Source organism: Myotis yumanensis, unplaced genomic scaffold, assembly GCF_028538775.1.
Source record: "Myotis yumanensis isolate MYYU_CA2020_CCGP unplaced genomic scaffold, mMyoYum1.0.hap1 SCAF_4, whole genome shotgun sequence".
Taxonomy (NCBI): domain Eukaryota; kingdom Metazoa; phylum Chordata; class Mammalia; order Chiroptera; family Vespertilionidae; genus Myotis; species Myotis yumanensis.
Window position 1 is genome coordinate 59,267,390 of NW_027223755.1, and position 288,358 is coordinate 59,555,747.

Genomic DNA, 288,358 nt, shown 5'->3' on the forward strand with positions numbered 1-288,358 from the left:
ACTACTCACAATGGTGTCCTATACTTTATGCTTCGGATTACACTGTTTGGGATTCCATCAGCCTTTTGCCCACCGTAGCCATCACTAGCAAAGGCCTCCTCAAATATTCCAGGTCAAGCATTCACCTCCTTTGTGTAATTATCCCATCAAGCTGAGTCTTACAGGAGTACTTTGTTTTAGCACTTAATCACTAACCTTGAAGGTGATATTTTTATGCAGCATTTGTCTCGGTCAGTCTAAGCTCCTGAAAGGTGAAAGAAACCGTGTATTGATTGTTTCTGTATCCCCAAATCCTAGCAAATATTAGGTATTCAGTCAATGTGTGTAGAGTGGAGAAACAAAGAGATAGAATTTGTCTCAAATTAGTTCAATTTAGAATCTTCAGAGAAGAAGGCCTCCCTCACAAGCTAGGGAACTCCTTTGTCTTTCCACCTCAAGTTACCTTTTGTCTCTTCCTTTACCACATTCTTGAATTTATTGTCTCAACTTCTATACCTCTCATTAATTCTAACCCCAGTGCATTTCAGCTTCAGCCCCGACAAACTTAAGGGATATATTTTAAAAGATAATAAACAACTACTGGCAGGAGAGTCTAGAAGGAATTAAACTATCAGGCGGTGGATTTGACCAGATTAAATTTAAGGCTCCCTCTTGCCCTGAGATTCTGTGAGTTACCTCTCAGTGGGTATTAGTTCCCTCACAAACTTGTGGTGCCTTTTACACTCCACCATATGGGCTGTCATCTACTCTACCCTCTAACCAGGACTCTCCTATGAAGCCTCTCTGTCATCACCTAATCAGTGATAAATAAGAGCAAGGGGATGAAGTCTCCACTCACAATCTTATCTACCTCTTAACAAATCCACAGCCAAGGGGGTGAGCTCTGAAGAATTGGAAGTTTGTCCTGGCAGATGGCTGGGCTTGTTTACATACCTCCACATACTACTCCCATTGTATGAAATAAGAAGAAAGGGAAAACTCATGTGTGTGTTTCCTACGCTGCAGCCATAATCTACATGAAACAGAGAGGATAGAGTACTTCTGTGTGCATAAAGCAAGTAACAAGAAGAAGAAGGCAGTTACGCCTCACTATCAGATGTATTCAGGTGTACGCCTCACTATCAGATGTATTCAGGTGAACTGGGGCGAAGATGGTCCTGGTTACCCCTGAGCACAAATGCTGGCAGCAGTGGAAGCGACTCAGGATGAGCAGTCTTAGACACAGAAAGAGACTTGACTTTGGATGGTGAAACCATAATACGATATACAAATGCTGTATTATAGAACCGTACACTTGAAACCTATATAATTTTATTAACCAATGTCACCCCAGTAAATCCAATAAAAAAACTACAGCAGTTCTCTAAGACTAGGTGAAGGTGGGGACAGTAGAATCTTTTTTTAAAAAAATATATTTTATTGATTTTTTTACAGAGAGGAAGGGAGAGGCATAGAGAGTTAGAAACATCGATGAGAGAGAAACATCGATCAGCTGCCTCCTGCACATCCCCCACCGGGGATGTGCCCGCAACCCAGGTACATGCCCTTGACCGGAATCGAACCTGGGGCCTTTCAGTCCGCAGGCTGATGCTCTATCCACTGAGCCAAACCGGTTTCGGCAGGGGACAGTAGAATCTTAAGAAATCAAGTTGAATGTCAATTTCTATCACAGATACTTTCACAAACTCCAAGATTTCCTTATTATCAAAGAGGACAGTAGTCCCTCCTTCTTCACAGGGGTATGATCCAAGACCCACCAGTGGATGCCTGAAACTGTGGATAGTACAGAATTCTGTATATACTATGTTTTTTTTTTTCCTAAACAAATATACCTATGATAAAGGCTACTGAATAAATTAGGCACACTAAGAAATGAACAACAATGACTAGTAATAGAATAATTATAACAATATATTTTAATAAAAGTTATGTGAATGTGGTCACTCTCTCAAAATATCTTACTGCACTGTTCTCGCCCTTCTCCTTGTGATGATATGAGATGGCACAATGCCTACGTGATGAGATGAAGTGAGGTGAATGATGTAGGCATTGTGATGTAGTGTTAGGCTGCTGTTGACCTTCTGACAATATGTCAGAAGGAGGATCATCTGCCTCAGGCATCACCACACCATGGTAATTGACTGCAAGTAACTGAAACAACAGAAAGTATAACTGTGGCTAAGGGGGCTACTATACTAGTTTTTTACTGGCAGGGCATTTAACAGGACCCCTAAGATGATGGAAATCACCTGGGTCCCAGTATTGTAACAGCGAGTACTTGATGTCACGATGCCCTACAGAGAATTCTGCTAGTTCAGGACAAAGGGTGATCATTTTCATTTATTTGATGATCATTCCCTAAAGACATGCTATCTAATTATATTCCACTACAGGTACTTAAAAACTCTGAAGTCGTGTGTGATTGATAAGTTTATTTCTTTAAAGCTACTTTGTTGGAAGTAATTTTGTTTAAGATTTAGGCACAAAATGTGGGAATTTAGCCGTATGACTTTTCATTATATTTACAGAAGCAAAGTTGCTATATCAGTTTACTAGGTGTACCAGTTAATAATGCGAAATTTTTTCAATAGATGGAGTTACACATATGTTGACATATATGCAATTTGATATGTATGCTATTTTGTTGTATTGACAGCAAGCTTCAAAACTTCATATGTCAAATTTGCTGAAGGTGTTAACATTGTAGATATTTTTACACTTAAAAATGTCAAATTTCATGCCAAAAGAAGAGCATTTGCAGAAAGTTTTAATTAATTACTTTATTTTGAAGAAAAAGTTATTGTATACTTCTGGAAGCTTATGGTGAACATACTCCATCTCAAGATACTTGTGAATGCTGGTTTAAATGCTTTAAAAGTGGTGATTTTGATGTGAAAGACAAAGAATGTCCAGGTCAACCTAAAAAGTTTGAAGACCAGCAATTACAAGCATTATTGGGTGAAGATGTGTGTCAAACTCAAAAACAACTTGCAGAAAGATTAAACGTTGCTCAGCAAAAATTTCTGATTGTTTACAAGCAATGGGAAAGATTTTTAAAGGAAGGAAAATGGGTGCCACATCAACTGAACAAAAGACAAATGGAAAACTGAAAAGTCATCAGTAAAATGCTGCTTCAGCAGCACGAAAGTCTTTTTTTGCATCGAATTGTGACTGGCAATGAAAAGTGGATTTATTTTGAGATTCCCAAACGCACAAAATCATGAGTTGATCCAGTTCAACCATCAACATCGACTACAAGGTCAAATAGCTTTGGAAAGAAGACAATGCTCTGCGTTTGATGGGATCAGGAAGGTGTGGTATATTATGAGCTTCTAAAACCAGGTGAAACTGTTATTACTGATCGCTACCGACAACAAATAATCAATTTGAACCATGCTTTGATCATGAAACGACCAGAATGTGCCAGAAGACATGGCAAAGTAATTTTGCTTCATGATAACGCACCATACACACTTCAAAACCAGTTAAAGACACATTAAAAGATCTTGCCTGGGAAGTATTAACCGACCTGTTTTATTCACCAGACCTTGCTCCTTCAGATTACCACTTGTTCCGATCGATGGCACATGCACTTTCTGAGCAGCACTTGAAACATACAAAGAAGTGGAAAATTGGGTCTCTGAATGGTTTGCCTCAAAACAAAAAAAAGTTCTATTGGGACGGTATCCACAAATTACCTGAAAGATGGGGGAAATGTGTAGCTAGCGATGGACATTACTTTGAATAAAGCATTTTTGATGTTTCTCTTGAAATTATCATGTTTTCTTTGATTACAAAATTTGCCATTATTAACCAGTAAACCTAGTCTTCTGGGGTTTGAAAATTTACTCTTAGTGGGGCTAGAAAATATACACTTAAAACAGGTTTCCTAAAAATCTGATTAATGCTAGCATCACAAACTCTGTGTGTGTGTGTGTGTGTGTGTGTGTGTGTGTGTGTGTGAGAGAGAGAGAGAGAGAGAGAGAGAGAAGCAAAATGAAATAAATCAAACATTTATAAAGTCAAACAGGACAGACTAGAAATAAATGAATACTTTTAAAACTTAATAAAAAAAAAACCCTATTGAGGGTATGTGGGCTAGAAGCACAGTTATAGCTTTTAACCGAGCAAAATTGCATTTCATGCCAAGTTCTTGTCAAACAAAGCTACATACATCAGACACTTAAAATGAAAACTGACATTAGTACCAGCTGCTGGGTTAGGGGATGCAACCACCCTCCTTAAGTTTAGCTGTTAGCAGTGTCTGTAACCTGCAGTTAGCTGTGACTGATTCAAGTCTGTGTCCTTGAATTAGAGGGTAAAGAACTCTGCTAGATAAAATTAATTGATGAAATTTAAGTATATCATTTAATGCACCAAAAATTAATCACATAAAAGATAGAAATTAATGTGTGTGTGTGTGCATGTGGTGTGTGTGTGCGGGTGTGTGTGGTGTGTGTGTGTGTGTGTGTGTGTGTGTGTTCATAACAAAGTTAACTCTTGGCTTATTGACAGCAGGGAGCAAAATAATTCTGGGATGGGGAGGACTTCGGGTTAGAGTTGAGGGACTTTGCCAGTTACATAATAACCTGTGGCCTGAAAGGGCCAGTGTCTTGCCCTAGGCAATGCTATCACTCTCAAATATTCCAAAGCAATAACCAATTCCCTCAATTCCCTTCCAAAATTGTATGCATAGATAATAATTCTGGGGAACTGGGGAGCCTATTATTAATATCTAGCATACAGTATTTCATTCATAAAGTAATGACTTTGGTTCCTTGAACCCTCAAACAAGAAACTAAAACAAATGTGACTACACTTTATAATAAGTGACAAATTCCCCCTTGCTCCCTTTTGGTATTCATTGTGATATCATTAATCAGTGCTGAACTTCTGATTATGGATCTCAATGTTCCCAAGAATGCAAAAATGTATTATTCCTCTGTTATCCAGTATTCTGTGTGCCACACTCTTTGTTGAAAACAGCTAGAAGGTTCTAGGAAAAGCATTTAGTTTAAATTCAGCTAGTCAACTATTTCACTTTTGAGACCAACACAATTACCTTGGGATCTCATTAAGAGCTGTGAAGATGTCTTTGTCATTTGTCTATTGTCCCTAGAAAGAAGATAAAATTCCTTTTGATTTTAGACCTATAGTCCTGGAATTTTTGTTTTCTCAATGTATATATTATAAATATGTATATTTGTCTATTCCAGTATCCATCTAGGAATTTTTGTTTTTTTTCAATGTATATATTATGAATATGCATGTTTGTCTATTTTCAGTATCCATTGCAGATGATGAACATAAAAAAGGAAAAAAAAATTATGGTCATTTTATCCACTTCCTAATGGGAACATTATCCATCTGTTCTTAATAGACTGTAATCAGCCCTATTTATTTTTGAAAATTTTCTAAAAGAAATTGACAAAGATAAAAGATGCATTTAGAATTTGAGAAAAAATAGCTTCCTCATCATGAATTTCTACTAGATCAAATTTGGACCATGTCATAGATCACCTAATTTAAGCAATATCAACAGATTAAAATAATACTCATACAATCTGCAATCAAAAGAGGAAGGGTTGGCATTTGATGTCTGACACTGATACTTTCCAGGTGTATTTTTAAAATTAAAGTAATAGTCATACCTACTTACTAAAAAAGTAAAATGGGTTTATAAAATAAAGCTTAGAATGAGTGTTCTCTTGTGCCACACCTCAGAACCTATTGCTAGAGGAACTAGATTAAACTTGTGCAGCTGTTTCCCCCCCCTGGTATTTACCCCATGTTTCTAAATTAAATGTGTGGGTTTTTTTTTTGGTGTGTGTGTGTATTCTTTTTAAACATTTATTCCAACACAGTTATATCATAATATTTGATTAAATACTCGGTCTTTATATTGATGATTACTACATAAATACTGTTATGTGATGTGTCAAGTAGCATACTGTATTCATCTTTCCACTATTATATACAGTAGGTCCTCAGGTTATGTCGGAGATCCATTCCTATGGCACAACATAACAGGATTTTCACCGTAATTTGGAACCCACCTACATGAGCACCTACGTCACTCACATGGAGCACATGCACAGCAGTGATGAAGTGAAACATTAAAAAAAAGTTAAAAGATAACAATTCCTGACCTTTACTTGTGGTAAATAAATAATAAAAAACATAAAGCACAAATGTACATATGTTGAAATTATGAAACTTTTTCTTTTTATAAATAAACTAGAGGCCCAATGCACAAAATTCACACAAGAGTAGGCCTTCCTTTCCCTGGCTGCTGGCACCGGCTTCCCTCTGGCACCCAGGACCCAGGCTCCCCTCTGGCTGCCGGCAGCCACCCGGGACCCGGGCTTCCCTTGCAGCCCTGGCTTCATCCAGAAGGTCATCCGGAAGGACATCTGGTCTAATTAGCATATTATGCTTTTATTATTATAGATGGGAGATGGCAACTTAACAACGAAACGACATACATCGAGTCCGACGTAACCCAAGGACTGTCTGTATTGGTTTTCCTAGAGTCGAAAATTGCTTCATCTTCTTTTTTACTTTCTCTGTAATTATTACTAACTAGAGGCCTGGTGCACAAAAATTTGTGCACTCAGGGTGTGTCCCTCAGCCCAGCCTGTGCCCTCTTGCAGTCTGGGACCCCTCAGGGGATGTCAACCTGCTGGCTTAGGCCCGCTCCCTGAGGGATTGGTCCTAAGCTGGCAGTCAGATATCCCTCTGGCAGCCCAGGAGCCCACAGGGGATGTCCACTTGCCAGTGGGGAGCAGGCTTAAGCTGCAGTCGGACATCCTTAGCACTGCTGAGGAGGTGGGAGAGGCTCCCACCACCACTGCTGTACTGGCAGCCTTCAGCCTGGCTTGTGGCTGAACAGAGCTCCCCCTGTGGGAGCGCACTTACCACCAGAGGGCAGCTCCTGCATTGAGCGTCTGCCCCCTGGTGGTCAGTGTGTGTCATAGTGACCAGTCATTCCAAGTTGTTCTGTTAGGGTCAGTTTGCATATTACCCTTTTACTATATAGGATAGAGGCCTGGTGCACGGGTGGGGGCTGGCTGGTTTGCCTTGAAGGGTGTCTCAGATCAGGGTGGGAGTCCTGCTGGGGTGCCTGGCCAGCCTGGGTGAGGGGCTGATGGCCGTTTTCAGACTGGCCATGACCCCTGGCGACCCAAGCTCCCAGCCTCTCCTTTTTTTTCCCCCTGGGATTTATTTATCTTCTATAATTGAAACTTTGTAGCCTTGAGTGGAGCCCAGGGCTGGCCAGGGCAGGCGGGAAGGTTGGCTTCCTCCATCGCCGGGGGAAACCCAAGCCTCCTGCTTCCTCCAGCTCTGTGGCTGCTACCATCTTAGTTGGGTTAATTTGCATACTTGCTCCTGATTGGCTGGTGGGTGTAGCTTATGGGCATGGCTTGAGCGTAGCAGAGGGATGGTTAATTTACATGTTCCTCTTTTATTTTATAGGATTCCTTTCAAACTCTTCCAGGGAACTGTGAAACACCTCTAAGTATGATAAATATATCACATAATCTGTCAGTTTCTTTCTATTTTAAACCTAGGACATCTGACTTGGTGCCCTCCCAGGTTTGCTGTATGCACAAGGCAGCTTGTGCTGCACAACTCTAGGGTGTACATATACAGACTGTGATGTGAATGGCTAACCCCACCCCATCCGAGTTGTATAATGCAGCAGTCCTGAGCTCCCTTGTTCCAAACTGCACTAGTTGTTCTGCAGACAACATGCATGGCTGTTATCCTAGGTCAGTGATGGCGAACCTATGACATGCAAACTCATTTTTTTTGGTTGATTTTTCTTTGTTAAATGGCATTTAAATATATAAAATAAATATCAAAAATATAAATCTTTGTTTTACTATATTTGAAAATATCAAAAAATGTCTATATGTGACACAGCACCAGAGTTAAGTTAGGGTTTTTCAAAATGCTGACATGCCCAGCTCAAAAGTTTCGCCATCACTGTCCTAGGTCTTTTCTTTATCATTATGGTGAATATTCCCTTCACCTCTCTTTGTGTCCTGGTTCCTGTTTCCTGGATTTTAGGATTTCCTTGTTCTTTGTTCCCTGCCTCATTTTAGTGGAGCACTCTTCTAGTAGGTTCCCGGAAAGCATTCAAAAGATGTAAACATTGCATGTTTAACAATATTTTCATTCTACTCTCACACTTGTTTGAACGTTTGGCTGGCTATAAAATTATAGTTAGAAATGTTTTCCTCATGATTTTAAGACATTTCGATATGTTGATGAGAACTGCTGTGTCATTTTGTATCCTGATCCTTTGTACATATTCTTTTAGATGTAGTAGTAGTAGTAGTAGTAGTAGTAGTAGTTGTTGTTGTTGTGTGTGTGTGTGTGTGTGTGTATAAAAGCTCTTTCAATGTGGTAAATGACCTTTAGTTGTAGGAAATATTATTATTAAAATATAATTTTTCTCCTTTCCCCCACCTTTTCACTTAGAAGTCTTGGTAGATAAATATTTGACTTCTTTCTCTGATCTTCTAATTTTCTTATTCTTTCTTCCTATTATCCACCTTTTTTTATTTAAAAAAAAGTTTCTCTTCCAACAAGGTTATTGAATATACATTTTCATTTTTTAAACTTCTTATTAACACTTGTATTTCAGCTATTCTGTTCTAATATTTTCATGTACTCTTTCTGTTCATTATATTCTTTAAAAAAACTTTTTCTTGTTTTGAGTCTAAAATAGCTTCTTTTATCTCTTACTATTTTTTTTAAATCTCATTACGTTGTCTCTAAGTTCCTTTTTCCTGCTCTCTTTTTCATGCTGGAGACTATTTCCGAATCTCTTCTTGTTTTTGGCAGCCATTCAAATTTAGGAGTGAGAAGTAAAACCTGATGGGAAACTTCACAGTATGTGTATGGAGTAGGTGTTATTTATATAATGTAGGTCTAACAGAGATCTAGAAGAGTCATTATGGGATCCCTGAATGTCCTGTTGACATTTTCTCTGATTATTTTCTCCAGGGATTAATTCAGTCTACTGCTATAGTGTCTGGCTGCTAGCGTAATGAGAGTTTAGGTGGGACAGTTGGCTAGAAACTCATTGTTCAGCATATAGAATTTAACTTTATTCTCTTCACTCTTGCCTTCCCCATGTTTTTAGCCCCTCCAGCCAATTTTTTAAAGACTAAAGCACTTGATCTCATTCCAAAGAGTAGTTGTTTGGTTGTCTGGGGAGGGGTCTAGGCCTGAGGCGAGGGGTTGCTCTGATTTGTGCTCTGGCTTTAAGCACATGGCTCACCAAATTCTCCACTTGCAGAGGATTTCCTGGGCCTATTCAGAATTCTAGAGCATGAACTGGCTGAATCTCCCTGGTGTGCCCCACTGCATTTGTTGACATCTTAGTTTTCTTCACACAGTTAAGTATGTTACCACTCATTCACTTCCTTTCCATATCCTAACATTTGTTGACATATCTTTCCCACTGTTGTTTCCTCATTTTATTTTCCTTGGTGATTTAAAACTCTTTATTATTGTGTCATCGTTTTGGCATGGGTTCAAAAGAGAGTAAACATGCCTACATGTGTAAAATCTGCCATATTGAAGAGGAAATTATCTAATAGAATGTTATGTTTCAAAGAAATTGCCCTATTGAAAATATCTATGTGTTTATATACAGAGTATTTTTACTGTGCTAAAAATCCCTGGCACTCCATCTATTCATTTCTCGCCTTCCAAACATCTGGCAACCACTGATCTTTTTACTGTCTCCTTTTCCAGAACTTAATAATGTTGGAATAATATAGTCTGTAGCCTTTTCAGATTGCACTTAGTAACATGCATTTAAGTTTCCTCCATGTGTTTTCATGGCTTAATAGCTCATTTCTTTTTAGCATGGAATAATTTTCCATTGTTTAGATGTACCACAGTTTATTCATTCACTTAAATGAAGGACACATCTTGGTTGCTTCCATGATTTAGCGATTGTGAATAAAGCTGCTATAAATATCCACATGCATGTTTTTGCGTGGACATAGTTTTCACTTCTTTGGGGAAATCTCAAGGAGTGTGACTGCTGGTAATATGGTAAGAAACCACCCAACTGTCTTCTGAAGTGGCTGTGCCACTTTGCATTTGTCGCAGCAATGAATGAGAGCTTCTGCTGCTCCCCACCTCTCCAGCACTCGGTGTTGTCAGTGTTCTTAAAGGGCATCATAAACCTTCTTGTGAGGAGGGATGTTCAGAGAGCAGGAGGGCAGATTTTGAATTTTATATCCAGCTGGCTGTGAGACAGACTTATGGTCAAAATTAATTTGATTTCAAAGAATGTGCAATAATTTGATAACCTTTACTCATCTGATACCATGTGCTACATTAGTGTTCTGTTGCTGCTATAGCAAATTATCAAAAACTTGGTAGTTTAAAAGAACAAATTTATTATCTTACAGTTCTGAGGGCAGTGGTCCTAAAATCATAGTATCAGTAGGGTTATATTCCTGCTGGAAGTGCTAGAGGAGGGTCTTTTTCCTTGTCTTTTTAACTTCTAGAGACAGTTTGTATTCCTTGCTTATTAGCATTTTCCTCCATCTTCAAAGCTAGCAGGTTGGTGTCTTGCAATGTTTCTCTCTCTCTCTCTCCCCTTCTCTGAACTTCCATTCTCACATCTCCTTCTCTGATCTCCCATCTCCCTCTTTTCCTTACATGAACTCTGTGATTATATCGTGTCCACCCGGATAATCCAAAATAATCTGCCCAACCCAAGATCCTTAACTTGATCACATCTTGAAAGTCCCTGTCATAATGTAAGGTAACATATTTACAGGTTTTGGAGATCAGAATGTGGATATCATTGGGAGAAGCACTGTACTGCCTGACACATGGACAATATTGCACACAAATGTAATTTGGATGAGAAGAACATAATTTTTTCTCTGGGGAGAGAGAACCCAAAACAATCAAACAAACAAAAAAATACGGGTTTATAACTCATAGCTTAAATATTTTATTAATTTTTATTGTAAAATAGTCCCATGTTCATTGTGGCTAATCCAGTCAGTAAAGGAACCATAGTATATAGTAAAAAGTAAAAATTAACTTAAAATTCCAAGGCCCATTGCAATCACTATTAAAGCTTGGTGCTTATATTTTTAAATGCTTCTTTTAAATATGTTGTTATTGATTTTTTTTTGAGAGAGAGAGGAAGGAGAGGGAGAGATAGAAACATCCTACTGGGGATGGAGCCTGCATGTGCCCTGACTAGGAATGAACCTCTTGGTTCATAGGTTAATGCTCAACCACTGAGCGACACTGGCCGGGCTAAATGCTTATCTTTCAAAGAAGCCAATCTTTTACTACCTGGATCTCCATTGACGAAATATGCAGTCTACCAATATGATTGGATGCATACATTCAAAAGATTGCCTCAGGTCAAGTTCTGTATGTCTGTTATTCTAAATAATTGGTTATTTCCTATTTTAATAGGAATTAAAATGACCACCCATATTATACAATAAATGATATAAGCAAACTTTTCTTAACCCAAAGTTTTTCCATTATCTTCTTTAATTTTCCTACTCTTGACAACAATTTGTCCTTTCTCCCTAAAAAAAAATGTACTTATTTGTTTTAACTATGAATGTGAAAAGTAAACTTTAATCTCTCTAACTTGTTACTTATCTTAATTGAGGGAGAGACTATGTCTGATTATCACTTGACTGAATCTTAATCCCTTCTAACATACCTTCTTGGCACTCATGTCACTTTATTATTTTACTATATTTTACATTTAGAATTTATTCTGTAGAAAAATCTTTTGGAATTTGGAGTTGAAACTTCATTGAATGTATAGAGTGATTTGAAGTCAAATGTATTCTTTATTTTTTTAAATATATTTTATTGATTTTTTACAGAGAGGAAGGGAGAGGGATAGAGAGGTAGAAACATCAATGAGAGAGAAACATTGATCAGCTGCCTCCTGCACACCTCCTACTGGGGATGTGCCCGCAACCAAGGTACATGCCCTTGACTGGAATCGAACCTGGGACCTTTCAGTCCACAGGCCGACAATCTATCTCCTGAGCCAAACCGGTTAGAGCTCAAATGTATTCTTTAAACTTCAGTATATCTAGTATTCATCTAAAGTCTTCCTCTCACTGGAGAACTATGAGTTTTCATAATGTAATAAAATATAAAACAATTTACCAAATTAAAAAAGTGAGCCAACAAAATAAGAATGTGTGCCTTGAAAGAGTAATAAAAGATCTGCAATTGTGGCAAGATATAAAAATTTTAAATAGAGTATGTTTTAAATAAAACACATATAAGAAATGATACCGCTTTAAAAAAGAAATGCAACAAAGCTTTGTATGCCTAAAATTGACATGAAATACAAGGTTATCTAATTATATATGTTAGCTCAATGGTGCCACTGTATACTGAATTAGTAGTAAGAATCAATCATATGAAAATTATACCAGACCACTAAGCCACACTGGCTGGGCCCTATTGTAATTTTTTTATTTGACAGTCTTAACAAGTTAACTGCCACATGTCCAAAATGGAAACCACCCCCACACACCACGGTATTTTGAATTTAATTAATAATCAATTTGCAACAAATATTATAAAAATAAATATATTACAATTTGGGTGTTCTTGAATATTTTCAGGTGAAGATTCTCACAAAAAATGATTTTTAAAGTGTCTATAGATGCTTATGGCATACAAAGGGTTAAGGAAAAGATGTCAGTACCCCTCACTAAATAGGTATTGCATGTTTTAGAAATTCTTGTGGCACCCTGGTTGAAAATTGCTGTTTTAAGCCATTACATTTCTGGTAATTTTCTACAACAGTAATAGGAAACTAATACAGTTATATAGTTCATATAACAAAATATTTTCAGTTTTTAGGTTAAAGTTTCTCTTTTCTAAATAATATGTGGATTGGTATATTTACTCTTACCCACCATTTATTGGGGCTTACTATACGTGAGTACTTTGCTAAGTGATCTACATATTTTGCTTCATTTCATTTTTTCCCTTAATCAATTACGTTAGTTGTTATGATCTCTTCATGAATAGAGACTGAGCCTCAGAGAGGTGAATTAATTTCTCATCTTTGAAAAGTGAGATAGATCTATCTGAATTTAAAAGCTTGTAAGTATTATTTTATACTTCATCTTCATTAGTGCAAATAGCTGATGTGTGATACGCACATAGTTAAAACAAGTACATTTTTTTTTTTTTAGGGAGAAAGGACAAATTGTTGTCAAGAGTAGGAAAATTAAAGAGGATAATGGAAAAACTTTGGGTTAAGAAAAGTTTGCTTATATCATTTTTTGTATAATATGTGTGGTCATTTCTAAAGAGACATTTGACATGTTTCCTGGTGTGCTAGTAGTGGAAGAGAGAGATGTTTTACATGAGTTGAAAGTTATGACTTTTCTTGGTTCATGTTAATGTTGGCATTTTGTTATACATTTAAAAGAAAATTTTGATATGAATTCAAGTTGTAACCTTAACGTATATTGGTTGTACTTTTGGTCCTGATAAAAATATGAGTCATGAACATGACCATGGATATAAGGTTGCTAAAAGAGATACTGACAAATGAATAAACAGTTCATCAGAGAAGCCATCAAAATGGCCTAAGTGAAACAGAACTTAAGTTTCGCCCAGCCTTAACTATATTATCAGGGTTTGCTAATTAAATAAAAGCTGTGGGAGAATCTGCTTTATTACTCAGTTCTAAAATTCTTTGGTACTATGCTTTTATTTTACTTTTTTCATTAAAATCTATTTAAAAATGTTTAGGAACATTGAATAGAATGCCTTCTGTTTTATTCTTTGCCTTATCTGCTACTCAAATATAATCTCTGCTGGGCTATGGCTCATCAACTCTTTATTCCCAGGCAGAAAATATGGTGAACCCATAACTAATGATAAGTATAGTAATCAAGTAAAGTTTATATTACTTATAACTGATATTTTAGAGAGTGTTTAGATTCTGGGGATGAAAGGAATTGACTAAAAACTAAGAAAGGCAGTTAAATTGCTCTGATAGACAATCTTTTCCTTTTTATTTTCTCTATTTTAAATTGAATATTATAACTTTTTTTTATTTCTTGTATCAAAACTGATATTTTATGCCTGGCAGGTGTGGCTCAGTGGTTGAGCATCAACCCATGAACCAGGAGGTCACTAGTTTGATTCCTGGTCAGGGCACATCCCCCGGTTGTGTGCTCGATCCCCAATAGGGGGCGTGCAAGAGGCAACTGATCAATGATCAATGTCTCTATCTCTCTATTCTTTTCCCTTTTCTCTCTAAAAATCAATAAAAAGATTTACAAAATGATATTTTACATTTTATGGGTAATATCTTTATCAGAGTGTATTTCAAGAACCTTTTGTTTTCCAATAGTGAAGCCCAATGTTTCTTTCAGTTCAGTGAAAGAATATCTGACTCAATCTGGCTGCAGCAAATTGGCTTGCTGAAAAGTCCTAGGGTATAGCTGAATTCGTGATCTGAAATACTAGCATCAGAATTTTACTTTCTACCATCTTTTACCTCTGCATTCTACTGTGTTGGCCTTATTTCTCCAGAAGCATCAAATTCATATCATCACAGACCAATTTCATGAGAAAGAGAGTCTGCTTTCTGGGTCTGAAACCTGTTGCTGTAGCATGGATCTTGTACCTTCCCCCAACCAGTCCTGTGGTTGAGCAGTGGAAAATCCTAATTTGTTAATTATTTCATTGGTGAGGATGAATCTATCCAGAACCAAATAGAATGAGAAGCAGGATGGATGGTAGACTGCAAAACTAGCAAATAATCACTAGGTCTCACTTTTCTTGACCTTGCTTTATAACCAAAGTGTGAGAAGAACTGTCACGCTTGGTTATTTTGACAAGTGGCACTGGGCACTCTCATTGCCTGGTTAGGATGAGTTTAGTGTTTTCTTTGAGGATTGGGGAAATGACTTGGTCTTTGTAAGAATAAAAGTAACACTACTGACATCTACTCAAGTGAAACTAGTTCTCTCCGTAGTCAAGTGGAAAGTTGCTGAACACTGCCTATTCTATAGGTAGATTACAATGAACGATGGCACACAGAAGGCTTAAAGTAGCTGTTAATTTTTAGATTCTTGTTAGTTTTAGTTACAAGAAAGAATTTAATTAACTTTAGTTTAGGTAGATAGTGGAAGAGAACACCTGCTTTCCTGATCCAGAGGGAGTTAAAATCAAGTTTTGAGCTATTAAAATAGAAGTGTTGGGAATCTTGATTGAACTTTGAAAAAGATGATCAAGTGCGAGAATATTACTTTTCTAAGGCTACCTAGGTAACTCGCTTGAGTGTTTTTGGACTAGTTTAATGACAGAGTAGGTTTGTTCTTCATTGAGTGAAACCCTAAACATATTCCCATTTATATATAAGTGCCATGTCCTTTAGAATTATGAATAACCTTTTTAGAGAGAAAGAGATTTAAGGAAATCAAGTGTAGTAATGTAGGTGACCAGGTGTATTTATTCAGTGAAGTGAACTTTGAATCAGTTATTTTTAAATGACAATGTGGTTGGGATCCCCAAAGAAAAGAATCTTGTGTACCATTCACATTATCCTGCTAATTGAAGTCAAATGAGTAAGATTCATGTACTCATTTTGTTGCGCTGATGTGTCCTGAGAACTCACTGATGTGGCAACGTGAGCATACAAGAGCTCCGCGAGCTAATGGAGAAATGGTGCAAAATGTATAAGACACTCACTCCCCTGAAATCCAGTTCAGTGAAGGATAGTGTTTAAGGCTCCTTGAATAAATTACAGCCTGGTAAGATACTGCCATAAAAGCAGCAAAACCATTAGCATAGACAGTAGAGATGCTACGCTGGAAAGCTTATATATGCAAATTTAATGTTTGTGATTGTACTGCAGAGATCCAGTCCTTCATAAACCCATTTCTGTGGAAACGGGAGAATGTTGAAAGCCCATAGCATATAACTAAGACTTTTTCGGAATTCTGATTGGCCTAAAGAATATGTTATCTTCTTTTAATGCACAAATTTGAGAAATTGAAAATTACTGAATGACACATGAAGCAGATGATGTGACATCTTATAGTTAAGCCTGCTGAAAGCCTTAGTTGATAGCTTATTAAATGCAGCTGGTATGTCTAAAAGTATGACTAGAGGGAGGAAAAAAGAGTTGAGTCTGTAAAATGCTTTCATCCAAGTAAGCCTTCAGCACTTTGCTGATAGTAAGGAAATGCATCCAATCTTCCTGTTGGAATTTACTTTTAGGATTCCCTTAGTTTTTGAATGGGATAGTGTGAGATGCAGCAGAGATTTCAATAACAAGTAAACAGAAGATAACCCATGGAAACTTTTAATAATCTGATAGTATTGTAGATGCTTTCTTCAGAAATTAACTTTGGGGAGTTTGGCACTTATTTTCTTATAACAAGGGTGAATCGATTATTGAATGGTTGAATGCACACAATGCATATTGATCTGTTCATGCGTAGCTGCTTTCTCCCAGCAGGCACCTTGCTGCCTGCAACATATTTTTAAATACAATCACCACTCATTAAATTACAATGACCTGAAGCAATGGTCAACAAAAGTGAAATTGCCTGGTTCCTCATGGTTTGGAGCATTGCCACGGATTCCCAGTGCCTTGCTTTCCCTCGTGGAAGTCAGCCTGAAGATTATACATGGATGGCTGATTCAATGTCTAGAATTTAGCCAAGCAGAACCCCAAATTTTGTTCTTATGACTGAAACTTAAATGTGGCCAAAGTTTTAGATCATAGTGACAAGTTGTTTTAAGGAATCTTTTTTTTTTTACACTGACTTCAAGATTTATTTCTTTTTTAACATTTTTTTCAGTTACAGTTTACATTCAGTATTATTTAGTATTAGTTTCAGATATATATCATAGTGGCTATAAAATCATATATTTTACAGATTAAATGATATGCATTTTATTCAAATTGCTGATATTGTGTGTAGTGATCTATGGGCTACTGATCCAAGAGAATAGAATTTAATTTTGGTCAATTTGAATGCTGGTGTATAGAAAATCTATTTTTTTTGCTATGAAAATAGAACATTCTATATAATAAAAGGCTAATATGCAAATTGACTGAATGGTGAAACGACTTGTCAGTATGATGCACACTGACCACCAGGGGGCAGATGCTCAATGCAGGAGCTGCTCCCTGGTGGTCAGTGCGTTCCCACAGTGGGAGCACTGCTCAGCTACAAGCCGAGCTCATGGCTGGCGAATGCAGTGGTGGTAGCGGGAGCCCCTCTCACCTTCGTGGCAGCACTAAGGAGCCCTCAGCAGACATCCCCCGAGGGCTCCTAGGAGGGTGCAGGCTGGGCTGAGGAACCCTCTCCCCTCCCCCCTCCCCTGCCAGTGCATGAATTTTATGCACCAGACCTCTAGTGATGTATAATATAGAATATATAAGGCAATCTTTTATAAAGCAAAGTAACTTTATTTTATAAGCAAAGGGGAATTTTTCCTTTTGCATTTTTGCTTTCTTAAAATGGCAGAATATAGGCAGTTATCTTAAAAGTATGGCCCAGGATGTTAATGGAAGTATTTGGATTAGATTATCCCAGGAGGATAGGAAGAGGTATAAAGTAGACATATTAATTTTCCCAGAAGTTATATATTATTCATGCTGTCATTCTTGAAAATTAGAAAGATTATAAGTGCCTTGTTACTCTCTTCCTGTCTATGTATTTTTATTCCATGATTTAACCTATTTTATAGTCTATTTTTTAATTTCTACCTTCTTAAGCCATTTGCTGATATATGAACACATGGTATATGTATCAGATCTTTCTTTGGAAATCCAGGGCCCAGGTTGTGATAAAAATTTGGGGGAATAAGGCCCTCATTCAGATCCCTTGTAACTCTGTATCTACCAGGCTTCCCCATTATATATTTCTTTATTCATGAAAGATTTTGATATTGGTAGAAAGATCACATAATCTCCTCATTTCCTCTGAGGAGCTGGGTCCAAGTCACAAAAGCTCCTGTGTTGCGATGTCAGGACCATAGGTTCAGTCACATCGTCTAAATTTGCTTTACTTTGAACATAATACAATGTGCTTCTGTTTAATCCTTCTAGAGCCACATTTGGTTCCAAATCTTCTGTCTCTCTGAAGTTCCAGTTCTCACCAAAAGTATTCTGGGGTGATTCTCACTCCTATGTGTCTGCTTGAACTATAGTTTGGAAACTCAGTGATTTCTTCACTGTTTAGTTAAGCTCTTGGGGCTCTGGGCTGGGATGGCTACCAGCTTAGAGTTCCTTGATGCCACACTAGAGACCTTAATCTCCTCATTTCCTCTGAGGAGCTGGGTCCAAGTCACAAAAGCTCCTGTGTTGCGATGTCAGGACCATAGGTTCAGTCACATCGTCTAAATTTGCTTTACTTTGAACATAATACAATGTGCTTCTGTTTAATCCTTCTAGAGCCACATTTGGTTCCAAATCTTCTGTCTCTCTGAAGTTCCAGTTCTCACCAAAAGTATTCTGGGGTGATTCTCACTCCTATGTGTCTGCTTGAACTATAGTTTGGAAACTCAGTGATTTCTTCACTGTTTAGTTAAGCTCTTGGGGCTCTGGGCTGGGATGGCTACCAGCTTAGAGTTCCTTGATGCCACACTAGAGACCTTACTACTAGGCAGGGTCTCAGTGTTTGCATGTTGTCTCTGAATCCATACTATTTATTTACACTCAGAATGAGTCTCATCTTCTTTACCCTCAGAATAGGACCTTTAGCAACTCGCTGATGACTCTGTATAGAGTGGCAACCTGTCTCTCCACTGTCTCCAGCATGCCCCACTGTGCTTTTGCTTCTCCTCTATAGCACTTCTCATCTCAGATACTATAGGTCTAATTATATACTTATTTGTTTTTGGTTTTCCTCCACTAGAATGTGAGCTCCTTTAGGGCAGAGACTCTGTTTACCGCAGTTTCTCCTGTGCCTGGAACATCACCTGATATAAGTGCTGAGTAAATATTAGTTGAGTAACACTAAATGCATGAATGGCAGAGTTTTGAGGGTTAATAAACTTATTATAGTCTCATCTCTGCTATTAGGAGCATTCTTTGACCATGAGATTGCTCTCAAATGTGAATCATAGGTCTTTGAAGAAGATATTAAGATGGGAGACCAAACATTTTTTTTTGAGATTTATAAAAATCTTAACATAATTATTTTAGCTTAAACAGTTTTATGTTTGTATTCATTGGCCTTTCTGATTGTTTGGATCCATATTAATAGATACTATCTGTCTTCCAAAGAAACAAGAAAAACTGGAAGGCAAAAATTGATTTTTAAGGAGAAAGCTCTTGTCCTTTTGGAGAGTAATGTTAGCTAACACAGATAAGTAAAAGTGTGTGTAATAGCTTTGCCTTATTTCTGGTGCTCAACTTAACTATTCACTTCTATTGTTCAACAGTGCAACTATTGTTTGGGCAAAAAATATCATTGGATTACAACCTGGATAATGTCAATACTTTCACCATAAGTCTCAGTAGACTGGTGGTAAGTCCCATAAAGACTTTCTGTTGAGGAAATAAATAATCATGAGCACTTGAGAGAGAAAACTACCACCACAAAAGGAAGATAATTGCTCAATCAGGATTACTTTAAGGATGGGAATTTAAAATACTACAAATAATATCAGCTCTTCAGGAATAATTGGTCATATGGAACATTTAGCCTCACTTGAATGACTTTAGATTATGAGTCATGATCTCATCTCAAAAGTTAAATATTGCACACCCCTGTGAATTTTAAAGTCTATTATATAAACCTAAAAGAAAAATAAGGAAACCAAGCTGGTTAGAGTACAAAAAGATATTAAAGCGTAAAAGTTCATTTGGGGGATATGAGCAGATTGAGGTTGCAGAAAACATCTTGAATTACCTATTTTTCCTCTGTGTTGCCTATTTTCTTCTAAATGGTGCTGCTTCCCTTCTTCAAATTCTTCCCTCCCTGATTCTCTTAAAAAATAAATTTATTGGGGTGACATTGGTTAATAGGATTATATAGGTTTCAAGTGTACAATTCTGTGATACATCATCTGTTTATTGCATTATGTGCCACCACCCAAAGTCAAATATTCTTCCATCACCAAATATCTGACCTCCTTTATCCTTTACTATTGCATCATCCTCCTTCTCTCTGGTATCTACCATATTGTTGTCTATGAGTTTCTGTTTGTTTTTCTTGTTTGTTCATTTGTTATTTTCAGTTTTATATCCCATATGAGTGATATTATATGGTTGTTAAATTTGTTGTTTGACTTATTTCGCCTAGCATGATATTCTCAAGATGTCCATCCATGTTGTCGTAAATAGCAGTATTTCATCTTTTTTTAAAAAACATATTTTTATTGACTTCAGAGAGGAAGGAAGCGGGAGAGAGAGATAGAAACATCCATGATGAGAGAGAATCATGGATTGGCTGCCTCCTGCAAGTCCCCTACTGGGGATCGAGTCCACAACCCCGGCATGTACCCTTGACCGAAATTGAACCTGGGACCTTTCAGTTCTCAGGCTGACGCTCTATCCACTGAACCAAATCAGCTGGGGCTCTTTTTTTTTTTATGGCTGAATAGCATTTCATTGCATATATGTACCATATCTTCTTTATCCAATCATCTGTCAAAGGACTTTGGGTATTTCCATGTCTTGCCCACTATAAATAATGCTGCAATGAACATATGGGTTACTATATCTTTGTGAATAAATGCTTTCAAATTTTTCAGGTAGAAACCCAGAAGAGGGGTGCTGGGTCATATGGTAACTCTATTTTTAATTTTTAAGGAGCCTCCATACTGTTTTTCATAGTGTCTGTACCAGTTTGCATTTCCACCAGTAGTGCCTGAGGGTTCCTTTTCTCTACAACCTCTCCAATACTTGTTATTTTTTGTTTTGATGACAATAGCCATTCTAATAGGTGTGAATAGTTTTTTGTCCCTGGTTTTCTTATCCAAATCTCACACATACTGAAAAATTGCCTTCTCTGGGAACCTTCCCTGGCAGAATTTACACTGAAAAATCTCTTCTAAAAATCTCTTCTAAAATTTACACTAGTGACCCGGTGCATGGATTCATGCACATTGAAAGGAAATTAATTAGAAGGTGGGCTGTGGGGCAGGGCTGGGCGAGATGGGCCAGACAAGCCCTGGAGCCAACCTCCCATGGTCCCTCCCTGATGTCTGAGGAGTGAGAGGGGTCCCTCTGGCAGGTGGAGTCCCTCGGCCTGGCCTGCGGGGATTGAGCTGAAACTGGCTCTCTCACATCCCCCGAGGGGTCCCAGTGTGCGAGAGGGCACTCTGCAAAGTTGCTGTCGGAGGATGTTGAACACAAATGCAAGTGTGCAGTAAAACAAATTCAGGGCCAACAGTGCCCCAGCAACAACATAACCCAAGGCTGGAAGGTGGAATTATGCGGCCCTGCTAGGAATTGGGCTCCCTTCTCTCTGGTTTCAGTGTGTATCACCTGAGACCTGCCGCTGCCAAGTCACTGCAGCTCAGCAGCTCCTGTGTTGAGCGTCTGCCCCCTGCGTGTCATAGCAACTGGTCTGATGTTCAGCCACTTAGCACATTAGCCTTTTATATATATACTAGAGGCCTGGTGCATGAAAATTGTGCACTCTGGGAGCTCCCTCAGCCCGGCCTGCCCCCTCTCACAGTCCGGGAGCCCTCAGGGGATGTCCTACTGATGACTAAGGCCCACTCCCCACAGGAGAGGGCCTAAGCCGCAGTCTGGCCTCCCTCTGTGGGAGGTGACCAGGCCGATCATGGGAAGGCACTGCTCCTATCAACCCGCTGCTGCTGCTACTGCCAGCTTCGGGGCTGCCGGCCCTCGGCCCTCGCTTCTTAGCACTGGCCCCACCCCCTGCCCACTGATGGGTGGGGAGTGATCTGGGGACAGGCCAGCTGGGGGAGGGGCTATGGGAGTTTGAGGCACAGCAGGTCACACTCCATCCAGCCTCTGTGGAGACGTGGCGCTGGGACCGGGGCTTCACCGCTGCCTCTGTGGCTGCCTCTGCGGAAGGATCAGCAGTGGGACAGGACCGCGCAGCCCCCTCTTCTGTGCCGCCTCTACAGAAGGGGCAGTGGTGGCAGCTCCGGTGGCAGCGCTGCCTCCTCTCCCGCACTGGCGCAGCCTCTGCCTCCACTCCTGCTCCCGGGCTGTGCCTCTCCTGCACCGCTGGCCCTTGGCCTTCACAGCCGTTGTGGCTATGTCCGGATGGACATCTGAAAGATGTCCAGTCTAATTAGCATATTACCCTTTTATTAGTATAGATAGATATCATACCTCCAAACTGTAGTTATCTCATTGCTCAATTGAATTTTTAGTAACTAGCATGCAAGGACCACCATGATGGCTTTTCTTTCTCCTTCTCCTCCGTCTTTCCATTTAATTTGATTATTAGCCCAGGGTCAGAGTTGAATATGTTTTCTATTTTAAGATGCTTAATATCATTTTGGGAACATGTGGTTCAGTTGAAAGTTTGGAGTCAGACAGACCTGGGTTTTAATTACCTACCAGTTCTTTGGCCTGTGGCTAGTTTCTTCTTTTTATTTTTCAGTGACTTATTTATTTATTTATTTATTTATTTTAATATATTTTATTGATTTTTCACAGAGAGGAAGGAAGAGGGATAGAGAGCTAGAAACATCGATGAGAGAGAAACATCGATCAGCTGCCTCCTGCACATCCCCCACCAGGGATGTGCCTGCAACCCAGGCACATGCCCTTGACTGGAATAGAACCCGGGACCCCTCAGTCCGCAGGCCGATGCTCTATCCACTGAGTCAAACCAGTTTCGGCGTCAGTGACTTCTTTAAATTGATATACCTTTTACTGCAGTTGTGAAAATTAAATTTGTAATGTACACAACCTGTTTGACATATAGAAAATACTCAACCATATCCTTACCTCTTTTTCTCACTTTGATTTTATCATTTGACGTTGTGATGACCCTAATTATTTACTTGGGTTATGAAAATTTGTATGAAAATTTGTATGGAAATTCTAAGTGAGAATTTTCTATCTAGTCAGTGTGGTGCTACCTAGAAGTGTTTGGGAAAGTAGAAGATAAAACATTTAGTCAAGAGAATGGTTATTTGGGGGTTATTGAATGTTTTTTTCTTTCAAGTTTTCTAATTTTTCTTTCCTCCACCCTTTCTTCTTCCTTCCTTCCCTCCTTCTTTCCTTTATTCTTGCCTCACTTACTTTCAAAAACATAACACCTATATTTATAATAAGAAGCAATGAAAAACATTATATAGTGGTTTATAAAGTGGGTATATGTATATAAATGTAATTCAATTTTATGACATCTCAGACAAAAGAATGATATGTCATCACTTTAATCCTCTCTATAGTTTGATAAACAGGAGTCAGTATGCACATAATAATTTTTTTGATTGAAAAATAATATTATCCAGAAACTAAATACTGTGACTGAAACTATACCTGGCTCTGATTAGGTACATGTTACTATAATCTCAAATTTTTATCTAATTCTAGGGATTCAACTTGACATTACTTTTCCTACATTTCCCAGGGATTATTTACATTTCTGATAATGTGCAATATTAACTTCAATTTTTCTAAAATGTATCCAATTTTACTTCTTGCCCTTACTTCTTTTCACTCAGGTCCATTTGTCTAGCTTCTCTATCCTTTTTGAAATTTGCAATACCATTATTATGAACTAAAAATTTCATAATCTTTCTTCCAATCCATTACTGATGGAGTTAAATGAAACAGATTCATTTTCAGTCCTTTAATCACTTTCACAATAGACTCTATTTTCATTATTATTTACCTTTGTTTGTAGCCCCCAAAATAGTTTTTACTTTATATTATAATATCCTTATGCAAGCCAATTTAATTTTTGAATAAAATTATGTAATACAGAAAGAAAATTTTACCAGAATCAAAATGCATTATGTCTATGGTATAAATTTCACTATTTTTTAAAGTAAAATTAAAATGTGAAGAAATTGCCATTTTCTTATAATGAACTAATGGTGCTTTGCCTTTTTTAAATATTTCTTTATTGATTTCAGAGAGGAAGGGAGAAGGAGAGAGAGATAGAAACATCAATGATAAGAGAGAACCATTGATCGGCTGCCTCCTGGACATCCCCAACTGGGGATCGAGCCCGCAACCCAGGCATGTGCCCTTGGCCAGAATCGAACCTGGGACCCCTCAGTCCGCAGGCTGACATTCTGTCCACTAAGCCAAGCCAGCCAGGGCTGCTGTTTTAATTATTTGTAAATGTGTTTTTTATTTTTCTCTTGATTTTTATTTGATCATTCATTCCAGAATTTAAAAGTTTTGTGCACTGAAAATTATGGATAAGCCTGGTTATTAGCTTTATTTTAATCTTGAACTATTTGTGTAATACATCTTTCTCGAGAAAAATTTATTTGGTTGAGTTTTATAATTACTTTAGTTTAAGAGAGAAAGCCCTATACTTTTGGGACCCTAAATAACCTTGGGTAATTTAGAAATAGTGTTTCTAATTACTGAACTTCTTTTAACTTTGACCGTAATACTTATTTCTGAACTTCTCTCGTATTCACATAAACAGATTTGTATATAATTACAAATTGATCCCATAACCTAATTTTTCTTTCTGAGCTGTGTGTGTGTGGGTTTTTTTTTCTTCTGAGAAAGAAGATGCATTTTCAAAATACCTGAGGACCAGATTAAATTAAAAATATATGTTTCTAATTAAAATTTTAGGTGTACCCGCAGTTAATTTTTTTGGCCAACTGTTTGGAATAATTTTGCTTAAAGCAAGCTCCTTTTTGTTATTACTTCCTACTGTTACTTAAAAAAATTATTACCATCCAAAACTGGTGTTCTTAGCTCAGACTTGATATATACACTTAAGAGTAAGTGTAAAATCTCAACTTAAAGGATCTTAGGGTCTAGATGATTCCAAAACTCTCCTTTCTGCAACAATAAAACCTTCCTGTGTTATGCGCTTTGGTTCCCTGAACCCTGTTAGAATAGATTGCATTAAATTAAATTGTTTATGTTAATGTGTAAACTAGCCAATATGCTGCAAACTTCTGGAATAGTCCTTCTTATGTCTTACCAATTAGGAGAATTTCAGAAAGCAAGATTTAACAGAAGAGCTAAATTTTACCATGTTGATATATATTGTATCTCCCACATCATAATGCATCTTAATCTGCCTGTTTTTTTCCACAAGTAAAATCAGTTCTGTAAAGAAGATTTTAGTGTTAGGGGCTCATTTGGATTAACTGAACCTGATCATGTTCATCTCATGAGATTTTAATTGGTTTGATATAAGTATGATGCTTTATGCATCCAGCCCTAAATTAGTGATAATCTGTCTATGGAGCACAGTATAGTTATTGATTACATTGATTACATTTTAACAAACTAGCAACTCAACATCTATTTCTTTTTTTTAGAATATATTTTATTGATTTTTTACAGAGAGGAAGGGAAAGGGATAGAGAGTTAGAAACATTGATGAGAGAGAAACATCGATCAGCTGCCTCCTGCACACCCGCTACTGGAGTTGTGCCCACAACCAAAGTACATGCCCTTGACTGGAATCAAACCTGGGACCCTTCAGTCCGCAGGCCCATGCTCTATCCCCTGAGCCAAACTGGTTAGGGCTCAACATCAATTTCTAAAAATTTAAAATTTAATATACTTTTGAATAGATAATAATTTACATGGCTCAAGCATTCAAAAACTGTAAAATGATAGACAATAAAAGTTTCCCTTGCACCAATGTTTCTCAGCCATCTGAATGTTCTCCATATAGGCAAATAAGGTTAACTCTTTCTTTATGTCCTTACAGAGATATATGCCTATATAAGCAAGTACATAAATATACATGTACATCTTATTTATCTTTTTTAAAACAAGTGGTAGAATATTATAGTCATACATATCAGAGATTATTATTTCTCATTACATAAAGATCTGGTTATCCTTTTTACTATGGGTAAAATGTATAGGCATATACCACAGTTTATTTAACTGGTCTTCTATTAATGGATATTTATTTCTCCCATATTTCTCTAGTGCAATTAATTCTGCATTGAATAGCCTGTATGTAAGTTATTTGCACCAATCAAAGTTGAAACCAGTCACTGTTAAATTAATAATATTTGACTCTGATGTAATAATATTTGGTGCCTTGTATTATTCAGTTTAGGGAGTTCCACTTTCCTTCTGAGTTAAATTTATAAGCATTTCCAATTAAAACAGTATTTTTGTCACTAAAACAAAGGGAAGTGATACTTTTTATAAACTAACTTTTAAAGAATAAATGTTTCATTTAGTTACATTTAAGAAAAAGGAAAACCCATTTGATGTTGGGTTTTAGCTATTCAACTAGTGTAGCATGAAAACATTAGAAGGAAAGGGAGTTCCGGGGCAATTCTCTGTATTAAATCAAAGAATCAATCAATGAGTCGGGGAGGAGTGGCAGAGGGGGTAGCTTTGCTTCTTAGTTCTAAATGGAATTATAGTAGTTATGAATCTGGATATGGCAAGGTTTTATTTCCTTGCTTCCTAGGCTTGGTGTTTACTATGAGAAAGTAAAGCAGGCACTCATTTGGGGCTGATTGCATTATGGGTACAGGGACAGAATCACAACATCTCTCTTCCTATAATCACATTTTCACCTCCTCATGCAGAGCACACCTGTGCCTTGTTGGCAATTGTACTCAATGGGAAGTCACACATCACATAGCTTCAGTAAGGGAGGAAATTAGATTCTTGCAATATGTGTCCTTTCAGATGACACTGGGTGTTTCTTACTGAAGATCAGCAAACTAAATAAATACCAAGCCAGAAGAGAAACTTTGAACAGAATTCAGTGCAAAGAGTGTCTGGTGCGATGAGTACAGATCTGCATGCTACGGGCAATGGAATCATAATGACTTTAGTAAATGCTCATGTCTCAGTTTGTTTAAAATTTAATAGCAATTCAAGGAAGAAAGCTTTAGAATAAAATTATGTATACTAACTCTGCACTTTGCATGAATTTTCAGGCTGGCTCAGCTGAACAATAGGCTGTGGCAGTGCATTCATTTGCCATATGAGACCAACATTGTCTTCCCCAACCCCACCCCTGCCCAGCCTTCACTCGAAATGTTTTGCAGCTGGGTGGCTTTCCCATTGTAAGACTCTATCTGAATTTCTCTTCTAAAGTCAATGTTGTCTTGGGTTCTTGGAACTTTTTCTTCGCTGGATATTTTTCAGCTTCCCAGATATTTAATTTCTTTTCAGTTTTGTCTTAACAGTTATTATTTGCTATTTTCAAGCTATCTCTCCTATCTGTGTCTTTGTTTTGGATGTTTTAATATTCCGAGGATGATCTGCTTGAATGTGTTCTGCTACCTTCTTAATACAATTATGTTTGTATATAAGAGGAAATTAGTGCATTTATGTATTTAATTTGTCAAGTTGAATTAGTCAACAAGCAGATTAGAAATATAATTAGAGCAAAAACAAAGAAGGGTAATTATTCAAAATGTTATTTGAAGCTATGGATATTTCACAAATAAACATAAAAGTGGTCATAATTAGTAAAATCAGAACTTTTGTTGGAATTTCTTGCATTTATTTTAGGACTTAGTATTATTTTTATTTTGAATTATGTCTGTGGGACCATGAAATCTCTGTGACATTTAGGATCTTTCACAATTTAATCAGATCCTGATAATGCAATCTTACAAGCAGTACTTCCTCTTCTTCCCATATTCCCAGATAGTAAAAAAGAGAAAAGCTATTTTATTCTTTCTAATGTTTACCTCACTCTTCTTGTGGACAAGCTGTTGTGTCTAGGCAGCAAAAAGAGTTATAGTTCTGAAATCTTGATCCATTTTAGGGATTGGCAAATGATGGCCCATGAGGCAAATTCAGTGTGAAACCTGTTTTTGTATGGCTTGCCTGCTAAAAATGGGTCTACACTTTTTAATGGTAGAAAAAAATTTTAAGTATATTTAAAAACATTACATATAGCCCTGGCTGGGTGACTCAGTTGGAGCATCGTTCCATGTAACAAAAGGTTGCGGGTTCAATTCCCAGTCAGGGTACATACTTAGGTTGTAGGTTTGATCCCCTGTCAAAACGAGTAGGGAAGGCAACCTGTTGATGTTTCTCTCTCTCACATCATTGTTTGTCTCTCTCTCCCTTTCTAAAATCAATAAACACATCCTCCACTGAGGAATAAACAAACACACAAATAAATAAATACCGAGTGATAAAAACAAACAAAAAGACCCTGGAAGTCAGAGAGAAAAACACAAACCAACTAGGGTCCTCAGGACCCAAGAAATAGCACTGATGAGTCTCTTCAGTTCTGTTATCCCTCATTTAGCCTATTATTGAAACTGAAGGAGTCAGACACCTGGAAATGTCAGTGGTCAGACAACAACCACAACCACAAAAGCCTTAATATATCCTTCAGAAATAAAGGGGAAATCCAGATATTCTCAGATTAAAGAAAGTTAGGATAATTTGTCATCAGCAGACCTACCCTAAAAGAATGGCTAATGAAAACCTCTCTAAACAGAAATGATAAAAGAAGGAATCTTGGTACATCAGGAGAAAGTAAACATTACAAGAGCAAAAATATGAGTGAATAGTATAACTTTTCCTTCTGTTCTTGAAGTTTCTAAATTTTGGTTAATGGTTAAAGCTAACAATATAGTACTACCTGGTATGGTTGTACAAGCTAAGTTATTTACAGTTTTGGTCTTTCTAGAAATGCTTGCCAATCCCTGACCTATGTTATGAACGTTCCTCATCTCTGCTTAAACAAGCAGCATAGAAGTAAACAAATAAATAAATGAGATATTTTAAGATAATAAAAAGTGTCATGAAGGAAATAAATCAGTGTGAGAAAATTGCACAAGGTGATCTGGGCGGTTGGACTTTGACTAGACAGGCAGAGATGTTCTGTCTGTGGGGGGGGGGGGGGGGGGGCTGTTTCACTGGGCTCCCTATAGAAAAGTAGAGCCAGCAAGAGAAGATTTGGGGGAAGAGGATCCCAAGCCCTTTTAATAGTAATTACCAAAGGCCTAACATACCATTTGCTTATAAACATTAGCTTGTTTGAACCACAGAAATGTTTCCAGTGTGGCTGGTGTGCAGTGGTGGTATATGACATGAATGTGAAGAAGTGGCAAAGGCCAGATCAGCTGTGGCATGATGAACTGGCCATGATGATAATGAGTTTACATTGTACTATAAATGCAGAAAAGCCATTGGAAGATTTTCAGCAGAACTGATTTATGTTTTTAAAAGATCATGTTGACTGCCTTATGGATAATGGAAAAGTTGAAGCAAAGAAATTAGTAAAGTCATTCTTGTAATATGGGTAAGAGATGATGATGTCTTGCCTATATTTTTTTTTTCAAATTGAATTAATTAAAGTGCACCTTAAGTTAATAAAGGAAAGGAAGGATGGAGGAATGAAATTAAGCATTAGAAGTGGTTAATTATTTCAAAAGCTCTCCATGGGAGCAAGAATATGAATAATGGAGTCATTTGACCAGTTGCAGAATGAGAAAGCAAAAACTTTATTAATTCTCTACTTAACTCCCCATTTTCACTGGGGATTGATAGTCACTAAAAAAAGGGGTGCCCAGAAATTTTCTTACAGACTTCCCTTTCATTTTTTCATTTAGTCCAGTTTAGTGATTGTCAAATTTAAGTATAAAAGAGGTACTGTGCATGCCTGGCTGGTATGGCTCAGTGGTTGAGCATCAACCTATGAACCAGGAGGTCATGGTTTGATTCCTGGTCAAGGCAGATGCCTGGGTTTTGGTCTCGATCCCCAGTGTGGGACGAGCAGGAGGCAGCCAATCAATGATTCTCTCTGATTGATATTTCTAGCTCTCTCTCCCTCTCCCTTCCTCTGGAATCAATAAAAACATATTAAAAAAAGAAGTACTGTATTTATGTATATATTTATTTATTTATGTGTGTGTGTGTGTATATCTATATATCTATATATCTATATCTATATCTATATCTATATCTATATCTATACCACATTTATTTTCTGGAATAAACTTAAATATATATATTTAATCACATTTCTTTATTTTCCTTGAGTAAACTTAGATCCAACCCCAAGCCAAATCTCCCTAGGTAGCTGATAAATCTAATCTTCGTTATTAGCTCTAAGGGTCTATACACACCTTCAACAAGGGTTATGAAAAGACTTGTGCAGCCCCGAAGTCAAAGTGTGTCCCTCTTGTGATTAGTCACCTATTACTGATGAAATTCCTGATTTGGCCTACATGGGATCATCAGGCTGTGGTAATTAGACTTAATTTCCATATTTTATGTGTCACTTGCCTAGGCCATGGTACACAGATATTTGGCCAAACACATCTGTATGATGCTGTGAATGTATTTGTTTAAGGGAGATTAACATTTAAATTAGTACATTTATGGAAAAGCAGATTACCCTACAATGCAGGTGGGCCTCATCCAATGAGTTAAAGGCCTTAAGACTGATCTTTCCTCCACTAAAGAGAAATCTGCCTGCAGCTTACCTCTGGGCTTGAGCTGCAACATCAACTCTTCCTTGCCAACCCTGCAAATTTTGAACTTGCCACCCTCCACAATTGTATAAATTCCTTAAAATCTCTCTCTCTCTCTCTCTCTCTCTCTCTCTCTCTCTCTCTCTGTCTCTATCTCTCTCTCTCTATGTTAGTTCTGTTTCTCTGGAGAACTCCTACTATATTATTATTATTACACTAGGTATATCACATATACCACCCTATTCTGGAAGTGATCATCAATATATTTGATGAGAGAAAGGGGGGGGGGGGGAGAGAGGGAGACTGCATGTCCCCATGAGCACAAAAATAATAATAAAAGTATTTATATAATGCTATGTGCCAGGAGCTATTTTAAGATTGTTACAGTTTTTCTTATGACAATATGAAGTCCTCACTTTACATGTATTGTCATTAAATCCTAGATACTATTTTTATCTGTAAACTACAGATGAAAAAAACTAAAGCTCATAGAGCTCATGTACATCCTGAAGGTGACAAAGCAGAAGTGGATTTGGAACTCCAGTAGTTCGCTTCCGGCAGCTGTGATCTTGACTATTATGTTATGTAATGAATCCGAACAGATTGGTGGTGATAAAACTGAAAGAAGGAAAACACTGGCTCCTTAAAAATTGTTATGACAGGAAATTCACTGAGTTCATTTGCATTTATAATTTTGGAATATTTATGGTTTTATTTTTTAACTCACACAGTTAGGTGGGTTTTCAATTAGTTCTAAGTAATAGAGATAATCTAGGGATTCCTTAGGTGGTACTGGTGATGGTATTGGAATGAAGAACATTTCAGGCAGGGAGAAGGGCATGAGCAAAGTCAAGGATGGGTTGGGGTGTGGGAAAAGATGCAGGTGCATTTTATAAATGTAGCTAGAAACAAATTTGTTTGGCATCTGTAATTGAAGAGTTCTCTCTGGCCTTGAACTTTGGTTATATCTTTGACAACCCCTAAGAAAACAATTTCTGCCCATTATGTTTGATTTCTACTACTCTCTCTTTAATCTACTGCAAATGTTTTAGAGCAAAATTACTTCCGTTTTTAAGTCCTCAAATCCTTTCTCTTAGAAACCATGTAAGGTGCCACTTTGTGGGACCCCTGTCTAATGAAGCACCACAGCAAAGCCTCTAAGTCAAGCCTATGCTTCTTCACTTTGTCTTCCCATTTTGCAGGGACTGAAGGACAGAGCTCATGATCACCAAGACTGGCTGTTTGCTTTTGCTTTTTTTAACATAACATTTTTTTTTTTATTGATTTCAGAGAGGAAGGGAGAGGGAGAAAGAAAGAAACATCAATGAGGAGAAAGAAGTATTGATTGGCTGCTTCCTGCACTCTCCCTACTGGGGATCGAGCCTGCAACCCGGGCATGTGCCCTGACCAGGTATTGAATCCTGACTTCCTGGTTCATAGGTCGATGCTCAACCACTCAGCTGCACTGGCTGGGCTGGCTGTTTTCTTTTGAACATTGCTTCTATTCTCCTGATAGAAGAGTCTTCTTATAGTGCCAGAGATAGTGCAGTGTAAGGAAAAAAGCATCAGTTTTGATTTAAACAGAACTAATTTCAAATCTGACGTTAACATTTCTACTTTATGTTTTTGGATAAGTTCTTCTTAGGCACTCCAAGCCTTAGTTTTCTTATCTATAAAATGGAAATAACAGTTCTTCCCTTGTATGGCTATTATGAGTGATAAATGAGACAATACCTGTGTTCAATAAATGCTAGACTTCTTTTCTTTTTTTTTACTCCCAATAAAAAGTGGAGGTAATTCTTAAGATACATTGGAAAATATCTTAGTAATCTGAAAGATCATTTAGAATAATTCAGGGGGAAAAAGGAATTAAGCATCATTTGAATACTTACCTGGCACGGGGGAGAACATGATCAGGAAGGTGATTTTCCCAAGGCGAGGCTTATCCATTGCACTCTGGATGTGCTGAGCCCTGCAATTTCCCCAAATGTGGGGAATTTGACCGCATAATTTGTGGTAGTGGGGGACTCCCACTACTAAAAATGAAAAAAAAAAATCATTGGAGGCTGTTTTAATGTTATTTTATGCGATGGTTCAATATCAAGTGTTTTTCTTCTTTTGGAACTCTTTGCAGTTTGTTTCCTTAAGCTTCTTATATCACATTCATTTGTAGAGAACTTAACCCATAATTTTTATCTCTAAAAAATAACTTTCTGCTCTACACATCTGCTGACCATTTATGGTATCAAGACAGTCACTATCAAATGGGAGCCAAATGGAAAACCAAATGAAACATGGCGGGGACATTCATCGTGTTCCATTTGCACCCATGAGTTCTTTAAAAAGTAAAGAAGATCTTATCATAGCTCTCAAGAAAATTCTTACTAAATTTGAATTTATGTCCATAGATGAATAGTATCATGTTTTCACTTTGTTTTGACGTAAAGCAACCATGACATTTAACAGTGACCTACATGCAAGAGTATAATAAAGAAATAAGGCAGTTGATCAAATGAAAATCAGTCACCGAGTCAAATATAAATCCAATTTACTCTGATACTCACCTTTGGTTTGATTTTCATGAATATCTTTGCCTGGGAATTCCAAATTTATCTAGTGAAACGCTCTAACAGTTTTGAGCTTAAGGGTCTCAGAGCACAGAGGTTCAGGAACTGGGGAGACTCACAGGTAAAGGTCTGTGATTAGGAAATGTGAATGTACCCATGACGAATATTCCAAATAATGTAATATTTTTGTAATATATTGTAATATTTACTGATAACTTGTAAAAAGAGTAAGAAAATGAAAATAATCCTTGTAAGTTTAAAGTAGTGTTGTAATATACTGCTAAGTAAATGTTGGTGTAAGTTTGACACCATGTATCTAAAATTGGTTTAACCATCATCTGTCATGCAGAGCTGAATTTATCCCAGGGAGGTTTAGGTAAGATTGCTGGTAAATGCAGTGTCATACAGTAGGAATGATGGAAGGAAAATGACAAAAGCCCATATATTTCAAACTTTTAAAAATTATGTGACACAGTTACATTGCCTATTCAGGGTAGAGGCCTTATCATTCCTGTCATCTTTCCTAAAACATCCAAAAAGATTGGAGATGCAGTATCATGCTATAAACAAAGGCTTTGAAAAGCATTTTAGATTCAGCAAAAAATAGGGCTGGAAGGGGATGGTCAGAGCCAGCCTACTCATTTCACAGAAGTAGAGACTGAGTCCCTGAAGTGACTTATGTTGAATGACAAGAATGCTAAATGTTATAAAGATTATAAAATAAAATTAGAAAGCAATTACTGTCAACAAATTATTTTCATGTGAACACCCATTATAGGGAAAAACTTGAAGGTGATGATGGTCTTTTAGATGTACTTGACACAAAAAGGTAGGGTGGATAAAGAGGGGAGATGGCAAATAAGCATGCGAAAACGATGCTTCTCATCATATGTCATCAGAAACATGCAAATTAAAACAACAGCTCACCAATTAGAACGACTGCCAACCTTTTAGAACGTCCACAATGCAGAAATTGACAGCCCCAAATGCTGAGGAGGGTGTGGAGCAACAGGCACTCTCTCACGCGTTGATGGAAATGCTGAATGGCACAGCTGCTCTGGAGGACAGTTTGGCAGTTTCTGACTAAACTAACCATAAGCTTATCATGTGATCTGGCAGTTGCTCTCCTTGGTATTTCCCCAAAGGTGTAAAAAACGTATGTCCACACAAAAACCTGAACGCGGATGTTTGTTCATGATGGCCAAAACATGGAAGCAATCATTAGTCCTTCGGTACGTGAATGGATAAGTAAGCTGTGGTACATTAGATAATGGAAAATAATTCAGTGCTAAAAAAAAAAAAAAAGCTATAAAGAATCCTGTAAGTGAAAGAAGCTCATCTTAAAAGGCTATAACTGTTTGATTCCAACTATATGATATTTTAAAAACGGAAAAGCTATGAAGACAGTAAAACCCATATTGACAGGGTTTGGGGTGGGTGGCAGAGGAAGGAGGGATGAATAGGCAGAGCACAGAGAATTTTTAGGCAGGGAAAATACTCTGTATTATACTATACTGATGAATACATGTGTCCAAGCCCAGGTAAAACACCAAGAGTTAATCAATCGCCTTTGTGTAGTGCTGATGTATCCATGTAGGTGCACCCGTTGTGATAATGTGCCACTCTGATGGAGGATGTTGATGATAGAGGAGGCTGTGCAGGAGGTATATGAGAAATCTCTGTACCTTCCTTTCCATTTTACTGTGAACCTCAAACTACCCTAAATAGGAAGATAGGGACACGTGTAGGAATACCCCTTTCAAAGTATAATTGAGCTGAAAGGAACATTAAGGCTGTCTTGGTCTGATTCCACTATTTTATAGGTAGCCTTTTCTCCATATTCACACATGACTTTTCGGATTATCTAGATGAGTCATGTATTCCTCATAAAATGTCATCCCCACCACTTTGCAAGAATCGGATGCTCAGGGAAGTGCATATTTACCCAGAGTCTCACAATAAGGATTTGAAGAAAGTTGCATTTAGGTTTGGACTTTTAGTCTAGCACTTGTTCTACTATGTTAGCTTGTTGTTGTTTTTTTAAATAACAACCAATATTTAGGTAATATTTACAGTTTCATTTGATTATCCAATTTGCATTTTCACAGTGAGGCAGAGGTAGAGAGGATGTAATTATCTTTGATTATAAATGAGGTAATTGAAAAACTTCAAGAAAATAAGTGACTTTCCAAATAATGAGATTGGAATCCATATATCCTAAACCCATTAACTAATTAAACACATATTTAGACAAATGCCTGATATGTGTTCAAGTTCTATGTCAAGAGCTAGAAATTCAAAAGGAAGCAAGGTCTCCACCCTCATGGAACTTGCATCTTTTTAAAATATATATTTTTATTGATTTCAGAGAGGAAGGTAGAGGGAGAAAGAGATAGAAATATCAATGATGAGAGAGAGCCATTGATCAGCTGCCTCCTGCATGCCCCCCACTGGGGATTGAGCCCGAAAACAGGGTATGTGCCCTGATGGAGAATCCTATCGTGACCTCCTTTCATAGGTGAATGCTCAACCACCGAACCTCACCAGCCAGGCAGAACTTACATCTTAATGAGAAAAGACAGAATGAAAGAAAAGAAACTGAGGAGATAATGATAGGGAGCAATGAGGGCATTGAGGGAAAGTATAACCTCTCAGGGTGGGTGGTGTTTGCTTCTTTGGATGAGATGTTTAGAGAAGGCTGATCTGAGGAATGGACATTTGTGCTAAGAGCAGGCATAACAGCATTCCTAATGGAAGGAGCAGTTATATAAGCCCAGAGAGAGGGAGACAGTCCGTGAAACTGGGAAGTGGTATCACCAGGCCACTATTTATACTCTGTCTGTGTTCTTAATGCAGTACAACTTGTTGGCCACTGGAGGATAGAGAGGAAGGCTGGTGTAGCTGAGGCTTAATGAGGAAGTGGGAGTGTGGATAAGCCTGAGGTAAAAGAGGGGCCTAAGAGTCAGACCACTTGGTCTTGTGAGTCATTGGAAAGAGCTGGGATTTTATTTTACCAACTATGGCATCTAATAGAGTGTTTTCAGCAGGGAAATCATGAGATCTGACTTACCTACATCACACCAAACATTAGGAATTCCTTCTCCCTAATGTTTGATAATTCATACTTAGGAACTGCTCCTGAGGCCAGCTACCACCAGCCCTCTTCCTGAGATAACAGATGAGGGGAGAGAGGCAAAGGGTATAGTTGGGAAGAGCTGGAGCTGAAACTATACCATACACTACTGTATGGAAATACACCAGTGAAAAAAATTGGGAGATTTGATACAGTATTGAAATTGACAGAGATCTGTGTCCTGCCAACTTGGGAGACCTTCATGGGATATAAACACCACAGTGGTCATTTCCTTTTAATATACTTACTTCAAATCATCACTGGTGATGTCATTATGGTATGTTTACAATCAGGCACATTTATGCCTGCTATTCAAAGTTGTTGGTATGTTGCTCTGAAAACTTTATGCCTTTTGGAAGAGATCAGGTTTATTGCTAGTGTGTTAAGCCAGTGTTTCAAGGTCAAAGTTAATATATTTAGAAATATGAATGAAAATAACCAACATCTTGCACAAGTGGAAAGTTGCAATTCTTCCTTGACTCTGAGCACATGGAGCTTAGGTCGATATTTGATATGCACTTGGGAAAGAATGTGATGGATGTATTGAGTTAATGAGAATAAAAAATTAAGCAAAATAACCACAGGTATATGATTCACAGTCTTATAAGTGAAGGTGTTAAATTTTTCAGCAGTTTGCATTATAGATTTTATAATCCTTTTAACATCTTGAAAATAGAAGAACTTGCACAGAGGTTTAGTGACTTTCAAGTCAAGCAATTAATTGATGATGGAGATAATACAAGAATATCTTTCCTAATGGAAAAGGCTGAGATAAATGAAGACCCTTAAGACCAAAACACTAAAAAGATTAAGCCCATTGAGTTCCAATCAGCAGACTTTTTCGTAGGCAGATGAGTACTTTCAGTAATGTTCAATGAGTTTTTTTTTTTTAAATGCTGAGTGATGAAGGAAGTGACTGTGATACTGTTAACAATGTGGGAAGGAAAGCTGATGGCACTTCTCTCCCTCATTACCTGCAGCACTTCCTTCAGTGCAGTTGGTGGCCTTGTTACAAGCCGAAGGGCCCACTCATATCCAGCCTTCACTCGGTATTTCCTACTTATAGAGTTGCCCGTGGGGAAGACTGAAGATGAATGCATTGAGAGCTCTGAGTGTCACAGGATGAAGCTCACGTGAGTGCCAGTGTGAACACATTTATTCCTGGGAGTGAACATTCTTTTTCCTCTCTCCCTGGACTTTGATAGACTGTCTCATCATGAACATCTAGGTGCGTACTGTCCACACTCAACAAATCTGACTTCCAGGCTGTCTGTTCAGTAAATGCGCTCAGGGTCACAGTGTGCCAGGCACATGCAGCTGTTCCTGTTTGATTGAAACGCAGCTCCTGACATTTGCTTGTGAGGCCAGCTTGGGCAGTCATTTAGGAGGGAAGGCGATTCTGTGTCAGTTAAAATGCATTCACATTTTAATGGTTTTCGCTCATTTTCTTTTCAAATCGCTCTTGAAACTTTGCCCACGAGTCTGTGTGGAAATCCTGGGCATTTACTCTTCCCTGAGGGCTCCTGGTGCTAAGGTAGATCCATTTGGCCCTGTTTCTCTCTGATGTGATTTCATGTTTATAAATCATTGTGTTTTCCTTTTGTAATAAGACATAGGATGCGATATTAGGGAGAGAGGGAGAGTAATTAGCATTACCATTCATGGGGGAAATGGAAATATGACTAACTATCTCGTTTCCTTGGGGCCCTGGGGATGAGCTTCTATGATTTGGAAGCATTTTGTGAATTTGCAAAGATCTTCAAGACCAACTATAGTTTACCACGTTAATTTCTTATTGATTTTTAGCAATTTCAAATTCTTGAGGCTTAGCTTAGCATGGACTTCTAGGCTTTTTAATTAGATCTGTATATACAAGTGCAAAGTGTTGTTGGAAATTATATGAATTGTTTCAAGATTTAGAAGAAAGAAAAAAAAGCACTTTATCCTTTGATTTGATAGCATTTTCTTTATGGAGATTGAGGTGAAAACAAATTGGACACTTATACTCTTTGGTTAAAATATATAGAATACTTTAAAGCCTCTTTATAACACTGGGTTTTATACCATTCCACTGTGTTAGAGCATGGCATTTTCATTATTCAATAAGATAAACTTCATAAAATAAGAAAATGTTAAGATTTTATCTTGTTTTCAAGGAATGCATATATTTTCCGTTTGATTTTCTATGGTGCTAATTTATTTACTAAGAGGCCCATATATGTTCCCTTTATACACTGGAATATCATAGGATGATTTACTGAGGGCAATACATATGGAACAAAATGTAAAGGTTTATAATAATCTCTGTTCCTCAGTGAGAAATGGGGTTTAACCTCTTCCACCTGGATACTTATGCTTCCTGTATCAATAAGACATGTTTCATCGTGTCCCCATTCTTATCATCTTCCCCTGGGGTTAATTCAGAACCTCCCAGACTTGCCTCTTCTTCTTCTTTCTCATGCACACCAACTAGCTCACTGCATTGATGGCTGGAGGCTGGACTTATCTGAAGGTTTCTCTGCCCATCTCTCCATCTCTGTAGTCTCTATTTGGTCTTGCCAGCTTGGTGGCTTCAGGGAAGCTGGACTTCTTACAAGTTGGCAGAAGGCTCGTAAGGCTCATACTCAGAGAAAGAGGGAAAGCCAGCAAAAGCTGAGTTGTCTTTTTTGACCCAGTGCCTAAAGCCACATAACATCTCTTCTTGCGTTCTGTCAAGGTAATCAGAGACCTACTCAATTTCAAGGAGAGGGGAAATAGACCACACCTCTTGGTAGGAGAGTGCAGGGATCTGGAAGAGCGTGTGGGACCAGAATGTGGGATTATTTTTTGAAAATATTGTAGTTCATGTCTTGAAATTTCAACTTAAGCTATGGTTTGGGATTACAGAATTTAACATATATTATAGTATGAAGCCTTGTTTTAGGCATCTAAGTCTATTTCAGATAGTACTATTCTAGGTTTATTGTTATATTTTTGGAGGAATTTGGAATGTTATAGTTCTTCTTGGTAAGTTGCCTTAGTATTGCTCATATGCTTGAGAGCAAAAATCAAAATTAAATGAACATATTTAAACAAGTATATGCTCCTGTGACAATTTCCCCAGAAGTAATGACCATATTGAAATAATTAGAATTTCAAATCATGTTAAAGTTGGTTTCTTTTTGCTGACCTGGTTCAGCAGATGCTAACCAAATTTAGGAGGACAATTCTAATTTCAGCATATAATATCCAGAAATGAAGTGAATGCAAAGGACTCTGTGACCTTCAGAGATGAAATTACACCCTTTCTAGCAAAGCCTTTTATTTCTAAAATGTGTGCTACTTCCAGCAGACCTGACTCATTAATGCCCCCTCCTTACCACGTTGTTCTGGATGGCCAAAGCATCATTATTGAGAACCTACTTTGCGCAGGGCACACTTTTTCCCTGATTGCTTTGCATAGAGATGAGTGCTTTTTCAAGGTTGAAGGCTTTGGATGAGATAAAGACTGCTATTGAGCTAATCAGAGCATATGTGGGAGGTTAAGGGGGTCAATGATTTTCTAAGAAAAACAGAGCCTTTTCTCTTTAAATTTTCCTCTTTTTAAATACAAATCTACTCTACAAACCTTCACATTTTCTTATTATTGTTTTGCTTTATTCCCTTCTTTACATTCATTTTCTCTTTCACAGCAATACCCCTTAAACATACACACATGCAAACGCATGAGTGTGCACACTCACACACACACATATACGATAATTTTAAGAAAGAATAAAATCACTATTTCCATGATAAGGGCCTTCATTTTGAAAAGGATTATTTTGCATCATTATGAATATTGTAATCAGTTGGTATATTTCTACTACCCCACTTTAAATTTATACTTTACAGAACTTACATACTTTGCTGTGCAACTTTATGCTTCTAGATTAGTCATGCTTCTAGAATATGCCATGGCATTATGATATGCCACTTTTTAAATAGATTTTTACTGATAGGTTGACAGCTTAAGCCCATCCTTGAAGTTCCATTTTGCTGTTTCTAGGCATTCTTACTTAGCTTATTATATTTTTGCCCTGAGATGGTGCCATTCCGAAAAGCAGAATAAATACCTGCATAATTCTTTATATATTTCTTTCTTATACAGATTAAGAGCGCCAACGTGCTAAATTAAATGAACTTCTTGCTTCAGTAAAGGATATTCTGGTTCTTGTCCTCAGGGAGCTTAGCGTGCTGATGATGTAGCTTCATGAATTAGAGGTCTTAGTGTTAGCATTAGGTGGAACTAATGAGGTCACTTATGATGCACTTTTCTTATCCTCACTCATCTTTGTGTAGCCCAGTGACACCTATAATGACCTATCTGTCAGGGACAGGGTGCAATATTAGTTGCCAGCATTCTGTGGTTTCTCCAATGATTCAGGGTTTCTAGAAATAAAAAGGAAAAAAAAAGAGGGAAGAGGATCAATGCAAGAATGAATAAAGGAAAATATAGCCACATGTGAGGCAAGAGAGCAAAAATTAGATTACGTATACAGAAACAATTCCTGTGTGATTTGTTAAATAATGTAATTTGAATATGTGAAAAAGGAAATCTCAGTCAAAGGAAATAGCATGGGCATATGGACCAAATTGAGTCAAAATTGTAGAGTTAGAATTTAATTTTCTTGCAATTTTCTTAATGTTTATTTTCTTTCAGAATCTATGGCTATGAAGTCATATGCATCTTTTCTCTGAATGTTTTAAAATGTCTTTTTGAAGCCTAGGCTATACCAAGTTCTTAGTTATTTGTTATGAACTTTAGGTGGCTAGTGATTTTCTATACTCAAAAATAATAATTTCAACAATATATTGAATAGCAAATATGAACCAGAAATGCTGCCATATGTATATGAAAAATAGGTGAAGGCCAGCAGAATACACCACCTCAAAATATGCCTTTTTGGCATAAGGATTATTTTAGGATGATTATTTTTGAGAAACAACAAATAGGAAAAGCTCTGAAAAGTGAGAAGTTACTTTTTTTTTTGTAAGAGACTTTTACATATAAAGGAAAATTTCCATCTGTAAGGGTGTCTCCCTCTCTGTACCAGGAAGGGAGGATGACTCTAAATATCTAAAAACTGATCAATAGAGAAGACAGCACTTTAACCTGCATAACAACCATGCTCTTGTGCTTTTGTGCTTTGCCTGATAACCTTCCTTATTCCCCCCTCCCCCCATCTTTTGTCCTTAGCTGGAGGTCCTAAGGTAGTGGTTTAGGTCATTTTGTGGAGTTGCTCAGTTTTCCTGGGTAGCTCCTATGTGTACACAGGAGACATACATGTTATTAAACCTTTGTTTGCTTTTCTCCTGTTAATCTGTCTCAGCCAAGGATCTAGAAGGTAGTCATTCTGAGGATAAAACCCATCTCTGGATAATGCTTTGTAACAAATTTGTAATTTGCTATGATTTGAAAAGTTGTGTGAAGGTGGAAGTGATAGCTAGAAATGAGAACATTAGGTTTCTAAAGATAATAATTTCTTTCTAATTTCCACTCATGGGTTCACAGATTTCCATTCAGTTCATCTTGAGATAGGCCAGTGAGCCATGACAAGTGGGATTGGGAAATAAATAGTTAAATGTCCAAGCAGTTTAGAACTATCTAGTAAATCTCAAAATCCTATCTTCTCTCATCAAGAACACTTAGAGTAAATGGTTCACACTTCTCCCCAACCAGAGGGTAATTATCATCATAATTACCTAGGTTTTAATATTAATACTAGAAAGAGAGCAAAGGGAAAGCCAGCCATTATAAGCATGGTCATCTGGGCAACTTGACCAGGAAGCTGCAAATTCACTATCCCCAGGGAATTACCAATCTATTCCCTGCAGATCACTGGGGCAAGTGGTCCAATAAAGGGGAGAATGGGTGCATGCACTGTGAAGTCAGGGTGACATAGGGAAGGAGCCTGCCTGTCAGTCTAACCTGGGAAAAAGATAATTGACTGGCCTGTTGGGGGGAGAGAGTGGATGGAGCCACTGAAAGCACATGAAAACCTGAAGGATTAGTTGCTTTAGCTCCTGATTATAATCCAGAGACAAAAAAAACTCTCTTTTGAGCTCCTGTTTCTTTTGCTTTCTTTCTCTTTTTATAAATATGTTTTCATTGATTTGAGAGAGAGAGAGAGAGAGAGAGAGAGAGAAACATCAATGATGAGAAGGATTCATCTATTGGCTGCCTCCTGTATGCCCTGGGATAGAGGCTGCCACCCAGGCATGTGCCCTGACCAAGAGTGGAGCCATGAACTCCTGGTTCATGGGTCAACATTCAACTACTGAGCCACCCAGCCTGGCTGTGCTGCTGTTTCTCACTTGCTCTGTGACCCACATTTGCCTGTGTGCCCCCGTAGCCATGTGGCCTTACGCAGCCAGCTAAGCTGGTCAGAGACCGCTCGGGACTGTGCTCTAACATGGAGCGGAGACTCTGGGCAGTGGCTTTAATCTTATCCCTGCTGAAAACAAGATTGGCCTTTTATCAGGGTGGGAGGAAGGAAACCCAGGGGTTTAATTTCACAGAAATAAAGATCACTTATTCTCCCCTGTGAGTCTCTCGGAATGCCTTTCCTTGGGACACCACAAGAATTCCACTTCCACGGACAACAAGTGGAGACACAGAGGACCCCCGATAACACTGCTGTTTCTTCTATGCCAAGCACTTCCTTGTTTCGCTGTCCCTAGCTTTAATAAAGCACCAAAATATGAAAATTGAACTGAAATGCATAGTTTTCCTCTGGGCAGGATGCAAAGGTGATTTCTCGGGTTCTTGTCCAGGTGCGTTCGAAGAATGAAGCCACGGACAAAGGTGGTATAGGAAAAGGTGGAAATTTATTGAGAAACAAGCACATACTCCCACCTGGGGAGGGGGAGAGACCCACTAAGTCCCTCTTTCCTAAGGTTTATAAAGGATACAGTGTCCTGATATCCCCTCTGATTGGTCACTATAGCAGCTTCAGAGCTCAAACCCCAAGTGGGGTCCCCCTTTTTTTCTCACTTTTGTTTTTCTACTCCCTGTGGCTTTCCTTTTTATTCTGTGAATGAGTGGATTCCTCTCCCTTTATTCTGGAAATGATTGTCTGCCTCTCCCTTTCTTCTGAGAATTTATGCCTTTTGGCAGCTCCCTGCCCCAAGTTTGCAGCCCTGCAATTCTCCCCCATGAACCCCCTATTCTAAAAACTCCCTAAACCTGCCTATTTTACCCCTAAAAACTCCTTTCAGTACTATCAAAATCACCTGGACTTGTGTTGTGAAATGTTTCCTGCACCAAGTCAAGAACCAATATCCTACAGGCCCGCCTAAGGCAGAATCAACAATCTCATAGTCAAAACTATTCATTTTCTCTCCCGTTAGATTTTCAGTGTGGGTTTTCTTCTTCCTCCACCCCATGGACAAAATAAATCCTTCCATTACTTCATTCAATAGACACATGTCCTCTGACATTGAACTTATTCCCATATATTGTATTCACAGATGGCTCGGTTCAATACCAGTATACAGGGAAGTTTGAGATAGTTTGGTTCCCTAGCACAGAACGGAAGTGGCCCTGTGTCTGTGGCAGACATGTGGAATGAGCTGGTGCACAACTTATGGATATTCGTGCAGGAAGGAAAGACCTTTAAGGTCACCCTCTATTCATTTGCTTTAGTGTACAGGCTGGGCTTGCTATTTGAATCTTAAGACACAGTAGGCTACAATACAGTTATTCTTCTCAAAGTATTAACATTTAATTCAATTCTTGTGTTCCTGAAAAAGACTGACAAATATTTGAGTTTTTTTTATAACATTAGTTTAGCTGTAATTTTCGTGGGGAAAATGCCTTAAATAATTTATTTTGGGATACACAAAAATTAAGTGAGCAGGAACAGAGCTTGGAAGGAACGTAGAGAGATGCTGTATTGGGTCTTTGTTCTTTAGAAAGTTGACAGACTGCTTATGTATGTGTGAGAGAGAACGCGTTAGGGTCCCAGGGTGTCCATTAAGGCTTTCTAAGTAACGACGCAATTTCATTGGGTTCTGAGTGCTTGGGGTAGATAAATGGCTGATGCTCAGATTCAAATTCAACTCTTGCCTGAAGGCCCTGTTTTTTGAAAAACTGAAATAGCTTATAAATTCCCTGAATGCAAGGGAACAAAAGTGACTGTTATTCACCAATTAAATTCCTTCTTCCCAGTGCAGAAATCAATCCTGTACTTCTAGTCTGTGGGGGAGAGAAAACTCTAGGAGAGCAACCAGCTGTGGTGACAGAAGGAAAGACAATGAGAGTTTAGAGGCAGGAGCCACGCTTGGCTAAAACAGGGGAGGAAAATGGACTCAAATTGGCATTGGGTGTTCACTGAAGGGCATGGATCCCACATCTTTGGCCTAAGATGATAGAATCAAAATAGACCACATGGGGCACAAGACAGACTTGAAAAATCAGTTCAAGCTGCCCAGTCGCTTCCCAGGAATGTGGAGGAGCATTCTGCGGTCACACCCAAGGGCAGCCAGAAACCAGTACTCAGTTCTCACTTTGCTTGCAGTGACTATTAAAGAAAAGTCCAGGAGATGATTGTTGGAGTAATGATGCCAGCTTAGTATGGGTGAGTGGGGACCAGATGAGTGGGAGCATTGTGGACTGAATGCAAAATGCATTAGAATAAATAACCCAAGGCGGTGATTGTAACTGAGGTTAAACTGGAGAATTTTCAGGGGCTGTGACTAAGACGTCACATTACTCACAGCTTCAGAAGAGAACTCTTGTAAATTAATGGAGCTAATGTAGGCCAGACCTCCCCTCTGATTAGAACATCTATTTTTCAAAAGTTGTATTTATGTCCAACTGTCTTTTATGGTGCTTATCAATAATTGGTGGTAGAAATAATTCTTACCCTGTTTAGTTGTGAAAAAAAGCAGCCCAGGAGTGCTGGAATAGTGAAATGGCTCTAGATTTTTTCCACATTCAACTCCCCTTCCCTGATAGATCCCTGGGTTATAGAAACAAGGACTGCAATTTAGCTCTGCTATGGGACATGGTGGCTCCAGGTCCTTCATTCTAGCTGAGCAATCTCTGAGGGTCTTCTCACACTCAGTTTGCTTGCCCATGGATAAGTGGGTCTTTCTGGGTCACAGTAGAAAAAAAAATGGTCCCAGAGATTCTTTCTTTTAAAATGGCATTCTTAGGATAATCCAGTGTTTTCACTATTTTATATCAAAGTCTATTACAAGAATAGCTCACAGGATTGCGGCCTTGAAGAAGCATAGAGCTGGAGCTTCAGAGGCTCCTCTCTTGCTTTGTGTTCTTTTTTGTAGGGCTCCGAATAAAGCCATACACAGGCAACATCACAGAGGAAACTCCAGCTTAGTGATGCCAATTTCCTACTTTGTGTTGTTTGAAAAGTTTTACTTCTCAAAGGACCTAGATCAGTAAGCCCTTTTGATCAGGCTTGGATAGAATTGTTGAAAACTTCATTTAAACATAGAAATTTAAAGTTGCCTATGATGGTGGTATCCGTTATCCCAAAGAGAATTATTTCACATGTTGTGGCTGGTGCACAACTAAAATGCACATGTCCATACACATATATCTACCGAAATATTTTTAGGAGGATATTTATTTATTTTTGGTGACTACACTGAAGGGGTTCAGAAAAAGCCTACACAAATCATGCCACCTAGGTCTGTATCCTGACTGGGAATTGAACCCTAAACCTTTTTTAGTGTATGAGACGATGCTCCCACCAACTGAGTCACCCGGCCAGGGCTCACTGTGTTAACTTTAAAAACAGCCCTTGTGAATTTTGTAGGCAATGATACTAAATCTATAGTATTTTAGTTTGGAAGATTCATGGTTCCTCAAACCTTATTATTTCATATTTTTCATGAAGATCCTACCTAGATTTTGCTTGCTATATTAATGGAATTTTAAAAACTTAGTTCTTAGTGGCTAATTGAAATTTGCTTTTATTACTTTTTTTCTTATAAGAGGATATATTTCTTAATTCCATTATTAACTATAAAAATTTATAATAGATTCTTTGGGGTTTTCTAAATATAAAATTATGCCAATGAGAATATTGCTTCCTCCTTTCTAATTGCTATATTTTTCTTCCTGTTTCACATTTTTGTATTTGTTGGGACATTTAGAAAAATGCTAAATAATATTGCAGTATACTAGTCTGATTCCCGAAACTTTTCATTTTGGCCTTACTTTAAGATACATAATGGTGAATTATTCATTTCTTAAAATATGTATCAGGAATAAGTATTGAATATTATCACATGTCTTTTGGGAGGCTACTGAGGTTGTCAAAAGTATTCTCTTATTTGAACATACTGCTGTTAAAGAGATTTCCTATGATTTGTATTCCTGAATTAAAACCAACCTGGTCATGGTAGATGCACGCTTGAATTCAATTTGCTTGTATCTTATTTAGACATATTCATATCTATATTCATAAGTGAATTTCCTCTAAGGTTATTTTTATGTGTCAAATGTATAATATTAATCCAATTGAAGCTTAATAGTATGACAGAATTGTAAGTGAATATAGAACAGCAGAACATTTTCAAACTTGTTCTTGCACCATTCTCGGCTAGACATCTGACCATGCTTTTCTCAAGGCAGTATAGTTTTGAAAAGCCACACATTTGCATAATGTCTTTCCTGTTCTCCCTTTGTTTTTTGAATTGTACCAAACTAATTGCTTTCCAAAGTTATTTCCCAGATTTCTCCCACAGGTACCACTTAGGGAAATAAGGCTTTTCAAAGTTAGAATCAGGGGCTTGATCCTATTGGTGTACATTCTGGCACATCAAAGAGCATAACATCAAACCATCTCCTCCCGCCACCTCTTTGGTTAGGTTCCATTCTGATTAGAAAGGAATTGAGAAAGAACCAGGGAAAAGGCCATATTGCTGCTAACAGAGTCTTAGGAAGAGGTGTTCCTTCACAGATGGGTTTACATTAGGACATTGGTTCTTATAAGAGAGCTATGGCAGATCATCAAGAAACTCTTAGGATCCTTCCATCCGAAGTTGCTCTTTCTCATTCTTTAATGGCATATATACCAATGACCTGTTTTTTGATCATGTGGAAGAAGTTGCTGGTAACATTTTCTTGTGAGACACTATAATTTTTACCAGTTGTATTTTTTTATGGCTTTTGGTTTCTTTGTGCTTTCTGCTTCCACTGAACTAGATTTTGTAACTATATTTTCTACATCTCATTGATGCTTTCAAATTTATCATCATAGAATTGTACATACATCTTTTTAAAAATCTTCTCTGTTGTTGCTTGTATAGGTCCTTTGATAATTCAGTAAATCATTTTAGGTGGATCTCCCTGGGCTATGTTTTCATTCTAAAGGTTTTGCTGAGATTTTTCCATTAATTTCTAATTATAACAGTAGAATGAAGTTTCTTTTTATGATCTTTCTTGTACTATTTGTGGCAGTTGTAATTTTGACACTGTTGTCATCTCACTTGGATTTCGATGTCTGGGTGCTCCGTGGGCACAGTATCTTTTTTCTGTATTCAGAGTTCTGAATTTGCCCTTGGCGGAGTGTCTCCATTTTATGACACGCTGATCTATGAGCCCTCGCTCTCCTTTGTTGTTGTAAACAAACCTGAGATGACTGGAAGTATTTCTCTAGTGAATCGCTAGTCTGCTTAACATTCTACAGTTTCAAGCACGACAGTATAAGAGACTCGTAAATACCCTGGTTGTCTTACCTCGTTACTGACTTTCAGGAAGTCAGGCTTAACTTTCATACCTTTACTCTGGAATAAAAACTTGTAGGTCTTCTGAGAAGCCTGAACACAATTTCATGGACAGATAGGGGAATTCTTTGTATTAACCAGTTATGGAAATTAAGTATATCTGATTGTTTTCTACTGTTTTTGGCTTTCTAATGACTTTGACTTCATTGGGCGTGAGATTTATTTAATTATCCTCACTGGAGGATGTTTTTCCATTGATTTTTAGAGAAAGTGGAAGGGAGGAGGAGAGAAAGAGAGACACATCAATTGATTGCCTCCCACATGCGCCCTGACCGGGGACAGGGATGGAGCCCGCGACTGAGGTAAATGCCCTTGTCCAGAATGGAACCCAGGACCCTTCAGTCCATGGGCCTACACTCTATCCACTGAGCCAAACTGGCCAGGGCTGGATGTGAGGTTCAATTCCATCTGTCTCCCCACAGCATATAGTAAATGATTAGGAATCAGTGAGTCCTGTCAATTGTGGAAAATGACAAGACAAACACATCATTGGGATGTGAGAACTTCTTTTTAAACATATAATGATTGATTTGCCATAAACCACCTATATCCCTCCGTCTGTTTTCCCTTCTTACCAAAGACGTGGATCATCAAGCAGCTCATCTTTCTATGGACATGTAATCGAGTTTTTTCCTCTTTCTATTAGTGATTAAAAAAACATACTGATTGCTTTCACTTGACTCATTCTCATAGATGTAGAAATATCATCATATGATCTCTCTATTTAGGACTGACCCACTTTAAAGTAAACCTTAGGTGTTCTAACTGGATGAAATCATATTTACTTATATTTTAATTTATTTATGCTACCAAAGTATACACTGCAGGAGACCAGGAATTGTCTGTCTTACTCTCTGACATATCTCTGTTGCCTAGAAGAGTGCCAGGCATTCAGGAGTAAATCTTTCCCAACTTTCTGATATATTTGCCCTTCTTTTTATTGTTGTGGATTAATATTTATATTTTAAATTGAAAGGTCCCATGTACATATAGATTAACATTATAAGCTACCTCAAATCTTTTTAAAAAATATAGTAGAGTACAAATAAATAGGAAGCTAACCTGCAGCTCTGGCTGGTGTGGCTCAGTGGTAGAGCATTGTCCCGAGGAACAAAAGGGTGCAGGTTCCATTCCCAATCAAGGGCATGTACGTGGGTTGCAGGTTCCTTCCTGGTAGTTAGTGCATGTTCGGGAGGCAACCAATCGATTTTTCTCTCTCACATTGACATTTCTCTCTCTCTGTCTCTGCCTCTCCTTCCCTTCCAACTGTCTCTAAAAATCAATGGAAAAAATATCCTCCATTGAGGATTTAAAAAAAAAAAAGAAGGTAACTGCATACTGTACTTGCAGATGTGGTTTGAATTTTCTTTTCTTAAATTATTTTTGAAAATGTCAAGAGAGAGGGCAAATAGATACTCTCATGCACTGTGGGTGAGCATGTGAATTGGTATAACTTTTTGAAGGACAGTTTGGCAGTATCTAGCATAATATAAAAAGCACACAACTTTTGATATAGTGATATCAATTTATCAGTATCAGAAATTTCCATAAATCTAGTCAATGACAGTGCACAAAGATTTTTGAAAATGAGTATTTATTTCAATAAGGTTTTAGTAAAAAATAAAACAAAAACAACCTCCCACCCCAAAATCTGGAGAAAAATTTAATGACCAAAAATTATTAAAAGTGATCATAGACATCACATGATGTAATGCTATAAACCTGTTACAAAGAGGAAAAGTAGTTCTGCAATGTCAGTGACCTCAGAGTTGGGCAATAATTTTTGCTTCATAATTTTTAAAACCAAGATGTTGCTTTAACCGGTTTGGCTCAGTGGATAGAGCGTCGGCCTGTGGACTGAAGGGTCCCAGGTTCGATTCCAGTCAAGGGCATGTACCTGGGTTGCGGGTACATACCCAGTAGGGGGTGTGCAGGAGGCAGCTGATCGATGTTTCTAACTCTCTATCCTTCTCCCTTTTCTCTGTAAAAAATCAATAAAATGTATTTTTTTTTTAAAAAACTAAAAAAACCCAAGATATTTATAGGTGCTTGTTACATATGGGTTTTAATTACTCTTAATACCATAGTCTTAAGAGAAAAGAAAATTTTAAATGTCCCAAAATAAAAAAGAAAGAAAGAATGCTTTAGGAAGTTACAGGCTTGTCATGATGGCCTATTGTGTAATCATAGACCCTAAGTATAGGCAAGGATATGCAAATCACTTAAGGGAAGTCTTTAGGTCAAAGGTATTTATGGTACTTCCAGTTATATAAAGTGACAGGTTGGATTTCCCAGGCCTTAAAAATAGCCCCCGCCCCCTACACACACACACACACACACACACACACACACACACACACTGTCCATATAGCTTCTAGGACGCGGAGTTTAATTCAGAAACTGATGTTTACTGCCTTTCATGTAGAGAAGTGATCTAGAGAAGGAGAGAAGTTGTCTGAAGTATAGCGCAGACACAAATTGACTTATCTTTAATGGGAGGCAAAGAGCCTGTTACACTGTATATATTTTTTTAAGTAGTTCTGTAACTTTTGAGGTGAAAAGGTGCCCAAGACACAAAACAAACAAGTTACAGAATTATAGGATAGTGTAATCTCACTGTTTAAAGGTTTCTATTTTCATATGTGCATAATAATAATTTTTTAAAATGCTAGTAGCATTATCTAAGTAGCTAGGATTTATATTTTAAGGTTATTAAAGATCCATGAAAAAGATGTGAGAATAGTGAGACGACTGGCTTAGGGACTGAAGACAGCGTTGATTTTTAGCTATGATCTTTGTTACTTAATTCTCTGTGCCCTGAGGGCTTATTAGGTACTAGGATTCTTCACGTTATTTAAACCCCACACTACCAAGCCCATAAGGAAGGTAATATTATTTCTATTTTGCATATGAGGAAACTGAGGCACAGACAAATTCAGTAAATTTCCAAATGACATAGATAAGCAAGTATTAGCCTTGAGATTCCAACCTCAGCAGACTGGCTGCATTGTAGGCACTAAACTGACTGTCCTGGTCCCTGTTGTTGATGTAAGAACATTCAAACCTGTAGAGAATTTTTATAAACATTTATTTGAGTCAAAAAGAGGATACACCTGGAAGCAAGATCTCCACAGATTGCGATAAATGCTTTCGAAAATAACAGTTTGCAATTTCTTTTTATGCATTTGAGATCAAGGAGGGGATGTAAGGAAGATGACACGAAGGTGGGAAGAAGCAACGCGGGATGGAATTACAGGATAGTTAAGATGACGTGCTCTCTTGGGGAATCTGAAAGAGGGCATTTCAATGGTGTGTTAACCTAAGTGCACAGAACAATGGACAGGGCGTGCTTAAGGCAAAGATAAGACTGGTATTAAGAAGTTGTATATGTCTGGGACTTGACTACCCACCATGACCTGCCCAGTTAGGAATTATGATCAGATCACCCTGTGAGGTTACTTTCCATAGAATCCTTTTTTTCATCCACACCGTTTATACTAATAACACATTTGGCTAGATAAATGGGTAGTGATTATCAGCAGAATGCCTGAACAGCAGTAAGCTCAATTAATATAGTTATTATTTTCTTATTCTTGCCTGTAGTTTTCCCCAGAGTAAATGTTGGCATAGTATCATTTGATTTTTTTTTTAATGTAATACTACTTATGCATAGGTATGTATTTTCAACAACCTGGTCAACTTCACAAATTATATTTTTTCTCTGTATCTTTGTGGGATACATTTTGAGTTTTTAAAGTTTACTTTTGGTTGGTGTTAAATCATTGTGAAAAACATTACTAAACTGTCATGCTAATTCTTACTAAAAATATACAAGGTAGTAACAATTCAGTTTGTTTCTTTTAACACAGAATAAGTACCTATTTTGTAATTGAGTTACCTGCAAATTGAAGAAGTCAGGAAGGAGAAAATATTAATACATATTTAATGCAATGTAGAGCATTTATTAACTTAGTTTGTGTGCTGTTATTCTGGTATTGAAAGTAAACTTTTCCAAACAGCAGGATAAAATAAAATCTTATATATTTGCATTAGAATTTTGTTTTATTACAAACTGAATATCTGTGTAACTTTTTAATTTTTAAAAAGGTAGAATAATTTGCTCAACTGATTATCTGAAGGCTGGTCACACTTCTTTTTCTTAAGTAGATTACTTTGAGTGTCTAAGAATACACTAAAGCTTATAGTATATTTTTCAACTTTTTAAAATTGAAATAACAAAAATTATTTTTAAATGTCACAAAAATTGAATCCCTTCTAGCAACAAGTGAATTATCATAGAATTTTGATTATTATTAAATTCATTGGAATGACATTGGTTAATAGGATCACATAGGTTTCGAGTGTCGATTTCTATGATACAAGATCTGTATATTGCACTGTGTGCCCACCACCCAAAGTCCAATGGTCTTCTGTCACCACGTATTAGGTCCTCTGTACCCCTCTACTCCCTTCCCTCTGGCAACCACAACACTGCTGTTTGTGTCCTTGAGTTTCAGTTTTATATCCCACAAATGAGTGAAATCACATGGTTCTTAACCTTTCCTGCCTGACTTATTTCACTTAGCATGATATTCTCAAGGTCGATCCATGTCGTTGCAGATGTCAGTGTTTCATCTTTCCTTATGGCTGCGTAGAATTCCATTGTGTATATGCAGCACAGCTTCTTTGTCCTCTATTGTGGACACTTTGGTTGTTAGAGTTTGCTCCTTTGTGGATGAGGATTTCTAATGAAGAGTGTGACAAAGTCTCCCGTTACCTAGTTAGGACTGAGGACTATTTCTAAGCAAAACATCTCCCCTCCAGGGTTTAAGCCATGGTTCTCAACCTGTGGGTCCAGATTCCTTTGGGGGTCGAACGACCCTTTCACAGGGGTCGCCTAAATACATCCTGCACATCAGATATTTACATTACGATTCATAACAGTAGCAAAATTACAGTTATGAAGTAGCAATGAAAATAATTTTATGGTTGGGGGTCACCACAACATGAGGTACTGTATTAAAGGGTCAAGGCATTAGGAAGGTTGAGAACCACTGGTTTAAGGGTTTAAAAAAGGTATCTTTTACCTGGTGAGAAGTAAACATAAAGGAATGAAAGCTAAAAGCTATGCCAATGGAGCAGGATGGCTTTTGTTAAAAATAAAAACACTGTATAAAACAATTAGCAAACATAAAAATAACTCATGAGTAGGCTCCTCTCTTAAATTAAATTTGTTTACCTAAATTTTAGTGTCAACTATGTTGACATCATGGAGAACTGTCAAGAGAGCTGACATTCTTAGAAGACATAACATCACCTGCAACCTTTAAAGAAAGCTGCTTTGTGAAAGCGCTGCAGGCAGAGTGGTCAGACTGGCATTTGTATAGTGTGGTGGGAGATGTTAAAATAGCAACACACAGAACCCTTTCAAGCAATTTTATGTCATGGACAGTGAGGCTTTTGGAAATAAATCTATAAGTAGTGATTTGTCACTACTTACATAAAGTGAAATAATTTCAGACAGTTTTTTTTTTCCAGATCAGAAAGTGCTACACCCAAAGTGAATAATAAATCAAATTTGAATCTTTTCATCTTGATATATACATCTCTGAAGATATTATTTTTAAAGCTAACATTTATTCCTTCATTCACCATAGAACTAAAGCCCAATTTTATAACTTTGAAAAAATTCTCAATCACTTTCTTTGGTGTAACAATTACAAGTGCAACATATTTGTAATAAAACTGTCAACCATGGTTCAATTCAAAATGTATCCTGGGGAAGGCAGACTTCTGAAGTGGGAGAAGTCTGTGCTTTTCTTTGAGAAGCAGTGAAGGCAGACTCACAGGACACTTAAGAATCAAACAGCAATTTCTCCAAAGCCAGAAAAGTTTGGAATTCAGCTTTTGTTAATTGCAAACCACATTTTAAGGGTATTTTTTAACTTTTGTTTCAACTCTTTAGAGCCAATATTGGTGGGAAACTTCTTTTCCTCAACTGTTGTCTGCCCTGGAAAAAGATTGGTGCTGCAAATGGGAGAAAGAGAGGACTACCTACCGATATTTAACCCTAAATCAGTTATATTTTTAACATCAATGGGCTTTTTGAGATTATTGTGATGTTTATGGTTATTTTTGTGTGTTTGTCAATTATAAAAATAAAGTTATACACCTTCCCACCATCCAAAATATCTCTGGAAGAGTCCTAACTCCTTTATTCTGTATATACTTTATAATTCTGAATATACTCAGTAATTATTTCCTGAGACTATCCTCTTCAATTTATACATCAGAGATTTAACCACATTGCTCGAGTTTCCACATTTGTTCACAGGATTTGAGATTTCAATTATTCATAATTGACTGTTTGATGATTTGTAGTATTCATCTTATTTAATACTTTCATCCCAACAATAGGTTACAATTTAGATTGAGAAGATAGTGTCTCTGAGGTTTTGGTATTCTCAACATTTTGTATTATAAAAAGGAAAACAGTCGGAAATTACTAACGACCTTTTCCTCTTAAACCAGCAAAATATTTTACTTGGATTCTGATAAAGTTCAATAAATATGACGAATTTTGATTATAGCAATTAAAAATACATTCATGGTTATGCTTGAAGCCATAGTTTACTTCACACAAATAGGTAAGGGTTTACTGTTTGAATGGTATCTCTTAAAAAAAGTTTCTATTTGTATTTTTCACATTTTGTCTTCTCTTTCTAATTACATTTTAATTCCTAGAGGTCAGAGATCTTATTTTGCATGTGTTTGAATACCTAGTAACAAAGTTTGTTTCTGTTTAATACGTAGTAGGCATTCACTTTCCAAAGTAAAACTCCATTTTTCTAATACAGCGCTTCTCAACCTGTGGGTCACGACCTCTTTGGGGGTCGAACTACCCTTTCACAGGGGTCGCCTATGACCATCGGAAAACACATATATAATTAGATATTGTTTTTGTGATTAATCACTATGCTTTAATTATGTTCAATTTGTAACAATGAAAACACATCCTGCATATCAGATATTTATATTAAGATTCATAACAGTATCAAAATTACAGTTATGAAGTAGCAACGAAAATAATTTTAATGTTGGGGGTCACCACAACATGAGGAACTGTATTAAAGGGTTGTGGCATTAGGAAGGTTGAGAACCATTGTTCTAATGAGTCTGGATATTTACTCATTCATAATATGGGTGCTTTGGTAGGGTAGTTGCTGAGTTTAAATGTCAGGATATGGTAAGATTAACAGTAATGGCCTCATCACTTCTAAATCAGCCAGACAGTAGGCAAGCCAGGCCATAGTAACCCTACCTCAAGATTTCCCTCTGTAAATAGTTCATCCAAGAAGAAGTTTAGTTATGAATTCTTCCTTATCTCTTTGATCAGTCTAACCCTCTGAGTTATATACAATTTATTATGAAGATATATCATCTGGGAAGTTTTCCAGGTTCATTTTAAAAGAATTGAACTTTCCAATATGTGATTGTTTAGATTAACTTCTTACATTGGAAATCAGACTAGTATCGGTACATTAATACTAAAGATAGAATAAAATTTATTTTGTATTGAAATCCTTTAGGAATCATATTGGAAATTTCTTGTGAGTGGAAAATATAAAAAATTTGTTTTCTATTTCAGGCTCAAGTTTTAGTAAAGTAAATTTACTTACTGCTGTTAAATTCATACTTTAATTTTGATAGAGGATTCTATTTCTGATAGCAATAGGTTTTGAAAAAAACATTTATTATAAAATTGTGTACTTGAAGCCTATATAATTTTATTAACCAACTAGTGGCCTGGTGCACAGATTTATGCACAGTGAAAGAGAATATGGTGCCCCAGCAGCAAGCTAACCCACGGCCAATTCCGAGAGGAATTGGGCTCCTTCCTCCCTCCTCTCTGGATCCGGGTTGCGGGTGAACCAGATTCAGAGCTGACAGGGGCCCAGCAGCAACCTAACCTACCGGTCAGAGCATCTGCCCCCTGGTGGCCATTGCGCATCATAGCTACCGGTCTAACGGTCGCTTAGGCTTTTATGTATATTTAGATGTTGCCCCAATAAGTTAAAAAAAGAGAAAAAATCCATCTATTAAGTTAAGTTGGATTACATATTTCCACAAGTGACTTTTTAATTATAAAAAATAAATCATTATACACTTGAAAATTCTTTTATCCTCTCAAGTTGGAATAATGTAGAATGTCATCTTGTTCTTAGATAACAAATCTGATCCTTTTGGTTTTCTTGGCAAGAAAACTATCTATTCTAGAATTTATCTTCTGAGATAAGATTGTGTAACAAACAACAACCTTTAAGATATTTTCAAGAATGCCTTTTTTCTACACATTAGACACATACACACCCATACACATACCGCTTTAGAAAGTACATATTGAGCCCTGCTGGTGTCACTCAGTGGTTGAGCATCAACCCAGGAACCAAGAGGTCATGGGTTTGCTTCCTGGTCAGGACACATGCCTGCATTGTGGCTCAATCCCCAGTAGGGGGTGTGCAGGAGGCAGCTGAATGATGATGTTTCTATCTCTGTATTCCTCTCTCTTCCTCTCTTTCTAAAAATTAATAAAATCATATTTTTTAAAAAAAGAAGTACATATTGATTCGATGGCAAACTTTTAATTCACTAAATTACTTGCTTTTTGAAGTTCAATTCTTTTTTGGCATTAAAATAAGATATAAAATTCAGTGAGAGACACTGGCCTGATCTGCTTTGATGTTTCCTACTCTAAATCTCAATCTTATGAACCTTAAACTTTTGACCTGACCACTATTTCTGATATTTCTGGACATACATCATACATTCTTGGTTGCATTTTAATAATTCTAATTATTACAAGCACTGCTGTTTTCCTTCAACAAAAGGGACTTAGCCAAAAGCAATTTGTTTGCTCAACACAGTGTTTTGTTAGACAATAAATATTCCTAGTGCCAGGTTTTTTTCAGAATTAAAAAAATTGTATTTCATATTCCTCTTTTAGTCATTTGATTTTACCTTGTACTCTTTCCAATATTTAAATATTGTAGTGCTGAACTGTAATGTATAATACAACAGGACTAGTTGGAAAAATCTATTACAAAAGAGTAAATACATATATTGCATATTTAGAAAAAGACCTTGAAGAATATGACATGGGTATGAATATGCATACATATGTATGTGTAATACAAGGTCATAAAAGAATTTGACTCTAGATAAGTTAGAGGTCTTGGTTATAGATTTTTGTGAATTTTCTGATTTCTCTTGAAGAAGCTGCATTGCTTTTATAATGTGAGCTCTGCTTCCATTTCTCATGCCTCGAGAGAAAGGTGGAGTCCTAGACTTTGCAAGATACCTAAAATGAGAGCGAAAGCCAGAACTGGGCCTGAGAAGGAGATTGAAAACACCACAGGAACAATGCCAATGGGCAAGTTACACCAATTGAGTGTGTGCACATATGTGTTCATGTACACACACCCCACATACACAGAGTTTTCTGTTCTCAGATATTATGCTGGTCACATATTAAACAAAGCAGAGCTCTGAGAAAAAGACTTGGCTAATAACACTCAAATGCTCTATAAATATTCACAATGGTCTGCAAGCTGGCTGTTGAATCATTCTGCCCAGTAGTTTATTCCCCCTGTGACTCTTTTTTAGTGCAAAGAAAAAGATACTTGACTGAGGAGATAGGATCAGCATGATACAAGTACTGGAAGGAGATGCATAAAAGAATGTTGCTATAACAAAGTCACACCTCATTTCAATTTCAAAATATTTTTAACATTCTGTAATTTTGCTCAGTGTGTGATTTTGTATATGCAGTTATAAAGTGTTATATTTGCACATAAATTACAGACTTAGTGAGCTTGTGGCTGGCATTAAAACATGGACAACATTTTAGAGAGCTTGCATGTGTACATAGGACAATAATATATAAGGGATGAGTTCCTGAAGACCTAGCACAATTCAAAATTACCCTGACTCAAGAAAATTTTCTTAGAAGAATAAATGTAAACAGTGGGTGCCTCCTACAAATGCAGAAATATTCAAATTTGTAGCATATTAAATTTTTTTTTGTTTTCTCAGCATTTTCTGTAAAATATTCACAGTGATCTCTCTAATATTACCGTTATGGAAAATCACAGTGTGGTTCGGTAATCCATTCAGAAGAAAGAATCTGAGTGATTTGAATGAGGAAAGTTATAAGAAAGGATTATAACAAGGGATTATAGTGACTAGGGGTTGCTAGTAATAGGAAAATTCTAAAGCATATAGTATTAGTAGATACAAAAAGCAGCCCTTACCCCCAGGAGGAGATAGAGCACCCAGGGAAGAGTTCCCTCTCCAAGGCTGCAATGCAGACCTTGATGGAGATGGCATGGCTGTGGCTCACTGGATGGTAGAGAAATCATTTGCTGCACTGGTAGAACTCGATAAATCTTCCCTGTAGAACTTGCCAGAAATCCACCTCTCAGAGTGCTGGGGAGCGGTCCTTAAGCATGAGGAGTGTCCCCTACAAGACTACCTGAGCCAGGTGCCGAGGAAGCTGCTGGGCTTCAGGTGCAGGTTTCTGGGACTACAGAAGCAGCCTGTGTGGCAGGGGCCTGTCCAGGAGCACAACAGAACCAGGAAGCAAAGCCATTTTCTCATCAGTGTCCTTCCAGCGTCCTCTTGACAATGCTTAACATCATGCCAACAAGCAAAAGAAATATGTACTTAAAGGGTCCTTCTCTTTTTTCCTGGAGCAGGCAATGAAGGATGCATTTGGAGCCAAAAGGCAATGACTTGATAACAGGTTCAGTCTTTATCTTTATATTTTATTGCCTCTAAATTTTACTACCAAATTATTGATTTAAATATTTTTCTTGCTAGCACTAAGCACCATTATGGCCACTTAATCACTAGAAAAATAAAGACTATAAAACAATTTTAAATTACTCTGATGATGAACATTAAAATAATGACATACTATGCACCCCAAATCACTTACAAATGTGTTTAAGCACATGAAAAAGTATTTTTTAAAATATATTTTTTATTGATTTCAGAGAGAAAGGGAGAGAGAAAGAAAGAAACATCAATGATGAGAGAGAATTGTGGATTGTCCCCCACTGGGGATCGAACCTGCAACCCAGGCACGTGCCCTTGACCGGAATCAATCCTGGGACGCTTCAGTCAGCAGGCTGACGCTCTATCCACTGAGCCAAACAAGCTAGGGCACACATGAAAAAGTATTGCTCAGATAGTAGGAATATTTACCAATTTAAGTTGAATCTATAAATCAATAAGCTCACCATAATCTTAGAAATTGAGCAATTCTTGATGTGTTTAATTTTTTGATGTTCATATTATTTTATATTTTGCATGAAATGAGATTCAAAAATATCCTATATAATAAAAGTCTAATATGCAAATTGTCCTCTCAGGAGTTAGACCAGGAGACTGGGAGTTCAATTGCTCGCTATGATGTGCGTTGACCACCAGGGGGAGGCATGTAACATGTTGGGCCACCAGCGGTGGTGGTGGGGCGCTGAGGGAACCAGGGAAGGAGGAGGTGGGGAGGCCAGGAGGTGGGATCCTGAATGGCCTTGATTGCCGGCCAGGCCTAGGGACTGTATCTGCACTGGGCCTCTAGTATTTTTATAACGTGATTTCAAATTTCCTATAGTCAGGTTCCTATTAATTCTGACCTTGTTAAGTATATCTCCCAATGCATGGTTTCGCCTTTACCTTACTTTTTGTTATTAGGGGAAACTGACAAGAGAGTGTAGGATGATTACCCTAAACCTATCTACACTAATAAAAGAGAAACATGGTAATTGGCGTATGACCGCTACCCTTCCCATTGGCTAATCAGCGTATCCTTATGCAAATTAACTGTCAGCCAAGATGGCGGCCGGCAGCCAGGCAGTTGGAAGAGAACATGAGGCTTGTTTGCTCCAGTGACTGCAGATTCCAACGTTCCTGCCTGACTTCCCGGCCTCTGAGCTGGCAGTTTGAAACATTCTAACAAATATAGCCGGCTGGGATCTCAGAGCTGAAGTTATACATTGTTTCGATTATAGAACGGCAAACAAACCAGATACCTGCTCTCAGAGCTAGAGCCAGAGCTAAAGCTGGCCCAGAAGAAAAAAAGAAAAGAAAAAAAGGAGTGGTTGAGGCTTCCCGCCAGCCTGAAAGCGGCCCTCAGCCCCTCACCCAGACTGGCCAGGCACCCCAGTGGGGACCCCCACCCTGAAGGGTGTGTGACCAGCTGCAAACAGCCATCATCCCCTCATCCAGGCTGGCCAGGCACCCCAGTGGGGACCCCCACCCTGATCCAGGACACCCTTCAGGGCAAACCAGCCGGCCCCCAGGCCTCTATCCTATATAGTAAAAGGGTAATATGCCTCCCAGCACTGGGATCAGCGGAGCCGCAAGGCCTCCTGGCACCAGATCAGCATGACAGGGTGCAGCACCCAAACCCCCTGATCGCCCTGCAGCTCTGTGTATGACAGGGTGTGGCGTCCCAACCCCCTGATCAGCCCTGCTCTGTGTATGACAGGGTAGAGCCATAACCTCCCCATCGGCCCTGCCCTGAGTGTGACAGTGGCATCGCCCCAACCCCCTGATCGGCCCTGCTCTGTGGGTGATAGAGGGAAGCGCCCCAACCCCCTGATCCGCCCTGCTGTGTGTGTGACAGGGGGCGGTGCCCTAACTCCCCTATCGGCCCTACTCTGTGAGTGACAGGGGGGAGCTCCCCAACCCCCTGATGGGCCCTGCTCTGTACGTGACGGGGGGGGGGGGGGCACTGCCCCAACCCCCTGATTGGCCCTGCTCTGTGCATCACAGGGGGTGGCGCCGCAACCTCCCCATTGACCCTGCCTTGAGTGTGATAGGGGGTGGTGCCCCAACCCCCCAATCAGCCCTATCCTGAGCATGACTGAGGGTGGCATCGCAACCTCCCAATCCACCCTGCTCTGTGCATGACAGGGGGCGGCGCCCCAACTCCCCAATCAGCCCTGCTCTGAGCCCCACCAGGGGCTGCACCTAGGGATTGGGCCTGCCCTCTGCCACCCAGGAGCAGGCCTAAGCCAGCAGGTCATTATCTCCTGAGGGGTCCCAGACTGCGAGAGGGCACAGGCTGGGCTGAGGGACCCCCCTTCCCCCCCGAGTGCACAAATTTTTGTGCACTGGGCCTCTAGTCACTACTATAAGGAGAAAAAAATTTTCAGTCTTCTTGGTGATGACTCAGACATTTTCCAACACCCAAAATTGTTGTTCAACTTGTGCTTGATTCATTCTCACTTGCATAGTTAAAATTATATTTGGTGGGGGGATTTCTTCAGCTCCTTAAGCCATTTTACCTTTCAGAGTTTCACATTATTTTTAGAGAATGGCAGTTTGGTTTCTGGGCTCAGAGCCCAGCATTTTAAATCCAAACCTCTAATTTGAATTAGTCCCTCTATGAATATGCGTGCTATTTAACCCTCCTCTTTAGCTTCTCAACCTCTGAAGAGGAGGCACTATTTTCACTGATTAGGCTGAAACCAATATCATTATATTTTAAAATGCCTTTAAACCTAGAAAAAAAATAGGCTTAGGTCATATTTTACAAGCATTTTCCTTCAAATTGAGTTTTCCTTCCATAAAACCAGTGCGATTACTACAAGGAGAAAAGCAGTTTCCAAGATGAGTGCTCAGTCGGCATTCCTGGCTTATGAAAGACAATGATTTCATGTACGAGAGTGCCAGGTATGCCTTTGGGCTTTATATTAATTTGTGAAACATCCCTTTCATTATGTTTCCTGTTAAAAATTATGCACATTTGAATCAAAGCCCAATGACAGTGTCTAGTAACTGAAAAATATTTATTTCTCCTTGGAAATCTTACCTGTTTAATTACCCAGTCTTTTGGGAACACAGCCAAAGCCTAGAGTGAGTCTTTTGTTGTAGGAAGAAAGGAGAGAAATGATGTGGTGCTGAGAGGAAACATCTCTCTCAGCTCTGGGGGACCCTCTTGTCATGTTTGCAGTTGCCCTGTCAGGCTGCGGTTGTCGTCTGCCTTTGTGTCATTAGAGTTCACGAGCTACGACCACCCCAAGGTAAAGGACTCTGTTCCTTTACCACCATTCTTTTTTCTTCTGATTTCTTATATTTGTGTCCAACGTGCTCTGGCTTATTCATATTCTGCGAGTAATGGGGTGAGGTTAATATAAGACATTTAACTCTCAATTACCCTGGGGCTAATTATCCAGTCTATTGATTGCACAGTCCAGCCTCTGCTTTTCCTGCCCTTGAAAGGGTGGTTGACTGCCCATTACACCAGACAAGAGGAGGGGGTGGAGAGGAAAAGTGATAAAATTCAAATCTATTTTGCAGCTTATTGGTGCTAGTGAAGAGCTTAGGTGAATAGCAAAAAAATGTGGTTTGGGGAGACCTGTATATTTAATTTAGTCCTACTTTTCCTTGTCATTTCTTACCATGGATAATTGAGTTGACTCCATTACCTTATGTTCATATAGTTAATTCTCAGAAGTTGGTGGGGTTTTTGTTTGTTTGTTTGTTTGTTTTTATTACATTGGAGCAGTGGCTGAATTGGTTTTTGAGGGATCTATGGGAAGCTATAAAAACTTCATTTTAAACATAAGGAAACTGAGATACAGAGTGTCCAAATGGAGGAAGGGCACTTGGTGGAATCATGGACCACAGTGAATTTTCTCTTTTCGGTCCAAGTTCAGAGATATATAGATATGATAGAATCACCTAATGATAATTCTTCTTTTCAATGGTTCCCTACTGTGGTCTGTGAATCTGGTATAATATAGCCATGACTAGTTACAGTTTCAAAGTTGGCTTGGGGTTTGTGTCTCAGCTGTGCTACTTCTGGGTGATTGAGTTTGATATTTAAATATATTTCACTTAGCAGGATGTATAGCATATAGTGATCACTCAATAAAAGGTCCATTTAACTCAAATTGTAGTAATAACAGTTGTAGTGGTAGGAGTACTATGAATAATAAAGTCTTTTAGTTATTTTTAATATTTCAAGAAGAATAAAAGAAACCTTACATTTACCTTTGGCAAAACCATGTAGGTTAGTAATTAACGCAGGCTTCTGTAGTAATTTAATCTCCAAGAATGGTTTTATGAAGTTGTCCTTAGTGCAATTCCTTATTTTTAACTACAAAAACAGTCCCAAAGAGTACAGCTATTTTCCCAAGTTTACTCAATAAGTTAAAGGCCATGAGAGTAAAACTGTAGGACTAGTAGCATCTGACTCTTTTTCACACAATTGTACTGATGTTAGAGCACCGATGATTCAATTCATAGAATCCATAAGTGAGCTCCACTTACCTTTTCCTCACTGTCCTGCTCAGACTTCACTGCCTGTGTTCTCAATTTCCTGATGGGAAATGGGCCAAAAGAATAATTTTTATGAACTAAGAAACTTGGAGAAATGATGATGGCAACAAATTCTTACGTGGTAGTAGTCAAGCAAAATGCAATGGAATAGTGGAGGAAGTAATGTGTGTCACCGCTAGGGTAAACCTTTTAGAAAATAGGTATGTCCTTTTCTTATTCTTTCTTTTCCTACCAGATGGGTACAGAGGACTACAAAGCCTTGGGGGATAGAAGACATTCAAGATAGATAGATCCTGGGTCTCTGAATCACACCATGTGAAAGACAGTGGCTGTCTGGACAGGAATATCTGAGTTGAACTACAAAGTGAATGAGAAATCTCCATCATCATAAGCTAATAGCATTGGGGGGTGGTATGCTAGTGCTACTCCAAATAACATTTGAACTATGTTTTCACAGTAAATGTGGCAAACTCGCAATCTCTGAACCCCATAATACATAGGCGTGTAGGTATTATATTTCTTTATAAAAAGAAAATTCGGTTTGGCATATATACTATGGAGGGGCAGGGGGAGCTAAAATATATTAACACTTTTCTTCCCACCTTCTAAGTTCTTCTGGCTGGGCTAACTATGAATGAACAGAGACAGTTTAACAGGAGAAAATCAAAGTTTAATACATGCACATAGGGAATTCACATAGGCATGATAATCCCATGAAAATCCCAAATACAGTGAGACAACATTGGCTACATATGACATTTTGGAGAAAGGAGAAGTGGGGTGATATGGGGTATTAGATTTCAGAAGTGGGAATGAGTGACTCAGAGAGAGTGGGACACAGGTTATCTGTCTAAGACACCTGCCTGACCCTCCTCTTTGCCACACTTAATTAAACTTAGGCTAAGGGGAGCAGGTTTCTCTGTCTGAATCTCTTGGGCAGGAAAGGGGGGATGTCAAAGGCTCCTTCTGAGTTTGTTGTTTCTTTTTTAAAAAAGACTTATTTTTTAAATTAAATATATTTTTATTGATTTCAGAGGTGGGGAAAAGGAGAGAGGGATAGAAACATCAATGATGAGAGAGAATCATTGACCAGCTGCCTCCTCCACACCTCCCACTGGGGATTGAGTCCTCAGCCCTGGCTTGTGCCCTGACGGGGAACTGAACCAGGACTTCCTGGTTTATTGGTTGATGTTCAACCACTGAGCTACACTGGCTGGGCTTTGGTTTCTTAATAACCAGTTTAAAATCAATATCCCAAAAAGGCAGCTTTAGCTTGGCAGAATTTTGGTCCCTTTATTATTTTGAAGAGGCTTCTTGTAGTTTTTTGATAAGACATTCATATCAAACCTCTCAGTAATGCTGAGATGTATCTACATTCTTCTTAAATAATATTTGTCATGGCAAAAAAAAATACATTTCAAGTTATTTGGACTAAAAACAAGTGAGCAGAGCATGCAGAAGAGCATATACAAATTATGCAAGAATGAGTAAAAGTCAAACAAAACAACTTTTTTAATACATATACTTTTTATTCTACACTTGCCATCAATGCTGTGAAGTTTATGTGAATCGCTATAACTGTTTCTTTTCATAGAGAAGTCAACTGTGTAGTTTCTTCTTTTCTGTTTGTTACTTCACCAATGTTTCAAAACTATGTTAATATTTTCATGTCCACCTAATACCTCTCATTATTTAATCATCATATGTTCACACACAGTGATGTGAATACATTTAAAAAGAAAAAGTCATACATCTGACTGTCACCCTACGCCAGATTCCCATGCATTTGTCTTCAATATTTCAGCTAAAACCTAATGCCGGGCTTTTTTCATGCGCCTCTCTTCCTACCAGTCTCATGATCCTTCAAAGGCACTCACTGATGGGTTCTTCCTCAGAAGTACCAGTCTCAGAGGACTGAGGTTTAAAACTGACTTGAAGAAGCAGAGCCTGGCCCTAGCCAGTTTGACTCAGTGGATAGAGCATTGGCCTATGGATTGAAGGGTCCCAGGTTCAATTTCAGTCAAGGACACGTGCCCGGGTTACAGGCTCGATCCCCAGTGGGGAGGCCTGCAGGAGGCAGCCGATTAATGATTCTCTCTCATCATTGATGTTTCTATCTCCCCCTCTCCCTTCCTCTCTGAAATTAAAAACGAAAAGCAGAGTCTGTGTTAATAACCTATGCGTGCTCCTGTTGGGGTAATAGTTAAATCATCTCACTGGATATACCAGTTCTTAGTAGGGCAGCTTCCAGATATCATGGCTATACATGTGAACAATTGTGTCCATCACTCCTCCCAGAAATGTTGCACACGGCACCCTCTGAGATGAGATTCCGCTTTTGCTCTCACTCAGTTGCTGCGTGCTTCCCACAGGGTGGGTGTATCACAGCACTGAGAAGAATCAAAGCAAGCATAGCGCCCACATTCCACTGAGTACTCAGCTGAGAGGCAGGAACCTGCCCCCAAGACTGGAGGGGAGAAACAGCCCTGGTCAGTGTTGAACTTACTGAAATGACATCATGGAGCAAAACAGTTGGTGGTTGATTCTACATGATTTTCACCATATAAAAACGATGTCTGAATCAGATGTGGGAATTACTAGTAGAGTCCACTAGGATTGGAAGAAATAGATAATGCTAGCATGTTGCTTTCTTAGGCCCATAGCCCTGGGGGTGGGGGGTGGGGGAATGCTTTCTCTGTTTCCTTCCTCTCCCTCATTCCCTTTCCCTCTCTCCCTTAATTCCTTCTATCCTTTTCTTTTTTAATGGAAGCAGCTGCATCAGGTTTGTAGAAACTGAGAATAAGTGTGGCCTTTCCCATGGTGATACTTTTATGCACATTTTTTTTCCCATTCCTCTGATACAATTGAATCAAGCTTGCCTAACCATCTTCCAAAAATCTATCTTGTCCCTCCTCTCAGCTTTACCTTTTGCCCTTGAACAAGACCTTTTACCTTTTCCCCTCTCTACCTGGGGATGGTTTTTATAGCTCAAACACGGAAATTTAGATTGAAATGCACATATCTCAGGGAAAGTCAGTTCTTTGACTTAGAATCTTTTGTGCTGGGAGTCAAAAATTGCTGTTAAGCCTTGACCCGAAACAAAGAGGAGAGAGAGTTTGAGGTACGTGTGTATGTGTGGGGCCGGGTGAGGTCTTGGAGGCTGGGGAGAACTCACCACTCAGGAGGATTAGATACCATTGAAAGAAGCTGGGCGTAGATTTCCTGTTTTATCTTTGTGCCCAAGGCCAGCTCTGTTCCTCTTCAACTGTGTGGATGCAAATAAAAAAGAGAGGCATAAAAAATTTACTACTGGCACAATCTGTTTTTCCATATTCCTTTGTAATGTGGTTCTCTATCAAGTTATAGGCCTAATGAAAAATTGCCTCTATGCAATTATGGGGTATATACCAATGTTTTGGAATAATCCTTTTAAAAAAATATGTATTTTTTATTGATTTCAGAGAGGAAGGGAGAGGGAGAGAGAGATAGAAACATCAATGATGAGAGAGAATCATTGATTGCCTATCTTCTGCACACCCCCCACTGGGGATGGAGCCTGTGCCCTTGACTGGAATCGAACCTGGGACCCTGACTGATGCTCTGTCCACTGAGCCAAACTGGCTAGGGCTGGAATAATTTTGCTGAGAATACAGGAAGAATACAAGCAATAGACAGCATGTTCAAATCAACTCATCTGAGCTGTTTGTTATGTGTGTGTGGGGGGGTGACCATTCTCTATTCCTGCTGACAGAACTCTGGCTCAGAAATAGTTATGGGCAACATCCCTTTCCTATAACAAATATAATGAATAACTTATTTTTCAGTATAAATGCCATAATAAACTTGCTCTGTGAGGAAAGAACAGAGATGAATGAAGCATGGCATTCCCTGGTTCATGGAGAATAGCTATTCGTTGTATTTTATTCTCATGCTCCACAGTAAAATATGCAAGTTTATCTTTTAAAATGACTCAGGAAATTACAATAAAATGCAAAAGATAGCACAAGAAGATGGAGGGGAGAAAATAGAGACTATGCTAATTAATAGAAATGTTTTTTCTCCTCCATAGGAATTCAAGTTAAAATATATTACATTTTTCCTTAACATAAATCTTTATTAATGATCAATAATCATTGTCTTCTCAGTTCATGTTTTCTTTAAAATTTTTTTTTTTTAATTTTGAGAGTCCAGTTTATTAAAGCTGGGGACAGGGAAACAAAGGAAGGGATTCGGGTACAAGAAGCAACAGGACAGAGCCTCGGCGGTGCTCTGCTTGGGTTCTCTAGAAACACGATAGGAAAGAAGTGAGCCAAGACGGGGCTGCTGTTGGTTCAGTAAAAAATCAGAGAAGGGGCCTTGGAGACAGGTTCAGGGGGTTAACCTCAGAGGAGCTGCCACTGCCTACTGCTCCCCTGGTTGCAAGTCTCCTGGGGACCCTTAGCGTTTAGGATATGCAAGTCTGAGAGGGAAGAAAGGCATAGGCATGCTCCAGAGGGAGCCCACCTCTGTTCATATTTTTTTTTTTAAATATATTTTATTGATTTTTTACAGAGAGGAAGGGAGAGAGATAGAGAGTCAGAAACATCGATGAGAGAGAAACATCGATTAGCCGCCTCCTGCACATCTCCTACTGGGGATGTGCCCGCAACCCAGGTACATGCCCTTGACCGGAATCGAACCTGGGACCTTTCAGTCCGCAGGCCGACTGAGCTCTATCCACTGAGCCAAACCGGTTTTGGCTGTTCATATTTTTAATCCTCAACACCTGTTCTGGTAATTTTGATATCCAGCCCGAATCTGCTATTATTGGGCTGACACAGTGGAAGACATTGTGTTCTACCAGGGTTTTAACAAGTCTCCTTTCCCTAGTTTTCCATCAAAGGACTAAAAATAATCAGCTGCTTTTTTGTTGTTACTGAGAATCTGTAATAGAGGAAATGGCTATTCTGGAAGAAACAATTAACATATTCAATGCTTTATTCAATTAGACCTATTGTTTCCCCATGGCCACCCATGGGGTTCAGCAACACTCTATAAAATTAACATATAATGCACAGAAGACCCCCAACAAATCATGTTCATAATAAAAATGAGAGAAAATTAACAAAGAAGCAAAATGTGAACTGTGGAAATCCTTACATTTGAGACGAATGTTTTAGATGTTTCCAGTTTCAAATTAAACCAGGTAGGAAAAGTACAAAATTGTACAACATCCAGACTGAACTTTAGCACCCTACTTGTTTCTTTCTCTAAAATGCAGTACAAACTGGACTCATCTTTATTACAGTCTTTAAATAATTATTAGGCTTAATTGCCACAATCCATTGAAATTTTAAAATTAGCAAGTGGAGTTTTATCTCTCTGTAGTGCTCCATGTTAATAAAACATGCCGCTCCATAAACACACTTCGCATCATATTTGTCCATGATTATTTCATTGTTTTTCCAAGTACAGATGCCAAGAGACAAAGTGTTGTGAATTTCTGTAATTACCAGCCTTTCCCTCCTTCCGGGTCCATGAAGTATGTAGTCAATCGCTATTGTCTTCTGCCTTCGTTTTGAATCTGTCCCCAGTGCAGGAATGTCAAAAACACCATTTAGCCACACAGCCTGCTCAGTTTAAAAAAAGGAAAATCACATTCAAGCTACTAATTAAGAAAAGAAGTGAGCTGTGAATAAAAAGAGCTGCTTTCTAAAAGCCTTTAAAGAGAAACTTGCAACTATGCTGTATTCAGAAAAGAAATGATTCCTAGTTATCCACGCTAAATTCTAACACAGCAATTAGAGGCAAGTTTAACAAAATCCTTTTAATATTTTAAAAGCAGCCAAGTGAGTGAGAATTCAGGTAATGTCCGTTTCTTTTCTAGCTGAATTAATTGATTTTGTTTTTCAGTTTACAGACACCTCTTCTATTACTAGGAGTTGCGTCCAGCTCTTTAAGATCATTTTGATAATTTTGTCAAATGTGCATTTCTTTGAAAAGCTATAGTTATACAAAGATATTTTGCAAAATTGTCAGTAGAGTCGTCTCCTCAATAGAATAATTTCTCCAAAAGATGTATTTCAACAGCTCTTCAGAAATATTTAGAATAAACTATGTTTTGTTCATCATAGACATAAGGATAAGTGATTTAGACAGGTGGGTAAGTAGCAAACAGTAAAAAATTCTCATTCCATTAAATGTTATAAAACAAAACTGCTCCTGAAATAAGGTGGTTAAAAAAGCCAGTTATAGATATAGAAACAGAATCTAAGCAGGCTCTATAACCACATCTACTTTGGGTGCAGGGAATGTGTCATATGTTATGCTCTTTAAATGAATTTTTCATTACTTTAATGCTTTATATATTGATTGATCAAAAATATGAAAAGGTGAATATATTGGCCATGCTTTTCTAATTTTGGTCTAACTTGGTAAACAGTGCAGGAGAAATACAGTTCTATTAAACTATGTTATGCTACTCTATGTCCCACCCCCATGATGGTTTGGACATGGTAGTCTAGACAATTGTCCTGATGTCCACTGTTACTCTCCCAGAAATGAGAAATCCATTAAAGTCGTTCAATATTTCCCTATGTTTAGGACCTCACTTTTTCTGCCTTAGGACCGAGGTCTGGGGTGCTTACATAGATGGACCACTAGATGCTGCTAGTATTCTTTCCATTGTTCAGTATTCCACAAAGATAGCTTTCCCTTCCAGGATGAGTCATCAGACATGGAAGTCTGGCTTCTTAAATTGGAGCCATTTGATTTCCACTCCTAGGAGCTTGGTTGTTATCCACAGTCTCATCCTTACTTTGCTCAAGAGGAATTTAAGGAGATCCAACTTTTGTCACCATCAAATGGCTTTGCAAACCCACTTTTTTTGTGTGTCTCAGTTATTTTATTTCTAAATGCAGGATACAGTTATTACTTAGTTTCTCAGAAAATTGTGATACCTCTAGGTAAATGTAAAGATGAATAGTTCACTTGGGAAGAAAGTCTACCAAGGGAGAGTCTTCAGGAACTGGGTGGGAGGGAGCTAAGAAAAGTAAGGTGATTAAAACGAAAGGATGGAATAGACAGAAGGAAAGGGCAGAATAAAAGCTGTTCCCAGAATTAAAGAGAAAAGTGAAAACTAAAAAGTGTTTCAGGGTGGAGGACAGATCCCATTTTTCAATGGACAAGCCATCAGGATATGACCAATGAGAGACCTGCAAATACCTACATAGGTAATATATATATATATATATATATATATATATATATATATATAGTGTATATATATATACACTAGTGACCCAGTGCATGGATTCGTGCACATTGAAAGGAAATTTTAGAAGGTGGCCGGCTCCCTGGAGCCAATCTCCCCTGGTCCTTCCCTGGCTGGCCATACCTGGGGTGGCACCGTGGCTTGAAGGGCATCTACGGAGTGAGCGGGGTCTCTCTGGCAGGTGGGGTCCCTTGGCCTGGCCTGCGGGGATCCGGCCAAAACCGGCTCTCCAAGCCTGCAACCAGTCAAGGGTATAGGCATGTGCCCTTGACTGGATGGAATTGAACCCGAGACCCTTCAGTCCCCAGGCCAATGCTTTATCCACTGAGCCAAACCAGCCAGGGTGATATTATATTTTATAACCTTGGTTATGAAGTCAAGAGGATGAACCTGAGGAACTGTTTTCAGTAATTCAAATGCCAAATGTGGAAAACCATAACTTTAGTCAAAATGACATGAATACTTTCAAATTGACCTGAAAAAAAAGAATTTAAAGCCCTGACTGTCTGAAAGACTACTGCTAAGTAAGTAAAGAAAGAAAAATGACAACTATTATATATTTTCATAAATTAAATAATTTCTAGGTATCCTTCAATATAATAAATATGTCAAAAATTCATCTAAATGTTAGAAATGGTTGGATCTCAAATGTGCAAGGCCTAACTACCACATGTAGAGTGGGACACTTTCATTTTTAAAGGAAGGGCCAAGGAAGAAGATAGTTAATTTATATATTGTCACAAATTATTTTAAAAATAAGTAAAACATATTTTAGACATAAGGATAGAAGGTGGTCACAGTATAACAAAAGGATTGTTAGAGATACTTACAGCTGGTATAAATCCATTTCCTAAAAAGCAAACAAGAAAGTTTCCTGGAATTGGCAAAAAAAACCAAAAAAAACACCCCCAAAAAAAACAAAACAAAAAAAACCCTGATGCCTGGAGGGAATGTTTCGGTTCTAGTTATTGCCACCTAGCTGTGTAATCATGAGCAAGTCCCTTTATCCCTTTGTTGAGTCATTTCTACTGGAGAAGGGACAAGAGAATCATCAACTTGAAATATTTGGTTAGAAAGCTTCCCACTGAATAAGTGTTCTCCAAATGGAGGGAAGACAGGTTGAAGACATGGCAGAAGGGCTGCTGAAGTTTGCTAGTACTTTTAAAAAAATATTTATTTATTAAATTGATTGGGGTGATATTGGTCAACATGAACATATAGGTTTCAGGTGTGGATTTCTATGTGCTATAAAATAATAGCTTTATTGAGATATAATTCACATGTCATACAATTCACCAATTTAAATTATACAATTTGTTGTTTTTGACTCTGTATATTCACAGACTTATGAAACCATCCTCAAATCAATTTGAGGACATTTTCCAGAAGGAAACCCTGTCCCTATTAGCAACCACTCCCCCATTTCCCAGCAACCCTCTCCTTCAATGCCATCCCGAGGCAACCACTATTACCTGTGTCTGTAGATTGGCTTATTTGGGGTATTTCATATAAATGGAGTCATACAACAAATGGTCTTTTGTGATTGGTTTCTTTCACCATAATGGCTTCTAATGTTCATCCATGTTGTAGTCTGTATCAGTCCTTTATTCCTTTTGCTGTATAATATGCCATGTTTTGTTTATCTGTTCATCAGTAAATGACATTTGGGTTTTTCTACTTTTTGCCTATTATGAATAATGCCGCTATGAATACCAATGTCCAACTTTTTGTGTGACTATAGAATTTATTTTTTTGTAACTTTTTATATCAGATTTTTTTCTTATACATGACCAGTTTAAGGTGACTGGGCATTGAAAAGTGTGACAAAGGCAATAAAGGATATAAACAATAAATATTTGTTTGTTAAGTGTATCCTACTTATTCAGTTGTCCTTGAGGAAGACAGTTTTTCCAGAATAAAACTTATAAAGACATGAGGTGGTTATAAATGTAAAGGGTTTTTGAGCTACTCAAATGAAAGGCAGAATATGAATACAAGTTTTTCGGTATTTATTATGGGGACTCTGGAGTGGAAGAGGATGTGGAAACTAAGTTCTATCATAAAGGAGAAGATAGTGAGCATAATTAAAAAGTGTTTTGCCTACAAAGCCAAATTCTGGTCCAGGACTTTTGTTTGTTGGGTGTTTTTTATTGCTGCTTTAAATATCATTAGTTGTAATTGGTCTGTTCAGATTTTTTGCTTCTTCCTGGTTTAGTTTTGGAAGATTCTATGTTTCTAGGAATTTATTCATTTTGTCCAGATTGTCCAATTTGTTGGCATATAATTGTTCATAATATTTTCTTACAATCCTTTGTAATTTTTTTTAGTGTCAGTTGTTACATATCTTCTTTCTCTTCTGATTTTATTTATTTGAGTCATCTCTCCTTTTTTCTTAATGAGTCTGATTAAAGGTTGATCAATCTTGTTTATCTTTTCAAAGAACCAGCTCTTGATTTCATTGATGTTTTGTATTTTTTTTTAGACTACATTTCACTTATTTCTGTGCTGATTTTTATTACTTCCTCCTCACTTTGAGCTTTGTTTGTTGTTATTTTCCTAACTCCTTTAAGTATAAAATTAGATTGTTTATTTAAGTTTTTTTTTATTTCTTGAAGTAGGCCTGTGAATGTTAATATTATGAGCAGTCTCAAATACTTTATTTTGGATAAAATTGGTTTGTGTAGAATGTAGCTCTTAATATGGAGTCACTTGTTTGCCACATTTGTGTGTGTAATACACATTTTCTAAAGAGTATTTATCCTTTTTAAAAAAGCATTAAAGTCACCTATAAATTGCATAATTATTCTAATTTTACCTGATCTAGAGGAAACCTCTAAAGCAGTGGTTCTCAACCTTCCTAATGCTGCGACCCTTTAATACAGTTCCTCATATTGTGGTGACCCCTAACCATAAAATTATTTTCGTTGCTACTTCATAACTGTAATTTTGCTACTGTTATGAATCATAATGTAAATATCTGATATGCAGCATGTATTTAGGCGACCCCTGTGAAAGGGTCGTTCGACCCCTAAAGGGGTCACGACCCACAGGTTGAGAACCGCTGCTCTAAAGGGAAATATATCACTTAATCCGGGCCTTTCCTGTACCAAGGTGGGATCTGGAAACAGACTAAATGTACCCAGTCTCTTATTCACATGCCTCTAGATCCATTAAATCTAAATCTAAATCTAAATCTAAATCTAAATCTAAATCTAAACCTAAATCTAAGTCTAATCTAAATCTAAATCTAAATGTAATCTAAATCTATAGCTATGTTCATCAAAACCTCTAAAAATAACAACCTTAATGGGCTATAGAGAACAAGATATATCATTGTATTTTAAAAATAGGCATTATATGATATTTTAAATATAGCATAAAATATAATGTCAACATTTTTTAAGGTATGGATAAAGATAAGTCTTGCTAATTTGCTGAATTCTACATAGTGCTTTAGTAACATTGATGTCTTTCAAGTACATTTTTTTCATAACAACTCCCTCTGAAGAAAATGTCTTTCGTCACTTCAAAGTGTAGCCTAAAATTAAATATCATCCTTCCTAACACGAAAGTCCTTTTAAATTAATGCAGGGTGTTTAGTTTTGTTCATGTAAACTTCATAAATGAAGCCCTATTAGCACTTTTCCTTGTTTTTCTCCACTTGAAATTTAGATTCCATTTTGTCTCTTTTATTCCATGTCGGGATGCAGTGCCTTCAGCAATGACAAGAAGAACATGGCAAAGGGCTAAATTACATTGTCCACTACTGTGTTTATCTGTCTGATCGCTCAGGTTAATGAGGATCCCTTTAGGTAACGGAAGACTCCTAACAGAAGTGTTCCACAATTGTATAAATTCAACAGAATCAGTGTCAAACCATGGTTATAAAACGGTCCTGTTCTTTTACCTCTCTATGAAAAAAAAAAAAAAAAAAGACTTTTGATGTGGTGTGATAGACTACTGGGTATTGACTCCTCTAAAAAAAAACTACTTTGTAACAGAAATACACCCAGCTAGGACAAAACAACAATGAACAGAAAGTGAGAAAAACAGGTTGCTTTACTCACTTGCCTGTGTATCTATTTAGGGACATTTCAAGGTGACATTGGTTAATAAAATTATATGTTTCAAGTGTACGATTCTATGATACATCATCTGTATATTGCAATGTGTGCCTACCATCAAAAGTCACATTTTCTTCTGTAAAAAAGATGACATTTTAAAAATCAGTAATTAGTAATAAATCACATATATAAAAATAAATACATATAAATATATACATATTTATGAATATATACATATTTTAAACCCACACATATTTATGAAGTATACATATTTATAAACAAATATATACGTATTTATAAGCATAAATATAACATACTTATAAATATAAATATACTGGGAGTGAGTGTTTACACCAGAGCAGTGAATGAAGCAGTCCTAGAGAGCTATGGATAATTCTCCCAGTTGTAATTTGGGATTTAGTGATGGTGCTGTAGGAAACATTTTTCTTTGGGCCTGGGTTTACCAATCTGTAGGTTCTCCAGGAATCCTGCTCTAGGCATGTTTAATTATGCCATCAGAGACTTCACTGCTGTGCTGAGAGCATGCAGCCTTTTGCTGTACATTCAACCAATGCAAGGAAGCAGATGATCAAGTTTCTTAGCAATATCCATACCATGGAAAGCAGTGTGCACCCCCACCAAAAAAAGTAAATGTTTAAAAACATAATATATTTGTTTAAAACAACTGGAATATAAGATTTTAAGACAAAGGGATTATGTCATGAAATGGTTTTTTTGAACAATTCTAGCAAAATGTAACAACTCATATGCAATTAAGTGGCTACTGTGGCAATTATTTCATCTATATTTTATACTAATATATTTTATTCCCCCACCCCTCTCTCTCATTCCCTCTCTCTCATTCTCTCTCTCATTCTCTCTCTCTCTCTCTCTCTCATTATGCTTTGATTACTCTGCTCTTTCACACAGCAGGCTGCTGAGGTGCAAGAACTCTGTGCAAAGCACTTCAGAATTTTATTCTGACAGCCTTGGTGGCCAAAATCATTTTTAGGAGGCAGAAGTTATAAATTGCCAGTCACAAATACAAATGAATTTTGCTTGGCAAAACTAACAAGGCAAAAAACAAACAGATAAACAAACAAATAAACAATATATTTCAATTTGATGCTAATCATTTATCAACCAGATTACATGCTTCTTAAGGATGGGAAGATCCAGAACCTTGCAGTTCATCTGAATATCATTTAGGAATTCTTAATGAATAACACATATGAATGTTAAAAATATACAGTATTAGGAAGCAAGTTGTCTATAGAGATAGCTGGCAGTTGTTTTCTGGTTTGTGTGAAGATACCCCAAATTGGGCTGTTGAAAAACATTCTTTTATCACTACACCTTTATTAGAAATGCAGTAAATACAATGTTATTTGAACAGCTTCCCCACGTGGAAGTTATGTGGCAAAGCTTAGATGTGGTAAAAACATGATGGATTAGAAAGGGACTTTGTATCTTTAAAAAAGAAAGATGTCCAGTTGGATTGTCAAAGGAACAATACTTATGCGAATTAACGGCTGCTGACTTTTGCCTGGGGTTTTTTCCAGATGTCGGCAGGAAGGATAAACATAATCCTCACTTATTCTCCCTGCATCTGCCAAGCACTCAGGCCAAGTCCAGGTGAACAGCACCGAGTCAGGGGGAAGGAACCCTGCAATTCTGCCTCCATCCCTCCGAAGCAGAATTCATGCCCTGTTCAATGCAATGGTTTCATTTTGTTCGGAATATTTCCTGATAACTCAGGAACTGGGAAATGTTCGTTGTGTTTTAGTTGAAAATGTATTAAAATGTTTTAACTAACATTGTTATTGATCTCTCAGACATAAAAGCTGAGTATATGGCACACACAACTAACTCTGTGGTCTTATCCATTGAGATTTTACAACACAATGATGACAAGTCTTCCCTTACATGGGCTGCGGGGCTCTCAGAAGCACTAAGATTCCTTGATCATTCTTTCAGAGTGTCTTGAGGAAGCAAATTTCAGTAGCAAGAGTGTTGTCTTTCTAACAGTGTGGTACCTGGTCACAGTAAGATGGAAAGGGGAAGGGAGGAGAAGAGGAAGGCGAAGGCAGACTAGATAACAATCTTTGTAGTTAAAACTACTCACGTAAGAAAAATAAATATTAGAAAACAATTTTCAGGCACTGCTATTTTAAATTTTAGCTCATTATGTGAATTAGTTAAAAGCAACCATTACAGACTTCATCCAACATATGTATACTGATCGAGCACTCATTATGTTCCATCCCATATTCTAGGGACTGTGGATACAGAAGTGAACAAAACAACGTTTCTGCACTAATGGTGGCTGCACACAAATGTGGTAAATATGAGATGAGATGAGATATAGGATATATGTATATAAACATAAAATCTCAGGTAGCAATTTGAGGAAAAGTTAAATATTTATTCTTAAAAATAAACCAGGGAAAGGAGACAGAGAAAAATGATGGGAGAGGAGGCAATTTTAGATGGCAGTGGTGGGGAACAGAGTTTTCTTTGAGAAGGTGAAATCTGAGCTGAGAGAAGGGAGCTAGGACAGGACCTGCTGGAAGAGCCTTTCGGGAGAGCATTTCCTCCCCTCCCCTCCCCTCTCCTCACCTCTCAGCCCATCCTGTCCCCTTCCCTCTCAACCCCACTTCTCCTTTCCTTGTGTGAAGGTTGCCTTTAACTATTTTGCTTTATTGGTGCATAAGAACCATTAATAAGTAGAAGAAAATAATAAATGTTTTGTTTGAGATATTTGTAAAAATTAGTCATCTGTTCTTCTGTTAAAAATGGATCCATTTTCTTCTTTTGAAAAGTAGTATTTATGGAGCAAAAATAGAGTCTGCCTTAATTTGAGGGTCTTGAAGTTCTAGAGTTCACAGTCCTGTTAATACATTATTTCTTTCTGGATATCTATGTTTTCATAGTAAGTAGTTGGCCAAATGCATTTTGTATTTTAGCTATTTTGCCTTTTTTATTTGCTGTGATGTTGAACATGACTGAGAGTCTGTGGTACTTGTCATGTGCTTTTGAAATAGGAATATATGTGTGGGGAAGCATTTTAAGAGGCTTATTTATACATCATTTCTTTGTTATATTAGAATTTACCAGTATCTTATTGGGCCCCATTTGTTGAAACTTGATAAAGGGTAATTAATTGCAGGCAAACTCCAGATTTGAGGATTCTTTTATCTACCATTAGAATAAGAGTTTGCACAGACACCATTAATTACCTAGATTCCAAAGCATGGTTAAAACATGACATTATCTCTTTTAAGCCTGGTGGCATTAAATGATCCCATTATATAAACAAATAAATACATGATTTAGGAAAAAAGTTTTATGTCATTTCTTACTTGGGAACACTTAATCTTTTTGAATGATTACAAATCTATTAAACTAAACACATTAATGTTTTTTGTTTGATGAATTTTTATTATTTTTCCTTCTTTCAACAGGTTAGAAGAGTGGATTTGGATGAAGAAATGGACATATGAAGTCTTTCTGAAGTTATTCCAAATTCTTCAAGTTAAAATATGTAAGACCTTTGTACTGTCTTTTATATTTGTATTTCAATATGTAGCACATAAAATATTCTCAATACTTATTGTATGAATAATTTCTGATAGTGTTAAATTTAATGTACACCTCACTTAATTTTTATATATGTACACACTTACGTATATAACCGCCAACCAGACCATGATATAGAACATTTCCAGCACCATGGAGGGTTCCCTCATACCTTTCTCCATTCCCCCTCAAAATGAGGTAATTGCTATTTTGATTTCTATTACTGTATTACTGTTATGGGCCAAACTGCTTTCCCTAAAATTCATATAACCAAACATCTAACCGCCAGTACCTCACAATGTGACTATATTTGAAGGTTTGGTCTTTAAAGGGGTATTTAAGGAAAAACAGGTGGGTCTTAGTTGATTCAATATAACTAGTGGGTTGTTTGTTTGTTTTTATGATTTGAGAGGGATGAGAGAGAGAGAGAGAGAGAGAGAGAGAGAGAGAAACATTGATTTGTTGTTCCACTAACTTATGCATTCACTGGTAGATTCTTGTATGTGTCCTGACCAAGTATTGAACCTGCAACCTTGGTTTAAGGGGACAGCACTCTAACCAACTGAGCTATCCAGTCAGGGCTGACTAGAGTTCTTAAAATAAGAGGACATTAGGACACAGACAGCACAGATAAAGGGACCACCATGTGAGGACACAGTGAGAAGGTGGTCATCTATAAAACAAGGAGATAGGCCTCAGAAGAAAACAAACCTGTCAACTTCTTGACCTTGGATTTCTAACCTCCAGAAATGTGAGAAAATAAACTTTTATTATTTAATCCACTAAGTCTATGATATTTGGCAGTTCTTGCAAATTAAAACAATTACCATTGATAAATTTTGTTTATGTTTTAGTATCACATAAATGAAATCATACTCATTTTGTGTCTGGCTTATTTCATTCACACTTGGAGTGCGGGAAACGAGTTAAGTCGGCTCGCGTGAATTGCGCGTACTCCGCGGGAGCCGTCTTAACTCCGTTCATAGATTTGCGGTGGAGTGCGGGAAACGTGTAAACTCGGGCCGATTGTAACTGCGTATTACCAAATATTTGTTTGTTTGCCGTTCACAAAGATACCTACCTGCGTATGCGAACCGTTTCATCCCCATTGGGGTAATAGGTATCATAAAAATCCCTTGTAAGTAGAGAACACTTTATGGCGCTGGTCGAGTACAATACCGTTAGGGTACCAATGTATTGTTTTCTCATTTTATAACCGATATCCCTGGATATCTCACCATGCAAAGAGAATAGTTATTGAGAAATACTTCTTGTGTCCGGACGTCTTTAGTTTTGAGTTTTGTGAATATTATTACGTGTTTAAACTAACTCTGATTTTGCGCGGGAAACCTAAATAATTGCCCGCGCCATCTTATATTTTGGCGGGAAATTCACCCGACACCGTAGTGTTCAATATAATGTGTTGAGTTTCACCTATGTTGTGCATATTAGTAAATTGGCCATATTTATAGTTGAATAAAATTGTACTGCATGAATAAACCACAGTTTATCCCAACTCATTTATTTTCTTGTGATAGATATTTGGATTATTTTTTTCTAGGTTTTGCAATGAGCAATTATAGATAATATTTTTTTTTCTTGTGGACATATGCTTTTATTTCTGTACTGTAAATATCTACAAATAGAATACCTGAGGTAAGGATGTGTTTAACTTTCAATAAATTGATAAGTACTTTTTACAAAGTTCTTATATCCTCTTACACTTACTGGGAATGTATAAGAATTCCATTTGTTCCACATTCTTGCCAAAACTTGGTCTTATTGGTTTTTTTTTTTACATTTTAGCTTATCTGGTGGGTGTGTAGTAGTAGATATATCACTGTGATTTTAATTTGCATTTACCTCCTGATTACTATTGATTTGAGCAGCTTTTCGTATTCTCTTTGGCCATTTGGTATTCTTTCAAAAATGATTTTTCAAGTTTTTTGCCTATTTAAAATATTAAGTTGTTTTCATTTACATTCTTAAGTTGATTTTTAGAAATTTTGTTATATACTCATGATTTAATCCTTTTGTCAGTTATATGAAATGCATATACCTTTTTTACAGTCTCCATATATATTTTTGGGATCAATTTAAGTTAGAAAAAGTTATGAAATATTTTTTCCCAAAAATGTATACACATACTTTGAATAATTATAAAGGCAGTGTTTATTAAAATACATTTCATCTTCAAAATGGAGCTATCAGCTGTTAAAGTGTGTATACATTTTTTGGGGACACCCTGTATTTATCTCTCATGATACCAATTGCTGTCAAGGATATGCAGCAATAGAAATTCTCCTATACTGCTAATGGAAATGTAAAATGTTTTCAAACTCCTTGAAAATATATTTGTTATTAGGAACTAAATTTGGCCTGGCTGACATGGCTCAGTGGTTGAGCATTGACCTATGAACCAGGAAATCACTGTTTGATTCCAGGTCGTGCACATGCCTGGGTTGGTGGCTCAACCCTTAGTGGGACGTGTTCAGGAGGCAGCAGATCAGTGATTCTCTCTCATCATTGATGTTTCTATCTCTCTTCCTCTCCCTTCCTCTCTAATATAAATAAAATATATATTTTAAAAAATAATTAAATTTTACTATTTGTAAACCATATGACCTAGCATTCTAGTATTAGGTATACATTTGATAAAAATATGTTTGCTAATGCATGAAACACATGTACAAGAATATTCATAGAAATGTTATTTCTAGTAGTAAAAAACCTGAAAAGACTAAATGTTATTAACAGAAAGGATAAATAAATTGTGGTATATTCATGAATTAGAACATTCTACAAGAATGAAAATAAAAGAATAATATAGATAAATCTAACACACATAATATTGAGTGAAATAAATTAAACACAAGAATAAATAATAATGATTCTATCAATAGAAGATTTTAAAAGATGCTACATTAACCACTGGTATTAACAGTCAGGAAAGTGGGTACTTTTTGTATTTATACTGCTGCAAAGCACATTATTTATAAACCTAGTGCCTTAAAACAACAATATATTTTTATTATCTCCCAGTATATGTGAGTCAAGAATTCTCTTGAATGCATCATAATTGCTGTATGAAATATTCAAAAGTCAAAAGTGAAAAAAAGGAAAAGAATTCTGGAGCAGCTTATTGGGTGGCTCTGGCTCAGGGTTTCTCATGACGTTTGAGTCTAAATGCCAGAGCTTCAATCATCCCAACACTTGACTGGACTGATGAATACACTTCAAAGTGGCTCATTCCCATGGATTTGTTAAGGGACCCTTCCTTCTCACTGGCTTTGCTAACAGGCCTTAATTCTTCTCCATATGGGCTTCTCCATCGGGCTACTTGAGTGTTCTCACAGCCTGGCAGTTGGTTTCTGGCAGAATAATTGATCCAAGAATCACTCTAAGGAGGAATCATAATGTCTTAGTGAGGCACATGTAAGATACTCTATTTTTTGGCTGAGTCTTATTTATTTTGGTATGATTCCTTGTGATAATTCTCTGTGCTCTACACTTTTGAGGATTTTTCTGTATGTATGTTATCCTATGTAATAAAAGGCTAATATGCAAATTGACCAAACGGGGGGGGGGATGGTTGCTATGACGTGCACTGACCACCAGGAGGCAATGCACAATGCAGGAGCTGCCCCCTGGTGGTCAGTGTGCTCCCACAGGGGTAGCGCTGCTCAGCCAGAAGCTGGGCTCATGGCTGGTGAGCACAGTGGCAGTGGCCAGAGCCTCTCCCGCCTCCACAGCAGTCGGACATCCCCTGAGGGCTCCTGGACTGCCAGAGGGCACAGGCAGGGATGAGGGACCCACCCCCCAAGTGCATGAATTTCGTGCACCGGGTCTCTAGTATTACAATAAAAAGTTAACAGCTTATTGCTAAATTTGATCATCTCCCACTAAAAAAGTAGGTATTGAAGAGATCCTTTAAAAAGGGACAAAGGATAAAAATATTGTTAAGTGTAAATTTGGTCTGGAACATTTGAATAGGAGCCTGAGCACTTGGTTGATAACCATTAATCATGTACATGTGCTATTTCTCTGTTGTAGCAAATGTTGATATTTTTTAGGTCCACCATAACACATAACCTGGCATAAATTGTCACAATATAGGATAGTTCAAGGCACCTCTAGTTCTTAGATTTCATGAAGGCATTTAAATTTTTTTGCTCTCAAATCCAGTTAGTTAGAAGATCAAATCATTTTTTAAAAATTATTGTCATTTTTGCTTCTTGATATGTCCATCTGCCCAAGATTGCTCAGAACAAGGACATATTCTGCAGAGAAAATGAGTTCTGTGGCCCTGGAGGCACTGTTTATACTGAGAAGTTGTTCCATTGTCTCAAATATTGGATGGAAATGTGGGTGCATCTTGGAGTTACTTAAGAATTTCATTCTCTGTTGCATTTAACTATGTGTTAAGTGCTGCTGTGGAAAAGAAGCAGATAAATAAGAGACTATCTTTAACAGCATCTAAACCAACTCAATGACCATTCTTGAAGTCAGCACTCTCCCTTCCCAGTTGCACTGAAACCGGCCTGAAGTGAATATCCTGTGTCTTTAAAGTTCATCCACTGCTTCTTTAAACCTCTGGAATTGCCTCCATGATCACAAATTCTGGTTCTACTGATATGTGACATTGCAAAACTGACAGGGAATACTTGAGAATTATGGCAGAGTGAAGTTTGGAGAGGACCCATTTTCTATACATAAAAGCTACCAGGTTCGCTCTTTATATGATTCTGAATTGAAATGAAAATTAATATATGGTAATCAGAGTTCACCTCAGGAGAATACTTATCTTGAGAATACCACTTTTATCAAAGTGCTCATTAACAAAGGTAATAAATCTAATATCATCTTCCAAATAATCATGCATTAAAAAATCTATTCCTGAACTGAGTTATAAATGTGTGTCACCTGAATTAACTAAAGAATAATTTTAAAGAATCTTAAAGATCAATTTTAAACAGGTGCTAGGATTTTATTAACTATTTTTTACTTGCTACAAAGGAGAACCATCTCTTTTTATCAATCAAGCCTCACACTCTTCATTTAGAATTTTTGACATTTGTAGATATAAATAGATCATATGGACAAGAGTAGGACATTTGAGTGACTCTTTTAGTAGAGTTCTGAAGGATGGGGTTATACACACTAATAATATGATTATCAAAATTGCTTCTGATGATATATAGTATTGAAAATGGGTCTGGTTATTATTTTTTTTAGTCTGCTCTCTACCTAAGGGAAATGGAAATAGATGAGAAGATGTACAGCAGTTAAAAAAAATTAGAATACTGAGAGAGCAGTTATCATTAGTACATTAACTTTGGTCTGGAACATATGAATAGGAGCCTGGGCACTTGGTTGATAATCATTGCCCTGAAGAAACCTACGAATGATTTCCCTTGGAAGTAGACTAAGAAAGACAATTCCAAAAGGACCTTCTTGATTATATAGTTAACTAGAGGCCCGTTGCATGAAATTTGTGCATGAACAGTGTCCCTAGGCCTGGCCGGAGGTCAGGGCCAATCAGATTCCCCGCCTCCCTGCCCCCCCACCTCCCCACCTCCCCACCTCCTCACCTCCCTGCCTCCCCACCTCCTCCTTCCCTCTCTCCCTCAGTGCCCCACCATCACTGCTGGTCGCTCGCCATGTTCTGTGCCGCCCCCTGGTGGTCAATGCACATCATAGCGAGTGATTGAACTCCCAGTCTCCCGGTTGAACTCCCAAGGAGACAATTTGCATATTAGCCTTTTATTATATAGGATAAGCTTTTTGTCCTGTAATAATATCCATGCACATGGAATGCACAAATTCCTGAATTGGACTTCTGAATTCAGTGGGCCCCAAGGATTTTCTTAAGTAAAAATAGTCCTTTGTTTGTGTGTCTTGACATTAGAGGTTCATGTGTATAAGTGAAAATTGGAATGGACATGTATGCCCTATTTAGAGAATATAAATTCTCACTTTCACGTATATTTGGCTACTTGCATTAATATCTGTGAGATTAGATATTATCCAATAAGAATGGCATAGTAATTCTTATTTTATTACAATTTTATAATTTTGTGTGTGTCAATTTCTATGTGGCAGTTTTGACTCAAAAAGGGCTCCATTTTAAGCCTGTATTTGTGTACATTTGTGTTTGTAGGTTTCTATTTTAAAACATAAAGGTGAATTATACTGATGTGAACAGTATTATTTAAATGGATGGGATAGCTTAGGCCAGGGTGCTATATTAGGCAAGTGTATAGTAGTGACAGACTTAGAGGAGAGAAAGACTTTGGAGCAGGACAGTTTGGATTTGAATCCTGATTATAATACTTACTAGCTATTTGGCTTTAGCCCCTAACCTCTTCATCTGTAAAATGTGATTAATGATGATAATGGCACTTACCTCATAGGTTTTTAAAATTAAATAACAAGTGAAAAGTACTAGCACATTATTTGAAACACACTGGACTATGAATAGCCATGTAAGTTATTGTAATTCTTCCTAGATCAGTAAACTTCATGAACGGGGTGGTGATGGTGGGAAAACTACCATCTACTGTATTTCCAACCCAACCAGCTGCCTCACAATTATGTGCCATGGTCTTCAAGAGCAAAGAGATTACAGATGGCCTGGAACAAGCTGTCCACTCTGCCTGAGAAAAAATTTAGAATGAATTTTGAGGTTCAGTCTTCATAATTCATCAGTATTCCGTCATTTTAACAGACAGAATTAGAAGGCTGAGAGAGGAGTGCCATATTAAGGCTTCAAAATGTGGTATTCCAGGGCAGTTTGGAAGAACTTATTCAAGAAAGACATACATGGCGGGGTTAAAGAATCCAAATGAAGCCTGCAGTCATTTAGAGACATTCACAATTTCAAAAGGCGATTTGGGGAATTCATAGCAAATAGTGGCAGCTTTATAACACATCATCATCAACAAACATTTGTAAGTCTCTGTTAGGTCAAGACCATACCTGGAACTAGAAATTGCTGAATGATTGCTTAGCTCCAAGGTTCATTTAGGCTCTGGAGACATGGTCATGGTGGTGTCTGGAGATTGGTGGACAGGGAGTGTTCACAATGGAAAATGGTCACAGAAAGATTGTATTGTGATTACTGAAAAACATGCCATTCATGGCTTCAGATTTTGATAGAGCAACTGAAAATATGATTATGGGAAAAATATGTCATATTCATCAGCATGCTTTTAGTTAATGTATGAGTTATTCCAAAGAAAATTTTAAGACTTGAAAATAACACTGTTTTTCGTTGTTTTTTCTTTGATACTTTATACTATTCAGTTTGTGACAGCTTTAGAACCACAATCTCTGCAACTTCCCCCCACCCCCACCCCCTGCCACACACACACACACACGCCAAACTGTGGGAAGTTTTCTCAGAAAAACATTTAAAGATTAAAATTTTATTTCAGGCCACAAAAGGATAATTTATAGCACATAGAGTGAGTACAATTGAGTAATCCAGTTGTACCAAGTGAGAGTAAACTCTATCTTGCCAATGGACTTGATACCACGTTAGCCTGGAAAGAATACATTAAGAACGGAAAGTTTGGGTTTACTCATATATTGTGCTTGGCTCATTAGCAACTGTATACCTTGTAAGGTAACTTTTCACATTTAAGCATTGAATGCTATGCAAATTACATTAAAATTTATTTTCAGAAAGGACCTCTTTTTAAAAAAATATTTTTATTGATTTCAGAGAGGAAGGGAGAGATAGAAACATCAATGATGAGAGAGAATCATTGATCAGCTGCCTCCTGCATGCCCCCTACTGGAGATCAGCCCGCAACCCAGGTATGTGCCCTTGACCAGACCCCGGGGCCCTTCAGTCCACAGGCTGACACTCTAATCACTGAGCAAAACCAGCTAGGGCCAGAAAGGGCCTCTTAAAGGACATTGGTTACATCTGTCTTTAATGATATTTACATTTTTTTTAGAAACTAAAAGAGAAATACCTTATATCGGGGGCTTCTCAATAATCCATTCTGTTAAAAGTGCAGATTCTGATTCATTAGGTTTGGAGAGGGACCTGAAAATTTGTATTTCCAACAAACTCATGTTGATGCCTTTGCTTGTAGTTCATGCACAACATTTTGAGTAGCAAAGCCTGATCCTCTATTTTAAATGGAAATGCCGTAAGTCTGGGAGAAAATATAGTTTGCTCATTATTGGAATCTGATTTCTTTGAGTTTGACAACTATGAGGAAAGGTATTCTAATAAACTTCTCTGAACCTGTGAGAGCAAGTTCTATGTTCCAGAATAGGCTTTATTCTATGTAAGACTTCTTTCAATTTTCCTGAGCTATGCCAATAGTGGAGCCACGTGTGTGTGTGTGTGTGTGTGTGTGTGTGTGTGTGTGTGTGTGTTTTGGTGTGTGTGTGTCTTTTTAAAATTCTTTAAAAAATGTTGTTATTAATTTTAGAGGGAGAGGAATGGAGAGGGAGAAAGAGATAGACACATCGATCAGCTGTCTCCTGCATGCCCCCTACTGGGTATCGAAGCTGCAACCCGGGCGTGTGCCCTGAAAGGGAATTGAACCACCGTCCTCTTGGTGCATGGGGTTGTTGCTCAACCACTGAGCGACACTGGCTGGGCTTTGTTTGTGTTTTAAATTTGTAAAGATGTGCTTATCAGAAGGGAAGTCTCATTCTGGAAACAAAATCTGAAATGTTTTATTTCTATTCCTTTTCAAGTTAACATAGAAGTCTGTTTTCAACCTTGGATCTTCCAGCCTATTATGTTATGTTAGTGCCTCATTTATTATGTATTGGGTTAAAATTTTGAATACCAGATGCAGTTGACCAGTTTACAGGTTTTTTTCCCCCCTCTTTATATCCTGGAGTCTTTCTCCCAATAAAACTGGCTTGAGAGACTGAGGTATACTGCCTACTGAAAGAAGCATACAAAATAATCTAAAGAGAACAAAGAGTCAAATTCTTGGCTTTTGAGCTCTCAGGTAGACTTTTATAAATCTATTGCAAAGTCAATAGTTTGAAAATCAAAGCTCTTTTATTTTGGAACGGGTAGAATATATCCAGAGAGAACAGTTTTGTTTTGTTTTGTTTTGTTTTGTTTTGTTTGAATTTCATACGATGGGCTCTAGATGTCAAGAGCAAAACCTGGAGGACGTCGGGCCCAGGATTTTACACAATAAGCCACAGACCAGGGAAGACTGTATGAATGACATGAAAGCATTGTGCCTACTCAAATGGGATCAGTTTTGATCAGTGGTTGGAAAAATATCAGAGGGAATGTGATTAGAACTCATAGGCTGCCTGGAATCATGGTCGGGGTGGTGAGGGAAAGGAGTAGGGGCTGGGGAGTGTATAAAAGCACAGGTATGTTTAAGAAAACCTGGGAGTAAAAGAGACATGTCCTCTGCCTCACTGAGTATAGGTTGGTGTGACACTACAAGCCTTTTTGGGCACCCCAGCCAGCATGGCTTAGTTGTTGAGCGTTGACCTATGAACCAGAAGGTCACAGTTGGATTCCAGGTCAGGGTATATGCTGAGTTGCAGGCTCCATCCCGATTTGGGGCATGCAGGAAGCAGCCAAGCAATGATTCTCTCTCATCATTGATGTTTCTATCTCCCTCTCCCTCTCCCTTCCTCTCTGAAATCAATAAAAATATATTTATAAAAAAGCAAAAACCTTTTTGGGCAGACCTGTGTCTAGTATATTGTTGGAGGAACAGAGCAGCAAAGGCAGAGAGGAATACCGCTGACACTTTGGCCTGGTAGACTCTCTCCAAATCCTGTTTTCTTAATCCGGGGAAAGAAATCTTATAACAAATAAATGGTTAGGATGAAGAGTAGATACATGCTTGGACTGGGTAAAGGTAAGTTCCAAAGCAAGCCATCAGAAGGAAATATCAACATCTTAGGAAGGAGGCTGGAGAGATGAACTATATACAATGTGGAGAATAAAGAGTCCTGGGCCAGATGCCTAACAATCCAAAAGACCTTTCAGAACATAGATGATCTCCAATAGAAAGGAAAGGGAAGTCCAATGGGGGCGGGAGTGCTGGAGGGATCATGAAGCATGACTGCAATTGACTGAGTTGTACTAACTAGAGACCAAGGTTCTGCTTAACTTAAATTGTAAAGTCTGAGCTACCCTGTCATTACTGGGCACTGAGGAATTGAGGTTACTAAGCTAAATTAAGTTGAACAATGTAATAATAAAGTTACAGTTTATCAGCTTGAGTTCTGTGCCTATCTCAATTCATAATCTCTACAGTAAGATGATGATAAGAATGCCAGGCCTACTTACTTCAATTTTCAATAGAAAAAGTACAATACTATAGAATTTTAGAGTAGGAATCAACCACAGGTATAATTAAATCATGTCATCCTCTTCTTACAATCTTTGAACACTTCTTGTTCTTGCCATCAAGCCCCAAATCTTCCATGTGGCCTGAGACCCACCGGGTTGGGTTCCTCACCAGTTCTGCAGCCCCATCTTACTCCATCTGCCCTGTAACTTGTTTTGTTCCAACCACACGTTCTTTTCCATTTCTCAAGCTTCACCTGCACTTGCCCACCCCAAGGCCTTTTCAGATCTTATTCTCTCTGCTTGGAAGACTCTTCCCTTCAACCGTGGGTCAAGTTTCCTGTTAACTGGATCCCTATCACCCTGTACTGCTTCTTTAAGTACTGTACTTACCATTGAAATAGATTTTTTTTGTTGTTGTTGTTCCCTCACAGGCTGCAGGCTTCAGTGGTTGAGACCATGTCTGTTTTATATGCTGATGTAGCCCCAGAATAGCGGGGGCCTGACATGTGGTACTCAGTAATACTTGGGGAGTGAGCAAGTGAATGAATGAATGATGTGATTCCATACTCTCATTTTACTCATGAAGATATAGGGTCTGATGAGACTTTTTTCAGGTGCTTGGCTATAGTCAAAAAGTGTTTTTTTTTATACCTTGGAAAGAGGACAGGAGAACAATTTTCTCCAATTAACAAAGAAACTCAAAATAAATTCAAGAATATTGTCTAGTTTAAGAAATCATTACCCCGGCTCCTACTGTCCCAGCCTTTTTTGGTTTATTTATTTGTAAAACCTTCTTTTAAAAGAATCATCAGTCATACTTTTATGACATCTCAAATAGAATGTTATGGCTAGAAATCACAATTTTTATTTATTAAAAGCAAACCGGTCTCTTTGGCTAGCTCATTAAACTTCGTGGGTGTTTTAAAAGATGAACATCCAACATACCAACAATTGGTCTCCATAGGTGTTTTCCCCCCATGGTAGCCAGAAAACCACATGATATTTTGAAAAGATGTTTGCTGTACCTACAATAAGACTGAAGCAATAAAGACCAGTGAGATAGCTATAAATGTCACTAGATAAATAAGAGAGTCTCAGCTTGTTTTCTCTTTTATGAAATTACACAATTTTAAATTGCACTAAATTGGTACTAATTTGGCAATCTTAGCTTTGATATACTTCCCGTCCTAAAAATCTATGGACTGTAGATTTGAGGGGCATTCACACCAGGTTTGAATGAAATGCATTTACAGCACAGTGGGAGAAAAGTTTTGTTTTATTCCTGGTTTTCTCTGTGCTTCTTGGTGTGGAAGCTGTGGAACCTAACAAACCTTATCAATATTTAGTATCTCTTCTATAATAATGACAAGCTTTAGAGAAATAATTCAGTATCAATAAATAACTATTGTTCTGGCTGCACAGATATGTTTTAAATACTGTTGACAAAAGGAACTATTTCTCCAAGAAAACTATATGACTGTCAGACAACTATTTTTTCCCCATAAGGCCTTATAAATAATAAGTAATACTATGCTAGGATAATAGAGGATTTTCTCAATCTCCTCTAGGTTCCAGGTAGAATACTGGCTGTTAGCTCGCATTTATGACAAACTATTATTTTTTCTGCTAAAACAGATGGATTTTGAATTGACATTTTGACATCACAGAAAAATACATACTGTCCTTTCAAACACTCCTCTGGAATACATCAGGAAGGCAGCTATTAAATGAAATGTATGACAGCAGGACTTCATTCTACTTTTCTTATTCAAGTGTTTATTTGTTTGAATTGGCCATAGACAGGTTCCTAAGGATTTAAACTGTGTCAGAAATGATTTTATTTAAGTCAAACAACAAGCATAGTCACACCTTGTCACCATGCCTCAATGACTTCTCTCAGGGAGAGGCCCCCTTCAGGATTCAGGAAAGCTTTCCTGGGCCCTGTCTCATTTGTAAGATAGATTTAAGGCTGGAAAATTACATAGGAATGTTTACCAGATACAGATATTAAAACAATTTTTACTCCCATAACTGTGAATATGGACTTGTTTAGAGACAAGTATGCGGCAGCTTGAAAACAGCATATAATATTGCCAGACAGAGATATTATCAGAATAAATTCTATATATGTAAATGTAGACTTAGAGATATATTAGAGCTATGATTACAGAAATATTTACTCAGGAAAATTATCACTGGGGGGATTTTATTGTAATTGTGTGTGAGGAAGGGGTGGGTAAAGTAAGACATTGTGGTATTTTTTTAGGTAGAGTTAATTATGAGTGCTGGAATATTTAAATTTACTTTATTTTTTATATCAAAACTTCTTGTTATTCTTCCTGTGCAGAATTCTCCACATTTTCACTGATTTGAAAGGTGAGATTTGTTTGTTGAACCACTTAATAAGGTAATTCTCTTCAACTGTATTTTTAAATGACTTAATAAAATAAATTTGGAGAGAAGAGACTTAACACACATGCGTTTAAAAATGTATTATATGCAACAATTTCTCAATAACCCATGCTATTTGAGGATAGCCATCAGAGAACTTCAGATTCTTACGTTTCAAATGTATTTAACATGGTTATTAATAATTTAAATAGTTTGCTAGCAATCTAACCATTCTTTTAAAAATATAGATATGTCTTTATTGATTTCAGATGGAGGCAGGGAGAGGTAGAGAGAGATAGAAACATCAATGATGAGAGAGAATCATTGATCAGCTGTCTCCTGCATGCCCCACACTGGGGATAGAGTCTCCTGGTCCGTAGCTTGATGCTCAACTACTGAGCTACTCCGGCCAGACTAACCGTTCTTTTTACTTCTATGGCTCATAAGGAGTAAATGTAAATAGCTATCTTGTGGGCTGCCCTGGTTACTTTGCTCTTTCTTTCAAGGAGCTATGTTACAAGTGCCTCATTTTTCACCGACGGGGGAATCGTTGCAATCATCTCAAATATGGTATATATAGGTGTGGAAAATGGGGCTTAGAACAGTTATTTGATAACAGTCACACAGTTAATAAGTGGGAATATAAAAATAGTAATACTAATAATAAGCTAATGTGTATTGGATGCTTACTTTGTGCTGAGGAGTATGTCATGATTCTGTGGCTCAGAGAGTTGAAGAACTTGCAGAAGCCACACAGGAGGAGTGGCAGAGCGGGGATTTGGGTTTAGATCTCTGAGGGATGACTCTGTATGGGAGGGGGAGTTGCTGAATGCTGAGGTTCTTCATTGCAGACTAGTAATTGGCTAGTTAGGGGGCTTCCTGGAGGGTGTGGGAATTCCCAGGGTGGCATCCTTACCTATAACATCAGAGCACTGGTCCTCAAAGATTAGAGATTCAAAGATGAGGAAGTCTGGGCATCCTGGGAAAGGGCAAAGTGCTGCAGACAACTAAATGCAGAGGGTGTGGAAGGGGATGGCCCTGCACCTCCAGCCTGAGTCTCACTCCTCTTGCTGGCAGGATGCCCCCCGTCTCCAGGGCCTCTCTGTGAGTCAGTCCTATTTTACAGATTGGGAAACTGAGGTTCCGAAGAGGGGACGGGACTCAAAACATTTTTATTTCTGTCCTCTGATTTTCTATGTTTTCTAGTTGAATATTGTTTTGTTTTGATAACTTTTAATCACTACTGAGTCTGTGGTTTCAACTGTATTTTTTAATATAAATGCAGTCTTTTGTATGTACTCAGTCTTTGTAGATTTGAATATTCTAATTGGAAGGAAAATAGGAAAGTGTATCTTCATCTTATTTTATTGAAACCATGCTCCATTGATAAAAGGATTTAAACCAAAGGGCTATCCATAAAAGGGTAAGATAATAAAATCCACAGGTTGAAAGAAAGAGTGTGCTACAGATAACAACCTTCATACTATGAGATTTGGGGTCCTGTTGGATAGAGGAAGTAGATTTAATAGGTTCTGAAAGCTAATGTGCCTATTCAGCTGCTGATCAGAAAATAACAGATGGATTCAATGAGAATGTTGAAAGGGTTACCAGAAAAAGAAAACAATACTATTATTTAAGATAATGGAGACATTCTTCACAGATTGTTTCTGGAAAAACCAGCAGGCAAGTTTATCCCTTGATAGAGGCACGGAATACATTCTGATCAAAACATAATGAGTTGACCTAATAAAAGTTTTTAGAGCAAAAGTAAAGAAAAACAGAAGGCATGATAGGTAGCAAGCATTTTACCTTTACACTGTTCCCAGAGCCATCAAACAATTATATTAGCCATCTTAAGACAGTGTTCCTCAAAGTGTCACAAGGTATTCTCACAGACTCTATCAGGGGAATATTAATTGCCTTTCCCACTTTTGTGCTCTCATGGGGACACAGTAAAATTTTTCCAGAGGCTACATAACAGACTGAATGCAACAGCAGATACATGAATGTAGTCGTCTTCTATTTACTAAAGATACTATAGAGATTGCCAAAAATATAAAAAATGCCTCTTTTCGGTTTTTCCTTTAGAATAGTAGTTATTTTTCAATAAAGGATCATATTATTCATATTAACATATGGTGGGTTCATTACTATTTTCTTCGAATAAATTGATAAATATTTTAAAATCTCTCAGATTTAATTTCAAATATGATAAATGTTAATAGATAAAATCAACATCAACAAAAGCTCTGAGAGCTCCACACGATTTTTAAGACTACAGAGAGATCCTAAAACCCAAAATCTTGAGAACCTCTGTCTTTAGGAATATGAGGATGTCTCCTCTAAAAATTGCCTACTAGGGTACAGACTGCTGATGTTCACATGTCCATTAGTCTTCTCCTCTTGGAAGCGGGAGGAATGTACTTCCTCACATCCGTCCAACTGAGCAGACCTGTGTGACTAGTTCTAGTAATTCATCATGGGGAGCAATGACATGTCACTATTTGTCAGATCATTTGACTGCTGGTAGGAGATAATTTTAAGAACTCTCTTTCCTGCCATTGTGACCATGGAGGTGTTGTTGACATAAAGGTGCCAAAGATTAAAGCAGCCTGGGCCACTGAGCCAATCCTAGGTGCAGAACTGCTCTGGAGAGCCGCCTGGACTGGCAGGAGACCTGGCATGAGGCAGAAAAAATGTTATTAGTAGTAAATCCCTGAGATTTGAAGGTTGTTCACTACTCTTGCATAAACTAGCTTACCCTGGCTTGTACCTCATTTTTCTTTGGAAGAACCAGCAGGAGCAAACAATTTTAGCAGATTATTACACTGAGAGCTAAGGGAAAGTCCTCATATGATTTGAATAAAATGTGGTTCAGAGTACTTTTTCAAAACTGTCACTTATTGTATTTTGATGCTGTAGAGGTAATTATAAAAAATTACATCTGGCTCTGTGTAAATGCATCTCGTATGGATAATATGTAGGTCCTTACTCTTAAGGAACCTGTGACTTAAATGCTGTTCTTTTTTGTTGTTGTTGATCCTCACCCTAGGATATTTCCTTTAATTTTTTTTAGAGAGAGTGGAAGGGAGGGAGAGGAAAAGAGAGAGAGAGAGATGTGAGAGAGACACATGGATTGGTTGCCTCCAGCACGCACCACAGGGGGCCAGGGATCAAACCTGCAACTCAGGTACATGCCCTCAACTCTTCAGTGCATGGGCCAATGCTCTAACCACAGAGAACACCCGCCAGGGCTTAAATGCTGTTCTTTTATTTTAGGTGCTTTGGGAAACTCAGAGCCTCAAAAGGGATCATTATTTGCATTTACAAAAGCAATGTTCTATGCATTTAACTCATTGAATAATAGTTATTAAATGGTCGTTCTGTAGTATGTACTTGTTGGGAGATAAAACAATGACAAAGACAGTCTTCAATGCCACCATTTAACTTACTGGCAGGAAACTGATGAAAGGCAAAGTGCAAAATTTGCATGCCAACCGAATGGGCACATTTTTAAGAGCTTTCTAGGAAGTCCCTCCAAGGACTTAGGCTTAAATCTTATTGACCACTCTTAGCTCTGAGGAAGACTGGAAATCATAAGGTTTTGGGTTAGGCACATTGACACCCTAAAGATAATTGACTCAAGTTAATAAGGGGGAAAAGTAGGTAGATGGTGAGTAGGCAGACAGGCGTGTCTTCCACACTTTCTCTTGGTTCCGTAGACAAAATCTCCACCTTGGTTTTGCCAAAACTCTGGACTCTCATGCACTGCCAAGACATGACACCCCAGTCCCCAGCCCCCAGTCCCCCATGCTCCCAAATATCGCTGAGTTACCACTATCCTGGTTCACATGGCTGCTTCGGGGCAGTGGCATTCTACTCACATATTACTCTTGGGGCTAGGACATCTTTGAAAACTGCCTATGGGTCCAACTGCAGAGCCGCTCCACACAGTTTTTTTCATCTCTTGGCTCCACTCTGGGAACCAAGGCCAATTTCCTTTTGCTCTTGGACCCACAGAACTCTGTTCTCAGCCCATTCCCTGCTCCCATGCAGGGAAATCCATTTTCCTTCATCTTGTAAACTTAGTCATTTTGCCTGCACCTAAAGATCCTCTTAGTCCTTCAGAAGCAGGAGGATCAATAGGCTACTTTTCCTTTGTTCTCTGATGTATTTCTACCTGAAGCAACATTTTAAAGCACCTATTTGAACAAAAGAGGGAGAGAAAGAAAGGACAAGTTGATATCATAAAGTGTCATTCTCCACATAAGTGATTGGGTTTTCAATGTAATGTTGTGAGGTTCCTGATACACATTTGTACTATGGGAAGTCCTAGGAATTAGTTTCAGGGAGTTTCATGAATGACTTCCTGCACAAAGAGATGCCTAAACTAAAAACCAGTATAATCTATCCAGTTGAAAGTAAAAATGGGAGAGACAGGAAGAGGGAGGTAGAGAATAGATAGAAATTATTCCAGAGAGAGGAAATAGCACCTGTAGAGACAAGAAGTATGAAGGGGTCAGGGCATTGTCAGCAGTTCAGTTTATGGCTTTGGAATACAACCCAAAATAGAGTTATGGTGATGCAAAAAGGGCGAGAGAGGAAAATAGCTCATTTGGATTTTATCCATGGGGAAACTGAGCAGCCCTGACAATTATGCTTTAGTAAGATCTCTCTGGCTTTAGTATGAAAAAAAATGAATTCAAGCTGCTCAAGACTGAAGCTAGGGAAACCTTTTAGAGGTCTGTTGTAATTATTTTGGCAAGATATAATGTCAGCTTGACCCAAAGTCATAGCAGTGAGAAGGAAATAATTGAATGAATCTGAGAGTTATTATGGGTATATAAAATGATTGCAACATCAAAAATCAATCTTTGTCTTTGGACTGGCAGTCAAGTGTGTGCTGGTGACATTCTCTGAGGCAAAGAACACAGGAGGAGGATCAAATTCTATGAGGCACGCCCCTATCTAAACCCCACCCTATTTCTGACTCTTTATTTAGAATTTATGGTTATCTGTTATATTTTATACTTTTCTACTTTGTATAACCCCACTAGAATATAAACACCATGTGGAAGACATTTGTGAATGCTTTATTCTCTATTGAATCCCCCACTACTAGCACAATGCCAAGCACAGAGTGGCTACTGAATAAATATTGGGTGAATGACTGAGTGACTGATTGATTGAGTGCCAAAATGAGTAAGGATAGGCCAATGGTAAAATAAATATGTTCAGTATTTGGAGCTGCTCAGTGAGAGTTGACTTTTAAAATTCTTTTGGGGATGTCCAGTAGACATTAGAAATATAGATATGCAGTTCAGATGATATCTCTGATGTCGAAATAGAGCTTTGGGACATCCTTAATATAGAGATAGTCTTTCAAACAGTAAGAATGAATGAGATGTCTATCCTGTAATTCAGCTCTCAATTAAAGAACATATCCTATCAGACATTTTTTTTCTTAAAATATGTGTTTATTGATTTCAGAGAGAGGAAGGGAGAGGGAGAAAGAGAAACATCAATGGTGAGAAAAAATCATTGATTACCCACCTGCTGCTCGCCCCCTACTGGGGATCCAGCCCGCAATTTGGGCATGTGCCCTGACCGGAATTGAACTGTGTGACCTCCTGTTTCATGGGTCTACGATCAACCAGGGAGCCACACCATGACATAGTTAAGGAGCTTTTAAAATAACAATTTAATATTTTGATATTTTTTGGAGGGTTAGTAATAAAATAATGATTGTCCATTGAAACATCAGTGCTTCATTGAAAATTCATTAACAGATTGCAAATGGAGCCCAATAAACATCATCTAGTTCTTCCTAGTTTAAAAGTCCCCATAAGTTCCAAAGGTAGGTTGTTCTTCAACCCTCCTTTTGAAAAGATTTGTTTTTATCCCTAGCATCAATCCCAGCATTGGTAAATAAGATAATTTTGAATTCAAGCCCATTTCCTACCTCAGGCTTAACACTGAGAGTCGCAATTTCCACAGAATAATTCATTTTGAAGACATAGGCAGCCAAGCAATCATGTTAGCTACTGCTATTAATAATAAATATAAAATACCAAGAGAAAAATATACATTCTTAAGTTAATCAGACAATGTGGCTGCAGGAATTACAACACAAAATCTTTCAGCTGTTTCTCAAAAAACACTGGAACATCGAGTTTAATATTGATTGGGAAAAAAAGCTGTAAGCACAGGCACGGAATATATAATGAATCTCTTTGTATAGTCTACACAGTGAATGTGCTTATGCCAATGTACACGTACATGTATACACAAGGAATCTGTATCTAGGTAAGTGTGACTTATAGTTAAGGACTTGCTCACCTGAGCTAAATTACTTTCAAGCACCTTGCTCTCAGTAATGCCATGTGATTTAGTGTTGTTCCTCCTGATCCACTCACTGCTATGTGACAGAAACTTTCAAGGAAGGTCAGCAGTATATGTAAGAGATTATGGCAGCTGAATTATGGTTTCAAACAGGTTTGGCTTTTACGCTACCTTAGAAAATTGAATAGCTTTTGATTTAGAGTCATTTTACATTAATATGCATTTCTCTCTTGTATTTCACTTGAAATTAGGCAGGCTAGGTTTATACATTCCACATTGCTTCTTGAGGTGCCTCCTCAATCACATATTTTAAACAAATCATTCTGGCTAAGCTGACATCAGGTACAAACAATGAGAGAATAAGTAAGAGGCTCTGAATTTCCCTGGCTATTAATAGCAACATGAAAAGCATCAAGACCTCTGTATGACATGCCAGTAAAGGTATTTTTCTGTTAATGATTCTGTACGCAGCAAAATTTTAAAAAAGGGGATCAAATGAGAAGTTCTATAATATCTATCACAATATTTATTTTCTCAAGTATGAATAAGTTGGGAAATAAATTTTGAGGTTTCTGGGTCTTTGATGATAGGAAACTCAATTCCACATTTTATAAGTCAGTAGTAGAAGAGAATGCATTTTCTTCTACCTGCTAAAATGTACTATTTCTGTTGCTGGATGATATTGTGATTTTCTTTACTTCCATCGCTGTGCTGGCTTCCTGGGTAGAAACACGCCATTCCTCTGCACCTTCCTTCACTCCGCTTTGGGTTATTTTCAAGGGCACTTCAATTCAGGTTTTAGACGGACAGGAAGAGTGTGGACTGATCGTCTCAAATGACTACTGCGGGTGACTGCAGCTTTCTGAACTTGAAAATACAATATTCTGGATTCTCAAGTCTAGGTTTTTGAGTGGAGGAAGTAATTACTTCACAGTACAGGAAGACTAACCCACATTTGCTGTACTTCTCTACTCTATGGAAGAGTAGATCTAATATCATTATTTCATTGACTTATTTAACAAATATTCATCACGGGTATGTTTTCTACCAGACATTGTTCTCGAAATTGGGGAAACAAATTATTACAGCAATGTCTGTGCCATTGCCTTTACAATGCTAACTATTTACTGCCAAATTAATATGTTATTAGAATTAGATATTAAAATTGACTCTGAAAGCTTGAGTGCTTGAGTGTCTATTACCTGGTGAAACCTCGCAATTTCTTACCCATAAAAGGAAGGGAAGGGTAGGAGAGAAGGAATAGTTTGTGTATGAGTAATGGGATATGAAGGGAAGCAGAAGGCCCGCAGGAGGCAGTTCTGCCGAGGCACCCAGTCATGCTTCATTCATAATGAATGGCCTGTCCTTGGTGCAGGGACACTTTCCTTACAGTTTAGGTCATATAGTGGCTCATTACTCAGTAAACCAAATGATTCCCACATGCCCAGTATATTTATCTGAATTATGTGGAATAAGGCATTTCTTCATGGTATTCAGAATGCTCCATTTGAAGAAACTTTTAAAGAAGACAGAATTATATGGTCCTACAGAGGAAAGAACCATAGGACTCCATAAAATAATGACTTATAATAAAATTACCAGTAGGTCTGTTTTTAAAACCTCATGTAAATATTCTCAGAGCCACCAGAAAATATTTAAATGCACAACTGAGTTCTTTATTAATAAAAAATTTAGTTACTTCGGAGCATTAGAAGCTTTTGGTCTTATAGCGACAACTTAAGCAAGAGCTCTGATTCCCACAGCAGGAAGTATTTCCTCTATTAATATGGATTTATGCCTGAATGCACAAAGCAGTGTGTGCTGCTAGAACTGCTGATCCTCTCACTAACTTGTCTTTTCCTCCAAGCCTCATTCAAAGATCAGGCCTATGCAGACCTCCATGTATTGGTAAGTGAAACCTAATTGGTGCTTCCAGATCAATCTATCCTTCTCCATATATTAATGTCTTCACCATCATCCTGGATTGATATTTTCCCTAAATATTCATCTGTTCCTACCATGTACTGTGTTTAAATCAAAAACACATAGTAAGTAAATAAGAAAAGCTCTTTGAGCCCTGGCTGGTGTTGATCATTGGTTAGAGCATTGAACCCTCACACCAAAGGGTTGAGGCTTCGATTCCCAGTCAAGGGCATTTGCCTGGGTTGCAGGTTCTATCTCCAGCCCTGGTTGGTGCATGTGTGGGAAGAGGTATCCAATCGATATGTCTCTCTCACACTGATGTTTCTCTCTCTCTTTCCCTCCTTCCCTCGCCCCCTCTCTCCCTGACCCCCTTTCACTGTCTCTAAAAATAATCAATGGAAGAAATATCCTAGGGTGAGGATTAAAAAAAAAGAAAAAAGAAAAGCTTTTTGACCTTGAGGAGTTTACAGTTCAATGCAGTTACTTTTAATTATAGATGGACATTGTACTCAACTGAAGACTTAAAAAATATAGATTCTTTTTCCTCACCAAGTCTGAGTGGGGAATTCTATCAGTCCCTTAAAATTTGCCTCCCTGTGACTATGGCACATTGGCAGTTGGTATGATTGGAAGTGAAAGAGATGATCTTGACAACAAATTATAAATAATTGCAACAAATATTGTTGGTCTATGGCAGTGGTTTTCAACCTTGGCTGCACATTAGAATCACCTGGGAATCTTTTTAAAATCCTGATTTCTGGACCTCATCCTCCGGAAATTCTGTTTCTTTGTTACTAATGTTGTGGCCCCACCCCATAACAAAGAAACAGAATTTCCGGAGGATGAGGCCCAGAAATCAGGATTTTAAAAAGATTCCCAGGTGATTCTAATGTGCAGCCAAGGTTGAGAACCACTGGTCTATGGCATAATGTAGTTACAGATGGAGGAGTACTGGGTTCTGTTTAGGCAGGTCTCCTGGCTAAGGAAGTGATATTTGAGTTTAAAGATGATTTGGATTAGATGGAAGGAATAGATAGGGAAGGTCATTGTATGCAAAATGCATAAAAGCATGAAATAACCAATAATAGTTTTCAAGTACATAGAAAAATTCAAATAGTAGTAAAATGAATACATATATTACTTTCATCTATATCAAAAATTGTTAACATTATAGAATAGTCTTTTGAAAAAACAAAACAAACAGAAAAGCCAAAACCAAAACCAAGGCAAATCAAAGCTTTAGTGTCTTCTTCATAAAAATATCTAGAAAATAAGGATTTTGATATTCCAGTTATACTTTACTAGTGGCCCATTGCACGAAGATTCGAGCATTAGGCCTTCCTTCCCCTGGCTGCCGGCACCGGTTTTTCTCTGGCAACCGGGACCCAGACCTTTGGTCCGGCTTGGCTTCTCCGCCGTGGCTGCAACAGCGAGGCTTGGCTTCTCTGCTCCGGCTGCTCTCAGCCCCTCCTTTTTTTTTCCAGCTCCTCGAGCAGAGGCCAGGGCTGGCTGGAAGCCTGGGTCGCCCCCAGCAACCCAGGCCCCCAGCCACTCCTTGAGCGGAGTACAGAGCTGGCAGGAAGCTTGACTTCCTCCATTGCCGGGAGCAACTCAAGCCTCCTTCTCGCTCTAACTCCATGGCTGCTGCCATCTTCAGTCTTTGCTCCGAATCTGCATATGCAAACTAACCGCCATCTTTGTTGGGTTAATTTGCATAGTTGCTCTGATTGGCTGGTGAGTGTAGCAGAGTGGCGGAGTGATGGAGTGATGGTTAATTTGCATGTTTCTCTTTTATTAGTGTAGATGTGTAAATAATTGCCTATTAACAAAGTAACATTTCCTTACCTAAACTGGTCATGCTGCATTTAGGAAACAACAATCTTGTTTATCTATACACTTCCTTTTAATTCTAAAAGTCTGATTCTATGTGTGTGTCTGTTTGTTTTGCTAACAAAATGAAATAAGCTTATGATTTACTCTATATTAATTTATCAATTTTTTTAAAATATATTTTTATTGATTTTTTACAGAGAGGAAGGGAGAGAGATAGAGAGTCAGAAACATCGATGAGAGAGAAACATCGACCAGCTGCCTCCTGCGCACCTCCCACTGGGGATGTGCCCACAACCAAGGTACATGCCCTTGACCGGAATCGAACCTGGGACCTTTCAGTCTGCAGGCCGACGCTCTATCCACTGAGCCAAACCGGTCTTGGCTAATTTATCAATTTTTAAGATAATCTTTACAAAAACCTACATTCCTCACTGCAGTCCCAATTTGTGAGAATTTGCTAGCATACTTTTTTTGAAATTATTTGATATATTCTACTTCCAGGCTACTTGTTTTCTCTACATGAAGACATAAGGTAATGCAAAGGACTGGCAGTAAAAATCTTTGAGACCCAATACACAGCATTACATTTTCTATTAGGCATTTTAAAATTGGCAACTCTGGCAAAAAAATGAGCAAGAGTTAATGCTCAAGATGACAATTTTTTTCTAACCCTGAAGGGAAATGTCAAAAGTAGACAAGGTATCACCTTTCATATCATTTTTTGTAATCAGATATTACTGATATACAGGAGCATGCTGGAAATGGTCCAGACTCAAGCCTGTGTTCTGTATTGACTTGTTTTTTTTTTTTAATTTTAATTATTAACTATGCCCTATTAGAGCATTGATATTCTCATGAAATAAAGCATTTGAACTAAAATGCTTTTCAATTACCTTTTTAAGACATATATCCTATAACTGTATGTAATATCCTTTAGAAATTGTGCTAAAATCTTATCTTAGTTCATAAATAAAATGATTTACTTCTTTTGGAATTACCCCAACTTGTTCATTGATTTTCACTATATAATCTAAGACAATCTTCTACACTAATAAAAGAGAAACATGGTAATTAGCGTACGACCACTACCCTTCCCATTGGCTAATCAGCATATCCTTATGAAAATTAACTGTCAGCCAAGATGGTGGCCGGCAGCCATGCACTGAAGCGAGCAGGGAGGCTTGCTTGCTTCAGTGACTACAGACTCCAACGTTCCCTACCTGCCGCTGGCGGCCTCTCAGCTGCAACTCTAAGCAACTATGTACTATGTTGCAAATAAGAAGCTAAACAAAACCCCAGAAACCGGCTTTCATTCAGCCAGGATCAGCCAGCCAGACCACAACATTGTATCGATGTTTTCAGCAGCGAGGCCTCAGAGCTAAAGCTGGCCCAGAATAGAAAAAAAAAAGAAAAAAAGGAGCGGTTGGGAGCTTCAGTCACCTGCTTCTGGAAAACAGCCCTCAGGCCCTCACCCAGACTGGCCAAGCACCCCAGTGGGGACCCCCATCCTGATCCAGGACACCCTTCAGGGCAAACCAGCCGGCCCCCACCCATGCACCAGGTCTCTATTCTATATAGTAAAAGGGTAATATGCCTCCCGGCACCAGGATCAGTGGAGCAGCGAGGCTCCTGGCACCGGGATCAGCGTGACAGGGGGCAGCGCCCAAACCGCCTGATCAGCCCTGCTCTGTGCCTGATAGGGGGGAGCTCCCCAATCCCCCGATCGCCCTGCAGCTCTGTGTGTGACAGGGGGCGGGGCCACAACCTCCCTATCCACCCTGCTCTTTTCTTGACAGGGGAAAGCGCCCCAACCCCCTGATCAGCCCTGCTCTGTGCCTGATAGGGGGGAGCTCCCCAATCCCCTGATTTCCCTGCAGCTCTGTGTTTGATTGGGTGCGGCGCACCAACCCCCTGATCTGCCCTGCTCTGTGTGTGACAGGGTGCTGCGCCCCTCCCCCCGCCATGGGCCCTGCTCTGTGTGTGACAGGGTAGAGCCATAACCTCCCCATTGGCCCTGCCCTGAGTGTGACAGGGTGCAGTGCCCCAACCCCCTGATCTGCCCTGCTCTGTGTGTGACAGGGGGCGGTACCCCAGCTCCCTTATCGGCCCTACTCTGTGAGTGACAGGGGGGAGCTCCTCAACCTCCTGATCGACCGTGCTCTGTGTGTGACAGGGTACGGAGCCTCAACCCCCCTGATGGGCCCTGCTCTGTGTGACAGGGGGCGGTACCCCAGCTCCCCTATCAGCCCTACTCTGTGCATGACAGGGGGGAGCTCCCCAACCCCCTGATCTGCCCTGCTCTGTGTGTGACAGGGGGCGGTACCCCAGCTCCCCTATCGGCCCTACTCTGTGCATGACAGGGGGGAGCTCCCCAACCCCCTGATTGACCTGCTCTGTGTGTGACAGGGTATGGAGCCTCAACCCCCCTGATGGACTCTGCTCTGTGTGTGACAGGGAGCGGTACCCCAGCTCCCCTATCGGCCCTACTCTGTGCATGACAGGGGGGAGCTCCCCAACTCCCTGATTGACCCTGCTCTGTGAGTGACAGGGGGCAGCGCCCCAACCCCCTGATCTGCCCTGCTCTGTGTGTGACAGGGGGCGGTACCCCAGCTCCCCTATCGGCCCTACTCTGTGCATGACAGGGGGGAGCTCCCCAACCCCCTTATTGACCTGCTCTGTGTGTGACAGGGTATGGAGCCTCAACCCCCCTGATGGACTCTGCTCTGTGTGTGACAGGGGGCGGTACCCCAGCTCCCCTATCGGCCCTACTCTGTGCATGACAGGGGGGAGCTCCCCAACCCCCTGATTGACCCTGCTCTGTGAGTGACAGGGGGCAGCGCCCCAACCCCCTGATCTGCCCTGCTCTGTGTGTGACAGGGGGCGGTACCCCAGCTCCCCTATCGGCCCTACTCTGTGCATGACAGGGGGGAGCTCCCCAACCCCCTGATTGACCCTGCTCTGTGAGTGACAGGGGGCAGCGCCCCAACCCCCTGATCGGCCCTGCTTTGTGTGTGACAGGGGGTGGTGCTACAACCTCCCCATCGACCCTACCCTGAGCATGACTGAGGGTGGCATAGCAACCTCCTGATCCGCCCTGCTCTGTGCATAAGGGGGCGGTGCCCCAACTCCGAAATCGGCCCTGCTCTGAGCCTGACCAGGGGCTGCACCTAGGGATTGGGCGTGCCCTCTGCCACCCAGGCGTAGGCCTAAGCCAGCAGGTCGTTATCTCCTGAGGGGTCCCAGACTGTGAGAGGGCACAGGCCAGGCTTGGGGACCCCCCCCACCCCACGAGTGCACAAATATTTGTGCACCGGGCCTCTAGTATATAATAAAAGCCTAATATGCAAATCGACCGAATGGCAGAATGACCCGTGGAACGACTGGTTGCTGTGATGTGCACTGACCACCAAGGGGCATATGCTCAACGCAGGAGCTTCCCCCAGCCCACAGGCCCCAGGCCAGCCAAGGCAGGTGTCAGTGGGGGTCCCCTAATCGCCCTGTTGGTTGCCTCACAGAGGGAGGTGACCGGCTGCGGGAGTAGGGGTGGGGCCGGCAAGTGGGTGGCACCAGGCTGGCCAAGGCGAGTGCCAGCAGGGGCCCCCCCCGCCCCCCCTCGATCGCCCCACCAGCCCCGCAGATCAGCCCTGATCACCAGCCAGGCCTAGGGACCCTACCCATGCATAAAATTTGTGCATCGGGCCTTTAGTATTTCTCATAGTACACATAAAAGGAATGTTGATATTACATATAAGATTTAACTATATTAAAATGATAATGAACTCAGGAATTTTCAAAGTTGTTGTAACCACTGAGGTGGAAATTAGAGTTTTGTTCAGTGTTAAGCATTATTTTATTAGTCAGCACATTAAACTGAAACCATTTGCATCTACTTTTGGCTGTTTATTTTTGCTCCAGATAGTACTTTATGAATGCAGATATATGAAACTTCTGCAACATTACTTGTTATGTGGGTTTAATGTTTATGGTTGTCAGATCAGAATGATCAAATGCAAATTTCTCTCAGGTGTTCATGCAGTCAGGAATGATTTTCAGGATATATATATATATATATATATATATGTATATATATTACTTTGAAGCATATATTAGATAATTTCTGATGGGATTTCTTCTCTCTCCCTTATGGCAGGACTGACAGACTGCTGCTACATCATACTTATGGTGACTCACCAGAGCCAAACAGTTAAAGCTTGATCTCTGGCTCTAGAAGAAGAAATAAATTGTTGGTCATCACAGGCACTCACACTGCTGCTGGTAAGTCAAACATATTCATAACATGAGCACTCAGGGAGGGCACCTGTCACAGATTTCCAGTGTATTCTCTGCTGTCTAGGTTTGGGAACATTTTAATAATTTATACATTTTCTTCAATGTTAAAGTCATATTTGCATTAAAGTGTAGTACTTAGAGTTATTATTATTATTTGTTTCCTTCAAAACTAATGAGAATATTGACTTAGGTAGACAGTTTTTATATATTGACTGCCCAGCATCAATTTCCATTTCCTATCAATATCCTGATTTTCTTTTGAAAAATGACCTCTCTCCCATTGTATGTGGTTTGGAAGGTGGAGTTAATCACATTATACTGCTTTTTGACTTACTGAAGGGTCTCCACATCTCAGTACTCAGGTACAATCAAGGGTACAAGTGAAAAATAACTTTAGCCAAATAGATTTTCTCTGCTAGGATTATACCTCTCAAGGGGAATGAAACAGGATGGAAGAAATAGGTACAGTTCATCTATTCCAGCAGTTTTTCCATTGCAGAAAAGCAGTTCCAAGTCCAGGTTCTTGCTCTGATTTTAATCCTTGCTCTCAACAGTTCTATCCACTTGGTAACACCCTGATATCCTTCTAATACATTTCTTTTTTTAAAGCTATCTAGAATGGGTTTCTGTTGCTTGCAAGCAAATAATACAGGACACACCGAAGTTAAGCTACGTTGTTAAGTAACACCAGCGACTTCAGCAAGGCAATTAATACAGCTTTTAAGTTTTCATTCCAGGCTTTCGTTGCTGTCTGGAGACTATCAATTAGCTGCCACCTTTTTTGAATATTTTTTAGACTTGGGGAAGTCCTTGTGCTCTTGACCTTCAGAAATGGACAATTCTAATAAAATATTAAAAGATATGGACCTGATTTATTTTAGTAGAGTGAAAATGAAAGAAGAGAGTTTTTTTGTGTGATTTTTTTTTTTAGCTTGGCAATATTGATGTCTCCTTCCCTCTAATTTTAATGCAGAAGCTGTCAGTGTACATTAGAGACAACTCAGTAAATCTTTACAGAGAGGAGACACTGAAAAATATTCTCCTGATTATCCATTTCCCTCTTGAGACCAGAGCTACACTACACATGACATACAATATATCTCAACCAAAATGGAAAATATAGCTAATTAGCATTTTAGGCAAACACATCAGGGATTACAAAAAGAAAAGGTAGGTAGATATAGCCTGTTTCTAATTATTTAGGGAGAGAAACTTCTGTTTGTGAATTACACATTTTCATATATCTTCTTCCTCTCTTTTTCACTCTTCTCTGTTTCTGTCTCTTTCGTGTGTGTGTGTGTGTGTGTGTTATTGCCTATTCAAACCTTTCTATTGCTGGTTCACAACAAAACAAGAGAATGCCAGAGAAGGATTTGTAGCCCACAGTACTCTTGTAAAGGGTCGATGGAATGCAATTGCTTCTATTGAAATCATGGTCGTTTCACTCAGCTTCCCTGATATAGATACTTAAGTAAGTTGGAGAGCTTCTTTAATATTCCAGTGATTTTCACTGTAGTGGAAGAGTTTGGTCCTGGGTGCAGTGCAGCTGCTTACTCTCCGTATGACCTTGGAAACACATCGCTTCACCTTTTTCAGGACTTGCTCTTTACGCTGTATAACGAAGTGCTTGGATTAGTGATCTCTAAGGACTTTTTTTCCCTCTAAAATGAGAATAGTAGATATTGTTACCAGTGATTGTCAACATATGCATCCCTAGGATCGGTTTCTTCAGTAGAGTCAAAAAAGCTTATTTTCTGTGGAAAAAAGCCAAGGTAAAAATTCTGTATAATTTGCTATGTTTCCCCTGTTAGTTTTAGACTCTGATAGGACGTCTCTTCATATAATACAATCTTTACCTAAAATATCCCATGGATGGGATGACTCATCTAGTTTTAAAATTAGATTTTAATGGTATTTGAATCAGGTCCTCTGAGTTTTAGCTTGAAATTGAAGGCTTAGTGCTCATTATTGTTTTTGAGTGGTTTACTAACTTTGGATGTAAGACCTTTATGCTCTGTCTATATGAGGAAAGTATTTTACAACATAGTGAACCACTATATGATTTATCTCTCAATTAAAAATATTTTTTTCTAGTTATCTCAGAATAAGTTTACTTTGACAAACAATGATTGAATTACTGGCATGGTAGTGGAAGATCTATATATATAAAAGCCTAAGCGACCATCGCAACTGAACGGAAGACTGAACAGGCTGTGGGGGGTGACTAGGCCAGCAGGGGGGGTTAATGAGGGGCAACCAAACGACTGAGCAGCAGGCTGTGTGGGGTGGCCAGACCAGCAGGGGGGTTGTGAGGAGTGACCAAATGACTGAGCAGCAGGCTGCATGGGGCAACCAGGCTGGCTGCGGGGGGGGGGGGGGGGGGGGGGGGGAGGGCAGTTAGGGGCATCCAGGCAGGCAGGCAGGCAGGTGAGCAGTTAGGAGCCAGTGGTCCTGGATTGTGAGAGGGATGTCTGACTGCCGGTTTAGGCCCGATCCCCTGAGGGGTCCCGGATTGGAGAGGGTGCAGACTGGGCTGAGGGGACCACCCCTGGGCACAAATTTCATGCACCGGGCCTCTAGTAATGATATAAAATAAAAATAATTGTTGTATATGCAGTAGTTAACTTCAACAGTCTACTTACTGAATATACCTTTCCAACATTCAACACCCTTTTTTCAATGTACCCATGTGTTAAATTCACAATAATTTTTAGTTCCTTGACTCTTCAGTTTTCTATTTCTCTATCTTGCCTTTAATTTTTTCTACCTTTAAGCCTGAAAACATGAAACCTCAATTTAGTCACTTTTCGCATTAACCCCAATAGCTTTGCCTCCATGTCTTTCTTTATACATGCACTTTAAGGTCTAATTGTCAATGTGGATTTGCTACTAAAGGAAATCACATAACTATGGAAGGATGGGAGAGAGCAGTTTCATAGTTTCCAGCTTCAGCTTGGCACTTAAATCTTCCTGGAAATCCTTTAAGCTTTTCATCAGTTTCTCTCCCATACATTATTATTCTAAGCTCCCACAATGCTTCTTAAGTTTCCTTATCTACTCCTAGTTTTTGATTCCCAGAAGATGACAGTGCCTTGGAATTCATAGAGAAAACAGACGGGACTAGGACTCTAGTTTCTTAGCCTTTCACCTGCAACATATCCAGTCTTGCCTTTTATCCCGTCTTTCCAGAAGGAGCAGTCATTTTTTTTTTCCTGTTAATAAAAATCCTCTTACTTTGCCAAGGATCCTGTTGTCCCCATTTCCTCAGAGACTTCAATCCATCAGGTATCATTGCTGAATCTTATAACTTCAACATTTCTTTCTATACTGATCCCTTTAAACAAATTTTCACCCTCTAACCTAAAACATTTAAAACACCCAACACTTGCTTAAATTTTGTATATTTTTTAAACAACACCCTATGTCATTCTGTCCATTAACAACAAGCTTCTTGAAAGAATATCCCTCATTGCTTACTCATGGCACGTGCACATAGATCACTGTACTTAGTAAAATTCCAGTTCCCTGGAAATTAAGGAAAACACTATTGCCAAAACTGCCAAAATTTCTAAATGCTAAATTGAATGAGCAATTTATGGTTCTTCTATAATTAATTTCTGATAGTATTTGATAATAGAGTTGACTCATTTTCTTACCATTGAAATGCTTTCATCTCTTGGCTTCACTGTTTTCTGTCCACTTTTCTGAGCTATTATTTCTTTTTGGACCAATGGCCTCCACTATATCCTATGTTTTTGTGTTTTCCATGGTTTCATCTGAAGCCCTAATACCTTCTCAGAAATACATCAGTTGACCAAGGTGTAAACTCTGCCAGGTTTTTTGTTACCTCTGTGTTACCATCAACTGCTCTATGGTCTCCTATACATTGGAAAGGAAAAGCTGGAAAAAATATTTCTGAGAAGACCCGTGGCTAGCACAAGGAAATATAACAACTTGCTTCCATTCATCATAGCATATCTCCAACAGTTTAACATCACTGCTGTTGACCATCCAGTGACACCTCAAATTCAACTTGTACAAGACTGAACTCATAATTCCCATGCCTTAAATCAACTATTTTATCTTATCCCCTCAGTAAATGGCACTTCAGTTTCATTTGTTTTCATAACCCCCAAATTGGAAGTTATCCTATATTATTCCAACCCTCCTCATTCCTACTGTTCACTAATCTTGTCAATTCCTAAAGGCATCTTCAATGAATTCTGTTAAATCCATACTCACAGACCCTATCTTAGCTGTCTTAGTTCTGTTTAGCATAATTTCCAAGTATATTATTTTAAGGCTTATAATTAATGTTTCTGTCTCATATTTAGCTTTTGAAAGCTAAATTTCACACAAGTCAAATGCTTGTGTGAAATCTTCAAATTGTTCTTCATTAACTTCAAGATAGAATTTAAACTATCGTGGATGTGAGAAAAAATATAAAAACCATAAATTTGTCTTGTCCTTTCTTTCTGGTGTCATTCCCTACATCCAGCTCCTGTTTGACCCATTCGTTAGTGCATCTTCTTTGAGTTTTCTGTGGCTTTGCATTATGGTGACTTAACCCTCCCCTTTTATGCCTCAAGAATTACTGTAAATATAATCTCCTCTCAAAAGCATTTTGATGGTCCTTAGCAGTCCACTCCCTACCACAACGGTTGAATTATTTTGTGCCCACCCTTCTCACATCTTGTTCTAATCTTTTAACATGTCACAAATCATGCAGTATCATAAATATAGCTTGATTTGGGGTTAACGTTCTTATCTAGTTTATGAGAATGTGAGATCTTTGAGGACAAATAATATACCTTTTTCTGATTGCGTAGAACCTACCAGATATAACCAAAAAGAAATAAAAGACAAATAAGTGAATTAATTCAAGTGGCTTTCAAAACCCAACAAAAGTACATATCTATAAAAATATGAATTTATAAGGTGAGTGGGATTGGTCAATTCATGGACGTGGAACTCTGATTTTTAACTGATATCTATCTTAAACTTAGAAATGACACAAACCTTCTCTAATCTCATGTACTAATTGTACCCATATTAGAATGATATGAGCAAGTTTGTTGACCATTCCTGAGTTCAATGGAAAAAGGTAACATGCAATGTCAGAATATTATAATTTCTTTAGACAGGGAGTCAAGTTTCCCACAGAAGGAGCTAGGAAGACATTTATTTTTTAGGTTTTTTTCAGCCTGAAATGGCTCATTCAACTTATCTCCTGAATCTAGTTTCTGCTAATGATCACAACTGTTCTATAAAACTTGTCCATTCTGCAATATTTTCTGTTCACTAACTTTATTCTGTCTCTTAATTGATCTTATTTGCCCTTTGGGTTCAGTAGAGTTTTCTGCCACCAACTTGGACAAATACATATTATGGTTCCAAATCCCAGTTACATATTCTCAGGCTTCTTTTTGCAGTGTCCCTTCCTTCATTAATCTAGACCAGTGTTTCCCACTATAGCTGTATCCCGGAGAGCTTAAAAAACACAGATTAACAGTTTCCAGCCAGACCAATTAGAGAAATTTCTGTGTGTAGGTTCAAGCATGGACATTTAAAAATGGCCGCGCATGAGTATTATTGACTGGGACCCTGTGGCCTAACACAGTGACACTTTTGTGTTCTAAAAAAAGCCACTATCCCCTGTTCTTCAGAATAGGGAGCAGAAAAGAGTTTGTAACTCAGTGTAGAGGTATAGGCTTAATTTACGCAATGTCTACTAAGTAAATTTGCAGATAAGACAGAGAAAAATAGGTTTTAGAATGGCATAATAAATAATTCACAAAAATTACACAATCATTGATTCAATTTAACTGTGTTCTAGGATAAACCAGATTCCTAAAATCTCACCTAAAACTTTTGTTTTGGAAACAAAGCTTTCTAATAATAACACATAAACTTTTTATTTATCTTCTGATTACATTGAGTAGAGTATACGGCCAAGACTTTATTTCCAGAGGTTCAATTGATTTTTTTATTTCAAATTTTAAGTTTTATCTAATTAAACTTCAATCTTTTATTATTTTGCATCTTGTGTGTTTTTTGGTTTTTTTTTGCTTTTTTGGTACAAAATTGTTGAAAGGTATTAGGAACATATAACCAATGGTTTCCATTAATGGTATCAGTACAATACATTTTTTTCCCAACCTTTTTTGTTTCTGGGAGCTCTGAAAGCCAAGAAGCTAAATCTCGGAACACATTGTTTTTATTTGCAGGACAAAAATGAAATGGGTTTACTTTGAAATTAGAAATTGCTAATCCTATTTCCTATAGTTGTTAACAGTGAGTCACTGTTTACAATTGGATTATCAACTGAACCAAGGGCTGTGTACCATGTACAGTGAAAATTGAAAAAGCCTGTATGACGAGCTGCCATTGATTTTATGTTACTGCACAATGGTAAATGTGGCATCTCCTTAGCACTACACTCTATAGCTCTATTAAAGTGAATTTCATGATTAGAAGCAAATTATTTGGTGAGGAAAAAAGTAAAAATACAATTATTAATGAGACTGACAACTTTTGGGGGCCTCAATAAGTTTTTTCAGTTAACATTTTATAAAAATGTGTACCTGTTATTGAAGTTATCATGTCATACTGGGAGATGCCGGTTCTTTTTATGTTGTTTCATCACTGGATAACATGTGAAGCCTGAGTTCATCTCCTGGCTTAAAATGTTGTCTTCAGTCTTCTTATATAACAATGTATTACTTAGGTACTGTAGAGCAACACAATAGTGTGTGTATAAAATGGCATCAGTACAATAAATATTTTGTTTCTAACATTTCTAACATATCAGTACAATAAATATTTTGTTTCTAACATATCTATAGAAAGAGATTTTTTCTTTAATCCTCACCCAAGAATATGTTTCTTGATTTTGAGAAAGAGAGAGAGAGAGAGAGAGAGAGAGAGAGAGAGAGAGAGAGAGAGAAAGGGAGGAAGAAAGAAAGAAAGATGTGAGAGAGAAACATTGATCAGTTGCCTCCCATAGGTGTCTGGACTGGGGATGGTACCACAACCTAGGTGTGTGCCCTGACTAGGGAGTGAACCAGCAACCTGTTTTTGATGTATGGGAGGATACTGCAACCAACTGAGCAACCCAGCCGGGGCAAGGAAGAGAGATTTATTATAAGGAATTGAGGAAATGGCACACATGGTTATAGAGGCTGACAAATCCCAAAATCTTCAGGGTGATTTAGCAAGCTGGAGAACCAAGAGGGCTGATGGTATAATTCCAGTGTGAAGGCCAGCAGGCTCAAGACCCAGGAAGAGTCAATGTTTCAGTTCAAGTTTGAAGGCAGGAAAAAGCTACATTTATAATTTTTGCCTTATCTGAGTATCATGTGTATTTGGATACCTCTCTTCCTCCCTCCCCTCTTCACTCCCCACTTTTTTTCTTTGTTTGTATACACACACACACACACACACACACACACTTTAAATCCACTTCTTTTCTTATTTTACTTTTACTTACATATTGGAAATAGTAGGCTATTCATGTAAATATATATATCTATAAGAGGGGAACCCAATACAATCTTGAATTCCAAGCAGAGTCCCCCTCCTCAGCATTATCATATATATAATGGAAAGGATCTGGGCAGGAACACTCCCCCCCCCCGCCAATTTATATATATAAAATTATATAAACATATGTATTTGTAGAAAAAAAAGGTAGGGCAGAGATAGGTGAGGAGAGCAGGGATACACCCCAATATATTATATTCTTGCAGTGGTTCTCAACCTTCCTAATGCCGTGACCCTTTAATACAGTTCCTCATGTTGTGGTGACCCCCAACCATAAAATTATTTTCATTGCTACTTCATAACTGTAATTTTGCTACTGTTATGGATCGTAATGTAAATATTTGATATGCAGGATGTATTTTTATTGTTCGCGACCCACAGGTTGAGAACCGCTGCTTAGAGTGTGTTGTGGGGAATGTATGGGTGTGGGCAGAACTTGGTAGCCTGGACACTCAGAAATGCCCTTGGTAGCTTGGCCTCTTGATCCCATTCAAGGGAACCTAAAGTCCTGTGTTCTGCCCAGGACCTGGGTTGGTGCTAGAAAGTAAAATTCTAGGTGAATTTTTGCCTAGAGGATGATGGTGGGCTGGGTTTTTTTATAGGTGGCATCTCCACTCTAAACCAAGGCTTCTGGGGGAGCCACAGAGCTGGAGCAAGATGCTTTGAAGCTTGGGAGTTGCAAGAAGAAACAGGATGAGCTAGAGGGAAGAATGGCCTCCCTGCTGGGGCCTTAGTAGAGCCTGCTCCTGCTAGATTATGAGAAGCAGAAGGCTCGGAGGTGTGCTTGAGTGCACACAGGGTCCCAGAGCTCCCCCTGCCTGCCTGGCTGTTTCCCCCAGGATCCCAGAGCTTCCCCTGCCTGCCTGGCTGTTTCCCCCAGGATCCCAGAGCTTCCCCTGCCTGCCTGGCTGTTTCTTCCTTCTCACCTACTCATTGCTCCAGAGAGCTGACAGGCCTGACCACTAAGTGCCATGTTCAGTTCTTCTCATTCTCTTCTAGGGACCTTCATGTGAGGGTGAGGGGCTAGGAGAGAACACAAACATTAACTCTGTGTGTGCTGGAGTCTTGACTGGGTTGGTCCTGTGCAGTGAGGACCAGGGATGGGAGAATGAGCCAACCCCACCTATGCTCCACCTCCCTGCTCCCCCAAGAGATGATCAGTCTCAGCTGGCCAAGGGAAGAGATTATTTGGAGAAAGTGACCCCAGCTCCACTGGTGGTTAGTCATGAAGAGGGTAATTAGAAGAGAAGTCTTTTTCTTGAGTTTGCTTTGCCTCCACAGAGCCAGCTTGTTAAACTTTTCAGGAGACATGGAAAATAACCTTGAGTTCTCTGCTGACAGATACCTCTAAAGCCTCATCAGATCCACACCGGAGACAGCTTGGTTCACCCCTTGTCGGTCACAACCAGCATTTCATAGGGATAGATATACAGGCTTTTGCTTCTAGTCTCACTCCTGATGGGCTGAAGTCTGTGGACTGTCATTGGTTTCTGCTGCAGGTGCAGAGAAGACTTAGACGTCCTGGGTTTAAGGAGGCATGAGAGTGTGTCTGGCCAGGCAGGGAGCAGGTTTTCCTCTAGAGAGGCAATGACGTTTCCATCTCTTCTTTCAAGGTCATCTTTCCAAAGTTGGAAGTCACCTTACCGAGTTCCTGTCTCTGACACTCCAATGAGAGTCTTCATCTCCTCTCTGGAATCATTGTTTCCTCCTCTTCTTCCTCTGCCTCCCTCTGAGATGCCTTCTGCTTCCTCCATTCTGTTTCTGCAATGGCCAACAATGGGGGGCATGGCCAGTAGTCACTTTCAGTCTTGGTTGGTTGTTTGGGTCAGGGGGTGAGGATGTTGGGAACTTGGATGACTCCATGATGAGGTCCTCAATGAAATGCCTGCTCTGAGGACTGCCTCCCGTGGACTTTCTGTTGTGGATGGGTGGCTTCTTGTAGATGTTGGAGTTTGGGCAGGTCATTTTAGGATGGTGGAAATGGGGCAGGCTGGTCCACTGGGTCCAACTGGTTTTTAGGGCTGAAACCTGGGAGATGATTCCAGGGACCATGTGTTCCAGGAGGAAATAGGTAAAGTGCGGCTTGTAGATCATGGGGTCAGGCACTCTATGTCCAGGATGGCCTTGACCATTGGGATGATGGCCAAGTCCTTATAGCCCAACACCTAATTCCATGGAGTTCATGTGCTAGCTCTATTTTTCAACTGACATTAGAATTAATGCATACCTAATATTTTTTAAACATAAATTTTTTTATCTGTATATCTTGTATTAGTAAAATGAGCTGGGTTACCACCAGAAAAGTTTGAGAGAAATTACAGCCTGTGAAAATTATTTTTAATGGTATATAATACCAGCCATGATTTGAAAAGTTTAAAAGCTACTATTTTTTAAAATGATTAATTTTACACATGCCTATAAAGTAGGCTGTATTTGGAGTTTTGTAAACTAGATACTACACAGTAAGAACAATGGGTTGTAAATTAGGTTGCATAATTTTAACATTGTTATACAGGTAGTTTAGGCCTAAATATATGAACATTTATGTAGTAAATAAAATTGTAACATAATATATGATATTAATAAATATATTATCTAAGTTAGAAAAACTTATACACCAAACTTAGAAATTTAAAGGATGGTATATAGATGTGAGTAGAAATAGATATGTAAACATTTTCCCCTACAACTCAGTTGCTAGTTTTGAGCAATTCTAAAGGTTTATATTCCATTGGGTAAAATCTGTGAATAATCTGAATTTGACTGCTTAGATTAATCAGTGACTTCATATTTTTAAGATACTTTGTATTTTTTTGCCTTAATCTCTGAGATGAAGTTGTTTATTATATTACCTTCCCTCCACAATTTCAAGTTATTTGAATACTTTTTAAAGTTGTCACATAGTGGTAGCAGAGAAAAATAATAGGTCATAAAATCAAGAGAACAACTGCCAAAGGACCAATATAAGCAGATTTAAGTACGGTAATTAGAGGTATTAAAGAATGTTAAGCATGGATGTATTTTTCTAGGAAAGCTATAGCTAAAAAAAAAAATAGGTAGCTGAATTGGCAAAGAGATACCTTGCAGACTGCTGACTCAGTATTGCATTACTTCATAGTTGTTTACTCTGAACATAAGGGCTAACAGGGCTCCTTCAGTCTTTGCTCATGAAGACAAAGGGAAAACCTTCTGTTTAAGTAGGATGTGGCTTATAGAAGCATCTTATTAAAATGACATTCTCCCTGTGGGCATATGTATTAAGAACCAGTTCACCCAGCCTAAAATCAATTACTTCTGCCTATGGCAATGAGAGTCTGAGTTAAACACAATTCTCAGAGGTAGTTAGCATTCCATTGAAGGTTATTGCTTCCATCTAAGAGAGGAGTTAACCAATTTAATCAATTCTCTGAGTGTTAAACCTCAGATAGTAAACAACTTAGATTATAAATAGTGCAATTATTAAGTATAACAATTAAGACTCTGTGTTTTAACTAGATAATTCACAGAGTAATCAATGGTTAGCCACAGAGTTCTAGTTGTTTAATACTCACTTGAATTTTTATTGAGAAGTATTAAATGAGTTAGCATGGAATTTAAAATACAATTAGAAATCTTACCTGTAAGCAGCTACTGTCTTTTTAAAGTTACAACCCATTAAAAGATCTGGCCAGTGTATTCATATAAGAAAATGAAATAGATTACGGATATAAGAAAGTAAGATGTTTAGAATTAAAAATTGGCTTTTAAAAGCATCAACTTTTAGTAATAAAATAGGAGAGAGCTTCAGAATTCTCTTACATCGGTAATAAGTGAGAAGCTACTTTCTTAATCCTAAACAGCATTTACTTAGGTATTTGGAGCAGCTTATGGAAAAAAATGGTCTTAAAAAACTATTTTAAAAATGTGTGCATCGTATAGTTTGGAGAAAGAAGATATTTATTTGGAAAAACTTATTATTTGAGAAAAAATAATTGAGGAATAATGGTGGATTTGTTAATTAATGGTATGGAGATAGGAGGCTCACCTCTTGGAAAGCAAATTTGATTCCTACATTACAAAGCATAAATTGGTTAAGGAGTTAAATGTAAAAATCATTTTATAATACTAGAGGAAAATATGTGTAAATTGTGTAACCATTGACAGAAATAAGTAATTTAAAAACATTATCAAAAGCTAAAAATCTTTATAAAGCTCTCTAGCAAAATTTACAACAAGAAGTTAAGAAAAATACATGTATTGATTTTTTTTGAAAAAAATATGGCTAACAAAGCATTTTCTTAATTTATAATGAAATGTCACAAGTAGGAAATACAAGTAAAATCTTTATGTCAAAGAAATAAAAAGGTATTTCATATATGCAAAATAATAACCAATAATAGTAAAAATGAAAATGTTCAAAATCTCTAGCAAAGTAAAAACATACATTATAAAACTATGTAATGTACATCATTTTTTACAAAGGCCAAAAAGTTTGGTAATACTCCATGTTATCAGATATATGGGAGAAATATATTCTCATACACAGCTATCAATACCCTTAAAAACATTTACTTCTTTGGGGATTGAAATTTTGCATTCAGAATTTACTGTAAAGATAAAAGTAAATCAATGCTAAAGATAGTGCATGTAGAAAAAGATGTTATTGTAAGTCCAAGTAATGTAATGTAAGTTCTGAGAGAGGAGGTAATTAGTCTGTTTTATGTAACGTATCTAGAAAATACTAAATATTTGTTTTTGTTATACTTGTTCAATAATAATTAAAAGCAATCTAAATATGCAACAACATAGGAATTGGTACATAAGTTAGGATACAGCCAATTTATAAAATTTTTGTAGTTCTTTAATGGAAAGATGAAGAGTAGTGTGTTATGTAAGGACTTTCATAGTATACTAAATATATATATGCAATTTTAAAAGTGAGTAACATGATGCTCAGTATGATCTCATCTTATAAAAATTCTTTTATTTTATTTTATTTTTTAATCCTCACTTGAGGATATTTTTCCATTGATTTTTAGAGAGCGTGGAAGAGAGAGGGAAAGACAGAGAGAAATATCAATGTGAGAGAAACACATCGATTGCTTGCCTCCTGCACGAACCCTGACTAGGGCCTGGGCTGGAGAGGAACCTGCAACCAAGGTATGTGCCCTTGACCAGAATCAAGCCCTGCGGTCCATAGGCCAAAGCTCTATCCACTGAGCCAAACTGTCTAGGGCTATAAACATTTCTTTTAAAGTGACACACATTAAAATGTTAACTATTGTGAGAGATCATGCAATATTTAATACTAGTGGCCCAGTGCATGGATTTGTGCATATTGAAAAGAAAGTAATTAGTAGAAATATTTTAATATGATATAAAAACAAAAAAAAACATGATATAGACATTGTGCCAATAGTTGGTCTTTGAACATATTCTGTTGACAATGCTGCTTTCTTTCAGCAAAAACAATCAAATTCATGATCGACAATGACAGATCGAAACACACGCATGTGATTGGCGCCTGCAAGAGCTTTATATGTATTGCGCATGTGTAAGTCAATGTTTATTTTTAAACTAGAGGCCCGGTGCACAAAAATTTGTGCACTCTGGGGTAGGGGGTCCCTCAGCCCAGCCTGTGCCCTCTTGCAGTCTGGGACACCCTCGGGGGTGACCACTTGCTGGCTTAGGCCTGCTCCCAGGGGGATTGGGCCTAAGCTGGCAATCAGACATCCCTCTGGAAGCCCGACAGCCCTCGGGGGATGCCCACTTGCCAGCAGGGAGCAGACCTAAGCTGCAGTCGGACATCCTTAGTGCTGCTGAGGAGGTGGGAGAGGCTCCCACCACCACCGCTGTACTGGCAGCCATCAGTCTGGCTTGTGGCTGAGCAGAGCTGCCCCCTGTGAGAGCGCTGACCACCAGGGGGCAGCTCCTACATTGAGTGTCTGCCTCCTGGTGGTCAGTGTGTGTCATAGTGACCAGTCATTCCCAGTCATTCTGCTGTTAGGGTCAGTTTGCATGTTACCCTTTTACTATATAGGATAGAGGCCTAGTGCACGTGTGGGGGCCGGCTGATTTGCCCTGAAGGGTGATCCGGATCACAGTGGAGGTCCCGCTTGGGTGCCTGGCCAGCCTGGATTACGGGCTGATGGCTGTTTGCAGCTGGTCACACCCCCTTCAGGGTGGGAGTCCCCAGTGGGGTGCCTGGCCAGTCTGGGTGAGGGGCTGAGGGTCGTTTTCAGGCTGGTGGGCGACTAAAGCTCCCAGCCTCTTATTTATTTATTTATTTTTTATTCTGGGATTTATTTACCTTGTATAGCTGTCACTGGAGCTGAGAGTCGGCTCCAGCTCTGAGGCCTTTGCCAGCTGTAAGCAGGTTATCTGGGTTTGTTTAGCTTCTATAATTGAAACTCTGTTGCCATCACTGGCCGCTCTAAGCTCTGAGCCTGCTGGCGGCTGAAAGCAGGTTTCTGGGTTTGTTTAGCTTCTATAATTGCAACATTGTTGCATCCGGAGCTCAGAGCTGGGCTGCGGCAGGCGGGGAACCTTGGCTTCCTCCGTCACTGGAGCAAGCAAGCCTCATGTTCGCTTACCTGCCTGGCTGCCAGCCGCCATCTTGGTTGGCAGTTAATTTGCATATCTTGCTGATTAGGGAATGGGAAGGGTAGTGAAGTTACGGTTAATTACCATGTTTCTCTATTATTAGATAGGATTACCAGTGTGTGTCATATGTACTGGCTGGTTGGTTGGATGGTCAGATGGACGGAGGATCAATCATTTAGCCTTTTATATATGTATATACTAGAGTCCTGGTGCACAAAATTTTGTGCACTGGTGGGGGGTGCCTCTGCCTGGCCTGCCCCCTCTCACAGTCTGGGAACCCTCAGGGGATGTCCTACTGATGGCTTAAGTCTAAGTCTAGCCTCCCTCTGCAGGAGGCGACTGGCTGATCAGGGGAAAGCATCATCCCCATTACCCCACTGCTGCTGCCACTGCTGGCAGCGGCGGCTATGAGGCCTGAGCCCTGGGCCTCACAGCCACCTGGCCCAAGGCTGCCTGAGCCCCGGGCCTCACAGCCACTGTGGCTTTGTCTGGATGGACATCTGGATGGACAGCCATATTACCCTTTTATTAGTATAGATATAGATATTTTCCAATGTTATGTTATGTATTACTTGTCAAATAAAATAATAAAATAAATTAGTAAAAAAAATTCATGTTATTTATTCTCCACAGTTTACAGAGCAAATTTCATTCTCATTAATATGGCTAAAGGCTTCTCTGATCTTATTCCTATTTCCCTTTGGATTTTATTTATGCATCCTTCATTCCAGGCAAACTGCTCCTGACTTATGTACAAAGATAACTTAATTTTATTAAGTCTATTTCATTATTACTCCCACTATTCTATTTTTCTGAAAAGGCCTTATCCTTTATTTCTGTTGAAATTTATTCATTTGTCCAAGACATGTCTCAATAATGCCTTCAACTTTTGAAAACATAAAAACTAAAAATTATCACTCTGACAGTTATTTTCTATTTTTCTTATGGCATTTGATTCTGTATATATTATATTTGTATTTTTCTAAATATATAATTTCTACTCACAGAATAAGTTTTTTTATGATATGGGCTAGTGCTTATTTATCATTTTACACAGTATAATGCATAGCAAAACATCTTGAATAAAGCGGAGGATTTTTTTAATTGCTGAGCTGAGATGCTTTCGGAAAAAGCTCAATACATGTTTACTTATATATTAGAAAAAAAGGAGGAGAAGATAGTGTTTATAAAATAACAAAATTCTGAGGGGACATTTCAAAGTATTTTGTAAGGTTTTATTTCACTTGCCAAATAGAGTATAAGTAGATATTTTTAAATTTAACTAATGAAAGTGAAGAGCATTGGAACAAGGGATATTTTTTAACAAGGGATTTTTTAAACCAGTATTTTATTCATTCTGTGCCATTGTTTAGTTTCATTTTATAGTAATTAATATATGTCAGCGATCTTATCAGCTCACACATACAGGAGTCAGAGCAAAAGTAATTTTAAATCTGACCTGACTGAGATACTTAGAACTGATATATGTCTACAGAAGTTTTTGTGATTTTCTTTAATATCTGAACTATTACAGAAACTAATATCTGAAATCTTTTCAAGTTGATCCATTTGAGAATTTAAGGCCAGAATGTTTAGATAAGCATCTTAGGAATTATGACTATGTTTTCTCAAATGTGGCAGGTGTGCAGCACTTTATTTTGGCTTTCGTACAGAATCCTAATCCATGCAGGAAATATGCCACTTTATCTGTCTCAGTCATTAGTTCTACTGTCACCACTAAGTTGGGAGATCCAAATGCAATCACGGATAGCACACACCTGTTTAATACTGTTCTTAACAGCTCTTGTCATGGTGGTCATTTAAAAATAGGTGGTTCTAAATGCATTCTTATTTCCTGGGCTAGGCATTGCTGGTTTGGCAGATTTCGCCACTGAGGCACTTGTAGACATTGCATCTGTACCCGTCGAGTCCTTCTACTCCTCTTTTAACACTCAGTCACTCTGCTCTGAGTTCCCCATTGCCTCAGCTGGGCCCTCAGAGCACTCTGAACTTACAGTGCTCAGAGGCTCCAGCCCTGGCTGTGTTTATGTCCATTTCTTCTAAGAATGGCCAAGTAGATATGTGTTCGACTTGAGTTTACACAGGAGGCTAAGCAAAACAGTCTGCTTCCTGGTTAAAAGGAGGGGAATCTCACAATGACTTGCCCCAACTCCCTGAGCTGGGGATTACCAGAGCACATCTCATTATAGTTCTTGAAAGGTTGCTCCAACTGTCCTCAGGTATGAACAAGAGAGTAAACTACAGCCTACGTATGGGCTGAGCACAGCTGTCCTACAGAGGTCAGGCCTTTTCTATTGTTACAACAACAATAACAGCAACCATCTCCACACACAAAAATGGGCATTTCCTATTTTCTTCTTATACTCACAATGCATGCCTTCTTTAGGTTGCACGTGTGCCTAGAGAACACCACTAACATGCTTTCAGCCCATTTTTGATGTTATTATGTATTATGTGCAATGTCACAGATGTGATCACAGATATTTAAAAATAAAGTTGTATTGTATTGTAATTTGCCTTTTTCTTTGTTTTCAATTTCAAGCATTTAAGCAGTTTAGGAAAATGTTTCAGCATTTCATTTGTGTTTTTTTTTTCTTTTTTTCAGATTAAGACAATGTGTGCCTGTAGCATTCATCTTTTATGAAAATGGTGTTTTTCTCTTTCAAACCCCAGTTTCCACACATTATTAAAGAGCTGAATTCTAAATCAAAGATTGTGGAGATGTGCAACCTGAATAAAACATTTCCAGAAGAGCCTGAGTAATGGTCCTGCATAAAGGGAACTGTAATGTTCTTGAATTGTAATTGGGGAAAATTCAAGTGTATGCACTCAGGAGCACATGTACTACGAAGAGGTGAGTTATTATCATTCTTAGTGCTATTTAACATTTATGGGGCCCCAATAGTATTTTTAGTACTAAAGAGAACACAAGTGACCTGGTAAGTGATCTTCCATCTAAATTACCCATGTGAGACTCTCCTGTATTCCTTCTCTGTGCAGAGAGTGGCTGCATAGATAAACAACCCCAGAGTAGGTGGACTATTAATGCAGCAGTAAAATCTAACTCACAGTAAGTTAGAATAATTAGTTCAGACAAATATGGTCTTTGGAAATATTACTCAGCACTATTTTCTCTTATCTGATTTCTCTGTGACTGGAAGTTAGAGAGCACAATCACTAGACTCATTCAGAAGTAAGCCAACGCATTTGTGCTCATACAAAGTTACTGAGAAATTGAAGAATGAAATAAAAAGGTAGATTGAGGAGGACTAACAATTAGAGTCAAACTCTGATCTGAAGGATTTTATGCTGCACAGATAAGTAATGGAATGTTTTTTCTTCTTTGTCTCATATCAACAATGTAGAATCAACAGTGATGGCTACTTTTGAGAAACTATCTCTAATACTTAATTCTTTTTTTAAAAGTATATTTTTATTGATTTCAGAGAGGAAGGAAGAGGAAGAGAAAGAGAGATAGAAACATCAATGATGAGAGAGAATCATTGATGGGCTGCCTCCTGCACAACCCCCACTGGGGATCAAGCCCGCAACTCAGGCACGTGCCCTTGACTGGAATTGAACCTGGGACCCCTCAGTCCACAGGCCGATGCTCTATCCACCGAGCCAAACCGGCTAGGGCTCTAATACTTAATTCTTAAAAGCATGATAGAAACATTTCTGAAGTAATGCTTATTATATTCCAGGGGCAATTAAAAATAAGAGAGCATAATTCTTTGATAATTACATAATAGATGGAATTGAGAAAGGCAGATATGAGTCATGATAGAATTTAAAAGGATAAATACATGATTCCATGTGTAAATTTCTGTTGCAGGTACTTTATATGCACTTTATATGCACACATGTTAAAAATGTCCCACCACCTAAGAAGAAACTAAAGATCCAGCAATAATTATAATACAGGGGACACTTTGAATTCTAAACCAAGAAGTATAGACTTTATTCTGTAGGCATTGGAGGGAGCTGTTGAAAATTTTGAGCAGGTGAGTGACATGTCTTGAATTGCGTTTTATGAAGATTAACCTGATGGCATTTTCAGGATTGATTAGCGTGAAGCCTGTATTGTGACAGAACAGATTGTGGTAATGCAAGTCTGAAATATGGTGGTGGCAATGAGAATAGAAAGGAAGAAATTGATTTGAAAGATTCATGACAGTGGAACTACGGGACTTGATTATTAAATATGGGACCCAAAGTGGGGAGGCATCAGAGATGCCTCCAGACATTTTCAGCCTGGATGAGAAATCAAGTATGGAAGAGAAAGAATGTCCTGTCAGTGGTTTATTATTATTTCCTGAATGCGGTGAATCGTGTAATCGATTGTATTCTGAAAATCTTGGGTCCAAATCCATGTTCCACATCCACTAAGCATACTGTGTCATCCTGGCATCTATTATTGCACAGTGATCAATTGCACAGTATTACATTCCTGAAAGTTCTAGTGTGTGGTAAAACTATAGTTGACTAGACCAAGAGAATGCAAAAAACCCATTCAACGTATTTTACAAAATTAAACATCAATAAATAAAAATTCCAGTAAAAATTCCACTTCCAAAATAAATTAGATCTGAGTTAGAAATCTGCTCTAAATTTATCCATCCCAAGGTGATGTAAAATGGTTTGACTTTGGGTGGACAAACAGTGTAATACACTGATTTTGTATCATAGAAATGTATACTTGAAACCTACATGATCCCATTAACTGTCACCTCAATAGAATTAATTAAAAATTATCCATCCTATTGAAACCAAGCACTAGTTAAACACACACACACACACACACACACACACACACACACCATACACACACACACACACACACACACAATCATACTTACCCTCACACTCACAAACACACACGTAGGTAAATTTTCTCAGGAATCACTCATAGTTTTTTAGTTGTTCAGGTAATATTGCTGAAGTAGTGTAATCTGCTGAGGCACATTTTCCTAGAGATTTTATATTATGCAATGTGCATTTCTTTCTGAAGTTTTCAAACCATCCCTTACTGACTTGAAATTTAATGTGTCTTACACCTACACTCTCCTTTGCATTTTCAGCAACTCTCAGCCAAATACTAATGTAACTGCTTGGCATGTTCACAAATTACCAAGGTCCTAAAGGACATGTATTTCTACTCTTCTTTCAACATATTGAGACTGTGGAGTTTAAATAGATGCCTTATAGCTGCAGTGTCCTCTAGACTCATTGAAGTGATCCAGAAAAGCGGGAAATTAATAATTCCAGTAGACTCTTTTACTTAGGAGGATTGGAATTATTCTATGTAGAAATACACATGCAATTTAAAAGTTTTATGCAGATATATAACCATTTTATAGAAAAATAAACATATATTTACTAAAGCCACAGTTGATAAGGCATTACTGTATTAACTTTATTCATGACTTCAAATATTTTCCACATATACTTCCCTGTTTTGAATTTCTCATCTTTATTTAAAAGCTTATTTTCTTTAATAATGTGTGTTTTTGTAATTCTCATATCATTCAGCTGACCTTCTCAAATTGTAGAGGTGTCAGTGAGGCACATAAAGCCAGAGGATAAATGTCATTATCTTCATGGAAAGTATGGAAATGTTGCTCCGGTTTTATTGGAGAGATTCCAAAACTTTGGCATTAAAATAAACATTCATTATTGTTGTTTTGAGTAAAGGCAGCATTCACAGGAATGTAAGTGACAGAGCTCAACATTTCCAAGGGAAGTTGGGTTTGGAGCAGGCAGCTGTGTGCTCTGCCCAGACTAGAGGACTTGTTCACAAAATGATGTGTAGTTCAGTGGCTAAGACTTTAGGTGTTGGATTCAGACACACCTAGTTTGAGGTCTAATTCTATTATCAACCAGTTGGGAGACTGGTAACTTAATTCATCTAAACTTTAGCTTCATGAACTATAAAATAGAGGAATAATAATGTTTACTTCACAGGGTGGTTAAAAGATGAATTAAGATATTGTATGTAAAATAGTAAGGGCTTAATGCATGATCAGTGGCTCATATATATGGTCACTGGTGTTAATTCATAGCTGCTATTAGCATTATATAGTATTCATAAGAGAGGATGCCTATTTGCTGTTAAATTTTAAAGCTCCTTCCTAGGACACTTCATAAGTTGGACAGTTGTTTCTCTCTTCACTGCTCTGTCAACTGTGTGTCCTTTCACATACATTTCTACATTATCATTGTGATTTAATAACTTGGTTGCCTTTGTTACTCCAAGGAAACTGTGGGCTTCCTGAATACTTGTTCTGGCAATGGATATGGGTACACTAAGTGGGGGTAGGTTTATGTAAAAAAAGAGCTAACTTGAAGTTAAAACATTGTTAATCAGAAGTTTTTTTTGCATATTTCCACCTCAGTAGAAAATGGAAATACTTTATTAGCTCGATAAAGTTACTTATATTCAGTTTTATTCACTTTTAAGTATTAATGTAGTTTTAGTGAAAATATAAAACCGGAGCACACAAATACCTCTATTTCATGGTATTCTTTGGATAGAGCAGAATAGTTGGTAATTCCAGAAAGACAAGTGGGAGAGCTGGGTCATTTATGAGAATAATTCTCATTTTAAGTGAATAAAAAATGCTAAATTTTCAAATAGATCATGCTGCAATCAAGCATTTATTTTCTAATTCACCATATTGTTTCATGGGCTAAGTGCTGATAATATCCAAAAATTATTCAATTTCCTCTAGGCACCTGATCTATTATTTTGAGATTAGATACAAATTAAACTTTGCTACCCAAATGCCTATAGATGCTAGTGCTATTTTCAATGTAAAGATTAATTTCAGAAATAGTTTTGAGGGCAATCCTTTCTTCTTTATTCCTGAGTTTCTTTCTCTTTGATATAAAATAGCAACACACATAGCCTTCTTATACACTTAATCACATGTTAGCCAAATATCTGTTTTCTCGTAAGCCCCAAATCAGGCTTGACATTCAAATAACTTAGGTAAACCTCAACATAATAAAAAAAAACCACATAAAAGATAGACTTTTAATTCAATTTTAAAATGTGATTCATAAGGCTAAGCCAATTCTCCTTAGGCAAATAAATGTAGAGAGATGTTTATGTCAGTAATTTAGGAATAATGTCCACCTCATTTTAGTTAACTCTTGGCAAATTGAATCATGTAGATTTAAGTTTTTGCTTATTTTTTATTTTTTTTTAATATATATAACCCGAAGAGTGATTCTGGAAATTGCCTGGGGATTTCTCTTTCAACATAGCCTTAGTTTTGGAAGTGTGGAGGGGGTGGAAACAAAGACATTTAAAATCACCACTCCCAGATTCTACTTGTCAAAGATCATTCAGAAGAGATAGTGAAGGCTTGGCTCTTTGACATTCAAGTATTTTGAACATTTAAAGAATTTCCTATACATGGAAAGATTTGGAGCAGTCCTTCATTCATAGGTGAGTGTGAGAGTATGTGAGGAGCTGTGCAGTTCTGGGGTTGAGACTCTGTGAGCATGCCTTCTCAAAATGCAGTGAATAAACCACTGCTAAAACATGAGCTAATTTTAGGCAGTAGAAGAACCAAACCTTTTGTAACTGTAATAGTTGAGAATTTTTAAAAATTTTAAACATGGGATAGGAAATACAGCTGACAAAATACACCAGAGATTTAATGGAATAACTGGAATTAGTGTGACGTAAATTAGGTATGTCTGTAACAAACACATTTTTTTTTTCATGATACAGTGATGTCTTACAAGGATATGGCCAAAATTATGAAGATATTATATATTAGTAAATGACATTGGGAAACACTGCCCTTAAAGGGAAAAATTAGGTGAAATACCTAATTTTTTCACTCTGTTTGTCTTATTTTGGAGATGGACACTCATTTTGTTGTTTTCAGCACCAATGAACAAGAGTGAGCACATTAGACTGATATCTTCCAATGGAGAAAAATAAATTAGCACTGCCCACTAATATATTTATTTTGCTCACTTGGGCTTGATGTAACAGAAGAATTGGTTTTAAACCATACATGTGAAGAAAGTTAATCAGTTTTAAGTAAGGGTTTTTTCCAGGTTAGAAAATGTAAATATCCAAGGAGCACATATCGAGTATATCATTTGTATATTTATTCCTTTAATTGTATATTCATCATATATTTATTAGGATTCTATTTTCTCTTTCAGATAAGTATAAAATATTTATTATATTATAATGTTTATTTTTAAATTCTAGCTTGATTTCTTTTGATATTAAGGGAAAGAGAACCCCCCAAAATTGGTAGGTAAAATTATCTTAGATTTTTGTGGGCCTGTGTGTGTGTGTGTGTGTGTCTTAAGAATTTAGAGCAGTGTTTTGCAAATTGTGGGTTATGTACCATCTGAAGAAAATTCTTATAAGATATCTTCCAAAATGTGATTTCTCCAGGGGTAGAATCTAGGAGCCCACAATTGTAATAAGTTCTCAGGTGATTTCTATTTGTTCTTCAATGATAGGGAACCTCTCAAAGAAAAAGTAAAGGACTGAGTCTAGCATTTGTGCAGAATTCCACATATGGATGGATATTAAACACACTCCTTACATAATTAATGAATATAGTTCTATAATTTGAGGAATAGCTGATTGCTTTTATTCTCTCATTCTGAACTCCCCTTCTTTTCTTCCCATTTCTCTTTCTTGCTTCAACCCCTTCCCAACTCCTTAACCTAACACTACTTTGAAAAAGTTGATTCCTCCACTATTATATCTTCACATAGTCTTGAAGACCACGCAAGTGCAATGTTTCATTTTATTTTAAAAAATGCTTAAGAAGGGGACAATGCACACATACATGCCCTAAATATAGAAGCTGAAAAATAAAGTTCATTGTTTCACAGGATGCTACAGTTGAGTGTCTGACCATGCTTTAAGATATTTGCAGTGATTCATTCTCTGTTGATCTGATAAAAATTGTCAGAGAAATTGTCAGTTCCAGGATAATTTTATTGCTACTTCTAGCTATACCCTGGAGAGATTTTTGTTTTTAAGGGAAAGTTAAACACATCTTTTTCTAATGCAGATATGAATAGCACTGAAAGAGTCCCAGAGTGGCACTTCTGGCATTGGTCAACAGAACTGAAAAGCAACCTGGGACAAACAAGAGAAAATGGGAAAGAAACGTTCCCATAAATTCAAAATTAAGTTCCTCCTTCAATTTCCGTAAAGCAAACTCCCTGTGGTGAACATCTGGCAGGCCATTAACTTTTGTTACTTTATTTTACTTAAAAAAATCTTAAGGTGAGAAAAATTTTTTCCATTTAGAGACTTGATTTAGCATTGAGGCTAAAATCCAGACCATCACGTTGTCATTTACATAGCACCCAATCCAACAGAGCACATTGCCCTTAAACCTTTACTAAGTTTTCCATCAAAGGTTGCAGCACTTTTTCATTTTTAGAAATCATTAATCTTGAGAGTTTTTTTAAAATATATAAATCAGCTGATCAGTAGTCTGTATCTGCTGGAGGGAAAGTGACTGTAAGATTCTTCAACTTTATAGCTCCTCGCTTCCGTTTTTAAAACTATATTATTTTCTACAGGAGCTTGAACGTCATAACTATTTACATAGAGTTTTTCCAATGATCCACCAGAAGGATGTGAACTGTTGATTGCACCATTTTCTCTATTTGTACAGCTGTTATAACCTTCAATGTAAATCATTTTCTTATTGTGTCTTCCCTTTCTCTTTTTTTCTCCTCTGTGAGCTGTCACTTTCTAAAGTAAACATTTCATATTCCACCATCAAAACTATTCATGCACATTAACTTCCAAGCCATGAAGCTGCTTATTAGTCAAGCTGTTTTTTGTAAAAATCACTTGGTAAATGTTAGAGAAACAAATGAAAATGGTTTATTTTTTGTTGCATTTAATGTAATTTATGAACTTACATCTATTTTTTATCGCATGAATGCTCTATCTATCTATCTATCTATCATCTATCCACCTACCTATCTGCCCATCAATTATCTATCTTAATTAACATATGATTTTTAACCTAAGCAATTTTAATTAAAAATTTTTGTTCAGCTTTATCAATGATTTTAATCGAGTTCTTCTAATACAGAAATATAGTCTCTGTTTATTATAATTACCTTGTCTATGAACATTCATACAATAATTACAATAAGCTGCTAACCAACCCTGAATCTTTTGCAAGTAAAATCTTTTAAAAGTTCTTTTTTTTTAATCTTATAGTCTTTTTTCTCTTTTTTGTGGATTATAGGCATGCAGTAAAACTTCAATATTGACTTCTAAAACAATGCCAATGACTTCTTTTTCAATTTGAAAAATTTTTGATAATATAATTATTTTTGAGAGGTAAAAGATTAAGTATAAGTGGTTGAATCTTGAGTTTTGTTTATGGATTTTTAGTATGACTGTATATTGAGTTACATGAAAAACAAAAAAAATTGGTTATTACGTAATTTTTCTCCAATAGTCTCAGCTTAAATAAGTACTTACATCTGCACCTATCTATATATACAAAAGGCTAATAATATGCAAAGTGTCCCCTCAGGAGTTCAATCCGGAGACCAGGAGTTAGATCTATCTCTATGATGTGCGCTGACCACCAGGGGGCGGCATGGAACGGAGGAAGGCCCCAGCCAGCAGCCGGAAGGCTGATCATCCCTGATCGCCGGCCAGGCCTAGGGGCCCTACCCGTGTACGAATTAGGCCTCTAGTCAATGTATAAAATGTTGTGCTGTTTGCAGAGAGAATTTTATAGAATTCTTTGCATTTGACAGTAACTCTGGAAGTTGAGTTAGGATAGACATGATTATGGAGATGAAAAGTCAAGCAATAAAGATATTATTTTAAGCAAGGGAAACTGAGGTCAGGTTGCAAAAAGAAAAAATGCAAAGTTCTGTAATTCTAAATGTGCTATTTTTTTCCAGTATAGTGGGGTTTATAATTTTTGAGAATCTTAAATTTTATTGAGCCATTTTTAAACACATACACAAAATCCAAATAAACAATTTTAGACATATAAATGATTCCTATAACTACTTGAGAAAATATAAGACCTATAAATAATTTCAAATCTGTATTGCTTTTTAGTTACATGAGTAATATAGAAACACTTTATAAATTATCCCCAAACCCAGAAGTATATAGAATGAAAATAGGATAGCCTACATTTAAACTCTTAGCAGCATATTCCATTTCCTTCTACTGATGTAATAATGCAAGTTTCTTATCAATTTACTACTCTTGATTTTCTTTCACTTAAAATATATCATAGAGTTCTTTATATATGACTTATCTTTTTCTCTTAAATTACTTTAGAGTTTTCCATAGTAGCAATATAAATATAATTTTATTTATAATTTCCTGATTGTTGAGCAATTTGTCCATATTTTTGCTGTTAACAAATTGTGCTCCAATGAACAACTTTTTTCATATGTCTTTACACACAAGTGACTATTTCTAACAGATATGTTTCTAGAAACAGAATTAACTGTTCACCATCATGCTCTCTTATAAGTTTGATTATTTTCTACTAATTATTACATTATTATTTTAATTTTAATTTTTTTGATTACTGAGAGTGTTGATCAAATTTTCAAATATTTTGTTTTTTCTGGGAATTGCCTATTCATATGCTTTGATCGTTTTTTCATAAAACTTTTTTTATATGTAGAAGTTCTTGATATACAGTAACGTAGTTTAAATCTAAACACAAAGGAGACAGAAGAGTGGAGTAACTTTCCAGTCCTATGTTCTATCATCTGCAAAACTGAGACAATAAAGGCATCTTCCTCATAATAAGGGCTGAATATTTGTCCATTGTTTTTATTAACTTACAATGATTATGAATCTAAATCATTCTAAAGAAGCACATTCTAAGTGCTCTTTCTAAAGAAGTCTATGAAAACTCTTTATTGGAGCACAAGAGCACAAAACATAGTAGACAAATTGCAAAATATGAACTATATATATTTCTATTATACAACTGACAGATCCCAAAAGGGAATCTTTAGGAGGGTCTGTGGGCACTTGTCAAATATTAAGTAGAAACTCATTGTCTGGTTCAATTAATACAGACAAGGGGAGTTTGCTCAGGCCTTCTCTCCACATATGTATCCATCTGATTCATTTAAATTTACTTGCATTGCATAATAGAATCGGATAATTGCTGATCTCTAAAAATTTATTTTTTGTCAATATAGCTAATATAACTAGATGATTTATGGAAATTCACTTTCACATTTAATTTGCAAGACTATTTCATTTAACCGATATATTTCATGAAGTTCCTACTTTGTCTATTTTCTCCAATTTCTTGGAATTTTTGGTTCCATTATTTATATTTATGTATAGGTATATATTTCTATTTGCATATTTTATCAGACAGAGAGAAGTTATTTGGAGAAATGGAGGCAAGATGAACCCAAATCTGATCAGAAGACATATTTTGTTCTTGAAGAACAAGAATCTAATTCTATTGTCCATGCAGACAGATTTTGACAGGTGATTTTCTTTTATGAAAGAACTAGGGGCCTGATGTACGAAATTCATGCAAGAGTAGGCTTTCCTTTCCCAGGCTGCTGGCACCGGCTTCCTTCTGGCACCCGGGACCTGGGCTTCCCTCGCAGCCCCAGCTTCGTCTGGAAGGTCGTCCAGAAGGACGTCCAGTATAATTAGCATATGACTCTTTTATTATTATAGATATATAAAGACTTTTTCCTTATAATTTTTTATTATTCCCTAAAATTCCTAATAATCTCCATAGACTCTTGAATACTTTTATCACTTTCCTCTTTTAATCTTCCTTGAATTTGCTTATGCTATTGCTCTTTTATTTCAAAACTTGCTTCTTATCCACTTGATCTGCTAATTGGAGTTTTACTTCCTGAAGTTCCTGGAGCTGCCTTTTCTTGCCAGCTGACTCTGTGCTCTCAATGTGCTTCTTTATACTCACCCTCTGTCTTTTCATCTTTCAATTTATATCATCTCTCTTATTCCTATTTTCTTCAGCTGCCTTGAGCTTGTTTTATTTCTGTGTGTAGAGGAAAAATGTCCTCATGACAAGAAATGTCGCCGCTAGTCTTATTTTCCATTTCTAGTGTGTATTTTGTTAATTTTTTTTCCATTTCTTAACATACATACTGACACAGTGCCAGGCTTATTTCAAGATTTTTAACTCAGTCAACACCAACTGATGTGTGTTAAACTAGGAGAAAAAAAAGAAATCAAACAAAATAAGAATTACCAGAAATCAACTGCACTTTCTGGATGAAGAACTTTGGTAATTGAATTGTTACATCGCCACTAGGTATAGAGAAATGAATACAAAATGCCCAAGATAAAACTGAGGGGAATTATTGAGTCTGTTAAATTAGATTTGAATAATTTGCTCCCGTGTTATAACCTGTTCCTATAGGAAAGCATTATATGACTGAACCTGAAAATAAAATTACTGTTAGACCTACAACACAGCAGCATCGCCAGATAGATAACCAAGTGTCTCGGGTATGATTGAACATCAGCATCAGAAAACAAATATTGCATATGCATCAGGGTTGGAGTAGCTTTTTCTCTTTTTCTATATGTCTGAATAATAATGAGCCAATGGAAAGATTTAAACTTTTTCTGTTTTTTCATTTTACTGAATATATTGAAGCCAGCCTGGAATTTTAGAAGCACTTGAAAATATATTTTCAGTGTTAACCTCATAGGCTAACTTCTTGCACATTTTTTGTGTAAACATTTGTTTAAATAACCCTACACATGTGTGTGTGTGCCATAAGGTGGAAAAAAAAGTGTCAAATAGGATAATTTTGTTCAGAAAGAACTGCTGGTTTATAATGATAAAAAATGAAATGAACTGTTAAGTACAATGTAAAATACTAGTTTAAGCTATATCACAAGTGTATTGCAATTATTTTTTCCACAGGCAGTAGTTATCCCAACATAATTCTAGTATTTCTAAAAAATTATTTATACCTTATAAGCTCTCAGAACATGCTCTTACTTTTGAGCTTTGCAAAATACCCTCTATTCATAAAAGTGTTTTGATACAACCTTTGAGGGCCAGATCCCTTGGTTCAGCTGTAAGGATGAGTTTATTGATCTTCTATAAGAACAGCACCTTTGGTTAGTTTCTGAGTCTTCCGTCATGAGAAGGAAAAAGAAAAAGAACAAGTTTAAGTTTTCATTTTTTTTATATGAAAATATGGTTACCTAAAAATAAACAAAGCGATTGGAAGAACATTCCATGTGACTACTGTACAGGATCACAATATCAATACAAAGGGTGCACAAAAGTTGGACCCACATGTTTATGACAAAGTCGGGAGAGCAAGGGCAGCTAAAGAAAAATGACACATAACTTTATTACATGCCAAACAGGACATCTGATTATACATTGTATTTCAAATGTAGAGACTCAGAACACTTTTGAAGTCCTTGTTGTTGTTGACATAGAGCAAAAAGGTGGCATTTTAATGTATAAACTTTTTTATTTTTTTCAAACTGGTAACTGTTTTATGTCTCTTCCAGCTGACACTAATATTGCCTTTTGATGATTGAGAATTTCTTCCTTCCAGGAACTCAGATTATAACATTTACGTAAGGTTTTACAATGTGCAAAAACATTCACATTGGCCATGCACTTAGTATGGCCTTTATCATGTGTGTCATGCTTTTTATTCCTTATATTTAAGGACTAAAAGGAAGACATTATCTTATGTAGTCTAGTATTCCTCAAACTATTTCCTACTATTTTCTGTAAACTAAATTATTGATCGATCCCATTAAAAATTTCAAAGCTAGAAACCATAAAAAATTAAAAGACTAATCAATTTGAATAGGTACTAAATTTTATGTTTCTGAATGGGAGAACATAAAACCCACATGGAATGATGAAGAGAAGAATAATGATGTAATGGCATAATATTCTCAAATTGTTATGTATATTATATACACATATATACATATATATAATCTCCTAATGAAACTTTTTGTAATATTCAGATAGCCTTTGCCTCAGGAAGCAGAGAAAACCATGTTAATTTTTGAGGTTTGAAAATCAGATTGCCAATTCAAAGTAATAGCCAAGAATTATGGTTTCTCTTTACGTCCTACATTTCAACAAGAAAAACATAATTGCAAGAGAAATAATTATGTCACAAAAGAATAAGTGACTAGGTAGATACCTAGATAGCATGGATCCCTGAAGAAGGAGGTTCAGAGCCTTGCCTGCCAGGAAAGGGCCTGGGAGAAGCACTGATGTTTCAGGCAGTCGGAGGGGATGGGTGACTTGTCCTTCCCTTTCGGTACAAAGCAGAGGGCAGCAGGGCCAGAGGAGGAGTAGCTGAGAGCCGTGCCTCAACATAAAGAAACAGATGGAACCGAGAAGTTTCATGGGTTACAGTGATGTTTCCAAACTCTTGTGCCTCTGGCAGAGTTAGTAAATGAGTGAAGGGTTTTCCGAAGAGGCCCTGTAGTTGGGAAAAGGGATGGATGGTTTAACTTTGCCTTCAGGCGCTGTGTTTGCAGACCCCATAGAGCTAAGTACAGCGAAGTCCCTGTTTAGCTGGTTCTCGCTCAGCTCTGGAAGCACGTTAACCGCTTACACTTAACACAACCTCGGGTATAGTTAGGCAGAGGCCTAAATAGATGGAAACGACGCTTCTATTACTGAGTGGAACGGAGATTAATAAGAGCTTTTTGCTAATACATTTTTAGGAGATTAAGGTTCCTACCTGTTACAGGAACACGGCTTCCTTTCCCTGGACTAAAGTGGATTCCTTAACAACATGTGAGGGGAAATCCAGGCAAAGCTGAGGGAGTAGTGGGAACCTGAAAAGGAGAGATTTCCCTTCTGCCCCTCGCAGGGTAGGCGAGCGAACTGCGCCAGGAACAGGTAGGATAGGTATACAAGTGCTCAGACCTGCTTTTTCTCACGACAGCATCATGCTCACGGAAGTGGCAAAGACACCAGGAAGAATCCTGGGCGCAGAGGTCTGAGAAAGACAGCAGAGTTTTTGGATGCCTGGATTCCCACAGGAGAGCCCAAGGTGCATATGTGAGTGGCAGGGGAATGGAACTTTAGTTTCACCAAGTTTAATGGGAAATGTTCTTTAATAGGAATTCCGTTCGAGGGAAAGAATGGGCCTGTGGACTCCAGAAGGATACTGACAAATTAGAAAAAGCTGGTCTTGACGTGGTGATTTGGAAAGAGGGATGATTGGGTGTTTTTTGTGTAAACTAAAATTGAAGGCCAACTGTGAACAGAGGTGCCTCAGGGATGATCAGTGGACAGTTAACCCACCCAGGCAAAATGCAGCTTCTCTCCAGCACTTGGTTCTGCTAATCAAGGAACATGTACCAGGGGTAGTGAATGGGTGAATGGAGAGATTTGGTGAATTGCCTAAGATTAAGTTCTACCACAGAAAACCTGATTTTTCTATAGAAAAATAGATCGTTTCTGAAAATGATAATTATAGAAAAGTTGATCATTTCTTGATCAACTGACCTTACTGGAATGTGGTATGTATTGTTTTTTATTTGCATTATATTTTATAATTTTTAAGCATATTCTTTTACTTCAAATGCATATCAGCAGCGTTAGTGCTAACAAAGCATTTTGTTGTTGTTGCTCATGTTCCTAAAATAAGGTTTTAAAATTGAGATCTGCTAAAATTAGTATATTTTACATGCCTCTAGAATTGGAATCTCTGTTCTTTCTTTTTTAAAAGTTAGAATAGTCTAGTAGTCTGAAAATCTAATGTTTTTCAGACTTTTTTTTTATTAATGACTATTCTTGATTAGAATCATTTGGGAAATTAGTACAATAATGAGATAATTTTGATTTGAATTTAGGAGCAAGGCACCAAAAGTCAATTCTGACCCTTTACTTACACAACCATTATGTGGCGTTTAAAATAGATTATTATCATCTTTCTTGGATTCCAATTGCTGTGAAAAAAGAATTTTAAAAATCATATACATAAAGCACTCTATTATAGGAAATTGCTATTTCACCATTTTTTATTTTTTGCTTAAAAAATATCTTCCCCAAGGTTGGGAGACTTTACTTAGTTCTAGTAAATGTGAAAGTTCAAGCTATATAAAATCCAATTAAGGGTTTGACTTATTTGGTATTAATTTAAAAGATTGAAAAGTTAAGTGAAACTGAGACTTTAAAAACAAACAAACAAAAACAAAGACCCTGTCACATGCACTGGCCTGAAGGAGTTACTAGCTACCTGAAAATAAGATGCCACTTAAATAATTATTGTAATGTAACTAAGAAGACATGGTAACAAATAATGTATAATTTTGATGATAAATTATTTAAGGTAGAACCTTATTAGTCTTAGTATTTTAATGGGTTTGACTATCAGTTGAATACTGGCAATGCTTCATAGTTCTGAATTAATCTCATGATTTATTATGTAGATTTTAATCCAATATTCTGAGTATAGTCTTTTGACTGTTTCAGAGGATCTTTTTGTAGTTTTGCTTTTGTTGAGCTATGTTTTATAAATGCATATGCAAATAAATTTTCCTTTTTTAATTGTGCCATATAATGATTTTTCTATAAATGATGACATGTTAAAATGGGCTGCTTATTACTTCCATGTCTAATTTCTTTTCATTCAGTTTAGCTGATGATAGCATAATTTTGAGTTTCATGAGCATACTAGTTGGTTTATTTCAGTTGGAGGCTAAATTTGCAGTAATGTATGGAAATTCAGGGAAATTGACATCATTTAATTACTTGATTCTCCCAACAGCACCATCTTCCTCATGAGACAGGATTTGTGTATGGTAAGAGCTAAACCACCTACAAGTGGACCTAGAGAGACTATTGGCAACAGGTAAGTACATGCAGAAGCCTGAGGTTTTTTAAAAATGCAAATTCAATAATATTATTTTCCTCTTAAACATACTAAGGCTTCTTGTGGCAGTAAGAATAAAGTGGATAAAATACTCACTTTTACCTGCAAGGCTTGGCATTATCTGGTCCCTGCCGACATCTCAACCTCAACTTGTCTCTTTGTCTTCTGCAACTTCTTTCCCAGTTCCTTCAGTGTGACGTGCCTTTTCCAACCTTAGTGGCTTTGTATGTACTGCCTCTCATGTCTGAATACTCTTCTTCCTAACCTCTTCAATCGGGCTAGCTCTTACTCATCTTTCAAATCTCAACTTCAAATATCATTTCTCCTTGAAAGTTCTTCTGACACTCCAGACAGAATTAGGTTAGTGCTTGAATGGCTTTTCCCTAACACCTAGCTCATATCTTGACGCATTAAGGGCATTCAAAGAATGCTTGTTGACTGAGGGATATTTGGATTTCTGAAGTCTCTCAGCTAATATTCTTGAAGTATTGATACATCAATATGTGGTAGTTACTGAACCCTCGGTTTGGTGTTTCAATACTTCATCATACTTCCTACTCTAACGACTGTAAGCTTCTGTTGCAAATGAGGGTTTAGGTGCAAGTTCAAGAGCTCTTGATCTCCAAATTTACTGCTCTAATGTTCAAAACCCAAATTCCCAAGTCTTTAATAGTTTCTCTCTCTCTCTCTGATCACCATCTTAAGGACTGATTGGAAAAGACAGAGCTGGTAAAGAGAAGTTGAGCAAAGGAACTCAGACATTTCTCTGAAAAATCTCACATGTATGGCGTTTAGAGGTTAGGCAACAAAACATGTTCATTTCAGTCATCAGATATAAGACCTTCTTACTAAAGTTTTATGTCCTGATATAAACAGCTGGGAAAGTCTGAAGACAGACAGGACTAGATTACTCACTCTGCGAATCTGCCTGGAAGCTTCATGACCAGCATTGCATCCTTGGGTATTTACTAATATATCTATCTGTGGAAAAAGAAATGGAAATCCTGGTTTTTCTTTCATTATTTTATTTTCTAGTTGGTTTGTGTCTTTTGCTTAATTCATTGTGCCTCACAGATCTGTTGGTCTAGCATGCTTCTTAACATCTCTGCTTTAATATCAGAATCTGGAAAAGAGTGGAAAAATTCAGTGATATTTGTGAGGAAAAAGTAGTAAATGTGGTGGCAAAGCATTTTGAAAATATGAAGTCCTAACCATAAGAAAAAGAGGAAATCAGTCAAACCCTAGAACAACTGAGAATGGCCTTAAATGTACTTAGCTGTTGATGGAGGGATTTAGGTTTTATGGGAGGAAAATTTTTCTGATAGTAAGTTGTTAAAATAAGCTACCCCATTTGGGTTATAATATTTTCCTAGTATGTCACATTTTATTTTGTCATTGCAAATCTCTCATTAAGGTATATGTAGAAGCTATAAAATATAAATCGTGCCATAACTATAACCAGCTATATGAGATATGGCCAGGCTTTGAGTAAGCAGCCTTTAGTAGTGGTCAATTTTAATCTGTAGTTTAGATAATTACTAGCTGAAACTGGGCAGAATTTGTCAAGTAAGTAATGTGGTTTTGTGGCTTTAGAATTTCACAGCTTAAAGTAATATTCTTCCTAAGAATATTTACTTAATCAAACAGTCAATCCAGAATATCAAATTGTAGAATTTCAGGCACTTGAGAACAGGGAAAGGGATATGTTATATTTACTTCTTAGGCAAACTTGGAACTACAGAAACCACATCTTAATTGGTCATTTGTTTTCTTTTTATTTTCAAATTTATTATCAAGCCTGTTTTACCTCTTTCTTGCATACGTGATAAGGAGTTGGTATCTGATAAGAGATGAGTTTCTGGAAGGAAAGAATAAAATAGTGGAATTAAAATGTGGGGTTAAGGGGATGAAAAGAGATAAACCAAAGAACTTATATACTTATACTGGAGGCCTGGTGCATGAAATTCGTGCACAGGTAGGATCCCTAGGCCTGGCCAGCGATCAGAGCCGATCAGGTTCCCTGCCTCCCCACCTCCCCACCTCCTCCTTTCCTGGCTCTCTCAGTGTCCTGTCTCAGCTGCCACTGGTCACCCGCCATGTTCTGCGGCACCCCCTGGTGGTCAGTGCATGTCACAGTGAGCTATCGAACTCCCAAGGGGACACTTTGCATATTAGCCTTTTATATATATATACTAGTGGCCCAGTGCACGAAATTCGTGCACGGGGGAGGGTATGTTCCTCAGCCTGGCCTGCACCCTTTCCAATTTGGGACCCCTCGAAGGATGTCCTACTGCCAGTTTACAGGGATCTGGCCTAAACCGGCAGTCAGACATCCCTCTTGCAATCCAGGACTGCTTGTTCCTAACCACTCACCTGCCTGCCTGCCTGCCTGATTGCCTCTAACCACTCTGCATGCCGGTCTGCTTGCTCCCAACTGCCCCCCACCCTGCTGCCGGCCTGCTTGCCCCCAAATGCCCCCCCGCCAACCTGATCACTCCAAACTGCCCCCCCTGCTGGCCTGCTCGCCCCTACTTTCCCTCCCCACTGGCCTGCTCATCCCCAACTGTCCCCCTGCTGGCCTGCTCACTCCAAACTGCCCCCCCCAGCTGTCCTGATCACCTCGAACTGACCCCCACTGATGGCCTGCTTGTCCCCTACTGGCCCCCCTGCTGGTCTGCTTATCCCCAACAGCCCTGCCCCCCACCAGCCTGATCACCCACAACTGCCCTCCCCTCTTAGTCTCTAACCGCCTCTACCTCAGCCCCGCCACCATGGCTTTGTCCAGAAGAACATCTGGAAGGTCTCCCAATCTAATTAGCATATTACACTTTTATTAGTATAGATAGATAGATGCATAGCCCATGAACAAGGGCAATAGGATAGAAATGACCTAGAGAGGTAGGTGGGGCTGGGAGGAAGAGGGGGGCTCTTAACGGGGGGGGCATTGGGAGATATGTGTAATACTATCAACAATAAAAATATATTTTAAGAAAAGAAATGTGTACATTTCTTTTTAAAAAATATATAAATGTGTACAATAAAATATATTTTTAAAAGAAATGTATAGGGGATTTTAAAATATTTACCTTTGTAACTCATATATTGAAGTTATATAGAAATACATTAGTTTCTAGAATGCTAATGTTGTTCTCTTAAACTTTAATATTAAAATTTATTAGCTCTACATTTTCATAATAGGGACATGAGTCTCCAGTGTGCATGATCAAAGGCTGCCACCTTTGAATCAATATTTTTCAATGATACCTTAGCAAGATTATGATGTTGATAATAATATTGAAAATTTCAATTAGACATAAAATTCAGAGTAAAAAATTTACTGCATTATCATATGGTTAAGAGGCTTGCTTTGCATTTTTGAAGATTGTCCTAAATATGTCACTGAATTCTGATGGATGTGCGTAATATTTTGTTGTTGTTGTTTATCAGAAGTAAACCTTATGATTCTTATACAGAAGAAAGGAGCTAGAAGATTGTGAGATCACTTTGGTTTAGTCACAGCTTTTAAATTGAAATACACAGTAGTTTATTTCAAGTTTCAGTCCTTAACTTGTCTGTTCTTGATGAAACCCTCAAAGACTGTAGAAATACAATTCTCAATAAATCAGTGTATTTGCAGTATTTCTTGATTAAAAAATCTAAAGCTTTAGGCATATAGCTTTTAATTGTGACTATAATATGTTGCATTTTATTGTTTAATTATTGAAAATACAATACAGGCATTCCTTAACATATATTTCATGTGCAACTTTCTCTTTCTATGGCCACAGTTTAATTTAAAACAAATTATCTGTCGCTCTTGACCTTGAAGTTTCTTCTTTGTGTGACTCTTTCATTCTGTTTTCAATATCCCAATCTATAAAAAGCAATAATGACAAGTACTGTCCTTAGTATCATGACATAATTTTTTAAAATCTCAATTAATCTCCAACACAATGTATAATATTAATCATATCTTAGGCTCTTCATTAAGTTTTCCTATGGGCACAGCAAGTGTGTCATTTTTCAAGACAAAAATATAAACTTTTCTCTTTAAAAACATAGGTTAAAAAGAGAGAATCTTAAAGGAAGACTGGAGGAAATGCAGAGCCAATGAAGGCAGAAGCTATATATTACTTAGAAAACCAGGAACAAAATTTATAGTGCACTCTTTAAATAATATATTAGTTTGACTCCTGCTGGGCTATATATTTTTATATATTTAATGTGAGCTTGGGGATTCATTTATAATTGGACCAAATTAGTTTTATCTGCATCTATACTGAGTGAAGTTGCTGCTACTACAAGAAAGCAAGGAGAAAGAGTAATTTATACATGTCTGTTCTCTGAGTCTAGTTGAGTCTTATTGACTTATCACAAAACATTTGCTTTATAGAGTGTGCAAAGCATCATTCAATATGTTAAGACTTCCTCATATGGCATAAATTCTATTGGCCATTAATAATATTAATCCTTCTGTAATTCATATGATCGTTAAAATTGAAATTATGTGTCCAGTTACAATGGAAAGTGAAGAACTGACAATTGCTTCCTGAAATATACTTTATTGGCCGAAAATAAACAGCTAAATAAATATCTCGCCTTCAGATTTAATCTATGGGAAAACTCTTGTCCTAAGACCTGTTTTGCACAGACCTCTCAGATATTTTTTTCTTTTTTGTTTCCTAGTTTGGATTGACTAGTGTTTACAAAGTATTTGGAAGATGTAATGTACTATGTAAGTGCTAATCCCAATAAAAGTATTTTAGACTGATTCTGAGAGCTGACTTGTGAAGCATGCAGCTTTGTGAGTGAATAGAGCAAAGATGACTAAAATCAACATCATTTGTAATTTAAAATACTCTGAACAACAAAAAACGATCCAACTATGGCTTTCATTTTGGCAGGCTGCAAGTATAGATTGCTTAACAGTGGTAGCCTGTCAATATAAAGCATTTAGTACTTCACTAAGCAACTTGAGAGTTTTTGTACTTTAGGAAGAAATAATATATGTGAAATCAGATTTTATGCAACATTATTTGTGGTATGACTATATCAGTATTAAAAAGAAAACTACAACTCAACAAAATCTAAGAAAATAGTTTTTGCTATAGAACTTATCAGTGTAGAGAATGTTCAGAAAGAGGATACCCTCTCTATAAAGCCTCTATTCCCTATCGCCATCATGAATGTGTAGAGAGGTGAGTACAGAAATCAATTGCACAGAAAAAAGTATCATATTTATAAGGAAAGATTGAGAATAGATAAAAGATTGACAGCCATTCATAGGAAAAGTAACCTTGGAATGCATTTGAGCAGTTCCCACAATCTAGTTTCACAAAATACAAAATATTTTTATTAAAGTAATAAATGTTGATTGAATTTTCAAAATACTTTTAAAACTTTGGGTAACGCTTTTATTTATTATGTTTTTGTGATGCCAGTCTTAAAAGTAATTTAATTTTGCTCTTAAAGAATATCAAATGAGTAAGACAAATAATGAACTCTCAGAACTAACAGTCTGGAAAGCATAATAAAATATCTAAGTGAATGTCTATACTACAAAAGAGAATTTAGTTACATGATTGAGATACTAATTTGATATTTTGGGAATTCAGAGGCAGAAATTTTGCATCTATCATGAGGTATAAAGAATAATATTAAAATAATGTAGTTCTGCAAATATCTATTTATATCTATCTATCTATCTATCTATCTATCAAATTGTTTCAGAGAGAAAGATTTAAGGTTACAACAGCAGGAAAAGATTAATTTGGTTCATTAATTCTACAACTCTTTATTTTGATTCTTATATTTAAAAACAAAGGTCTTGAATTTAAAAGTGCATTACTTTGTTAATAAATGAAAGCTGTATATGTATGGTTCATAGATTAATTTAGCTTATTTTTTTTCTGTTGGAAAACATTACTAAGACTAATGTGTTTAAGGAAAATTTACATTTTTTTAAAAAGTTGAACAAGATTGATTTCCATATTTTAACCTAAATTTTGGGCAGATAGGAAAAAATCATTATGCTTCAATCATTTCATTGGCCAGTGGACCCTCTGAGTAATAAAATTGGAGATGTGGCTGTCCAAAATGTAAAGAAAACTAGATACTCTAATGGTAGTAAAACTATATTTTTATTATTATTCTAATCACTTCTACTGTTGATCTTATTTTCTTATTGTAACCCTTATATATCTAGGGCCCTTGTACTGCTTTTTAATCTCTCATCATCCATATTTCTGGGCCCCAATCACTCACCTGTTTCCTTTCTCCTATTAGAGTTCCTTGTATATTTCTTCTAATATGCACACTCATTGAGAAATGTTTAATATTTTTAAAGCATAAGGATATTAACAAAATCTCTCATGATCTCACTTCCTAGAGATAATAATTTTGTTTAATATTTGGTGTATATCTTTCAAATAATTTTTGATCCATAGATACTTTTAAAAGTTTGTATACTATTGTATAAAAACCTATTTAGCCTCAGCCATCAACTTTCTTGAGATTTTTTCAGGGAGATGGTAGTAGTACTTTTTCACAATCCCTTAAATCCTAAGAAATAGGAAATACCAGGGTATATAAATCTACGCCAAGATGAAAAGAAGTTAATTTATAAAGCCCCAAACCAAAGTATACGGTTAACAAAGTCAACATTACTATTTTCCTAAATTATTTGAGTATTTAAGAACATTTATTAAATGTTCACTAATGCTGAGGCGTTCTATCTAGAAGGGAGTGGATGTAATAGGGCGACAAGAGTATTGTCCTGTCAAGCCCTATCTGTGCCATCGTGGAATAGCTGTCTCCGCCCATGGAAGGTTTTTCACTAAACATTGGGTTTCTTGAGGTTAAACCAACTTAATTAATTTTTGCATCACCTGAACCTCGCATACAACATAACACATATTGGGTGGTTCTTGAGTTGAATGACAGGGCTGTATGAGATAACTTTAATATTACTTAAAGTCTCTTTTTGGTTAATGATTCCTAAGCTCTAGGTGAATTACTTATAACTAAAAAAAATACCTATTAATTCTAGTATTTTACATAGGTGAAATCCTTCCTCTGTGATGGTCAATGTGCTTTATAGTATATATTGACTGGTATCACCTTCACAAATCTTAAGGAGTAAGGACCCTTACACTAGAGTAAGCAGCACAATAGACTGCCTCACAGAAGCAAGCTGGTAAATGAAGCCAAGGATAAGAGAATCAGAACTTTCAGAACTTGAAATCACCATCAGCTCAAAAGTGATCTGAAAAGGTTATTAAATTCATCGTTAGCTTTTCTTTTTCTTTATTTTTTTCTAAATTGATTTTTAGAGAGAGAGGAAGGGAGAGGGGAGAGAAAAACACATTGGGTTGCCTCCTATAAGTGCCCTGACTGGGGATGGAACCCTCACCCTTGTATGTGCCCTGAGTGGGAATTGAACCTTTTGGTGCATGGGACGATGCTCAACCAACTGAGCAACACCAGTCAGGGCTCTTTTTCTTTCATTTCTCTCTCTCTCTCTCTCTTTCTCTCTCTCTCTCTCTCTCTCTCTCTCTCTCTCTCTCTCTCTCTCTTTCTCTCATCCTGGCTTGCTATTCTAGATGAAATATCTAACTTTTATAAGTAGAGTTAAGACATTTTATTATACTGTATTCATTTTTTCAATACTGCACTTTAAGAAAGATATTTTCAAATTAGGACTTATACAAAAAGAGTGAAGAAACTAAAAACCCATTTTATATATGAGTCACAGTTAACAGGGTTTTAAGAGCTTGAAGAAGAAATAAAATTATGTGTGTATGATTTCTAATGAAGTTATTTCCAGTGAAAGTTGGGGATGTTGATGGGAATACAATCCCATTTGAAATATTCCAGATTGGAGGGTGGATTTGTGGAAGTCTGAATGAAATCCATTCCATGTGACTATAGAGTTCAGACTTAAGAACAATGGGTGAAAATCCCTAGGAGACCAAATTTAACTCTTTAGAACAAGCATGTCAAATGCAAAGGCTAACACGGGCCAAATAAACAAGGTTTAAGTTTATGTGGGCTGCAAAAAAACAAAAGCTTCAATTTTCATAGCAACATAGGTTTATTTAGATAAAGACATGCTGAACACAAAGGGCTGAAATAAATGAATAATCCTTAACATAAAATAATAGAACATTTTAATAAAAATTGATATTTTTTTCTTGAACATTAACTTACCAGATACTGAATAACTGCACAAATTAATAAGTATAATGCAAATAAACCTATTTTTCTTGTTCTTTGAAAGTGAAATATTTCCTGTTGTGCACACCAAACAAGTCAGTGCAAGACTAATGACGTGGCCATCTGTTGCTAAAATATTCGCTGCTAGTATTAGTGGAGAGAAACGGTGTGCCTGCACTTAAGGCGTGTAAGGGAAATGAACGCAACATGATTATAGTAATCGGTCATTACCAAACGTGTAGTTCGTTATTAATAATTATGTGTAACAGAGTATTGTAAAAATTAAGTTACGAAATTTTTATCAAAATGTTTCTTACATACCATTATATTGGCTGGGCCGCAAAAATATTTGTTGTGGGCCGTGGGCCGTGATTTTGACGTGCTTGCTTTAGAAGGAATATCATTTAACAATTCACAGCTGTCTCTTCCACTAGAGAGCAGGCGATCATGCCTTTGATATTTTTCTTACCAGTGCCTGGCCAGATTTCAGTGTTGGTTTACTGAATACACGAATGGTTGTTCAAACAAACAGTATAAAAGGCTACGCGATTAGGTAGCAAGTTCCCGTTAATGGCAGGTTCATTCCCAGGGGACTGTGCGGTATACTGTGGAGCAATTCTTCAAGAGCCTGATAAGAGAAAATCATAGCATCAGACAAATTAGGGCAGAGACTGCTACTAAAATCTGGTTGCCAGCTCAGAGTGGAGCTGTGAGTTAGACAATGAGCTATGGATTCTTGCTTAGCGGCTAGATGAGTCCCAGCGCTTGGGGTGGGTTTAGGCTGCAGATCCGCACTAAGAGGTTCCAGCTGTCAAACCGGCAGGCCATTTACATGAGTCAGTCTGAGACAACTGTGATACAAAAGATTTTAGCATTTTGATGAGTTAAGATTACGTGAACATTTGGAAAAATAAAATTGCAGGTCTTTTCATAAACTGTTAGTAATTGCTAAAAGAAATCACTTCCAGAAATAGTGTGTTCAGTTCAGTGGTTCTCAAACATGACAGCATAACTCCCTGCTGAGAGCACTAATTCTGATTTAGTGGTGACATGAAATTACTTCTACGTTAACTTTTTCTTTTAAAAGAAATTAATTATCCCCTTCTTCTGTCCCCCATCCCACTAGTAAAATATAATTATACAGTTTTTAACATTTTGGAAGTTCTTTGATATATAGAAATATTTCTTCACTTATATTTATGAAAGTCAGTGAAATGATCATTTAAAAATGAAAATTTAATTAACTTATATTTACATTATGACAAATAATCAGTTTGTTTCCATTTTAATTATTTGATTGGATCATCTAGTAGGTGTTTGTTTGTTTGTTTATTTTTTCCAAGGAGGCTAGGGGTCTGTTTTTAAAGTGAGAGAAAAAAATTCTGTCCACTCTTAGTACCAATTATCCTCCTCTTCTTATTAATAAGTCCAGATTTTAGCTGACTATCTTGTTGCCCAGATCAAAATCTAGACTTCCCCTTCTAATGGTTGTGGCCTTATGAATAAATTGTTACCAATGAGAACTAAGTGTTATGTGAAACTTTCAGGGAATGTCTTCCAAAGGAATGATATTTGTATTCTTAGTCCTTGTCCCTCTTCTTGAGACGTGGACATGATAACTAGAGCACAAGCAGCCATAATGTGATGTGAGGCAGCACACTAAGTTATGACAGAACATCGGGAAGCTACAAAATAGCTCTGGGCTGCCTAAGTCTATTACTGAATAAGAATAAATGTTCATTTCATTTGTCATCTTTTGTTGTTGTTATTGCTATTGTTATTATACTAGTATGTAGCTGAACTTAATGCTGATCTACTAGAAGATGTAACTGTCAAGGGCACACACACATTCACTCACATACCCACTCTCACATTTGTGCAACATTGTTGTAATTGATTTGTGCTGGAGATGCCCCGTAACCTTTACAGTTCTGACAGTGATTAAAGTTTACCAAATACCTTTGGTGATTTCAACTGTCACAAATGACACTAATGATTGATGTGTTTCTAGATCTTGTCTTCTGAGGAAGAGGAAAGCTGCCTCTAAATTTTTCTCCAAACATACTATTTTATAAGTTGTTAAAATACATGTTTGGAAAATAAATTGTACATGAAGAAGAACATTTAGAAAAACATACTGATAAGATTTTTTTTACTTAAATAAGTGCATTCTTGGTGCTTTAAAGTCTATTATAATATTAAAAGATTTGTGGTCAATATGATTCTTTTTAAAAGCACTGCAGTTTAGGCTTTTTGTGTAAATGATGTGGAATAGGGTAGGGTGGATTGAGTGCCAGTTTCTTGCTTCTGCCTTGTAAGCTGGTACCTTTTTATCCTATGGGTTTGCTCTTTAATACAGACTTGACTGAATCTGGAGTTGAAGGCTCCCTCCTCACTTTAGGGTGCTGAAGGCATTGAAATTTTGATTGGAGATCATATTTATTCCTTTATCCATGTTGTTCACAATGTGCCTGCTAAGTGTACACCAATATTAAGAATCCCTGCTGTTAGTGTAGGTGTACCAAAGAGAGTGCAAATCACGCATACATACTCTAGTGGGCAGAGTCTGTGAAACTGTATTTTTTGTGTGTGTTTATAAACCCTAAGGATGTTTTAAGAACATTTTTAGTAGAAGCATCTAAATTACATTTCTATTTAAGTCTCTTTTAAAGAATAGTTCATCTGAGGCAAGAGGCATATCTGAAGGTTTTTGTGGCTCTAAGATCTGTGAAAGAAAATAATTAAAGAAAACCACTTTACACCAAAAGTAATTCTAGCTAATTGTTCTTAAACACACGTGTTAAAAATAACATCTGAAAGAGTTGTGCTGCAGAGAAGACTTGCAGCTCTCCACTGCACGAAAGTTACTAAATTATATACGTACTACACCACCTATATATAACACGAGTCTGTTTTAGAAACAATCATCTATTTAGATGGGTCATATAATAGAGAGAAAAATGTGGGGTTTGCAATCTTATTTTGGCTAATACTGATGTGAGACTAGGGAGCATAGTTTGAGGAAACTGACTTGTTCTCATCACAAATGGGAAGGTTTTATGTAATATATGTGTTTATTGTTATTTACTCATTCTTACTCTTTTAACAAGTATAATATCTCAACATAAATGTGCATATATCCTAAGTATAGAGCTCAATGGATTTTCATAAACTGAAAATACCCAGTCACTAGGGCTTATTAGGACTCGCTAGTAGATTACTTCTACTATCATACTAGCATAATCCTGATCTCTAATAGCATAGAAGAGTATTGCCATTTTTTGCACTTTTTTTCATTTTTAAATACTGAGGAATACAATATTTTCAATGAAGCAAAGAAAGTATAAGAATTTCAACAGTTCAGCTCAATAAATGTTTACACATGTATATACTCGTGTAACCATCATTCAGATCAAGATATAGATTTCCATCCTGCTAGAAGGTTTCCTCCTGCCCTTTTCCAGTCAATATTCATCCTCTCCCCAGAGATAACCACCACTCTTCCTGCTAATTATTTATTCAGTGAGGTTTCATTGTGTTAACTGCTGCTAGAAGTGAACAACATACTTCCTGCCTCCAAGGAATTTATTGTGGAGAATCTAGATCTATACACAGGAAATTTCAATACTGTGTGCTAAAGGCAACAGTCGAGATAAGAAGAAAGTGCTCTGGGAGCTCCCTAGCAAGGGCAGCTAAATTCAGCTTAAACATTAGGTCAGGCTCCCAGTGAAAGGGATGATGAACCAAAGAGCTAATAGATGGGGAGGAATTAGCCAGGTAGAGGTGCTACTTCCACTGAACTCTAGAGGCCTGAAATCAAATGACCTAGAAATCAGGAGGACTGGGTCTTACAATGTTAGGTGGAGAGTGACAAAGAAAGATGAAAGATAGTCAGTGATCAGGCCATGTCAGAAATTTGGGCTTTGACCTGAGTTTGTGTCAGAAATGGTCAGATTTGAATTTCAGAAAGCTCTCTGTCTACGTTTTAGAGATTGAACGGAGAAGAGCAAGATGGAACCTAGGAGATTCCATCTTGAGTTGAAGAAAGGAGATTGTCTCAGTATTCTAAGTGACACTAAAACCAGGAACAGAAGTAATAATAATTACAGCTAATATAACCCACATTAGCCAAGCCAAGCACAGCTGAGTGCTTTTATAACCCACCTCCTGTTGGTCCTTAACACAGCAACATGGGGTAGATGTTACCGGCTCCATTTTACTGACAATAAAACTGAGGCATACCACTGAGCAACATGCCTAAAATCACACCATGAGTGATGGGAGTCAGAATTCAAACTCAGAAGATTTAAGCCTTGGACTTGCCTTCTGAACTCCTCTAAGTAGAACTCTTTTGTTAACACATTTAATTCATCCGTAGTGTCTTCAGTGTACATGCATTGTGAGTTTAGAGGACTTTTTCTTTATGGGTAGAAACCTGTTGGTTTTCCTTTTCTTTAATCTGTACTTCAATCTCCGCTGCCACACATATAAAATTTTCCCTACTGTGATTGAAGATGTTATAACAATAAAACTCTATAGCAGCCCTCTGATTGTTCAGTTAATAATTTGCTGAGTGAACTATGCATATCATTAAAGGCTTCTCATTTTCTTTCCAACAAACAAACAAACAAACAAACAACACAAAACCCCTTTGTTTTATTCTAGTTGTTCTGATTGCCATCTGAATTCTGTGCCCACTCCTTAACACAGCACTCAAGACCCTGTGAAATCCTGAGGCTATCTATTATACTCACTTTTCTCACTCCAATCCCCCACATATCATACGTCAAACTCCACCTGACATTCCTGCTCTTCCTTGGGGCTGCCCGTTCTCTCATACTTGCTTTTGTTCCTGTCTTGAATGCTCTCTGCCTCTCTGTTGAAATCTAAAGCACTTTTCAGGGCTCTTCCCCTCCTAACACCTGTCCCCCAGACTCTAGTTAGGCTTTCTCCTCTGCTACACTGTCATATTTTCATAGTATTGTACTTTGTTTATACCATTATATCATTCAGTGAGAATTCTATATAGTGCACTTTCAAGGAAATTAGGAAGGACTGCCTGCCCACTACAGTGATCTCACCATCTGGCTCCGATTGCCTGAAGTTTTACAATTAAAACCAGAAGCAGATTTGCCATGTACTAACCAAGTTTCAGCTTACGCCCCTTACTTGAACATGCCCCTGTGAGTGTGGGGGGTGGTAGACTGTTCTAGGTGGAGAACAGGGGCAGGTCGTTATCAGGAAATATAGGGGTTTTGTAAAGTTTCTAAAATTTGTAATTTTTTTCTGAAGTGATCTAAAAAAATAAACATATGTGAATCTCCAATATTCTGTTGTTCTCTTTTCTCATTCTAAAGCAATGATCACGTTCATACCTGATTTTGTAAATTTGTATTCTTTTTTTTTAAAGAGCCCAACAAATTATGCAAACTTCAGGGCTCACAAAATCTGGATCCATCCCACTATTTCACTGACTTAAGCATTCGGAGTAGCCTTGCCTGTTTTCACCTCCCAGCACATTTAATCTAATCTGGGTGTGTTTAGCTGACTCTCAGGTAAACATCAGGACTGAGAAATCAGTCCCATTCCCAGGAAAAACTTGCAAGTAGTAGCTCAGTCCATCTGCAGAGGTCATCAGTATTACGGTTCCTTTTCTGATCTTATAATCAGGTTCCAGGAATTTGGTACCTTTCCCCTGTTTCTTGTCATCTCCTGATCTATTCTAATAACTAAGTCTCTTTATGTCCGAGTCCCTGCCTCAAATAGATGTTAGAGAATATGGTCTCAGAGCTGTAGAAAAGGACCTTCTGCTTTGGGAGACCTCCAACCCAAACCTTTAGGGAGATTAGACGCTGGATTGATTAAACACATGGCAACAGCTAAACAACTAAAACAGAGGCAAAAAATAAAGGCAATATTACAACAATGGGGAGTAGCATGAGTGGAACCAGCAAAGTGGAAATGAAGGACAAAGGGATCTGACTTACTAAGAGTTGGGTAAAAAATGGGTGGGAGGGTAAGAAATTGTCAGGGTACGGGATGTTGGAGGGTCTTGATAGTTAAGAACAATTTATCATGCCTTGCCTTGACAGTTTCAAAATAATTTTTGATTTTTCTTCCTTAGATATTGCTTTGAGATATTCTGAAACATATTAAAAAGGTTAACATCTATTTGTGGATAATGGAAGTATATAGACTTCAAAGCAGGGGTCCTCAAACTTTTTAAACAGGGGGCCAGTTCACTGTCCCTAAGACCGTTGGAGGGCCGGACTACAGTTTAAAAAAAAAAACTATGAACAAATTCCTATGCACACTGCACATATCTTATTTTGAAGTAAAAAAACAAAACGGGAACAAATACAATATTTGTATTTGCATCTGGCCCGCGGGCCATAGTTTGAGGACCCCTGCTTCAAAGTATATTGGTAGTTCATGAACAAATTACCAGTACATTTCTTTTGGTTAAGGTTATAGATGATTTTATTACATCCTTTTTTTTCTCCCCTGACAAATTTTTCTGCATTAAGCATTTACTATATTTTAATTAGGGGAAAACAAAACTATTACTGAAAATGTTTGGAGAAAAGGATAAACAAATAAACATTCAAAAATGTACTCAAAGAACATATGCCAATTTATTTACAACGAATTATCTTTAGATGGTTGAAATACACATGTTTTAAAAACATTTAATTATCTTTATTATTTTATTTTGTGTCTATTGATTTATCAAAGTTTTCATATTCTGGTATATATTATTTTTTTAATAAGGAAAAATGAGTAACATTGAAGATATAAAAATGGGAAGAAATGTTCTGTAATATTAAGAATGATTATCTTTAGTAGGTAATTTCCTTCTTTCGATATTTTCTTTTGAACAGTTTCTATAATGGAACTGTTAGCAGTTAACTTTTATCTAAAATAAGTCAACATATTAAGATCTAAATATTGCATAAAATGGTTTCTATGTATAATTATTCTTAAAAAAAACCCAGTGTTTAGAAAGCCATATTACATTGTTCCTTACCATATGTTCTAAGTAAGTAACTAGCATACTTCTTTTTATACATACCTTTTTGACAATATCTATTTTGAATATATAACATTTTTTGAAATGGATGAATTCATCGCTAGATGCAGGAAACATCAAGTAAAATAAAAATTTAAATATTTATTTTTTTCTGCAGTAGTATTTCAAACTTTTTTCATTATAATGCTGGCAATGTGATAATAAATGAAAATATTTTCAAGATTGATTTTATCGATACCTCCTCTAACACAAGTGATTAAATAGTAAGCACTAAATGATAGTTTTAGTCCCTTCAAAATAGTTATTTATCTTGGTTGGCTGCTCTAGTAGAATTTTTTTTAAAACCCTAAGACTTGAATTAGAAAGAAGATGTGACTTAGTCTTGCTTTAAATTCTTATTAGTATAGTACACAAAGAAAGGACAGCTAGTCAAATAATCAGAATGTATACATCTTAATCCTAAAAGTGCTTATCACTTCAAAGTGAATTACAGACAATGTGGGAAAAGGCTTGCATTGTTATTTAAGTTCATCCATTCATTTCAACAGGATTAAAATAAATGATGCACTTACCTTACATGGCATTGAAATTCGCTGTGATGAAAGGAAAGGGTGAACTTCAAAGATGCAATGTACAAGATTTAAGATTTGATGGAGGGATTTACTTCTCAAATTGTCATTGCCATTGATTGGATTTACTAATCAATGAGCAAGAGTTGACTGAAATGAGAAGCTGTGCCAAAACTGGTAAATCTATATTTCATATTTTACTTTTGCTTTTGAAAGACAGGGCAATTTTGATCAGCAGATGAGATAACTTTATATATGAACTCCCTAAACTTATATTCTGGATCCTTACCTAAAGTAACTTCTAAAGCATATCTAAATTTTCTTTGAAATTTAGTCATTAATTTAAATATATTTTTTCTAAAATAATATATTAGAATAATATATTAATAGTGTTATATAATAAATATCTATAAAATATATTGATATATTTTATATATTATAAATATATACAAAATATATTAATCATGCCTTGATTCTCTTTGTAGTTTTACATTTTTAGCCTTTGATATCACATATGACTTTTATTTGTTTATTTTTATTGTTTGAGTTATTTTGTGGTGTGCATGAATCCATTTATTTATATTTAAATTTGTCTTTATTGTGGAAAGTATTGCAGATGTACCCTCCCTTCTACCCACACCCTTCCCAACCCTACTTACTGCACCATTGTCTGTGTCCATGGGTTATACTTATATGCATATAAGTTATTTGGTTAATCTCTTCCTGCCTCTCCTTACCTAACCCGACTTTCCTTGCCTCTGAGATTCATCAGTCTGATACATGCTTCCTTCCATATCTCTGGATCTATTTTGTTTGAGCTATTTTTTAATCATTTGTATGATTATGTAGGTCATCAATCTTAATCACTGAAATTTTACATTATACAAAAATGTCTGATCAGCTGAAATTAATTAAATCTACCATATGGGCAGAGCAGGTTTAGTGGCAGTGGTTTTACACTTTTCCATTAATTATTTTAGGCCAACTCATTTCCTTTTTAGAAAATACATACACGAATGCTGATCACGATTAGTTTGAGGTTGCATGGACCACAACTTATGATAGTCAGGAAAAACCATTTTTTAAAAACATTTATTTTACAGAGTTTCTGTTTGGGGTAATGAAAAAGTTTTGGAAATAGCGGTGATAGTTGTACAACATTGTAAACGTCGTTAATGCCACTGATTTTAGACATTTAAAATTATTAAAATGGCATATTTTATGTGATATGTACATATTTTATTACAATACAAAATTTATAAACATAAGAAAATAATTATATTGTATGTGTGTTTCAGAATCAAAAGTAACATTTTTGTAATATTAGGTTTGAGACACAGGACTGTATCACTATATCACAACAGGCTAGTACAGATGAGTTAGGTTTTTCATTGGAAATTTTAGAAAAGAAATAGCTTATAAGGTGCTCTCACCAGGAATGTTGTACCAATTTAACATGGTTAAATATGAACTTGACTTTCAGAGTTTGCTGAGTGAAATCGGTGGCATTTTCAATGGGTAATGTTTTGAAATTTTCCACCTGATTTAGTCGGTAAGAGGTTTTCGGAGTGCCCTTCTCCAATAAGGAGGTTGAGGCTGTTAGCAACTTGATCCTTTTATTGCTGTTCACCACCCCCTACCCCCAAATCTCCACAGCAGCCAAATGCCTCCAGGAGCCACATGGGGAACCCAGGCGTGTGACCCTCACATCCTCTTAAAATTCTGTCTTTCTGTTTGGACTAGTCAGCCCCGTTCTCAAAACCATCCCTGAGAAATGAGAAGGGAAAAGCTCAGGGTGAGAGAAGTGGGAGATTTCAAAATGTTGCCAAAAACATCAAGGCCGGAAAATCCTTGGCAAACAGAAGAACTAGCTACTTTAACACCTTTCTCATTCCTGGGATCCCTGTTAACTGCGCTGCTACTGTCCCCAAAGGTTCTGTTTGTGCAGGTGGAAAAGCAGTTGGAGCAGCGGCACCTTCTCTCCAATGCAAACACTCTTTTCCAGGCCCTCGGCGGAGCAGCCTGCTCCAGTGAGAGCAGCGTTCAGCTCTCAAATCCCGGAAGGCCCATTAGACCTTAACCAAATGACAGCCTGTAAAGTTCCTTGGAGTGAAGAATTAGGTTGAGCTGTTAACCTTCCCCATGCAAAGGACAACAAAGAAATTCTAGTAAGAGGTAAAAGGACAGACACTCAATTTACTGTTTTACTATTAAATTCTCATCCTTCGCTCATGGAAAAAAAAATGTGTTCGCTTTTCGCAGACATTTTCCTTGTTGGCATAGAGAGCTACCTGCAGCCTTCAGCCTCTTTGCTTGTCTGCCATTTATTATCCCATTCTGCTTGCCGCCTACTCCACTGCAGTACCTTATATAAAGTGATACCGTTTAAGCTGAAGTACTAAAATCTACCCGTCCTAAGTGGGATATGGAAATGTGGGGATATTAGTCCTTAAACAGGAGGCTAGAATTGCTTTCATCCAGCTATCCCTGAGGCAAGCTAGGTTTTAAAGCCAAAATCATAGGTTGCCTTTTGCTTTGTAAATCAGCAGTTGGATGTGTAATTGGGATTTTTTTTTTAAATGTCAAAATGACTCTTGGGTGTTGATCTGGCAAGTGGAAATAACATAGAATGGCAGTTGAAATCTCATAATCTGACTTTAACAATTGATTTTGCTCCAAATTTCCATATTGGTATTATTCAGCTTTTGGCTGAAGATCTGGAAATGGAACTTTCCCCAGTGAAACTCACACTAAACCTAATGTGGGACTTACCATGGTCATAGTTTGGGTAGGCAAATTTTATACATCTAATTTGCAGACCAGCTTATAGAAACAGGAGACGAAAAGACCATTTCATTTATTCCCCTGGTGGGGTGGAACATTTTCTTCCAATATGTTTTCCAATTTACTTTTTGAAATTTATGGAGCTTAAGAAAAAATACCATTCCATTATCTAATAGTTCTTGCTAATAGGCAGTTTCCTTAAATACCCAGCCTAAATTTTCCATTGCTCAACTGACTTCAAATCTTCACCATTTTCCAATCTTATGGATTTTATAACTTAATGTTTGCTAAGTCCTTAGTTAATAGCCATTTTCAAGATTGTGATGTGAAAAAATGCATATTAAATAATTTTGCCCCCTTAGAAATTAATTCTGTAAACCACTGATTGAATGTGTGAAACATTAATGACATATCTCTAAAAGAGAAAACTTTATTTGCAAATTATTGCTCTGGATAGCAAGAGATGGACCCATTTCTTCTGCCCAGCTGAAATAATTGTTTTTCTTCCCTAGATGCTGTCAAAGTATTTTTAATTAAGAACAATATATGAATTGATCATGCTTGTGGTTATTTTCTGAGGTTGAGCCAAGAATGGCATATATGGAGGGGCACAATACATTTAACAGAATTGGAGCGCAGCAATTTCTTTAAATCATTAGTAACCTGTAGGATGTGTAATCATTGACCTACCAGCAAAAGGTTGCATCTTTCATTACCAGTTCCCTGATGTATTTGGACCTTTTAGTCCACTCACATTTCAACTTTTATATTAGAAATAGAAGAGCTGCACATCCTAGACTTGTCAATTTAGCTGCTATGTGGATAAAAATTGCTGCAAATATTTTCTGCATATTTCTTCTTACAATTAATTCTATCTATTTGGTAATGATAGCTAACATTGAATATTGTATGTATGTATCAGGTATTACTTGAAGTGTTTTATCTGAGTTAATTTATCTAGTCTTGACAGAAATCTTATTTGTTAGATAGGCTTATTATCCCCATTTCAAAGGTGAAGAAAGTGAGGTACTGATTAATTCATTTGCATAAGGTTTCACCACTACACTGAGGCAAAACAAGGATTAGTTTCCACATAGTCAGCCCCCAGAGTCTGTGATTTTAACCACAACCTTACAATGGTCAAAATGTGAATGTTTCTACTGTTAGAATACTTCACAATAGCACTCATGGCGCATTATTGCCAAAAGTATTAAACCTCAATTTGATTAAGCCTCTAGATCCAATTTCCAGTTTACAGGAAATACAGATACCTTTCAGTATAATCCAGACTATGGGAAACTGGATAGTACAAGAAACTAGTTTCTTCAGCAAATAAATTGCAAGGAAGAGAGAGTGTGTGTGCATGTGAGAGGAGTGAAAACCTATACATTTAAAAAGACTTAAGAATCTGTATACCATGTTCATTGTAGCATTGTTTACAATGCTCAAGTGGTAGAACCCACCTACATGTCTATCATTGGGTGAATGGATAAAGAAAATGTGGCCTGTACATACAGTTAAATATTATTCAGCCTTAAAAAAGATGGCAGGAAGTTCGGCCATTTCCAACAACTTAGATGAACTTGGAGGACATTATGCTAAGTGAAACAAGTTGGATAGCAAAGGACAGATGCTGTATGATAACAGTTATGTGAGGAATCTAAGGAAGTTAAACTTACATAAGCAGAGAGTAGATTGATGGTTGCCAGGGGCTGCTGAGGAGGTGGAGACAAGGAGGTATGCTGTGAGTCAAAGGGTACAATGTTTCAGTCATACTAGAGATCTACTCTCTACAATCCGGACCCCCTTGGGAGATGTCAGAGAGCTGGTTTCGGCCTGACCCCGCAGGCCAGGCTGAGGGACCCCACTGGTACACGAATTCATGCACCAGGCCTCTAGTACATCAATAAAGTGGTTTAAATAAGAGGAAGGAGGTTTAATCAACTTAACTTGCTAGTAGAAGTTGGCTTTAATATACTTGGAAAAGAGTTAAACACATTAACCTCTAACAATGTATAGATTTTAATTAAACCTTTACAAAAGAAGCAAATTTTTAAATTAAGACATTTATGAGACAAGAAATCTGATCACTGACTGGAGATTCAATATTAAGAAATCATTGTAAAATATTTTTAAAGGTAATTACAATGTTGTGGCTATATTTAAAAAGGGAATCCTCATTAAATATACACTAGAGGACCAGTGCACAAATTTGTGCATGGGTGGGGTCCCCACGAGGGGGTGGTGGGATGAAATCAGCCCTCTGGGTAGGCAGTGGGATGCCCTGGCCAGCCCAGGATCAGGATCCGTCCCACTAACAGTTGCACCGGTTGTTGGGAGCCACCTGGCAGTTGCTTTTATGCCCTTTCTTCTTTGCGGAGCATCTAGGGAGGAGAAGGGGCCACAGTGCCTGAGGATGATATCCAGGAGGCTGGTGGCACTATCGGGATCGTGCTGGCGGTGCTAGTCTGTCAGTGCCTGGCCCGTTCTCCAGAGATTGGACCTGCAGGACTACTTAGGGAGTGAGTGACTGCTTCATCAGGCGATTGAAGCCTGCTGGTCGGGGGGAGGGACCGACAGGTAGTCAGTGAGTCTCATAGTGACTGGTCAAGTGGTCATTCTGGTTGTTCTGCCATTAGGGTCAATTTGCATATTACCCTTTTATTATATAGGATATATAGGGTGTCCCCAAAAATGAATACACACTTTAACAGCTGATTACTCACTTAATTTTGAAAATGAACTGTATGTTAATAAACACTGACTTATTTTAAATAAACATTCAAAGTTTGCATACATTTTTTGAGACACTCTGTATATAATACTTCATATCCTATATAAGAAAAACGTAATATGCTAAGTGTTCGACCGAGCGGTCGACTGTTCGGTCAACTGCTTGACCAGTTGCTATGATGTGCACTAACCACCAGGGGGAAGATGCACCAGTAGTTTAGCTTGCTGCTGGGGTCTGGCTGATGCGGACTGGGTGAGAGGGCCGGACATGCCCTGGAGCCCTTTTGTGGTCCCTCCCCAGCTGGCTGGCCTACCTCCCACAGTCTCTTCCTGCCTGGCCAACCCCCATCGGCCCCGACCGGGACTGGGCCAGATGGCCCCAATCAGCCCTGATTGCCAGCCAGGCCGAGGGACCCCACCCGTGCATGGATTTGTGAACTGGGCCTCTAGTATATGTATATATGTGAAATACTTAAGAATAAAATTATATGACGTTCAGGATTTCCTTCAAAATAATATTGAATGGGGAGGAAGCAAGATGGCGGCGATATAGGCAGACGCGTCCCAGGTCTTGTCCCGGAGCAAACGGAGTAAGCAGCTGAAACTAATAACACCCACCCCGAATTGGCAAATTTACTCAGCTGGTGAGACGGCTTGCAGCCTGGAAGCGCAGACCTCCCCTGGAAAGGTTAAAAACCAGGGATCTGGGCAGGAAAGTTTGCCAGACCTGAGCCCAGAGGGTCGGAGGGAGACCGCATGGCAGACAGCCGCGTCTCTTGGGACAGACACAGACCCTGACCAGGGTAAGGAGTTCCGCGGGTTTGCTGGCGCCAGGAGATTTGAGATTTGGATTTTGTGATTGCGGAGAACTGAGACTAAAGGGGGCATCCTGAGGAACTGATCAGACCGTGCAGTGCCCATAAGAGAGGAGCGTTTCCCAGACCATGCAGTGCTGGTAAGAGGAGCGTTTCCCAGACCGGTAAGAGGAGCGTTTCCGCGGCCGGCCGGCGTTTGTCTGTTTCTTTGTTTTCACTGAACCCTGCTCATAGGACAGTTCGGATACAGACACTCACCTGTGCTGAAGAGAGGGTGAAGGTGCAGACGAGGGGAATCTGGGGAGAGGCTGAGGAAAGAGGGGGAGCCGGAGGAGGTGGCAGCGAATTGAGTGCTGAGACCCCCCTGGGCCCAGGACTGGGGCAGCCATTCCTCCAGAGGGTGGAATTCCTCCCCCCAGCCCCCCAGGCAAGGAGCACAGCCACACCCAGATTCCACCCTGTATGAGATAAAGGACTAAAACAAGCTGATTAGTCCCTGGGAGTTACCAGGGTCTGGCCTATAGAGGGATTTTCAGTCCCACCAACAACACAGAGCAGGGTAAGGATTAAAAAAGGATAGAGAAGCTGTATAGCCTCAGAGGCCAACCCAAAAACACTGCCACCCAGAGGTTGAGCCACAAACTGACTCTTAGGGGAATACAAATTAAGGCAGACTGGATCACAAATACGGCCTGCTTTAAAATCAGGACTGTGATTTACAACACGGAGGAACAGTGTAATGCAGGCAACACTCTCCTAAATACCTGGCAGGACCAAGGCGAACCAGGCTGAAGAGTAGAAGAACCGAAAGACCATCACTACTGCAAATTTTTTCTTTTTCTTTTTCTTTTTAATTTTTTCACCTTTTTACTAAGAAACCAATTTTTTTTTCTCTTTTTCTTCTTTTTCCATCACCTGATTTTACCCTTTCAATTACCACATTTTTATTTTTAACCAGTATTATTACTCCTACCATTTTACCATTTTTTAAAGTGCCATTTTATTTTCTCTTTATTTTCTTTTGGGATTAGTGTTCTCCATTCTATTTTCATCGTTCCTTTAGCATTAATTTTCCCTATCTCAATTCCACCTCTTTGCTAAAACCCTCTTCCTTACTTTTCCCCTTTTGGTGTCCTGTTTCTCTTACCCTATTCCTGCTCCAGACCTTCCCAATTCCCTCTTTTTACCCCCTGTCTAATTCCACCCTACTTATATATCCTATTTCCAATCTACTGCTCTAAATCCTTATACACCTATTCTTTATCCTTCTTCACTTTCCAACCATTTTTTTTTCTCTCTTATCTTTCTATTGTTTTCTTGATTGTTGAATATATTGGGCTTTTTTTTTTTTTTTTTTTTTTTTTTTTAATTTGTTTGTTTTGTTTTGTGTTTTTTCTTCTTTTTTAGGACTGGTTGTGAGGTTGTTTTTCTTTTTCTTTTTCTTTTTCCTTTTTTTTTCTGCTGGTTTTTCCCTTCCCTCCCCCACCCCACCCCAGCTATTTTTGTGCTTCTGTTTTCCCTTACCCCTCTGGATATTATTGGTGGTTTGTAGTTTGCATTCATCTCCAGGGATCTGTTGCTGGAATTTGTTGAGATTAGTGGCAGTTCTATTGGAGTTTGCTCCTCATACGGGGAGTCTCTTCCCCACTTCTACTTCATTCTCTTTTTTCGCTCTCTTTTTTCCCCCCTCTTTTTTCCCAATTCTATTTTTGCACTCCTTTTTTGTTTGTTTTTTTCTTATTTTTCTTTTCTGTTCTCTCTTTTATCTTCTTCTCTTCTTTCTCCCTTATCCCCTAATTCTCTTAATTCGGTTGGTCACCTTTATTTGGAGTTATTAATATTGTGAATATACTTGTGTTCAGTGCCTGGTACGTTGTGCCTTGCTCTGTTGTATTTTGTGCCTTTAAATCAACGCAGCAGATCCAAGCAACAGCAGCCCCCTGATCACCGCAGCCTCCTGATCACCACAGCCTCCTGATCACCACACCCTCTGTCTGTGGAACAGCAACTGTACGTGAAGCCTCCCCCCACCAGCCAGAAGAGCCAACACAGCTGTGAACAACACCCACCAGAGGAGCTGCTGCCAACTGGAAAGCAGCTGCTACCGCAACCGTCTGAGCAGCAACCACAACCCAAGGAGCCCCTGCCACCCAGGGAGCAGCCACTGAACACCTCAACATCTACATATGTCAGCGAGATCAAACATGGGTAGGCAAAGAAACCCCCAAAGGAAAGAAAAGGAGGACTCGCCAGAAAAGCAGCTAAGTGAGACAGAGATATGCAACATGACGGAAAAAGAATTCAGAATAAGGTTCCTAGAGTACATGCACCACATGTTCAAGAAGCAAGAAGAAACAGATGAAAAACTCAACTACTTATGCAAGAAGCTAGAAGAAACAGATGAAAAAATCAACAACTTAAGTAAGTCCCAAGAAGAAATGAAGAGTGACATAGCTTCAATAAAAAACTCCATTGAAAGTATCAACAGTAGACTGGGAGAAGCGGAGGACCGAATTAGTGAATTAGAAGACAAGGAAGCAAAACACACTCAAACTGTACGGCAAATGGAGAAAAAAATTAAAAGACAGGAGGAGAGCCTAAGGGAGCTTTGGGACAACATGAAACGAAACAACATACGAATAATAGGGGTGCCAGAACAACAGAAAGATGAACATGGATTAGAAAACCTATTCGAAGAAATAATATCAGAAAACTTCCCTGAGGTGGGGAAGAAAAAAGTCACACAAGCCCAGAGAGTCCCAAACAAGGTGAACCCGAAAAGACCCACACCAAGACACATCATAATTACCATGGCAAATGTTCAGGATAAAGAGAGAATCTTACAGGCTGCAAGAGAGAGACGGAAAGTAACATACAAGGGATCTCCCATTAGATTATCAAATGATTTCTCAACAGAAACACATCAGGCCAGAAAAGAATGGACGGAAATCTACAAAGTGATGCAAAGCAAAGGACTGAATCCAAGAATACTCTATCCAGCAAGGCTATCATTCAAAATTGAAGGGGAAATAAGAAGCTTCACAGACAAAAAAGGGCTAAGGGAGTTTATCACCACCAAGCCAGCCATGCAAGAAATGCTAAAGGGACTGGTGTAAAAAGAAGAAATATCAAGCTCAGAAAGAAAACAGCCACACACACACACACAAAAAGAAATGGCTACAAACAAATACCTTTCAATAATAACTTTAAATGTAAATGGACTAAATGCTCCAACCAAAAGACATCGAGTGGCTGAATGGATAAAAAAACATGACCCATACATCTGCTGTCTACAAGAGACCCACCTCATTAGAAGGGACTCACACAGACTGAAAGTGAAGGGATGGAAAAATATCTTTCACGCAAATGGAAAGGAAAAGAAAGCTGGGGTAGCAATACTTATATCTGACAAAGTACATCTCAAAGTGAAGGCCATAACCAGAGATAAGGAAGGCCACTTCATAATACTAAAGGGATCAATACAACAAGAAGATATAACCCTGGTAAACATATATGCACCCAATGCAGGAGCACCCACATACATAAGAAAACTTCTGGAAGATATCAGGGGAGAGATCGACAACAATACAATCATAGTAGGGGACTTTAATACACCACTGACATCACTGGATAAATCCGCTAGACAAAAACTCAGCAAAGAAACAGCAATCCTAAATGACTCACTAGATCAGATGGACTTAATTGACATCTTCAGAACACTTCACCCCACAGCTGCGGAATATACATTCCTCTCAGGTGCTCATGGGACATATTCAAAAATAGACCACATATTGGGTCACAAGCAAAGTCTCCACAAATTCAAGAAGATTGAAATCATAAAAAGCTTCTTCACAGACCACGATGGCATAATGTTAGAAATAAACTACAATAAAAACAACCCAAAATACTCAAACACTTGGAAGCTGAATAGCATGTTATTAAATATTGATTGGGTTACCGATGACATCAAAGAAGAAATTAAAAACATCCTGGACACTAATGACAATGAAAACACAACAATCCAAAACCTCTGGGACACAATGAAAGCAGTCCTGAGAGGGAAGTTTATAGCTCTACAGGCCTATCTCAAAAAACAAGAAAAAATGGTAGTCAATCATCTAACTCTACAACTCAAAGAATTAGAAAGAGAGCAACAAGAAAACCCCAGAGTGAGCAGAAGGAAGGAGATAATAAAGATTAGAGCAGAAATCAATGAAATAGAGACCAAAAAAACAATACAGAAAATCAATGAAACCAAGAGCTGGTTCTTTGAAAGGATAAACAAGATTGACAAACCCCTAGCCAGGCTCACCAAGAAGCAAAGAGAGGTCCCAAATAAACCAAATCAGAAATGATAGAGGCAAAATAACAACAGACCCCACAGAAATACAAATGATTGTTAAACAATACTACGAGCAACTCTACTCCAACAAACTGGACAACCTGGAGGAAATGGACAAATTCCTAGAAAAATACAACATTCCAAAACTCAATCAGGAAGAATCTAAAAACCTCAATAGGCCAATAACTATGGAAGAAATTGAAGCAGTCATCAGAAAGCTTCCAGCAAACAAAAGCCCAGGGCCAGACGGCTTCACAGGGGAGTTCTACCAAACATTCAAGGAAGAACTAAAACCTACCCTCCTCAGACTACTACAAAAAATTCAAGAGGAAGGAACGCTTCCAAGCTCATTCTATGAAGCCAGCATCACCCTAATACCAAAACCAGGTAAAGACATCACAATGAAAGAGAATTACAGGCCAATATCCCTCATGAACATAGATGCCAAAATCCTCAACAAAATCTTAGCAAATCGGATCCAGCAGTACATCAGAAGGATCATACACCATGACCAAGTAGGATTCATCCCAGAGATGCAAGGATGGTACAACATCCGTAAATCAATAAATGTGATACATCACATAAACAAATTGAAAGAAAAAAACCACATGGTCATATCAATTGATGCAGAAAAAGCATTCGACAAAATCCAACACCCATTTTTGATAAAAACTCTCAGAAAGGTGGGAATAGAAGGATCATACCTCAACATAATAAAAGCCATATATGACAGGCCCACTGCCAACATCATACTCAATGGACAAAAACTAACACCATTTCCCCTAAGAACAGGAACAAGACAGGGATGCCCACTCTCACCACTCCTGTTCAACATAGTACTGGAAGTATTAGCCATTGCAATTAGGCAAGAAGAAGGAATAAAAGGCATCCAAATTGGAAAAGAGGAAGTAAAACTGTCCTTATTTGCAGATGACATGATATTATACATACAAAACCCTAGAGACTCCATCAAAAAGCTACTAGACTTAATACATGAATTTGGCAATGTAGCAGGATACAAAATTAACCCCAAGAAATCTGAGGCATTTCTATACACCAACAGTGAACTTTCAGAAAGGGAGATCAGAAAAACAATCCCATTTACCATCGCACCAAAAAAATTAAGATACCTAGGAATAAACTTAACTAAAGAGGTTAAAGACCTCTACTCAGAAAACTACAGGACGTTGAAAAAAGAGATAGAGGAAGACATAAACAGATGGAAGAACATACCATGTTCTTGGATTGGTAGAATCAACATCATTAAAATGTCCATACTACCCAAAGCAATCTATACATTCAACGCACTTCCCATTAAAATACCAATGGCCTTCTTCAAAGATCTAGAACGAACTCTCCAAAAATTCATCTGGAATAAAAAAAGACCCCGAATAGCTGCAACGATCCTGAGAAAGAACAAAGTAGGTGGGATCTCAATGCCAGATATCAAGCTGTATTACAAAGCCACTGTTCTCAAAACTGCCTGGTACTGGCACAAGAACAGACATATAGATCAGTGGAATAGAATAGAGAGTCCAGAAATTAGCCCGAACCAATATGCTCAATTAATTTTTGACAAAGGAGGCATGAACATACAATGGAGCCAAGATAGTCTCTTCAATAAATGGTGTTGGGAAAATTGGACAGACATATGCAAGAAAATGAAACTAGACCACCAACTTACACCATACACAAGAATAAACTCAAAATGGATAAAGGACTTAAATGTACGACAGGAAACCATAAAAATTCTAGAAGAATACAAAGGCAACAAAATCTCAGACATATGCCAAAACAATTTCTTCACTGATACAGCTCCTAGGGCAGTTGAAACTAAAGAGAAACTGAACAAATGGGACTACATCAAAATAAAAAGCTTCTGCACAGCAAAAGAAACCATCAACAAAACAACAAGAAAACCCACCTCGTGGGAAAACATATTTGCCAACGTCATATCTGATAAGGGCTTAATCTCCAAAATTTATAGGGAACTCATACAACTTAACAAAAAGAAGATAAACAATCCAATCAAAAAATGGGCAAAGGATCTAAATAGACACCTTTCAAAAGAGGACATTCAGAAAGCCAAGAGACATATGAAAACATGCTCAAAGTCACTAATCATCCGAGAGATGCAAATCAAAACAACAATGAGGTACCATCTCACACCTGTCAGAATGGCCATCATCAACAAATCAACAAACGACAAGTGCTGGAGAGGATGTGGAGAAAAAGGAACACTTGTGCACTGCTGGTGGGAATGCAGACTGGTGCAGCCACTATGGAAGGCAGTATGGAGGTTCCTCAAAAAATTGGAAATGGAACTCCCATTTGACCCTGTGATCCCACTACTAGGAATATATCCCAAGAAACCAGAAACACCTATCAGAAAGGATATATGCACCCAGATGTTCATAGCAGCACAATTCACCATAGCTAAGATCTGGAAACAGCCTAAGTGCCCATCAGTAGATGAATGGATTAGCAAACTGTGGTACATCTACACGATGGAATACTATGCTGCTGTTAAAAAGAAGGAACTCCTACCATTTGCAACATCATGGATGGAACTGGAGAGCATTATGCTAAGTGAAACAAGCCAGTCAATGAAGGAAAAATACCACATGATCTCACTCATTCATGGATAATAAAGACCATTACAAACTTTTGAACAATAATAGATACAGAGGCAGAGCTGCCTCAAACTGATTGTCAAACTGCAGTGGGAAGGCCAGAGAGAGTTGGGGGGCAGGAGGGAGGGGAGTAAGAGATCAACCGAAGGACTTGTATGCATGCATATAAGCATAACTAATGGACATAAGACACTGGGGGGTAAGGGAGGGTAGTGGTTTGTCAAGGGCGGGGGGGGGGGGAAAAAGGATACTTATGTAATACCCTTTGTAATACTTTAAGAGGAAAATAAAAAAAAAAAAAAAAAAATAATATTGAATGGGATAAGATGAGCTATAGATTGAAAAGAAATTGACATTATGTGATAGGGATATGCAGATTTATACATTTTTGGTATCATTTTATATATTTGAAGATTTTAAAAACTAAAAGTAAAAAAAAAAAACCCAAAACCAGAAAAGTAATATTTAATTGCAATCCTTTAATCATTGGAAAAAGTTTTGATTTATAAGAACCTATGAAATTAGTACTACAGAAGTTAGCCAAAAGGTTTCAAACACTTATGGTTTTATGTTATGAGCTGCACATTCTCATATTTTAATTAGCTTATGTTTCTTTTTACAAAGAACTCTGTTGAGCATTGTTGTGACTCTAAGGGTAATACTATAGTGGGAAATTTTATTTTCAAAAGGAGCTGACAGCAAATAAAAAGATTGCAGAAATCCTTCTGAGCAGAGCACAATCAGGTTTACTGTAAGTGATACTCATTTACCAAAAGTGATTAAATTATAGCCGGAATATGCCCTGAAGTACCACTTTAGTAGGCAGACCAGAATATATTTAGGAAAAACAGAACATTGCACTACCTCTATGCTTTACCTCTTACAAACTACTCAATGTTTTCATAATAGTGGGATCCACTATCTGTGTATTCATTGCATATTTCATTGGTGCTTAGGACATAAAACTCATTTCAAAGAATAACCATGTTTTCCTTAAGAAAAATAGATCAGATTTAGTTAAAGAAAAGGTACTATGTGTACTGTGAATTTTCTTCTATGGATATTGGAAGATAAACACAAAGGGGAATACATCAGCCACACCAGGAGTGCTGACTTTTTTTGGTAATGCATGGCTGACTTCCTCCAAGCAAATATAACTATATGTTTGGGGAAAACCATGCCCTAGTGGTTATTAAATGTATTTTTCCTTCAGAAATGGAAGATATAACTTCTGTTAAAATTAACTATTTAAAGTAAGAATTAAAAAAATAGAAATAGTTTTGCCTTTAAATACCTAGAAGGGATTCATTAGGAATTTATGGGACCAAGGCAATAAATAGATACGGTATAATATCTGTGGTGTACTATGCTTGTGAAAACTACTTCACCTGCTAGATTAAGGCTACATTTATTGCATTTAATTACAGTTAAGCAGAGTACTTCGAAGCCTCATTTTACTTCAGTTTCATTTCTTCACCCACGAGTTATCAACACTTGTAACAGAGTGGACAATTTGAACGGTATACAACTCCTAATCTCCCTGTTGATCTCTGTTGTCTGTAATAGAAATTAATGTTTTCAGGGGAGAAGAATCAGACTGTGAGTAAAGCATGTGCCTGGCAAAGTGATAGTTGTCTCGTATGGCACAGTCTTGCTGCTGCAAATAATAGTAGGGTGAGTTACAAGATTATGCCACCGTGTCAGTCCATGCCAGTTATTTCAATAGTTTGCGCATTAATACATGATATGCTGGTTTTTTAGATAAAATGACAAAATTTTAGTGAAATCTTTTTTTTTTTTTCAGAAAAATACTGAAGTTAATACTTACAATGAAAGATTCCACATATTTTTAGCTGTTCATGAGTAGGTAGAAACAGAAGTCTTTTTTACCAAAAGATACTGGAATTTCTAAGAAATTCAGTGTTTGCTGATTGTATTTGATGTGGGAAGGATTTTTTCATTATGCTTTCTAAAGCAAATAATTTTATTTACAATGTTCTGTGGTACTATTTTATGTGGTCTATTTACCTTAAAGAGATAAGGTAGATTATTATGAACTTCTGTTATTTGCTTTGGAAACAAAGGTGTTTTGTGACTTTTTTTCTCAAGAAAGGATGATTTAAATTTATAAATAATTACTAATTGATTATATTATCACAATTATGATTTTTAAGAAAATCATCTTCCATTATCCTAATATATATAAAGAGCTAGGTGCCGTCACAACCGAACGGGTGACCTGTCACCATGAAGTGCATGGAGCACCTCTTGGTCCCCCCACATGCACGGCCCCCGAGCCGCTCACCATGAGGGGGGCTGGTGGCAGGGTGGGACTGGGGACTGTTGAGTGGCAGTGGCCATGAGCTTAAAGGAGCAGTTACCAGGGGCGTGGCAGCGAGTTTCAGGAAGCAGTCGTGGGGCGGGGGAGTTTTGCGGAGCAGTCATGGGGTAGGGGGAAGGGCGAGCTCCCTGGGGTGGCAGCAAGTTTCGTGGAGGAGTCCAGGCTGGGGGGAGCCTCGGGGAGCAAGCTTCACTTACTGTCGCAGGGCAGCAGAGGCCATGCAACAGAGGCCAGGCTAGGCCTAGGGGTCCTAATGGCGCACGATTTCCTGTGCGCTGGGCCTCTAGTTTTTATATAATATCTGTGAATGAATAGTTAGTGGTTACATTATGTAATCAAAATATTTGTGAAGATTTCATTTATCTCTCAGTGTCATCTGTAAAGTTGTGAAAATGAAACAATTGGGTGAATTGTTTCCTATCTTTTTTTTCCCCTACCTTAACCCTTTGAGTGCCAACCAATATCCTAGGAACTGTGCTAAAATTGCCAAGGCTTTTCTGCTGATTTTACAGCAGTTTAGGGAAAAAATCATGAATCGCAAGTAGATGAAGTTACATATTCAAAAACTTAAGGAAACTGTTACTATATTGACGTATTTAGCAATAGCATTATCACTAATAAAAGCAGACTTAGAACTGGGCGCCAGTTCGAAGCTTTGATAGCGCTCCCGGCACTTTTGGCGAAAGACAGGAGGAGCGCGATAGCGCTCCCTGGCACTCTAGGGGTTAAAAAAGTTTTAAAATGAGAATATATTATGAACTGATTGAGTGATGAGCGATGGTGTATTGTTTTTATCATTTTACACAATGTCCTGATTTTATGTCCCTTTGTCATAAAGTCTCAAAGCTGGAGAAAACAATGATTTTTCACTTTTAGTTTTTCTCAATTCATAAGTTCCCTTGAAAAGCTGATTCCACTTGAAATGTTTCTGCACATACCAAACAAATATTTTGATTCGCAATCAACCATTTGTTCATCCTAGAGTAACCATATTTCCTTCCAGGTTCACAACTTTGCTAGCTGTGTAACTAATACTAGCACACATTTCACTCTAAAGCAGCCTGGGTTAGGAAATAAATCATGTGATCAACCTCGTCCACACCTGTTGCATAACTAGTTCGAAAATTCTAGTTGACTTTAGAATCCTGCCCTGTATGAAATGGCTCCTATGCAGTTGCAATCTGAGTTGTTATTTGTAATGGAGTTCAGGACACACTTCTCCAAAATATGGTCCCTCATATATTGAATATTTTAAGCTTAAGGAATTTGAGAAAACAGCAGAAGCAGAATGGTCTCCTTAACCTTTCCCCTTCCCACCTCCCCTTGAAATAAATTAGAAATTCTTTAGGTCAGAGGTGCTCTTCCTACCTATTCCTCTGGGAATGGAGCATCATTATCTCTGAAGACAAAAGGATACTAAGAAGAATCCTAGCAGCCCTAACTGGTTTGGCTCAGTGGATAGAGCATCAGCCTGCGGACTCAAGGGTCCCAGGTTTGATTCTGGCCAAGGGCATGTACCTTGGTTGCAGGCACATCCCCAGTAGGGAGTGTGAAGGAGGCAGCTGATCCATGTTTCTCTCTCATAGATGTTCCTAACTCTCTATCCCTCTCCCTTCCTCTCTTGTAAAAGAAATCAATAAAATATATTAAAAAAAAAAAGAAGAATCCTAGCAAAGGCCTTGCTAAGTTACCTCAGTTCACTACCATGACTGTGTGGTCCCTAATCTCACACATTTCTGCATGACTTCCCACTCTCCACAAACCTGGCACAAACAGATTCAGCTCTGTTTCTTTGGATCTTCATTTCCTTATGAAGGCTCCCATGTCATGTAGAACTTATATTAATTACCTCTGTATGCTTTTTCTTCTGTCAATTCTTCCTTGTCAGTTTAATTTTCAGACCCAGCCAGGGGCTCTAAGGAAGTTGAGGAACATGTTTTCTTCTCCTACTTTTGTGGTGCCTTTTCTATGAATATTAAGAATAAAATAAAAAATGCTAAAAATTAAAAGGGCTTTAAATAAGCTATGTTTTTTCTATCAGATTAGAAAATATGAATCATAAACTATTATATAAAATATTTGTATTTTATTAATTATGGAAAAAAGTAGCATAAATAAGCTGTAAAAATACATTTAGGTAATAATATATTTGATACATAAGTATATGGACAGGGGTTTCTCAAAAATCGAAGTACATTCACCTGACAAATATTTCAGCAAGTATTTGTTCTGAAGCAATCTGTTCAGTAATGTCATTGATTCAAAATGTTAAAAGTATAGAGAATTCAAAGTATTACAATGTCTTTATTATGTAAATTATATTGGAAAGTTAACATTATGCATATATATTATTTTAAATGGGCCAAGAATAGCACCTTAATTGATCAATGGGGAAATCAGCTTATGACATTTAGATTCACCCATGACCTTATGTAAAAAAGAGATTGTTTTCTGTGCACTTTTTTAAGGACATCGGATTGGCATCAATTATCTCTAGGGAAATGGAAAATACTGAACTGACACTTTAAAGGGTAAAGAGCCTTTTAGACACCTCTAAAGTGTGTTTCAGTAAACCACGCAGATTGATGCAATAGTATCCTGAATGTAACTTTCAGAATGAAATATGGATAATAATTAGGTAAAATGTTATTTTGAGATTTTTATTCCCAAATGCTTCATTGCTTTCATATTCTAAATTCCAGTGCCCTTGTAGGTCCAATTAAGATGCTTAATTGAAGAATTCCAAGTAAGTACACTGCCCTGACACCCAGAGGGGATTGTGCCTGGTAATGATAGCTCTGAATTGGACGAAAAGAATACTCACAAATGTTAGCAGAGGAACATATATTTCATAATGTGACCTCTATTCTCCAGTGGTTCTCAACCTTCCTAATGCCGTGACCCTTTTATACAGTTCCTCATGTAGTGGTGACCCCCAACCATAAAATTATTTTTGTTGCTACTTCATAACTGTTATTTTGCTACTGTTATGAATCGTAATGTAAATATCTGATATGCAGGATGTATTTTCATTGTTCGCGACCCACAGGTTGAGAACCGCTGCAAACACAAAGAAAATCAAGTCTGAGAATTAGGGGTACTATGGTAACCTAGAGTGCCCTTGTTTCCTTCCTTCCTTCCTTCCTTCCTTCCTTCCTTCCTTCCTTCCTTCCTTCCTTCCTTCCTTCCTTCCTTCCTTCCTTTCTTTTTCAGGTCTAGTTTTAAGCTATCCAACCCTTAATTCTTTTCTTTATGATCCCTTCATTCTTAAGTAATAGGTAAAAGTACAACTAGCAGTAGCAAATTTTAATCTGTTAACATTATTTTCTGGTCATTATCTGTGACTTTGTTTGAAATGAAGAATGAGGCAAGCCGTTCTATGACTGCCAGGCACTCCTTCCAAAGTAGATCCATTAGAACAATCAATGCTGTAGTTTGACTTAGGGCACTAGAGAGAGAATGGCATACACGCATTTGACTTTAATATGCACATTAGCATCCAATTATACATGGCCTTATGTTGAACTAGTGCCTTGTCATCATGCACTTCAACTGTTATGTAGAGACATTTTTGTTGTTGTTTTAAATTTTTGTTAGATGCATGTGGAGGCAGCTGTTTTCTGCACTGTGGATGAATGCCACACAAAACATAGCAGAAAGTGAATTACTTGTGTGGTATTTACATTTCTCTATACATTGTATGGCCATGATTGTGTTGTGTTTTTAACATTTCTCTGTCATAAATTATATTTACAAGTTACTTGTGAGTAATTCCAAAAATAGGAAGAAAGGGTAATCACTAATAGAGTATCATGAATCTTATGAAAAGTTTAGATATCTATCCATGATATATAATAATGATATGGATAAGAATAAAATATAGAGTCCGATGTTATTTTAGTAATATTTTTTAGGTATAATTGATTGTGGGCTTTGTCAAAATATAGGATGAGAAACACAAGGTTTATTTTTCCTTGAAACAATTGGGAGGCTAAAATTAGATACCGAAGTTTTCTTTCTATTTCTATCTAAACATAATTTTATTTCAGTATTTCCTTTTTGTGAATAGAAAATAATTGTGAATCATTATTTTCCTGCTTCTATTATCCTGTTCTCCTTGTTTAAAACCATCTCCCTCTGTGTTTGAGGTCATTCTTTTTTCCATTCATTGGCATGCTAACCCTGTACTCAGACCAACTTCTCTAATTTCCATACATTAATTTCTCTGGAAGTGGCACCAGTATTGTTAACACTCCTCTCACTGACCCAGCAAGTATTGGTAGTCCTTAGTCTCTGCCACATATTCTACATATAAAATTAGAGCCCTCGCTCATGGCACACAAGGAGACACTAAAAGTGCATTTGTGTTGCTACAGGGCTGCCTAATAGTCAGATATCTCTGATTATTGCAGCTTTTCAGGTTTATTTGTCTCTGATTTAGCACATTTCACTATCATATATTTCATTTAAAGAAATACTTCTTACATTTAAATATTCTATATTTGTTAAGAAGTTCAAATGAATTGCTCCTTATTATATGTACCTCTAGAGAGATAAAAGCTAGAGAAACAATTATCATGCTTTTCAAGCCAGTTTACTCAGGTCTTTTTGCTTAATTATATAAAGAATTGAAACATGATCTTTTCTTCTTAGAGATGATATTTTGTATGTCTTTAAAATACATAACCAAGAGAAAAATACTAAGCATATCGCTTCACCACAGGTCAAACACTTCATGCTGGCCAAGCCACTTTCTTTGACATAGGTCTCTGTCTGCCGTTTGCTCTGTTTGAGAGAACTGGCATGAGGTATAGTTTTGCTTCCAATAGGTGTTAAGACAGAAATTTTCAAAACTGCTGTGCTCTTTGTTGGACACAGCTTTCAAAATTTGTTTGGGCCTTTCTGCCTTTCCTCCTGAAAACAGGATCCTCAAAAGTAAAGCCTCCCCTTAGCCTCCTAACATTTACATTATTGGTGTTTAGTTAATAACTGCTGTTGGGCGTTACCAAAGCTACTGAGACCAAGGTTGGTGAAACAAAATATAGAAAAGTATGAAAAAAATAAAGTAAAGGGAGTGCTAGGAGCATGGTGTACAGCAAACAAGAACTTTTCATCCCCAAGAAATTGTTTTAGCTTTCAGTTTAGCTGAAACATGATCAGATATAAGTAGGATGCCTCTATTTTTACTGAGAGTGAAGAATGTTTATTGAACATGATCTTCCTTTTGTATGAAGTTATATCTTATATGTTCTTATCAGAGATATCAAAATGTAATACATCTTTCCATTTTTAGCATAAGTTTCAGTCCACTGAAGTATTAATTTGCCATCTCATAGGGGTAGGAAAACCTTCCAGGTGTTATCTTATGAATAAGGCATCACTATAGACAATTTGTTTCGCCTCTTACACTATATATTCTCAAAGTTCAGAAAAAGTATAAACATCTGGGTGAAACAAATCCTGTTCATGTAGAATATTTTATATTTGGCAGGCATTAAATCTGAATTAATGTGTTCCCTGTGTAATACCACAATGCCACAAGTTTATTGTTTTAATGGTTATACCCATAAAAAGTGTGTGTGTGTGTGTGATGTATGTATGTTTGTCTATTGAGTTTGATGAGTAAATACTGTTTATAAGATACTTCAATTGATATGATGTTGGGAATGTCTTTATGTATATTTTTTTTCAGTATTTAATGGCTATTTACATCTAAAATTTTACATGGTAAAATATTTTTACATTTAAATATAAATTAAATGAAGAATAACAAGTAAATTTCCATTTAGAGCAAATTATCTATAAAACTTTTTTTAAAAAATATTTTGATGGTCACCAGATGGGAGGAGGATTGGGGAAATGGGTGAAAAAGGTGAAGGGATTAGGAAGTTAAATTGGTTGTTACAGAATAGTCATGGGAGTTTTGGCCAGGCAGCTCAGTTGGTTAAAGCGTCATCCAAATAAGCTAAGGTTGTGGGTTCTATCCCTGGTCAGGGGTACATACAAAAAACAACCAATGAATGAATAAATAAGTGAAACAACAAATTGACATGTCCCTTTTTTTCTCTCTCTCTAATTACTAATACAAATAGAAAAGAATAGTCACAGGGCTATAAAGTACAGCATAGGGAATAGAGTCAATAATATTATAATAAATATGTTTAGTGTAAGATGGCTGCAAGATTTATCGGATGATCACTTAGTTATGCAATGTCTGATCATTGGGGCATACAACTAAAACTAATATAATAATTTATGTCAACTGTAATTGAAAAATAAAAATGATTTTAAAATGGGGAAAAAAACTTTCTTTTAGACAAGGCTTTGTTTAATTTGGTTTAAGCATCCTTTTTAAAACTGTGAATGAGTATTAACAAATAAATTCCCAGAATTTGAATTGAAGTACTATATTAAATGCACTGCTTGTGCCAGGAAAAAAAGACAAGCAAACATTATATGGTACTGTACATAATGCACAATCAATTGCATGGTTATTTACTTTTTTATTTTTAGAAAGTGCTAAACTTCTTGTTCTTTGAAATTTCTTATAAAAATTAAATATATATATATTTTATTGAAATGGTTGTAAGTAAAATAAACAGTTAGCTTGACCTTAACAACTTTAACTTCTGTATTAACTTGGTACATACTTGAGAATTATAGGCACAGCTGAGTAAATTACAGGATGCATAATTATAAAAATAAGAATAACAGGTGACGATTTGGTCAGGCTGCCAAAATCCTTGATTATTAATTTATTTATCTACCCTTTTTCCATTTTTCAGTTTTCCTCTTGATATTGGATACTGTGCTCATTCCCTATTGCTTATTTTAATGCATACTTGACTATATGAAATATTTGTTCACTTCAAGGGAATTCCCCCTTGGTTTAAAAAAAAAAAGAATGCAGAAGCCATTTTAGAGCTTAATTAGAGAGAATTGGAACCTCTATGCTTGTTCAATCAATTTTATCACAAGTAAAAGCATTTTAACTATTCCCTTTGTCTATACAATCATTTGCAACCCAGCAGAAAAATTCCATTCCCTCCCCAGTAAGTTTAACCAAGCAGGACAGTCAGTTGGAGTGAGGTCACACTGGAAAATGTTTTTAAAAGGTTTTTTAAACCCTTTAAAAATTTAAGTTAAGTTTTAATGAGCATTGCAGAAGAGTTAGATCCCCAGGGGGCAAATCAATTTTGAGTGTTACACTGCCTGTTCCTGTTAGCTTCTGAAGTACCACCTTAACTTACTCCTCGGTGGTTATGTTCAGCCAGATATTCAGGATGAAAGAATGCAAATATACAGCCTGTGAATTTCTCCCTCACCCAGGGATCACCCAATCCTTCAGCCATTTTATTTTTTTCAAGTGGTGAGAGGGATGGAATGGGTAAAACAAAGTGTTGGCTATTTCAGCACTAAGAGAAGTGTGAGGTTTAAGGTGGGCTGTGGAGTGTTTGGGAGCTTGCATTGGAATATGCTTAGTGATTTTTTTACCCCGTGGGTCTAGGTCAGCTCCTGGAATACAGTAAGTTTAAAATTCACTCTGGGATCCACTGTGGTGTAACGTGACTACTGAAGGATGAAAGAAAGCTGCCTAATGAAGTTCAGAGCCCATGCTTACCTTTACTTTTTCTCTCATATGTGTGTTTTTATAGGGATTTTTAGACTCAGGATGCCGCGGATGTAGGATTCACCCATACACCATTGTACAATTGCTTCTTCTTTAAATATTAACTCAAAGAAACTGACACACTCATCTCCTACCATGGCATTATGCTCCAGAGTGTGCTTCTCTGGTAAGATTTACTACATTCTGCTCTTTCCCAGCAGTAAGGACATTACATATTAAAGATTAATTGAGAATATCATTTCCTTCCTCTAGGCTGCCATGAAGTTGGTCTGCAGATTCAGTACAGATCAACATTATGGCAGCTTAGCCCTGTGAAAGAAAATTCTTGAAGCTAGATGTGTATATGCCCTTCAGTCCATCTGTGAATAAATATATGCTAACTAATGCACTGTATTGAGCCTTTGTTCTAGAAGATATTTTATTGCTACATGTACTTATTATCTTTACAAATTTTGCTCAAAAGTCATCTTCTCAATGAGGCCTGCATGACCATACTATGTGATTTTGCAACATGTGACACACCCCACTTTTTATTTTCTGGCCATGCTCTATTTTTTCCCCCATAGAATTTCTTAACACCCAACACACTCTAATGCTTTTTCTAATTAGTTCTGTCTTTCCTCTCCAAAATGCATGCTGGCCATGGGCAGGAACTTTTATCTGTTTTGTTCACTTATATATCCCAAATAACTAAAAGAGAAACTCACATAGAGAGAGAACAAATTAGTGTTATATTCTGTGAGTATATTTAGTAAATAGTAATAAAAATATAGGTTTAGAATATATATATAAATCAATATAAAGTGAGCTCATGTGATATTGTATTCCTTTCTTTTCAGAGCTGCCTTTCACACATGGTTTAATATTTACATCAAACCTATAAGCAGCTATTCCCATTTTATTGGAGAGGAAACGGAGACATTAAATAACTTGTTTGAAGTCATGTGGTTTACTAGTAAATATAGTTACTTTTTAAAAACTATTGCAAGTAATATTAATTTTTACCTAATTTGACTATCAATGGAAAGCCTTGGTAATCTTGGAGAGTTATATAGTGTGTATATAGCACAACACAATCTGTCTATGTTTAAGATCAAGAAAAAAAAATCAAGGGAAAATTATCATATTACTCTGAGATAGCAACGATGTATTTAAATAAGCAACACTGTGGATCAAACTTTAAGACAATTAAGTAGATTTTTTTCAATTTACCTTTATTGTTGAAAGTATTACAGATGTCCCCTTTTTTTCCCATTGACCCCCCCCCACTCCACCCCCACTCTTCCCAGGCCTTCATCATTCTATTAAAACAATTAAGTAGATCTTACTAATGTTTAAAATTACTCTCTTTACCTCCCTTCAAAATCATTATGCACCCCTCCCCCATTGCCATCAGGCCCTGGCATGCGACCTGCAGTTCTCTTCCTGCCCTTTTGAATTCGGGCATTGATATGTGATATGTTCACGATGATTAAATGTCATGACTAATCAAAAGTTTTAAGAACCAGCATGTGAGTTGCCCATCTCTCACTTTTTCCCGGAACAAAAAGCAGTAATGCTCTAGATAGAGGCCGAGTCCTGAAGTGAATATGCTAGAGCAGGGCAGGAGCTGACCAGCAACAGGTGTAGAGAAATAAACTTGATTGTAAACCACTTAGATTTTCAGGTTATGCTGTCAATAGCTTGTATTCTTTATTGTGCTTCCAAACTGGAGAATGAATCCAATCAAAAAATCTAAAAGAAATTACACCCTCATTCTAAACATTTAAAATCATTCACCCAGAAAATTGGCTATGGTTTTATTGTTTATATTTCTTATACTTGCAAGCAATTTCTTATGAAGCAGCTACAAAATGTTTATGAAATAGCTAAATATAAGAATAAGATGCCAGTCATCCTTAGTGTTGCTTAACACTATAAGTCTAAGGATTAACTAAAGGTCAAAGTCAAATAAATTCTAAGGAGCCAACAGATTTAAATTCAGTTTTGACTTTTGGCCAGTAATTGGACTCCATTTTTTACTTTGGAGTCAGAGATTATTCCCTCTACTGTGGATGAACTGAGATATCCAAAGCAAATTGAAATATAAAAGAGCAAGTTTCTAAGCAATAAGAATTCATGTGGAAATGAAGATCTAACCACACTAATGTGATTACACATATTATTCCAGGCCCTCTCTCAGACATATCAAGGATAAATAGTGTGGAAAGTATAAAGAATGTGCACACTGGAGTCAGATCCAAAGGGGCCTAAATTTGACTTGACCTCAAATACTGTACAATGAGAAATAATAGTCTTTGTTTTGAAAATTCGGGTGTTTGAATAGTTCTACCCTCAAGCTCACTTTCCCAGTCTTTAATTTCACCTCACATATTTACACATTTGTTGGCATATCTCTGCCAAACTGGAATAATCCATGTCAACCATGCAGTCCAAGCTATAACACATTTTGCATAATGAGGACACGGCTGGTGCAGTGGATTGCTTCCGTGCACTCTGAGCATATGGCTTAGAGAAGGCCAGAGGAGCTCTGGTCAGGAAACTTGATTCCAATTAGAAGAGATGTATTAGAATCCATAGTCCTGTGCAGAAAAATATTGTTTTATGAGTATAGGCTTCATTAAGCATCTGTCTGCACAACTTACTGAGGTTTTTCAAGTTTAAGGTAAGAAAAGCAATGAGGGATTATGCTTCAGTTGGATATCAAAATTTATTTTGACTAAAAGCAGAACTACAAAGCAAAATGAAATATAAACCTCTGTCATGCACCTCTTATTACCGACAATCTGAAGGTTGATTGCAGTAGCCACTTGGGCATTTTAGGTCACCAAATCACTAACAGGCTAATAGTTTTCCCCTTCGTCTAATGAGACATTTGGAGAGCTCTGTCCTCTTGCTGGAGATATTCTAACAATAAGGATTACATTCCCATTCGGATTTATTGTGTTCCCCAAGAATGGGCAAGGGCTAGGAGGGATAGGGATGTGCACAATGCCCCATGGGATTAAGGCTGTTTTAGTCCAACACAGAGTCAAGTGCCTCCTTGCATTACATCTTCTATCCCAGGCATTATTAGCTACCTTTAGGCTATTGGATAATTTTTAGGCAAACGTTTTGTTTAGTGTGAGAACTAGGTATTCTAGTTCTGTCAGCTGCTTCCAAAGGCTTTCTCTTATTAGTCTTGAACTTCTAGCATTCTTAGCTGCAAACTATTCCAAGGAACTACTGGTCAATAATCACGTGGCCTCTGGTGAGAGGTAGAGAGTAAAAATCTTGGGGGTAAACTCTTCCCCTCTCTCCTCAATCAGTTGCTTTTTTTAGTTCTCCCGCCTAGAGGACCACTTGGGAGACTATACTGCTGAGCATCATCTTCGGGCAGCAGCTCCTTAGGAAGCACTTTTTGATCTCCTAGGATTGCCAGGTGCATTTAGATGTTGAAACACAGCACGAGATTGTTGTATTCCTTCCACAGCCTACTAATTTCAGGTGATGTCTAAATCTACATTAGTGTATATTGAATATGGGAGTAAGTTGCTCCCTTCTGTTTAGTGACTCCCTTTAGAGATATAAGATCTAGAAATATGTGGTCTTGTGCACAGAATGTGGTGTATCCTTAAGGAATGGCTCTGAGTTTCCTACAGCTTGAGGAGCCATCCATGTGTTCCAGAGATTTTCCAGATCCTCCCCAGTTATCCATCCAGACCTATCATGGTGGTTATCATTTTGAACTGAATCAATAGGCACACTTGTCCTCTGGCTTCTGGTTTGTCCAAGTAAGGCACTGACAGGAGATTGAAGGGTGAAAGGTGAGTGAGGCCGGGACATTGATTCCACAGCTCCAGCTCATGCAGTGGCTCTCCGTGTGGCAAGCCCTGGTATTCTGCACCATCCCTTCCTGGTTTACCTTAACGCTGCCCACACACCTGTAAATATCCCTTTAGGTAAACTCTCCATTACTCCTTTTGTATACCTACCTCTTTCCTTCCGTGACTTTGGCTGATACAAGGGCATTTTGTAATTGAATGATTACAATTGTGAATAACTGACCCAACCCAATTAAGTATCTCCACTGTGTGGTGCATTTTAATATGTTGTTTTCTACAACTTGTGGGTGTAATCGATTATGTTTAGTTGTGTTTCACTTACTTTTACTCTATAGTTGTGTTCTTAGTTTCCACAGATAAAGCATCTCCCTTCACTTGCTACATAGTCTGCTGATTTTGGTGATATATGTTCCCCAATTTGGAATCCAACAGGGTAGGGGCACTAATATTCTATACAAATTGAGCACATGCAACTCTTTATTTTCAGGAGGTTGTGGGGGTGGTGATTAGAGTGTTGGAAGGATCAGCTAGTTCTCTGATTGATTTTATAACTCTGAGCAAGATTTTTTAATATCTCTAGAATTTAATTTCCACTTATGTGAAGTGAGGGAGCTGGTCCCAACAAGAGCTTCTTTCCCTGGCTACAGTTTTATTCTTATATCCAAACTCATCTATATGCCAGGCAATCAGGATATTGCTTATGGTGTGTTAAAATTTAGAGCAACTGCCCTAACCGGTTTGGCTCAGTGGATAGAGCATCGGCCTGCAGACTGAAGGGTCCCAGGTTCGATTCCGGTCAAGGGCATGTACCTTGGTTGCGGGCACATGCCCAGTAGGGGGTGTGCAGGAGGCAGCTGATCGATGTTTCTCTCTCATCGATGTTTCAAAAACTCTATCTCTCTCCCTTCTTCTCTGTAAAATATCAATAAAATATCTTTAAAAAATTTAGAGCAACTTAATGAAGAATGGTTTTAGGAAGTGTTATTTTTGCTCCTGATATTCTCAGATTTTTTAACCTATACATAGATGATCTTTAGGCCTGGAGTATAGTCCTCTGAAAATGTATGCTAAAAACTATCTATATGTGTTTTTCTTGGGTGAGTGTCCATACCTTTCACCATATTCTCAAAGGATTAATGATTTCTTTTTTAATAAAAAAAATAAGGACCACTGTCCTTTTCCTTTTCCTCACTCTTACTCCTTGAAGACCTGAGGCTGCCAAATAGATAATTTATATATAATCTACTGCCCCATAAATGCATTTCTCATGTATCATGAGCCATCTTCTTTTCACAGATTTTCACATTTCTTTAGGATCTACTGATGGAATTTCAGATCAACCTTTAACTCAAAGATACGAGAAAGAGGCTTGTATTCTATGTGACTTTCTCTTTAGCTATAATCAGCAGGCACATTCAAGGTCTCTGTCAGGATCAAGAGAAGAAGCAGATTTCTCTCACAGCGAAAATCAGGTTAGGAGCCTTTATTTTAATGTGAAATGTCTATATCCTGTTTTTCACAGTATTTTTCTTCTCTGAAGCACTAACCTATCATAAGGAATTTTCATTGAAGTTTCTGTCTCTATCACACTGCTCTATCAAGCCTTCATGTTTTTTGGGGGTTTTTTTTTATGGAGTTTCCCCCCTCCTGTTTCTCCTCATAAAAGGCATCAGGTCACATCTCCATGATAGTAACATGTCAGGATTTTCATACAGAATCATCCTCTGGAGGGGGTAGAAAATCACTTTGCCTACGGGTAATGCTTATATTTCCAAAATATCTCCATCTCTCTTCTATATACTTTAATCCAAGTTCCATCTTCAATGTAAACCCAAAACGTGTTAGTTAGTTTAGCCAATAATTGTGTATCTATCTCTCTACCTACCTTTTTATCCATCTGCCAGTCATCTATTTTTTCTCTCTTTCTCCTTTTTTTTTTTTTTTAAAAAAATTATTGTTGAAAGTATTACAGATGTCCCTTCTTTTTCTCTCTTTCTCCATTTGTCATCTATTTTTCTATAGATACATTTATAAATGTCTGTCTCCATTTATAAACACATATAGAATTTTGAGACAGTGTTCTAAGTACTTAACAAGAATTAACTCATACGTTATGAATTACCTTATTTTATCCTCAAAACCTGGGATCCTCAAGCGTTTTTGTCAGAGACTATTTATACTCTTATTAAAGATCTCAAAGCGCTGTAGACTTTAACTATTAATGTTTTTCATATTTAAAAATGAAACAGTTTAAATATTTATTTATTTTATTAGTTTAGCAATAACAATGATAAAGTCATTGCAACCTAACATATTTTTTATGAAAATTAAGCAATTTTTCACCACAAACACAACATAGTGAAAAGAGGAGCACTGTTTTATATTTTTTAAGACTTTTTAATGCTTGATTTAATAGAATCAGCTAAACTCTATATTTTTTTTTGCATTCGGTCTGTTGTGATGTAATGTTTTCATGAAGCATATGAAAAATTCTAGCCTCATTTAAATATCTATTTGAAAAATTGGTGCTCACTTTAGCTGCATATACACTAAGAATGGAACAATACAAAGAAGATTAGCATGGCACCTGTGCAAGGATGACATGCAAATTAGTGAAATGTTCCATATTTAAAATAAAAAAAGAAAAACGGAAGACTATATTAATAACCTAAAGGTTATTTCATTGTTGAGTCTGAAATCACGTCAATACATTTTTTATAATCTGTTACATTTGAATCCACTGGAATATTTTTCACATTGAATGGATACCCTTATCCATGTAGAATTTTGGAACATCATGCAATTGAAAACTATTGGTTCTCTGAGATATGCGGGTCTTGTCAATGTTTACACATTTCGTTTTATAATATGAAAGATCGAAATCTAATACAATTAATATTTCTTACATTTCACTTGATAGCATTATTAAATGAAATTGGCTTTTTTAAAACTGCAAGTATATTGTAGAGAAAAATACAGTGAAGATTTATTTTAGTGCTACTACCTTGGATTGTGCAAGTCAACACAGTGAAAAAAGAAAAAAGGTCTTAACATTATTATGAAAGTAGTCTTGATCTCACAGATCTTGGAAAGGGTCCCTGGAATCCCCTCATGTCCACAGAGTACACTTTAATAAGCAGTTTTCAAAACAGTCCTTTGAGTAAGATTATCACTTTCCCCATTTTATAAATGAGAAAACCAAGGCAAAGACAGTTTAAATGGCTTACATTAGGACCAGGTATTAAATGAAGGCGGTGGGACTCTACCTGGGGAAATCTGTTACTAAATCCATGCCCCAACCCTCCAATTTAATAAATCAAATATAATTTTTTAGCCCTCGCCTTATTTGACCTATGTCATTTGTCATCACTGTAGGTTCCTCTCCCAACTACTTTCTTACCTCGGTTCCAAAGCATCCTCTCCTAGTTGTCCTGTACCACGTAGGCAACTTTTTTTCAGCCTCTTTTGCAGTTTCATTCTCCTGTGCCATCTATTTTCAGACCTTAAGGTTTCATCTTTTCTCTTCTATCTTCCTCAGTTTAAACTCTCTCTAGGCAATATCCGTGGGCATGCTTCCATTACCATTGATATGCATATGACTCAAAGATTTATATCTCCAACTCTGATTCTCATCTGTGAAACACTTTTTATTTTTAACTCACTTTACATGATTTATTCTCTCAAACACATTCTAAACTCTATAGATGTAAGTGAAACTAGACCTCCTCTTCCTACTCTTGACCACAGCCTAAAGCTGTTTCTTTTCTGTCTCCTTTTTAATGAATGTTATTACCACCTATCCAGTTGTAAGACAGGAGCCTAGGAGGTATCCTTGTTACTTTTTTTTCTTCCTTTCCACTACTTTCCACCAGCTTTAATACCCTCACTCTCGACTAAGTGCCATTATACATTATGTGGCTGCTACAATAGTCCCCCTCCTATCAATTCCCTTCACTGTTCAGGCAGAGAATCAAGCAAGCTCAAAGCTGTTTCCTTTCTGTTAACAAACGTCAGGGACTCTTCATTGCCTTTCGGGTAAAGCCCATTATGAAAGATGGCATATAATTGGGATGGCCATCGGTTCCAGTTACTTGGTAACTGGCAACTCAACTATGCCTGTTGTTAGTAGTAGGAACCCCTTTCACTTTCAAAACTGCCTTGGTGTGGGTGAACAATCCACAGGGCCACCTTCCCTGTAGAGGTGCTGTATGGTCAGGTCCCTGACCTAATTAGGTACAAAACCCTCCTTTACATTGAACTTCACCATAAACACCTTTTTTGAAGTCCATGAGCTATAAGCATTTTAAATACTCACCTTTTATTATTTGTTAAAGATTTCATCCCAGTCTTCACATTTTTGGCTAGGTTTCCAAGTTCTACCTGATTCAGCCCCATAGTACCATAAACACTCTCTTTTGAAGTTTCTGTCTCATATTTAGTGGACGGTTTGTGATACATTTCCATGTCCCATTATTGGAATATGACTAAAAGCATCATGGAGGCAACACATATGTCCCTTTAGCTCTCTGCTATATCCTACCTGTCTTTCAATATTTGGACAGAATTAGCATTCAATTATTTTTTTAAGAAATAAGTCATTTCTCAATACCTCCTATAGTAATTCAGATTTTTTGCTAGCCTCTGAAAAAAATTAATACTTAACTCTCCTTAGACACTCTTTTAAAATGCAAATATGAATAGCTTTAGGCAATGTTAGATCTCCTTTTTCTGAGTTAGTTCATCAGATAATTTTTCCTCTCCATAGGAAGGACCAAGGGGATAAAGTGGGAGTGAGCAAAGGAAAAATCACTAGAGAATAGGAATGTGGCTGGAGTTAAGCATGTATATGCCCACATGCTTGTGGGTGCACGTGTGTGTGTGTGTGTGTGTGTGTGTGTGTGTGTGTGTGTGTTTGTAGTTGGGAGTAGGAAGAAACTGATGGAAGGAGAGTATATTTCTCATTTGACTTCTGCCTTGCAGCTGTATGGGTAAAACCTCATGAGACACAGACACCCACAGGAGAGAAATATATTGATATAGGAAAGAAATGGGCCTTATTTTTCCAGGGTTCATTCTTGGCTCATTTGTCCCTCCCACTCTGTGGCATTTATTGCAGCCCACTGAAGGAGAGACTAGGGAAAGTGGCACAATTGTGTGCCAAGTAGAGAGAGGAGTTGGAGGGGTCACTGTAGCTTTGTTTAATGAGCACATGGAGGACTCAACCTCTGGCCCCAAGTCATCAGAATTTTCTAGAAGTTCAATTTTGATATAATACCCTGAGTCACAGGTAATCTGATAATGACCTTGGTTATAAATGCCTTGAAGAAAGCTTCCTTAAAAGGGGTCACTCTAGGATCATGCTCAATTTGATAAATGTTCTCACATATTTTAGTGCATTGTTTGCCAGTGGATTGAAAAGTATAAACTCTGATTCTAATGACAAGGGCATTTTTCTAGCTAAAATTATGAAAACATCAAATGACCTCTGATCTCTAGAGAGCAGAAGACACTTCATATTGTTTTGTTGACCCACAAAGTCACACAGGACTCCTCTAATTACATGATTCAAAGCTCCTCCTAAGCATCTCTGCTTCCACCTTGAAGGCAGATGATGTAATAACCACACGTCAAAGCATCTGAGAATATATTGTAGATGTCTGGTATTTAATTTATTTAGCCCTAAGGCATGGTATGTAATCTATTCCCTTGAAAGGTACCAGACACATTTGAAATACAGTTTTGTGTTGTGCCTTTTCTGTAACTTAATGGTAGTTTTTGTTTAGCACCATGTAGAAATCTTCCTAGTTGACAAGTATGTAATCATTAAGACAATGAATAAGTGTTAGACTTTTTAATAAAGAAATGAAAAAGAAATAACAAAACCTGTTCTTACCAGTAATCAAACTTTTCTTTCCTCATCATTTTCTATAGCTTTATATCACTGATTATCTCTCTGTAATTCTGCATTGTTAATTTTGTCATTGGTATCCATACAAAGGGAAGGAAAAATTTACCTCTCTAGTCACCCTGTGAAACATGTAGTAACAAAGATTGTTTTTGTAAGTCTAGAAAACTAGTCAAAGAAATCTATTTTAATTAATGCAGTTCTCAAAATAAATTTATTATTAAATTACTTTGTGATTTAAGTAAAATATTAAATTTTGGCTTATTTTATATTTTTGTTTTAGAAACAGTTATCCAAATAAATCTATCATGTAGAATTAAAGAATAGAAATAAAGCAAAATAATGTTGTGCACATAAATCCCCAAAACCTGGCAGTTTTGAATTTTTTTACTCAAATTTTATAAATGTTATATTTTCTTCATTTAGAATATAAATTAAATGCTGTTTAAAAACATTTTCTGAAGTGTATAATTCATTTTGAAGTTTCAATTGTATTAGTGTATATCATTCCATAAATTTTAAAATAAATATTCTATTAATATTTGTTTGGCTGATAAATGTTTATTAAAGACCAACAAAGTTGAGAATAATAATTAAAACTATACATCTTTAACAACCAATGTTTATTAAATACACATTTTGGCATTTTTTTAATAGAATATGACACACTGAATTGTCATTATTTCTATTAAGTGTCTCTCTTCACATCAGGTATATGAAGAGAACCTCTACTCAGAGTTCACTTTCTATTTAGTGAAAAGTTTTGAAGGATAAAGGGGCTTCATTTGTTAGAGACAACAGGAAGATGTTTTTCCCATTTTGAGGACAAGATTTTAATAATCTCTGAAGAAGAGAGAAGCCCAGAGAAGAGATTCCAAGGTTTCCACCTAATGTTCTCAATACTTAATAGTTTTATCCAGAAAGAAATTATGCCTATAAGTTACCAACCCCCTCCCCCCCCCCCCCCCCCCCCACATACTGCATTTTTAGCCACTTTCCTCAGAGTCTGTCTGTAATGAGAATGAAGGTAAAAGGAAGGACAAACACCAGGATGAAATAATGACCAGGAGAGAAGTTTTTAACAGGAAAGAAGGAAAGGGAAAAAGAGAATATGCAATTATATTTAGATTTTATTTCCAGAGAAAGGGGAAATGAGAAAAGATGTTTGTGAAAACAACTTCCCTACTTGGCTAAGATCCCATGTGATTATATTCAGACTTAGGCATTAATTTTGACTCTCATATTTCTTTAGAGTATTTTACTTAATGTGGTAGATAATCTTTAATCTATTTTTCCTATTTATTTCTCTGTAAAGTTGAACATGTTATAATTTTATTTACCATTTTAATGTAGATTTATTTGACTATCTTTTGTAATTTTTACCTACTTTTCTTCTTATATGTGATTCTTCCAAATATATAATGGTTATCAATTTTGCAGAAAATGGTTGTGTTTCTCTCTCTATATATATTATTTTGTGCTTATTAAAATAATCTTTCTTTTGTAGACACTAGAAGCTGCACATTTTTATATGAGATTAAATTAGAAGGGTCCTTGACACTATCTATTTATAAAACCTTATCTTTATATACTGAAGAAAAGACATTTGCCCAGACCAAAACTTGTGAGCTATTGGAGAATGCAGGAGGGCTGTTTCTTCCCCCGTTGATGCCACCAACATACCGGTATAATACATATCTCAGTAGCATTGCTACCTTACCCACTCCACTTTTCCTGTTATTCAACAGTGGAAAACACTAAAAACATTTTCCTGTGCCATTATAATTTTATTGCTTTGATTTTCTATTTTTCTTTGTTTAAATGCATTTTAATAAGCTAACACATCCTGACAAAGTATCATTCTAAAACAAGGTAAAATATGTAAATAATCACACTGATCATGTTTATTTTTCCTTGTACTACCAAATTCACCTATTGTTTTCCATGCCTCTGGGTTCAATTTAAAATTATTGCTACTGCCCACAAACCTAATCTTCTTTCTGCATAATCTAGTTTTATGAGAGCAAAAACATTTTTTGTAAGTAGATTAATCCAGTCACTGAAAATTGTGTAGTTTAACAGTCTACAGACTGTGCAAATTTCAGGACTTAGGTATTCTTCAACTCAAGTATAGTTGATTAAACCTAAGGATTTAGTAGTTAATGCAAGTTACACATTTGCACAGCCATTTCTAATGTTTGTAAAGGTGTAGGGTTTGCATAACGTTTGCATTGCTATACTTGTCAATCAGCTTTAACCATTTTTAGTTAGATAAGACTAGACAGGAGTTTGGGGTACGTATGAGGTTAGAAAAGACAGTTTAATGAATTTGGCCACCTAAATGTGTAGAAAGATAAAGAGGATTGCAGACAGAGAGGATGAAGAGTGGGTTCCTTAGTGACCATTGAATTTATTGGACATTATTGTTTCACATTAAAATGATTTCAGGACTATTAGTTTGATTCAAATTTTAACTATAACATTTTGACAAGTTGTGGTCCTATTTTGCCTTTTAAAAAGTTGCCTTTCTATGTGGTTGTGCTCTTTATTTTCTAATGATAGCACACAAGAAAATCATTTAAACTGTAACCTCTAAAGCCACTTAATTCAGAGTTATGGAGTTGAAAGGCTACTACCACAAAATGTGCATGATGACATTTACATAGCCTCAATGACACAACACTTCAGAATGAGAGCTCCAAGTTTCTTGACTGTGGCCCACCTGCAAGTCATTACAGACCATAATATGTTTCTCAAGGCCTGACTATATTATTTATAGAGCTTGACCAGCCTGTCAGAGAATAATAACAGCATTTTATGCTTCTGCTGTGCCCTACGTCTCAGTGTTTCTTACCAACATGAATAAATTCTTATATCACTTCTGTGAGGTATTAGATAAATATTATGACATCAAGTTTTACAGATGGGGAAGTAGAAAATGAAGCACAGATGTTAAATAATTTTCTCCAATCCCAAGTCACTATGTAGCACTTTTCTACAGGCCATATAAATAATATCAAGGATAAAAACTGATGTATAGGGAATAGAGAAAGGTGGAGGGAAGAGAGGCTCACTTAAGCCAATTGAATATGGAAATACCACAGTGGAAATAGTGAAGCTAGAAGTTGATTGGGGGGGCGGGGGGGAAGAGGGGTTAAGTCACTGTGAATTATTTATAGCTTCTATCCTATTAACTTCCAAAAAGATCTGAAATTTGAGAATTAGGGTATCTCTTCTCCTCTACTGTATTTCTGCATGAAAAAGGAATGAGGCACAGAAGAAAATTGTGTAGATTCATAATGAGGGATCATTGTTCAGTTGGTCTGATTATACTCTCTGGGAATGAGTTGCATATGGACTAAGGAAAGAGTTGGTTGAAAATTCATATTTATTATATCTTTGGCACTAGAATGCTCGTCTTTATTCTTTTTTTCTTTTCTCTTTAATCTTTGTCCACATCTGCTCATAACTGATCACTTTTTCACTCTCCTCCAAACAAAAAAATATAAATATATATAAAATCCTTATTTATTATGTCTATATGTACCATTATTTCTGCTTAATATTTTTATTTTCTCAATAACTCAGGTTAAATCAAGGTTCACTCTACATACACATGCCACATGATTAAATAATGATTTTGGTAATTATATTCGTAGTATGTGTCTCCCACAGGAGACCCCATGGGAGCAGGAACCATCTGTCAAGTTTCCACCTCTACTTCTATCTCTGGTACACACCATAGGATCTGGCATATAGCAGATGCCCAATAAAAATTTTGTGAGAGAGTAATTGGATGAATGAAAGAAGGAAGTAACTCAATGTTGCCTTTGAGTGGACCTTGATCAGGTCTTAGTGAAACCCCAGAGACTGGAGTAATGACTGGTTCGGAGAGAAACTGTGTCCCCTGAACTTTCAAAAGTCTGCTAAGTCTCTCAGAGGGACAGAAAGTAACGTGCCAATGTGATATACAAGACACTCATAGAAAGTAACTTAAAACAAGAGAGTAAAAGGGCTTTAACTTTTTTACCTGTGGTGAAGCTAGGTTTCAAGTGTATAAACAACTTGATAGAACTATTTCAAGGATAGCTCTAAAATTAAATTAATGCTGAGTTTATAATCATCCTGAGAACATATTAAATGGGAGGATTCACAGCTACCTCCTCCCCCCCCTTTAGTAAACAAAGGAGTAAGTAGGGACAGTTACTGCACAACAAAAACAGTGTACTAAATTATAAAGTCCACATTTGGTTCTGTGAAAATGCTACAAATAGTTTTTTGATTATCCTAAAATATCATCGATAATCCCTTGATTGCTCTGTTTAAGCAGTAGGAATTTACTGAGAAAATTCAATACTTTTCTCTGGGAATTTCAAGGTAATTTCTTTGAGTATGAAAAATACTTTATTTTAAAATACTTTACTTAAATATCTCTAAATAGGGCAATTTTATGTTCATTATAAGTATAACTTCCATTTTCACATAGCAATCATATCTGGAATTGAATGGTGCATCTATATACAGAAGTAGCATAAAAATGAGTTGAAATCACCACCTCCATGGTATAGTGGATAAAATTAATACTGCACCAAAGGATTTGTCAAGATAAATAGAAAGAGCAAATTGAAGATATTCACAGCTATATCTGTCTTGGTCAGGTGTTGATGGGGAATTTAGCAGCAGAAGAAAGCTAGAGTATATAAGAAATAGCCTTCATCAGGCGAAGGGCTGCCAAAGATGAGAAGAAAGGAAAAATTAAAATAACTATATAATTCTACCGTCCTGTCTCCAGGTGTACAAGTGCTACCTGTCTAAAAGATGCCACTAAATGCTGGCTGAGGACTCTTGCAAAAGGGTGTGATCTTCAAGTGACTCAAGGTGCAATGGAACAAAAAATGCACTCAGCTTTACTGGCATATTATACATATGCTGAGTTATAGTCATAATGTGACAGTAATAGTTACAGAGAAGGTGATGAATAACTCAATTAAGTTTAATTCTTTTTCTCAAGTTATAGAATTAAGCACTCTATAATAGCAAGATTTGTAAGTCTATGCTATCAAGTTAATAGCAAAGAATATATGTGTTTACTAAAACATTACTAGATATCGCAGCAAATGCAAATTCTCAAAAGGAAGTACACATAAAGTGTTGTGTGTGTTGGAAGCTGAGGTGGTTAGGGGAAAGAATAAACATGTTGAGTTGTGGGGATGAAAGGAAACCTCATGGATAAGAAATGAGCATTTTCTGTGCACCCCCAACACCCATCATAGCACCTGCCACATAGACTCACACAAAATATAGGCTGAGTGCCTAACTGAATGAGGTAGAAGTTTAGGAAAATTTAAGAAAGGGTCGAAATACATAAAAGTACTCTAGCCCAGCGGTTCTCAACCTGTGGGTCGCGACCCCTTTGGGGGTCGAACTATCCTTTCACAGGGGTCGCCTAAGACCATCGGAAAACACATATATAATTACATGTTGTTTTTGTGATTAATCACTATGCTTTATTTATGTTCAATTTGTAACAATGAAATTGGGGGTCACCACAACATGAGGAACTGTATTAAAGGGTCACAGCATTAGGAAGGTTGAGAACCACTGCGCTAGCCTAAACTTTGTGCCTTCAGGCAAGGCTTTATCTTCCCAGAGTTGATGCCTTTTTCCTGCTTGGCACAAATGTGTCCAATAGGCTGGGGGTTTTATTCTAAGGTAATGGGGAATAAATCTGGAAAGATAATTTGAGGCCACTTAGCAGAGGATCCTGAATATTTCCGGAAGGAGTCTGTTGTTAATTCAGGAAGCAGTGAACAACTAATCAAAGGGCATTGCTCAGCAGAGAAGGGCCACGTTTGGAGCTGTAAATCAGACCAATGTGGAAGCACATCTGCACTAGAAGACACATGAAACCAATGTCTATGGCTAATAGAAAATTAACCTCTACGTATGTACTTGTTACATGATAAGACAAAAGTCTCACAACTAAATAAACATACTTATAGGACATTTTCTGCATACTAGGAACAGTTCAGCTCGATAATTAGGGTTACAAAAATGAATGAAACATAGTTTCTGCTATGGTGAATGAAACACACTAATACCTTCTTTTGATGTTTCCATAAACATTATTTTAAGTTAACTGTTTTTATATTGATGGTAAGGTAAGGGTACATTTTATCATATTAAGTTGTTTTCCTAGTTTTCATTATTATTTTACACTTCTTTAGTTTTTCATGAGAAAATCAACTCCATCCAAAATTGTATGACATTGAGTTGTTATGAGACTTAAATTCTACCTAGGTAAATAAATAACTAACCTTTTGGTCTGATATGCATAAATGTAAGAAAAATCCATGAATATGTTATTTCTGATTTATAGGTTGGAATAACTCTAGTCTTTAGCCTACCACATTATTAATGGGAAAACCAAATTAAAGGAGATATATATTCAAAATATGTCAGTCACTACATTTTATGTTAAACAGGTATCATAAGTTATTTTTTTGTTCTAATATTATTTTTAATTAATTTATTAACATTATACCTGGATAATCTATGTTGGTACCAGAAAGTTAGAATTGGACCCAGAACAAAAAAATTGGGACAAAGAGAGCTCAGGTCAGGGTGAGAATACTCTGGATTATCTGGTGGACTCAGCCTAATCACATGAGTTTCTAAGAGCAGAAAATCTTTCCCGACTATCGTCAGAGAAAGGAGTGAGACAAATGAAGAACAAATGGGAGAGATGTGATGTTTCTGGCTTTGAATATGGAGAAAGGAGGCCATCAGCCAAGGAATGTAAGCAGCCTGAGTCGGAAAAGGGAGAAACTAGATTCTCCCAAAACAACAGAAAAAAATGCAGCCCTGCCCAAACCTAGATTTTAGCTTGGTAAGACCATTATCAGATTTATGGAACTGTAGAGGATACATTTGTATTTTTTTTTAAGCTAAATAAGTTTGTGCAAATTTTTAAAAAACAGCTATAGAAAATGTATACTAAAATGGCTTTACAGCCCTGACCGGTTTGGCTCAGTGGATAGAGCGTCGGCCTGCAGACTCAAGGGTCCCGGGTTCAATTCCAGTCAAGGGCATGTACCTTGGTTGCGGGCACATCCCCAGTGGGGAGTGTGCAGGAGGCAGCTGATCAATGTTTCTCTCTCATCGATGTTTCTAACTCTCTATTCCTCTCTGTAAAAAAATCGATGAAATATATTTTAAAAAAATAAAATAAAATAAATGGCTTTACAGAGTAGAAAGCTTGGGAATTTTGAATAAAGAAATAAAATACAATAGAAAGCCCCTGATGTCTTGGAACAAAGTTGATAAGGGCAAATGGTTATCAAGAAAGGCCCTCTACTGAGGATAAAAACAGATTAAAAACAAACAAACAAACAAACAAACAAAAAAGTCACCTGGGTGATGTGGCTCAAGCATTGAGTGTCGACCCAGGAAGCAAAAGGTCACCAGTTTGATTCCCAGTTGGGCACATGCCCGGGTTGCAGGCTTGATCCCTGGTGGGGGTACAAGCAGGAGGCAGCTGATTGATGATGTTCCTCTCTCATCAATGTTTCTATCTCTCTGTCCCTCGCCCTTCCTCTCTCTCTCTAAAAAGCAATTTAAAAAAGGAAGTCAATAGGTTGGTTAATGGTTAGTTCTTCCACTTAAATATAAAAGTTATAGAACTTATGCACAGAAAGTTTGGTATTATTCATAAACTCATGAATATCTACTTTTTTAGGAATATGTGGGATATGACAATAATGGTGAGAGAGACCAGGAAGAACTTACAGTTTTATAGAGAAGCAAGGCTCATTGCTGCCACTGAAGTCAATGAAAACCTCCCCTTCTGGCTCACTTCTATGTGCTCTTAAATGCCGCACAACATGCGTGTTCACTTGTCTTCATGGCCATTGCCAGGGGTGAACAAACCCATTACTATAACATTCCTAGCAATGAAACTGAGGTCAGCATTGGCAGAAATTATGGAGATTCTTATTTCGATGGTACCATTTTGATTGCACCATTATAATATTGAGTTCTCAAAAATTTTCGTGAATTTAACTCTGCCTTCTACTTTAGAGAAGGAAAAATATCTTCTGACACTTTGTTTTACCCATTTCAAGAGAAGTGGTCAGAAGAATCTTGATATGCTATGGGGAATGATAAAAACCCATAGGTTCCCTATAGCCAGTCAATCTCTGGAGAAATGGAGAATGGGATTCTTCTCTCTTTTAGGATTAGAGAAAAAGGTCTTCACAAGTAAAGAAAAAAAGGATAAGATTTGTTAATAAAATATACATCTCATTTCAACAGGTCATTGCCTAATTTCAAAAGCAGTTAGACCAGAAGAGACAGAATTTTCAACCTTTTTTCTAAAAGCATTCAATATTTTATAGATTTAATGATGAGTATGCATTAAAAAAAAACAGAAGTCAGCTGGATAAGTCAATGAATGTAGATTTCCCCCCACATTGTCATGTTTCAATACAATTCACAGCTGTATAAATAATGCCATTCATAAACACAACTCAGGCAAATTCAATTCTGTTTCTATTGATACAGAATGTGCTAAAATTTTCCACTTTTGTTCGCTTAAAGAACATGTATGTCTTGGCCCACAAAAGCTCTCTTGTGTTCATATAATTGTAAAAAACTTAAACACCCACCTCAAAATCCTCAGGGCAGCAAGCAGTCATCCTTCCAAAGAGGTCTATGTTTTCAGACATGACGTGTATTACTGATTGTGGAACAAAATCCACTGTATAATTTCTGTGGTTGTCCAGAGCTGACAAAGCAGCTGGGAGGAAAAAATTACTGGTTGCTATTTCTCCAGATTTTCTTTCATCTCCCTCTGAGGAATTTGTTTTCAGAGCATACACAACACAACCCAAAAGGGGAGACCTTTTTTTGAATGAAACGTGTCCTGTCTTAAGTGAATTCTAAAGTGGTTTAAATGCGAAGCTTTAGAATCTGATGATACCTACTCCGTGGAGGCCTGACAGTAAGTCATGTAATACACCGATGAGTTTATGGGTTTCTCAGTTAGTAATTCCAGATGGTGTGTCTGTGCTCCGGCTGTGCACTCTGTGTAAATCATCTCACTCACAACCAACAGATACCCAGAAGCACTTTAATTGGAAACATTTATTTTTACCAGTTATTTATAACTTCCAATAGGACCTCATTCAAGAACATGGAGCCCCTTGTTTCTCACATAGCTGAGTGCTTTTTCTGGAGAGCAGGTTTTGGCAGGGTGTGTGCTATCTGAAAAAAAAAAAATGTTTTCCCTGAGATTTTTGTGTGTTCAATATATTTGTGGTTTAGCCGTAGCAAATGCTGCTATTGAATCTTCTGTCCCTCTCAACACCACCCTCTTGCCAACTCTTATTTTGGACTAGAAAATACTTCAAACGGAGAGCATGTTTGCCACAGTTGAAAAATGATTACTGTTAATGCCAGGGTCTTGGTATCAGCTCTTCAAACCAGCATCATTAATCTTAATTAAAAAACGAAAGTAAAGGTTTTTATCATGTGCAATTAATATGGGACCTAATTTGGATTCCGATTCCGAACTGAACTCACTGTCTGCCTGTGTTGGCTAGCGTATTTCATACCTGCCAGCACCAATATTGTTTTAGTAACCGAGGAGAGAGCAGTGCCTTGACTGACACCAGAATAATCTGTGTCGACCATAAGCATTAATCTTATTTAGAAAGTCAAACTGAACTTTGTCAAAGAAGAAAGGTCTAGGGGGAAAAAAAGAAGTTTACTTCAAGGCTATACTTACTATCAAAAACACTGAGCTTGATCGTAGAATTTCTCCCACTGGAGCGGCTGCAGATTTGGGCATGTGTAATGAAGGACTTGTCCCTGGCTCTTCCTTCTATTATTCCACATTCTTTGGAGAAACATATGACACCTGAGCTCTTCTCGGGAAAATAGATCTACTTATGATGCCCTGTGTTGAAATGATGAAAAACATTTCATATAAAGTAATAATTTTTTTGTTTTTTAAGATATTTTTATTGATTTCAGAGAGGAAGGGAGGAGGAGAGAGAGATAGAGATATCAATGATGAGAGAGAATCATTGATTGGCTGCCTCTTGCATGCCCCACACTGGAGATCAAGCCTGCAACCCAGGCATGTGCCCTGACCTGGAATTGAACCAAGACCTGGTTCATAGGTCGACAATCAACCACTGAGCAACACCAGCCGGGCAAAAGTAATAATTTAGAGAAAATATCTCTAAATGCTCAGAGACATTATCTCCAACTTGGTAAACATTCTAAGTCACATTTAGTTTTGACTTTATCTGTATTTTCCAAACACAGTAATATCTCTCAAGAGATACTAGATTAGACTATTTATTATATTAGAACCACTATTTATCCCACCTTCAAAGTGAACCTTTTAAATCCTATGGTTTGTTTGTTCCTTTTCTAAAGGTCTGTTAATGGGATTGTGAGATTCAGGCTTCTGAGGGGTAGAGTGGTGGCTGAAAACTGGGCTTCAGTGCTTGAAACCTGATCAACATTGTCTCATATTTTGATTTTATTTTAATTTCTTTAGAAAATATTTAGGATAGTCAACTGGTTCATCATCCAAAATGAAGATAGAATTTGTTTCATCATCCTGTATTTATTGAACACCTTTTATGCATACAGCAGTGTGAGGCATACAAATTTAGTGTAAGACATTGCCCCAATCTCAGTGAATTCGTACTTTCAACTCTTTTTTAATTTAATTTATTGGGTGACATTGGTTAATAAAATTATACAGGTTTTTGGTGTACAATTTTATAATACTTCATCTACAAATTGTATTGTGTGTTCACCACCCAAATCAAGTCTCCCTTTCCTTCTGGTAATCACCATACTATTGTCTGAGTCTATGAGTTGTGTTTTTTGTTTTTTCTTAATTCCCTCACCTTTTTCACCCAGCCCTATAATCCTCCTCACCTCTGACAGCTGTCAGTCTTTTCTCTGTACCTGTGAGTCTCTTTCTATTTTGTTTGTTAGCTTATGTGGTTCATTGGATTCCACATATAAGTTAAGTCACATGATACTTGTCTTTCTCTGACTGGCTTATTTTACTTAGCAAAATATTCTCCTTGTCCATCCATTCTATCCCAAAAGGTGAGAATTCATTCTTTTTTATGGCAGAGTAGTATTCCATTGTGTAAATGTAGCACAGATTTTTTTAAATCTATTCATCTACTGATGGGTACCTGGGCTGCTTCCAAATCTTGGCTATCCTATCTAATAAAAAGGTAATATGCAAATTGACCATCACCCCAACACACAAGATGGCTGCCCCCATGTGGACACAAGATGGCCACCACAAGATGGCCGGCAGGGGAGGGCAGATGTGGATGACCAGGCCTGCAGGGGAGGGCAGTTGGGGGGGGACCAGGCCTGCAGGGAAGAGCAGTTAGGGGTGACCAGGCTGGTAAGGGAGGGCAGTTAGGGGCAACCAGGCTGGTAAAGGAGGCAGTTAGGGGCAACCAGGCTGGCAAGGGAGGGCAGTTAGGGGTGACTGGGTCTGCAGGGGAGGGCAGTTATGGGCTATCGGGCCGACAGGGGAGCAGTTAGGTGTCGATCTGGCTGGCAGGGGAATGGTTAGGGGCAATCAGGCAGGCAGGCAGGTGAGAAGTTGGGAGCCAGCAGTCCTGGATTGTGAGAGGGGTCCCAGATTGGAGAGGGTGCAGGCTGGGCTGAGGTTCACACACCCCGTGCACAATTTTGTGCACTGGGCCTCTAGTTGTAAATAACTCTGCAATGAATATAAGGGTGCATATGATTTTTTCAAATTAGTGTTTTGGTTTCTTTGGATATATTCCCAGAATTGGAATCACTGGGCCATAAGGCAGTTCCATTTTTAATTTGTTGAGGTAAATCCATACTGCTTTCAACAGTGACAGTACTAATCTGCACCAGGCTTCTGTTTTCTCCACATCCTCAATAACACTTGTTTGTTCATTTATTGATGATAGCCATTCTTAATAGGTGTGAGATGATGTATCACTGTGGTTCAATTTGCATTTCTCTGATTATTAGTGACATTGAGCATCTTTTCATATGTCTATTGGCCACTGTCTTCTTTTGAGAAGTAACTATTCAGGTCCTTTGTCCATTTTTTAATTGGATTGTTTGGCTTTCTTGGTTTGAGTTTTATAAGTTCTTTATAAATTATAGATATTAACCCCTTATAAGATTTTTTTACATTCCTCCTATTCATTGGGTTGTCTTTTCATTTTGTTGACGGTTTTCTTTACTGTGCAAAAACTTTTTAATTGATTTGTTGTTTTTTTTTCTTTTGTTTCTCTTGCCTGAGGAAATATATCAGAAAAATTATTGCTAGGAAAAATGTCCAAGATTTTATTGCCTATTATTTCTTCTAGGATTTTTATACTTTCTATTCTAACATTGAAGTCTTTAATCCATTTTGAGTTTATTCTTGCGTGTGGTGTGAGAAAGTGGTCTAGTTTCATTTTTTGCATGTATCTGTACAATTTTCCCAATACCATTTATTGAATAGACTATCTTTATCCCATTGTATGTTCTTGCCTCCCTTGTCAAATATTACCAACTATTATAGTAAATTGATATTTGAATTCATGTAAATAACCATATAGCCTGGTTATCAAGGCATGTGTATGTGTGTATACAGATAGGGAGCATATTACTTGTGCACATTTTTCAAATGTGAAAACTAAGGATAAGAGAAGGTATACAGTAGCAGTCAAATCAGGATAAAAAATTTTAGTATCTAATTTTTATTAAATTGATAACTCACCTGCCTTTCAGTTTTAACACAACTAAATGAACAAAGCTAATGACCGATATTTGTGTTTTATCTAATTTTATTTGGCTGGGGAACACAAATGTGACTGCCAACCATTCTCCTAAAAAGGCTTAGAAGTTTCTGAAGTTGGTCTTCTATTGTCTCTATTTAACCAAACTTTTGCATCTTGATCCCAATAAATAGAAAAAAATATAAAGCATGAACATGGTTGAAGCTGGATGTTGCATACATGAAAATTCATTATAGTAACTTATTTATGTTTTACCTGTATTTGAAAATATTTATAATAAAATATTTGAAAACAAACATTAACACAGACAATAAATATTAATTGACCGAGAGTAAACTTAAATAGAAACTCAAACATGACATCTGTTTCTGTAGATTTTAAAATATACCCCAAATATATATCCCAAATACAAACCTCTTCTCAAAGCACACCACTCTTACCATTCTTACCATTCTTTTGGACCCAGAAATATATTTCAACCAAACAGAGCTGAATTTCAACTCCCTCCCCCACCTCCCCACCACACACACTAAACACCTTGGTAATATCAGCATTAAGGGAGGCTGGCAATTCTGAAGAACTTTGCCATTTCAAAGAGTTTCACACTTCCTTGTCAGTTTCATCATGGTAATGATATTTCTCACAGTTTTATATAATACTAGAGGCCCGGTGCACGAAATTCATGCAAGAGTAGGCCTTCCTTCCTCTGGCTGCCAGCACCGGCTTTTCTCTGGCACCTGGGACCTGGGCTTCCCTCACAGCCCTGGCTTCATCTGGAAGGTCGTTCGGTCTAATTAGCATATCAGGCTTTTATTATTATAGATGGTTTTACGTGTGTATACAGTGACTTTTCAATGTTAGACATGCACCATCAGAATTCTATTAAAATAGTGCCATTCTGGCTCTGAAAGATGTGTGATGAATTAACATGGGGATCATTTATATAGACAATATTCATCATTCTTATTTAGAAAGCCATATTTTCTCATGGCCATGAGTTTATTTTGTTTCTGAATTCTCAGTTGGCAACTAAATCAAAAATCCATTTCCTATAGCTGCCAGTACATAGCTCACATAGTCCTGTGCTTCATTTTTTCAGCTACCCTATCAAGTCTAAGTGTGATAAAGGTACAGAATAATCTTCTCTTGTAAAGGGTGTCAGCAGACAACTAGTTTGTATTTTCTTATCACTCTTTGTTTCTCGACTAATGCAGCATTGTCTTTATCTTCTAATCTCTAGTTATAAACTCTTTCTTTATAATCTGAGGGGAATTGTGCTAGTAAATATGATGAATTAGGAAATGTCTGAAATATGTAGTCTAGTGAATAACTCCAACAGCAGGCAAACACTTTTTAAAAAATTTGAAAATACTTTAACTGTGGAGTATATTGCAGTCTGCTTGTGGTGTTTTTTTAGGCTTGCAATCCGTAAGGTTTTAAAATAGAAAAAAATAATGCCTCAGAAGAAATGTTGGCAACCCCAGAATTAATCCCTGTTCTGCAGCTAGTATTCTGTGTCAGAAGACACTAATGCCAAAAGGCCAATTGTTGCAAGTTGAGCATATTTATTGTTTGTTGGTGTTCCTTTTGACCCGATACTACTTTTTTCTTTGTCAGAATAGGGAAGAGATGCAATTGATTGAAATACAGAATGAAGGTGAAATAGTATTACATTTTAATATTTATAGTTCAATATTTCTTAAAGAACACATTAGAAATCGGTTTACAAGCTTAATTACTTTGCCGTTTAAGGGTTTCAACATAGTGACTCTTGACCAAGATTCAAATGGCAGCTTTTCATATTGAACAAAATATAGTTATACTTGTTTTGATATCTATACATCATCTTATTAGTCCTGTCAGATCTAGTAAATCTTGCAAAGCTTTTGTAAATATTGCAGAGCTTTTGGGTAAAAACTAGACAATCTAGAAAACATATATTTTAAATTTAATTAAGGATTAATTTTTAATTAAAGGTAAATGCAAAAAAAATTCCTAAGCAAATTTTTAATATTTGATTATAATATTGAAAAATTTAGGGAAATATGTTCTTTTAAAGTCTGAACATTGACATTGACCTCTGAAGAAAACATATGAAAAAATAAAATAATTAGGATAAGGATTTTCATATAATTTTTCTATAAATATGTCTAAAATAGCAGCAGCCTTGGAACAAGTGGAACAAAATCTAAAAATGTCAAATGAGAGCATTGTAATAAGTAAAAGAAATGCTTATTTAATAGTTTTAAGTTAAAATAATAGCATCTTTTAGAGTTTTTAATTTTGGGAGACAGATGTGTTAAAACTTGAAATAGTCTCATTGTATGTTTTTTCCATATGCCAGAAGAGGACACACAACTCTGAAAAAAAGTGAATGATTCCATAGATTTCTAATCAAAGTGTAGAAAAAAGAAAGTGAGGTGAAATGATTACACATTATCTGCATGACAAGATTTTATATTCAGGGATTGTCCTGGAAGAATTTATATGGACCTTGTGTAACACCTGTGCACTTTTAACTTCCCTCTCTGTCTGCAGCATAGTCTTATGTTACACACTCCTTACACATACCTTGATATGCAGAATATATGAAATATGTAAGTCTACACAGTACACAGCCTTGAAAAAATATAAATCTGAACCTTCTGAATTATGTATTACAAAATTAAATTAGAAAAAAATGTAATGCATTATAAGTTAGAGTGCTAAATAGTTGCTGGCTTTCTTTTTATATTAGGTTAAATAGTGTTTATAATTGTGACAAATGTATGAACATTCTCTGGGTCAAACTTTGTATTATGCCACAAATATATTTTTAAAATAAGTAAGTAAAACTCGCAGAGATGAGCTGCCTTCTTCCTGCAAGAGCACATCTCCTGCCCAGTGACCTGGGAATAGCGTGGGAAACCATGTTTCATTGCCGGGCAACAGACTGGCCTTCTGGATCTCTTCCTACAGCCTAAGTAAAATTAGGTGTAGCATTTTCAGCCTGGTTTTGAAATGTTTTCTCTGCCACCCAGCAGCTTGTCACCTTGAGCAGACTTAACCAATTAGTTCAGTTCTCTGGTTCCTGGCTAGACTTGAATCATTGAAAGCTTTCATAGCATCTCGGTGGAAGTTTAAACTGTGACCTTTATGGTGAATAAGTAGTGTCAAAGCTCTGGCAATTTATTTTGTGAAAAACCGGTAGCACCAGTGCTAATTTTGATGGAAGACATAGTAATATTACCAAGCATTTCTCTTAGTGCCTTTTATTCTGATCATCTGTGACTATTGTCCTGAGGAGTAAACATAATTTTCTTCTTAAGTGCCATCTTGATAACAAACTAATATCTAAGGTAAAAGATATTTGAAACATATCTAAACAAAGTATTAACTTCTAAATGTATGATACTCTTTCAGAGCAATCAATAAACAACTAAACAAATTGAAAAAATATTCAGACATGAAGCGGTATTTTGCAAGAAAAGTAATACAAATGGCCCAAAAGATGTATTGTGCTGAATTTCATTAGCAATCACAAAATTACACATAAAAATAGCTATGAGATACTATTTTAGACTCATTCAGTAGGTGGAAGATAAATCTGACTATACTTAGTGTTACAGTTGGGGGTCACTGGGGTCAGTTATACTGGCAGGAGCATAAACTGGATAATCAGGATGGACGACACTTTCCATTGTCTCATATAAAAGGGTTTTTGCTTTCCTTATGATTCAGTAGTTCAACTCCTAAGTATCTTTCCAAGAGAAACTCTTTCAAAAGTACACCAGGAAACATGGACAATTAATGTTCAAAAAAGCATTTTTTGGTAATCAAGGACAAAAATGAAACATCATAAATCCCATAAATAAGATAAATTGTATTATAACCACACAATGGAATATTATGCATCAGAAAAAATAAGTGTATTATAGCTATGTGAAATAGCATGGGCAATCTTATTATTATACTATTGTATGAGAGGACCACCTGCAGGAGGATAACCTTTATATAAAGTTCAAAAAAGGCCATAAAAATTGATATCTTTAATATATAAAAAGGCTTTTTTTGTAACAGACAGTGAATGTGAAAACATAATTAACATAACAAATACAACTAGAAAGTAAAAAATATTTAAGTGCTTAGTCAAGCTTAGGGTGTAGTCAGATAAACACTGTTTTCACTTTTGATGGAAGAGTAAATGAGAATACTCTCCCTGAAAAGCAATGTGTTAATATTTAAAGAAACTTTAAAATGTTGTCATTCTTTGAGGTAGTAATTCTTGGAATCAGTTGCTAAAACTAGTCAGTGATACAAAGGTTTGTATACAAAGATATTAATCACAATATGGTTGACTGTAGTAATAAGGTGGGAATAAATGAAATGTAAATTGTTATAATTAAATCAATTATAGAATATACATAAAATGGATATGAGGCAATCATTAAACTTGTGCTCTAAACATTTTAGAATAATCAGTTAATTATTTTACACAAAATAATAATTAAACATTATTGTAAAAAGCAAACGGAAGAATCAAGCAAAATAACTAAAATATTTCCACTTAGAAATAACACATCAGTAAACTATCATTTCTAGTTTATATCTCTCTCTCCATATATATATATATATATATATATATACACATATACATATAAATTAGTATTTATTATATATTATACATATTTATTTATATGCAGGGTGTCCCAAAAATGTATACACACTTTAATAGCTGATAGGTCAGTTTTGAAAATGAAATGTATTTTAATAAACATTGCTTCTATAATTATTCAAAATGTGCATATACATTTTTGGGGACATAAAGATTATCTGAGTTCATTAATTTTGAAGAATCTTTCTATTACCATTGTATGTGAACAAAAAGAAATGACTGTTTATAATATTCTTACATCACAATATATTCCCCTCAGGTCTATAGATAATTTATTCAATAATGTGTGAAAAATTTTAATGGAAAAATCTGAGATCATATGAGTAGGTCCACCTCTAACTTCCATTGATGATATTTTCTGCAAGAACCCTGAAGAATTCTTTATTTTTCAAATTCAATGGTATAATTACAGTATGCTTTGATGTCTCTTATTTTATATCACATTAAAAAATGCAGTGTGCCATTTTAATATTCATTTATACTACTCTAATTCGTTTGTTGAATTATCTACTTCTTTCCCAGTGGAAGCCTCATATATATCAACACTATGATTTTTAGGCATTGCTAATCTATTTCATAGTGTTTCTAATTTAGTGTTATTTCTTTAAGATTTATTTGGGTCCTATTAACTGTAATGTTCCTGGTTTTTCTAGATCATGAGTCATTCTCAAAGAGTTGCTCCTTTTTTTTCTTTCCTTTTTCTTATTCTTGCATTGTGTTTCCTTTTAGATGGGATTCTTTGTTGGGTTTTTAAATATAATATACATTTATTTTATCTATTCCTGAGGTTGCTGGCATACTTGCCATGCATTTTATTCTCATTTTGATGTGCCAAAACCATTGTTAGATCGTGTGGATTAATTCTCCTTGACTCCATGCCCACTGTGCCTGAAATTTAGCTTCCTTTCCACTGTCCCACTTTGTGACTTGATACATGACTCTTCCTTTGGTCCCCTTTGAAGGAAGAGCATTGTTGGAAGAACCTTTGTTAGATACCCTGGGCATTTCTTATACTTCTTAGTTTATGTGAAATGGTAATTTACTAGAAGGAGTATCATGCTCCCTTGGCAGAAGACTTGAGTGTCCCAAAGCATTCTGTCTAACTGGTCATTCAGCACTTTGTTATCAAAAGAAGAGGTTCAGGCTATTGAGAGAGAGAGATAGAGAGAAGCAAACAAACAAAAACCATTTATGGTGCAGAAGAGCTGCAACCTGGGTGACTCAGATGCAGGAAGTAACCAAAGTGTGCTTTGAAGAGAACAAAGAAAAGCAAAACCCACAAAGTATAATTCCTTCCTGCAAATGGGATTGGTTAGTTCCAATATGCCAGTGGGGAGTGAAAACTGCAAGGAGGAGGTAAAGTCGCTATGTTTCCATGCAGCCATTGTAGTTGCAGAATGTTTATGACTCAGCCTTGAGCTGAGTTTAGTAACAGTTTTAGCCACTTAATAGCCGCTCTGAGAACTGAGGCAGGCACAGGATGTGCACAGGCCCACTTCCTCAGTGGCCCCCTGACTCTATTTTAAGTGATTCTCTTAGCAATGCTTGTTCCATTTTATTTGCTCCATTATCAACTTGAAAATGGCTAGGGGCTTTTATTCTGTAGGGTTTAGCAGCCTCTGTTTTTCCCAGATTGCATACTCACCATGCTTATCTATCTTTCTTCAAATTGGTCAGAATTTTGGAGATTTTTTTGACACATTCTTTCTGAAAATGGCTTCCATATGTTATAGCAGAATTCTTTCCTTGGTCAAGATTTTTCAAAGATTATGGCATGAAATTTACTTCTAAATTGGTTTGCTATGGCTGTTGAAATTCTCTTTGGTTATTTCAATTTTCTTTTCCATTTTACCTAATATTGAGGGATGCAGATTTTATATTTCTGCTTTGTTACCTAGACTTCTTTTGAATTGATACGTTTCTGGTAGAAAGATAGACAACCATACAAACTGTAGAATTCCCATTTTTAAAACAAATAAGTGCTTAGAAAAAGAATTGGAAAATGAGTAATTTCTTTTGTTAGAGCTTTAAGAGTTATTTTATTCTCTGTTTTTCTAATTTATTCTCCTGAATATTTGCTATTTTGATTGGTCCCAGCAGGGGAAAAAAACTCTACATTTTTGGAAATATACAAAAAGTCTTCAACCTTATTCAAAATAAATTTAAAATAATTATTTGCATTTTTCAGGATTCAGTATGTTTTTAAGTTCTCATGTAACATGTTGACTGATTGGTAAAACTTTGTGTATAATGTCTATTAAACATATAATGTAAATAACAGAAAATTCTGAGTGACAGAGGAATGTTTAATCTCAAATGAATTTTATAAAATCAAAATTTATTCAATTATTTATCTAGCACTCATAATAGGAATCAATTCTATTTAATTCCTCATCTTTCCCGAGTCTCTGCACTTGAGGATATCAGTGTAAGTTCTTATCTTGCCACACTAGGTTTCTGTAGCAACTGTGATGATCAGATTTCTGGTTTCCATACACCAGGCCCATTTCAAAATCAGTTTTGGAACTGGCAGAACACTGGCCATCATTTTTGTGTTTTTTTTTCAAGTTCCAAAAATGAAACCAAGATATAACTAACATCTCTTTCATCCTCTTAAAGAAAAGATTGTATACTCCTGAACAAGCCTACATAACTGCAGGCTCTGAAACACAATAACCATTTCAAACATTTGGTTCCCTTCCCTTAGAAAGGCTCAAAATAGGACACTTTGGGGCTCTCCCCAGAAATTTAGAGTTAAAGTTTCAATATTAAAAAAAAAATGGAAGTACTGGTTTCACATTAGAATGATGCTAGTAGTAAGTTTTGGAGTCATGATTGCTTTAAAAGCTCATGGTTTTGTCACAAACGATTGGATTGTAAAATAACTATAGTATGAAATACGGGGCTCTTGGCATATTGTTCCAACATGAGGTGGATTATATATAACACACCACTCTCCACATTAGGAGTGGAGAGGTATATCTTGACCTAATTGGAAACATTTTTTTCCCCCTGAAAAGATGATTCACAAAGCCCTTTGGGGAGAGCACACTCACAATTCAAGATACAAAGAGACTGTGCAGTCACAGAAACAGTGAGGAACTGAGCCGACTGCAGGCAAATCACTTCAATTTATTGCAAAATGAAAGTTAGGCCTGGACTATTTCATTTTGGATTGCTTTTTGCAACCTCATAATCTCTTTAATGGAAGTAATTTGTTAATAAAATAGTGGTAATGAAACAGAGGTATCTGTTTACAGCAGTCCTCTTATATTTCTTGTGCTTATGCCTGCTTTCATTATTCATAGAGAAAGGTACACAATTTGGTCTGGTACACATCAGTAATAGAAAACCACTTACAGAAGGATCGGGAAGGACAACATCAGTAGAGTATAATATCTGTATCTGGAATCGTTATTGTCCCCTTTGGAGTGCTTTTTCAACCTTAAAGGCAATAGATCTTGAAGCAAACTAAAAGCTACAATAAAAGCATATTTTATCTTCAGTCCTTTAAGCAATATCTTTTTGATCCAAATGGGTTCACTGCTTCAGCAATTACCACTTAAGTTTTTCTCATTTCTTGACTTGGGAACTTACATTCAAGTCTGAAGCAATAGTATAAATTCTAGAAACAAAATTCTCTTTCAAAGATATATGAAGTATTTTCCCTGATATATCTATGGGAGTGTATTATTTATTTTGTTTCACCATACTTATTGATAACACATTATACTTGTTTCTATAATCTGCATATCCAAAGTAGCAGGAGTAAATTTTATTGAAAAATTTAATATAACTTTTGATAATCTGTGAATAAAATGACCAGCTATATTACTTTAGTTTTTAAAACTAGATTTTTTATTTTAAATCTAATAAATGAACTTCAAATAGATTATTTGTAAAGACATTCATTATTTAAAATATATTTTGCTTTTGATAAGTTTCCTCAAAATGTATGACAACACAGAATACTGTATGAGAGGAAAGAATGTCTCAAATGCAATTCTTCAAGTACATTGTGAGCAAAAATCCCTTTGTAACACAATTTATGTCACAATATCCTGTTATTTATGTCTTGTTTTCTGATCTCTTTATAAATTAGTAGACAATTATAGAAGGAGGGTGATAAAGCTTTATCCAGTATACCAAAACACATTATACTAATTAATATTGGGGGCAGAGGAGAGAAGTCTTCTTGTTTAAAGCAGTTAAAGCATTATTTTAAAGGAACAATAGATTTTTATTTTTCGAATCACATTTCTAAACTAAAAATTATATGGGAATTAAAAAATCACAGCCTGATTCCCCAAGCAAGGATCTTTTGTATAACAGGACATGTCCAACCCGCCAATCTCTATATTGTTATGTTGCCATATATTGGCTGTGATGCAGTTCCCAACTCCACTCACTGCATTGCTGGTGAAATGACATAGTCCTTTCCAAGCACTTTATACACATGTAAAATAGGAATAATGATAATTCCCCAATACATGTGTTTTTATGATTAAGTAAGATTATGCATCAGGGCACAGGGATTTAAAAAGTATAAACATTATCTTATCTATAGTAGATTTCAAGCAACTAATGAACTCACCACTTACAAATGGTGTTTGTCACACTGTATTCATGGAGTGTAACTCAGATTAAGGGAAGGAGAATTTTAAGTGACTTTTAGAACTATATTTCCCGGGACTAGTTATCATATTTTAAAACAAACTATGAAGCTGGTGTACTTAAGTCATTCAATTCATAAGTATTACACCTTATGTAATTTCCAGTCTCCAGAATTAAGGTGTCATAGATAGGCACAGACAGAACTATACCCTTGGGAAAGCAGGGGACATTTTTCTATGGAAGAATACTGGAATGTGTTCATGAACCTTCTGCAGAATCTGCCAGATGCATGTGAGTGGCTTTACCTCTTCAAATCATCTTTGTTGCTGAGAGCTGGGAGCAAGATCAATTACCTACGTTGCAGAACTCCGTGCAAAATGAAAATGAAGTTCGTTGTTCAAATAGTAGGAGACAAGTACTCGTAAAGATACTAAACAATAAAATTCCTTTCTTCTATGGTAATTTTTTCTCTTTCTCAACTGAAAAACATATATTTTAAATGTAGTATTTAATGGCACAATCTTAGGGCATGGGGATAGTGGAGGGCCATTACAGACATTCACAGTGCCTGGGGCCCCTGTCTTGTGACTGAATGTGCTTGTATGGCCCACCAGCTGCAGTATCCCCACCTCCTGCCAGGCACCAGACCAACACACTGAACTTTATAAAGAGCCTGGAAGTCAAGGCAGCCCCCAACCAAGATGGACTTAAAACCCAGAGGGCATTGGGACCTCTGTTCTGGAAAACACTAGCTCTCTAGATCAGGGGGGTGAGAGGCTCATCCTACGAATCTCCTGTGGAATGCACCAAGGCACTCCATGCCCATCTGGGTAGGAATGATTTCCACCAAGTCCCACCAGGGTGAGCATGCCTCACCCCCACCCCTGGGAGCTGGTGACCAGGCCCAGCTGGTAACCGGGGGCTGCCAGGGGAGGGAGAGGCCAAGAACTGGTCCAGCTGAGGGAGATGGGACTGCTGCTGCGCAGAGGTTGTAAGTCCCTGGGGTATGCTCACTTGTAAAGCACACATTCAAAAATAAACTTACTAAGAGTTGCAAGACAATAACCCAAGTGACCTTAAATCCCAACTGCTGTCTTTGCACACAGAGCCCTCTGCCACGGCTCTGGTTGCAAAGCCATGAACTCAGCACTGGCCGAGTTTTCAGAGCCTGAAATCTACTCCTGGGCATCTGAGGAGAAGAGGGAATATCAGAGTGTTCAGGATGTGCCTTCCTGGAGCATTAAGAAGTGTTGGGATGGTGGTATTTCATTTCAATTGCAAAATATATATTTTTTAAATTTATATCTATGAATCGAAATCAAATGGTATCTTCTGAGTGAGGATTCCCTGGAGTAAACTCTTTGCAGATGTACGCTGGCCGGACAGTGCCTGGTTTCCCAGACAGCACTGCCTTTTTGGATGGACCCATAGGGAGATTTGTGTTTGTCACCAAACTGCTTTTCCTGACTGCTATTCCCACCATCCTCGTTGACTACTGTGACTGCAGGCCTTTCCTCCTGTTTCTGTAGATAGCCTATTAGGGTTCTCTGCGTCATTTAATTGCATAAGGTGCTCCCCAGAATTCAGAGATAAAGTCAGAAAATACTTTTTGAAATAGAAACTGAGAGGGCGTCAGTGTAATCAGGTCAGAAAGGTCAAGGAACAAACGGCATCAAAGCGTTACCAGAGTGTTACATTTAACAAGCACCAGGGCAATCAGGAAGGTTAGGAGGGGGAGATGGAACAATTAACTTTTATGGGACACAGCTGCAGCCAGGGAGGTTACGAGATGGCTGCAGCCCGGGAGTAAACTGAAAAGCAAGCAACCTGATAAGAAGGTGGACAGGCATTAATTCACAACGGCGCCAAGATTCCCAGAAGAGTGACCCCTTTGCTTCCCCCGTTTGCTCCCCCCGTTAGCTAGAAAAAGTATATAACCTATGCCTGAACCCTTAGTCGGGGCTCACGGCCACTGCTCTGCCGCGCTCAGAGTAAGTTGTGGGCCCCGACATATGTTGGAAGCTAAATAAACCCCTTGCGTTTGCATAGAAAGCGTCTCTTGGTTCTTTGTGACAGCGGCTTGCACCCCGGACTTTACATTTGGAGGTTCCACCGAGATACCGGCGGGGGTGAGAGGGACCCCTTATTTAGGGCTGGAGGCTCTCCCCCAGCGGGGAGGAGAGGGACCCCCTATTTAAGGCAGGAGGCTCTCCCCCACTTGTCGCCGGGCACGCAGCGAGGTATTTGTTGCAGCCGCCTCTGGGTTCCAACAGACGCTTCTTGGGGTAAGTGACGGCGCCTTTCTGAATAGCGATCGCTTAGATATTGGAAACACAAATTTAGTTAGAGCTGGCAAATCTGTTTGGTCGGGTGGCTGTCGGGGAGGGGCGTGAGCCTCCCCCGACTGCGACAGACAGACGTGTCGGGAGGTCGCAGGCCACAACCCCAGGGGACGCCCTGGTGGAGTCTGGAGAGGACCAGGGACGCCTGGTGGACTCCTGTCTGTTCCGTCAGTTAGGTACGGATTCTGATTCTGGTTCTGTAGTTCTGTTGCCAGCTAGGTCAATTGGTTCTGTAAATCCTTCTTTTTGGATCCTCCGATTTTTGTCTCAACGCGTTGTGTCTGTCCTTGTCCTTTGTTCCTTGTTTTTTGTCATTGGTGTGTGTGTGTTCGAAGTCATGGGCCAGTCTGCCTCTACTCCCTTGTCTCTGACCCTGGATCGCTGGTCAGAAGTCAAGGGACGAGCTAAAAACCTATCTCTTGTTGTCAAAAAGGGTAAATGGCAGACTTTTTGTTCATCCGAGTGGCCCGCCTTTAATGTCGGATGGCCCCCGGAGGGGTCTTTCCATCTGCCTCTCATCAGGGAGGTAAGGAGACAGGTATTTCAGCCTGGCCGACACGGGCATTCAGATCAGGAGCCTTACATCCTGGTCTGGCAGGACTTATGTGAGAACCCCCCGGCGTGGGTCAAGCCTTTTTTACCCCCTGGTTCTCTCCCTAGGTCTTCGGTGTCTGTCTCTGAGCCAGCAATCCTCCCTGTGAAGCCGGCTCTCCCCTCTCCTCCACCCTCTGTTCCTCCGGTCCTCCCGGACTCACAGCCTGATCTTATTCTCCTAGATTTCCCACCACCTTATGCTTCGCCTTTGCAGCCTCCGGCGGCCGAGGCACTGCAGCGGCCTGACCAAGTGCCTTCTCCGGCGCCCGGTCCAGCCCCCCTGCCAGCGTCCCCAACGGTGGCCTCCCCAGATTCCACCCTCGAGGTTTCCCTGCTGCCACCGGGCGACGGGCCAGCACAGCGGACTAGGAGCCGGCGCCAGCCGGATGAAGGACCTGTGGCCACTACTCTGCCGTTACGCCCTTACGGGCCTATGGTGGAAAATGGGAACGGGGGGGAGATGCCGGCCCTCCAGTATTGGCCATTCTCCTCCTCTGATTTATATAATTGGAAAAATAATAACCCTCCTTTCTCTGAAGACCCCACTCGGTTAACAGGTCTCGTGGAGTCCCTTATGTTTTCTCATCAGCCAACCTGGGATGATTGTCAACAACTTCTGGGGACCCTCTTCACTACAGAGGAAAGAGACCGGATCCTGTTAGAGGCTCGAAAGAACGTTCCGGGACGAGACGGGCGTCCGACACAGCTACAGAATATTATTGATGACACCTTCCCACTGGCTCGCCCCGACTGGGACCCTAATACTCCGGAAGGTAGGGAGCATCTGTCCTCCTATCGCCAGGCTCTCGTGGCGGGTCTCCGGGCAGCTTCTAGGCGGCCCACCAATTTGGCTAAGGTAAGGGAGGTCGTCCAGGGTTCTGATGAATCTCCTACAGTCTTTTTAGAGAGGTTAATGGAAGCCTATCGGAGGTTTACTCCCTTCGATCCGGAGTCGGAGGGCCAGAGGGCTTCAGTAGCCATGGCTTTCATTGGCCAATCTGCTGCAGATATAAGGCGGAAACTGCAGCGCCTTGATGGGCTGCAGGACCTCACTCTTAGAGACTTAGTTAAAGAAGCAGATAAAGTTTTTCATAAGAGAGAAACGGAGGAGGAGAAAGAGGAACGTAGGGAAAGGGAGAGAGAGGAAAAAGAGGATGCCAGGGATAAAAAGAGAGATAAAGCATTGACTAAAATCCTGGCCGCAGCAGTCGGTAACAGTAAAGAGGGAAACAGGAAGGGAGGCAGGGCTGGGCCACGGCCGCGACCAAAATTGGACCCGGATCAGTGTGCCCATTGCAAGGAGTATGGGCATTGGAAGAAAGACTGCCCAAAGAGACCCAGGAAGGGCCTACAGGCTAAACCGCCCACCTTGCTGGCCCTGGATGAAGACTAGGGGCGACGGGGCTCGGACCCCCTCCCCGAGCTCAGGGTAAAGTTTGATGTGGAGGGGACTCCTATTGATTTTGAGGTGGACACCGGAGCTGTTTACTCGGCATTACAAGCACCACTGGGGCCGCTGTCAACTAAGCGGTCCCTAGTAAGGGGGGCCAACGGTAGCCGATACCGAGCCTGGACCACCAAAAGAACTCTAGACTTGGGAAGGGGAAAGGTCCATCACTCCTTTCTGGTGATACCTGACTGCCCAGCTCCCCTCATGGGGAGAGATCTGCTTACCAAATTAAAAGCCCGCATCACTTTCAACCCCGAAGGGCCCAGAGTAGAGTTCTTGAACCCCTTAGTCCAGCAACCAGTAGTAACAGCTCTAACAATGTCTATGGAGGATGAATACCGCCTGTATGACTCCCCGGTAAAGGAACAGGATGTAACAAGGTGGCTAGACGAGTATCCGGATGCCTGGGCAGAGAAGGCCGGATTAGGGCTGGCGAGAAATCAACCTCCGGTAGTAGTTGCCTTAAAAGCCTCTGCAGTTCCAATTCGGGTGAGGCAGTATCCCATGAGTAAGGAGGCTCGGGAAGGAATCAGGCCACATATTCTAAAGCTACTGCAGGGAGGCGTCCTGAAGCCCTGTCAGTCAGCTTGGAACACACCACTCCTTCCCGTCAAGAAACCGGGGACCGGGGATTACCGACCAGTGCAAGATCTACGAGAGGTTAACAGCAGGGTACAGGACATACACCCCACTGTCCCTAACCCTTACAATCTTCTGAGTTCCCTCCCACCTGACAGGAGCTGGTACACTGTATTGGATTTAAAGGATGCCTTTTTCTGCCTGCGACTCTGTGAAAGCAGTCAACCTCTATTTGCCTTTGAATGGGCCGACCCGGAGGCTGGTCTTGCAGGGCAACTGACTTGGACCAGGCTGCCCCAAGGATTTAAGAACTCTCCCACGATCTTCGATGAAGCACTCCATCAGGACCTGGTCACCTTCAGAACCCAGCACCCGGAGGTAACCCTGCTCCAGTATGTAGATGACCTGCTGCTGGCTGCGTCGTCTCGGGAAGAATGTGAGTACGGGACTCGCTCCTTACTACAGGAGCTCGCTCGGCTTGGGTATAAGGCATCAGCTAAGAAGGCCCAGCTATGCAGACAGGAGGTTACTTTTCTAGGGTATACTCTCCGGGGAGGGAAACGCTGGTTGACTGAGGCACGGAAAAAGACTGTTGTGCAGATCCCCACACCAACTTCCAGAAAACAACTCCGAGAGTTCTTGGGGACAGCTGGGTTCTGTAGACTGTGGATTCCGGGATTTGCCTCGCTAGCCGCCCCGCTGTACCCACTCCTGAAGGGGGACACAGAATTCTCTTGGGGGTCAGAACAACAGCGAGCCTTCGATGATATAAAAAGAGCCCTGCTATCAGCCCCAGCATTGGCGCTTCCTGATGTTGAAAAGCCCTTCACCCTTTACATAGAGGAGCGAGGGGGAGTGGCGCGGGGGGTCTTGACCCAGACTTTAGGACCCTGGAAAAGACCTGTAGCCTACCTATCCAAACGCTTGGATTCAGTAGCTGGGGGCTGGCCCCGCTGTCTTAAAGCTATAGCTGCCGCTGCCTTACTAGCCAAAGATGCGGACAAACTGACTCTGGGACAAAAACTAACTATTGTGGCCCCTCATATGCTGGAAAGTATCATCAGGCAGCCCCCGGACCGGTGGCTCTCGAATGCTCGCATCACGCACTATCAGAGCATTCTGTTAGACAAGGACCGAGTGACCTTCGGACCTCCAGTTACTTTAAACCCTGCCACTCTACTTCCGGATGAGGCTGCAGGCCCGATCCTACACTCCTGCCAGGATATCCTGGCAGAAGAAGCAGGAATCCGTCGTGACCTAAAGGACTTCCCATTGCCAGACTCAGAGGTGACCTGGTTCACGGACGGCAGCAGCTTCCTACAGGATGGTAAGAGATGCGCAGGGGCGGCAGTAGTTAGCAAGGACAGGGTTGTATGGTCTGCGGGGCTGCCAGAAGGGACATCCGCCCAGAAAGCGGAAATAATTGCTCTCACAAAAGCCTTAGAGCTGGCTAAGGGGAAGAAAGCTACCATTTATACGGATAGCCGTTATGCCTTTGCCACGGCTCATGTACATGGGGCCATATACCAGCAAAGGGGACTGTTAACCTCAGCCGGAAAGGACATTAAACACAAGGCTGAGATCCTTAGACTACTAGCAGCTGTCCTACTGCCTACCAAATTAGCTATTGTTTATTGCCCCGGCCATCAAAAGGGGTCGGACCCTGTAGCCGCAGGAAACCGGCGGGCAGACAGAGAAGCAAAGGCAGCAGCTCTTAAAGGGGCAGAGGTCCCAGCACTAGTGAACAAGGCTCCTAAGGAGGACACGGCACCCGAAGCTACAGGGAATAAGAAACAGCAGGCGGCCTCCTACTTACAGCATGTACATCAGCTCACTCATTTGGGGGCCAGGAAGATGCAAGAGCTATTAAAAGAGCAGCCCTTCACTCTAGCAGCCAAGGAAAACAGAAACCTAGCTGAACAGGTGGCAAGAAACTGCCGAGCCTGTCAGGCTGTAAATGCACACCCGTCGCAAATGCCAGAAGGGAAAAGGCTCAGGGGAAGCCGGCCCGGCCAATTCTGGGAAGTGGACTTTACTGAAATCAAACCAGCTAAGTATGGGTTAAGATTTCTCTTAGTTTTTGTAGATACTTTCTCAGGATGGGTAGAGGCCTACCCCACCCGAAGAGAAACAGCGCAGGTGGTGGTTAAGAAGATTATGGAAGAACTTTTTCCTCGATTTGGACTGCCCCAGGTAATTGGGTCAGATAACGGACCTGCTTTCGTGGCCCAGGTAAGTCAGGGAGTGGCCAGGGTGTTGGGGATTAATTGGAAATTACATTGTGCTTATCGTCCCCAAAGTTCAGGGCAGGTAGAAAGAATGAATAGAACCATTAAGGAGACCTTAACTAAATTGGCCTTAGAGACTGGCGTTCAGGATTGGACCTTGCTCCTACCTTATGCCCTGTTCCGTGCTCGGAACACTCCTTCACCTTCTATGTATAATCTCACCCCTTTTGAAATTCTGTATGGAACCCCACCTCCGGTCTCAAAAATGTTACCCACCATAGACAAAGACTCATTACCCCACACTCCTTTACTTGCCAGGTTAAAGGCTTTAGAGGGAATCCAGCAATTCGTCTGGAAGCCCTTGGCCTCTGCCTATCAGCCAGGAGACCTCAAAGTGCCCCACTCCTTCCACGTTGGAGACTCGGTGTTCGTGAGGAGGCACCAGACCCACAGCTTGGAGCCCCGGTGGAAAGGACCTTACGTGGTGCTGCTGACCACCCCGACTGCGGTTAAAGTAGATGGCATCACTCCCTGGATCCATGCCTCCCATCTCAAGCCTGCACCGCCACCGGGACCTGAATGGACAATGGAAAGGACTGATAACCCTCTTAAGCTTCGCTTTCGTTGTAAGCCCCTGCCCGGCCAAGCTGATGGCGAGTAACCCCCATGCCCCTGTAACTTTAACCTGGGAAGTCATCAACCCAACAGGGCAAGTAGTCTGGTCAACCAGAGGTGTCCACACTCCGGGTAGCTGGTGGCCCACCTTATCTCCAGACGTATGCCAGCTAGCTGTCGGCCTAGACACATGGGACATATCAGAGGTAGAGGACCCTTACAACATCCCGATGGCACCTAGTAAGCCCTCCGCTGGTCTCGAATTCAGGGGCTACCCCAGTAGCGATACCAATGCAGGATGCCAAAATTATGGCAAACGCACCCTCCTAGGCCACCTCCCTTTTTATGTCTGCCCAAGAGATGATCGTAGTCGAAGTAAGATACAGAGCTGTGGTGGGCCTGAATCCCTTTACTGCGCAGCCTGGGGGTGTGAAACCACGGGGTCAGCTCATTGGATCACCCGATCCAGTTCAGACTGGATAACTGTTCACTGGAGCAGAAGGGGGGAATGTAAAACAGAAGCTTTGTGTAATGGATTAAATATCTCCTTAACAGAACGAGGCAGAGGAGCGGACAAGCTTTCCCACTGGTATAAGGGAAGGACATGGGGGCTTAGGTTTTATGCCTCCGGATATGACTTTGGTCTCTGGTTTACTATCAAACTACGACAAGAGACCACACCAGTCCTGGTGGGGCCCAATCCAGCTGTCCGTCCGGTCTCCCCACTCCGGCCCCTGGCGTCCCTGGGTGGCTTGGAGGGGCCAGTGACAGAATCTCCCCAGGTTACCAACCTTGTTCAGACTCCGAGTAGTGGGACTCCTCCCCTGAGAAGCCCAAGTGGTAGGCTCCCCCTGTTTAACCTCGTAAGTGGAGCTTACTCTGCCCTTAATGCAACCCAAAGTAATTTGACTCGATCCTGCTGGCTCTGCCTCTCGGCAACACCCCCTTATTACGAGGGGACTGCAGTAAACGGAACTTACACCCTGACCACAAGCTCTGCCTGCCGTTGGGGAGGAGATCACAAGCTAACCCTCCCTGAGGTTTCTGGCAAAGGACTCTGCATAGGTTCCCCCCCGCTGAGCCACCGGCGACTCTGTGCCAGAACTGTCTCTATGAACTCCACAGTTGGGTACCTGGCTCCAGAGGCAGGAACTTGGTGGGCCTGCAGTACCGGTCTGACCCCTTGTATTTCCACTGCTGTGTTCAATAGTTCCCATCACTTCTGTGTCATGGTCCGTTTGTTTCCTCGAGTATTATATCATGATGCAAGTTCGTTTGAGGAGATGGTGGGGGAGCGTGTCACCCGCTTTAAGAGGGAACCAGTGTCTCTTACTATAGCAGTCCTCCTAGGAGTTGGAACAGCAGTGGGGATAGGGACTGGGACCACTGCCCTTATCCGGGGGTCGAGCCATATGCACCAGCTTCAAGCTGCTATAGATCAGGATTTAAAGGAATTGGAAACCTCTGTAACTGCCCTTAAGGACTCCCTCACATCGCTCTCAGAGGTAGTTCTGCAAAATAGACGTGGTCTCGACCTCCTATTTATGCAAGAAGGAGGGCTCTGTGCAGCTCTCAGGGAAGAGTGTTGTTTTTATGCCGATCATACAGGGGTGGTGGAGGAGTCCATGACCAAGCTTCGGCAGCGGCTAGCCGAGCGACAGAAGGAAAGGGAGGCGCAAAAGGGTTGGTTTGAATCTTGGTTTACACAGTCACCATGGTTAACAACCCTGTTGTCAGCGATCGCAGGGCCGCTCATAATCCTACTGTTAATCCTCTCTATAGGGCCCTGCATCATAAACAAAATTATGGAATTCATACAACAGAGGGTAGGGGATATTAAACTCCTTGTCATCAGGCAACAGTATGCAGCCTTAGCTGAACCTGAGAGTCTCTAAGATTAGAAACCTTCCACAGAAAAAGGGGGGAATGAGAGGGCGTCAGTGTAATCAGGTCAGAAAGGTCAAGGAACAAACGGCATCAAAGCGTTACCAGAGTGTTACATTTAACAAGCACCAGGGCAATCAGGAAGGTTAGGAGGGGGAGATGGAACAATTAACTTTTATGGGACACAGCTGCAGCCAGGGAGGTTACGAGATGGCTGCAGCCCGGGAGTAAACTGAAAAGCAAGCAACCTGATAAGAAGGTGGACAGGCATTAATTCACAACGGCGCCAAGATTCCCAGAAGAGTGACCCCTTTGCTTCCCCCGTTTGCTCCCCCCGTTAGCTAGAAAAAGTATATAACCTATGCCTGAACCCTTAGTCGGGGCTCACGGCCACTGCTCTGCCGCGCTCAGAGTAAGTTGTGGGCCCCGACATATGTTGGAAGCTAAATAAACCCCTTGCGTTTGCATAGAAAGCGTCTCTTGGTTCTTTGTGACAGCGGCTTGCACCCCGGACTTTACAAAACAACTAAGAATATACATAAAATATGTGAAATTAGGTGGAAAGATCTCAAGGGCGCTGTGTCTGTTACTTTTCTCTTTAGAGAAATCTGCTCATTCTCTTATACTCTCATTTTCCACACACTTCTTACTGAGAGCAAGGCCAGAAATGCATCTTCCATGCTTAACTAAAGGCCTTGTCCTTGAATGGTAAGGACATTGTTTTGTCGCATCCCACTCACACTTAGCTGACACTTTGCATATATCCTTTTGAGAATTTTGCAACTTACTCAAGGTCTTCTTCTTCCCTTCAGGTCTCTCAAGTGAGTCTGGCAACACCAAGGGCTGTTTGCATGATGAACCCCACACCTTAGCCATTTGAACGTCATGGTGAAGCATCATCTTTCTTCCACTTCAGCAGCAACCCACACCTAAGGTTACAGTAGCGCTAGCCATCACTGACAGCTCTTTCTATTGTGGAATCTTGGAGACCAACACTCAGCTATTATATACCTTCCTTTTTATCTGGATTCTTTACCAGCTTGCTCTCTCTCCATTTGCTCTTCCACACCCATAACAATTCCCAGCCACTTGTCTTTCTTTCCCCTCAAGCTACTAAGCCTCACTGTGCTCCTTTTTTTTTCCTTTTACACCCTCAACTCCCTGGGCTGTCACGTTAATCTTACCTGTTTTCTTTTTCACCACAGCCACCTTGCAAAATGACAATGTTGATTCTGTTTATACCATCTTTGTCTGTTCCTGTGCCTTATGAGTGGCAGAATGAAGGGGGGAATCTAACTGCATGATTGAGTATTGCTTCAAATTTATGGTTTGAAGTCTTCAGCTGAGCAGGACCTTCACTGTTCCCAGGTTTTATTGTTTAGCCACACCCTGCTTTTTCACCCATTCTCTGGATGGACACTCATATTTTTGTTAATTTCCTCATGCACTTGATTATATCTATTTAAGCACTCATTCAGGAGACTACTTTGCTAATTCACAGAAAAACAAGAAGTTGAAAATCCCCCGTATTTCTTTCCCATTCCTTTTGAAACAGCAAAGAGACATGTGTCTCTACTAACTCCTTCTCTAGGTGAAATTATCTACACACATGAGTTTTGGGCTCCTGCCTCTGACTAACATGGAGTAAGAAGGGTGCAATATAGTCTCCTGGGAAACAACTAAAAGTATGGATGAAATCTATGAAACAATGATTTTCTAATTGGACATCAGGCAATGAAAGGCAGTGAACCATGAGCGACCTGAAGCACTGATTGCCCCAGTTTCCTGCTTCAAGGAGTTTCCAGGAAGAGGGTACCCAGGAGGAATCCAGCAGACTCACTGAGTTGAGGAAATAGTACTGAAAATCTGGGGACACCAAGGACCTTGAGTGTACAGGTCAGCGTACCAGAAAGAACATGTGCATAGAAGGAGAACATGGAGATTTGTAGAGGGCCCTTATCCAGTCTTCAGCAGAGTAGTGATTGGCAGATGTTTTTGAGGGAACTATTTGGTGGGGGGGAGGGGGAGAATTAGAAAAAAAAAATCAGTAGCTAGAGCTCCCACAGGGCTGGGAAGAATATCTGTTTCTCAGCCATACTGGACAACCTCATAATATGTGTGATATTGAGTAGAGTGTTCAGAAGGTATCTCAGTTGTGGGGAATTACCCCAAGAGTAAATGCTGCTTTGGTCCCACTTTACAAGTCTAAAGAGGAAGATCTAAAAGGATCGAACCATTTACAAATAAGTTAACTGTGTTCCAGAACTAGCTCAAGAATAAATGTAAGAGTACAAGCATATATACTCCTTAACAAGGTGAAGTTCACAATATATGGCTTATAACTAAAAAAAAAAATTGTAAGGCATCCAAGGAAGCACAAAAATATGACCTATAAAGAGAAGAAAAGCCAATAAATCAAAAGGAACTTAGAACTGATACAGATGTTAGAAATTTAAAAAAACAAAATGACATTAAAATGCTTATTTAAACTGCATTCCAGATACTGTGAAAGATAGAAGAGAGATTGATCATGAGACATGGGAAATATGAACAAGACCCAAATGGAACTTCTAGAAATAAAAACTACAATGTATGAGAAAGAAAGTCACTAGAAGGGATTATTGGGAGATTAGATATTACAGAGGATAATGTTAGTAAATTTTTTTTTATTTAAAATATGTTTTATTGATTTTTTACAGAGAGGAAGGGAGAGAGATAGAGAGTTAGAAGCATCGATGAGAGAGAAACATCAATCAGCTGCCTCCTGCACATCTCCCACTGGGGATGTGCCTGCAACCCAGGTACATGCCCTTGACCGAAATCGAACCTAGGACCTTTCAGTCCACAGGCCGACGCTCTATCCACTGAGCCAAACCGGTTTCGGCTAGTAAATTTGAAGTTATAAAAATTCTCCAAATTAAAAAACAGGGAGAAAATAAATTAAAAAAACAAAACAAAATCTGCAAAAAAAAAAAAAAAAAAAAAAAAAAAAAAAAAAAAAAAAAAAATTAAGCCTGTGGGACAACTTCAAGTGGCCTAATACATATGTAACTGAAGTTCCTAAAGGAGAATAGGAAACAAAAAATCTATTTGTAGGAATTATCATTCAATTGATGAGAATTATTAATTCACAGATACTAGAAGCTAAGGAAACGGCAAACATGCACACATGAGTTTCCACTTCTTCATATTTGTGGATGACTTTCAACTAGGGAAGAGATATCTCCTCCATTAACTTCTTTTATAATCCATCTTTAGCTGGATTTCCTGTATTTACTTTAAAGACAACATGGCTAATCATTCACCTATTTGAATACCAATATTTACTGAGATACTGGTATGTTTTCAAAAGGGATCAAAATCACATAACTGAAAATAAATGGTTCTTGACCTCGAGGAGTCTACAAAAGACATATGCAAGATATTAAAATGCAATGTGTTAAGTACCATCCATAATGGTCATGACTGAAAGATAAAAAGTCCCATAGAGGAAGGCATACCTGACGCTGACGGGGAGAGTTAGCCAAAATGTACTCTTAATTCAGTGACACACTGGCAATTGCAATGGACTAATGTAGCAATTGAGAGGTCATTGGTGACAGCTGAGCAGCAAGGCCTCCAGCGCCACCCGCAGCCCCGGCTGCTTCGGCACCAGAGGGCGCTCTTCCCTCGTCCGGAACCGCGCCTGCTCCGCTGGAGCCCGATGGCGGCGGAAGGGAGGGCCGCTTCTCCAGGTGAGAGAACCAGGTGCCTCCCTGGGGGCTTTGGGGGAGACAGGTGAGGGCTGGGTCACTTTAGGTGAGGGGACTTGCGACAAAATCGAGGGGTCAAAACGGAGTCAGAGGACTCGCGTGGGGAAATGTGGGGAAGTGGAGGGGGTTTCAGGAGGGGGATGGGTAAAGGGGTGAATCCAGGAGGTTGAGGCGGGTTTTAGAGGGCAGTGGTCTTGGGGTGCAGGGACTTCTTAGCTAGGAGAGGCAGAGGAGCCCCGAGAGGAGAGAAATGAGAGGAGGAGGCTTGTATCTGGAGAGACGCTGGCCAGTGGCTGGGAAGAGTCCTGAGTCCAGAGAATGTGGGGGAAGATGGAGAGAGATGCGTTAAAAACCAATCAAATAATCAAAAAAGGCAGGCATTTGTGACTGATAAAAATGTATTCACTATAAACTGGTGAACAAAAATAGATACAGAGGCAGAGCAACATAGAACATACTGTCAAACTACAGCGGGAAGGCCGGGGAGTGTTGGGGGGAGGGGGGGTAAGAGATCAACCAGAGGACTTGTATGCATGCATATAAGCATAACCAATGGACACAAGACACTGGGGGGTAGGGGAGGCCGGGGGAAGGTCAAGGGGAAAAAATAAGGAGACATGTAATACTCTTTGTAATACTTTAAGCAATAAAACAAAATTTTAAAAAAATGTATTCACTAAAATGGTTGAGGCAATAGATTACAGTGGGATGAATAGAGACTAGGGTATAAAGAAATGGGAATAGGAAATATAAATTCTGTTTTTTCCTAGGTGCATGACTATGCAGGAATATTAGAAATGGGAAAGTCACCAGATCAGAATGTGAGGATAATAACGATGCACACCCTCCCCCAGAGAGGAGAACCTTAATATGGAATAAACATCATAGGGCCGGAAGTGTAGTGCTCACTAATATCTGAATTACCGCTTTCTTCCTTGCAACATCCATTACTTTACATTTCCCAAACCCTTGCTGTAAGTGGGGCCATATGACTGAGTGCTGACCAGCGAAATTTAGGCAGAAATTGTTCACAGCATTCTCGGATATGTCCGCTAAATTCTCATAGAATCCTTCACATTCTCTTTTCTGTTCTCTCTGGATCCAGGCAAGGACCAGGAGAGATGGTGGAGCACAAGACGGAAAAAGCCCTGGTCTGTTCATCACAATGTGGAGGTTTATCTGCTGACACCTAAAGGTACTGTGACTTGGCTATCTTTAATTTCTGTTTCTCTAAGCCTGAGGATATTTATTTTGCAATGTTGCAGATTGTAGTGGTTTCCAAAACCAGAGCTACTGAACTTGTTAAAAGAGTTTAAGAATTCTTTATTGTTATGCTGCACTTTCCAAATATATTCTCCTATTTAACTTGTAATTTCCTGCCAATAGTTGCGACAGTCCCCAGAGGTGACATTTGTGCAGGTGCCAGTGGGATGGGTGCCGCTTCCTCTCTGCAGGGCCCCCGTCACTAGTGCCCCAGCTGCTGCTTCTGAGGATCAGCATGCAGGTCCTGGCAGGATTGTTCCCGGGAGCCCTTGGGCTGCCCCATGTGTGCTAGCTGCTGCCCAGTGTATGTTTTTGTTCATAGTTACAATCCATTGTTCCATAAAACTTCACTTAGAAACATGAGTCCTAAGAAAGAAGTATGAAGAATTTCAAGAAGGTAACAGGAGTGCATTAAACTAAGTCTGAAGGTCCCTTTTGAAAATGGGACCCTGTGTGACTGTGTAGATTGCAAGGTTAGGAAGCTGTCTGAATTACAGAGGTGGTTCCTGTTTAGGTGCTGTTTGATCTAGAGCAGCGGTTCTCAACCTGTGGGTCGAGACCCCTTTGGGGGTCAAACGACCCTTTCACAGGGGTCAGTCGCCTAAGACCATCGGAAAACACATATATAATTACATATTGTTTTTGTGATTAATCACTATGCTTTAATTATGTTCAATTTGTAACAATGAAATTGGGGGTCACCACAGCATGAGGAACTGTGTTAAAGGGTCGCGGCATTAGGAAGGTTGAGAACCACTGATCTAGAGGTTGGTAATGTCAAGGTCTCATTCTACTTTTCTGTCTTGCCACTCTGCTTTCCTTCATGTATTGGTCCTATTCTTTTACTGGCTGCCTGCATGGAAGCAAAAGGGCTGCAGGAGTCCCAGGTCTCTTATCCATCTATTGCACACTCCATAGTAGAATAGATTCTCACTAGGTCTGGGTTACATTGTCATATGTCTAGGCCCCTGGTTGGCAAACTGCGGCTCTCGAGCCACATGCGGCTCTTTGGCCCCTTGAGTGTGTGGCTCTTCCTAAGCCTTAGGAGTACCCTAATTAAGGTAATAACAATGTACCTACCTATATAGTTTAAGTTTAAAAAATTTGACTCTCAAAAGAAATTTCAATTGTTGTGCTGTTGATATTTGGCTCTTTTGACTAATGAGTTTGCCGAACACTGGGCGATAGGCTACCTGATTGGCTTAGCCTAACTCACCTGCTTCATCACTGTAGTAAGGCTTCCTGGAACCAAATGGCTCCCAGTGTGGGCACTGAGAACTATTTGGAAGTAGGAATTAACACTGTGGAAGAAATCACAAATGTCCACTACAAAATATTTCTTGAATCAATGACTGAATGACTGGAATACTTCATCTTAGGAGAGGATTTGTATATAGTACACCTCTTGTTTCCAAAATCTTAACTGAGATTTTAACTAATATTATATTAGCTGCTATCTAGATAATTATAATAGGGCAATTGTTAAAAACTTTGTAGTGAGTAGAATCCAGTGGCTTACTTAGGAATGTTGAAAAAGAAATACCTGGTACCAAAAATGTTATTAGTGGGTTTTTTTCTAGCACTAATGGGGAAGATGTATCAAGGCTTCAAATGATTATATTCTACATATATGTATTTCTGAAGATATAAAGGATAAAATACTAGCCTGATGTAAATTTTCTTCAAGCAATAGCAAAAAATTTTATTATTCTCTGATTAATGGGCCTTTTCTCTTATATAAGTTGGTTTTCATAAAGAACCTATACATCAAAAGGAAGTTTTCTGTACATAGGAATAGTAGCTATTAATAAATTACCAATCTAGCTTAAAATAAGTCCTTTAAAAGATTTCTTGTTCCATTTTCTAAGAAATTAAATATCATTCAGGAATTGAAAAACCAACGAAAAGAACAAAATCAGAACAAAGAAACAAATAAACAGAAAGATCTTGATGACATTCTCAATTTGTGTAGCTGAGGATCTGACCCTTGGTAACTTGATACAGGTGTTTGTCTATAAATTAATTAGTTAATTAATATGACACATTTGCTGGACACACTAATGTTCTAAGCTTTGTGCTGAGATGCAAAGAAGCCTAATCTGATAGAATGGACCATTGTCTAAGGACCTTCTGTTTTTCTAATAACCTTAATAACAAAACCTAGCCATTTTCCCTGATTTCTATGCTTCACCACGAAATTACAAATATTCTATTGTATAAGTTTAGCTATGATTTTACATACTTACTGATTCATTCTGTGGAATGGTACTGAAGTACATAATTTAAAAATTATACAAAATGTCATCACAATATTTTTATATTTATCTAGAACTTTTACATTAAATAGGAAAAACAGGCATAGAATGAAGGAAAATTATGTGCTTGATTTGATTATTAAATAACACAACATAATTTGATTAATTTCAGAGGTGTTTACTTTTTACTATGATAGCCACTGCATTTCAGTTTGGGGGGCTGTTATTCTTATAAAATAAAGATATATTTCTCCTTGTCAAATCATTCAGGGTTTGTGTATTCAATTAGCAAGACAAGCAATTACTGTTATTTGAATCTGGCAACTAGCAACTATTTTTAATTGCGATGGTATTTTGCAAAATAAAGAGCATGAAATTACACAAGGAAGTGGTGTTGATGTTTACAGGAGTGAGCTATGAGGAATGACAATTATATATTTTAATATGCTAAAAGTTTTCCAAGTTAGCAGTTGGTAAAATTGCTATGAATGTTACACCAAGTTAATCTATTTCTTGGATAAACTTAAAGCATATGAGGGCACTTATAAAGATGCATTTAAAAGAGACAAATGCATCATAGCAGTAATATCACAGGAATCTTGTGGGGAGACTTGGTTTAAGTAGAAATATCAGGGCTTCAAAGTAAGATTGACCGGGATGATCCCATCTTGGATGCCATATAGGAAAGTGACCTTGATTCAGTTTCATAAACACTAGAAAGCTTCAGTTCTTCCATCTTTAAAGCCTCTATACCAGTTTTACATTACAGATTTTTTGAGTATGTGTGAAGGGTAAATGAAATTATGTCTGGAAAACACCTGTTCCTGTGTCTGGGCATGTAGATATTTACTAAAGGGTGTGTGCTTTTTTATGTTTGCTTCTTGGGAGCATGTTGACAGAAATGTGTGGAAAAGCTGATAACTTGTATAAAAAAGTTTTACATTGTACTGAAGTAAATACATAAATGATATATATTGTACTTAATAATAGATCAGTATTCAAATCTAGCAGTATACTTCCCTCAATTAGTTTCATGTAGATTCTCCTGTTTAATTTTGTTCTGACAATAAAAGAGAGAATTAAGTTCATCTTTTACCTCTTTGTAACTCATTCATGAGTCTTACATGGAATATTCTAAATCAAAGGTCATCCACTCTGCGTATGAGCACTTTTACAGAAGGAATGGGGAGCTCAGTGTATTTCAGAGTAGCCTAGTCTATTGTTGTAACAATCCAATTACTCAAAATTTTCTTTAACAGTAACTCTTAATTTAGTTTCTAGTCATTTTTCATTTATTATAGACCTGCCTTTGTGTCTTCCAACCTTCAAATAGAGGACATTAATAAAAGCACGTATGTAATTTAAAATTTTAATTACTTTGCAGGTACACATGGCAGAATCAATTTATAAACATCAATGGAAACATATTTTATGCAGTTTTAATGTATCACACATTTAATATCTATCATTTTAGTGGCATATCATTAAATATTATTTCCCAACTTGCGGAAAGTATGTTTCAGTTAATGTTACTAGTTCATAAAAAATTTTAATACTCTTTCCTACTCATTTAAAAATGTAATTTTGATTAATAAAAAGTGATTTTAAATGGCACCATAAAGAGTAATCTAATAGAACTAGGTTAAAGCCATCTAGGTATCAATAAAGGTAGAATAAAATATACTTAAGTAACTTCAAGAATAATATATTTTTCTTGATTGTTGCATCTATTATAAAAAGAATGAGACTGATAACGTGGCATGAGATTTCATAAGTATTAAATGGAGCATTCATGAAAATATTAACAAAAAGAAATAGTGTGAAAAACCGTCCATATGTTCCTTCACATAATGTTTGCAGTTAGTGTTCATAATGTCTACAAAGTTATTCAATTTTAATGTTCCACAATGAGCATTATATTCTCTGCATTTAAAAAATAATTATATACCTTCTGCAAGATTAAAAAATAAATTGTACTTGTTCTTAATTTAAGATAATGTTTTCTCCCAATTTTGACTGGTAAACAGTCTGTATCTCCTCAAGTGTTCTACTTCCTTGATATATGTAGAATCAAAGAATGCTGACACTAAAATATTATTCATTCTACTCATGTTCTTCTGCTAATATTAATTAAAAGTAATTCATTCTCTTCTTTGTGCCAAACTTATGTATGTTTTGACCTTCCCAAATCTTTTTTGAATAAGGGATTATTTTGTCTGGTATACCCCAAACTATGCTTAATTTAGTTGTAATTATCTTGAACGTGAATGTAGGCCTTTACACTCATCAAAATATATTCTTGTTGGCCTTATATTATTAACTATAGGGGATCTATCTATCTATCTATCTATCTATCTACCTATCTATCATCTATCTGTCATCTAATCTATCCATGCACCCATCCATCCATCCTCTATAGATATAGATGTATCCTTTATATCCCTAAAGATGTAGATGTATCTCCTACAGTAGGTAATATTGTGATGATTAATTTTACAAAACACCTTGACCTAATCCGAGGGTCTCCAGATATTTGCTTATTATTTCTGGGTGTCTCTGTGCGGGTGTTTCCTGACAAGTTTAACATTTGAATTAATGAAGCAGATTGTCCTTCCCAGATGGGTAGAGATTATCTAATCCTAAGGGCCTGACTAGAACAAAAGGTAGAGGAAGGGAGAATTTGTTCCTCTGTGCCTGACTGGTGGAACTGGGTCCTCTCCTGCCTTTGGATTCACACCATTGGCTTCCCTGATTCTCAGGTATTTGGAGTTAGACTGAATTATACTACCAGCTTGATTCTGCACCATCTTCATTCCTGGATCTCCAGTTCACAGATGGCTGATGGTGGGACTTCTCCATCTCCATAGTGGTGTGAGCCAATATTTTATAATAAATATATGGGATATTTTAAATATGGTAATATTCATTATTATATGTGTGTGTGTGTACTCTTATTGTTTCTGTTTCTCTACTGACTAATACAAATATATATTATAGATATATATTATATACATGTGTATATAATATAAATAAATATTTATATTTTCAGGCAAGTTTCAGCAGTGAAATAGATCAGTGATTTGGGTCAAGGTATTGTAGCTACACATGTTTAGGTAAGGCCTCAGTTAACAGGTCTTTTTATAAGTTGAAATCTGTAAGTTTGGAGTAAACAAAACATCTTAAAGGATAAAAATGGAAAGAAATTAAAATTACTGAAATCATTTGCATAGCGATGTCATAAGTTTTTTTAAGTGGACAGGATATTGCATTAATTTTAGTAAAAATAAATTCATGAAAATTATTTTCAGTAATTAACTTTCCCTACAAGGGTGATTTGTTTTTCTAATAAGACAAGGAATGAAATTAGTTTTTCTCTCAGATTGTTTCCTAAAGATATTCTAGTTTACTTTGTTAGTCAAAAAGGCCAATCTTGTTCTGTCATCACAAATAATATGGGGAACCAACCAGAAAACATTGTCATATGTTATTTTTTTTTTTATTAGCTTTAGCAAAAAGTTAGAACGCCACAAGGGCTTTCAAGTTTTATGAAAAATTAAGTAGGAACCATGGCTTCAAAGGTAAAACTATAATCTCATGTTTGCCAGGACTCTCCTCCCCTTCCATTTCTACATTCTTCTTGTCTATTCTCAGCTTGATTTTGCAGGCAGTTTCCCTCCATATGTTTGGTAAGATGACTGTCATTAGCCACTCCCAGTTTAATAATGTTTCCAGAAAAGACACCATCTCTTTCCCAAAATTTTATGACAGTCTTGAACTCTGATTAGTCCCCCTGCTCCCATGCCAATCAGGAGAAATGGTCTAATTCATGTTAATCAGCCGTGTATCAATATTTGTACCCTGAAACTAGGGAATTGGGGAATAAGTTTATTATCAGGAATAGAGAGTAGAGGAAAGATATAGCAGGTGGCAAAAAAAAAAAAAAAAAACACACACACAAAAAAAACAAGAGACACTGCACTCCACTATATAGTAATATATAGTGTATCTAAATCTGGATTACTAATATGATTCTAGATAATACATTTGAATAAATACATAATAGAGGTTGGATTACAGAGCAATATTATGGTGTGGATGTTTATTTATTTTTTTTTAAATTAAATCTTTATTGTTCAGATTCATATAATACTGGTTTGGTGGTGATGAACTCCTTTAGCTTTTCTTATCTGTGAAGCTCTTTATCTGACCTTCAGTTCTGAATGATAGCTTTGCTGGATAAAGTAATCTTGGTTGTAGGTTCTTGGTATTCATCGCTTTGAATATTTCTTGCCACTCCCTTCTGGCCTGCAAAGTTTCTGTTGAGAAATCAGCTGACAGTCGTATGGGTACTCCCTTGTAGGTAACTGACTTTCTTTCTCTTGCTGCTTTTAGGATACTCTCTTTGTCTTCTGCTCTTGGCATTTTAATTATGATGTGTTTTGGTGTGGTCCTTGGTGTGGATGTTTATTGTCTACATCAGGGGTCCTAGATCCCAGGTTAGTCCCTTCATATTCACAAGGCCTTGAACAAGTCACCTATATGTTTATTATTTTTCTTATTTCTAAAATGAGAATTTTACTAACATAAATATTATTTTTTTCTTCAACATATCTTTGGAAATGATGCATATGTTCAGGGAAGACAAAATAAAATGATCAAGAGAAGAAAGGTTTATAGACTTAAACCATTTTGTATATCTGTCTATATCTATCTATCTATCTATCTATCTATCTATCTATCTATCTATCTATCATCATCATCTTGGTATATTTTCCGTACTTCTTCAATTACATTTAAATGACATTTACAGAGAACAGAGGTTATTAAGCATCACATATATGTATGTGTGCATGTATCTACATATGTATGTGTATATATATGTATGTGAATGAATGTCAAAAGATTTAGTTAAATTATATGTTGTTTCCTTAGTTAATAATTTTACTTCTTCCTCTAACTGTTAAAGCCTTGGGACTTGAAATTAGACTTCCACAGTTTTATTCTGCTGAATTATAAATTTTGCTGCTATGTAGAGTTTTTAATAAAATCTTGATGCACCCCAGACTCTTTACAATTACTCTGAACTCTACAAAGTACCCCTGATCAATGAAGTAGCATCTAATCTGACTTGCTCAGAAACATGCAACCTCCCATTTACAAATTGGCTAAAAATACAGAAGCATGCATGTTAGGAAATCTGAATGGTCTTTGCTCTTTCTCTGTTCTACTGCATAACTGAGAACTCATCAGGTTCTCATGAAATTGGCCAATGGGGAAACTTGGAGTCTGACTGAGAGCAGGAGGTGATTGGTGAGTAGTACTTCAGTTCTTTTTATAGTTTACTATTATAACAGAACGTTTCTTAGTCCCTTATACTTCATTTGGCTAAAATTAGCAAGCTCACTCATGCCTCAGGAATGTTCTGTGTTAGCCCTTGGGGTGAAAGAGATAGAATTATGTGATATGTGTTAACAGGGAATAATTTAATCTCAGGCAAATCCACATTTTGCAGTGCAAGTGAGATTTGCAAAGGATTATAAATACGGAATTGGATACAGTTTGACATCCTGTTTTTTTGAGTTTAACACTTTTAAAAAAGGTTTTACAAATCATTTATTAATTTTTGGTACTCAAAATCACAAAGAAAAAAATAAAATCACTTGAAAAATAAGTCACGTTTATTTGAGTGTTGAAAATGTCTCTCACCTATTGGAGGAGGAATTTAGTTTGATGTGATTCTCTAAAAGATATCTCTATCTTCTTTGCAGAATGGCAATTGTGTTGCCTAGAGACATGTTGAAACAATGCTCATAATTTGGGACATCTTGTTCATTTTGATTCCCAGCATTCTAAATCACTTGACTGGGAAGCATTTATTTGGTAGCAGCCTATGAACTTTAAATTACGTGTGTGTGTGTGTGTGTGTGTGTGTGTGTGTGTGTGATGGGGGGAGAATGGGTAAAGAAGCCTAACACACATCAGTGGCTAGAAATGATATAACAGGAAATCACAGCCATCATACTCATTCTAGGCTTAAGCTTTAGCTATTTCCGTGATTTAAAAAATAGTTTGGGGAGATTCAACTTTATCCAAAATCAATTTACAACTCTCCAATTTTTTTAAAGCCTTCATAGAGGGAGACATGAATTTGACACCTCTATTAGAGCTAAACTTTGAGAACATCAAGAATCGACATATCAGTTTAATAAAGAGTAACAAATCCAATCAATGCAACACCAAGGTTTGGGATAGAATAGAATAAGTTGAGGATTTTCTTTTAGGTGGCTAATAGCAAGGATGTATTAACTCATGGGATGTTGACAGGTATTAGAAACTGGATTATATGAAATAATAGAATTTAACATTAAAACAAAACACATCACATCTGGTTTCACTATCTCTGGGGTGAAAGAGTAGAAAAAACTTCAAATCATAAAAATTTTGACTAGTAAAAGCCTAGAGGAGAGGACTGTGGGCCATAAAGAGTTATAGCTTCCATAGAACTAGAACGACAGAAAGAGAATCAGTACTACACATGCAAAATAAATGGATTCAGTTGTCTGCGACTATGGTCATGATCTGTCTGAGATTAGAATCAAAACAATTCTATCACAGCTGGAGCCATTAGAATGGTCTTGGGTGGGATTTAGAATGGGGAAAAAAAAATCTAAATTTGAATCTCGAGGCTGTTTTTCAAATTATAGAAAGTCCTTAGAGGCTTGCTTCCAACAGAAAATTGTACAAATTAGAAAAGAAAACATGAGTTTAACTACAGGTGTGCTTAAAAGATAATGCTCATTTAATCAGTATTTAGGTTTAATTTTGAAGGAACAAATTGAATGGTTCTTGAGTGATTCTATAGGAGTGTAAACTTTTGAATAGGATAATGTGGTTGGTAAAAAATTTTTCTGAAAAAGAACAAAAAAATAAATATAAGGAAGATATTTAATATATAGGTTGAGTAAATAGTTAAAAACATTGTTGGGGTACTAAAAAACTCATTCTGGTTTTAGTAATTTAAAGAGATTCTCCATATGGTTTATTTAAAACATTTCTTCTTAATTAGTTACTATTTAACTTTTTACTATACCCTACATATCTCTGTTTTTTAGATATATAAAAACTAACATCATATTTATCAGGCTATTTTGGCTTTATTCTAAGTGGATTTTTCATTTTTATTTTATAGTTATCCTAAGTTTGGAATCATTATTCTCTTGATATCATTACTTTAGTAGTTGCTATGCTGAGATTTTGGCTACCCAGCTTTGTTCAGCGTAGACTCTCAGGAGCAGGAGGGGAAAAATAAAATAGTGTGATGGCTAAAATACAGACCAGGCACCTGCTGTCAAATAAAATTAACATGGAATAAATCAGCCCTGCCTGCGAGTCAAAAATTTAACTTCCCCTGGCTGTCTGGAGAGCATAGCACAGCACCTGAAGCATAATTATGGGGGTGCTTTTTAAAAACAGCACCAATGCCCTTTTATATCAGATGCCAAAGCATGCCATATCTGGGATATGTTAGGCTTTTTTTTGGTTGCTGGTTGATATAATTGTAGAATTTTTTATTGTTATTTGCCTCATACCCATTATTTCACATTTCCTACCGAAAGATTTTTACTATACAAATTACCTTTATATGAAGATTTTGAAAATAAGTAATATGTTTTGCTAAGTAGATTTTATGAAAGTCATCCAGGTATTAAAGTAAGAAAAATTGATGAGTCAATTGGCAAAACATGCTCATTTCAAAATATAATTTTTGTCAAAGTATAATCATAGCTCTTATATTGAGCCACTTAAAATAATGTAGTGATAATCATTTAATTTTAATTTGGGGTAGGTACTATATGTAAAGCCCTTTTCTAGATGGTGAGATTTAAGATGATGGAGGAGTCAAACCTACCCTCTAGATATTTATATTCTAATGTGATCAAGGAAAATAATGCAAGAAATATTTTAATAATTTAATAATAGAAATACAAATGATTTTAAGTGATATAATATAGAGGTTCTCAAAGTTTATTCCTTAGATCATCAGTAATCAGTATCACCTGGGAGCTTGTTGGAAATGCAAATTCTCAGGTTGCATATTAAACCGAATTCTGGGGTGCAGAAATAGAGCACAGAAATCTGTGTTCTAACAAGCCCTCAGATGATTCTGATGCAGGGTCCAGTTTGAGGATCACTTTGCATTATATTTATAAGCAACATATTCAGGGAAGTAGAGATAGAAGATAGAGATATAATCTTTTTTATTGAAAGGAGAACATGTCTGTGAGGTAATTTTGGACTGTACTTTTCAAGGCAAAGTAGTAAAGGAGTAACTATTTATGAAATACCTCCTATGTGCCAGATCACTCATTTATTTAATTTTTAATTAAATTTATTGGGGTGACATTGGATGTTAGAATCATATAGGTTTCAGTATACATTTCTATGATACATGATCTGTATAATATTGCGTTGTGTGCCCACCACCCAGAGTCACATCATCTTCTGCCACCATATATTTGGCTCCTTTAACCTTTACTACCTCCTTACTCCCTTCCCTCTGGTAACCACCATACTGTTGTCTGTGTCTGTGATTTTCAGTTTTATATCCCACATATGAGTTAAATCATATGGTTCTTAGCTTTTTGTGACTGACTTGCTTCACTTAGCACAATATTTCAAGGTCCATCCAGGCTGTACCAAATGGCAGTATTTCATCTTTTCTTATGGCTGAATAATACTCTATAGTATATATGTACCACATCTTTACCATTCCTCTATTGAAGGATACTTTGGCTGTCTCCTTGTCTTGACCTCTGTGAATAATGCTTCAGTAAACATAGCGGTGCATATATCTTTACAAATAAATGTTTTTTTAAAATTTTTTCTTTTCTTTTTATCCCCATCAACATTTATCCCTCCATACCTTCTTCTTCTTCTACGCCCTTCCTAAATCACCACACTGTTGTCCATGTCCATGAGTTTTTTCTTTTACTCAATCCTTCCACCCCTCCCAAGAGATGTCTGCCTGCTCTCTATCTACGAGTCTGTCTCTATTTGCCTGTTAATTCAGTTTGTTCATTAAATTCCACATATGAGTGGGATCATGTGGTACTTGTCTATCTCTTACTGGCTTATTTCATTTAGCATAAGGATTGCTGGGCCATATGGTAACTATTCTTAAAAAATTTTAGGACCCTCCATACTGTTTTCCATATTGCCTGCACCAGTTTACATTCCCACCAGCAGTAAATGACTGTTCCTTTTTCACCACAACCTGTCCAAAACTTATTACCTGCTTTGTTGATAATAGTCGTTCTAGCAGGTATGAGGTGGTATCTCATTGTAGTTTTGAATTGTATTTCCACAATAGCTAGTAAAGTTGAGCATCTTTTCACATATCTGTTGTCCAGTTGTGTGTCTTCTTGGGAGAGGTATTTGTTGAGGTCCTCTGCCCATTTTTTAATCGGAGTGTTTGTTTGGTGTTGAGTTGTATGAGTTCTTTATATATTTTGGATATTAGCCCCTTTTCAGAACTGTTGTTTGCAAATATAATCTCCTGTTTGGTTGGTTGCCTTTTTGTTTTGTTGGTAGTTTCTTTAACTAGGCAGAAGCTTTTTCGTTTGATATAGTCCTATTCACTAATTTTTGCCTTTACTTCTCTTACCTTTGGGGTTAAATTAATAAAATCTTCCATAAGACCAAGGTCCATAAGTTTAGTACTTACGTTTTCTTCTATGTAATTTATTATGTCAGATCTTATATTTAGGTCTTTGATCCATTTTGCATTGATTTTTGTACATGCAGACAAACTGTAATCTAGTTTCATTCTTTTGCATGTGGCTTTCTAATTTTCCCAGCACCAGTTATTGAAGAGGCTTTTTTTTTTCTCTCCATTGTGTGTTTTTGGCTCCTTTGTCAATTTTCCCATATACATGTGATTTTATTTCTGAGGTGTCAATTCTGTTGCATTGGTTTGAATGTCTGTTTTTCTGCCAGTACTATGCTGTTTTGATTATTATAGCTCTGTGGTATAATTTGAAGTCAGATAGTGTGGTATCTCTGGCTTTGTTATTTTTCTCAGGGTTACTTTGGCTAGTTGGGTCTTTTGTGGTTCCATACAAATCTGATGATTTTTGGTTCTATTACTTTTAAAAATGACATTGGGATTTTGATGGGGATTGCATTAAATCTGTATATTGCTTTGGATAATATGGACATCATAACTATGATGATTCTTCCAATCCATGAACACAAACATCTTCCCATTTAATTCAATTTTTTCAATCTATTTTAATAATGCTTTGTAGTTGTTAGTACATAGGTCCTTTACATCCTTTACTAAGCTTATTCTTAGGTATTTATTATTTTGGTTACAATAGGAATATTTTTTCATTTATTTTTCTAAAGTTTCATTGTTAGTACATAGGAAAGCAGTGGTTTTTGTACATTGATTTTATATACTGCAACTTTATTTGTTTATTGTTTCTAATAGTTTTTTGTCTGTAGGAATTTTTTTATGTGCAGAATTATGTTGTCTACAAAAGTGATACTTTACTTCTTCCTTTCTAATTTGGATGACTTTTATTTCTCTGACTAGAATTTCTAGTACTATGCTATATAATAAAAAGGAAATATGCTAATTGACCCTCATACCATCACAAAGATGGCAACACCCACATCCAATAAGGAGGGAATATGCTAATTAACTGCCACACCCTCAAAGATGGTGGCGCCCACAGCCACAAGATGGCGGTGCCCAGGCCCCTCAGCCCTGCCGGGGTGGCAGGCATTCAGTCTGCGCGCCTGCCTCCAGAGTCCCCCAGTCCCCTCAGCTCCCCAGCCGCTCAGGGCTGACCCAAGGCGCAGGCAAGCCTCAGATATCAGCTTCCCAGCCACCCAGGGCTAGCCCGAGGTGCAGGCAAGCCTTGGATGGCAGCTGCCCAGCTGGCCAGGCTGCCTGAGGCTTAGGTAACCAGGGCCGGCCGAGGCTTTTGCTGCCGGCAGTGGCAGCTGCAGAGGTGTGATGGGGCGTCACCTTCCCCTGATCGCCAGGTTGCCTCCTGCCCCTAAGGGCTCCTGGACTGTGAGAGGGGGCAGGCCAGGCTGAGGGACCCCCCCTCCAGTGCATGAATTTTCATGGGCCAGGCCTCTAGTGGTAAATAAGAGTGGTGAGAGTGGGCATCCTTGTCTTATTACTGATTTTAGAGGAAAAGCTTTCTTTTTTGTTCTTTTTTTTTTTTTTTACCATTGAGTATGATATTGCCTGAGGGTTTGTTATATATGACCTTTATTATGTTGAGGTACTTTCTTTCTATACCCATTTTATTGAGTGTTTTAATCAGAAATGGATGTTGTATCTTATCAACTGCTTTTTCTGCATCTGTTGATATGATATGATTTTTGTCCTTTGTTTTTTTAATATGGTATATTACATTAATTGATTTGCATAAGTATTGGAATGAACCCCACTTGATCATGATGTGTTGTTTTTTTAAGGTGTTGTTATATTCAATTTGCTAGTATTTTGTGTAGGATTTTTGCATTTGTATTCATCAGAGATAATTTGTCTGTAGTTTTCTTTTTTGTGTTATCCTTGCCAGGTTTTGGTATCAGGGTTATGTTGGCCTCATAAAATGTGTTAGGAAGTATTGCCTTTTCTTCAGTTTTTTGGAAGAGTTTGAGAAGGATAGGTGTCAAATCTTCTTTGAATGTTTTGTAGAATTCACTAGTGAAGCCATCTTGTCTTGGATTTTTATTTTTTGAGAGATTTTTTTTTTTATTGTTGTTTCAATTTCCTCACTGTTAGATGATCGGTCTAGTTAGATTTTTCATTTCTTCATGATTCAGTCTAAGAAGGTTATATATTTTTAGTAACATCCATTTCTTATAGGTTATTGAATTTGGTGGCATATACTTTCCATAGTATTATAGTATGATCTTTTACTAGTATATATCTGTGAAGCCTGTGGTAACTTCTCTTTCTTTTTGATTTTGTATAGCCAGGGGTTTGTCAATTTTATTAATCTTTTTAAAGAACCAGTTCTTTGTTATATTAATTTTTTGTTTTTTTTTCTCTATTTTATTCAATTCTGCGCTAATTTTTATTATTTCCTTTCTTATACTGACTTTGGGTTGCTTTTGTTCTCCTTTCTTTAATTTTTTAAGATGTAATGTTATGTTGTTTACTTGAGATATGTGTTGTTTCCTGAGGTAGGCCTGTAATAATATAAACTTCCCTCTTATTACTCCTTCGCTGCAACTTGAAAGTTTTGGTGTGTCATATTGTCATTCTCATTTGTCTCTATGTCTTTTGATCTCACCTTTTATTTCTTCTTTGACCCAGTTATTTTCTTGTAGATGTTGTTTAATCTCCACATATTTGTGAGTATCTTTACTTTCTTTTATGCAGTTGATTTCTAGTTTCAAAGCATTGTGTTAGAGAATATGCTTGGTATATTTTCAATCTTATTGAAATTGTTGAGGCTAGTTTTGTGGCTCAACATATGGTCAGTCCTTGAGAATATTCAATGTGCACTGGAGAAGAATATATAATCTGATATTCTGGGATGAAAGGTTCTGTAAATGTCCATTATGTCTATTTGGTCTAATTGTCATTTAAGGACAATATTTCTTTATTGATTTTCTAGTTGGATGATTTATCAGAACACTCATTTAAATATTATAACAACCTATGAGGTTACTTCACTTTACAGAAGAGGAAATGATTACAGACATTAGTGAAACTCTTGAAGGTCATACATCTAAGTAATAACTGAAACAGAAATGGAAACTAGGTATATTCAGATCTCAGTGAGAAGAATGTATAAGAAAGAAAATCTTACTCAAATATAATTTCATCAACATCATAGGAATTGTGCTAGACATTTTTCTAGGATGGTCCTCGGGTTTTCCAGTCCCTGGTATATGCACATTTTCTCCCAGTTGGTGAATGAAACAATATCTAGACACTATTATAAAGGGACTTTAGGGATGTAACTAAGATATAAAGCAGTAGACCTTAAGATAGGGATATATTATGTGGGTGGGCCTGACTTTATCACATGAGAACTTTAAATCTGAGTCAAGAGGTCAGAGAAATATAAAATCAGAGATTTGAAGCATGAGAAGGATTCTATGCAGCGTTGCTTGTTTGATGATAAAGAGGACCATTTGGCAGGGGATGCAGCCAGCCTCTAGTAGCTGGGAATGTCTTCTGTTTGAGAGCTAGCAAAAGACTTGGAAACTTATTCATAGTCACAGAGAAATCACCTTTTCTCTCAACTCCTTAGTTGGAAGAGCAGCCTGAGCCTCAGATGAAAATAGCAGCCTCGGCCAAAACAATGATTTTATCCTGGTAAGACCTTGATAGAGAGTCCAGCTAAACTGAACCTGGACTCCTAACCCCCAAAAGTATGAGGTAATAAGTTTGTTTTGCACACAGAGCTTGTGGTGAGCTGTTATGAATAATAGAAAATAGATATAGATTTTGATATCATAAGTAGTGTGCTGATATACTAAACACCCCAAAATGTGGGGAGTAAATACTTGGAACTGGGCAGTGGGGAGACCATGGAAAATTTTTGAGGAGTATGGTAGAGGAAACCTAGATTAAAAGTATGTTTTATATTTCCTTTAGTATGTAGACTTTATTCTGACAATGAGGGCTCAGAAGGAAGTGATGAATGTATTATTGGAAATTGAAGATAGGGAGGGTGTCCTAGTTGTATAGTGGAAGAATGCTTAGCAAAATTGTATTCTATAGCTATGTGAAAAGTAGAATATTTAAGCAGCAAACTTGGATACAGAGCTAAGGAAGCTCCAAGTAAAACACTGGAGGTTCTGCCTTGTTTATTCTTGCTGTTTATAGTAAAACTAGAGGTCTGGTGCACAAAATTTGTGCATGGGGGGTGTGTCCCTCAGCCCAGCCTGCACCCTCTCCAATCTGGGACATCCCTCTCACAATCCGGGACTGCTGGCTCCCAACCACTTGCCTGCCTGACTGACTGATCAACCCTAACCACTCCCTTGACAGCCTGATCGATGCCTAACTGCTCCCCTGCCAGCCCAATAGCCCCTAACTGCCCTCCCTTGCAGGCCTGGTCCCTCCCAACTTGCCTCCCTTGCTGGCCTGATTGCCCACAACTGCCCTCCCCTGCTGGCCATCTTGTGGTGGCCATTGTGCCCACATGGTGGAGGCCATCTTTGACCACATGGGGGCGGGCATCTTGTGTGTTGGAGTGATGGTCAATTTGCATATTACCTATTTATTATATAGGCTGTGGGAGGAAGACAAAATTTAAGAAAAAATGGTTAAACAGAAATAAACAAGGACTTGATGATTTGGGAAATTATCAGCTTACCCTTATGACAAAAGAATATAAAATTAAGACATTACTTCAAAAATAAGGCATAGAGTACAAGTAAAGGGAGTGGCTATTCACCTTTTGCTAAAACTTTAGAAAGATACAAGAATCAGTTACACAGGAGGATATTATAAGAGATTTAAGGTTGTGCCTCACAGATCTTAAACAAACAAGGGCACTTCTAGGAAGCTTAGGAGACTTATCCCTTAGCGATCTCAGTAGAAGCAAAAACAAAAAGTATAATGTCTAATAGATTTATAGTTGTGGCTTTTGTATAATGTAAGGAAACCCAGTGCAATTCACAGATCTATGTGTTTCTTAAGAGAATTATATGAACAGAAAGGTTTCCAGGTTGCATTATAGAGAGCAGTGAGCGGAGATGTGAGTGAGAGGGAGGGAGAGAAAGAGAAAAAGAAAGAGGAAGATAAAGATAAAGAGAAAGAAAAAGAGAAAGAGAAGGAAAGAACGAGAATGGAATGAAAAGAGGCTGTCATACACTCAAAATTGTACTATTTGGAAGCAGGTTTGTAAAACTACTTAGCAGCCAACACTTTGTACATTAATGACTAAGGAGGGATGACTCAGCAGATGAAACCAAGAGCCTAAAGCAGGGGTTCTCAACCTGTGGGTCGCGACCCCTTCGGGGGTCAAATGACCCTTTTACAGGGGTCGCCTAAGACCATCGGAAAACACATATATAATTACATATTGTTTACGGTAGCAAAATTACAGTTATGAAGTAGCAACAAAAATAATTTTATGGTTGGGGGTCACCACAACATGAGGAACTGTATTAAAGGGTCGCGGCATTAGGAAGGCTGAGAACCACTGGTCTAAAGGATGGAGCTGAGAGCCATGAGTATTATTCCCAAGCTTGAAACCTAATTAAGAAACTTTGACAGGATTTTGCCTAACTTGACTTCAAAATTGCTTTGGCCCAATGACTCCTTTTTTACCTTACATTTTCTTCCTTATTGAAGAGAATATTTAAAATTTGTATTCTATCCTAATTCTACCATTAAGAATGTGAATACACATAACTTGGGCACATGACTTTATGTTTAATTTCATAGGTCCACAGATGCAAAGTAATTGTGACCCAGGATGGCTTATAACAAGGAACCCGATCAGCCCTAATTTAAATCATGTAGATAATAAGATTTAGATGTAGACTGTGAAATTTTAGATTTGAGCCAATGCTTGAATGGAATGAGATTCTTGGTAAGCTTATAAAAGGGTGAATATATTTTGCATATGGGAGGGACATGGATCTTTGTGGGCCAGAGGACAGATTGTATTAGGTAGAATTTTAAGATGGTGTCCAAAAATTTTGACCGGTGGTCTATACACACTTTTATAAGCTATTCAGTCATATAGTTATCTAACTACTTCTGTGAATGGTGTCTTTCAGAAATAATTGTGGTCCCAAATAAATTTTTTTAAATTGCATGGCAAAAAATGTATTTTTAAAGAAGATTATTGTTGAATTAAAGGTTTTTGGACTTATGGAGCCAAATAATTGATATAAATTGACCCTCCTAACTTTATATAGATCACTTCAAGAGAATCCCTTAATTTGTCACATGAAAAGATTATAATTTTTTCTGATTGTTCTTTTGTTTGAATAATCTGCTTTATTTTCCTTTTATTTATAGGTTACCACCATCAATCCAAAAGCCTTGTGTGTGTTTTTTTTCTGTTTCTGTTCACTTTCCTGTTCCTTTTTCTTTTTTTATGTAGACGTCTTTGGAAGTCACTTTGAGCGTAGAGTTATTTTAAAAATATCTAGTTTTGAATATATTTTATGCTTTCTTATACTCTAGCTTAAATCATTTCATTGCATGCTTTATTTATTTATTAAGATAAAGAATTTTGATGTTTTATTTTAGCTTATCTTTGGTGCTTCAGAATTTGGGGGTGGTCACTGGAACAGATATATACTCCTTGTTTCTCTTAGATTTACAGTATTCAGTGCCAGCAAAAGGTCTCTCAGGCAATAAAAATGTGACCTTTCTAGGTATCACAGAGATACAGTCTATATCCATCTTATACATAAAGCTAGAGCCAGCCAAAGCCTAAGAACTTACTGTCCTGAATTCAACAGTCAAGTCTGTCACCACATGAATTGGTGACCAGATTTTTTCTACTGAAAGATCCACCAGTGTAATGGACTATCAGTTTAAATTGGACTGAACTCAAACCAGATGACCTTTATAAAAGCCTCATGGGGGAGGGAAACAAAAGAGTAGCATAGAGCTTCAACTGCCACATTACACTCAATAGCTGATTTCAATTAGTTTAAGTACCATGTTTCAGATTGATAAAGGCTCCTTAGAATGTATGCCTGGAAACGTCACTCTAGCAAAATTGTGATTCTCAAAATTATAAGGTGACATTTTTTTCCGAAATGAAACCAACCTGAGGAGCATTATCATTTCAAGATACACCTCACTTCTTCCTTTGGTTTGTATTCTCTCTATAGTTAAAGTTGCTTAAACCTCACTATAATATTGTTGGTGATGCTAGACTTGATTCTGTTTCATTGTGATCCCTATTCTTGTGGAATAGAGTTGATTTTCTCTGCAACATGAATGAGGTATTGGCAGTTTCTGATGTAGGAAAATGTTCAATGTTGAAATAGAGCAAGGGAGGGAGGGAGGGAGGGGGAGAGAGAGAGAGAGAGAGAGAGAGAGAGAGAGAGAGAGAGAGAAGATAATTTGATTAGATATTTCTTCTTAACCAATTTCATTAGTTAAAATAGAACCAATAGCTATTTTTATTTTAAACTTATTTAGAATCTTACCAAATAAACACTTTCTAAATTCTGTGGGTTTTACCTCCACAATTAATATTCTTTTCTTTAGACAAACTGCTACCTTATTATTAATTGTCCTTTTGGTGGATATAATATATACATAGGTACAAACATATGCACATACTATTTATCATGTGTAGTCTCTGAAACAGCTGTAGAAATGTCAGAAGACCTCCTGGAGGCAGGAAGTGAGACTCATTTCAATTTCAAACTACATTAATTCTGAATGAAATCAAGCCTATTGTTATATTTATTATGGCAACCTAGCTCTTGTAAAAAAATTGCAGATTTTTAATAAGGGCATTTTCATTGGTTTCCTTCCATTCCCACAAACTCATAAATCAATTCCTGTCTGTCAGCCATTCCAGAGTTGTCAGTTCTTATGAGTAAATGTGACAGCCAAATACTATTTAAATCTGCAAAGTTGTATCTCTGTTAGTGAGCTAAACACAATTTTGTCCTCAGTGATGCCCTCTTTGTCTTATAGAGTTTATTTTTTTTTCATCTCATTTCAACTATCTGAAGCAGCAGGAAAGACTTTATCCAAATAGAATATATTCCAGATACCAGCATAGAATATATTTCTTTGAATAGTCTAGCAAAGAGTAAAATTAAATAAAAATTATGATAAAGGTGGGAAAAGCAAGATATTTTATTCAAAGTATTTTTTAAAGAAAAAAATTATACATGTGTACTATATTATAGAAACAAGTAACTATTAGTATATTCAAAACCTACACTTCAAATCCTTAACACCTTTGCATACACATGGTAAACATTAATTCCTGGGTAATAAAAGTGTGATTTAATACCACATCTACAGCTTTATGCATATTCCAAAAGTCTCAGCAGACTAATTAGAAGTATCACATTTTATGGAATGAGCATTTCTCCTTATTTTCTTGGTCTCAAACTACTGTGTGAAATTTAAAGTATGCATGTCTACAGCAGAGAGAGCGAAGTGGAGAAAATGCTAAGTGGAATTGCAATCAGGCTAACAAGGTGAATGTTTTGGGTCTTTAATTTTTGCACCAACAAAAGTTCTTTAGAAGGGTCACAGTGAGAAAGCAATGATAATCATCAGACAAGATATTAGAACACTGCAGAATCTAAGACAGTAGATTCTTCAGGCAATCATTTCTCAGGCCTGCTGAATAGATGCTAAGAAAGAGTCAATAGTACTAATTTGTGCCTATTATTTCTGACTGCCAGTCATGTAGCTCTGTAATTGAAATGCTCAGTAACAGTTTTCTACCTAAATTTTAATGATGCCCTTTATAATTCTCTTTTTAATGCAGTCCCTGAACTTTAGAAAGGTTCTTCACTGCCAAATGTCAGTTCATTGTGAAGTGCTGCATTAGAAACACTCCTGCTTTTAAAAAAAAAAAAGTAATATTGCTCATTATATCTACTGAAAATTTTATTGTCTAGTCATGTGCAAAATGATCAATCAGGGCTCTCATACCAAAAAGAGTATAGGAAAGATCACTTCAAAGTAACAATTTGCTTTCTAATTTTTTTTAAAAAAAGGCCTGCGTAGAATATCTGAAAAAATATTTTAAAAGCATGCTCTCAGTGTATTTATTAAATGGCCAAGACTGTCATACACAACAGTTATAGTTACTTAGAGAGCTCTAGTAAAGAATTAGAATTGTAACATTTACCTTTAAAAATTACTAAATACAATTTACTCACTGTCACTTTCTACCCTATTCATACCTTCTGGGAATGAGTTTTCTCTTTTTCTTGTATATTTTAGAATTAAAAAAAAAACACCTCTGCCAATTTTGATTTTATGATCTATTATGCAAAGTCATGTGAAACTAGAATTCCTCATATATACAAGTTAATACTTTAATTTTAATTTGACCAAAGGAGTACTAGAAGAGCTGAGACCACCAGAATTTTTCAGAGTAAATAAATTATTTCCATTAACTTTGCTGTTCCTTTAAAACTTGATGGATAGTAGGCAGTTTTATAACTGGAGTTTTGCACTGAGTAAAACTAGTTTAAATTTAGTTGGAGAGAACAATATTCATCTTTTGGACATCCGGACATTAAGATTAAGATCCCTAAAACTCAGAGATCGAAAGTAAAAGCTAGCTACAGTTTTATTTATCATTTTAGGGAGGAGGTTTAAAATAATATATTCTGTTTAAACCTATTTAACAATTGCGTCTATTTCCAAACTTATTGAGCAAAGGTACATGTGTCTCTTGGGATTCACAGCTTTGGAGAGATGAAGACTTTTAGGTTGGCTTTTCTTGTGGAGCTCTGTCAGAAGTCATTTATGGGCAACGTATTCTGATTAGGAATAGATCGTTTCTCAGGACTGCCGTCAAATAAATCTAAATGTCTCCGCTGTGTTTCTGGTCCAGCAACACCCTCATTAAAGAAACACCACACAATTGCTTTGTTGGCAGCCTTGGTTTTAAACACCAGTCTAGGCTGCATGTAAAAGAGAATAAATTGCCTTCTGATTCCTCTAAAGGTCCACAGTGCTTGTAATTTAGGATTGAGAGGCACTCTGAGCACAAAGTCCAGAAGCATAAACGACTTCTCCCGTAAGAGTAGGATACCTGTGAAGCAGATGTCATTAGCTACTATTCTCAAATTTTTCATGTTTGACAGGCAAAGCCACGTATTTTCGGAATTATGTAACCATTCTTAATAGGTAATAAGTGAAAATACTCCCAAGTTAAATTTCATTTTCCAGTTTCAGAGGACTTCATTATCCTTAGCAAAACTAATAATTGTAATGTGAGAGGAATAGAAAAAACCTGAATGTGAAAGCTCAAGACACTAAAAATATTAAGATTTCAGCGGGGTTTCAGTCATGTCATAGATCAGCTGCAGTGCTTTTCTGTGGCGCTGATTCCAGCATATCGACTCTGCAGCTTATATTTTTAACCAAGACAGTCCCTTAGGGTTTGAAAATATCAGAAACTGGCCCTGTCAGAATGTAGACTGCTTAGAAGTAAACGTTCAGTATCAAATTTGCCTTCGTTTTTTAAATGTGGCTTTTGGGGTAGTTGTTTACCACTGATTATATCTCCAACTGTCATTTGTGCTGACTTGCTTTGAAAATGTGGAAAAGTATATATTTCTCAGAGCTAAAGAGAAACACCAGACTTGAATGAAATAATACATTTTGCCATAGAATTCCATTATAAAAAGGAACAAATATTAGTTTAATTTCTTAAGCACCTACCATGGATTTACATGATAAAGGGCAGAAAAGTGAACAGAGTGCCTGTGCAAAATGAGCATTTTACAAATTATTACAGCGTGTATGAAGTTTTATATTAGCAAATTGCCCTCACTTATTTATCCTCTTTATCATGAGGATGGAATCACTGGACTGAGAAACTTTTACCATGTTGATTCTGTGCTCAGAAGAGGGGGAAAATGTTCAATTCAGTCCAACAGGCATTTATCGAGCACTTGCTCTGTCGCAGTCACTGCCTGGGACCTTGAGGTGCACAATGAACAAAACAGTTTCTAATGCAGACTTACCTAAAGTTAAGAAGAACTTACGTACTTATGCCGATAAGATTACATGCTCAGCTTTTATGGACTTTCCAACTAAGAACTAAACAACAACAAAAATGAAAACAAATCAAACCAAGCAAAAATCTACAAAGGTTGCACCAAACAAAACCATTAGCAGTTTCAACAAGAACATTTCCTTTTCTTTCTCCCATTCTCTCTTCACTATAACTTTCTCACTACATAAATAAAATTACTGAAAAATTTTCCAGTCAAGAAGCGGAAGCATTGAAAATTAGGTAATTCATCTGGCCTTTTCAGAAGCCTTTACCAGGTGTGGGAGAAGGAACCCAGGCCTCTGGCATTTTATTGAATGGAAGAATTGAAATTAGACGACTGCCTAAATCTGTCCCCAATGCCCCCTATTTCTGTAGCCTACTTCTATAAGCTGTATGACTTTGGAGAAGTCAGTTAGATTTGTAGCACCTTAACCAATTCACCTGTAAAATGGCCTGTAGTATCTTTCATTCCTACCTTACAAAGTTGAAATGATGAAAAATGAAATAATGTACATGAACAAGCACAATTAGACCTATCTTCAATTTTGTAACTAATGGATTTTGATGTGAAATGTCCTCCAGATATTAACTATTTCTCATATTAAGGAATGCCAGAAATTCTGCATGATGCAAATAAAGGGCACTAAATAAAGTTATTTATTCTAATAGATTTCATTAAAGTGATATTTTTACTTATGTGTAGTCTCAGAAGCCATTGTTTTTTTAAGATTATAATCCTAGTCAATCCTCAAAACATCCTGATTTGTATTTTGAATATTTTTAATTATCAAGCTTTGATATTTTAAAAATTTCTACCAACATGATTGATTTATACCAATCTGACTGGCAAAAAGCGAGCTCTAGCTATAGAAGTAAAGCCTGCCAATGGGATGGTCTTTCAAGGGAGCTCCAGTGCCAAAGCATTTCTGGTGTTGTCACAGACCATGGAAACTGAAAGGATGCCAGAGCATTTAATTTCAAAGCTGGAGAGCGAGTTCTAATCCTGGATTTAATTTAATTGTCACTGTAACTAATATATGAAAAAGATTTATACCAAGGAAATAAATGTATAAATGAGAATTGCTTGGCAGATCAATGGAAGAATAACATTAACTAAAAACTGTATTCTTATGGTTTTAGAGGTAACAAACTTTGTAAGGTCTGGACCAATACACTTTGCTATGTTTTCTGAAATTATTAGTCCTGTTGACTCTTTTGTTTGTTTGTTTGTTTTACAATTGAAGGTGATTAATTCAGAATTACATTGATCTTTCTCTTTAGACTGAGGAAGATCATCCATTTATCCTGAAAGTTAAGATGCAGCTTTAAGACACTTTTTGATAGTTTTGAAAAAAGCATTTGAGTTGCTGCATTTGTTTGTCCATGTGTCCCCCGCAAAGGCTTCACAAAGCAGCCAAGGACAAACTGCCATCAGTGAGTGAAAGTAGTTTCACAGACACAAAGGACTTATGAGGATACTAGGGGCCCAGTGCACGAATTTGTGCACCTTGAAAGGAACTGTGGGCCGCTAGGCTGTAGTGGGCACAGGGGCGGGTCAGTCCATCCTCTGCACCCCCACCCAGCCCTTCCCGCTGCAGGCCCTGGCCCCCTGTCTGCCAGCAGCCCCTCTCCTGCCACTGCCACTCCTACATGCTGATGTCCGCGCCAGCAGTGTGTATGAGCAGTGGCTGCTGCCTCGATCATCCCTCAGGAGCAGGGGGAGGTGGAGAAGTCCTCCAGGGTGATTGAGGCTGCTGTTGGGTGCCAGCAGCAGGTGTGAGCAGTGGCTCTGTTGCTGGCAGCAGGTGTGAGCGATGGGTGGGACTGCGGTATGTGGGAGCAAAGAATTATCAGTAACCATCAGAGGCTCGCCTTGATGACAGCAACCGGCGCCCTGCCTTGGTCTGGTGCCCCTGCTCATCTGCTCCACCATCCCACTGGGGCTGACACTCGCCATGTTCTGCATGTGCCCCTGGGTGGTCAGCACACATCATAGCGATTGGTTGTTCGGTTGTTCAACCACTCGGTCTATTTGCATATTAGCCTTTTATTATATAGGATGGGTCAAGTAAGGGTAAAATTATGCTTGACTTATAAATAGTTTTGGGAAATACCAAAAAAGTCATTTCATGTGAAAACTCCTACCTCGTTTTTATTTCCAGTATGTCAATGATTTTTCTTTTTTTTAGACAATGAATAAAAAGAAAAGGAAAGCTCAGAAAAGGTCATATTTGCTTTGGATCTGGAAGACTGCTTTTATCAGAAGAGAGGAATTCTGGCAAAATTTAAAAAAACAAAAACAAATCAAAAGATCTCTGGTTTGACAGCACAGCTCCTGTCCAGGTTGTAGTGTCTGAGTAAGGTCAAGTAGCTGATGTACAGGAACTGGTGCAGATATTTGGTTAGAGGATGCAAATGGTAGGTGTGGTAAAGGGGCAGCTGATATTTATCATACATACAAGTATCCCACTTGTTTTCTTTCAAATATCAGCTTTAAGCCAAAAGATGACTTCCAAGGGATGGTATTTCTCACTCTTTTGTGTCTAAAGCCACTCACTGGACTTGAAAATTCTTTAGGTGGTAAATGTGCTTCCTCTTCTCAGATGCCCAGAACTTCTGGCCAGGTCACTTTATCTATTTTCTATTTTTTTAATTAAGCTTTCAGTGCTAATAATGAATCAAACTTTCTCTTAATTTTTTTGGAGGGGGGATTTTTATCTATTTGGGTTATTTTATACTTTGTAGCAGTGTAATAAGATAGAAGAAATGAATTTTGTAGTCATAAAACCAGACTTGGAATCTTTTTATGTTTTCTGAAGATTATAAAGTCTGAGTTTTAGTTTCTTCACATATAAAATGGGAATAATGATGTTAAGTGTGTCTTAGGACAGTACTTATTAAATACAATAGAATTTCTGAATTTTCTGGGCCATGTCTGATAAACAAAAATTGTCCAGTGTTTGTTCAATTGTCTTCTTATAGCAGGAATTAAAGACACTTCTGATTTCATCTGCCTAATTATTTATTCTAAGTTTGCTTCCTGTTGTATAAGAGAAATGTTTTTTATCTCTTTTTTCTCCATTCTATGAAGCCAAGTGAAGCACTGTATCAAAATCTAATGTGAGTCTTTTTAAGGATGTCAGTTTTGTGTCGACTTGTTCTCTCCTTCATTATATACTTGTTTTTAAATGAAAACAAAAGAAACTATTTTTATTTATTCTAATATATGTATAATTAATTATATACATATAATTAATTTGATGAAATTGTCTAATGCTGCTTAAAAAGTTAACAGCTGTAGGCAACAGAATTCCAGCTCACATTTTCATTTTACAACATCACAGCACAGCATATGTGCTCTCCCACAGTGTGGCAAACTTGTCAACAGATCATCAAAGAGCAGATACATTCCTCATAGAAGAAAAACAATTAATCCTAGAAATGAAAAAGTCTAATTTCACCTTTATTCCAGTGAGCTTTAAGTGTTATTTTATTTTCTGATTATTCAATGTGGGCATTTCAAGATTTTGTTTCAATTTTTTAAATCATGTGAGTGCATATTATAAAAGGGCCCAACTTTATAAATTTGTCAAAATCTATATATATAAAAGGCTAATATGCAAAATATCCCCTTGGGAGTTTGACCAGGAGAATGGGAGTTCTATTGCTCACTATGATGTACGCTGGTCACCAGGGGACATTGAGGAACATGGCCGGTGACCAGCAGCAGCGGGGCGCTGAGGGAGCGAGGGAAGGAGGAGGCAGGGAGGCTGGGAAGCTGGGGAACCTGATTGACCCTGATCTCTGGCCAGGCCTAGGGATCCTACCCATGCACGAATTTCGTTCCCTGGGCCTCTAGTTTGAATATAATGTTGGGCCTTTATAAGCACTATAGGAAAGGCAGATATAGATGATTTGAAGGCAGAGCCCTCAATGATGAAGCTGTGGCTATTGAGTAAAACAAAAGTTTAACTTCTAAGTATAGTACCACTGGCTGATTCATCTTGGGAAAGTAATTTAATGTCTCTATGGCTTAGGTTCCTGATCCATAAAATGGATAATGACAATAATACCACCTTATAAGGTAGGCTTAAGAATTCGATGAGATAAAGCTGAGAAACACGTAGCCCAGTCTCTGACACATTATGAGCACTCGAAAGATATATACACTGATTGGCAGGTTATTATGACCACGTGACGTTTGTAGGCAAATTAGCTATAATTTCACGCTGAAGTTGCTAGAGGGCCAGACCATTATAAATAGGGAAGTAGGTTGTTTACCATGACAGGAGAAGTGATTTTTTTCTGAATATATGGGTAAACAACGCAATTTAACAGCCTTTGAACATAGGATATATATTATTATGAGTGGCCAGATTGTTATGACCACACAATCAGTACTTCGTTGGGCCACCTTTTGCCTTCAATACTGTGGCGATTCTTCTTGGCATTGACTCCACGAGATGTTGAAAGGTGATGCGAGGAATCTGACAGCATGCCTGATGAATAGCATTGTCTAGTTCTGTGAGATTTGATGGTTGTGGAATCAGCTGCCTGATGGCTCTTTTAACTTCGTCCCACAAATGCTCAATTGGATTGAGATCTGGTGATTGTGGGGCCACCTAAGCAAGGTAAAGTCTCCCTCATGTTCTTGAAACCACTCCTGCACAATACGAGCACCGTGACATGGCGCATTGTCTTGTTGGAAGAAGCCATCTCCATTGGGATATGCCATCAACATGATAGGATGAACTTGATCAGCAACGATACTTAGGTATGTTGTACTATTTAGACGTTGTTCCACACGAATTCAAGGGCCCAAATCATGCCAGGAAAACATGCCCCAAACCATAATACTGCCCCCACCAGCTTGAAGGGTTGTTCTCATGCATGTGGGGTGCATGCTTTCATGCTGTTTCTGCCAAATTCTCACTCTGCCATCTACATGATGCAACTGGAAACGTGATTTATCAGACCACATGAATTTTTTCCAATGCTTGACTGTCTAATCCTTGTGTTCCTGTGCGAATTGAAGACGTTTTATCTTGGTAACTGCAGACAGCAAAGGTGTTCAAACAGGCCTTCGGCTTCTATATCCCATACGATGCAGTGTACCACTCATAATAATATATATCCCACGTTCAAAAGCTGTTAAATCGCGTTGTTTACCCATATCTTCAGAAAAAAATCACTTCTGTTGTGGTAAGCAACCTGCTTCCCTATTTATAATGGTCTGGCCCTCTAGCAACTTCAGCGCGAAATTATAGCTAATTTGCCTACAAACGTCAGGTGGTCATAATAATCTGGCCACTCAGTGTATATAGTGCTTTCATTATGATAATATAATGTTAACCATATCATTTTACTTCCCCAATAGACATATTTGAATGGGATGTGCATTAATCCAGTCAAGTATACAGTTGGTATAAATACCCTAATTGTGCCATCTGCCTTTTTGATAGTGAGATATTGGTTTGTTCTTCAGTTATAATACAAGATATTTGACTCTCTTGGAATCTGGCTGGAGGGCAGAACAGTGAATTATCTGCTACCCAGCTTCTTTGAAAATTCAAGATGATTCAGAGTACCCCCTATTAACCATTCTTGTTTAGACCAGCAAACAAACAGAACCTGAATATGATCAAACATCCAGAATTAAACTTTATTGTAGATTTTTATACGCACACATTCCTTTAAAATAGAAGAATTCTAAGCTCATTTATGTATAGATAATGAAATTTAAGGTGATTTGGATATTCTCAAGTATATGGAAGGTGTAATACTGTTTTGAGATATGGTAACAGAGAAAGTGCAAGGAAAAGAAAGAGAGGCAAATTAAAGAGAGATTAAAGAGAGGAGTTGCTAGGACACAGTGATGAGTGGCAGGCACTATTGGAGACAGGAGCTGACCAGGCTCTCCCAGATCATCCCAAGCTTGATGTTTCTATAGGAGAGCAAGCAAACCTAGGAGCAGGGGAAGGTAGTTTATCATAGGGGCAATTTGTGACATGTTAAAGCTAAGGTGCCTGTGCGGTATCTGGGGGGATTTGAAACGGCTTAAATTTGGGCAAATTTCGGCTAAACAAATAGCTAGTACAAATCAATCCATCAACAAATTAGCTGATTAATAAAACATGTTCTAAGTAAAGTACTTTGTGTTTTTTTGGGTCCCACAGAAAGACAGGTAATTTTATCCTCTAAATAGCTGAACTGTTTGTAGGTAATGAAAAACAACTTTTATTTTTTTTTTATTTTGAAAAACAAACTTTAAAACTTTAATTTCTTCTGATCCGTAGTCAGACGCGTTATCCATTGCGCCACTGGCCCTAAAACTTTAATTTCTTAATCAATTGTTTTCTCCTCCAATGTTGGGAATGTTTGTAACTCTTTTAGGGAAGAAAAGTAATGTTTAAACATGTTACATTTAGTGAGCATACTATGAAAGATAATTTCAGTTGGTTACCAAAAGGAAAAAAAAAAGTAATTGCTTTACTGACTTGAAAATATTTTACTTTTTTTTCTTCTTTTAAAACCAGCCTTTGTTTCTTCTGCCCTCCTCCTGCGGAGAAACTGCAGGGAGTAGAGTTTTTTAATACAAGAATGTATTATCACCTTATATTACCTCCCTGTGGTTTCTGGGAAAATGCAATCCCAACTACAATCCCTGACTGTGGTATTTGTCTCTGCTTGTTTTGAAAATGGCTGTAGCTATTTTATATGATCAAGCCTCTAAATTATACTCTGCAAAATGTTGCTCAACTTACTTTCCTCTTCCTTTCTTCTTTTTGTGGCTGCAGGAATTATGAGTCCCTGGTTTTTGAGCATTTTTTTGCATTTCGAGTATCCATTTTATTTTCTTTTCCAACAACAAAACTATTTATGTTTTATGGAATTATTTATGTTTTATGTTTTCCCCATTGTAACACTTGTCCTCCTAGTTCAACCAAAGCCAAAGTCCTGTTTTGTTCTTACATGTTAATAATTTATTAAGTAGATGAATTTAGAAATGGAATTTGCAGAAAATCTACACGGAAAAGGAAAATCAGATTTACACTGGAGAATTTCATGATAAAGAAAACCTAATAAAAAGGGTTATAAAAAAGTTCTTTCCCAATAAGAACAATTGAAACAGTTGCCACTCCAGTAAAAGTAAATACACCCTGGGATCAATGTCTCATGTATGTAAATTAATTGTTCTGTGTACCATTTAGTTCACTTGAAAGTAATTTACTTTAGATATCTAACATACCTGTATATCTTAATTGCAATATGAACATAGACAAGTAGGTCATTTTGAAGGAGAATAAGAAGGAGTTGTTGTAAACTATTAGTTTTAAGGTAGTTTTTGTAGACATAATCAATGCAGAAATTGGCACTAGAAATGGTTCCATAGAAACAGAACCACAAAAATGGGAATTTGTAAGTAGCTTTCTTACCTAATTAGATTTAAAGATATCCATGAGCTGGGCTGCTCTGCTAGCTCATGGCATGTAGTGACAAAAGAGTTAATTTAAATTATCACAAGTAGTCAGTCACCTGAAATAATTAAATGTGTCTATAGCCGGGAACTTTTAGGTAACCAGGGAGTAACTGCCATAGAAATGTTAGGGTAAATAAGGAAAATAATGAACGTTGTGGTTGCCTCTAAATGCACTGGAAAATTAGAGAAAGGAAATTATAAACCCATGGCTTTGGATTCTCAGTTCAAGGTCCTAGTAAGAGACCAGAAAATATGCACCACTGCTCTAAAAAGTACCTTTATTTCCTGTAGTTCCATGGTCAAGATTTCTGAAATTACAAACTGCAATCACTAATCCACTTACTGCTTTCTACCTCAGGACCAAACTCAATGTTATATGCAATGATCACCAAAGAAATGTCAAGTGAATAAATGAATGAATACTTGAGAAGAAAGGCGTGGTACAAAATAAATATGACAATAAGAGAAGTGATATATATATATATATATATATATAAATACACTCTGACTTCATCCTAAAGAAAAGGGGAAGAAAAAACATTTGGTTCCTTTCATATAAAACTTTAAAAATTTTAATTTTGACTTATTTGATTTCAAAAGACTTATGGGAAACACATTTTATATATAATATAGTTGGTGTTACTTTTGATTTCTCACCTAATTTAATTAAAGATTAGCTTTGATTAAATATATTGAGGGGGGGATTATTCTAAATTCAAATGGTTAGGGTTTTAAATTCCATTTCCAGACGAGGTAATTCAATTATGTGTGAAAAAGGAGGAATAATTTATTTCAGGATTTCTTTCTGATTTCTTATTCAAAATGATTCCTCAAATCACATTATTTTGATGATCATTTTAAATAGCAAGCAGCTTGCATTTGAGACGTGATGTGAAAAGCCTGACAGTGGGAGCTTTTAGCCACATTTATACAGAACCTCAGCTCACGGTAATCCTGGTGGAAGGATTGCAGTTCTGTTTATTACCTTTCCCCCAAGAGACAGACACGTGGCTATTTACTTCCACTTCCACTTTTGGGGCTGTTGTTGCTTTTGGGTGACATAAAAGGTCTGTTCAGCTTAAATTCACCAAACTTTTAGAATGCAATATAGTATCTGCTGAAGCATTAAGGTAAGCACAACTGCCAGACAATATTTCATACTGGAATATTCCCTATCCACCTGTGTTATGAAGAGTGATCTTCATAGAGGTAGTTGCACTCTATTCTCTAAATTGTTTTTAAATTTCCTTGTGGCTGGCTTAAGTCAATAGAGCAGTGTAGTGCACCTTTTGAAAAATCTCCTGTCTCACTTCTCAATACTTGCAATTTTTTTTTTTTTCATATTAAGCAAGAGAAGTCACCGTCATATACTGTGTAGTTATCTGTGATCTATTGGCCCAACTTTGTTGGATTAATGCCAGATTTCAACACTTAGCTCCCCACTGGCAAACTACTTTCCCACCAGTGGTTAAAAAATGATCACTTTTACGCTTAAGTACACACATTGACATCTCCCGTCTTGAATTCTTCTGAAAAAGAAGAAAAATAGCTAGAGAAGTCTACCATAGCAGGCCCCCTCTGGCAGGGATTCGAAAGTAAAAGAGCATTTCCAATTTCAGTCAGAACCAACTGGTTCAGAAAAGCTCAGGTACTTCAGAAGTTAACATAGAGTTCCCTTTGGTCCCATCAGGATTGGTATTCCTAGCTGCACAGTTTGCTTGTACTCAGTTCAGCTGCTTTGTTATTACTTACAGAAAATGTTGTCTCAGCTGGAAAGCAGAATCTTATCAGTAACCATTTTTAGAGGAGTTTGATGATGATATTTCAGTGGGAAAAAGGAAAAGAGTGCCCCCTCAGGATTCCTTTAAAATCCATAAAGCCAGGTTTTGAAAAGAACATGATTGGAATGCAGCAAGGAACCTGTCCTTAACAATTCCTCTCCATTGAATTGCTTCCAGGTTGTCCTTTAAATGACAACCCTTCATAGTATAGGGCATCTTTACTTTCTGGAAAAATGGCAACCTTCTAATGCAGCGGTTCTCAACCTGTGGGTCGCGACCCCTTTGGCTGTCAAACAACCCTTTCACAGGGGTCGCCTAAGACCATCCTGCATATCAGATATTTACATTACAATTCATAACAGTAGCAACATTACACTTATGAAGTAGCAACGAAAATCATTTTATGGTTGGGTCACAACATGAGGAACTATATTTAAAGGGCCAGAAGGTTGAGAACCACTGTTCTAATGACATAAAAAATGGTTTTATACAAAGAACTGAAATAAATTATTTTCTCTCTTTCCTGTTTTATGATGAAATTTTAAGCTTTGATTAAGAGATTTTTGTTTTTCTTCTCCACGGCAAATGGGATAATAAATCCTGAAATTAAAAGTAATAAGTACCAATTGGATTTGAAAAAAAACACTAATAGTTTATTTTCTTGAATTTGTAGTTTTTGTGTGCATTTTCCTTAATTTCTTAAGCAAATTAAATTGTTAGATTACTATTGGTTCTTCATGAGTTATCAACACACAGAGCATATTATTTTGATGACGCTTTAAGTGAAATAAAATCCAAAGGTTTTTTTTGCTATTTATGAAGGATATTGAAATAGAGAAATTGGTGCTTCCCCTCCCCTCCCCCCCCCAAAAAAAATCATAGTTCAACTAGAAAAGTACCAACACAAAACAAGAAACAGGCCAGAGTGAAGGATGGTGTTCAGTCAGGTGTTACCCTAGATAAGACAAACTGTAGATGCAAAAGGATTACAGAAGGACCTTTTCAGCTGAGGTGGTTAGAGGAACTTCAAGAAACAAGTGCTTTTGAAATAGTCACTGTAAGAAATAAAGAGGTAGAATTCATCTTAGAGGTCAAATCTTAATTTTATATCCCCTTTAGAATAAAGAAGGCATTTCTATAAAGTCAGCATAAGCAAACATCCCTAGAAGTTTTTAATCGAAGTTAAAGAAAATGATTACATTTAAAGGAAATATAGCAAAAGAAACTAAGAGTCTAGGAGAAATGAAAAAAAGGAGAAATAGAGGAGACTATGTTTTACAGGTAAGGTGAATACTTTTAGAAGGAGGAAGTCATAAAAGTTACAACTATGTAGTGCAATGGCCAAGGAGTGTGATAATTGTTGAGTGTCTAAGAGAAAGCCAAGGACTGAAACAAATCCCTGAATTGTGTGACAAGGTGATTTTTGTTGACCTTACAGCACTTTCAGTGGTCAATTGGAGTTTGAATAGCTAAATGAAAAAAAATCAGGGGCAATAATCATATACTATTATGTAAGAATTTTAACTGTGAAAGAAGGAATGAATAATAGAATAGGGATCAGAGTAGTAATGATAGCAGAGAATTGTGTTTGTGTGTGTGTTGATATAACTGGTGCTTTATAATATTAAAACTGTTTATCTGAATTAGAAGAAAATGAGAGAATTAATTACCACTTAAAATGTTAAAGAGAAGATATTTAGAAATAATATGTCTCGATATTAGAAAAAAAATTAATAAAGTGTGTATGTTGAGGAATGAGTTTTAGAGAGAGTTTTCCTAAGATCAGGGATAGATCTAAAAAGTTTATAAAACCTCAAAAAGTTTCAAATAAGGGTGAGGATGTGTATGTGAACAACGATGGAATGATCTTGTTCAGGTTAATGGAGATTCAAGTAAAAATACAGACAAGGTTGGATATTAAAAGAGATCAGAAAGTTACAGACTGCGAGCAGAGTACATGAGGCCCAACAAGCAAAGATTGGAACAAAATTAAAGTATTTTAATCTAAACATTCAGATATCTAGGCCTGCTTTATATTTGAAGAAAATAAAAACATCTCCATATTGTGTGAGTTCTGAAAATCATTCACTACGTCCCCTGTCTCAGAGTCTAAACCCCGCCATAGTTCTTGAACTTTTCATGCTATTTATTACTTTAGGTCAAATGAGTAGTAGAAGGTCTCTATTAGAATGAAAATAGCACCAAAAAATATTACCATATCATTAGTATGTCTGTCAATCAGTAAACACTAATTATTTCCTTAAAAAAATTTCTTTTCATCCTCACCGGAGGATATTTTTCCATTGATTTTTAGAGAGAGTGGAAGAGAGAGGGAAAGACAGAAATCGATGTAAGAGAAACACATCAATTTGGTGCCTCCTGTATGCGTCCCAACTAGGGCCCAGGCCCAGGCCCAGGAAGGAGCCTGCAACCAAGGTACATGCCCTTGACCAGAATTGAACTTGGGCCCCTTCAATTGAACTTAGGCCACACTCTATCCACTGAGCCAGATCAGCTAGGGCTAATCATATCTTACTTATCCATGCTTAGCATAAAGAAATAGCTATTTAATGCTGAATCTCTGGAGCATATGTTATTCCATTCATAGCTAATTTTATTTTAATCCGCACCCAAGGACATGCTTACAGAGAGGGAGGGAGGGAGGGAGGGAGGGAGAGAGAGAGAAGCATAGATGTGAAAGAGAAACATCGATTGGTTGCCTTATGTATTGGCCTTATGGGGATGAAACCGAAAACTCAGGCATGTGCCCTGACCAGGAATCTTAAATGTTAACTGTCAACCTTTTAGTGAACACTCCAGCCAACTGAGCCACTTCAGCCGGCCATACTAATTTTATACATGAGATCTCCAGTGGTATCTTAAGAACATATCATGTTTTACTACTTTCATTGTTCATGTGAAGGATTGGCCCTTTCATTTGATTGACTCTTCATTTACCAGTAAAAGTAACTAAAATGACCAATACAGTATTTTCACCAGCTTGTTGTTTAAATGCAGCTATAGCTGTCTTATTTCAAATAGTTGCTTACTATTAACTATCATTGCTTTTATTAAGAAGGATCCCAGTATCTGTCTTTGGAGGCTTCGTTGCAATAAATAGGCCAATAGTTAGGGTACTCTAGAATTTACACCTTCCTAAGTGCATTAGTTCTGCTACAAAACTCAGGAAAGAGAAAGAGAGAAAGAGTAACAGACTGAGAGATGATCAGAGAACTCAACTGCCTGGCTGTTGCACAGTTTCTACACTTTATGTGGAAAAACAAGGTCATTGAGGAGAAAGTCTTAGAAAAATTGATTTTATAGCACAAAAGAGAAGTGTATAGAAGTAAAAAGGAAAAAAAAAATTTCAGTAATATTTCACTCGTGGTGATCACAAAGTTGAAATGAATTAATACATGTAAACCAGTTGGAACAGTCCTGGCACATGCAATATAAATGTTATGTGTTGTAGTTACTTTTAGCACTAAAAGCTGAAAGCACTCTACATATTGTTTGATCTAGAAAATATTGCTCCTTTGTTTTGACTTCAGCAAAAAGTGAAATCATGCACACTGGAAAATAAGTTTAGAAATGTTCTTCCCGATTATTCAGCCTCTGAGATTTTTCTCTTGTCCATCAAAAGAAGAAGCTGAGAGAGACACAAAATGGCCTCAAAAGAAGCAAATGATCAGAATTGAGCATTTTTTTCCTCCAAGAAGCATTAAATAATAAAAGGAACCCTAAATATTTGCATTCTGCCTTTTTAAAATTAAATATACATTTTTATTAGAAAATGTGGTGGCTGCCATAGCAAGTAAGCAGTTTTTATTATTTTCCTGTCACTGAAGTCTTTTTTAATAGTTTATACTTTTTATTTATTTATTTATTTATTTATTTATTTATTATTGATTAAGTTATTACATATGTGTCCTTATCCCCACGTTACCCCCTATCCCCTCCACTCATGCCCTCACCCCCTGTTGTCTGTGTCCATTGGTTAGGCCTATATGCTAGCATATAAGTCTTTTGGTTGATCTCTCCCCCTTACCCCCACCCTCCCCTACCTTCCCTCTGAGGTTTGACGGTCTGATTGATGCTTCTCTGTCTCTGGAGCTCTTTTTGTTCATCAGTTTATGTTGTTCATTATATTCCACAAATGAGTGAGATCATGTGGTATTTATCTTTCTCTGACTGGCTTATTTCACTTAGCATAATGCTCTCCAGTTCCATCCATGCTGTTGCAAATGGTAAGAACTCGTTCTTTTTTACTGCAGTGTAGTATTCCATTGCACAGATGTACCACAGTTTTTTAATCCACTCATCTACTGATGGGCACTTAGGCTGTTTCCAAATCTTAGCTATGGTGAATTGTGCTGCTATGAACATGGGGGTGCATATATCCTTTCTAATTGGTGTTTCTGGTTTCTTGGGATATATTCCTAGAAGTGGGATCACTGGGTCAAATCGGAGTTCCATTTTTAGTTTTTTGAGGAAACTCCATACTGTCTTCCATAGTGGCTGCACCAGTCTGCATTTCCACCAGCAGTGCACAAGTGTTCCTTTTTCTCCACACCTTCGCCAGCACTTGTCGTTTGTTGATTTGTTGATGACAGTCATTCTGACAGGTGTGAGATGGTACCGCATTGTCGTTTTGATTTGCATCTCTCCGATGATTAGTGACTTTGAGCATGTTTTCATATGTCTTTTGGCCTTTCTTATGTCTTCTTTTGAAAAGTATTTAGGTCCATTGCCCATTTTTTGATTGGGTTGTTTATCTTCCTTTTATCAAGTTGTATGAGTTCCCTGTAAATGTTGGAGATTAAACCCTTACCAGTGATAACATTTGCAAATATGTTCTCCCATGCAGTGGGCTTTGAAGTCTTTCTTTAAGAGGAGTAAAATTTTTGGTGACATCCACTATAGAATCTGACTGCAATGCTGCACTCAGATAAGTCATTATTGTTCCTTAAGAGACATTTGAAGGAAATGAGCTAAACATCATAGTTTTACAATGACTGTAGAATATCTCACAGTATTGGTTCATCTGAAAAAATGTTAAAAATAATAAATTACATTGTACCTAAGTTTCTCTTATTTTTCATTCTTGACTCTTGCTAATTCATATTTATTTGTATATCAAATAACAAGCATATTTAGTTAACTAACAGTAATCAGGTCTCTGCTTTTCTAACTTCTAAAGATAAATTTATTTTATATGAAACACCTCAGAGCATGAGACTTTAAAAAAAACCTCTATGTAGAATTATGATTTTCTCCTGTTATTTTAAGGTGAAACACAACTTTCAAATATTGCACTATAAAGATGAAAAATAATATTAGGTGGCAAAGATTACATTTGAAGGAACTGCATTCCCTGTGGAAGTTACAGATTTGCCTCTGATATGAGAAAGGTGCTTGCTAAAACAAAGCACTTCTCTTGCTTTCTAAAATACATCAGTTCTACTAGATTCTCTTATAAAATATCTTCACCTAGTATACACGTTTCGGGACACCCTGTATTTTTTCCCATTAATCAACTAAGTGTCTTTCTTTAAAAGAAAATGTTTTATTGATTTTTTTAGAGAGAGAGGAAGGGAGAAGGTTAGAGAGATAGAAACATCCATGAGAGCGAAACTTCTATCTGTTGCCTACTGCACACCCTCTACTGGGGATCTAGCAGCAACCCAGGCATGTACCCTGACAGGGAATTGAACTAGTGACCTCTTGGTTCATGGGTTGACACTCAACCACTGAGCCACACTAGCCAGCAACTAAATGTCTTTCTTACTCTAATTCAGTGGTTCTCAACCATCCTAATGCCGCAACCCTTTAATACAGTTCCTCATGTTGTGGTGACCCCCAATTTCATTGTTACAAATTGAACATAATTAAAGCATAGTGATTAATCACAAAACAATATGTAATTATATATGTGTTTTCCGATGGTCTTAGGTGACCCCTGGGAAAGGGTCATTCGACCCCCAACGGGGTCACGACCCACAGGTTGAGAGCCACTGCTATAGAGCACTTATTTTATTTATAAAAGTGCAGTTAGAATCACAGAACTATGCAGTGTAGACCAAATCTAGTCACTCCGATATGAGAAAAATCAGATATAGACAAATGGAGAGATCTCAGATTTCCATAGGAATGGGACTTGAACTTTGATTCTGTAGAAGGGAATGCTATAGCTGTGTCTTGCATTTACATGCTATAATGTCTCCATAGCTAAACCTATGCTAAGATAATTGTTGATGAAAGATATCTCATTTTGTAAATGCTGAAGAATAGGTAAATTAACAGTTATTCTGGTTATCAAATGATTTCATTAGTGACCAGAAGACTTTAGATTAAAATACAACAACAAAGAAAATGGCTTGCTATGGCTCTGGCAATTTGAGTGTCATAGTAGCAAATTTTCACTTTGTAACTTTATATTTTAATAGCTCTCAGAATAAGACTTGGTATTTGTTTCCATTCTAATTTCCTGGGAATTTACTTAATTACAATATCTAATAAATAGTCATTACACATTTAATTTATCAAATATTTAATATATATATGCTTTATTATCATCAGACACACTATGCAGAGCCTGTTCTTTGTATACTAGTTTCTAAATCAAAGCCTTGCCCAAGTGTGTCTAAATAGCAGAGCTAGGCCCTTTGCTTGAACTCTCTAGCTTGAAGGAAGTCCGAGGAATTTGGTTTTTCATTTCTGTTTTGTAAATGTATTAATCATTGTAAGGGCTAAGTTGCTATAGCATAGATATCCCAAAGTAAAATTGCTTGTAGCGGAGTACATTTTTTTCTCATATGGCTGTCCCCGCAGTCCCCAGCCAAATGTGCAGGCTGTACAGTGGCTATACTCTGTATGCTCAACCTGGGACTGAATCTTTCCATTCTCTCCATTGGCAATCCACAAGGCTGCTGTTTTCATCTGCATAATCAGAGCTTGCTCACAAACGCATCCTTATTTCAATTCACCGGAAATGCAGAGATCCCTAGTACAGAAGTAGGCTAACTATTGAAGATGTCTCAAAAGTTGAAACTGTCACTCTCCTTACAACCTATTTTCAGTGGAGGCTGGGGAGTGTCATCTCTAGTTGAGAAGTCATTTACTTCCAGACAACTCTTACTATGGAAGAAGGGGAGAGGACCTGCCTGTCTCTGATGCAGGAACTGATCACTCCATGAATTTCCTTAACTTAGTAAAGGGGTGCTTCTAGGTAATTGCATGAACCTTTGAACAATTCTTCAAGCAATCACATAAAATCAAATTCTGCAGTAGAAATCACTTATCTACAAGACTTAAAATGTATGTTTCAGAAAATGTAATATTTTAATGAGATTTTCACCAGACAACTAATTTAAGCCTATCATATTAAATTCTGCAAGACAGACTTAAAGAAATCCGAGTATAAATATATTAATCATAAGAATATGGAAGCCCTTTTGGATCCTCAAGGGCTTAGGTTGTCTTTCAACATGACCCATGAATTGACTTTCATTTGCTACCTCCTTATAAACCTTTTAACAAATATCAATGTCTATCTTCAGATCTATGCACAGGGAAAGTTAAAAGTAACATGTTCCCTACCCTCAAGGAAATTAAAATTTAATCACAAATATAACACATAAAGAGATATTCTACTCAAAGTAGAATAAACACAAATGCCCTTTTTGTTTGCTTTGTGCAAACTTGATTTCCAGAGTTACACAGAAAATGTAATATAAGTCCAAGGAAAAAGGAATCAATTTTAGTTGTGTTTCAACCATGGAAACATCTTGGAATTATTTTATATACTTTGGTGAATCCCTTTTCTTTTAAAGACTAATGGATCAGAAAAGTTTATTTTTATATTGTTCTTAATTACTTGCAATTGTCAACACCTATTTTGCAGTAATATTGCAGCTTCAATGACATGAGTTCAGAAAACCATAGCCAGTGGAGTCTTCTCAAATAGAGATAAGGAAACTGTCAGAATATCAGTCTTCTCTTCCAAACTGCCTAGGGAATGACAGGTCACAAATCACTATGGACAGGAAGAAATGAAAGTCTATATGTCAACTGTGTTTTTTCCTCTCTGGTTTTAAAGATGAAGAAATCCTCTTAAACTATACCTTCATGTGTAGTAATTGATACATCTAGATCAGCTTAGATCCTGTCAGTCTCATCATGTGTATTTATTTATAAAGATAGAAGCTTAGAAACAGCCATTTGCCTCCAGGTCTAGGAGCAGAAACAAAAATTGGCATGATTTCAAACCAGTTTGTAGTATATGGATAGAGACCACTCACTGTTAAAGTATTTCTGGGAGCTGGTTTGTTTATAGTTAGTTGACATTATGTACATGTAATACCTACTTAATAAAATCATCTTTACTCCTCTTAAGTCTGGTTTCTCAGGAACTATTTTGGTAGTTTTTATAGGAAAAACTAGTTAGACACTAAGCCCTATATGTTGATTAAAGGTTGTGCACCATTACCACTATTCAGTTTCACCTAAATTTCACTCTAAAAAGAAATTATGTAGCCATTATCAGTCACTTCCCATTTCCAACCTTCCACAAACCTGGCAACCACTAATCTCTCTCTGTATGGATTTTCTCATTCTGGACATTTTATTTATTGAATCATATGGCCTTTGAATTCAAATTTAATCATATTGAAAATGTGGCTTTTGTGTCTGGTTTCTTTCTCTTAGCATAATGCATTGAGGATTTAATCATGTTGTAACATGCATAAGTACTTCATTCCTTTTCAGGTGAATAATTTCCCATTGTATGGATTTATTTCATTGTATTAGGGTTCTCCAGAGAATCAGAACCACAGAACCAACTGGTATTTATATTGATATTTATGTTGTCACGGGTAAGAGAAGATTAATGACCAGCTCAATCAGCCTCATAGAACAAGAACCAATCAAGCAGAATGAGAATTCAACCTTCCTCTACCTTTTTGTCCCTTCTGGGGAGGGCCATCTGCTTTATTCAGTCCATCAATTCAAATACTAATCTCTTCTCAAAACACCCTCAAGACACAACCAGAAACATTGTTTAACCAGATATCTAAGTATCTCTTAGCCCAGTCATGTTGAAACATAAATTTAACCATCATATGCATTTTGTTTTATCCATTCGTTAGTTGATGGACATTTGGGTTGTTTTCACTTTGGGGCTACTATGAATAATATTTCTGTTAACATTTATATTCACATTTTTATATGAACATATGTTTTCAGTTCTCTTCAGTATATACACATAGGAGTAGGATTGCAAGGTTGAGAGAGATTATATAGAAATATATAATTTGTAAATGTATTCTCTCTTTCTGTAACCTTTTCATTTTCTTGATAGTGTCCTTTGAAACACAGTGTTTTATATTTTGATAAAGTTCAATTTAGCTGCTTATTTTTTGGTTGCTTATACTGTAGAGATCATATATAAGAAAACGTTAACTAATCCAAAGTCATGAAAAATTACCTATTGCCTTCTAAGAGTTTGATACTCCTATTTATTTATTTATTTATTTTTATATATTTTTATTTCTTTTCAGAGAGGACGGGAGAGGGAGAGAACAAAACATCAATGATGAGAGAGAATCATTGATCAGTTGCCTCCTGCATGCCCCACACTGGGGATGGAGTCTCAACCCGGGTATGTGCCCTTGACTGAAACCAAACTCAGGACCTTTCTGTCTGCAGGCCGACACTCTATCCACTGAGCCAAACTAGCTAGGGTGAGTTTGATAATTTTGTATGTTACATTTAAATATTTGATCTATTTTGAATAACATTTATATATCATGCGAGTTAAAGGTTTGATTTCATTATAAGTCTAGAACCTTTCATTTCAGTCTGAAGGACTTTAATATTTCTTGTTGTGCAAGTCTGATAGTGAAAATGTTTTCTCAGTTTTTGTATGTATTGTACTTAAAAATTTTTGTTTTCAAGAATTTTAATGAATTTTTTCTGCTGGATCCATAATTTTAGTTTGAAGATTTATTTCATTTTATTTTTTCTTTCAGCACTTTCAATATATTTTTCATATTGCCTTCTGATTTTCCTGGTTTCTGATAAGAAATCAGCTGTTAATATTATTAAGGATAATAAGTCTTTTCTTCTTTCAAGATGCTCTGTTTGCTTTTGGCTATTGACATATTGACTATGATTTGCCTAGATATGGGTCTCTGAGTTTTTCCTACTAGGAGTGTGTAGGGTTTTTTGAATATGTAAGTATAAGTTCATGTTTTTCATCAGTTTTTGGAAACTGTATTTTTCAAGTATTCTTTATTCTCTTTTCTCTTTCTTTTTTTCCTCTGGTACTCACATCGTGCACCATTGGAATGCTTTTGAGCCATTAAGTTTTCTTCATTCTGTCTCTTTCATTGTCTAGATCAGTGGTTCTCAACCTTCCTAATGCTGCAACCCTTTAATACAGTTCCTCATGTTGTGGTGACCCCCAATTTCACTGTTACAAATTGAACATAATAAAGCATAGTGGTTAATCACAAAAACAATATGTAATTATATATGTGTTTTCCGATGGTCTTAGGCGACCCCTGTGAAAGGCCTCTCAAGGGGTCGAGACCCACAGGTTGAGGACCACTGGTCTAGATAGTCTAAATTGATCTATCTTCAAGTTTGTTCATTCTTTCTTCTGCCTGTTTAGATCTTCTCTTTTGTCTTCCTCAGTGAAGATTTTAGTTATTTTACTTTTAAACCCAGAATTTCTTTTTTGTTTCTTTTCATGATTTTTGTTGTTGAAAACTGGATCATTTAAAATAATATAATGTGGCAACTCTGAAAATCATACATGCTCCCCATCCCTCTCAGTGCAAGGGTTTATTATAGTTGCTTCATTATAATGATTTTTCTGAACGATTTCTCTAAAGTCTGCATTCTTTGTCCTCTATGACTAATGGAGTCTCTGCTCAGAGCTAATGTTTGGAAGCATATTTGTTAAATACCTAAAACCAGTAATTGCCTCTGTCTTTGCTGATAGTAGCCCTGTGTGTTTCTTGAGGCATGGCTTGTAGACCAAGTCATGCAGTTGAAATGGGCACTTTAGCCTTTACTTACTGCTTGAACAGAAGCTTAAGGTCATCCAGAGGTGATACCTCAGGGCCTTCTCTGATCTTTATTGAGCATGTTCAGAGTCTTTTGCATGTGTACAGACCTATGAATGTATATAGCCTTCTTTTTTCCCATGAATATTTTGAAACTTTTCAAAGACCCTATGGACATCTAAAAGTTTTCCTTTTAAGGTTTTTGGTTAGTTTTATGCTTGCCCTAATTCTTTTTTTTTTAATAGTTTAAAGTATTATACATGCCTCTTTTTTCCCCAATAGACCTCCCCCTGCCACTCCTGTCCCCCCAGGAAAAGCCCCCACTGCCCCAGTGTCCTCGTCCATTGGTTATGCTAATATGCATGCATACAAGTCCTTTGGTTGATCTCTTTCCACCCCCCCCCTCCCCCCCCGGCCCTGCCTTCACTCTGAGGTTGGACGGTCTGTTCAGTGTTTCTTTGTCTCTGGATCTATTTTTGTTCATCAGTTTATGTTGTTCATTATATCCCACATATGAGTGAGACCATGTGAAATGTATCTTTCTCCAACTGGCTCATTTTGCTTAGCATAATGCTCTCCAGTTCCATCCATGCTGATGCAAATGGTAAAAGTTCCTTCTTTTTTATAGCAGTGTAGTGTTCCATTGTGTAGATGCACCACAGTTTTTTAATCCACTCATCTGCTGATGGGCACTTAGGCTGTTTCCAAATCTTAGCTATTGTAAATTGTGCTGCTATGAACATAAGGGTGCATATGTCCTTTCTGATTGGTGTTCCTGGTTTCTTGGGATATATTCTCAGAAGTGGGATTACTGCATGAAATCAGAGTTCCATTTTTAATTTTTTGAGGAATCTCCATACTGTTTTCCACTGTGGCTGCACTAGTCTGCATTCCTACAGCAGTGCACAAATGTTCCTTTTTCTCCACATCCTCTCCAACACTTGTCGTTTGTTGATTGCCCCAATTCTTGTCCACTATATAAGGGAGCTGCAAAATTAAACAATTACCTATAATTTTTTTCAACACATCCCCAAGAGGAAAAGCTTTTCACACTGGGTAAGCTCAGAGTGAGTATAATGCATTGAGGATACATTTTACATGGTAAATCTTTTTCCTCTTTCAAAATTCCCTGTTTGCCTTTGGCTTTTGATTTGTCTTGGTGTGGATCTCTGAGTTTTCCCTACTTGGAATGTGTTGGGTTTTAAAGACCATTTTTCAAGTGAGGTTTTCTAGGGAATCACCGAACACATCAAACACTGATACTTCTTTGGAAGTGGAGCCCTGGGAGAGCTCCAACACTGTTCTGCCCCCTGTGTTGGCTGCCATGCTGCTGCTTTCCCGCTGTGATCGCAGCCTGGTGATGTTTAAGGCAATCGCCAGGATGGGGTGTTGGGATTGTAATTAGGACAAATTAAAATGCCACAAAGCTCACTGTTCTGACTGAGATTTAGCTGTGTGTTTTTTAATTGTTGTTTGTTTGTTTGAATAAACAGCCCTAGAATTGCTGAAAGTCTTTGACTAAATTCCAGAGTTTTGAAAATGAACTGATTTTGAAATGAACTTATTTTGAAATTTTTATATAGATTTTTTAATTTGCTTATATATAGAAGAAAATTTTTAGAGATTCTTAGTATGCCATTTTCATTAATGTCACCTGGTTCTCTTGAGAACATATTTACTTAGAAGGTAACTACTAGTATTTCTCCCATTTGAGGCAGTAATAGATTTTAACTATGTTTAATGTCTGTTATTTCATCAGAAGGGGCCATGCACAAACAAGACCCAGATCATTGTTAACCATCATCATTCCTGACAATGTAATTGGTTTAGCAATCCTTATAACAGAGATCTATCAGCATTATGAGATAAAAAGAATTAAAGTAAATGTCTATGAAACAGTCTCATAATAACTTATAATTGGAAATCACATACAAGTAATCTAGAAAATCAACATCAATTAGGAAAGCATGGGATCCAAGACATTGTTAGAAACCAGATTGTACACTGCTGTACATATTCTGAAATATGATAGAAACACAGTAATCATGCTATTTTAAAGTGTGACCATTGCCGAAACCGGTTTGGCTCAGTGGATAGAGCGTCGGCCTGCGGACTGAAAGGTCCCAGGTTCGATTCCGGTCAAGGGCATGTACCTGGATTGCGGGCACATCCCCAGTGGGAGATGTGCAGGAGGCAGCTGGTCGATGTTTCTCTCTCATCGATGTTTCTAACTCTCTATCTCTCTCCCTTCATCGCTGTAAAAAATCAATAAAATATATTTAAAAAAAAAATAAAATAAAGTGTGACCATTGTGGTCTTGGCAATAAGTTCAAATGTAAGAACAAAGGCATGGGTTGAATTCTAAGGGATAATGATTATTTTATATTTATCAATTAAAATTTCTCATTTGGAAAATAGAAAATTGCTAACTCAAGTAGACAGGTCTTTAAAAAGATATTTAAAAAAAAACCTGGAATACATAGCTGGGAAATTTAGAGATAGAGCTAGTATTAAATGTGTGTTTTAGCAGATTTAGTAAACATGTTTGTTATGTTACAAAGAAAACTTAAGTTTTAGCAATTCAATTAAAAATTTCCATCAGGTGATTTATCATGGAATGTTTAGAAAGGAGTCATATTAAACTTAAATTTCAATAGTTGTATATTCACACTTGGAGTGCGGGAAACGAGTTAAGTCGGCTCGCGTGAATTGCGCATACTCCGCGGGAGCCGTCTTTAACTCGGTTCATATAGATTTGCGGTGGAGTGCGGGAAACGTGTAAACTCGGGCCGATTGTAACTGCGTATTACCAAATATTTGTTTGTAATCCACCCTTTTGGTGGATGGAACAAAACCAAAAGACAGAGCCATCTTATATTTTGACGGGAAATTCACCCGCACTCCAAGTGTTCAAAGTGGTATGTTAAACTTTGAGAATGAAGGTAGAGGCAAGGTGATTAAGCTTTATCTGACATTTGAGCTAGGAGGACTATTTTTATTAACTCAAGGCTGACCAAGTCATGAGTATATTTACTTGATTAACTTTATGTTCTATTCCACTTGCTAAATTATCCCACCTGCAATTTCTTAAGCTGGATCATAATTTCTAAGAATAAAATATGCACCTAATATAAACTATAACAGTGATAAAAGCTTGGGATTTGAGACCAGAGAGAATGTAAATTTGATTTAAAAGAGGGGTTTTCTGTCTTATTTGTGGGGACCTGGCAAATCTTGGAAAACTTAAAAGGAAAATAAAACTTTCTTTAAAAATATTTTTATTGATTTTAGAGAGGAAGGGAGAGGGAGAGATAGAAACATCAATGATGAGCGAGTCATTGATCAGTTGCCTCCTTCACACCTCACACTAGGGGTCGAGCCGTGACCTCCTAATTCATAGGTTGACACTCAACCACTGAACCATGCCGGCTGGGAAAAATGTTTTTAACATATATCTACCTTTATTCTGGTCCTTTAAAAAAAACTGCTTCTTAATGTCTATTTCCACAAATACTTAGCATCCTCAGTCATCTATATATATAAAAGCCTAAGTGACCATCGCAACTGAATAGACGACCAAACAGGCTGCATGGGGCGACCAGGCTGGCAGGGGAACTCTGACTGCTGGTTTAGGCCCAATCCTAGAGATCCCCCGAGGGGTCCCAGATTGGAGAGGGTGCAGGGTGGGCTGAGGGGACCCCCTCCCCATGCACTATTTCATGCACCGGGCCTATTGTATAACTTATAAATGATTTAAAGCTAAACTATTCTCTGTATATTGAATATGTTCATTTTTCCTGTATTAAAATCCCATTCCTACTAAAAGGCAGTCAGACACAGTAATTTAGACCAAATTATGATTGATATTTACAATTTTTCAATGGTTAAATATGAGAAGTATGCCTCTCTGGTTTGGTTATCTATTAGTTTGAATCTGTGCTGTTTCATGATATTAGGTCCTTTTATTTCCATGCCTGAATTTCTCCATCTCTAAATATGAAATAAGAGTATCTACCTCATACAGCCTTATCTCATTAGAAGTAATAAATGATTGCTATATCATTGCACTTAAAACTGTGCTTAAAATAGAGTTAGCGCCAATGAATATGAACATTTACTATATAAAAAGTCTTTAATTTGTGAAATCCCATTGGACCCATGTACAGTGGAATGAAAGTTAGAGGATGGCTAGAAGAACATTTTGATCAACAGATAACAAACTCAGGTTCTTTTTACCTGGGAGTTAGCTCCTCTAAGCTTTTCATAGCCTCTTTGCTTTCATGGCTCTCATTAAAGCTTCATTTGATTCATTTAACACAGTGATTCCCAAAGTGGGCGCTACCGCCCCCTGGTGGGCGCTGCAGCGATCCAGGGGGGCGGTGATGGCCACAGGTGCATTTGTTTTAACTTTTTTTGTATTACCTTTCTATTCTGAGTTCAATAAATAGTTTCATAATTTCAAACTTCAATGTTTCTAATTTATACCTTTCTTTACTATATTTTACGAAAAAGGTAGAAACATTAATACATATATCTTTCTGTTTAATTGCTATTAAAATTAAAAAAAAAATAATTTCCAGAGGGCACTGAGTAATATTTTTTCTGGAAAGGGGGTGGTAGGCCAAATAAGTTTGGGAACCACTGGTTTAACAGTGGGTTCCTGTATTCATTTTTTATTGTTGCTGTAATAAATTACCACAAATTTTGTAGATTAAAACAATACAAATTTATAATCTTAAAATTCTGGTGGTCAGAAGTCTAAAACTGAGTCCACATTCCTCAGCTCATGCCTGTCTTCCAAATGGCATCAGCTTCCATCATCCATTTCCCTGTCTGACTTTGACCTCCTTGCCTCCCTCTAATGCGGATCCTTGTGATGACATTGGGCACACTTGGATAATACAGGATAATTTCTTCATTACCATATCTTTAATTTAATCCTATCTGCAAAGTCCTTTTTGCCATTTTAGGTAACAGATGCACAGATTCAGGGGACAGAGATGTAGACATTTTTGTGGGCTCATTTCTTTCTCTACCACAATTCCATTAAAGCCGATGAGGAGAGAGAGAAAAAATTACTGAAGTCTTCCATAAATATATTTTATGTACCACAGATTTATTAATATCCCTTAAACATTTACCCTGCTAAATTCTTATTCCGTTGCCTATAATAACCTCTGGAGTATATTACTGCTTCTATTTTATACAGATGAAGAAACAGAGTTGACATGGTTTAAATAAATGCCAAAAAGTCACATTAGTGGGGAAACATATTCAAACTTGTTGCTTTTTTCATATTAGTAATTAACCTTACCTGATTTTTTTCATCATACCCTAAGAACAATAGTTCTTATTTTCAAACTGTTCTCATTTATCTATCTATTCAGGTAGAGATTATTCAGTAAAATAGAGTAATATATAAGAATTATTTGAAAACTATTAACTTCAGCATGAGTGAAACCAGTAGTGGAATAACCTTGAATAAATAATGCACTAATTCTTTCTAATCCTTTCACTTCAATACATGTGAATGATTAAATTTTTTTCAACACTCTAAACTTTAAGACCTGCCTTATTCACATATATATGCCCAGTAAATGCTCAAGAAGAATTTGTTGAATTAGTATGTTCTATCTTCATCATAGACTGTGACATAATATAGTTCTAAGTAATATGAAATGTTTAAATGACAGGTCTTCTAATCTGTGTGTAATGATATCTCCATTTCATGTTAAAATGCCCTAAGGAATATGTTATCATATAAATCTGGACAGTAAGAGCTGACAGTTCAACTATATTTCTAGAAAGAATGGAAAGTTTGAACAATGAATTGTAAGTCTTTAAAGAATCATGTGAAAATGAAAAGCAAACATGTTTTAGTGAAGTTGAAAAGTATGTAAGAAGAAATAGGGAGTAGAGAAAAATATGAATGAAAGATGAAGAGAAACCCCTGGAGAATGGTCTTTCTAATAAACTGTAGCATTGATCAAAGTAATCAGGAACAGAATAGGGGATTATAACAGAGTCTGGGTAATATTTGTGAGTCAGGAAAAAGGCTCAGAAATGTAGTTTGAATTTTGCCCTCTATTTGTTATACTGTTCGATTTTTCTGGAGGAGAAGGTACTTTGTGTTTTTTAAAAATTATTTTCACATTTACACTATTCCTGAAGTAGTCATAGTAACATTTTCATATGAAAAGCATATGCTACTAAATCACATTAAGTGTAAATTATTCCTACTTGAGAACATGTTTAAGTCAGCTGTCTAGCTAAGCCTTCTATACTTTTTGAATTTCACTCTCAGAATGCAACAGTCTTTCTTTTAGAGAAAAGTGAAATTTTTTTTTTCATAAGAAGGATGTGTTTAAAGATACTATTCCTGACCCACTTGTTCAGGTGTTAGCTTCAACAGAAGGCATCTGGGGGCAGGAGGAGTAAAGTTGAAGTCCTGCTTCTCCCAGGAAGAGCCCTGGGCCTGGAGCAGGGGAGCGGGAAGCTTTGTGTTCTTGGCTGCAGCTGTTTGGAGTGGAGTCTGTGCTTAGCTGTGCTGGGAGAGTAGAGGGATGGAGAGGTTTTGGTTCAAACACTAGATTCTCACCTGTCTTATTACATTTTCATAGATTTTCTTGACTCGATGTTTCTTCATCTTCTGTTTGCCCTCAGAATTATTTCCAGAGGCTTTAAATTATTATTATTTTTTAAGATAAGTTTAACCAGTTTCACCAGGGAGAGAGTCAGCAGAGCTCCTCTACTGCCACACTGGAAGTTGATCACTTCTACATACATTTGATATTGTATTCTTTTTTTACTTTCAATTACAGAAATAGTACAAGTTCCTTATAAAACATCTCAATATTATAGACCTTTGCAAACTAATAATATGAATCTCTTTTCCAGCCAATTCCATGCCTTAGGATAAACCACTACTAAGTTAAAGTTAATACTTAAGTTTAAAACAGCATAAAGTGAACTCTATAAAAACAGATATCTCTTGTAAATGACATGTGGTGCATTTGTTTTAACCCTTCTCACATTAGTTCCAGAATTGTCCAGTCGTCTAACTTGGGCCCCAAGCTGTGCACAGACTGTACCTATGCTTCCCGTCTCTAGTTCTGACTTATTTCCGTAAGTTTAATTATCCAACGATCAATTCTTAGAACTCATCTTACCTGACCCATCAGCAGTATTTGATACAATGAACACTCTCTTCCCCGAAAATATTTTTTACTTCCCTTCTGACGTCTGTAACACCGGATTTTCCTTCTATTTTTATGGCTGCTGCTTCTTAGTGAACTTTATTGGCTGCTACTCACTTCTCTGTAAACTTCAGAATTTCAAGAGCCACACTGACCAGGCAGTATTTTATATTTTTATACATTTTTGATATTTATGTTTTTCTGTCTTATAAACTGAATCTTCTCTAGTAACTGCATGATTTTTTTTAAGTCTAATATTTCTACCATCACATTTTATGGTATGAAGAGATCCATTGGGACAGATGATGTTTTAGCTGATATTAATGGCTTGCTGTAATGAGCACAGAATCCATAAAACTCAAATATATGCACAAATCCTATATATGGTATCTTTCTGATAAGCCTGTAACATTCCTTGATAATAAGCATGCAACTTCAAAGGAATTTTATATCTTCTTTTAAGTTCGGGAGGCACTTTGTCTCTGGTCTTTCTTTCCATCCCACCCTATTCAGTGCACTAAACTGTGTTCCTTAAATGTGAGCAAAGATGGTAGACACTATTTACTGTTTTGTTCAAAACTATTTTGAAAAATTTGGCCAGGGACAAGCATTGCTTTTCAGCACACATTTCTTTTGGAAGAAGAAAATGAAAGCAGCCAGCACTGCCAAATTGCACTGTCAAATCCATGTTTAAGCATAAAGAAAAATAATGGTATTTTTATTGCTATCCTCTTTGTACATCTGATACAATAGATTCTAGGTACATATGTTATTACTAAAACCTACGGGCGTTGGCGGTTTGAATTGGAAAACACAAAGGAAACAGAATCTATAGCTTTTAAGTATTTTGATGGTTTAAAGTTTGAAAAAATTTGAAATTTCCCATGAAATCCAGAAAATCTTATTGTTAGTGTGGTCATCATACAGGAAAAGCAGTCAGCTTTTCTTTGAGTCAAAAGATGGCTCCTTTTTACAATACAATACGGTTCGTAGGACATGGGTTGCTTATGTTCTTAAATTAAGCTACCCTGTTCTGTTAATGCAATAGTGTTCATAACTATGTTCTATGCAAGACACCTTTTTTTTCTGAAGATGAAAGGGAGTTTTTTTTATTTTTAAAGTTTTTCTTCTATCTCTAACACCAGCTTTCCCCAACTCCCTCTAATTCTCAATTGTTTCTCTCTACACATCCTATAAAACCTCCATTCTGTCTGTCCTTCTGGATACCCATTAATTTCAAGTGTGTGTTTTGCATACTCCCTCTGCACATTGTGTTGGTAGTTTTTTAAATTGGAATTAAAAATTTACTCAATTCAGCTATAAACTTAATAGCAATCAACTTACAATTAAATGAAAGATGCTTGTCCCTCACCATCTTTGGCAGGTGTATTTGCTTTAGAAAGGACAGGGAGGGGTGCTCATAATGTTATTTAAATTGAAGTCAGAGATAAGATTTTTTTCTGTGGTCTCTAAGGCACAGAGGGAAGCACAATTTATAATGAAAACCTTTTCTAGGGCTCTGACCTTGACTGTCTCTTCAAAAAGTGAAACAACTAATTTAAAAACGAAATGCAAATATCATTTGTGATTTTTGTGCCATATATAGATGCCTCTTTCCAAAAGAAATGTGATTTAACTGAACTCTACTCTTTATAACAAAAATTACGTACACCACTGTAAATATAGGCATATTTTTTAATATACCAAGTTCTTTTAAAGTGGATTGTTAAGATATATAGATAGTAAGTATAACAGAGGCAGACAGAGACATCTCCAGTTCTTAAAATAAAACACTTACTTAAAATCAATAAAAGACTAAGCCACCATAAAAGAGCCCTACTGAAAAGGCAACTAAACTCTTTTTAAAGTACCTTTAAGAAGCAGGATCATGGAAGATATTACTCTATATATTTGTGGGTTATCCCTTAGCTTCAAGGGCAGAGCTTGCCGCTTCCTCCTGGCTTAGCTGAAGTTGTGTGTATAAAGAAATCACAGTGATTGCTTATTGCAGAGCTAACTGGCAGCTTAAGTCTTAAAGGCACGCATTAATGAAGTTCGGAGCAGTTTCAAGTGGCAGTTGGCATGTGCTTGGTGAAGAAGCTGAGGGAGGTTGCCAGCTGGCCTGCAGTCATACTAAATGCAAAATAAACAATTAATACAAAAATGTGTATATTCACATATTCAAGAGAGAATTTTAATCCTGTGAAAACCCTGTTGTGCTGCTTTCCAGTAATATCTGGGTGACAGGTGCCATAAGTAAATCTCTTGACTAACAGCAAGAATTGTAAGAAGAGAATGAACAGAACAAGCTTGAAAAGAACAGCAGAAGGCAAGGGAAGGGTGGGAGGCATCAGAGGGAACACTGAGGGGAAATCCCTCTGAAAAGTGAAACTTTCAAGCTGTTCTCATTGTGATATACTTAAAATATTCCATTGCCAGAAAATTATGAGAGAGATGATATATTTGCTGTTGGAATATATATTTCTCAATATGTATATGTCAGACCTTCTTCTTTATAGCATTAAAAGAAAAAGAAGTGAAGTTTATTAATAGATCACCAGCTGTAGAACTTTCATGATTAAACTTTTCTAAAATAAAGTGGAGCATAGCACGTTAGACAATTTATAGTGAAGCGTATTCTTTTTCTCTCTAAAATTATACCCAAAGTGTGCCAAAATATATAGAAACTATTTAAGAATGAGGCACATTGTTTCTTTATATTTCTTTCCAGTAACCAATATACACACCACTAATGGCAGTTAATGTAGCATAGAGGTTAAAACAAAGCAAAGCAAGCAAAACACTCAGCAACTGAATATCATCTAAAATTTGGAATAATAAGCCAGCTTCATAAAGACCATATGAGGCTTAAAAGAGGAAATAGATGTAAAGTTAAAGTGTTTGGTGCCCCGTTATTAGCACATTCCAAATGATGGGTACTATTAGTATGTGAGAGCATGTTAAGCTTTAAGTTTCAACTTAGATGTCAAGTTATAATAAATAAAGATCCCAAAGGAGAGCATCAGATTGAAATGTATATTTTTCTAAGGATATAAAGGAATACTCCCCTGGGCAGCTCTAAAATTCACAAGGAGAAGATCAAAGGGCAAAGAGAAGGGAGATTTGCGAAGAGATTTTTCTTTGGATGTAGTTGCTGACCTGCTTTAAGTCTCATTCCCTCCTCCTTAAGGAACAGGTAGAGGTGCTCCCTTCTAATTTCAGTCCTCGTGCACTCATTTCAAGAAGGCAACTCTGAAAGCTTGGTGTGTGTTCTTAGAAACTACGGGGTACAATGGTTGGGTTGTCTGAAACATGTACAAGATATCTGAATTTTGATGCAATCCAAAGCCACAAGGTAAAGAAAGAGAGCTACTGCTGCATCCGGAAGCAAGTGACCAACCTGCTCATGATGGATAAAAGTGCAACATCTTCATATAAGTGAAACCATGTGGTATTTATCTTTCTCTCCAAACAGAACCAGACACATAGAAATGGAGACCAAAGGGATGGTTACCAGAAGGGAGGGGAATATAGATTTGCTATATTTCTATGGCCTCTTCCACCTATGATTCTTTCTTTAGAATTAATTTCAAGTATTTTGAGTTTTTTATACATCTGTGGGGAAGTCACATCATTGGCCTCTTATCCCTAAGCCGTTTTGTCCAATTCAAAGTAATTTGGCACCACAGTTTTAACTGGGTAGTTGCTCTAAGATTATCTGATTTATCTGAAGGTTTTAGCAATGCACATGTGGACCATGCCTCTTGATTTGATCCTTCCTGCAAGGCTAAATTCAAGTCAGCATTTGTTACGAAAAGGCTTTCTTAGTTTACTTTTTTTTTACAAGGTGGTGATAAAAAACAGTTGTATTTTTCAAATCTGGCCTTTCTCAAATTTCAGGACAATCTTAATATCTTTTCAGTCTTGTTGAAAATCTGCTGATTCTTTTCAGCTAAACATCTTCCTTAGAAGTGACTCACCAAACCCAGCCATCAGCAACTAACACATTCTGCTAAAGTTTAGTTTTTCATCCTCTTCCCTTCAAGCTACAAATTTAGTAAGTAATGTTTTCTAGTTATCATTAACTCAATTGCTATTTTCCAGGGTCTGATTATCAGTCTCTCCATTGATTGCCATCTAGCCCCTAAACCAGGGCTGCATGTTTTAGATGTGTGTCCATGTGTGTTTTGTTATTGCACCATTCCATTTCCAGTCTAAAGAGGTTAGGTTATTCTGTTATAACAGTTAATTCCCAAATCCAGTGATTTAGAAGGACAGTTTATTTCTTACTTCCATTATATTTTCCTTATTCATTATTGGGCTGAGAGGATGGTAAAGAGTGTCTGCTCAGAAGAGACTATCATTGTATTGAATGTAGCCCTTCATTGTATCCAAAAGAGAGATTTTGGAGGGTTTTGTATAAACCATTAAATATTTTGTCATGTAATCCACTTGCATTTTATTGGCCAGAACTATAGATATAGTCCTACTCAGCCACAAAGGGGCCAAGGAATGTATTTCTACCATATGCATTTTGGTGGAAAGCTAGAAATATTAGAAAACAGCATTTATGGCTGAGTTGACAAGATTATTGGCAGAGCTGGGGGAAAGATATATCATTATACCAACTGTCCAAGCAACAAGTAGCCTTCTGGAAGTTGGTCTTGGCAAAATTTAACTATAGATCATGCTCAGAGTTTTGATTGCCGCATTATATTGGTCATCCTAAGTATCAATAGTGATGTTTTATGACTCTAGGTCACATAAGACTATTTATTATATAATAGAAAAAAATCTAGAATTTTCATTCAGTGGCTCCACTGGATAAATTTTAAAGTGGCAATGGGAGACAAACAAATTTACATTTGGTTACAATAGTTATATCTGTTCTACATATTAGTTGCCATTGTCATGACCACCTCCACCATCATCATCAGCTGCGTTATGTTTATGAAAGTTTTGTACTATATTGGGTCAATCTTCCATACCTGTCATCAGTCAGTAATACTTAGTCACTATTTGCAGATGACATGATTTTTTTATACAGAAAATACTAATGAGTCAACCAAAAAAGTATTAGATTTAATCAATGAATTCAGTTAAGTTGCAGGATACAGAATTAACATGTGAAAATCATTAGCAGTTCTATGAGGTAACTACCAATTTATTGAAAAAGAAATAAAAATGATCCCATTTACAATAGCATAAAAATAACACAATGCTTATGAATAAATTTAACCGAAGAGTTGTAAGATCTATACTTGGAAAACTACAAGACACTGATGAAAGGTATCAAAGGAGATAGACTAATGAAATTAGCTTATCCAATCCTCTTGATTTTTGGCCTCCTATTGTTACAATACTCTACATTGAAAACTAAATAAGTAGCAGCTAAAAGTGTCATGTTCTACCATGCCATGTCTTTGGCAAAATTGTCTTTTCTATCCTCTAAATGCTGGTAACTTGATGTAATCCCCTCAATGCCAATGAGCTGATTTACTTGAGCCTTTCTCTGACACTGAGTATAATCCTTAGTGGAGTCCAGGCCCCAAGGTTGGTGTGATGGTAGTGGAGGGAGTGAATTACGACTATGCTGATTTCTTGGAACTTTCTACAACATGTTAAAAGATTACATGAAGCCTTGTCATTACAAATAAGTTAGTACAAAACAAAGGTGTAATACTCATTAGAGCTGTAATGAGAGTATTATAGCTAATATGGTGGCATGGGGGAAGCTCCAGAAAAGGAAAGGAAACTATATTTTTTGTTCGCATGAAAGACAGTAGGAGTAAGCTCCTTTGACATGCATTGTGTGTTCATATTCCTGTGCATTTTCTATTTATATGCACACAAATTAAACCTTTGACTGGGTAGCAGTTGGCGATGGTTTATTTTTACTCACCACTGTCCATAACTGGATTGAATAATTACAGTTTGTCCTACCATCTGAGACTCTCCCTGACACTTGGTTGCCTTTGCCCTGCTGCTCATTTATGTTTAAGTTTGTACTTGCTCATTAACTGGTATGTCCTAAAAATAACTTTGAAAGTCTCAGATCCTGAGCGGTTAGCAGTTAGCCTACATAGCTAAGGTTATAAAATCAGCACCTGGCTGGAATTAAAAAAGCTGACTCTGTTACCATTTTTAAGATAAAGATGAAAACTATTTTTGAAATTGCTTCTAATTAACTCTAAAAACTACAGAACACTGAAGGCTATTATGAAGGATGTGTCTCATTGTACTGCAGTGTTTGCTACTTTATTCCAGGCTTTAGGATTCAATTATGCATCTCTCTTGACATGTGGTGAAAACTGCCATCGCTTGTTTTCCCCACTAAACCTCAAGCCAAAAACCCTTAGCAGTAGTACCCTGTTTTATAGTTAAACATTTCCATGTTTAACACTTTTAGAAATAAACATATCTACCTACTTTAAATTTTTCTCATTCTAGATATTTCAGAATCACTGTTTATTTGTTAACATTTGCATTTCAACTTTGAGTGAAATATTCACAGATTTGGCTAAAATAATTCATCAGTTTCATAATAAAAGGGAATAATTCCATGTATGTAAAGATCCTAAGAAATAATTCCTGTTTTCAGGATTCTACATGAGGACATATGGGTAATTTCTTTTGTTGGGATGAGGAAAAAACAATTTATTTTATTTTTTTGATGCAAATTATTTGATATATAATACAGTTAATAAAATGAAAATAGACTTATTAGTGAAATCAAACCTTTGGTGAATGGGTGAGTGGATTTATATGGATTCTAGTAATTAAATCGCAGAGTGGCTTTCCTAATATCCAGCATATGTCATCAAAATAACTTTCTAAAGAACAACATTTATCTTTTTATTCCCAATTTAAGAACATTCAAAAACATCTCATGGTGGAGTGACTTCCTTAGTATTACTACCCATGATTTTCCATAGTGTGAACCTGGTTTACTTTTCCTGTTTTAGCTCCATCTATTATATGTATTCTCTATGACAATTAAAATCAATTTATTATTTCGTTTCTGAAAAGAGCCTTATACATTTCTATTTTCTCCTTTATTCAAATGTTTTCTTCTTTCCAAACTCTCTTGTTTCCAAGATACCTTTATTCATTATTTAAGGCAATGACCACCTTAAATGCTACCCTTTCGTGAAGATCGTCCTGATTATTCTCTTTTTAAAGTTTGATCTTATCCAGCAGTTGTGTCTTACAGCTTTTCTTAAATTTTAAACTTCTTGAAGGCAGAAATATCTATTGATGTGCATGGTATTTAAAAGGCAATGTATTGAATGGTGCAAACTTTGGGGCATACTTATTTAAAAACAAAAGGATAATGCATGCACATAATTAGGTCAGTTGGGTGTGATGGGATTGAAATTATTTTTTTCAGAGTTAGATGAAGAAACTTTCCCTACAAAGGTTTCTGGTGGAAATACTTATCAGATTTAAGTATGGCATTTTTTTTTTTGAATTGCACATTTTATCTAAAGTTAAATAATTTAGAGCATTTCATATTAAAAATTAATCTGTTGTAGTATATGTGTTAAATTTTACATGGAATTTAAAAACAGAGCATGAGAACTCAAAGACTATTTAACCAACTCTCAGCTTTTCTGGGCTATATTTTATGTTTATAACATAATTCCCATAATTTTAAATAAGAATGTAATTATTATTATTATATATGTACTAATTCTAAATCTATTATAATTAAAGATTTATTTAATTGCAAATCCAGATTTTTTTCTATATTGTTTCACTCTAGAAAGCCATGCAAGAAATACTGCAACCAGAAAGCAAATTTTTAGACAAATGCTGAATTATTCTGGGTAAATAGTAAACATGTACTTGTTTTCAACCATCTTCTTCCTGCTGGTTAGATGATATTTAAAATATTTTTAATTGGTTGTATCTTCTCTAACATAAAAATAGTTAATGAACAATTTTCTAAATATTTGTTCATTAGACATTATCAATTTCAAAACATTCGGTAACTGCCACCACACTGGCATCGCCAAAGCAGTCTCTTCATTCTCCATCCAACCCACCCTTTGCATTTCCTCTCAGCCTTTATGCTTTCTTTGCTTCTCATCTCAGATGCCTCTTTCATTTTTTCTCACAGGCTTTGCAAATCTAAAGATTCCTCTTGAAAACCTGTATAGACAAAAGAAGCCCTGTCTTTGAATTTTGATAATCTGTTTTTTGGGAACCTATTATTTGTTAAATACTATGTATCAGTTATAGTTGCTGCAGTTTCAGAGTTTTCAGTCTCACTATGAAACGCATTGTTTCCTTGGGGAATTAACTATCTTTCCTTAGGTAGTATTTGCTTTGCATATTTTAATACTGTACACTATAAATTTAAAGAGGGAAATAAAAGGTAGGGTTTTCGGGGCGTGGAGGGACGTGTCAAAACCTTGTTTCTGTGTTCCAGGATTTTATGGTGTAGAGAAATTTGGGAATGAGATTAGGGAAAAATTAACTATTATTTACTTTTTTAATTTTTTATAAGCAAAATATTAAATATAGAGGGGCCCTAGAAGGTGGCTTCTTATTTTGTTTGGTGTGTTATGAGGAGATTTCAAGGTAGCTTTTAAGATTGAATAAGTTTAAGATGTAAAGATGTGGTTAAGTATTTTGAGTTGAAGAAATAGAAAAAAATGCCATGGAAAGGATAGACTATGTTTGAGGAACAGATTATAGTGACAAAAACTTAAGTAAGATCCGAAGAAAATCTCTCTACATAATGAGAGATTATACTGAAAATTTAAGTGAAAATTAAGTAGAAATCAGAATATGAAGAATATTGAATGTTATTTTGAAGGGTTTTGCTTAAATTTTATAAGACAAAGAATCTAAACCAGGGAGTGAATACTATGTGTGTAATGAGATAGAGACTAATTTGGCAACATTGGATAAAATATATTAAATGGGTTTTTAAATAATTTGAGTTAGAAATTATTGGAAACAAATGTTGTAGAACATTATAGAAAAGGGTAATGAAGCCTTAAATATGTCTGAGTATTACAAAGGAGAGAGGATGAATATTAGCAGATATTTCAGCAATTGAATGAATGAAACATGGCAACTGATATGAGGATGCTACAGAGGTAGAAATCAAAGTTTTTAAGACTTGTTTTAATGGGAGATTTGTTGTGTCATTAATTCAAGGGAGAGGGAGAGAGAGATAGAATCATCAATGATGAGAGAGAATCATTGATTGGCTGCCTCCTGCACTCCCCCCAATGGGGATCAAGCCTGCAACCCAGGCATGTGCCCTGTCTGGGAATTGAACCATGACCTCCTGGTTCATAGGTCAACACTCAACTGCTGAGCCAAGCCTGCCAGGCCCTATTGAGGTTTTGATGTAATGCGTTTGTTGTGTGTGTCATGGCCACAGGGATTTTTAAAAGCCCTTAGGAAATGCTAATATGAAGCCAGGGAAGTTCTGCTCTATATTCTGGCTACTTAATAGTGCAGTCATTAACCAGCAACATACACATTATCTGGAAACATGATATAAATCCAGATTTTTAGTTCCCAATACAGAACACCTGAGTTAGAATCTGCAGTTTAAATTCTTTGCTAGGTGATTTGTATGCATACTATATTTTTAGTAGTGCTTACCTTGAACATGCTAGAACCATCTGAGGGACTTCTCACAACAATTATCTATAAATCCCAACACTTAGAAATTCTAATTTAATTCGTATGAGTGGGGCCAGGGCACAGGTATTATTTTAAAGGCATGCAGGAAACACAGACATGAGCCAGGTTTGAGAGCTACAGGTACAAAGTGTTGTTTTCTGTATATCCAATAGTCAGATTTCCAGGGAAGTTTTCTCTTTTCTTGATTGCTTGTAACAGCATCATAATGTAACTAGAAGAATGATAAATGGTTTTGTTTTCTAAATGTATTACAGCATAGGATGTTGGTTAATGAGAATCTATGCAAATATTCTAAAATTTTGGATTTATTTGGAGCAATTTAGATTAAGATTGAAGAATAAAACTGTACAAAAAAGTCTCTCAGAAAGCAATTTAAATATCCATATCATCAATGTAGAATAACCTATTTGAAGTTAAGGTAAACTTTTTAGGCATCTCTGGTTTTTCTTTACTGATATGGATAGCTACCCTGTTTTGAGGGACTTTATAATGACAGCCAATGTGAATTGTTGCCACACTCAATTTGCAAGGGCAGAGTTTCAAGCTAGAGTAATTGCCTATTCCACTCCAGAGATGGGATGCTGACTGCTTCATTACCAGCTGGATGAACCAGGGCATGAGCAATTTCAGACAATGTGAACCATGCTACTTTATACTACCCGTGGGTGCTAGTTCCCAAATCTACTTACTCTCCCCAAGTGACAACAGATAAGTTTTGCTTGCTGAAAGGCACACTGGATGGGACTAAACGACTTGTACAAATGCACCTTGTCCTGTTCTCACATCATTCTACAGAGTGAGTCATTAACACTGTTGGAATATGCAGAAAGACTCACATTGTGGAATCAGTGATTTAATTTTATCCATTAATTTTTTTTCATTTATCTTTATCCTACTTCTAAGGCAAAGGGAAGGACTATTATATACTAGAAATGTATTATTCAATACACTATATAGTAATTAACATACATCAAGACAATAAATACAACCAGGAAGGTTTAATTCACAATTTAGCACATTGCTTTGATTCCAAGAAATTCTGTGGAATAGCCCATAAGCCTTGAGAAGTAATTGCTTTTATAAAACATTTGCATTTAGAATTTTGCATAATTGATATAAACTATTATGAGCACCATTTTAAGGCACAACATTTTGGGGGAGAAATTTAAATTACTTATACTATGCCAAATGTACTACTTAAATAACTAAACTTTATTTAAAATCAGTAATAATTTCATTTTCAGTTAAAGGAACCATTGCTTGCACTAGAAGTTAATGTCAAATTTGTAGTGAAATATCCACTACAATTTAAAATCAAAATCAGGCACATACAATATTAGAAGTAGTTTCTGGTACAAGGGAAACTATGATGGAACTATTTGGTAAAAATGGAATTAAGTAAGTATAACCAGTATATTTGTTCTCGTTTAAATTTTGAATTACTTGATGTTTACTATACATACATCTATACATATATCTATACATACATCTTTCTGATACTTGCAAAATTATGTATATGAAACATGAGAGTAAAGTATAAACAAGTAATTTGTATCAGCAGGATATGGATAAGTGATGAGGAAGACACAGAGGAACCAGAGTACTTGAGAATATTTCTAACCTTGATGGTGGGTACATGATTTAAAAATAATTGTTTGAATTTCTTGTAATATTTTCATCTGTATATTGAACCTGCAGTACATCCATTTAAAGTCAACAAGTCAATTGTTTTTAACACATTTGCAGATATGTTCAACTATCACCACATTCAAATTTAGAACATATTCACTACTCCAAAGAGAAACTTCATATCAATTAAGAGTCACTCCTCATTCCACTGCCCCAGCCCCAGATAACCACTGAAGTTCCTCCTAACTTTGGCTAAATGAATAGTGCTGCTATAAATATTCATGTACCAGTTCCTGTGTGGGTATATATCTAGGAGTAAAATTGCTGTATGAAATGGTAGCTTCACATTTAATTATTTGAGGGACTGCCAGACTGTTTTCCAAAGTGTCTGTACCATTTCACATATCCAACAGTGGGGTATGTAAGCTGGTAACAGATTTCTTTAGATCCTTGCTAACACTTGATATTCTCTGACTTTTTGATTCTAGCCATCCCAGTGGGTATGAAGTGGTATCTTATTGTGGTTCTGATTTGCCTTTCTCTGATGACTAATGATGTTGAATATCTTTTCTTGTGTTTATTGGTCATCAGTATTTCTTTGAAGAAATGTCAATTCATCTCTCTACCCATTTTAATTGGGTTAGTTGGCTTTTTGTCATTGAGTTGTAAGAGTTTTTGTACATTCTGTATACAGATTCTTTATCAGAGTCATGAATATATATATATCCTTCTAACCCCTGGGTTCTCTTTGCAATTTCTTCATGGTGTCCATTGCAGCACAAAGGTGCCTGTTATTATTATTTTCATTATTCTTTTTCATTTTTCAATAGTGACTGGCCGGATTATTTTAGTGAAGTGTGATTTCACATCTGGAGGAGGCTCAGGCTTGGGGATGCCCACAGCCACCCTAAAATGGCAATGGTTTTTGGTAGAAGTTCCATTATTTTTTCCTAACCGCACCATGTGGCTAGCACAACTGTGCCTGTTGCTCAGTTGATTTCAGCAGTGTTTTGGGGCATAAGCTGAACTGCCAACTGTTCTAATCCTATTGCAGATCATTTGAAGGAAGCGTGTCAGAGGTCAGTGTTTGATATTTAGTTTGATCCTAGGAAGATTCCTCTTCGTTGACTTACTGGCCAGTTTTCTCCTTCAAGCTACTTGACCTACTATTTAGCTTGTACCTTGAATCTCCTCCAAATTGCCTTTCACCACAAGCTCAACTGTTTTGGAGTGTGCCCCTTGGCTTCACATCGCCCGTGCTTTGTTGCAAATGACAGCGCAAATTACTGACTTACACTTCCTGTAAGAGAAGTCCAAAAGCAGTTTTGCTGGGCCGAAACCAAGATTTTCTTAGGTCTGTGCTTCCTCCTGAGGCTCCAGGGGACAATGCGTTTCTTTGTCTTTTGCAACTTCTCAAGCAGCTCCTTTGGATCATAGTCTCTTCTTCCATCTTCAAATCTAGCAGTGTAGCATCTTCTCTGACTCTGTTTCCCTTTGCTTTTTTCACATGGTTTTCTCTGTGTCAGATCTTCTGCTCAACTCTGCTAAGGACACTTGTGATTGCATATAGGGCCCACCCAGATAATCCATATATTTACTCCCTGCCGTCTAAATATTCTTAATTTAATCACATCTGCAAAGTCACTTTTTTACTATATGAGTTAATATTCTTAGGTTCCTGATTTAGGTCATGGATATATTTTGGAGAGACCATTATTCATCCTACTGCTGTAAGTATCCTTCCATCCAATCTTCAAGAAGACTCTTTCAGAAGGGAAGCAGAGAACATTGTCTTTGTTGTATATGCAGAGGAAATCCGTATTTCTTCATCCTTCATCTACAAAGTGCACCTGCAACTCATGTAGGGCATCTTTTCCATCTAGTTCTCATTTCATTGCTCTATGGGGTTGCTGGGCATGGGGTACCAACACTGAAATGTGGAGCTGGATATTGGTATTGCTGTGACCAAAATAAAAATCTGTCTCTGATCTAAAAACTTCACATGCATAAACATAAAAAAATCACATTATTTATCTTTGATGTAAATGACCACATAATCTATATGCAGAAAAAAAAAATCTATGTGGTTAGAATTATTTTTAAATTGAGTATTTTCAAAGATTCCTATGAAACACTATGCTTCTTTAGGTTGGACCCTGTTTCATAGGGCTAATGCTTTGTGAGTCCACAGATATTTTGTATGAGTATTTCTGTTGTACTATGGGAAAAAAATCCCAGAAAATAGTAAGCTTGACATAAGCATGATATGTATTATTTATTTATTTTTAAACCCACTGATATTTCCTATGTGTTTACACATGCTTATATGTATATGTGTATGTATATATGTATATATTTTATATGATATATAGTTTATATATGACATATATATAAGATGTCACATATAAAATATTATATATAACACTAGAGGCCCAGCGCACAAAAATTTGTGCACTCAGGTGGGGGGTGTCCCTCAGCTCAGCCTGCGCCCATTTACAGTCCAGGACCCCTTGGGGGATGTCCACCTGTTGACTTAGGCCCACTCCCCGGGGGATCAGGCCTAAGCTTGCAGTCAGACATCCTTCTGGCAGCCAGGGAGCCCTCAGGGGATGTCCGACTAAAGGCTTAGGCCCCCAAGGGATCGGGCCTAAACTGTTAGTTGGACATTCTTAGTGCTGCCACGGAGGTGGGAGAGGCTCCTGCCACCACCTCTGCACTGGCCAGCTATGAGCCAGCTTCTGGATGAGTGGCACTACTCCTCAGTCTGACCTAAACCCTAGAGATTAGTACTTCATTTTACAACTTTTTCTCGGTTTATAGGCAGCAGCAAACTAAGACCACACAGTCGGGCATGCAAGAAATGTTGCTTTCTTTATTGTTTAGTAACCAAACCTAACTTCAACTTCAGCCCCCATTCTGCCAAGTGAAAAAACAAAAACAAAATATTATTTAACTTAGGTTCCCCACCCCCTTCTCTGGAGTTGTACTTCCATGTCAGACAGTTTATATCTCAGGCAGAGGTGCCAAAGAACCGAGCAGGGTCAAGGACATCTGGACCTCAGTCTTCTGTATGGGCTGGCCCTCACCCAGCTGCCCTTGACCCTCACCTCAGAACTCAAGTCCATGCTGATCCCTGGTATATTCTCCTCATCTGGGCCTTGAGGCCTCTTGAATCAAATTTGCTCTCTCCTTCCCTCCCTGCCACCTTCTCTCTCTGACACAAAGAGCTATTGGGCTTTCTGGGGTGAGGTCCTCTGACACCTCCTCAGCCCCATTGCACGGACGCCATCTTGGTGCCTGGGTCACGGCCACAACACTGTGTGGCTGCTCTCAGACCCCCGTCTCCTGCTGCCTTAGGGAGTGACTCAGCGGAGGGGAGGGTCACAGTCCTTTTTACATGGCCACCAACAAACACTCAGTGTTCCTTCCCTCTAGTTCTCCTTCTCCTCCTCACCCCAGTCCAGGCACGTCTATGTGCAGGGCAGGGGAGGGTGGGAGGCAGGCGTGTCTCTGAC

At 37.5% G+C, this 288,358-nt stretch overlaps 1 non-coding gene and 2 pseudogenes across 1 annotated transcript; 2 read left to right on the forward strand and 1 right to left on the reverse strand.

The window, feature by feature from the left end:
* The first annotated feature begins 32,472 nt into the window (after window positions 1-32,472).
* On the forward strand, window positions 32,473-32,621 carry LOC139009638 (U1 spliceosomal RNA; annotated as a pseudogene).
* Window positions 32,622-62,133: 29,512 nt separating this feature from the next.
* LOC139009437 (dematin-like) lies at window positions 62,134-183,833 on the reverse strand (annotated as a pseudogene).
* On the forward strand, window positions 182,869-182,975 carry LOC139009588 (U6 spliceosomal RNA). The gene has a single exon (XR_011471325.1). It is a non-coding gene; the product is annotated as a U6 spliceosomal RNA (small nuclear RNA).
* Window positions 183,834-288,358: the final 104,525 nt, after the last annotated feature.